This window comes from Myotis nattereri, assembly GCF_964212035.1.
Source record: "Myotis nattereri genome assembly, chromosome: 2".
Classification (NCBI taxonomy): domain Eukaryota; kingdom Metazoa; phylum Chordata; class Mammalia; order Chiroptera; family Vespertilionidae; genus Myotis; species Myotis nattereri.
The window spans coordinates 117,294,443-117,582,800 of NC_138076.1; the positions used below are offsets into that span (position 1 = coordinate 117,294,443).

At 43.2% G+C, this 288,358-nt stretch overlaps 2 protein-coding genes across 2 annotated transcripts; one reads left to right on the forward strand and one right to left on the reverse strand.

Annotated features, from left to right (window-relative positions):
- The first annotated feature begins 16,882 nt into the window (after positions 1-16,882).
- GPR12 (G protein-coupled receptor 12) lies at positions 16,883-23,541 on the forward strand. Its single transcript, XM_081082743.1, has one exon. The coding sequence runs from the start codon at positions 17,656-17,658 to the stop codon at positions 18,661-18,663; it is 1,008 nt and encodes a 335-aa protein (XP_080938869.1). The 5' UTR covers positions 16,883-17,655; the 3' UTR covers positions 18,664-23,541.
- Positions 23,542-75,716: 52,175 nt separating this feature from the next.
- Positions 75,717-228,226, reverse strand: WASF3 (WASP family member 3). Its single transcript, XM_081083627.1, has 11 exons — positions 228,140-228,226; positions 161,688-161,782; positions 112,875-112,934; positions 112,292-112,434; positions 97,595-97,729; positions 92,902-93,055; positions 89,452-89,569; positions 84,618-84,793; positions 80,217-80,483; positions 78,527-78,894; positions 75,717-76,602 (listed from the first exon to the last, which is right to left on the reverse strand). The coding sequence occupies exons 4-11, from the start codon at positions 112,422-112,424 to the stop codon at positions 76,445-76,447; spliced, it is 1,509 nt and encodes a 502-aa protein (XP_080939753.1). The 5' UTR covers positions 112,425-112,434; positions 112,875-112,934; positions 161,688-161,782; positions 228,140-228,226; the 3' UTR covers positions 75,717-76,444.
- Between the last annotated feature and the right edge of the window lie 60,132 nt (positions 228,227-288,358).

Consider the following 288,358-nt stretch of genomic DNA (forward strand, 5'->3'; position numbering starts at 1 on the left):
TTAAATCCCCGTGCCCAGCCCATACAGCCAGTCCAACGAAATCAGAATCTGTGGGCTGGGACCCGCAGTGACAACCCCTGTTTTAAAGTAACTCTGTAATTCTTTATATGATGTTTGCGAGAGTAATCAAAACTACATATGTTTTCTCCTTAAAAATAGATCCTCTATTTTCTGTCCTGTCTTGTGCTTCTTCCCTTAGAAAAACTGCCACCGATCTTGTGGGAATTTCATGTCCCCACTCCCATCCTCCCTCACTTCCCAAAGTAAGTGGTTGGATTATAACTTGATAACTGGCTTCTGGTGAACAAGTACTTATTAAGCACCTGCTGTTATAGACACTGGGGAGGAGTGTTGAACAGGACGACTTGCCAGCCCTTCTGGGGGCTCACCTTCTAGGGGAGGCAAACAGACCCCCTTTGGCACCAAACACTCATCCTTCCAGCTGGAGGGCCTGACCCAGGACACACAGCTGAGCTGCCTCTGGGAGAGCTGCCTTGCCCAGGGGCAGCCACAGCCAGTGACTGGTCCAGGAGGAGTGTAGAGCAAAGGCCTGGACTTCTTGCCTTGATTTGGGGTGACCCAAAGCCATCCAGAGCACCCCAGGGGATTGGCAGAGGCCTCTGTTATTGCAAAACCTTCGTTCTTCTGCCTTTGCCCAGCCCTACTTTCCTTGTGGCCACCTGAGAAAGTGTGAATCCCAATGAACTTCCTGCACACAACCCCCAATTTAGTTTCCCAGGGAACTTGCCCCAAGTCTGAGCTTGATACGAGGGTGGAAGTGATCTGGATATAGCGAGGTGGAGAGGTGGAAGATGTATGTTGGAGATAGAGTTGCTGATGGATTAAATGTGAGATGAGAGGCAAAGCAAGGAATTGGGGATGTCTCCCAGAGTTAGGGCCTGAGAAACTTGGTGTGTGATACTGATGCTATCATCTGAGATTCTGTGGGGAGAAACACTGGCCACAGAAATCTTAGTGCGGTCCAAAAATAAGGGTTTCCAACTATGGTTGGTAAATTATCAAGTACCCTCCTAATAATAGCTATTTGTGTGTGTGTGTGTGTGTGTGTGTGTGTATGCATGCACTCTAAGTAGTTCATCTACATTAGATACCTTAATTTCTTTAATTTTCACAGCAGCTCTGCAGGGAAGGTATTATTTTCCTGTTACTGAAATTCCTTAGACTTAGAATGTTGCCCCATTCTTTTCCTCCAACTACACTGCCCTCTCCCTTCTTTGCATGCACAACACCCTGTGACCTCAGGCCCTTTGTACATGCTGTCCTCAGCCTGGAATGCTCTCCCCTCCCCCCCCCACCTTCTCCACTCTTCTGGCTGACCCTTCTTCAGATATCACCTCGAAAGTCACCTCCTCAAAGTGGCTTCTGTTGTTCTCCCAGTGATGACAGCACCCTAAAGTATTCCTTTATTGACCAACTCTGTAGTATTCTTTTATTGAGTAACCGAATGTTACTTAATATTTCTTTTTTGACTAACCTTATAATACTTCTTTAATGACTCACTACAGTTATAACTAAATGGCCATTTGTGTGATGAACCTCTTCCCTGGTAGAGTTTAAGCTCCATGAGAGCAGGCACTGTCTTGCTCAGCTCCTGCTCCTCACACAGTGCCTGGCACATAGTAGGCTCTCAAGGAATATTTGTCAAATGGTGATGGAAACACTGAGGCTTAATGAGATTACAGAACTCATTAGTTCGTTTGCTGCAGAGCTAGATGTGAACTCCAAAGGTCAAAACATATCAGAGTTTGCTGGACCAAGTTGGGTGGGTTGCTTCATCTGACTGGTCATGTCCAGACTAAGCCAATGTGCACCAGAGGTCAAGAACGCTTCCCCAAACTGGATCAAAATGCAGGTCCTGCAATACTCAGTTCCTCGCTGGGACTCCTCCCAGCACAGCAGGGAAATACTAATTTTCCCTCCACACAGGCAGCTCTAAGCCAGATTCAAGTGACATGTGTGCTCAACATGATGCTAAAAAGCAGGGTGGGAGTCAGGAGGGAGGGACATTCAGCTATGAAAATGTTAATCAACTAGAATCCTCAGAGACTGAGATGGGTCTATTCTAATTGATGGCGTCTTTTCTAAATGATGATGTATCCACTAGAAAACCCCTTATATTTTAACCCTCACAGTAAATCTTTCTAAAATGGGTTCATTCATTTCCTTGCAATGATACATACTGTTTGCTAAACGAAAGTAATTTTTGACCGGAAGTGGCAGTACAGCGCTGTAATGGAGATGGAGACAGCCAGGCCTGCAGAGCACACTTTGGGTCCGTGAGCTGAGGGCACGTGCTGCCTCTTTCTAACACTCAGCTGGTGAACGGGAGCAGAGCGATTAATCCATGGGGCTGTGTGTCTTCATCTGAAAAGAATAGACGGACCACGGCAGTGTTTGTTGATTCTGACCACACCCCACAGCTAAGCTGGTTGCTACTCGGAGAGTGTATACATTTATGTATGTTTATATAGAATTGAAAAAAAAGATTTATGAAAAATACTCTTGGGATGCATTCTTTGATTATTTATTTTATTTTCTAAGAAATGTTGCTCACTGATTTCATGATCTGCTAATGATTACAAGGGCAGTTTGAGAATCAGCACGCCCACCCCAGGGTTGTGATTCTCAACAAAGAACTGACTAATGATAAACTTTCAAGATGAACTTGGATTTAGTAGTTGTTTTGAAAATTCACTGTCTTATTATCTCTGTCATTGGTATCATTTTCCTAAAAATTCAGTGTGGAAAAAGCCCACCACATTCTGGAATGATGGTAAATCTGGTTGATTGAAGTTCATTTAAAACTCCTCCTCCCCCGAGGTCTCACAGGATTCACCTCAAGGGAAATGGGAGCTTGGTCCTCAGTGATACATGATCAGGGCCCAAGGCCTGGGCAGAAGGGAGCACAGAGAGGAGTGAGGATCTGAGTCCTTTCCTGGCCTTGTCACCTCTTCTGTGGCTTAAAGGGGTGGAAGTGGTGGTCTCATTGGTTCCTTCCCATTGTAATGTCTATGTCTATGACCCAGCAGTTTGCAGACCCTGAAACTGGTGCTAAAGAGTCTGGAACTTCGTGGGCATCGACAGAGGCAGATGAGGATATACTGCTCATCCAGTGGGACACTGGAACCCTTTAATCCCATCCCGGTCAGCGAGCCCTCCTTTCAGCATGAGGTGGAGGCTCAGGCACTGGGCTGAACCACAGGAAGGCAGCATGGACCTTGGCTTTGAACCCTTGAAGCAAGTGCTTGATATAACAACCTGCTTCCTTGTTTTCCTTGTATCCTAAATGAGCTTCAGTGTGCTGGGATTGGAAAACCCAGGCCCACAGCCGGTTCACACCACAGGAGGCCCCACAACCACGGTGATTCACCTGTCAGCCACACAATGCTCTTCCAACCTGGAAAGGTGTGGCTGCCTTTAGACGCAAAGAAAAAGAGGAGACCTAGCTTACCCTCAAGTTAGGGACAAAGCTGGGACCTGAATTCGGGTCTCTGGGTTCCCAGTTGAATCTTCTAGTGCTTATCACTTGTGCCGGAATGGAAGGAGACTCTCAGCACCGATAACAGCATCTTACTGCTAAGTACTTCATGAGCGCCTACTGTATGTCATACCTGGCTCCAGTGCTTCACATGCAACAGTAATTTAATCTCAAAACACAAACCCTATGAAACTGGTATTATTTTAACCCCTGTTTCCCAGCTAAGTAAACTAAGGGTGACAAATAGGGTGTTTTCACTTCTTCCATATCCAGGGGTGCTTTCAAAGTCCAAATTAGGGAGAGTGGAGCTGAATGTGTCTTATTGAACAAAGCCAAGATAGCCTTTGCCCAGACTCCTCTGAGTCGTGGATAAATACATTAGAGAAGGAAATGAATTCAATTGAGCTAATTCAAATTTCATGCCACTTAATTTTAATAGGAAAAATATTAGCCCATAAATAACACTTTTAAATAGTTGGATATGAGTATGTGCAATTCGATGTGGAGCTGAAGATATTATTTCAACATCATTTAATCTGATTCGTCTCAGGAGAAATGAAGGAGGCATTTTAGGGGCCATAAAAACAGTTGACTGAAATTTTAATAAATCTGGGAGCAAATGAATGAAGCATTGTCACAACCGATGACCAGTGCTTAAGCATCTCTGAAGCATCTGGGGACTTAGCCCACGGCAGGTAGGTGCCCCCTCCTCTTTTCTCTCATTAATGTCCCGGAGAGCCAGGCACAGAGCAGGCGTGACGCGGTCACAGGTTACTGCACGGTCATTGCTGCCCCTTCCTCCTCTTTCTCCCTCACCATCCTGTGAGCCCAGGAGCCCAGGAGGCATGTCCTTTTGGGCTGTGTATTGGTGGCCTCTAGCCCAATGCCTGGGGTGGATAGTGATGGCCAGTATTGCCAAGATCAGACAGACCCCCACCTCTGCCCTCACATCCGCCCCTCCACCTAAGACTTCAGCAGCCTGCAGGTTCACAGGGACCAAACCCTGCTCACCCACCCACATAAAATAAACCAACCACATGTGCTTCCGACTTTCACCAACCCTACAGCAGCATTTCCAAATAAATTCTGGGAAGTGTTCAAGGACATTCCAAAGGGGCTAAGAAAGGATTCCCTGGCTAAGAAAGTTTGTGGGAAACTCTCTGGTAAACTCCGTGAAATGATTCTTTATGAAAGAGTTCTTGGAGCCTTTAAGACGCTGCTAAGAGCTACAGTTCTCCCAGAGGACATACAGCAGTCAGCCCTAATGTCCTGGTTTGGGCTCCCCCAGACCCTTTGACCTCGAGTGGGCAGCAAACCAGAGCAAGCTACACGTCATCCGGGCTGTGGGGCCTTCCCCAAGCTGAAAAGATTATGCCAATATGTTAGTCCACCTAACTGTGACCCAGAGAGGAGACAGGGAGCTGGACATTCATACACCAACACCCATGAGTCGTTGGCAGACAGCAGCTCCTAGGGTATTAATTTTCTGAAACAAAGATTTAGCATAAGTAATTTATTTTGGATGTGATCCCAGGAAACACTGGTATGAGTGGAGAAGTGAGTCAGGAAAGAGAAAGCAGGCAACAAGCTATGTATTTTTTTTTTTAAGCAAGTTTCCTGTTCTGGACTGAATGCGTGTATCCCTTGAGATTTCAGGCTTTGAAATTTTAATAAATCTGGGAGCAAATGTGGCTGTAGCTGCAGCTAGCACCTTCACAGAAATACTAACCCCAGTGTGGCTGTAGCTGCAGATAGCGCCTTCACAGAAATACTTAAGGCTAAATGAGGCCATAAGGGTAGGACCCTGGTCTGATAGGATCAGTGTCCTTAAGAAAAGAGAGACCAGAGACTTGTGAGAACTTAGTGAGAAGGAGCCACGAGCAAACCAAAAGGAGAATCCTCACCAGAAACCGAGCTTTGCCAGAACCGTGGTCTCAGATTTTGAGCTTGAAGAATTGTGAGGAAATAAATCTCTATGGTTTCAGCCACCTGGTCTGTGGCATTTTGTCACGGAAGCTTGAGCTGACTAGTACATCCCCACTGTGAGTAACGAGGTCGAGTCTGCTAAGAGTCAGGGTAACACGTACACCAGGGACTTGGTTAACCATGAGGAAACAAACGAGAGCTTGAGTTGGAATTCTCCAAGCAATAACTAGATATGAAGCAAGCTTTAGCGTGCCGGAGCCCTTGGCAACCTGGCCCCGGGTGGGCAGCACAGCCAGAGCAATACATGCATCATCTGGGCTGTGGGCCTTCCTCAATCTGAAAAGATGATGCCAACTTATTAGTCCACCTAACTGCGACCCAGAGGAGAAAGGGAGCTGAGGAATTAATACACCAGTTCCCACCAGTCATCGGCAGACGGCTGCTCCAAGAGCATAGGTTTTCTGGCACGTCCAACCAGCACTGCAGGTGGCAAAGCAAGTCTAGACTCGAGAAAGTCTTCGGGCAAGAGGTCCAGGCGCTGGGTTTTAGAAGCTGCCCGGTGTGCCCTGAGAGGCCAGAGGCATGTTGCAAACATCCACAGCACGCAGGGCACCTTTCAAGCATGTACTAGCATCTTGTGCAATAATGATGTCCTTGAAACACAGTTTGGAAATCTCTGCTTTAGACCAATTCCAGAAAAGCTTGATTTCTTGTGAGACTTGTGTCCATCTGCTCATACTTGGCTTATGCTGCCAGGACTGCTATACCAAAGTACCTCGGATGGGGTGGCTGAAACAACAGGAATGTATGGTCCCTCAGTTCTGGAGGCTAGGGGTCCATGGTGAAGGTGTCAGCAGGACTGGTTCTCTCCTACCTGGTAGTTGGCCATCTTCTCCCCATCTTCATTTGGTCCTCCTGTCTGGGTGTGTCTGTGTCCTAACTTCCTTTCTTATAAGGACAGCAGTCAGATGGGATTAAGACCCCACCCTAAAGACTTCATTTTAACTCAGTCACCTCCTGGAAGGTCCTATCTTCAAATACAGGCACAATCTGAGGTGCTGGGGGTTAGGACTTCAGTACGTGAATTTTGGAGGGACAAAACGATTCAGACGCTAACACCGCCTATAATTCTGCTGACATTAAGGCAGTCTCTTGAAAAGAACAAAAGGGTTCTGAAGGGAACAGGATTTGTCTCAACTCTGACCCCATAGATTAGCATTGGTGGGGGCCCTGACCAGAGTACATCGGATATTAAAGGCTCATTTGCCACATGCATGCGCCAGAGCAATGACCCAGCAGTGTCACCATACGTACTGCGCAGGCGCACCCTTATATAACCGACTTAAGTTAACGTAGCACAGATGTCACTAGTTGGCACGAGGCCTCTTTTGTTTGAGTATAAAAGGTGCCTCTGACCAGCCGGTTGTTGGCTGCTTTATTTGCAATAAAGCATGACCCATCTCCCTACGGCCACTCCTGCCTTTTTCCAATTCCCAGCGTCCAAGAAGTCAAGTTCCTGGCAGAGGAACTTGGACCCATCTATGAAAGAACATGTTGCTCTGAAGGGATTTCATCAGTCGGCATGGAAAACCCTGGCTGAGTCCCACCCAACACTGCCCAGGGATTCTGTTGGCATCAGATACTGAGTCCCAGGCTCACTGGGAAGACCAGTCCTGCATGCTGTAAGCGATCTCATGCTGCCAACCTTGCAACTTAATTCTCCTCACTTCCCATCCAAATCCCATTACCCATTCATCCGCAACAAGGCCCTCCTATGCACCAGGCAGTGTTCCAGACAACGAAGGTACAGCAATGGAGAAACAGCTAGTATTGGGGGGAGGAGACAAAATCCCTAGCATGTCAGTGGTGCTAAGTGCTAAGGAGAGACCTAAAGCAGGAAACGCACTAGTGAATGTTGGGCAAACAGTGTAGACAGGGTGGCTGAGGCCTCACTGAGAATGTGACAATTGAGGAAAAACCCAAGGGAGGCAGGGGCAGTCAGGGGGCACCTGGGCGGGGGTTGGGGGGGAGCTGGGTGCTGCAGTGGCTTGGTGAGGAGGAACGAGATCTCACTGAGGTGCACTCGGAACCGCTGAAGGGACGTGAGAGCAGATGTAGGAAGCTCCTGAGATCATCCAGGTGAGGGGTGACAGTCATTAGGATCAAGGTGGTGGCAGTGGAGGGGGTGAGCAGTAGTATTCTTTTTCCTTTTTAAGATGATTTGATTACTTAAGAATTGATTCCTTGAATTTATCTCCTACAATGTTCCTTTATTTTTGAAAAAATAGACTTTGTTTTTTAGAGCAGTTTTAGGTTCACAATCAAACTGAGCAGTAAGTACAGAGAGTTCCCATATACTCCCTGCCCCCACACATGCAGGGCCGCCCCGTTTATCAACACCCCCATCAGAGTGCTACGTTTGTTACAATCTATGAAACTACGCTGACATATCATTACTACCCAAAGCCCATAGTTTACACCAAGATCACTCTTGGAGTTGTACATTCTGTGGGTTTGGGTGAATGTATAACGACATGTATCCACCATTACAGTGTCATACAGAATACATCGTTTCATTGCCTTAAAAAATCCTCTGTGCTTTGCTTCCTTAGCCCTCCCACCTCCAAACCCCTAGCAACCACTGATCTTTTTATTGTCTCCAAGCTTGTGCCTTTCCCTGGATGCCATATGGTTGGAAGGAGACTTTTTATGTTTTCTTCTTTTACTTAGTAAAATGCATTGATGTTTCCTCTGTAACTCTGCATGACTTGCAAGCTTATTTCTTTTTAGCGCTGAATGATATTCCACAGTCTGGATGTACCAAAGTTTATCCCTTCAGCGGCTGAAGAGCATCTTGCTTGCTTCCCAGGTGTGGCCATTAGAGAGATTCTAGATGTGTTTTGACGGTAAACAGAATTTCCTGCCAGGTTGAGTGTTTTGTGATCAGTGACTCCAGTGAGGAGCCCAAGATATTTGGTCAATGCAACTGAAATAACAGGATTCCCATGGAAGGCGGGGAGATGATACACTAATAATAATTGAAACTATTATTTCCAAACGCTTAGCTTTTTTTGCACTAGGCTGGGATATGTGTGCTGTGTGCTTCATCCTGTGTCACACACATACCAGCCCTAGGAGGTAGATGCTGTTAACATTTTCATTTTACAAATAGAGGGCACAGGTGAGATGTTGACTTGCTCACGGTCACACAGGTCTGCTCATACCTGGCTCTCGGACAGGAAATATTTAGATGAGAGTTGGCATTTTGACAAGAATGTATCAGCCTGGTTAATATAAATCTCCCTAACCCAGAGTAAATTTGCAGAGAAATTAATGTGAGGCTTTGTGGGAGGCAGCCAGCTGGCCATTTCCCCTGACGGACAGCACCCACCAAGCTGCCGGCAGTGGAGCGCTTCCTAACTCCCACCAGGTGAAGAGCTGTGGCCCAGGGCCTGGCACACCAGGGCGCTCCACACACTCAGCTATGAGATGGGAGAGGTGAGCAATGCTCCCGCCGGCCTAAGAGGGAACTGAGCTTGGTCTGAAACTTTACCTACACGTTTTCCCGATTGGTTTGACAAAAAGTGTTAAATCTCTGCTCTGACTGCTTTAAGTGGATGCAAAATCATCAAGTCTACCAATAGTTCTCAAGAGCCTCCCTGGCCATGCTGGGCTGTGGCCCTGCTGGGCTGTGGCCATGCTGGGCTGTGGCCCTGCTGGGCTGTGGCCCTGCTGGGCTGTGGCCACGCTGGGCTGTGGCCATGCTGGGCTGCGGCAGTCTCACCATCTGGAAAGTGGGTGTTCTCAGAAAAGCCAGAGCTGGGCAGTGGGTTTTCATAAATCCAGATGCATTGCATTTAGAGCGCGCTCCTTGTGTTTGAGATATGTCTTTGTGTGTGTGTGTGTGTGTGTGTGTGTGTGTGTGTGTGCTGATAATGTCCTTTTTACTATGAAGTAACAGTGAAAGTCATTGGAAGTTTGCTTACTTAAGTGAACTTAGCAAAGGAAAAATTTAGAAACCCCATGTCAGTGCCTCCCATCTGTTATTGCTGCTGGTGGTGGTGAGCGTTACCAATCCAAGAAACCCAAATGTCCAGGTACCACCAACCTTATGCAATTGATGTAAACTCAGTGACTGTCAACCAATCAGAAATGTGAGCCTGAAGTGAAGAATGATCAAGAGTCAGGACAGGTCAACTTTATTACCCTGCAAAGCACGTGTTCATTACCTGCCCACATGTTACCCTGGGCTAGGTGGGCACCATCCCAGACAGAGTACAGAGCTGATAATTCTCCACTGTCAACCAGGCCACTGCCTGAGCCCTCTGGCCACACGTCACCCTGGCACACACCGTGCAGAAATCCGGGAAGAAGTTCTGCATCCCCAGCCTCTTTGTGCTGCTGATGGATTTGAATAGCGGGGAAGCACCAGCCAAGGGCAGGGAGTGGAGCCAGCAGCCTGAACCTGGTTATTCCTTCCTTTCCTCCTCTTCCTTCTCCCATTTCACTCACCAGTATTTCAAGTCAGGATTTCAAGAGCCAAAGGGTGGGGAACAAGCCAAATAATCATATTTTGGTTCAAATGAACTGATTGCAGCGGGCTGCCTACGCCTCCTAATATAGTGCAAGAAAATTGGCAATGTAGTGCACGAGCAAAATTCTCTGTTTTCCTATTTCTGACCGCTCTCTATCTTTCTACTTCCTCTTTTAAAGAGGGCTCAACCAGGGGAGGGTACCAGAATTTTAAAACCTCCTCCAAAGAAAAGGCCATGTCTTTGCTCACAGTGAACATTTCTTCCAAACCACAGGGAAGTCCACCGGATTCAATGAAATGTAGGTCACAGGAAAAGAGAGGGGTCTCTCACACACACACCCACCCGTGGGCGCGCGCTTCCTGGGACATCAGGTGATAGATCCCCTGGGAATGCTGCTCTGCAGAAAGAAGGGCATTGGGCCGAAACCGGTTTGGCTCAGTGGATAGAGCGTCGGCTTGCGGACTGAGGGGTCCCAGGTTCGATTCCGGTCAAGGGCATGTACCTGGCTTGCAGGCACATCCCCAGTAGGAGATGTGCAGGAGGCAGCTGATCGATGTTTCTCTCTCATCGATGTTTCTGACTCTCTATCTCTCTCCCTTCCTCTCTGTAAAAAATCAATAAAATATATTTTTTTAAAAAAAGAAGGGCATTGGCAAGCTGGCCCACAGGACGGTTAACCCTTCATCTCCGAAGCAAAGCGTTTAGGTTGTGTGAACAATGCTTGCTCCTTAGTGAGTCACAGCATCGACACCAAGCCTGGTCACTCTGCCTCTATTCTGGGCTCCTGGGCAAACATAAGAAGAGTGTCAAGGCCCACGAGGGTGATTTCCAGGATTTCTGGCCAGTGGCTCATGGTAGCCTCGCGCTGGCAGCACACGACCGCTCACAGCAACGACGCCCGCACTGGGGGGGGGGGGGGGGGTAGTCCTTGTTCAAAGCCTGGACAAGAGCACTCTCTCTTGTCTGCCGCCCAGTGGAAGTCCACGTGAACACGTCCTTTTTACACCCTAACCGTAGTGGGCCACGTCTCCACCGGTTTCACTGCTAAAAATTAGGTGCCCTTAAAGAGACTGCTAATGATTTGTGAGACCCAAGAGGTGTCTCAAGCTCAGCCTCCGCCATTATCACACGTCCATTTCTCCCTCCCCTGCTCCCAGCGAGCCCAGGTGGAAATCCTGGCCCGGCAGGCGGGGCCCTGGCAGGGACACAGGGCCCATCTCCTGCTGCTCCCAGGCCTCCGATGCTCCATGTTCAGGTGCGAGAAGATCTCTGGATTCCACCAAGAGGTTCCTCCACACCCTGCAGCAAGTGGCTGTGCCCGTGTTACTAAGTGAAAGAAGCCAGTCTGAAAAGACTCCATACTATAGGATTCCAACTACACGACATTCTGGAAAAGGCAAACTATAGGGACCATAAAAAAGATCAGTGGTTGACAGAGTTTAGTGTGGAGGGAGGGAGGGCCAGGTGGGGTGCAGGGCATTTTTAGGCAGTGAAAATACTCTGTAGGATATTGTAATGGTGGAGACATGACGTTATAAATCCGCCAAAACCCATAGCATGTGTAATATTGAGTTGGTAACTATAAATTTTAATTAATAATAGTGTATCAATATTTTTAAATCCACAAATTTATTCTGGAAAAAGTCAAAAGTGAGCTATGTTCTTCCTAGAGGCTCCAGAGAGAATCCGTTTCCTTGCCCTTTCCAACCTCCGGAGGCACCTGCATCCTTTGGTTCCCAGTCCCCTTCCTCTGTCTGCAAAGCCAGCAGAGCAGCATCTTCAAATCTCCTTTTCTTTCTCCCTCTGCTTCTGTCCTCACATCTCCTATTGACTTGAATTACTTTGCCTCCCTCCTAGAAGGACCTCTGTAGCCCTATACTAGTATTTAGGGCTGACCTGGATAATCTAGGATAACCTCCCCATCTGGAAATTCTTAGCGTAAATACTTCTGCAAAGTTCCTTTTGTCATGTAAGGAACAGTCACAAGTTCCAGAGATTAGGACGTGGACATCTTTCGGGCCATTATTTAGCCAACCTCAAGGACTGAGAGGCAGTGGGAAGAGATGGAGGAAAGGCCAGTGCAGGGGTTTGAGGGAGAGGAAGAAGAGGCTGGGACCATCACGGTGACTGGGACTATCCCTGGGACCATCATAGGGCACAGAGACAAGACTAGCCAGCAGCTCAGATCCAAAGAAAAAGGAAAACTGCAGCTCTGTGCAACAATGAGAATAAAATATTTCTGGAAGTAATTTGTCAACTTAGTCTGCCAAAAGAAAAAAATCCCTAACAAATGCATTAAAAGTGTATATTAACAGAAGTTCCCAGTGGCTATCTCTGGAAGTGAGAATACAGGTAGCTTTACTTTTTAATTTTAGTTGCAGGCTCCAGAATTTCTGTCATGAATATGTATTACTTCATAGTCAGAAAAAGACATTTAAAATTTAATACAATTTTAAAAACTCAAAAGCATATTAGAAATGAGGCAGTGTTGGCACTGACAAAGGAGCTCTCCTTTCTCATAGACTCTCAGACTAAGCATTTTCAGTGATGTTTCCTTTCTTTATGTCTTTGATTTTCTCATGAAATATCTTCCTCCTCTATTCAAAGTTTAGAGGGACTTGTAAAGGGGGAAAGGTCATATGTGTTATGATTTTTTTTTTTTGTAGGCACCTCAATGTCCTTAAATAGCAGTCAGGTTTGTTTTAATAGAGGATTAAACATGAAAATATACTTTGAGCCGAAACCAGTTTGGCTCAGTGGATAGAGCGTCGGCCTGTGGACTGAAAGGTCCCAGGTTTGATTCTGGTCAAGGGCATGTACCTGGGTTGCAGGCACATCCCCAGTAGGAGATGTGCAGGAGGCAGCTGATCGATGTTTCTCTCTCATCGATGTTTCTAACTCTCTATCTCTCTCCCTTCCTCTCTGTAAAAAATCAATAAAATATATTTCTAAAAAAAAAAAAAGAAAAGAAAATATACTTTGATGGAGAAATTCTTCATCCTACGGGACATGCCCAATTGAAATATACACATATGAACATCACATGACATGTACAAGGATGTTTATGATTTTATTCCCAATAGTCAAAACCAGAGAACAACCCCAGGGTGATGAATAGAGGATGGATTTTAAAACTGTGGCATGTTCTACAATAGAATAGTACACAGCAATTAAAAAGGTGAAACCTTACAGAAATCATGGTGAGTGAAAGAAGCCAGCACAGTAGTATATGTGGTGTATGATTCCATTTATGTAAAGTTCAAACCCAGGTAAGCCTAATCTATGGTGTTCGAATGTGGAATAGTGGTTCCCTTCTCCCCACGTGGATAATAACTAGGAGCGGCAAGAAAAAGGCCAGTAAGGGTCTATTTCTCTCAGTGGTTAGATTGATCTGGTATCGCTTCATCATACTATACACTCCTGAAATAGGCACCTTCTGCAATAAAATTTACTGTAAGATAAAGAATTATTAAAATTTTAAACTTAGAGTCATGATTTATTCTCAGGCATGACACTGACCCTTGGCTGGGCAGAAGAATGTATGGTCAATCTGATCCAGGTCAGAACACCAAATAAAACACAGAGCAAAACTGACTAGTAATCATCACCACAAGCAGGAAAGAAGCGGGCGAGTAGCATTTCGACACCATGGACACCAAGCAGTACTGGCTCGGGTTCGGACTTGCTCCGGCCCGTAACCTGGGACCCCATGACGTACACATTCAATTACTAAGAAGGGCTAGGAGATGCAGGTACAGGGTGAAGTTGGCGAAGACACTGTGTAGATTACGGTGGGCAAGAGCTTTTATTCTCACAAACAGAAACTGTTAGTATAGGCTGTGAAAATGCCAGATCATGCTCGAATGGTTTAGGGCAGTGATGGCGAACCTTTTGAGCTCGGTGTGTCAGCATTTTGAAAAACCCTAACTTAACTCTGGTGCCGTGTCACATATAGAAATTTTTTGATATTTGCAGCCATAGTAAAACAAAGACTTATATTTTTGATATTTATTTTATATATTTAAATGCCATTTAACAAAGAAAAATCAACCAAAAAAATGAGTTCACGTGTCACCTCTGACATGCGTGTCATAGGTTTGCCATCACTGGTTTAGGTTTACAATTTCTTGCCAAAGTTGTAAAAAAAAAAAGTGACAGAAAAGATAAGTGATGAAAAGACAGTAAATGTCACATCCTGAGGGCATCTGCTACAGTGTCCTGCAATGGTGGCAAATAAACTGAGAAGCAGCTTTGCAGACAGCTGCTTCTTGACTGCATTACAGAAGGCCGTGGAAACCTGTCTTCCCACCACATTCGAAGCTGCAGAGGACACCCAGTCTCTCTCCACCCTGTGTCCCACCTCACCGTTCCCTCTAGGGAAATGCCCGTTCGGTGACGTTCAGATGGAAATGCATTGCGGGACTCTGCACAATCCGGGCCTGGCCACCGACTTGTCCCATCCCATTAGCCACATGGCTGGTTCAGGGCTGGGCCTCCACAGGCTGGCTGGTTCTTTGGGAATTCCTCTCACCAGCTAGGGAGATGTCTCAACGTGCAAGCCAGGGGCTGCCTGGGCCGACCGGACGGCTGCATGGGAGATGCTTGTCTGGGAGAAGACAGTTGGAGGCTGGCAAGGACAAGAAATAAGTCAGGGACAGGGAGTCTCAGCACACAGTCCACGGCTTCTCCTTGTCTTTGGATCACTGTATGGGCCCTTCCCAGCCATGCCGGACAACACCCATGTTTTCGTAAGCTAGTGTGAATGGGATTTCTGCCCCTTGGCAACCAAAGTCCGAACAAATGCACAATGAACACAGGCATAGGAGTGCAGTAAAGTTGTCCCTCTGTTAGTTACAAGTAATCATTCAAGGGGAAGGGGAACAGCAGGGCTGTGAATGCACAGCTACTAGTAACTGCCTGTTTCTTCCTTAAACTCTTTCCAGGTTTCACTGCAGAAACACACATACCGCTGCCACCCACCTCATTACCGCTCCACGTCCCCAACCCTCAGTTCTTTGTTCCTTTCTTATTTCCAAAGACATTAAACAGGGAATAAACTTCACTACTGGAAGCTCTGTAGGTCCGGGCCCGTGCCAGTGTTATCAACTAGACGAGTGTCTGGCTGGTGCCTTCCCCAAACTGCCTGCCGATGTGAGGCTCCGAAAGTGTTGGCCGGTAGTCTGGACTGCAGCAGGCTGCAACTGCCGGGTGTAAACAACTATTGTTCATCACTATTTCCTACAGGTGCTGTGATTCATCACATAGCACTGGAGAGGAAGATGCACATCCCTGTATTACAGCATTTGCTGCCGGGTGTCATTGTGGTTTTATGTGTCTGTCACCACCAGACCATACGTATGTCTATGAGTAGACAGACCCCATCTTACTGAATTGGCACGCTCAGCGTTAGCATGGTTCCCCACACGTACAGGTGTCTGATGCCTCCCCATCAGGTACAAGCGATTCTTAAAACTCCACAGAACCTTGCTCTCCAAGTGTGGTCCATGCACCAGCATCATTATGATCACTGGGCGAGAGGGTTGCAAACACAGAATCTGGGCCCTACCCCCAAACTACTGATTTGTAGTTGAGAACTGCATGCAGGGAGAGGAGACCTGAAGAGACCTTGCAGAGGCTAGAGTTGATTGATGGGTGAGGAGAAGGGAGAAGGGGATGTTAAGGTGGATGAGCCTGCAAGGCTGGGGTAAGAAATGACAGTGAGCACCAGGGGGAGGCAGGGCAGCCAGAGGAAAACAGGAGGAGTTCTGGGGTCCTGTGTCCTGCAGACCATCTCTACTGTACAGGAGCCCTCAGTGAGTGCGAAGAAAGGAGGTTGGAAAAACCCTCGCTGCTGACAGGGGAAGACCAGAATATCATGCCTTTTCCTTCTCCCATCTTTAAACTGGGAACTCGTCTTTAAATTCAAGATCTATTAGGTGCCTGGTTTTTTGTACCCAGAGAAGAAATAGGCTCACAAGAGCAGCCCACTATCAGGTTCTTAATTTTAGAACCTATTGATGTGTTAAAATGGAAAAATAAATTAACACTGTTACTCGAAATGAATTGGTTTGGGGCCAGCATCCGCAGGAAGCTTCTGCAGGAACGCAGTAAATGATTTCCACCCGAAAACACAGCTCAAGGAGCACTTAATAAGTGCAATTTGATACTAACGATGAGTTCCATGGCCGCACCCTATATCCAGTTCGGCCAGTGTTCCGGGGAACAGTAATTAATGAACCAGGTCCAGGGCACACTTAGGAAGGAGACCCCTTGGGAATGGGGTTGCAATGTGGTCGAGGGCAATTCTAGAATAGGCGACCGCGCATTTTGCTGCTTTAAGCTCTGCCCCCCTATCCTGGGCACCCCAAACGCTGCTGTGAATCCTGAGTGCCACCCTAAGCAATTCTTTTGACTAGGGAAAGGCGGGGAGAAGTGGTCTCTGGAGACTGGGACTCTCCAGGGAGACCTCAGGAATGAAATAGGTCACGCGGCTCCCAGGCTGCGCTCCCTCGCCCCCGCCCACCCGGTGCGTGCAAGCCTGGGACGCCAGCGGGAGTGGGATGCGGGCAGCGGGCGGGGAGGGTGAGGGTGCATTTCTCGACCTTCAGCTCCTCTCCCTCCCTGAGGCGGTGCGGGGCTCTCACCGCATGGGGTACGAGCCTCCTGCCCGTGGGGTCGCGCGCCGGCATCCCGGGCTCCAGGGTGCGGGAGCGCGCAGTGCGGGCGCGGGGCCGGGCGCACGCGCGTGCGGGGCGCATTTGAGCCCGGCGGGCGGGTGGGTGGGAGGCCGGGCGCGCGAGCCCAGCTGCCCGCTCACCTGGCGCCCGCTGCTCACCTGGCGCCGAGCGCGCCCCCGGCCTCCCGCCCCTCCCACGGCCGCCGCCCCTCGCCGCCGCCGGCCACCTGCGACCCGATCCGCCGCGCGCCGCGGACGCACCGGAGGAGCCCCCTCGGCCTGCGCGCGCCAAGGTGACCCCCCAGACGACCCTCGTCCCCGCGGGCCGCGGGCCCAGCGCCCTTTCTGTCCCCGTCGCGTCCGCCGCCTGTCCCTGCCGCTAAGGGAGTGGCTGCGGAGTCTGAGCATCAGTCGGCGGGTCTGTCTGTCTGTCTGCCTGTCTCCACACCTCCGGTGCGCTCACCGGCCTTTTGTGCACGTGGGGGAAGCCCGGACCCCTCTTTGTTCTGGCTGGGGGTGTGGATGAGTGTGTGCACGCGCGACGGGGATATATTTTAGAGGGTGGGAGCTCCATGGAATCGGACGATTTATATATTCCATCGGGATGACCCAGGCTCTGGACTGTGGCTGCGGCCGACGTGCGGTGCTCCAGCGGCCAGATGGCAAGTAGCTGCGCGTTCTGGGCTGCGGGAGAGGATGGAGCGCGTCCCCCGCACTTCAGCACACAGACCGCGCCGCCCCTGGGGGCCTGCCTCACTGGCAGCCGTGTTTTGAGGTCCTTTCCTGTGCTTTCCCCAAAGCCACGCGGCATTTTTCATAGTGAGTTTTAAATCACGGAGACTTTGGCTTTTGTTTTATTTCATAACAGTTTGTCATTCACGAAGCTTGTGGCATTTGCTAGCAGTGTTTGAAGACGGGCTGGCTGTCTTTTTGTGTAGTTCTGCATGATCTCGGACTGTCCCCCTGCTGTGCCTGTCCATTAAAAGACTGTCTTTTTGTTGAAGAGGACGGGGGTTAAAATGACCGGAGACCCGAAGGCCAATCTCAGCGGCTTGTTCCGGGGCTACTTAGATGCGGGTGCTCCTGTGGAGAACGTCTCCGCCGCCGTCTCCTCCCAGGTTCCCGGTGTGGAGCCAGAGCCGGAGCTCGTGGTGAACCCCTGGGACATTGTCTTGTGTACCTCAGGAACTCTCATCTCCTGTGAAAATGCCATCGTGGTCCTTATCATCTTCCACAACCCCAGCCTCCGAGCGCCCATGTTCCTGCTGATCGGCAGCCTGGCTCTGGCAGACCTGCTGGCCGGCGTTGGACTCATCATCAATTTTGTGTTTGCCTACCTGCTTCAGTCGGAAGCCACCAGGCTGGTCACCATTGGCCTCATTGTCGCCTCTTTCTCTGCCTCTGTCTGCAGCTTGCTGGCCATCACCGTGGACCGCTATCTCTCCCTGTATTATGCTCTGACATACCATTCGGAGAGGACAGTCACGTTTACCTATGTCATGCTTATCATGCTCTGGGGGACCTCCATCTGCCTGGGACTGCTGCCCATCCTGGGCTGGAACTGCCTCAGGGACGAGTCCACCTGCAGTGTGGTCAGACCTCTCACCAAGAACAACACAGCCATCCTCTCCATCTCCTTCCTCTTCATGTTCGCGCTCATGCTCCAGCTCTACATCCAGATCTGTAAGATCGTCATGAGGCACGCCCACCAGATAGCCCTGCAGCACCACTTCCTGGCCACCTCGCACTACGTGACCACCCGGAAAGGGGTGTCCACCCTGGCCATCATCCTGGGGACCTTTGCTGCTTGCTGGATGCCTTTCACACTCTATTCCTTGATAGCTGATTACACCTATCCCTCCATCTACACCTACGCCACCCTCCTGCCCGCCACCTACAATTCCATCATCAACCCTGTCATATACGCGTTCAGAAACCAAGAGATCCAGAAAGCCCTCTGCCTCATCTGCTGCGGCTGCATCCCATCCAGCCTCTCCCAGAGAACGCGGTCCCCCAGCGACGTGTAGCAGCCTTCCAGTGACAGGATGCTGCTCACCCAATGCTACATCTACCAAGCACTTCCACTGCCTGGCGAACGGTCCAGATGCTTTCCTTAGATTCTTTATGCTGGATTCTCTTTGGAGCCACAGAAACACTTAGCATTCGTGAAACTTTCATTCACATCAGTTAAGTGATTGGAGTGAAAATAATGTTACCTGTATTTTCACACTTTTAAAAAAATTGTTGAGGTCTTTGCTCAACATTTTGTTGTTGTTTAGGAGTGGGGGGGTTGTTTTATATTTTATTTGGAGGCAGGGTTTTTGCTTTATATTTTGTTTGGAAGGTTAATGGTGGGTCAAAAAGGAAGGGATTTGACAAGGCCATGATGTTCTCGAAAGTAAACTGGTCCCAGAATTTTTACCTGGATTTTAAAATAAAATGGAGTTATTGAGGAAAATGAAGTTACTCTTTCCAGACTTTTTTTTTTAATATGTCAAGGTAGATTTTCAATACTACATGTATCTAACAGAATACAGTCTCTTTCATGCCAGTGAAAATGTTTTACATGCTTTTGCTTGGAAGAAACCTGATTTTGTAAACATGAACTCAATAATAAGTTACCAGCACTGAAACTGTGAACCCATTCTTATTCATCCTTTCTTTACTTTCAGCAGTTACTGTTGACAAGAATTACTCTGGTATTTCTATGAATGTTGTAACTCTTTCTGCATGGTTGCCTGTATTAGCTAGACCACTAGTTTCAAATGTTGTCACGTAAATCCAGAATCAAATGCGTCATTTTTCAACATAGGTTTTTAATATGTCCTTTAAAAGTGAATTATGAAATTTGTTTTTATTTACATAGGAAGTTGGATTCACCCTTGTAGTTTCTCAAGCTACAGTCTCATTGTTTTTAGGAAACAAAAAGAAAAAATTAATATCTCTTGAAAGTAGATTAAATATATTTCAGTATATTCTGAAATATAAATCAATGTAAAGCTATCACATAATATGAAAAACATCCCTTTTTCCTATCTTCATCTAAGAATGAATTAATAGTTATTCTTGATTGAGGCAAATAGAATTAAATATTGTAGACCACATATTTCTGGTTTATATTATCAATGATGTAAAATGCATTTGAAACAGGTGGTCTCCTTTTTTAATTATTATTTTGTTTGTGTGTACATAGCACCCATATCTGATGGTGACATATCATATAAGTTCACCAGTGGCTGTTCATAAAAAGTTAAGTTTCAACTTCTTTTTCTGCTTTTCACCAAAAAAACCAACTTAAATGCAATAAAAACTGTATTGCCTGTTTTCAGAGAGCAAGGATTTCACCAGGAAATTACACAGAAGAACTGATTTTAAACATATTATAAAATCATTGTGTCTGAGCATCATTTCTGTTAGCACAGACAGATGTTTTGGGACACCTTCCTTCCACGGGCAGTGGACTTACAGCTGTGTCTACACAACCAGATGGCGATAAGACCAGTGTAAGAGCCCCTGGTGAATCATTAGCCTCATTGGTTTGTCCCCATGTTCTGCCCATGGTCTCAGGACCCTCTGGCTAACTGCATACTGATGCCATCTCTCCAGAGCCCCTTCTCATGTAGCACAAATAGGAATAAATCTTCTACTCAGACCTGTGTCTCCTCCCTTAGGCTACTTGTGGAAGCAGGAAGAAGGTTGAAATATTTCAGAAATGGAGAAGGATTTTTCAATGCATATTACCTTACAATCTAATCAAGTTGATGCCTTTAAAATTTTTTCTTCAATATGTGATTGAGTTGGTAGATTGAACATGATGAGTCTGTTTTTAATCACTTCGAGTCAGTAGCATCTCCATGCCAGAAATAATTAAGGTAAGTTGGTTTGGCCATGGGCTGGGAAATATCCAGAAGGAGGGTTGAAAGCAGTAAGTGATGTTTTTGTAGTAATGGCGGGTCTCTCTCGCCTTGGCTGGTTAGCTCAGTTGTTCAGAGCATTTTCCTGATACTTAAGGTTGCGGGTTCGATCCCTGGTCAGGGCACATACAAGAATCAGTAATCAATGAATACATAAATAAGTGGAACAACAAATCTATGTTGCGCTTCTCTCTCTCTCTCTCTCTCTCTCTCTCTCTCTCTCTCTCTCTCTCTCTCTCCCCCCCCCCCGCCCCTTTCTATCTCTAAAATCATTTTTCTTAAAGGTGGGTTTCTCATAGTTAGAATTATCATGATAATAACATGTGCTTTGTTTTACCACATTTTGTGTCAGTCCCCATGCTGGGTGATTTACCTGCTGTTCCTGTATTCGCAAAAACACACTATTAGAGGCAGGACCACTGAGTCTCAGCGAGGCTAAGAAATGTGCCTGAGGCCTCAGGGGTAGAGCCAGGATGTGATGCAGGTTTTCCAGCATCTATACCTGCCTCCTTTTGCGCACTGCTGCCTTGCTCCCTCACTGTGAGGGCAGAGGGAAATGATTTATAACATGTTACTGTTACTACCTTTTAGTTCTACAATTAACGCATACAGCTTCTTGTTTAAAATTCCATGTGATGGGGTCCTACGTGGAATAGATCTGTTCTTAGCACCCTCTTCTAAGCATTCCCCCCTCTGTAGACAAGAGGGCAATATTTTATGTGAAGTGGCGAAGGCACTCTTACTATACAGTGATTTTCCTTCATCTATTATTGTAAAGTTTATATCATACATGTACATCAGTATGTAATGGTCGGATACACACTAGTTACGTGGTTGCTTTTTACCCCTATTTTTTTAAATCCTTACAGGGGATATGTTTTTATTGCTTTTTTTTTAGAGAGGAAAGGAGAGAGGAGGAGGGAGAGAGAGAAACATTGATGTGAGAACACCAATTGACTGCCTCCCGTATGCTCCCCACCAGGGAATCAAACCCAAAACCTTTTTGGTGTACAGGACGATGCTCTAACCAACTGAGCCACCTGGCCATAGCACCTCTGTTCTTAAAACATCTTATTTCAGCAAAGATTTTTCAATTCAACTATAACATGTTTTTACTGTTTACATTGAATTGTGAAGGTTTTTGGAAGTCTATATGGTTTCCTATATAAAATTTCTTAGTTTCTGTGGGGTTAATTGTTCAATGTGCACAGGTATTGATATATATGTAGTTGTTTAGATATGTGTGTATATATCTATATAGATATACTAGAGGCCCAGTGCACGAAAATTCATGCACTGAGGGGAAGGGTTCCTCAGCCTGGTCTGCGCCCTCTCACCGTCTGGGAGCCTAAGCTGCAGTCTGGCCTCCCTCTGTGGGAGGTGACCGGGCAGCCGATGAGGGGGCAGCACTGGCTGCCCCCCCACCCCCATCACCGTCCCCTCCCTCTTCCCGCTGGCATGAGCCTAGGCTGGCCTGGCGCCTCCTGCTCACAGGCCCCTCCCCCCACCAGCACCCCCCCCCAACTAGTAGTTCAGCTGTTCAGTCAATTTGCATATTACACTTTTATTATATAGGATAGCTTCAACAACATTAACTTTGCAACAAGACTAAATATATCATGTAAAACAGTCATATGTCCAGAAGTCCTGAGGTAGCAGGTACGTTTTTACTCCATGTGTTTAAATATTTTAACTATCAAGGTATTTCTGTTATTTCCAGTAGAAATAGTTATCCTTGGACAACTAATTCAGTTACCATACCTGAATCCTTAGTCGAAGCTACTTATCCAGGTTGTGACTGTCCACGGTTTGGTTTCCTTTTATCCCTTTAAGTCGATTTCTTGGTATCAGTCAAGTATGTTTCTTCCTGGTAAAGGGAGCTGTCTCCCTGGGACCTGGAGGCAGAGAGGGCGGAGGGGAGGCAGAGCGTCTCCTTCCCGGAAGCCCAAAGCGGAGAGCAGTTCAGGAGGGAGAATTCCTCGATTGACGTGGGGAGCATGAATGGTCTCAGAGTCCCCGGAATTTAAAGCAGGATTAAACAGGTTCAAATGAGATAAGAAATAAAGATGTTTAGTGCCAATAAAATGTTTGGAGCCTTCTTAAACTGTTTTTTCTTAAAGAAATGCTCATCCATTATTAAAATGATGATTGACTTATTTCATGGTAATATATATTATATAAAATTAAGATAACTTTCCATTTCAAATTTAAAAGACACTAAATACATGCCATATCAAATTTAAATTACATATTAAATAAACGGTGCTATTTTAAGCAATGGTTATGTCCTCACTTTGCTTATATGCCTGGTGTAATAAAGAAACAGAATGCCTTCTTGTCCCCTTTACATTTTTTAATGAATATTGGGTGGTTTTGATATCTAATTGGAAACTTCAAATCTGGTTAGAACTTTTAGAATCAAGAGTAGTCTATATACTTCAAAGAAGTAAAAACAGGAAAAAATATTGGTGATTTTGACTAGGGATCCTCGAATTTTTAGTATTTAAAGGGCATACAAATCTAAGAATCTTACTAAAATGCAGGTTCTGTTTCTATAACAGTCTGGAGCATCGCTGCATTTCTAACAAGCTCCCAGGATGCTGGTGTTGGAAATGCACTTAGTCTTAGGCAGCACTCTGATAAGTTATTGCAAGGATAACTGTCACACCTTCAGCATTCTAAGTCTACATCTGCATCTATCTATCTATAAACACTTTGAAATGTCTGTTTTAAAAGTGTTTATTCTTGTCAGAGGTTAATAGATAAATAAGTAGTCTGCATTCAATGGATATGAACTTTGAACTTTTCCTAGAATTTCTAGTATCTAGTAGAGATCTATAAATATATTTATTCTACACTTATGTCCTCACTTTTAAAATCCTAATTACCATTATCTTAAGGCAGTTCTCTCAGAAATGTGTGTGTGTGTGTGTGTGTGTGTGTTTCCATATGCGTGTGTGAGTACATTGAGAAATAAATGTTCACCTCCATTTTTTCAAAAAAGAAACATTTTCTCTGTGATGTATTTCTGTTATTTCCAGTAGAAACTCAGCTAAAACCTAAAGGAAAGTTGGTTTGTATTTGGGGGGCTGCAAGTGCTTACATGAATTTATCTTGAGATAATTGAGATGAAAAATTTTGTTCTCTGTGTTCTAAAATTCAACTGAACTCATCCTAAAGCAACCTTTTCCTAGCCAGGTGCATCAGAGAAATTTTAAAATATCTCACCTTGGTTTTGACATTTATCTGTAACCTTTTGTGATTTTTCAGCATCAAAAATAGGATTAATAATAGTAGTTACAATAGTCATTACATCCACTGTGCTTCTTTGCTTCCCAAGGAGGTGAGAGCATTTTTAGTCCAATAGATTAAACTTCAAATCTTCCAATAGATTTAACTTCACCTATATTAAAGTACATAGGTGAAGTGACTTTAATATGTATCTTAAATATCTCCATAGTATAAAACATACCGAAGAAATTAAAGAAATCTAGGACATTTTTAATCATAAAAATTCAAATAGTTACATCAAGCACCTGTGAGCAAACGTTCAGCTGAAAATAAGTTTGGAGCAGAAATGAAAACATTTCCTAGGGCCCGGATCTCCCTGGTAGCTGACCATCTGAATATTTCTAAAGGTAAAAGGATATCTTACTGACATTTTCTCCAAGGCTGGGGTTTGTGTTTCTCACCAGACAGCATGTTTGTTTTGGTGAAAACACAAACCCTTCACACCAGGAAGGAGGATGGCCTGTCTTTCATAGACATTGTGGCTACTTGCTAAAACTGAAGGGAAAGTTGGTTCTGATCCAACTATGAACTTACTTCTTCCAGAACCCTTTGGAACTATGAGCAGATGTATTCTTGGAAATTACAAAACCTAACAATTGGATGAAAACTTCAAGAATGGAATTTCTTATATTGAATCTAAATCAGAATACCTTTGAAACTATAGTACTATACTTCCCCTCAATGCTTAGCAGTGTGTTAATATCCCTAATCTCAATCTTTCTTATTACACTCTAATTCTGTTTATCTTGGCCCAGACCGTGGAGATACAGAGAACACTCTAGTCACAGTCAACATTTATATATTGGACATTTTGATTAAATAATATGGTTTTCTTTTTTTCAAATAAAATGATCCCAATTACGTGTCATTTTTCTGATTTATTTTAGTTCATATCCTTTTGATCATGATCCTTTTCCCATATCATCTACCATTTCTCTGCAACAAATTGGGATACACTAGCCCGCTAAATGTAGCGCTACCGCGAGCAGAATGATTGATGCGCTCTGCCTCTGCTTGCCAGGTACAGTGAGCCTTGAGTGTGGGCCCCACCAGCAGAAGCAGCTCCTGGGAACGAGTTAAAATGCAGTCTCAGGTCTCGCCCAGAAGGTGACTCAGAAGGTGTGAGGCCCCACAACCCGTGCCATGTAGCCCTGCCTGAACCCTGACGTGGCACTAACATAATTAGCGGCACTGATACCTCCGAGTAACTGGGACCTGTCGGACTTTCGCGCTGCCGCTGCCAGGCAGGCCTCACGCTGTCCTCTGCTGGGTGGCCCGTTTGTGGTGCTGCCCTGCACTGAGAGCTGTTGCTGTTTTTGAGGTTATTTCCTCACTCATCAAGCGCGATTGAACTTCTGCTTCCATTGGGACCAGACCACAACCAACGTAGTGGGTGACAGTGAGATGACACCTGACGTGGTGGATGACAGTTTAATTGATTAAAGACAACTCGGTGAAAGGGGAAGCGTTAATCAGGCCTCTCAACATGGGGAGGTGATGCTCCTCTTCCTCTTTGTGACCTATCTGTGAACCTTCGAGAATGTGCCACAGTTGGTTCAGCCATCCAGCCATGTCTATCCACACTCACCATCTCCTGTGATTTGTACACACACATGCACACGTGTGTGTGCATAATACAGTCACACTCATCTACATATTGTCCCTTCATTCTCAATACCCAGATCTGAAGCCTTCAGTGAGGAAGTCCAGAGAACTAGGCCCTCACTGGCGGGGGGTCGAGTGTCTGACCTTCAGGCTCGATCCGTGGAGTCCCACAGCAAGGCGAGCGAGTCGGCAGGACAAAAACATGCGATTCCCTACTGAGCGCGTTTCCTAGGACACAGGTTGGTTGACATCTCGCCCACCCTTACAATAAGCTCATGATCCTGTGGTTTACAGTAAAGATCAGGACATACGGACAAGAGTCAGATTTTCAGCAGAACTTTTGTGAATTCTAGGGACGGCTTCAGATAAGAACCTAAGCAGAGAGGGATGTCATTTTCATGGGTGCTCTTTATCCTTTCATCTCACTAAACTGATTGGTTACCTTTCTTTAGGAATGTTTAAAGCTATGAGAATGTAGCCTATCTTAGATATGCAAAAATGCTTTTTATTAAAGACACAGGATCCAGTGTAAGAAGCAGCAAATCACACAATAAAGGACACAGAGGGTCCCTCTGAATAGGCTTTGGGCCAGAGGCAGCTGCTCTCCCAGCCCAGTAACCAAATGTTTCTCAGTGTGGATGCATTTTGACTTGAGAATCTGGGATGTCTCCAAGTGAAAATCTGAATATTTCTGAAACACCTGAATCCAGAGGTTGTAACTACAGTAGCTGAAAAGACTGGTCTTACTGCCCTGACCCCAACCCAGGAGCCACGGCCGAAAGCAGCCCGTGGCCAGTCTCGCCCACTGCACCTCGCGTCCTCTGAGTGTTCTCATCCCACATGAAGTTTGTCACAGGGACAAGGGCTCTCTGCCCCTTTGACGCCTCCCCCCAAACATAAATAAAGCACACGTAGAGTGGACGGCTGAGCTGGCCCGGGCTTGGGGCTGTTTCCATACATTCTCAGGTAATTATTCAGCAATGCTATGAGGCATGTATTGATATTCTCCATTACAAGGAAGGAAACTAGTGTACAGAGAGGCCAAGTGACACAGCCTTTGTGTAGGTCACTTTGTTAGGCACGGTGAAATATTGGAAATAAGCAGTGTCTACTAAGAAACGCCCAGCCAGGTTAGCAAAGGGTGGCCTGTGCGTGAGTTCATATGACTCTGAAGGTAGCCTGGGCTCAGTGTTGGAGGACTGGCATAGACACACAGCTGGCACTCCGAGGCCTGAACAGTGTGCCCTGGAGTCTAGACAGGCTTCATGGAGACAGTGGATGCCGATTCTTAAAAAAATCTTATGAAAACTGCACTTAAATGAACTATCATAATCACTAAAAGCACACACTTAGGTGCTTTGTAAATGTAAGACTTTAAAAAATGTATTGATGTTGATTGATGAAATCCACCAAAGTATATGTTCAAAAAGGGGTTAGTAATCAAAAGCTTGCATTTGTATAAACATGTATGTGCATGGATAAAACTTCTTTAGAAAGATTTATTTTTAAAAATAGCTAATTTATGTGTAGGCTTTTCAAAAATAAGACATAGCATGGATTTTTAATTTTTATTTTAAATGGGTTCTTTAGCTGTTTTGGTAGTCAGAGCCCCTGTTCTCAAGCTGAAAGGGACCTTGCACATACCTCACTTCACTGGCCAGGAAGCTCCGGCCCAGGCCGCCTTCCAAGGTCATTGGCTTGGAGGCGGCAGACCCAGGGTGACAAGCTTATGGAAATAATAATGGTACAATTGGTTTTGAAAGTGACAGAAAATAGCAAAAGTTATTGGATGATTATTGTTCTCCAGGCACTGTACTAGGCACTTTACATAAATTTTCAATCTTCCCAATAACCCAATGACACTTTTATTATCTCCATTTCTACAGGGAAGGAAACTAAGGATCGAGAGAGTAAGTGACATGCCCAGGATCTTGCGCTTGTTAAGTGGCAGGTGTGTCCACCACAGCAGCGACCTTCTTTGCCACTGGCACTCTTCCATTCCACCTGCCTTGAGGTTTAAACTGGGTGTCCGTGCTTGACAGGCCTGTCTGCATGATACAGAAGGCAGTTGTTAGAAAACAAGGAATCTCAAAATTTCTTTGTTGTAACACCCCTAAATACAAGATTATCTTCTAACACATGTTTGAGGGAGATTCCTTGCCCCTGAACACAAGTTCAGTGAACTGCATTCAATGCTGGGGATGCATGTCTCCACCCCCACTTCTACGCTACTGCTCTGTTGCAGCCCCAGTCCTTTAACTACGATATTATTTCATGATTCTCGATATTTTTGAAAAGGAAATATACCTACAAAATTACCTCAAACGTTATAGGTAACCTGAAGAAACTCTCAAAATAAGATAGCAAAAGTGGGATTTTTTAAAAAGCAGGACAGTTAGTTGCTTTCTTCTTGCTACTGAAGGAGAAATGCATAGATTGGCTGTTTTCTAGTCGGCCAGGTTTGCAAGCTTTTTAGGAAAATGGTCTATGCTTTATATTTGATAAAATATTTCAATAAAAATGAAGTTTGGCAGTCATTTTAGTACAGCAATCAGCTGACTCATAGAACTTAAAACCCAAGAATAATAATTGTTACTGCAAGTAGCCTCTAGTAAAGGTGTACTTCAGTGGTGTGTGTGCATGTGTGGGTGTGCATGCATTTGTACAGACATTTAGTCTATGTATTCTTGTTTAGGTTTTGGCAATGAAAACTGATAAGGCTGTATAAAATCAAGCTTGTTTTTTCTGCAAGAGATATGAAATAAAATAGTGGGAATGGAGTAAAACGGAGGAGTTCAAGAATCCACACTCAGTTTTTCCAAACATGAGTGAGTTTTTAGAAGCATACAACTCAGTAGTTAGTTACTTTTAATGTCAGTGTGTCATGTTGATGTTACATACTTGAGATTATATCATTTTAGTTTGAATGTATTTACTATAGTTTACTAAGATATTTACTTATCAAAACCGAATGGTTACTTATGTTTAAAAACTGTATCAACAATTACTTGTTTTAAAAGCTTTCCTAGCTGTATTTTCCATTTTTAAAATTATATTTTTATTGATTTCAGAGAGGAAGGGAGAGGGAGAGAGAGATAGAAACATCAATGATGAGAGAGAATCATTGATTGGCTGCCTCCTGCACACCCCGCACTGGGGATTGAGACCGCAACCCAGGCATGTGCCCTTGACCAGAATCGAACCTGGGACCCTCCAGTCTGCAGACCAACGCTCTATCCACTGAGCAAAACCAGCTAGAGCTGTATTTTCCATTTTGACCACCTAGAAAAACTCTGGAGAAGGGCTGTCTGGTGGAACTTTACTGTTACTGTGTGTGCCATCCAGCACAGTAACTGCGGGGCTCATGTGGCTATTGAGCATTTGAAATGGAACTGGATCTTTTTATTTTGTTTTATTTTAATCCACTTACATTTAAATAGTCACATGTGGCTAGCAGCTACTGTGCTGGGCAGCACATACCCAGATATAATTTCTCATGGAGACAACTAAAGCAAAAATCACTTTAAAAATAACTGCAAATGTGATTTGTAGAAATAAAGTTTCTGCCTCTTAGTTCTTTTTACTGTCCCACCAGCTTTAAATTATACACTATGCCCTGTTTTAAGAAAATCTAACGTGGAATTTTTAGTTGATGACACTAAAACATTAGGAGTGGTTATCACTTTGGACAAGAATTTCACTTCATAAGACTCACAATGGCTTTTTAAAAATTAAATAATACACCATTTTCTCCTGTCTTTAAAATTTTATTTTATTAGTCAAAGGGTAAAAGTTTCAGTTTTACAAAAGAAGTAAGTACTAGAGACCTACTATACAGCAAAGAGCCTATAATTAATGGTACGGTATTGTGTACCCAAACATTTGCTAAGAGGGTAGATCTTATGGTAAGTGTTATAACAATAACGATGAATAGGAGGGTCGGAGGAAACTTTTGAAGGTAGTGGGTATATTTATGGCACAGTTTGTGGTGATGGTTCCACAGATGTATACTTTTATCCCCAAACTCATCACGTTGTATACATTAATTTTGTACAGCTTTTTGCATGTCAATCATAGCTCCATAAAGTCGCTTTTTAGAAAAAAATAAACAAAACGTATTGTACTGATTCTAATAAAGTTTAAAGAACATAACAAATATACATAATTCATTTATATGCAGATTATCCTCCCACCTGCCCTGCCCCATGAGGCACCCAGGCAGGAGGGATGGGAAAGAGTAGAGATGGGTCTCAGAGCAGTTACTGTAATTGTGGCTTCAAAAGCACCAAACTGGTCATTTTTCATGTGGTTAGGTTAGAGTGAGAAACAGTGCCTTTGGTTATGAAGTGTCTGTGTTCCAGGACTGGGGGTGAGCCTGGCTAGCTGGGAGGATCCAAGTAAAAGCGGGCATCAGGTTTTTCTCTGCCTGGGGGCCATGGACACTCAGCAGGTAAAAGAATGACTGTCCTCACAAACACAGTCATCTTCAGGTTTGCTTGCAACAAGGAATTCATTTTCTTGATTCTCATACAATACTTTTATCTTTGAAATTGTGTGTTTCCTACATTTCCCTCCTTTCCCCCCCAATTGATTTTTGAAGGATGGAAAAAAGAAAATGCAAGATCATTTACAATAGTTTTCTTTCATATAATATTTCAGATATCGCTTTTCCTAGAGAATTTAATTTGCTTTTATCCGAGTAGGTGATTTCAGCTTCACATGAAAGCAGACAGTCATGGCCTTGCTGTGCGGGCCACTTTGTCACAGAAATGCTGACTGATGGCTGATTATGTGAAGATGCTACATTAACTTCCATACTGCCTCTTAAAACTTGTTGTGACACTTTGAAAGCTAATATTTAAAATGTCAAATACTAAAAATGAATAGAATTCTTTCTTCAATTCCCCCAAGGATTCAGCTGTGGGTTAAAATCAGCTTCATGTGCCTCGCCTGTGTAGCTCAGTGGCTAAGAGTCGACCCCATGAAACAGATCATGTTTCAATTCCCTGTCAGGGTACATGCCCGGGTTGCAGGCTTGATCCTTAGTAGGAGGCAGCCAATCGATGATTCTCTCTCATCATTGATGTTTCTATCTCTGTCTCCCTCTCCCTTCCTCATTAAAAAATATATTTTAAAAAAAAGAATGTAAGGAAATACAGTTCAGTGGGAGCAATTGTAAAAAAAATCAGCTTCATGTGGCTCACAGATTATGCACTTGATTTTAATTTTTAAAGTGGTACAAATAATTCTTTGTCAAATATCACAATGACAGTAGGCTGTAACTCTTGCTAAATTGAACACGTACAGTTTTCTAGCTCATGTTATAAAATAGCTTAGTTAAAAACAAGACACTTACCTATGAGGTTCATGTCATTTTATATGTGGTACACATGACAAATTTTGTTTTGTAAAAAGTTGTGCATCTCTTACTGTTGAGTAGGTACATTTGTTGATTGTTTTCAATTAACCTACGTGTGCTCTTTAGAAACAAGAGGTCGCCTATGTCTAGCGTGGGGATGTTGACTCTAGAAGTTGAGCTTTCAAATCTTGAGAAGGCAACAAAATTGTGTTTAATGACATTTCTATAGAATCCTAATTAGATTTTTGCATAAACTAAACACTTTTAGAATGTACAAAATCTGAAGCAAAGATTATATAGATTGAGCCAGAGATTAAGCAGCAAATAAATTAAATTTATATGTGTTCCAAAAACATAAATTCTGATCTTGCCTTTGCAGCTTTAGCTTGCTTAGGAATATTTCTATGGCAGCTGTGTGCTGCACTTTCCTTCTGGGCTAAGGGGAGCCCGTAGCCTGCCTGCAGGCCCCAGCGGGAGGGGTACTAGCTTTCTTCATCTCCTATCCGCCTGAATTCCAGCAGGACCTCAGCTCTCACTTTCTTTCTGTGTCACCTCTGGGAAGTCACTTCATGTCTCTACGCCTAAATGTCCTCCTCTATAAGATGCTTCTGCTGAGATCACGGGCACAAGGCCACATCTGATAGGGCTCAAGGAATGGAGCTATTTTTATTTTTGCAAATGAAAATTCTCCTGAGTGTCAGCATAAGCAAGTATCCCCTAACCCAGTGGTTCTCAACCTTCCTAATGCCGCGACCCTTTAATACAGTTGCTCATGTTGTGGTGACCCCCAACCATAAAATTATTTTCGTTGCTACTTCATAACTGTAATTTTGCTACTGTTATGACTCATAATGTAAATATCTGATATGCAGGATGTATTTTCATTGTTACAAATTGAACATAATTAAAGCATAGTGATTAATCACAAAAACAATATGCAATTATATATGTGTTTCCCAATGGTCTTAGGCGGCCCCTATGAAAGGGTCATTCGACCCCCAAAGGAGTCATGACCCACAGGTTGAGATTGAGAACCGCTGCCCTAACCTAAAAAAGTCAGATATTATTCCCCAAACCAGTAAACAAAACCTAGAGAGATGAAAGAAAAGATGTGAAATCACAGCTGGAGGAAATGCAGTGGGGTCGGGGCATCTCCGGCCACGCAGCACAGGGCTCTGTGGAAGACGGTTCTGGAGGGTTAGAGCTGGGGTAATGGGCAGATTCCAGCAAAACTCTGTAACACCGAAGTGAAAGTACTAATCATTGCTGACACTCGGAAAATTCAGAAGGGCACAAAGGAGGACACATGTCTGTAATTCTCCTTCCCATTGATAAACACTTGAAGTTGTGATGTATTTTCTCCCATTACTCATGAATGCTTCTCTAAAACCTCAGCTCATGCTGTTAAAAGTGATGACAGTTAACGCCCACAGGCCAGGCAAGGTGCGAAGTGCGCTTTCTGCAGTCTGTCTCGCAGTGCTTTCCATGTGCACGCTGGTACTTCATGTCCAGCGAACACACCTCCATAGGTGAACAGCGTAGTCTTCAATCGCGCACATTTAGCGGCTCTGTAGAGTTTTACCAAATGGAAGTTCTGTTGGTTATTTAACCAATTCTCTTGTTATTGGCTACCCAGACCATCCCCAATCTCATTATTGCAAACATGCTTCAGGGGATATCCCCATACATGCGCTTGCCCACACCCATGATTTTCTGTCAGAAATCTTAGAAGAGACCTTCTGAGGCAAAGTTCCCAACTGCCTTCCAGGTAACAATGTGCAATCTACCAGCAACACAGGCAAACGCTCTCCGTGGACTTTTGATTCTATTCCGGATACATTGGCACAGACAAGGGCAGGCAGAATGACTTCGAGGATTCTGTTGAGCGAACGGCTCCCTTGCAGGTCCTACCCCGAAGGGAGCTATGGGTGGCTCGGCCTCAAACTAGAGCATAAGGAGAGGAGAGGCTGGTGAGGTAAGGCTCCAAGCAGACTCAGACGGAGGGCTGAGACCTGTCTTTCCTCTCCTCTCTGCACCAGCCATGTTTCTGGAGCCCATTGTGTTCATGGGGGACACTGTATTTGAAAATGGTTAGAGACAAGTTGGAATAAAGTCCATGTTAAAGGTGATTGAAGGTCAGGAAATAGCCGGCGAGGAAAGATGAAAGGAATTGGGTTATTTGTCCTGAAGAAAAGGAGGCCAGTCAGTGACCTAATTACTATCTTAAAGTTTCAAAGAACTTGAGAGTTTTTTCTCTCAGTATTAATGGAATACGGAATAAGGATAGATCATATTAAAACAGGATTTTTCCAGGTGGAGACTAGAGATGTTTTATATGCATTTTCTCTTTTAACCCTAAAGACAACCTTTGATGTAGGTATCATCTTCAGTTTATACCAGTGCACTGAAAGAAATTACTTACCTTGCTAAAGGCCACACAGCTATCTGCTAATCTGATCGCTGCCATACACCCCAAACTAGCACTGTGCCTGGAAAAGTTTGCAGCTATAAAGACCTGTTTATTAACTGCTGATTAAAGGTTGTAGAACTACAACTTGAACCCCGATCGGCTGGACTCCAAAGCCTGTGCTCTTAACCACCAGATACACCATCGAAATGCAGCGTCAACACGATGCATTTTGAACCCAGATATCAGCTCTTCCCTTGCAAACGTCACATAAATCTTGGTCTTGCCATCGGCTTCCTTCCAAGCACGCTGTGATACATTTTTATTCACCCAACATTGTGAGGTCAAGGGAAGAGGCCATGGTTCAGTGTGTCCTCTCACTCCAGTTCCCCTCGGGGGCACCTCTTTTCCAAGCCTGCCTTCTCCCCTCCCCTCCCCTGTCCCAGCGAAGGAGACTTCCCGTGCTCTGCTTCCTCAGGGGGCCCGGAACCCAGGGGGCCCTCCCTCATGCCCCTTTCAGAAGCGAACTTCTTTCTTGGCTCATCCCAACTTTGCCAGCTTGTCTCTGCCATGCACAGCAGCTGGCCTCTAACCCAATTCTTGAGGAGTTGATGGAAATGGCTGGTGGGGTGCATTTGAGGAGGCAGGGAAGGATTGGTGGACAAGCCGGAGGTCATACCAAAACTCAGAGAGGATAAGCCGTTTTATTTTCTAAAGCCTCCTCCTTGGCTGACATTCAGTTGCAAATGTGGGCTTTATGCACATAGTGTGGTTTTGCACATAGCGTGGCCCTCCTGAAATGTCAAAGCTGAGCTGCGCAATGCATGTGCGGCACCGGCTGTGCTCCACCTGTGAGAGCGTCTCAGGTAGCCTTCCTGCCCACGTCAGGTAAGACACAGGGCCCGCGGGGGCTCTCCGTCCACACTTGTTTCCATGTGTTCTTTCTCGGTCAGTGAGGAGTATTTTCTGCACAGAGAACGCTGCATGAGACTGTGTCTTGAAGTCCGAAGGAACCAGAGCGTGTCCCCAGCGCCGTGGGGGCTGATGCTCCCCGTGAAGCGCCCTCCTGAGCCGCCACTCACGCGGAGGCTGTAACTCCTCCCAGTTCCAGTTCACTCAAGGAAACATCCTGAGATGTAAGTGGGGGTGACAGTCACCCTGGAGATAACCTCGAGTCTGTTTTAAATGGCTTTGAAAGAGAAAATGATTCAGGCTCCAGCTCTTCCTAGTCAGTAACAATCTGCTCGGGGCACACTGTTCTTAAGAATTTCTGGGGAGGGGGTGGGAGTGGGGTGGAAGCGGTCAATGGGGGGGGGAAGGGGGTACCTGTAATACTTTCAACAATAAAGATAAATTTTTTTTTAAAAAAAAGCACTGAAATGCAAGGTAGGATTCTCAACTCTCTGGAGGGACAGAACTCGCACTTAGTGAAAACAAGGCTATTTCCCCAGGACAAAACCTGGGCAAACACCAACATGCTGAGGGCAGAAGGGCCTGTTGTTGCTGATGGAGGGGTGGGTACCCCCAAACCGGAAAAGCTGAACAGAATTTGGGGAAGGTGTACCTCATCTTGGTGGTGATGTGCTCATGTGCTATTTCACGCCCCACACCCAGGGACTGAAATGAATGCTTTGGACTAACACTGCGTGAAACCCTTGATGTGCAGGAGACGAGGTTTCTCAGGACGCCGTCCTCCCCATGCCCGCCCCTGCTAAAGACACTTGAACTCTGCTGACTCAATTCGAGGTCCCCCCACTCCCAGCCCAGGAGGACTGAAGAACTGTAGAGGCAGGAGGTATGGAGAGAAAGCGACAGAAAAGCCCTGTGGGCTGCGGGTGAGGAGTCAGAGTTGGGGCAGTAGGGGACGTGTGACAGTCTTTTCCTGGAGTCTTGCTGTGGGTTCATAAATTGGATCTGCTTTAACGTTCTCCAAACGATGCAAGTAACTATTGGAATTGTTCCCCTCCTTCTGTTGGTATTATACCCAAATTTTAGCTGGGCATATGACTACCTAGACTAAAAACTACACTTCCTTGCCTTCCTTGTACCTGAGGTGGCCAATGGGCTGTAAGCCCATTGATTAGTGAATATAAGTACCTAGAAATGTCCTTAAAAGGAAGAAACACACCCTTTCCCCCTGCTTCCTCCTAGCTGGCTGGAATGCTTCTGTGACGGCTGGAACTGCAGCAGTTATCTTAGCCATGAATGAAGTTCATGTGTTGGGAATTAGGGTAGAGCAATGTGGCACACCCCACCAGTCTGTGCTGATTATACTGACTAAACGGATTCCTCTGATTATTGGCAAATTTCTCTCAGCTACCAATTTACAGTTCTATAGCCATGGATGCACTGCCCTCAAATGACTTTTGATTCTGACTAGTTTTTAAATAAATAATGGAAGGGGATTTCCCCCTCTATTTGTTTAAACCATTGTTATTTGGGATTACATATCCCTCACCTTCACCTTAATTGTAGTTAATATTAGCTCATCCAGTGTGTGAGAGAGAATGTAACATATTGCTGAGTGAAAGAAGTCAACGCAGGAAGGTTACGTACTGTATGATTCCAATTATATGACTTTCTCAAAAAGGCAAAACTATATAGACAGTAAAAAGATCAGTGGTTGTCAGGGGTTAAGGTAGAGGGAGGATTTTTAGGACATGAAAATCATTCCATATGATACTAATGGTGCACATATGCCTTTATAGAATTATCAAAACTCATAGAATTATCAAAACTCCTGAAATGCACCCCACCATTAACCATGAACTTAGGTTAATAAGAATATATCAATATTGGCTCATCGATTATAACAAGTGTGCCACACTAATGCAAGATATTAACACTAGATGAGCCCTAACCAGTTTGGCTCAGTGGATAGAGCCTCAGCCTGTGGCCTGCGGACTAAAGAGTCCCAGGTTCGATTCCGGCCAAGGGCATGTACCTTGGTTGCGGGCTCATACCCAGTAGGGAGTGTGCAGGAGGCAGCTAATCGGTGTTTCTCTCTCATCAATGTTTCTAACTCTCTATCCCTCTCCCTTCCTCTCTGTAAAAAATCAATAAAATATATTTTTTTAAAAAACAAAAACACTAGATAAACAGTGGGTGGGTGGGAAAAGGGTATATGGGAATTCTCTATATTTCCTGTGCAATTTTTCTGTAAACCTAAAAATGCTCTAAAGAACATGTCTTTTTAACGTTTTAATTTTTTTTTTTTTTAGAAAACAAACATTGGTGGAAAGATATGGAATCTGGCCACGTTGTCATTTCCCAACATGGCAGGGAAAGGAGGCTTGAATAAGGAAACCAAAAGCATCTTGTGCTTTGAACTCAACCAGGTATGAGCCTCACTAGAGGAGCGACATCCCTCCATTGCAGACCAGGGCTATTGATCTCAGACACGTCACTAACTTGCCCAGGCCCCACAGTTAGTAGGTAGCAGTCATGATTGAATCCAGCTCTTCTTACTTCAAAGACCTATCATGCACCACTCTTTGACCCACCTGCCTAATGGGGCTGAGGGGAGGATAGGAGAGGCACTCATGGCAGTGAGCTATACAAAACCAGGTACTCTGATATGACTTACGCATAGTAGGTGCTCAGTATATTATTGTTTTACATTAATTGGGGGGAAATGAAGGTTCCATAGAATAAACATTTGGGAAAAACTCATATCCCTGACTCTTGTAAAAAATAAAATGAAAGTAAAGGGCTGTGAAGCACAGCAACTACAGCCAAGGTAGTCTAAATACTATTCAAGGAAAAGTAAACCATAGTCTAAAATAATCCCAACATCAGCAAGTGCTGGCTGTGCAGGCCACCCACCCCTCCTCACTGCCAGCTCACACAGCCCCAAGTATGAGGCCCCGTTGTTCAACATGAATCTCTACTATTAGAGCCTTTCCTTGGAAGATACAGCTGAAAGGCTCAGTCGGCCATTAGCACAAGGCCTGCTGTGTTTCTGAGTACATCCGGTATGGGGAGACCACCTGGGGCTAAAGGGGGGAGCTCAGGCCACCCTGCAGTGTGCCACCGCCCACCTCCACAGTCACCCCTCGTCCGCCTCAGCAAGAAGTGGGTGAGACCAGCCAGACACAAATGTGATGGTCACATTGAGCCCTCAGGGACCACGTTGGGTGTGTGTTTTTGCAGCAGAACAGTGAGAGGTCACTTCTCCAGTATGTGTCCCCCTGGAGAAACATGCTGGGGCTGCTTGCAACTACCCACTCTTAGCAAACTGGCTTTCTGCGGGGAAGGCGGGGCCGCTGTCGTTAATAGCCAGTTCCTGGAAATGTCTGAAGCCACACAGAGGGGCACTGTCCAGGAGCTCAGTGTTGTCCTACCACAATCTAGAGGCAAACAGGGGAGGTGGCCTTCAGTAGCATGACAGGGCCTAAAGCCCTTGATCCTGGGAATAAGTGCCTCCTGGAAGGGCCTCCCAGACTGGAGCTGGCTCACTCTAAGCAGCTTGCCTGGGTATTGCACTGATTTTGCTATGGACCTGAGACGGGTGTAAGGAGGGCTGGTGCTTTCCATCTGGGCAGTGGTGGGTGCTGCCTGCCCCTCAGGCTCCTGAGGAAGGTTGCACATGGGTCTGGCATGACCAAGACAAGTTCCAGAGTGCAGCAGGAAATGAGCAATTCTCTTGGGTAACATGTTGTGACCTCAGTGTTAATAAAATTGCAGAATCCATGCTGTGATTCCAGGACTTTGTCCATTTCACCTACATTTTCAAATGTATTAGCAGAATTATTTTTAATGATGGTGGGATCTTTAGCAAAAAAAAACCCTTTATAATTCCTGACATTAATTTTTTTATTCCTTTTCCCATTAACAGACTTGCCAGGGGGTTGAGTTTAATATTCTTCTTAAAAAAACAATCCGTAGCTTTCTTGATCCTTTTTGCTATGTTTATTTTTCTGAGTTATTATTTTTTGGGTTTTATCCTTATATTTTTACTTCTACTTTTTGGTGGTCTATTTTCCTGTTCTTTTTCAAGCATCTTGAGATAGACTTTTAGCTCATTCATTTTTAGCACGTATGCTTATCTAATAGAAGCATTTAAGGCTACAAATTTTCCTTCAAGCATGGCTTTAGCTGCATTCTAAAAGTTTTGATACATAGTATTTAATCATAATTTAACATAAAATATTTTCTAATTTCCATTATGATTTCTTCTCTGTCCCATAGGTTCTTTTGAAAAAGTACTGCTTACCAGCCGAACAAATAACAATTACCTTTTTGTTATTGATTTTTTAAGCCTAATTGCATTAAAGTGAAAAAAAAATATCCTCTGTATGATTTCAGTCCTTTGAAATTTTGAGACTTACTTAACAGTTCAGCATAGGGTTGGTGTGTCAATGTGTCCTTAAAAAGATTGTGTATTCTGCAGCTGTAGGGTGCAGTGTTCTGTATATATTCATTAGCTCAGTTTTGCTAATTATATTGTTGTTCATACTGTCTATATTCTTACATTTTTATTTGTTTTATTAATGTCTGAGAAAAGGATATTAAAATCTGCAGTGATTGTGAGCTTCTTTTTCACAATTTTGCTTTATATATTTTAAAGCTGTATTATTTTATACACATAAATTAAGAATGATTGTATCCTTCTGGACTGTTAAACCTTTTATCATTAAGAAGTATCCCTCTTCATCTATGATAACACCATGTAGCTTTTCATCCTAAAGCATAACATGTCGAACATTAATAGACCAACACCATCTCTTCTGCTTAGTGTTTATAAGCTCTGTCTTTTCTAATCTTTTTCTTTCAAAATTGATGTACCTTCCTTATATTCCAGATGTGTCTCTTATAAACAGCATATAGTTGGATTGTGTTTTTATCCAGTCTGACAAGCTTTGTATTAATTGGAGTATTTATCACATTTATAATTAATGGTATTGTATATAATAGATTTTGTAGATTATTTTTTATCACATTTTATTATCTAATCTTCATCTTATTATGTACTCTTTCATATACTTCTAGTGGTTACCATAGAGATTGCAACAACATTCCAGATGTGCCCAAGTTCAGTATTAATGGGTTGGTCTGCTTATTTCTGCTGTGGTCTGCTCCCTGTTCCTTTGTGTCCTCAGCCTGGATTGTTGAATGTGTTTGACCAGGTGTCCTGGCTGGCCCAGAGCTCAGGCGCAAATTGACCTGCAAGTAGAGTCCATGCTGCCTCGAGAGTCTATTTGTTTCCATGACTCTCAGTTGGAGGAGACACTCAACCTTTGTCTACGGCCAGCACTCAGCAGTCTGCAGGCCCACATGGCATCCATGATGGGGTGGCAGACGGAAGCAGATTTCCACGAGAGATAGCAAGGCTCCTGGGGAAAAAATGCACCATGGGAGGAGATCAGGCAGCATACAGACTCCTCTCCAGGTCAAGGTTCAAGAGGGTGCCGGGTACCTAGACCCTCCCTCTCTAAGACTTCCTGGCCACACAAGTGAACCCTGAGGAGCAATATTAGCAGATTCTGGGCTGTGCTGGGCCACCTCCCGAGGGTACCATCAAAGGTGGGTGGGTTCTCTTTTTTCTGTAGGTGTCACTGACTGGGAGGGAATGGCAGGGACCTGAGATGAGGCCAGAGACAGATCTGCCCACCGTGTGAAACACTGGTTACCTTGCCAGTTGCCTGCAAAGGACAAGTGAGGCACGTGGGGACCCAGAAACACCCAGGGCTGCTCCACAAACTCCGATGTGAGCGTCTGTGTGATGGGTTCTAAACTCGCCAGCAAGGAAGCCAGGCACTTGGGAGGTTTGTAGGAGAGAGGAGACCACAGTCTCAACAGGAAAACCCACACGGGGTATCTTGTCTGACAGGCTGCAGGAAGGGAGCTTACAATCACCAGGCAACAGGCTTTTTGACTGGATGCAACAGACCTAAGGCCGTGTTCTAGTCAGATCTTCCAGGGAGATAATCAAAACCACATGACTGCTTCCTCAGTCATATTTTTCTGAGAATCTCTGCCTCTTAAATTGTCTTTCTCAGCTGAGACATTGCTCATTGTCCCCGCGTCATAGCTACTCTGGTAGAGCTCATTTCCAGAGAGTCATCCCTCGCCCAGACTCACCACAGCTGTTCCTGGGATCCAATTAAGGAAAGCTGGGATCACTGCCCACCAGCCACCGCCAGCTCCCTTTGCGGGCAGCCATGGTGGCAAAGAGAAGACCTAATTCTCAGCTCGGGTGTTAGGAGGACAGCCAGAGCCTTTCCCTCGGAAGACAGGGGCTAACAGAGGCCTGCATGAGTCGGACTCCAGTTTCTGATGGCCGAATGCTGACAGCTTTTAAGTCTGTCTTCCCCCCGCCCCCATGCTGTCTGTCCCCCAGCTGGTCAGGAAGCCCCAGTGGTCTTGCCTGAGATTCAGAGCCTGCGTGCCAGACCCTCGCCCTAGCCACACTCTCTAACCCCACACCCCCCAGCCAGTCTCCTTCCTCTGCTCTCGGTGCTTTTGGACCTGCTCAGGAAGCCGGCCCTGCTCCCGGAGGAAGCCTCATCGTGTGAGTATTGAGCCTGTGCGGGGTCATCAGTTTAAACGACGAGCTCAGCTTCAGAGGAGAGTCCACGACTCCTGTAGGTTCCCACAGCCAGGCCAGAGGGGGGCTGCGCCAGCACAGGGTCTGGCTACGCCGGCTCCTCAGCCAGTGAACCAGCAGGAAGTCTACCACAGGAGCGGGTGCCTGTTCATCTCACGGCTGCACGTCGGGGACCACGGAGAGTGGGGCCTCGGCACTCAGGTCAAACAGCTTCCAGCCCCAGGTCCACGAGTGTTTCCAGTGAGCGTGGGTGATGGGACACTGCATGGTTACTCAGAAGACGCAGGACAAAGCCAGTGTCCCCTACAGAACTACCTGTGCTAAATGCTGTAATGATGAACATGAAATGTGACCCCTCCCAACTGGAAACTCCACCAGGCAGTTTCTTATCTTCTGACGATGCTCCAGTCCAAGCATGTCAAACTCAAAGGCTAACACAGGCCAAATAAACAAGGTTTAAGTTTAGGTGGGCCACAAAAAACAAAAGCTTCAATTTTCATAGAAACGTAGGTTTATTTCGATAGCGACATACTAAATACAAAGGGCTGAAATAAATGAGTAATCATCAACATAAAATAATAGAACATTTTAATAAAAATTAATATTTTTTTCTTGAACGTTAACTTACCAGACGCTGAATAACTGCACAAATTAATAAGTGTAATGCAAATAAACCTATTTTTCATGTTCTCCAAAAGCAAAATATTTCCTGTTGCGCACACCAAACAAGTCAGTCCAAGACTAATGACATGACAATCAGCTGCTAAAATAGTCTCTGCTGGTATTAGTGGAGAGAAATGGTGTGCCTGTGCGTAAGGCACGTAAGGGAAATGAATGCAACACGATTATAGTAATCAGTCATTAGCAAATGTTGTAGTTCATTATTAATAATCCTATCTAATAATAGAGAAACATGGTAATTAACCATAACTTCACTACCCTTCCCATTGGCTAACCAGCGAGATATGCAAATTAACTGCCAACCAAGATGGCGGCCGGCAGCCAGGCAGCTGAAGCGAACAGGAGGCTTGCTTGCTCCAGTGAAAGAGGAAGCCAAGGTTCCCCGCCTGCCGTTGCCGGCCTCTGAGCTGCAGTCTAAGAAACAATGTTTCAATTATAGAACCTAAACAAACCCTAGAAACCTGCTTTCAGCCGTCAGAGCTGGAGCGAGCAGGACTGCAACAGTGTTACAATTATAGAACCCAAACAAACCCAGATACCTGCTTTCAGCAGCTGAGGTCTCAGAGCTGGAGCTGAAACAGTGTTTCAATTATAGAACCCAAACAAACCCAGATCAGCAGCCGAGGTCTCAGAGCAGGAGCCAAGCCTCAGAGCTAAAGCTGGCTCTCAGCTCCAGTGACAGCCATAGAAGGTAAATAAATCCCAGAATTAAAAAAAATAAAAAAAGGAGAGGCTGGGGGCTTCAGTCACCCGCCAGCCTGAAAATGGCCCTCAGCCCCTCACCCAGACTGGCCAGGCACCCAAGCGGGACCTCCACCCTGATCCAGAACACCCTTCAGGGCAAACCAGCTGGCCCCACCCATGCACCAGGCCTCTATCCTATAGAGTAACAGGATAATATGCCTCCCAGCACCGGGATCAGCAGAGCAGCAAGGCCTCACTGCCCCGGTGTCAAGTGGAGCCGCAAGGCCTCCCAGCACTGGGATCAGCGGAGCCGCAAGGCCTCCTGGCCCCTGGAGCAGCGTGACAGGGGGCAGCACCCAAACCCCCTGATTGCCCTGCGGCTCTGTGTGTGACAGGGGGCGGGGCCATAACCTCCCTATCTGCCCTGCTCTGTGGGTGACAGGGGGCAGCGCCCCAACCCCCTGATCGACTGGCCCTGTATGTGACAAGGGTGGCGCCACGACCCCCTGATCCGCCCTGCTCTGTGCATGACAGGGGGTGGCGCCGCAACCTCCCCATCAACTCTGCCTTGAGTGTGACGGGGGCGATGCCCCAACCCCCCAGTCGGCCCTACCCTGAGCATGACTGGGGGTGGCATCGCAACCTCCTGATCCACCCTGCTCTGTGCATGACAGGGGGCAGCGCCCCAACTCCCCAGTCAGGCCTGCTCTGAGCCAGACCAGGGGCTGCGGGGCAGGCACCTAGGGATTGGGCCTGCCCTCTGCCACCCGGGAGCAGGCCTAAGCCAGCAGGTCCTTATCTCCCGAGGGGTCCCAGACTGTGAGAGGGCACAAGTGGGGCTGAGGGACCCCCTCCTCCCCCCGAGTGCACAAATTTTTGTGCACTGGACCTCTAGTTATGTATAACAGGATATTGTAAAAATTAAGTTATGACATTTTTATTAAACGTTTCTTACATACCGTTTATTGGTTGGGTAGCAAAAATATTCATTGTGGGCCAAATGCCGGCCACAGGCCACGAGTTTGACATGCTTGCTCTAGTCCCTTCACCATGTTTTCCACTACACACACACATACACATACACACACACACACACACACACACACACCAGGCCCTGCCAGCTGCCCCAAGGGTGGAGGGAGGAAGAGCTCAGGCCCACCAGAGCCTCCGGACACCACTCAGAGCAGTACTCCGGGAAAGCAGGAGGCTGGGGACCCAGGAACCACCGTGGAACCAGCCTGGCACTCACCAGACATGCCACTCAGCCAAGTCCTGCCCCTGCCAGTCTCAGTTTCCTCCTGTCTCCGTGGAGACTCACAGAGACAACATGTGCCGGCACCTGAAATTTAACACACCATCAATTTTATTTTTTCCTTCCAGACGCTATTTTCAAAAGAATGACTCAGCTGATCTGATCGTACAGCAGACATTCACTCTGACAGCCCCACCACCTCCAGATGGCACAGGACCCTCCCCTGACTCCCTGGCAAGGACACACTGACACTCATGCCTGGGCCCTAAGACCTCTTTGTCCTCTTTGTGTCTCAGGCAGGCGTGGCCATTGACTAATCAGGAAGAAGCTTTACATGGCACAAGTAGAGTTTTCAAAACTGAAAAAAAATGGTAAGACTTTAAAAATGTTGTGAAAAGAATTTGAATGGTCTCCTTAAGAACTGTGGTGGAGTCACTTGTGCCAAGCCTCATGACAGCTAAACAAGACTTAATACTTACCTCACTGCAGTGTCCGCTTCCCAGGAATGTACCCTTTCACCTGCCAACATGGAGTTACCTGGTCAGCACCTTCCATTCCCCACAGGAGGGCGACCTTGCTAAAACAATGCATCCTTTGCTAATAATTTTCCTTTTCCATATCCTTTCTGTCTTTAAAACCTTCCATTTTGTACAACCCTTTGGAGCTCTTTTGTCTTTGCTAGATGGGATGCTGCCCAATTCATGAATCAGTCAATAAAGCAATTTAGACCTTCAATTTACTCAGGTGAATTATTTAACACTAGCATTGAAAAAGGATTCTGAACCTCCCTACACTGTTTTCAAGGAAAAAAAACACCCAAATATCTTTTGGGGGGAAAAAATCTTTGGGAAAATCTATCTAGATCAGGAGGTTGATGTGGAAAATGGAACTCTTGAATTTGGAAGCCAACCTAGCTCTGGACTACTTGCCTTGGCTTGAAAGTAAAGTAAATCTCACTTGATGTTTTGGGTTTCCCCCCAGCTCACAACTGAACCTAATCTTATTGGTACAGATCCACAAAACCCTGCCCTTGCATGCTGCAATAATCCAATTTGCAAGATGAAATGACCCTGTAGGTGCGGGTCCCCTGAGGCAGGCCTCAGGTTATGAATCTATCTAATCTAATAAAAGAGAAACATGCAAATTGACCGTACCTCTGCTACACCCCAAGCAATGCCCACCAGCCAATCAGCGACTATATACAAATTAACCCAACCAAGATGGTGGCCAGCAGCCATGGAGTAGAGTAAGCAGAAGGCTTGGTTGCCCCAGGGATGGAGGAAGCCAAGCTTCCCACCTGCCCTGGCCGGCTGTGGCCTCTGCTCAAGTCAACAAAGTTTCAATTATAGAAGATAAATAAATCCCAGATACCTGCTTCCAGCCACCCTCCACTGGGAGCTTGGGTGGCTGGAGGCTGTGGCAAGCCTACAAATAACCACCAGCCCCTCACCCAGGCTACACCCTCATGGGGTGAGGGTCCCTGCTGGGGGTCTTGGCCAACCTGCAAACAGCCATCAGCCCCTCACCCAGACTGGCCAGGCACTCCAGCAGGACCCCCAACCCTGAAGGGGGTGTGGCCAGCCTGAAAACAGCCCTCAGCCCCTCACCCAGGCTAGCCAGGCACCCCAGTGGGGACCCCCACCCTGAAGGGGCTGTGGCTAGCCTGCAAACAGCCATCAGCCCCTCACCCAGGCTGGCCAGGTACCCCAGTGGGGACTCCCACCCTGAAGGGAGTGTTGTCAGCCTGCAAACAGCCATCAGCCACTCACCCCAGCAGGACCCCCCTCCCTGAAGGGGGTGTGGCCAGCCTGAAAATGGCCCTCAGTCCCTCACCCAAGCTGGCTAGGCACTCCAGCGGGGACCCCCACCCTGAAGGGGGTGTGGCCAGTCTGAAAATGGCCCTCACCCAGGCTGGCCAGGCACCCAGCAGGACCCCCCCCCCCCCGATCCAGGACACCCTTCAAGGCAAACCAGCAGCCCCCATCCATGTACCAGGCCTCTATCCTATATAATAAAAGGGTAATATGCAAATTGAACCTAACAGCAGAACGACTGGGAATGACTGGTCACTATGACACACACTGACCACCAGGGGGCAGACGCTCAATGCAGGAGCTGCCCTCTGGTGGTCTGTGCACTCCCACAGGGGGGAGCTCTGCTCAGCCACAAGCCAGGCTGACGGCTGCCAGTACGGCGGTGATGGTGGGAGCCTCTCCCGCCTCCTCAGCAGCACTAAGGATGTCTGACTACAGCTTAAGCCTGCTCCCCGCTGGCAAGTGGACATCCCCCATGGGCTCCTGGGTTGCCAGAGGGATGTCTGACTGCCAGCTTAGGCCCAATCCCCTGGGGAACAGGCCTAAGCCAGCAGGTGGTCATCCCCCGAGGGGTCCCAGACTGTGAGAGGGCACAGCCCGGGCTGAGGGACGCCCCCCCCCCCAAGTGCACAAATTCTTGTGCACCGGGCCTCTAGTTAATTAAATAAAAGACAAGTGCAGATGGAAATGCAGGTGGGAACCCTTCTCACCCCTACACTTGTTTGACCAGCTAGATTTCAATGAGGTGAACCAGTGTGCCTTGTAAGACATTTGCATAATGCCTCATAATTAAATTTGCTGGTTAATAGGCTGCCTCAGCATGGGCGAGGAATGCTGCTGCCAGGTCTTCAAGGCAGTCCTTCGGGCTCTAATTGAAGTCTTGTGACAATCTATTGGTTTGTTAGGGCCACCAGTACAAGGTGCACAAACTGGGAGGGTAAAATGACAGACACCATTCTCTCAGTGCTGGAAGCTAATAGTCCAAAACCAAGCTATGGGCAGGGCCATGCCCTCCCTGAAGGCTCCAGAAGAGGGTCATTCCTCGCCTTTTCCAGCTTCTGGTGGTTCCTGGTGGTTCTTGGCTGGGGCAGCATCACACCAACCTTCTCCTCTGTCTTCACGCTGTCTCTCCTGTGTCTCTGTGTCCCTCTCCTCTAGGCAGTGGTCCATCTCACAGGCCCAGAGCCTGGGGGGCGGGGGGGGGGGGTCCCAGGGTGATAGGTTTTCATTGGCCCCAAGCACACAGAGCTGAAAAGGAAACTCCAGGCTCTTCCTGGTTCCCTGCCTCTGCTCCCTCCCCACCTGACCGCCAGTCTTTGCAGCTATGAGCTGAGACCCAGCGCAGGCCACCCTGGCTGCCGCCCGCGCCTGGCAACCGGACTCTTGCATTGCTGCGTGGAGCCTGAGTCCTTGTCTGAGTCACTTCTTCCCCGGGGTTCATCATATTTGCAAAAATAGAGGCCCAACTCTGACCAATTTCTGCAGAAAGGAGATTTTCTTAAAAAGGGTATTAGGAAGCTCCCAGAGGGCCAGAGAACCAGGACTGGATGCTACATGCCAGGGGTAATATCTACAGATTTTCAAAATCTCCTCAGGTGACTCTTATGTGCAGCCAACATTGGTGACCATGGCCCCGGGGCACCTCAGACACCCCGTTCCTATTAACTATGGCTGCATGGGCAGGGGAGGGCGGATCCACATACAGCTTTAAATGATGATAACATCAAGTTTGCATTATGCTAAGGAAATTCAGCTGTCTTGTTATTTTGCTTATCCTAATCATCATGAAGTTGTTCCAAACGGCATCATTTGGAATCTTAATGAGAACTGCTTTCTTGGTTTTAATTGGATTCCAAGTCCTTTATACAAATCTCTCAATATATTATGCTTACTATGCCAAAAATATTTTGTTAGCACTGCATTTTTAATGAGAGAGAGAGAGCAAGAGAGAGAGAGGGAGAGAGCAGATAGCTCATTTTAAAATACACTAAAAGGTAACAGCATACAACAGCAGTGCAGACAGGGTTGTCATCTAAAACACAAAAAGCAGCGGTGCTCAGAATGAGATGTGACCCTGCTTGTCTGTCACCGCAAGCCCCTGCTGAGGCCACTTAACCACGTGAGGTCTTTGTTTCTTTGGGGTGAGAAAGAGAACTCATGTGACAGGCCTGGGCCAGGTGCCTATGTTTGCTGCCCCCCAGTCCTCCCAGCAACACTGTGAGAGAGATATTACAAGACTTGATTTAGTTCTGGGGAAACTGAGCCCCAGGCATTTCAATAGTTTGAAATCATACAACCAGGAAGGGCAGAGGAAGGACTCTAAACCAGGCTCCTCTGAGGCTACAGCAGTGCTCTTTCTGTCGACCTAACTCCAGTAGAACAATTCTAAGGTCAAAGCCAGTTCAGACTTGAAGACATTGTGCCAAGTGGAATGAGCCAGACACAAAAGGACAGATACCGTGTGAGTCCACTGATCAGAGGAGTCACATTCAGAGTCAGAGAGTGAAATGATGGTTGCAGAGGCTGGGGTGGGAGGCGGGGCGGGCAGGTGGGGAGTTGCTGTTGAATGGGGACAGAGTTCAGTTTGGGAAGATGGAAAGTTCTGGAGATGGATGATAGTGATGGCTGCACAGTAGTGGGAATACTTGATGCCACTGAGCTACACTTAAAAATCATTAAGATGGTAAATCCAAAATTAGTGTTGAAGATGTTAACAGGCCTCTAAAAATAACTGATATAATCATTTTTACCTATCACTGCATAACATACTAGTGACTAGAAAAGAGATCTTCTTAATGCAGTTCTTCCATTATGTACTTTCTTCATGAAGGAAAAAAAATTATATAACTCAGGTGTGGGAAGGCCTTTCTAAGTGTACACAGACCAAAGAAAAACCTTTAGCATATTTTATAATACAAATTATTTGCACTTCAGAAAATTCCCTTAAGAAGATGGAAAAAGTAAGGTACCATTGGGGAAAAATAATTTAAAAATTTTAGTTCAGCCCAGCCAGTGTGGCTCAGTCATTGACTGTCAACATATGAACCAGGAGGTCATGGTTTGATTCCTGGTCAGGGCACATGCCTGGGTTGCGGGCTTAATCCCCAGTGGGGGCATGCAGGAAGCAGTCGATTAATGATTCTCTCTCATCATTGATGTTTCTCTCCCTCTCTCCCTCTCCTTTCCTCTCTGAAAATATTAAAAATATATATTTAAAAAACATTTAGTTCATCATTAGCTAATGTCCATAATATTTAGTTACTGCAAATCAGTAAAATGAAATAAAAAATAACCTACCAACAGGACATAGACAATTCAAGAAAGAAGGAATACAGTCAATTCCTGAAACAGTTAACTGCATGAGGACTCAAGGAATGCAAATTAAAATATTCAATATCATTTTCACTTGTCATATTGGCATATATTAAGCAGAATCATAATGTACCATGTAGTTAATAGTTTTGAGAATGACACGCATACATTGCCAGTGGGAAAGTTAGTTGACATGATCTGTATGAATATTTTTGGGCAGTATGCACTTCCTAGAATCACCCTAAGGGAATCATATGCATATAGTCTAAACCAGCGGTTCTCAACCTGTGGGTCATGAACAATGAAAATACATCCTGCATATCAGATATTTACATTACGATTCATAACAGTAGCAAAATTACAGTTATGAAGTAGCAACAAAAATAATTTTATGGTTGGGGGTCACCACAACATGAGGAACTGTATTAAAGGGTCACGACATTAGGAAGGTTGAGAACCACTGAAGCAGATGTACAAGAACATATGTCAAGGTATATTATTTGTAACAGTGAAAAATTAGAAACAGCATAAATGTCCTACCATGTATCCACATGCTACTATGTAGCAATTTAAAATAATTTTAGAGCAATATGATCATGAGAAAAAATGCACAAAACATTTAGGGTGATAAAAGAAAGGTACAAAAACAGTATGTAATGTATAATTTAAATTATTTTAAAATGCATAATCAGGCACAGAAAATATTATGAGAATAATATATGTAAAAATATTAAGTAATACAGATGGTTTTTCTTTTATTTTTAACTAAGGCCTGGTGCACAAATTCATGTGTATCAGGCCGAAACCGGCTCTCCGACATCCCCCAAGGGGTCCTGGATTGTGAGAGGGCACAGGCCAGGCCGAGGGACCCCACTACTGCACGATCAGGGCCCAGGAGAGACATGGGAGATTGGCCAGCGGGTGAGGGACCGTAGGAGGGCTCCAGAGTGTGTCCGGCCCCTCTGGCTCAGTCCCCATCAGCCAAACCGCAGCAGCAAGTTAACCTACCTGTTGGAGCGTCTGCCTCCTGGTGGTCAGTGCACGTCATAGCGAGTGGTTGAGGGGCCTTAGCATTCATTAGCATATTACGCTTTGATTAGTTGAACAGATGACCAGACGACCAGACACTTAGCATATTAGGCTTTTACTATATAGGATTACTGTATTTTACAAGTCTCCTAAAATAAATAAATATTATTTTTGTGCCCACAAACAAAATATTACTTAACTCTCTCATCCACTTAACTCTCTTATCCACTCTCTGCTCTCACTCTGACTCCGCCTCCGATGCTGTGTCAGAGTGCAGTATCCATTGTAGTGGTGCACTGCAAAAAACCGGAACCAGGTCTGGCTAATTTCAGCAGAAGGAGTTCATGAGAGTTATCATTGCTCTCATCTAAAGTCACTCAAAGGGCTGGAGACGCTGGCTGAGGCTGTGCTTTCGGACCCTCCCAGAAGAGCGTTCTGAGCTGCCCACTGATAGGCTGTTGCTTCTGCCCCTGAGAGGAAGCTGATGGATGGGTAAGATGCCACCACAACTGCTGGCTCCACTCAGCCTCTGCTGTGACCCGTGACTCCACAATGCATGGAGCTGGGACAGATGCCAGGACCCCTGCTACCGTATCTGCGCAAACTCTGAATGCCCCGCCACCTTGCTGGGCCACGGGGAGAGCCTGGAGTGGTCTCGGTCTCAAAACGTCCACTTTCTCCTACGAAGTCTTGCAATTCTAGATGACAGAAGCGAAATCCTCATGCAAAACCTGACCTGTGAGGGGGTTTGGGGGAGGCAGTCTTTGGCAGTCCAGCTTCTGGCCACAATGAGACACTCCTGGGAGAGGAAATGGAGGTGACTGAGCCAACCTGCTCTGCCTTCCACAAATGCATTTGGCTGCATTAAAGAGATTACACAAATTAAGGTGGCTTAAATAGTAAGAACATTTGTTGTCATGCTTATTTAATAAGTAGTCCAGAGGGAGGCAGTTGCAGGATTAATGAATTCAGTGGCTCAGTGAATACAAAGCTGTTGTCAAGAACTGGGAAGGTCTGATATTTTATGCTGCTTGCATACTCATGCATTAGCCTGCCCGCGTTTCATGGACACTGGTTGCCACAGCTCCTGCCTTCACCAACATTAACTAAAGATGAGAAGAAAGACAACCAAGGTCTTTTACAGGGCTGGAGAACTGATGCAGTCTTAAGTGCAAAAAAATATATAGGTGAATTACTAATAACTTTAATATCTTCTCCTCCAGTAACTCAATCCTTTTATTAGGAAGTCAAGCTATTCCCATGAATTCAAAGCTGACTTCCCCCAGACTCCAACCCTAACCATTCCTCCAGTGCTAAACCATTGCTCCCAGGCCCTGTTAGCTCTGCTTCCCTGGAGAGTCCTGACTGATGCAGGAGATGTGAAGAGAACAGCAGTGATTCTGCACCTGGGCAGGCGCCCACTGTGGTACACGCCTGCTTCTCCGGGTGGTGGGAAGATGGTCGCTCATGTCTCATAGCAGCCATCGAAGTCTGAGTAGACATAGGGACCTTAGGCCCCAGGGAGCTCTATGGCGCCCTTCTTTCAGAGAGTCACTGCTCTCACATGCAGACGGTCGCTTAGCTGGCTGGCAGAGAGATCATGACCCCCTGCTTCAGCTCTGTCCTTTCGGACAGTGCTGTGGGACAGGAGGAGGAACAGACCTGGCCACAGCAAAGCCCCTGGGAGGCCTGGAGCTCCCAGAATCCCCCATTCCCAATCCTGCATTCCCTGGACTGAGAGTCTGACCCAGAACAGGCCCTAGCTGCTTTGCTCTGCTTTTATCTGGTTGAGCTTTCTTACTGAGCACGGGCCAAAAGCATAATCCTTCTCACAACACCAGACGGCCACAGGAGCTGGGCCCTGAGGAGTGTGTTTCGGTTGGTAGACTTTACTGTTCAGAATGAACGAGCTGAAGCTCCCAGGATGCAGAGAGCTGACATGGGCAATCAGGAGTGTGCTCAGCCAGGGAGAAGGCGGCCTGTGGAAGGTGTGTGGTGAGTAGGTGAGATCATGTTCAAGAGCAAAACTGAAATGTCAGCTTCCTAGAACCGAGCTGTGAGGAACCCTCAGTGCAGGGCAACTTCCTGTTAATGTTTGTTGACATTGACTTCCATAGGCAGGTTAGCTTCAAAAGAGACTAGAACGTGGAACTGAGTAAGCTAATCTCAGTTGACCTTGCCCCTTGATAGAGCTGTGTTGTTCTGAAGTTGTTCAGTTGAGATTTCCACACTGTGATACACTGAAAATCAAAACCATTGATTCAGAAAAAAATCCTCCAAAACCTTAAATAGAATTACCCCACCTGCTGCATTCATTTACATAAATATATCTTTCCTCCAACATCAGATTGCCTGTGAGTGTACACGTGCGTAATTCTCTTTCTGGGGGAACAGGAGAGTAGCCCAAATCTTCAACAAGTTGAAGCACAAAGCTAGAGAACCCTAATGAAACAGCTAACAGGAAGAGTATATTGGATACAGAGTTTTTTTAGATGCAAATTTTAAAAAGGTGAAAGCCAGTTTGTTCTTCTACTTGAACTGCCTCTGGCCAGAGTCCCGAGGGAAGGAATGCACAGGTGCCAGGCTGAGAACCGCCTCTTCTGAGCAACCACGTAACCGGCTTCTCTCTCCTCCAGTCAGCCCGGGGCATGGGTGGGTGCAGGGGGAGAGGGAGGGGAAGGGACAGGGATGCATGCTGCTGAAGCCACAGCTGGAATCCTCCATGGCCATCCGTGGAGGCTGGGGGTGGGGGTTGCGGGGGAGTGGAGCCACCCCTGCTTCCTCCTCCTCCCTCTCCTAGCCCCCCAAGAGCGTCTTGGAGGACCCAAGGCACAGATGCAGATAAGTCTGTGACTTCTCACCTTCGCTGGCCCCATCCCCACCCAGCAGGGGCTGCGGGGCCTCGCTGGCTGCTCTGGCTTACTCTTGCCTCAGTTCCTGTCTTTTGCAACAGGCTGGCAGCTCCAAGCACTCATCTTACTGACGACGCTTCTTGGGACTTCTTTTTCTGAGTCAGCAGCTCTTGCCCAGCTTCATGGAACAGAGAGGTCGCTGTGGAAAGAAGCTGCCAGCGTAGGAGAGGCCACTCCCCAAAGCTGCTGTTTAGTCTGAAGAGACAGGCACCACACATTCAGGTGCAGCTCCCTCCATACAGGCCCGCGCTCCGCAGGTTCCCGCTGCACTGTCACCCGCGCCTATCAGCCAGCATTCGGAGAGCACTGCGAGGCGCAGGGACACGCCATGGAGACGCAGCTCCGCCGCTGACTCTAAGGATGCCTCCCTCACCCTCCGGGGCTCCAGGCGCAAATCTGAGTATTGGAGGTGTGTTAACTCCTGTAACCCTCACATCAGCCCTATTCAACACCAGCAAGTTCGAGCCCGTTCTGCAGACAGTAAGGCAGTGGTTCTCAACCTTCCTAATGCCGCGACCCTATAATACAGTTCCTCATGTTGTGGTGACCCCCAACCATAAAATTATTTTCGTTGCTACTTCATATCTGTAACTTTGCTACTGTTATGAATTGTAATGTAAATATCTGATATGCAGGATGTATTTTCATTGTTACAAATTGAACATAATTAAAGCATAGTGATTAATCACAAAAACAATATGTAATTATATATGTGTTTTCCGATGGTCTTAGGCGACCCCTGTGAAAGGGTCATTCAACCCCTAAAGGGGTCGCGACCCACAGGTTGAGAACCGCTGCAGTTAAGGCAAAGGGGTGAGGTACTTGCCCACGTTTTCCTAAGCACTGAGAGGCAGAGCTGGGATCCAAACCCGTGGTCCTGGCTCCAAGCCCTGCCAGACAAGGCTCTGCTTGACCCGGAGCAGTGATCTGACAAACAAGTACCCTAAGGCAACGGAGGCACCTGCCATGAGAGAAGGCAACCAGAGCGCTTACAGTTCTAACTCCAGAGAAGCTCTGTCCAGTGGCGGGGTGAAGGGGAGGGGAGGGGGCCCGGGGAGTGGGGGGGCGTCGAGGCGCAAATGGTAGACGTAGTCGTGGCCATATTAGTAGTAACAGTTAACATCTCTCAGGACTCGGTACATGCCAGGCCCGTGCCAGGCCCGTCACAGGGATGAACTCCTTCAGGCCTCGCGCTCGCACTGAGGAGCAGGTTATTTCCAGTTCACTGATGAGGTTGGGTGATGCCTGTTGATGGCATGAAATCACCAGGGTGGGACTCAACAGACTTTGGCAAAAACTACAAATCAGGACTTTTTAAATTCTCCGTTTTTATTGAAGACCCAGCCATTATTCATTTGCCAGCACACCCCGGAGGCCAGCTTGCCCAGTCACCCCATAAGCCAGCAGCGTCTGCTCCAGAATGGCTCCCTGTGGACAATAAGGGCGTCTGAGCCAGTAAAATGTAATCCAGAACTAACGGCTTTCAGGGAACAATTGGTAAACACCTGCTCCTCTCAGGTAGGAATACAAGTCCCATCAAATAGACATTCCATTGGGTGGGAAGAGCAAATATTCAAGCAGAGATAAACTTGGGAAGCAGAAGTTTTAGGTTGAATTACCCTAATCACATGCCCGGCTCAGCTGATGGGCCCATTAATATAGTAAGGCAAGAAAAAGATAGAAAAGAAGAAATAAAGCTGACGTTATTCAAAATTGATATGAATATATACATCAATATAAATATGTACATGTGCATGTAAAATACTGAACACAAAAGATAAAGTTTTTATAAAAAGTTTTTGAATATATCCCAGACAAATACAAGCCAAAAGAAGGCAAGTGTAGTAATTGTATCAAACTGTTTTAAAACCAAAATTTTAAAAATCAGGAAAAGACAAGAATATTGACTAAAAAACACAGTAAAAAATTGAGCTAGAGATTTTTAAATATTCTTTTTGAAACTGATAAAACAAGCAGACAAATCAGAATGAAATATGTGGAAGATTTGATTAAGGTGCCTGATAAGCTCGGTCAATTAGATATGAGAGAAAGAATGTTTATTTCCTACAGCTGCACACAGAACCTTCACACACGCAGACACACACAAGGCCACAGAGGTAGCTGCAACGCGTGGCAGAGTCAGCACCATTCAGATCATCTTCTCTGAACTGATGGAAAATACAACAAACCAATATTAAAGGATCGATTTATAAAATCCCATATGAATGAAAACTGAAAACAAAACACGATGTCACTAAATACTCTTTGGAATAAAGCAGAAATAAATGAGATTATTAAATATTTGCAATGGAATGACCACATGTCAAAATGTATAGCATAAAGGAAGCTTAAGTTTTATTTAGATGTAAAATTAATTTATTAGACAAGTGAGTTAAGTTCTAATTCAATAAGTTCCAAAAAGAATAAAAATAAAGCCAAGTAAGCAAGTAAACAAAGAACAGAAAAGAGAGAAAGGTAGAAATAAATGAAATAGGGAATTAAACAAAAATAGAGAAGATCAATAAAACCAAATAACTTGTTCTTTGAAAAGACTCCTAATATAGACAAGCCAGTAGTAAAACTAATCAAGAAAAGGAAGATTCAAATAACCAAGAACATAAAGTAAAAATAGAAAATGAAACAGACACATTTCTATAAAAATTTAATATGCTTAAATTAAACAGAAAATCTGAATTGACCAATAAAGGGCCAATTGTCAAAAACTCAACAACCCCTTGAGATTAGGCCTATCACTCCCCACTGGACAGAGGAGGAAATTGGAGAACTGGTTCTTGAAGTCACTTGCCCAAGGCCACAGAGCAGGCCCAGGCTCTGACCCCTGCAGCCTGATTCCAGAGGCCTCACTCTACCCGCGTGCTCTGCTGTTTTGCGGGATAGTAGAGCCAGAAGATACATCTTACAATGGTGAGCAGGAGCTATGTCCCTCACCTCTGTGTCACCACGCCAGCACATCAAAAAGGCCACATACATTTAAAAATGATGCCAATTTGTAAGATAGGTGAACATTCACTTATGAAATTTGCAGGGACTGCAGAGCATGCAGTAGAGACTGCCCCCCACCTCCTCCTCATCCCGGGAGATACCCAGGGGCCCTCCCCCAAGGTAATGCTATTCTTTTCTTGTGGAACCTTTCAGAAATATTTTATGCATATATAAAGATATATTATTTTTCCTCTTTTATCTAATGAACAGCACATATGCACATTTTTCTGCTCCTTTTTTTCACTTTAACAATGTATCTTGAAGATCATATTGATTCATTTTATTTTTTTAATTTATCTTTATTGTTGAAAGTATTACAGATGTTCCCATTTTACCCCCATTGATTCCCTTCACCCAGCTCCCACCCCTCCCCAAGCCTTTACCACACTATTGTCTGTGTCCATGGGTTATGTATACATGCATAAAGTTCTTTGGTTAATCTCTCCCCACCCCTTCCCTCTGAAATACGTTGGTCTGTTGATGCTTCAATGTCTCTTGTTCTATTTTCTTCATCAGTTTATTTTGTTCATTAGATTCCACATACCAGGTGTACCGGCTAATAATGTGAATTTTTTTCAATAGATGGAGTTACACATATGTTGATATATATGCAATTTGATATGTATGCTATTCTGTTGTATTGACAACAAGCTTCAAAACTTCATATGTCAAATTTTCTGAAGGTGTTAACATTATAGATATTTTTACACTTAAAAATGTCGGATTTTGTGCCCAAAAAAGAGCATTTGTGGGAAGTTTTAATTCATTATATTGAAGAAAAGTGCTGTTGAATACTTCGGGAAGCTTATGGTGATGCTCCATCTCAAGATACTTGTGAACAATGGTTTAAATGCTTTAAAAGTGACGACTTCGATGTAGAAGACAAAGAATGCCCAGGTCAACCGAAAAAGTTTGAAGACCAATAATGACAAGCATTATTGGATGAAGATGCATGTCAAACTCAGAAACAACTTGCGGAAAGATTAAACGTTGCTCAGCAAACAATTTCTGATCGTTTACAAGCAATGGGAAAGATTTTAAAGGAAGGAAAATGGGTGCCACATCAACTGAACGAAAGACAAATGGAAAACCGAAAAGTCATCAGTAAAATGTTTCGTGCAACAGCACGAAAAAAAAAGTCTTTTTGCATCGAATTGTGACTGGTGATGAAAAGTGGATTTATTTTGAGAATCCCAAATGCACAAAATCATGGGTTGATCCAGGTCAACCATCAACATCGACTGCAAGGCCAAATCGCTTCGGAAAGAAGACAATGCTCTGCATTTGGTGGGATCAGGAAGGTGTGGTGTATTATGAGCTTCTAAAACCAGGTGAAACCATTAATACTGATCGCTACTGATAACAAATAATCAATTTGAACCATGCTTTGATCATGAAACGACCAGAATGTGCCAGAAGACACGGCAAAGTCATTTTGCTTCATGATGACACACCATCACACACTTCAAAACCAGTTAAAGACACGTCAAAAGATCTTGCCTGGGAAGTATTAACCCACCCGCTGTATTCACCAGACCTTGCTCCTTCAGATTACCACTGTTCCGATCGATGGCACACACAGTTTCTGAGCAGCACTTCAAAACATACGAAGAAGTGGAAAAGTGTGTCTCTGAATGGTTTGCCTCAAAACAAGAAAAGTTCTATTGGGACAGTATCCACAAATTACCTGAAAGATGGGGGTAATGTGTAGCTAGCGATGGACAGTACTTTGAATGTTTCTCTTGAAATTATTGTGTTTTCTTTGATTACAAAATCCGCATTACTAACCGGTACACCTAGTATAAGTGAGATCATGTGATGCTTGTCTTTCTCTGACTGGGTTATTTTCCTTAGCATAATACTCTCCAGGTCCCTCCATGCTGTCTCAAAGGCATATTGACTCATTTTAAAAATCCTCATTCTTGGTAAGTTTGCAGAGTATTCCATTGTGTCTTTACTACAACTTACCAATATTATATTGATAGAACAATAGGATGTTTCCCATCTTTTGTTATTTCAAATAATGCTGGTGACTAGGTCACATACATTTTTTGCAAATGTGCAAATAAACCTGAAATTCGTCTCAATCCCAGTTACTAAAATCTCCCTCTCAATTACTGAAGCTGTATAACAAATTATTTCAAATCTGAGACACCTGAAATGATGACAACATTTATGTTTGTTCACAAATCTGGTGGTTTGGCAGGCAGGCCTCCGTGGGGATGCTCTGCTCCGGCTGCGGCACCTCCCGGTGGGGCTGGAGTCCCGGGAAGTCCAGCCCACTCACGGGGTTGGCAAATGATGCCGGTTGCTGCTAAGACTTTAACTAGATCCACATTCTTGCATGTGGCCTCTCCAGATAGCCTAGGCTTCCTCATAACATAATGGGTGAGTCCCGGGAGCAGCATTCTAAGAGAGATCTAGGCCTCCTGCCTTTTAAGACCTAGACCGGAAGTCAGACACGCAGCCAAGCAACCCCCACATCTCACCCAGCCTTTGGGAGAGGGTGGGAGACAGATTCCACCTCTTTACCTGGAGTGGCAGAGTTCTGGAAGAGAACATGGGCCCAGTATTACTGTCATCACACTTTGGAAAATCAGTCTGCCGTGAACATGTTTCTAAATATGGACTTGTTCCATCATGGGTATGTACAGTTTAAATCCCCAACCCCTCCTACCCCTGGCCACCCGGGGACCCTGTCCCCAACCGGACTGGCCCATCCCTTCAGGCACTGCTACCTCCAAGACCCTACAGTTTAAATTTTGATAGATGTTTGCTTAATTGCCCTTCAGGGGCTGGGTACCAATTCACTCTCAATAGAGGTGCATGAGAAACACATATTTGTTTAAGGAAGTAATGAAAAGAATGGAGAAATGCAAATTAAAACCACAATGAGATATTACCTCACACCTGTCAGAATGGCAATTCTATCTAATAAAGAGGGAATATGCTAATTGACCCTCACACCATCGCCACGATGGCGGCATCCACAGCCAATAAGGAAGGAATATGCTAATTGACTGCCCCGCTCTCAAAGATGGCAACGACCACAGCCAATAAGGAGGGAATAGGCTAATTGCTGCCATGCCCTCAAAGATAGTGGTGCCCACATCCACAAAATGGCCAGCAGGGGAGGGCAGGTGGGGGTGATCAGGCCAACAAGGGAGGGCAGTTAGGGGTGACCAGGCCATCAGGGGAGGGCAGTTGGGGGTGATCGTGCTGGCAGGGGAGCAGTCAGGCGTCGATCAGGCTGGCAGGACAGTGGTTAGGGGGTGATCAGGCTGGCAGACAAGCATGGTTGGGAGCCAGCAGTCCTGGATTGTGAGAGGATGTCTGACTGCTGTTTGTGGGATTGGGCGTAAACTGGCAGAAGGACATCCCCTGGGGGGTTCCAGATTGGAGAGGGTGCAGGCTGAGCTGAGGGGACCCCCCACCCCACCCCAGTGCACAAATTTTGTGCACCGGGCCTCTAGTCATCAATAAATCAACAAAGAACAGTGTTGGTGAGGATGTGGAGAAAAGGGAACTCTTGTGCACTGCTGGTGGGAATGAAGGTTGGTGCACCCACTGTGGAAAGCAGTATGGAGTTTCCTCAAAAAACTGGAACTGCCTTATGACCCAGTGATTCCACTTCTGGGAATTTATCCAAAGAAACCAGAAACACTAAATTGATAGAATAGATGCACCTGTGTGTTCATTACAGCATTATGTACAATAGCCAAGATTGGATAGCAGTAGATGAGGGGATGAAATAGCTATGGTACATTTACACCATAGAATACTTTTACACAATGGAATACTATTCTTCCATAAAAAGGAAGACAATCTTACCCTTTGAGACAGCATGGATGGACCTGGTGAACATTTTGCTAAGTGAAATAGCCAGTCAGAGAAAGACAGGTACCATATGATTTCATTCAGATGTGGAATTTAATGAATAGACTGAACTACCAAGCAAAATAGAGACAGACTCAAAGATAGAGAGCAGGCAGGCAGCTCTGGTGGTGGGGGATGGGGGTGAGTGTGTGTGTGGAGGGATTGGGGGGAAAAGAAAAAACAAAGTGAACTCATGGACATGGACAACAGTGTGGTGATTGGAGGAAGGATAAAATAGGTGGAGGGCACAGAATAGATAAATGGTGATGGGAAAAAAAATAACATTAATAAATTTTAACCAGAAAAAAAATAAAGAACAATCGAGTGAACCAGTGAGTTGAGTGAATGCACTATGAAGCTGGTCTTCAGAGAAACAGTCATCTGGCCACTGGAGGGCGGTGTGTTCCCACAGAAGCTCAGGGCAGGGCCTTCTGAAAGGAGCTTCTGAGGAGGAGGAGGCCAGGAGTCTCCCTACACGGGCTGTGGGTGTTCCCGCTTTGTACCTCGCTGGGGGCCCTGGGCGAGGGAAGACAGGATCACAGCTTTGCATTTCCTTGGCTCTTTATGGTAGAGGAGGCCTCTGATCCTTGTGTAAGTCAGTCCAGAACCACAGGCCCAGAACTCAGAACAGACCTGGCTTCTTTGGGGGGACTCAGGGGAGTTGAAGCAATTCCTTCAAAAAGCAGATTTCCAAAATGGTGGGGGTTTTTTAAGGCTACAAATGCCAGGGCTGGCACAGCCTGGGAGCACTGCTGCCCATCCTGTGGCACTTCCGCAGGGGGATCCCCCTTCACGTAAGACTCTCAGCAGTTCCAGGGACGCCTCTCAGTCACCAAGCCCCGCGCCTTGCCTGCCCGTCTCCCCTGCCCAGGGAGGGCTGGTGGCCCTGGGCGTGGTATCCAGGGGCGTCAGGCAAGATTTTGCCATCCCCATGGCAGAGCCACCTGCTTCTCTGTCTGTCCATATGGTGTGTCTGCTGAACTTCACATCCTGAGTCCCCCAGGCCCACTCAGTCGTCCAGTCTCCTGTGTCCTGACACATCCACCTTCCTGTGTCCCTCTCCATCCCTGTGCCCCGGCAGAGAGCCATGACACCCAAACACAAGGGTGCCTGTGCGCAGCATGCACTTCCCACAGGGCGATGACCCCCACAGAAGGGGCCAGGCTGCGCAGCCGCCCCTTCCCCAGCAGGTCCGAGGGGCCACACCCAGCTTCCTGCCTCCCTAACTCCACTTCTCACACGGCAGGAAACAAAGCAGGACATTTTGACAAGGCAGCCTGGATGTCACAATGATTCCACTGGGTGTGAGTTTCTTAAAAAACCAAGTGAGATGGCAGATGTCCTCCTACCCGTCTGGAATGTTACCTCAACCACTGACGTCCAGAACGAAGCTCAGAGCGTGTGGGGAGTCAGGGACAGTGCCCGAGCAGCAATAAACGGTTTCTGGACATAACCAATTTGCTTTTAGTCTAAATTCGGGGGCCAGCAGGCCTCCCTGGCTCTCCCTGCAGCCTGCAACTAAGAGGCCATGTTGTCACTTGCACTAAGCTCATCTATTTGTGGGAGCCCATTAGGGCTCCAACCCGCCACTTTGCACTCACAGCCCTGCCTCACTCAGCTTGGAGGCCGGCCAGCCAGCTGACCACGAGCCCCTGCGAAGTGCCCCGAGGCCTGGCTGGGCCGAAGCGGACGGAGCGCAGCCCCATCAGGAGGCCTGGCTTTGGCCTCAGTTCTGTGGCCCTGGGCCGATGGCGGGGTCTCAGGTTCCTCTCCTAGGAACCGGATGGCAGTTCTCGCTTCACAGAATCGCTTTGTGAATTAGATCAGAGGGCAAATGAAGCCAACTCAGCATGATGCCAGGCACAGAGGGGCAACCACAGGGTAGGCTGTGCCACCCCACTCCACTCCTCCCTCCACACCCACACCCCACACCCGCCCTGCCCTTCTCTGACCTTGAAGCCCAAACACGGGCTTCCAAACAGGAAATGCAGGCATGTTGGCCTCACTCACAGCAGAGGGGTCAGGCTGAGACTCAGCACCACTGAGCCAACGGCTGCCCATTTACACTTGTCTCCAAGCCTGGGGGATGCAGTGACGGCTTGTTCTGCAACCTGTCCCTTAGGGGAGTGTGGTGCCAGGCACCGAGTGCCCTTGCCAGTTAGGGCCAGTCACGGGGTCATTCTCTGTCCGATTGCGCGGGATGCTGGCTTCACCCTGCCCCCGCTCCCGAGTTGGTGGCCGCAGGCCACAGAGGGCTGGCACTGTCTCCCTCTCCTCCCCCTGACCTCTCACTGTTCCCTAGCTAATGCCACTAAGGAATTTGAACACAGGGAGCCCCACCTCCAGTCCCCATAGTCCTGAGGAAGACGCTGGTGCCAACCTACTTTCAAAATGTCTTTCTTTCAAGGGCCTCAGAATAGACCGTGCTGCTCCCTGGCTCAGTGTGTGGCTGGGAATGAGTCCAGCGGGTCAGGCGGGGGAGGGTGGGCAGGCTCGGCTCCAGGCCGCTCCACCACATGGTCCTGGGTGTGGCCCTGGCCACCAGGCTGAACCCGACACCGGTCTTTTTCGTGGGAGGTCGAGGGCCCACCAGGGTACACATCAGTCTCTTTGGCCATTTATGTTAGCAGAGGGCAGGTAACCAGGATTACCAGGGTTGGGCCGCCCCAAGAATGTTTATTCTGTTTCCCATTTAAAGTCAGTGAACTAACTGGGAAAGGGCACCCACAGGGAACCGCGAAGGGAACCAGTTAGCTCCACAGACTGACTACCCATGAGGGAGAGGAACCTTCCTTCCCCGCTGCCCAGCGTCACAGGATGCTGCCCGCCCCCCACAAAAGCATCTTTGTGAAGTGCTTTGCTGGCTTTCATGCCTCCTTTGGTGCAGCCTGTCCCAACGGGGGCCAGGGGTCAGAGTTCCTGCCACTGTGATTTATTGCCTCCTGAACCTCAACTGCTGGGGAGGAGGACCCGCGCAGCCGGGAGCGGCTGGATTGGCAGGAAAACCCTTTAGCAAACAGGCCAGGGAGAAGTCAGGGGGAGGAAATAAGGGCCGTGGAGAAAGATGAGGGAATTGCTAAGTGTGTGCTGATGGCGTCCATGAGAGAAGCCCTGAGGTCCTGAGCTGCGTGTGCCACACCAGCCCGTCCCTGCCCAAGGGCTCCACCCTGGCAGAATCAGAGTTCCTCCCCAGCCAGGGCGAGACGAAGGCCTGGCATCGATGGAGACAGCTCACTTTGGGACAGCAAGATCCGCCCAACAGTTCTCGGTACTGAGGACAGGAGCTGAATGGAGTCTGTGAACCATCTGCTCCAGGACCATAAAGTCTCCCCGTGCTTTGTGCCGCTGAGACCCACCATGAGCAGGGAGGAGCTGTGGGCGGTGGGTCAGCACCTGGGCGTGGGGCAGAGGAAGGAGCCACAGGTGGAAGCTCCAGGGGATGGATGGCGATGGGGTGGAGGATGACAGGCTCTGTGAGGATAACCGTGATGCAGGTGGCGCACGACTTACAACAGTGACATGAGAGCCACCAGAGGCAGGGACAGAGGCCCAGGGCTGCGGGAGCTGGGCCAGGGCCCAGCCCAGGTGGGCCTGCGACAGAGCTGCTGCCAGGACAGGCCTGCGGCCACATGGGGGCGCTCACGTCATGGGGGGGGGACGGGGAAGGGGTGGGGAGTGAGCAATCAGCGGTTCTCTGGGGAATGAACCCTCCTTGACTCACTCACTGTGCTATTCTTGGCCCCAGTCCTGCAGGCGGATGTCCTTGTAACTCTCTAACTTGGTAATCAAGTGAATGCCTAGGTCCTTGAAATATTAAAAGACATTTCAAAGGAGCTGAAAATTGACACCCTGACTTAATTAACAAGACTGTAGGGTTGATTTCATAAAGGCAGAGGTACATTTTGAGCCACCATCAAGTACACACACGAAAGGCAGCGTCTCACCCACGTAAATGCTAAGCTACACTCACACTTTCAAGATGTGTAGGCCACATACTCTCAAATTGCTTGACTTCTATTTAAATCTGTTTTAGGCCAGAACAGCTGAAGCACATCCTAGAATATTAAATGCTTTTAAATGTCACTTCATGGCAAGTACCACTTGGTAGGTTTTATTTTATTTTTTGTACTTAAATATGTTTTATCTTTTGTTTATTTATATTTTTTCAAGAAAAAAATCTTAAATATGATAATATTACATGCAATAAACACCAATAATTAAAGAAAAATGATCTTACATATACTATTACATGCAATAAACATTAATATTTCAAGAATAAGAGGATTTTAAGTATAATATTACCAAAACTGTACTAACATAGTATGATATCACAAAAGTTGTAGGAAATATTAAAAATCTGCAAATAACAGGATTACTTCTATTATATTCTAAAATGTTTTTTCCTTCTGGTTCTATTTTTGTCCATCAGTTTATGTTGTTCATTATATTCCATTCCACAAATGAATGAGATCATGTGATAATTTATCTTTCTGACTGGCTTATTTCGCTTAGCATGATGCTTTTAAAGTCTATTTTGTTGGATGTGAGTATTGTTACTCCAGCTTTTTTCTTTTCTATTTGCATGGAAAATTTTTTCATCCCTTCACTTTCATCCTGTGTGTGTCTTTTATTTTGAGGTGGGTCTGTTGTAGACAGCATATAGTTGGGTCATGTTTCCATATCCATTCAGCTACTCCACCTTTTGATTGGAGCATTTAATCCATTTACATTTAGGGTTATTATTGAGAGGTACTTATTTGTAGCCATTTTAATTCTGTATGGCTAGGTTTCTCTGTTTCTTCTTCTCAGCAGTCCCTTACAGCAATCCCTTTAGCATTTCTTATAATGCTGGCTTGGTGGTGATGAACTCCTTTAGCCTTTTTTTTTTTTTGTCTGGGAAGCTCTTTATTTGACTGTCTATTTTGAATGATAGCCTTGCTGGATATAGAAATCTTGGTCTCAGATCCTTGCTTTCCATTACCTTGAGTACTTCATGCCATTCCCTTCTAGCCTGTAGAGTTTCTGATGAGAATCAGGTGTCAGCCATATGAGAACTCCTTTGTAGGTAACAGTTTTCTTTTATTTTGCTGTGTTTAAGATTCTCTTTGTCTTTAATTTTTGGCATTTTAACTATGATGTATCTGGGTGTGGGTCTGTTTGGGTTCTTCTTGTTTAGGATGCTCTGTGCCTCCTGAACTTGTATGACTTTTTCCTTTACCAAGTTAGGGAAGTTTTCTACCATTATTTTTTCAAACACCTTCTCTATTTCTTTCTCCCTTTCTGCCTCTCTGGTACACCTGCTATTCTAATATTGTTACATTTCACATTGTTCCACAGCTCCCTTAAGCTGGTCTCCTGTTTTTTAATTGTTTTTTCTTTTTGATTCTCTAATTGAGTGATATTTTCAACTCTGTCTTCTAGTTCACTGATTCAATCCTCAGCTTCCCCCAATCTGCTGTGTATTCCTTCCAATGTGTTATTTGTGTCATTTCATTCTTTATTTCAGACTGTTCTTTTTTCATAGTTACTGTATCTTTTTTCATACTGTTGAGCATTTTTAACATCATTACTCTGAACTCTGTTTCAGATAAATTTCTTATCTCTGCTTCATTTATCTCATCTGGAGAATTCGCTAGTTCTTTCATTTGGCGGTTGTTTCTTTGTTTCCTCATTTTGATTGTTTGGGTTTGTGACTGTGTATTAGGTAGATCTTCTACACCTCAGTAGGTTTTTAATGACTGTCAAAGGGCATCCTATATAATAAAAGCCTAATATGCAAATTGTTCCCTCAGGCAGTCGTTCAACCAGGAGACCAAGAGTTTGACTGCTCGCTATGATGAGCACTGGCCACTAGAGGGCAGCACAGAACATGGTGTGCATCAGTGATGCGGCGCTGGCAGCAGGAAGCAGTGGAGGCACTGCCGGCCCTGACGAGAGAGGGACTGTGGTGGGATGGTGGAGCAGGTGAGTGGGTGGCACTAGGTCAAGGTGGGTGCAACGGGGGCCCGATTGCCCCACAGACAGTGACCAGTGGTGGCAGTGGGGGGACGGGGCCACCGCCCAGCTCCCACGTGCCGAGGGAGCTGGGCATGGGGACCTGGCCCCAAGCGATTGCCCTGCAGGTGGGATGGTGGAGCAGGTGAGGAGGTGGCATCAGGCCAAGGTTGGGTGCCACGCAGGGCTGCAGGGCTGCGAGGCTGGGGGCGTGAGCTGGGGCCTTATCTCTTCAGGCCACCCGAAGGACCCCATCTGTGCATGAATTTGTGCACCGGGCCTCTAGTCTATATATATATATGGCTAAGCAACCATCCAACTGTCTGGTAGCTATGACACACACTGACCACCAGGGGGCAGACACTCAACACAGGAGCTGCTGAGCTGCAGTGACTTGGCAGTGGCGATTCTCAGGTGATGCACCCGGAACCAGAGAGGAGGGAGCCCAATTCTGGGGTGCGTCACCTGAGAACCGCTCTCTCACAATCTGGGACCCCTTGGGGGATGTTGGAGAGCTGGTTTCAGCCCGATCCCCACAGGCCAGGCCAAGGGACCCCACCTGCTGGAGAGACCCCAGATCACTCTGCAGATGACCTTTGAGCTACAGCGCCACCCCAGGTGCGGCCGGGGAGGGGCCACAGGTGGTTGGCTCCAGGGCATGTCTGACCTGTCTCGCCCAGTCACCTTCTAATTAATTTCCTTTCAATGTGCATGAATCCATGCACTGGGGCACTAGTATTTTCATAATTTTTCTTCATGGTAAACCATCTACCAATTCACCACTTTAATCATGGTGCTGTATTTGAAGCTAATTACTCAGATCACAAGTGCAGGGGTGGGGAGAGTTGGTGTTAGAAAGTTAACATGCAAATATTCACAACAGAGAGCTATTGTGTTTTGGCAAATAGATGTCCAGTTGTCAGCTCTGTGAAGAAACATACTTTGAAAGTAAATCTCTTTCTCATTAAGTCCCTGTCAAGATGCTTCTACAAGTTACTCGCACCTCCACATTAAACATGTATGTCTCCTCACGCTGCTGACACACCTCTGTACTGTGCTCTCTTCCAGGATACAAAGTTAGAGTGCAGTACACTGTGCTGGCATAGGGGGAGCACTTCTTGGTCTAAAGATAAGAAATCAGGGAGTGATGATGTCAAGCAGTGGTTTTCAAATTTTTAGACTTTTATCAAACGAGTCCCAATAAAAAATACAAATATTATTGTATTTATACAGACTTATTCCTAAATTTAAAATGCTCCATGATATTTGGCGGACATAAAAATTTGAGACTGGAAGTAAGGCCAGCAATTTGTTGAAGTAGTTTCAATCTCCACATTATTTATATATTGTGTTATGCTTACAGAGTTTCAAGGCTATTCTGATTCATAGACACAAGGAGATGCAAAATGTACCATGCAATCCTTGGAGCCACTTAAATAAGTTTGCGGAATCCTTGCAAAACAAGTCTGCCTGGCATAAAAGCTGACATGTTGGTACCTATTATAATTTGGTATTTAACAACAGTCTGCATTTTTAAAGTCACATTTAAAAATGTTTTTAAAATAAACATTGTATCAAATATTTATTTATAGAACAAGGCTCCTGGGAATGGAATACTAGCCCATTCCAGACCAACTCTTTATAGATCCTTATAAACTGAACAAAATATATAGCACAACTACTTAACGCATTGAAGAGAAAGAAAAAACCCAGGAAGACACCAGAGGAGAGTTGATGCTTGGAAGAAAAAATCTTTGGGTGCATTTCCTGTTTTTAATGGCTTTTTGCTTGAGGACAGGCTCTATCCCTCCAAGCAGAGCAGCTAAACTTAAAACAGTAAACCCACCGCCGTGCTGGCTTACCGCACAGTCTTAATAGCTTAAAAAACAAAAAGACCTTAAAAAACAAAAAGACCAAGTGTAGAGTGACTAAAGTAGATAGAAACTGAGGGGAGGGTCCTAGAAAGTAGAACCAGAGAGGGGGACCCAAAAATTCTATGTAAAACTGCCTAAACCTCTGGTTGATCCTGTAACCAGACATGAGCAAGGCAAATTCAAAGCAGCCTACCTAAGAACTTGAGATTTCTACTGCTATCTATTGCAGGGGGTTAGGGTTGGGGAACTTAAGACTACCCATGTTAACAGTCTCCCTTAAAAAAAATTTGGTACTTTTTTGAGGAATGTAATAGAATCCAGAATCTCTAAAATGCGCGATTCACAAAGTTATGATACAATCCAAAACTACTAGGCATGCATTCAAGAGAAAAGGTAATCAATAGAGATCAATCCTGAAGAGATCTAGATGTTTAAATTAGCAGCAAGGATTTTAAAGAGTATACTTATTCTCAAAGAGTAAAGGAAAATAAGCTTGTAATAAGTGAACAAGTGAGAAATCTAAGTAGAGAAACAAAGCTATAGAAAAGAACCAATAGGAAATTCCAAAATGGAAAAAAAAATGTCTGAAAAAAGGATTTACTAAATGAACTTTAGAGCAAATTATAGATGTCAGAATAAAGAGTCTGTGAACCTGAAAATAAATAAAATTACCCAACCTGCAGAACAGAGAGAAAAAGAAATTTTAAATTGAAAGACCCTCAAGCAATTGTGGGCCAACTTTAAAAGTTCTAATGTATGTCACAGGAGTATAAGAAGGAGAGGACAGAAAGGGGCAAAAATACATTGGAAAAATAGTGCCAAATATTTCCCAAATATCATAACAGACATAATTTTACAGTCAAGCTCAGTGAACCCCAAGCAGTATAACAACAAAGAAAACAACATATAAGAATGTGAAGCAATATTGCTGGCGAATGTGAACAGTATAGCTACTTTGCAAAACTTTGGCAGTTTCCTATAAAACTAAAAATACACCTAGCCATGACATAGCAATTTTGCTCCTGAGGATTTATCCCAAATAGGATGAACACAAATGTCCAGAAATTACTTGTGTAGGTCTCATCCAAGAGAACATAAACCCACTATGGTATATACTACAATGGAACACTAGTCAGTAATAAGAAGGAATAAACAATTAATGCATGCAATGATATGAATTAAAAAAAAAAACCATGTCAGAAGAAGCCAGATGCAAAAGGATACATAGTTTTATTCCATATCCTATATAATAAAGAGGTAATATGCAAATTGACCCTCACACCCTCACAAGATGGCTGCCTATGTATGACCAGGCCGGCAGGGGGTTAGTGAGGGACGGCCAAATGACTGAACAGCAGGCTGCATGGGGCGACCAGGCTGGAGGAGGGGGGTGCAGTTGGGGGTGACCAGGCCGGCAAGGGGGGCAGTGATGGGTGACTAGGCCGGTGAGGGGACAGTTAGGGGTAACCAGGCTGGCGGGGGGGGGGGGGAGGAGGGGCAGTTAGGGGCGACCAGGCCGGCAGGGGGGCAATTAGGGGTGACCAGGCTGGCAGGGTGGGGGGCAGTTAGGGACGACCAGGCAGGCAGGCAAGTGATTAGGAGCCAGTGGTCCAGGATTGTGAGAGGGATGTCTTGTCGGTTTATGCCCAATCCCCAGGATTGGGCCTAAACTGGCAGTTGGACATCCTCCAAGGGGTCCTGGATTGGAGAGGGTGTAGGCTGGGTTGAGGAGATCTCTCCTCCATGAACGAATTTCATGCACCCGGCCTCTAGTATCCTATATAATAAACCCTAATATGCAAATTGACTGAACAGCAGAAAGACCTGCATAATGAACGGTCGCTATGATAGGCACTGACCACCAGGGGGCAGATGCACAATGCAGGAGATGTCCCTGATTAGGGGCAGCTCCTGCATTGAGCATCTGCCCCCCAAGAGGGAGGTGACCAGCGGTGGCGATCGGGGGGTGGGGCTGGCCAGCAGGCAGCTCCAGGCTGCCAGCCTAGGCGGGTGCCAGCAGGGGCCCCCTGATCGCCCAACCCACCAGTCACCCCACAGATGGCCCTGATAGCCAGCTAGGCCTAGGGACCCTACACTATATGTTGGGAACAGTCTCTTAAATTTAAAAATTAAAACCTGGCAAGGCTACTCTAACACTGAAAAAAACAGGATGATGCTGCGATGACATGCATGGACTCTGGCTTGCACATTTTGTGGTTAGCTCTGATTCTGACACTTATAACTGTGTGACAAAGTCAATTACATTTTTTATAATCAGGGCAAAAAAAATGTGGCTGCCCATACAACACCAAGATGCCTTTCACTTGTATGAAAAGTATTGGTCACTGGTGCATGCAGCATCCCTGGTTGCAAGAGGGATGTCCGACTGCCAGTTTATGCCTGTAAACTGGCAGTCGGACATCCCCCAAGGGCGCAGGCTGGGCTGAGGTCTGCCCCACCCCCTGCACGATTTTGTACACTGGGCCTCTAGTGTGTGTGTGTATATATATATATTCCAAAAATAGACTAATCTATGGGGGAGGAGGGGCGGGGATCTGAATAAGCTGCTCCAGAGACTAGACTAGGAGAGACAGGGCATGAGGGAGCATTCTGAGGTCACAGTAACGCTGTCTATCTTGATGGGATTTGTGTTACATGAGTGTTACACTGTTAAAACTTGTTGAATGGTATTAAGATATGTGTGTTTCATTCTAAGTTATCTTTTACCTTAAAAATATTAAGTGCAGAGAGAGAACTGACTTAAGAAAACCATCAAAAATGATATATCCAGGAGAGAAACCAAGATGGCGGCATAGGTAAACACTGGAAATTGCTGCCTCCCACAACAACTTCAAAAATACAACTAAAAGACAAAACGGACATCATCCAGAACCACAGGAAGGCTGGCTGAGTGGAAATTCTACAACTCGAAGGAAAGAGAAAAGCACAGAGACTCAGAGGAGGTGCGGAAGTAAAGTGCAGAAGTACGGAGGCGCACGTGGAAAGGGCTGGCAACTGTCTTTTTCAATCAAGAGGGAGTCTCAAGCTCCCGACTGCTCTGAACTCCAGTTCTGGGTGAGTCTCTGGGGACCCAGACTCATAGGGGACGAAACTGGACTGTCTTGCATCGGTCGGAACTCGAGGGTGGCTTTCTCTCAGAGGTGCTTGCAGCGATTACCATGGGACACTGAGATGCAGGGCCTCTTAGGGTAGGACTGAGGAGTAGCCATAGCTGCTTGCTCCACCCTATTGATCTCCTGAGACCCTGCCCCACCCAAGCTGTGCGCAGAGGCTTTTGCATATGAAAGGCGTGGCCCTTTGCAATCTGAAAATTACCTAACAAACTGCAGCTGGGTCAGAGAGACCCAGAACTTCCAAAAGAAGGCCCAAGGCCCCACAGCAGCTTGCATTGCTTCACAGCTGGGCCTCATCTGGGCATCTCCAAACCCCAAACAAAGAAGAGGAATCTGCAGATCTTTCCATAGCTCCTGCTGGGTAGTCTCAGGCAGAGGCTAAATTAGCACCTCCTTAGAGATCCAGGACCCAGTGTGCCCAGTGGTCAGAGTGGGACCATCCAGATTACAACTCCTCAGATCCATGGGGGACACTCTCGGGGGGCAGACTCAGTGAGCACCAAAGCCCCACTGAAGCAAGTCTTGCCCCATAAGGGTGTCTCCAGCACAGAAGTTCTCCCACTGTAGACACAGCTGATTCTCACAGCCAATTGGCCTGGAGGTCAATTCCTCCCAGTGATACCTAAAACAATCAAGGCTTAACTACAACTAGACTGTGCACAAAGCCCACAAAGGGGTGCACCAAGAGTGTCTACCTCAGGTAATTGGGGAGACTGAGCCACTGGGCCCTATAGGACACCTACCTCACAAAGCCACTCTATCAACACAGGGAAGCAGCCAAAATGTGGAGACAAAGAAAGAGGTCACAAAAGACAGAAATGGAGGAAAGCAAACTACAGGATATAGAGTTCAAAACCACACTTCTAAGGTTTTTCAAGAATTTTCTAGAAACAGCTGATAAATTTAGTGAGACCCTCATGAAATCTAGTGAGACCCTCGAGGTTATGAAAAAGGACCAACTAGAAATTAAGCATACACTGACTGAAATAAAGAATATTATACAGAGTTCCAACAGCAGACCAGAGGAGCGCAAGAATCAAGTCAAAGATTTGAAATACGAAGAAGCAAAAAACACCCAACCAGAAAAACAAAAAAAAAAAGAATCCAAAAATATCAAGATAGTGTAAGGAGCCTCTGGGACAGCTTCAAGCGTACCACATCCGAATTATGGGGGTGCCAGAAGAAGACAGCAAGATATTGAAAACCTACTTGAAGAAATAATGACAGAAAACTTCCCCTACCTGGTGAAAGAAATAGACTTACAAGTCCAGGAAGCTCAGAGAACCCCAAACAAAGGGAATCCAAAGAGGACCACACCAAGACACATCATAATTTAAATGCCAAGAGCAAAAGACAAAGAGAGAATCTTAAAAGCAGCAAGAGAAAGAAACACAGTTACCTACAAGGGAGTACCCATACACTGTCAGCTGGTTTCTCAACAGAAACTATGCAGGCCAGAAGGGAGTGGCAAGAAATATTCAAAGTGATGAATGCCAAGAACCTACAACCAAGATTACTTTATCCAGCAAAGCTATCATTCAGAATTGAAGGTCAGATAAAGAGCTTCACAGATAAGAAAAAGCTAAAGGAGTTCATCACCACCAAACCAGTATTATATGAACTGCTGAAAGGTATCCTTTAAGAAGAGGAAGAAGAAGAAGGTAAAGATACAAATTATAAACAACAAATACACATCTATCAACAAGTGAATCCTAAAATCAAGTGAATAAATAATCTGATGAACAGAATAAACTGGTGAATATAATAGAATCAGGGAGTGGACTATTCTCAGGAGGGAAAGGGGTGTGGGGGATGCGGATGAGACTGGACAAAAATCGTGCACCTATGGATGAGGACAGTTGGGGGAGGGGGGTAAGGTCAGAGGGTGGGGTGGGAACTGGGTAGAGGGGAGCTATGGGGGGGATAAAAGAGGAATAATTGTAATAATCTGAACAATAAAGATTTAATTTAAAAAAATGATATATCCAGCCTGGCCGGCATGGCTCAGTGGTTGAGTATTGACCTGTGAACCAGGAGGTCACGGTGAGATTTCCGGTCAGGGCACATGGCCAGGTTGAGGATTCAATCCCCAGTGTGGGACGTGCAGGAGGGAGCCAAGCAATGATTCTCTCTCATCACTGATGTCTCTCTCTCTCTCTCCCATCATCTCTGAAATCAATAAAAATATACTTAAAAAATATTAAGTGCAAATATTAAACTCTAATTTATGATATGGACACTGAAGTGTTCAGGGGTGAAGTACACTGGAACTTACTTTGAAATGCATAAAATATGGTGACTTGATAGATGGACAGATATGGGTATATGGGCACTTACTGAACAATTTTCTTGTAGTTTTAAGTTTTTTCATAATAAAATACTGAGGAAGAGGGATATTTGCCTAATTCTTAAAGGTCTACTGTGTAACAGGAGGATCACAGAAAATTCAGGAATTAAGAGACCAAGCTTTGAGAGATAAGCAGTGCAAGTAATGGTGTTTCCCTATCTTCAGCACTAGGGCTGAACTAGCTGAACACTAGGGTGCCTTCTAAACAGAATGGTATGTCTGAGGCGGGAGGCTGTAAGATCTCTGAAGAATCAATAGGCTGCACATATGGAGAGCTTTGCTGTACATCTGTAGCTGCTGCTGTGGTGGTAGCCCCCATCCCGAGTGCAGAGGACGTGAGATTTCCACCACCTCTGTCTCCGGTCTCACGGCACTTCCTCTTCCTTTCGCGCCTTCCATTTCACTGACCTTTGGTTCCATTACCATCCATACTGTCCTTCCCACCTTAGGGAATGCAAATGCTGCCCTTCCTTGCTGTTGAGGAACTCCTTTTCCTACCACTGGCCCCTCGCTAATTTCTGTTCATTCTTAGACCTCAGCTTCGTTAGCCCACAGACCACACTGGGCACTCCCACTCCACCCCCAACTAAAGCACATGTGAAATGATCCCAGTTACTTACTTTGACAATATTTAATGTCTCTCTCCTTAAACTAAAAGATCCATGACAGCAGAAATTGGCCAGCAGGTGACTTGTACAGGACAGTAACAGCTTACCTTCATAACACTGTTATAAATAAGCCCAACCTTTTAGGGTTAAAAGTGTAATTTTATTTAGATGTTACTTGTACATAATCTATAGTAAGATATACAAACAGATAAAAATTGTTTAACAGGAATTTTTTTAAGACCACTTTAAATTTAATTTACAATAGCATTGGTGTAACAGTGCAGGGTGACACATACTCTGAATAGAACACAAAAAGTCCTGTTACTCTGGCTGATACAGTCCCACTAGCCTTTAATGGATTAAAATGTATCATGTATTTCAGTTGCAAATTATTACAAAACTTTCACAACCTAGCCACTGGGTGCTAAGAAAAGATTTTGATATTCTAAACATTTACTAAAATGAAAATGTCAATTCTTTAACAGTATACTTTTCCTAAAGAAAAATTAAAGGGTACCAAATCTTATGGTGTGGTTTTGGGCTAACAACAGAAAATCAACGATATCGTGTTTGTGTCGCTAATGTGTGACACTGACTGATCTTCTCATCCCCTCTGCCTAACCTATTAATATGAAAGAAAGCTTGTAAAATATTAAACTAAAATATACATGGGGGGAAGACTAGGGATAATTTAAAATAACCTTACAATAATATATAACTACTTTACAATGCAAAATTCATAGGTATGAAGTAAGCTTTTAAATGTTCTTCTCCATTTGTCTTAGTAAATACTTCTTGAAAATGAAAACTGAAAATTCAAAATATTCACTTTTTCCTTTTCATGTAATACCATATTAGAAAAAGTCTAAATTTAAATTTTAGAACCAAATTTATTGAGAAAAATACTGCAAAAATAATCTAAATTGAATTTTAGTCCTTTTCCATTCTTTTGAAGGCTACATTACACATCAGGGCAAAAGCTTTTTCACTACAGAAAATCAAGTAGAAAATAACTTACTGATTAAACTACAGGCAACTAATAACTAATAGGCTTATGAATACTTATGAATAAAGTACCACTGATTTCATGGTAATGAGCTCTAAACAGAAGAAATCCTTACTTACTAGTAGATAGTAGCTTTATGTATCTTCTCCATCCTGAGAACAGAAAGGACAGGAGAAACAAAGAAGCATCACCAAATGTGAGTGCTAGAATTACACAGGTTACTCCTAATCCAAAGCACACAAAAAACAAAATACTGTAATAAAGACAAAATAAGACTAAAAAAATGAAAAGTCCAAGAATAATGCTAAGAGAGTAGGCCTCTACATTGAAAAAAAAAGGAGAAATTAAAGAAAGAAATTAAAGGTTAATAAATTATTTCTTCTATTTAATAAAATTATGCTGAGAGCCAAATGGTGACTAGCTCCAAGAAACAGAACCTCAAGAAGCATGTGCCGATGAAAAGACTCGACGACCTGGCATAAGCATGGTCTTCGAAAGGGGGCGCAGACATGAGGCTTTCAGAGTTTCAAAATGTATGTGACTGAAACCCAACGTACAGGCCTTCTATGAGGACCGCGTACAAGCCACGCAATGTCCACTCAGGGACACAGACATGCTTTGGGGGCCGGCGATTTCCTCAGATGAACTTGTTAGCACAACTCTACCAGCTACAGTCCTGTTTACATTCCTACCATCAACCCAAACAACTCTTCAGCTAAAGATTCCTTCGCCATGTCTGAGCGTCACTAGTACCTGCCACTGTTTGAAATGTGGGGCCTTGGCACAAATCCCTTAGTAAGTAAAGTGTCTTAGTGTTTTGTGCTGTCTTATTTATAGTCAAAGCCTGGGTGTTTGTTTATGCTGGACGAGCAGTTATCCTGCATCCAAAATTACGGAGCATAAGCTCTCATTCATGAGTCTCCCCACGGTTTGCCTTCACCAGGAATATGAACCCCATGGGACGGTGTGGGGAGAAAAGTAGGGAGGGAAAGGGTAGAGGAACGTGACCTGCTACAGCTACAGGTCTAATCTAACCTGAGGTGTTTTTTAAAATGTCATGTGCTGACAATGTGAGGAGAGAACCTCGTGCTTCCAGGACAGAGCGAAAGCCCGCGCCTGTGATGGGTCCCTAACCTGGCCACAGCACAGGAAAAGCAAAGAGCTCTCAACACCTGCATTTGCCTGCACCTAGGCTTTTGAAGTTCAGGCCAAGGGGAGCGGGGTGCCATCTGGAGCGCACAGAGGAGCTCACTTAGGCTCGGGCTCCCGGGAAGCAAAAGGCGAAGGTCTCCTTTGCACTCAGAGCCCACACTCAGCAGCTCTACCCAGCGAGGCCGTGGCTCCCAGACCGCTCAACCTGGCTGGTGCCCACACGGAAGGGCTGCCGAATGTTTCGAGTGTCATCACCAATAGCCCCGGAAAGAAAAAGAACCCTGTTCTTCATGTTTATTACGACTGAGCTGCTTACCTCTTACAAAAAGCATCCACAAGCACTGACTAAATGCCCACCGGACGCCTGCTGAAAAGGCCCTTCCAATTTCACCTTTTATGAGCGTGCAAAGGCAATGAAATTATTCAACAAAACATTCAAGTTCACAGAATGTACCACTCCAAGAAAATGAAAGCAGAAGCATTTGATTCTCCTTATTTGTTAAATCTTTCTCTCTAACCAAATGTTTCTCTCTTCTGAAACACACACAAAAATTTAAAACAGTATCACTTACTGATTGGAAGACGTCAACGCGTAGTCATTAATCTTGCTGAGGCCTAACACTAAGCAGCTTCACAAACACACAGCAAGTCTGCAGAACTGTAAGGTACGAGTAAACCCAAACTGCACTGAACACTTTCATGGCCAGGAAAAAGGAAGCAAAATGCTGTTTTCAGGACAATGCAATAGTTACAGCGTTATTTCCTCAGGTGCAGCACGATTTTCTATGTGTAGTGGCACTTAAGTATTACACAGTAAATACTGAAAGAACCCAGAAGTTTTGGATGTGCAAAAGCAATTATCACATTATTAATACAAAAGTTGCTAAGCTACAGGATTATAATACCACTATTTGGGTGTTGAGACCACTTAAAATTTTCAATACACTTCCGACACACAGTTTCCTGGCTGGCCACCAGCCTCGTCGCCAGGCTGCCCCCGCCACCTCAGTCAGACCAGTCATTTTCATCCAGCTCCGAGTCGTCGTCCGAGTCGCTGTACTCCACGGCAATGCGTCTGGACAGGATCGTGGCCACGTCATTCCCAACCGGCTCCCGCTTGGCTTCTTGCTCACGCTGCTCTTGTACTTTTTTCAGCTGAATTCCTAGAAGACGCAATGCACGGTTTAGAATTAAATCCTTTGCGTGCTCCAAATTAAGGAAAAACAAACTAGTAAGTCTACTTGACTTTTTTTCTCTCCTATTGACATTAAGGATAAAAACCGTTTTGGAAATTTGAAGGGAGAAAAGCTTGGGAAATAGAAGTTTCATGACTAATAAAAGAATGTACATAACAATTTTTACAGCAAAGTAATGGTGTGAACACCTTTAAAGAACACCCGAGAGCTATGCTGTCCAACACAGGGTCCACGAGCCACGACAGCTGCTTTGAGCAAACTGACAGTGGCTGTGGCCACCTCGCCGGTCCGTGTGAACACGAGATATTTCTATTGTTACAGAACACTTTCCCGAAAAGGCATCATGGACAGCTCTTTTCTAACCCGCGGAGGTAACTGAGAAAACTTTGCTTCAACAATTATTGTTGAAAATGGATATAAAATAAAAACATTTCTCTTACCTAGTAACAAAATGGATTATATGATGATTTAATGTGCAAATTCTTTTGAATTCATTTCAGATTTATAGAGTAACTGTAACACTAGTATCAAAACGTTCCCATATGACCTACATCCAGATTCCCCAATGGGTAACATTTGAGCACACTTGTTTTAGCAATCTTTCTCCATCATTGTTATTAATACACACAGATACTTTTTTTCTGGACAATCTGAAAATAAGTAGCATATAATTTGCTATTTTGCCCTTTACCCCTAAAGTACTTTATGTGTAATTCCTAAAAAACAATGATCAAATTCAGATCAGCGTAGATATAATGCTACCATCCAGTCTATAAATTTTATTTAAATTTTGCCAAAAGACCTAATATAGCAAATGAAAAAAAGTTTCCACCAGGTTTGGGATTCAGTACCGATCACCTGTTACATTAGTTGTGGTGTTTCAATAATGATCCTTAATCTAGGCAGTTCTTCAGCCTCGGTGTTTTATGACTGACTGCAGTTTTGTAGAATGCCCTCAATATGGGCTCCGCAGAGGTTTTCTCACGGAAAGATAGTTACAATTATCACTCTTCCTGGGCAGGGCTCACAGTGTCAAAAATCAAAACACTGTCCTCTTGTGACCCCAAATTCGTTATCTCCGAGGCATTAAATAGCTGTGGGACATTCAAGACAGACGAGAACCCGGGGATCTGTAGGAGGCCTGACCCAGGTGCTGCAGCCAGGCGCAGAGGTGTCTGTGAAGGGCATCACAGACGCTCCAGCTGCTCCCTCAGTCACTTCCAGACGGGAGCAACTAACTGCGGCCAAGCGCCTAGGCAGCTCCTCAGCGTATGAGAGGCGTTTAGAGTACACGTACTTCCACACCCTGGCGGTGACCCTCAACCAAGCCGGGCTGAGACCTGAGGTAAAGAATACCTGGTGTGCAGCAGGGTTTAGTGTGGGGTCTGCAGGGAGGCATAATGGGGGAGGCTCCCCACTCTGATTGGACAGAGATGTTCTGCCTTCTTGGTTCATGTGCTGGTTTGGTGTAGGACCTTCGTCTGACAGAGTTCTGCTGCTATGTAAATGCTGCAAACTACTGGCTTAGCACATCAAGCTAAAAATATGGAAAGTCTAGGGCATATTAGATATTTATAAAAACAAAATCACTAACGTGAGCTCATTTTCTTTCATTTATACTTTTACCATTAGAGTAGAATGCAGACAAAATAGTCAATATTTATTTCTAGTCAAGTAAACCTTTCCTGAAGTCTCAGTTCTTTATCATATGTTTACTTTGCACAGACAAAACCACATTACTATTTTTTAAAATAGCAAATAAAGCTCCTTTAACCATATTCTAAAAAACAGTCTCGTGTAGCAGGGAGTCCCCTGAAGACCAGGCTGTAGCTGGTTGGAGACAGCAATCTCTTTCTGAATGGAAGATGGCACGTGCAGGGGACTCACTTACCCATTCGAATAGCAGCAAGAAGATCACTGCGAGCATCGCTTATGGGTGGCTGTGCAGTTTCTTGTCGTTTTGCCTCAGCTACTGGAGGGCCATGCATGGGGGAGGATGAGAGAGAAGAGCTTGTGCCAGGAGGGCCTGGCGGGGGAGGTGGGGGGCCCGGAGGAGGCGGGGCTGTGACCACCAGCCCAGTGGAGGGCGGGTGAGGAGGCGCTGGGTAGGAGGACCCAGCTGCTGCTGGGAAGGAGGGCTGCATGGGAATCTGGAGAGGACTGACGAAAGCAGTTTGTGCTGAAGGGATCATGGGGGGTGGAGGGGGCGGAGGTGGTCCCGAGGGGTTGTAATATTCAATGATCTGGGCTGGGAGCATCCTGATGAGAGAGGAAACACAGAGTCATTAAAGCAGCAACAGAGGGTCACACCTGCGGTTCTGACATGGCTAGCAGAAAGGCCTCCCCCAAACACAATACATAGTCATTTGGATTTAAGACACTGCAGGACGCAATATCCACTGTTGGGTCAGTTACTTCCACAGGTTTACATTATTCACTACGACAGGGGTCACGTCATTCACTGAAATGCACCCAAAAGATAACCACTCAAAGAGGAATTTCCTGTGAAATGCTAGGTAAGAAGATGTCCTTTATACTGGGCATCGCAAAAGCAGGTGGCTCACAAACTTGTCTTATAAGGATTCTGTGGCCAATCAGATTTGGAAAATTCTGTATTTTGTATCTCATCTCCATGGAAATGACCCAAGCCCACAATGTCCATCAGAATATCAAAAGCTTTGAACAGTCCTACAGCCAAGAAATCCGAATTCTATTTAGTCTAAGGTTTCCCAAACCAGCTGGACCCCACACTCTCTTCTTACCTGACAATTAGAGCCTCAGAACACTTTGGGAGTCCTGACTTAACAAGAACCAACGATGGGAAACAGCCAGAGCTGTGTGGTCAGGGAGGATGCCCCCGAAAGCTGAGGGATGTACGTTTAGAAACTGATACATGCTGTTCTGGATACATGGTTAATGGAAACACACATTCGACTTTCCTGGGCACTGCCTCTGAGGGGTAACTCTTCAATATTAAAAAGAGAGTGCTACGGCAGCCCATGAAAATACAGGTGAGTGCTTAAATTACTAACCACCTGAAGGTGAGGGTCTTTCCTAGGGCGGTTTGAATTTCACTGATCAACAGGGAACAAGGTGGGAGAATGATGAGTGGGCACGAAGAGGTCAAGAAAGGAGATTATACGGGCAAGTGTAAGAAGGGAGGCAGGGGGAGCTGCACTGCATGGTGCTCTCATCTGTGGTATGAATTCTCCCTGGTTCACCCAGGATATACTGGTATAGAGAAATTTGAGGATTTGGGACAGGTTCACAGAATCGGAGTTCCATCCTTTATCAATGCCTCTGCTTAACGATCCACTCACACATACACAAATACGTGTATTAATGAGTATACACATAAATACAGACACAAGCCAGAGATTTATCTATAATAAGAAAAGGGAACAGCACGACACTGTATTTTTTCACAGAACTTGTCATAACCAATGGTTTCCACATTCAGTCATTCTGGGCTGGACTCTGGCCTCTAAAATGTGACTATTTAATTAAAATTCTTAAACACACATAGCAAGATTCCATTGCAATAGTGAGTAGCAATTAGAGTAGAAGGAATACGAAATTACCCATAGTCTGCTGGAGCCATGGGTGCCGAGGCCTGGGACCCCTCTGCGGCCTGTGGTGGGGGTGGCGGAGGTGGCTGCTGAGGTCTGTTCAGGGCCATGTGCCTCACCGAGGCAGAGGGGGGTCTGTACTCATGCTCGGGGGCCTGGCTGGCTGGCCCAAGTGGCAGCGCGTCACCTGCTGCGTATGAAGGGGTGACGGGCTGCGGGTGCAGAGAATGGTTGGGAGTCGCTGGATACGAGTAATCTGTGACATCCGATGCATGAGACCTGGCATTCAAGAAAAGGGTGGGAGAAATTTAGGTTCAAAAGATTTCCACTAACCAGCACATAAGCATATATTTGAATAATAACATTGCCAATACACAGAAATCACACATTTATTTCCTTTACTGTAAACTAGGCCCAGCCTCATGAGAGCTTCCAAGCAACAACGTAATGACTAAGTTAGCAGCGAGCCCGGTGTTACATGGAGTCAGATTCACGGCTTTAAAGTGAGCAAGTCAGACAGATGGGCAAGCAGAGCCCCACTTCACACCACATCAGCATACGGTCTTAAGAGAGAAGGCCACGAGACAAGTCCCACTTAATTCAAAAACAGAGGACTTTGGGGGCCATGAAGACAGGGGACTTCAGGGGCCAGTAAGCTGATAGCGTAGCATCAGAAATTACAAAATGGCGGATAAACTGGGTAAATATCAACAGCAGGGACAGAAAAAGAAAGCAAGAATGCAGTGCAGTGAAAAATTGTTTTCTTAAACAGAAGAAATGTGTTTAGCCAAAAAAGAAAGACCATGGTGCACTATGGAAGGGCCTTCCTGCTTTCTCTAAATGCACAGTCGTGGGCGAAACTCTGAAAGGGATGGGGACTGTGTATTAGTTGACGGAGCTCAGACAGAGGCCTTTGTGAAGGGGCACAGGGACTTGTAAAGGTCACAGCTGCACAAAATGGTGTTAGTAAGGGAGGTGCTCCTGGCCCGGTTACAGGACACGTGGTCAGTATGGGGGCTGCACATCCTCTCATGATGGCCAAAGCAGGGTGGGCAGCCTGAGGACGGCAATGCAGAGAGCAAAACGACAAACCCTCTGGGCGCTCTGTCCTCTTTCGTGCTCCCTGCCTGTTCCAGTGTCCTGGCATCACTCATAAACTCAATGCCCATTTTCCTCCTCTCCCACTCTTCTTTTCTTGTTCTGACTTTTCTCACGTGTATCTGCTGGCTTCGGGTAGGACTCAGCTTGTGTTTCTCTCTCTGAAGGAAACAGGCAGACACACAAGGGGATGTGGAGGAGCAGGGGAAACATCAACTGAACTTGGAGCTTGGAATCAGACAGTAGCTTCCCGTAACTGGAGCATCTCAGACACAGAAAAAGCTCTCCACATGACGAGAGACTGCCCCCCGCCCCAATTGCAGTGTAATAGTAACAATTCACGTTTTCCTTCCCTAACGGCAGTACAGATTCTGTATTACGGAGTGCATATGATTATATCTTTTGAACTATGCAAACTGCTGGCAAGTAAGTTAAAAACATTTTTAATGGGGAAACAACCTAGCATATTTTCACAATGCAAAGACCTAAAACCCTGGAGTCCTTGGTGATGTATGTTTGACTCTGTATGTGACTATGTCATACACTATGTGTACAATTTCTAAAGGAAACAAAGTGATCTGGAAAAATATAGAGCACTTCTCATGAGATGAGGAGCCAGAAATTATAAATATTCTGGAACAATGTAGATGCTGTCCTTATAAACAGCTTTGTGACACAGCCAAAAGGAGTCAATACGAAGGAGGATAACCGGACCGGTGAGTGAATAGAGGAACAGGCAGTGAATGTCTGAATTCGAGAATTACAGCAGGAGGGCTGTGGACGGCAGGACTTGGAGGGAGGGTGGGCAGGACAGAGGACTGGTTTAAGAGTGAAGGCTCATTTAAAGGGGAGCCCAGTGGCTGGAGGAGAGGTGAGGAGTGGGGTGACTGCTGGAGACAGAGACCCCCATGTGGGAAGGTAGAAATCAGCTACAGAGACACACACCAATGTGGAGATGAGAGGACTGGTCCTGTGACCCCTGTTACAGGAGAGAGAACTGGTAGGAGTGAGATGATGTGGAAACAGGAAGAAGTGTAAGCAGTGGAGACGTGGTGGGAGAAGCCAGGGACTCCCCAGGGTTTTGTGGGTGGACAGGTGGGCAGAGTCAGAGCTGTAATACAGGGCCTGGGGAGGATGAAATAGCTCAAGGACAGCGGGGCATGGAGGTCTCTCTCCCCCAGACCATAATGAGAGAGAGCCGGGGGAAGCATTGAATCAATTTCATCCCGAATTTACACTTAAAATCAAACCACTGCTGATACTCTACAGAGAGAGCAAAAATGTATCATTAGTGTATATGAACCATTTTTAAGTATGAAATATATTACTTATATGAACAGTTTTATTATATACAAGCCATAAACCTTAATATTCAAAATTTCCTCAGTTATTTGAAAACCGTGATTCTAAATAATACTTAAAATATGAATACAAAACATTAAAAAGTCAAAAGGCAGAAAGTATAGAGCATGATTGCAATTTTGTAAAAAACATATACATCTTTACAGGAAAAAGACAAAAAGGAAAAAGTACACTAAAATGCAGATAGTGGTTTCTCTGGATAATAGGATTATGGATAATATTTTAATGTTTTCTGTAATTTCCAAATATAAAAAAATTATTTTATAATAAGAAAAAGTGATACACTTTAGTGAAATAAAAAATTTCTAAGTTAATTTAAGGGATGTAATCCAAGTACAATATTAATTATAATCTACTTATATGGTACATGCATATAGTGAGAGGCCATGAAAAACAGTATGAGACAAAAGGAAATTCTAAAGAAACAAAACTGACTAATCTATTTGCTTTTTGAAAAATAAAAGAAGTAAAGATATATCTAAAAATATAAAAATTTAGATACTAAATCATCTGCATAATTTTATACCCAGCATGAAGCAATCTAATCTCAGATGTTAGAATGAGCATCAACCATTCAACTGAAGGATTAAAAATCATTTTTTTGTCTGTACATATTGAAATAGGAGTGCACACAGAGTATTATATAAAGTATATAAAGTATATAAAGTATAAAGTATACTTTATATAAAGTATATGTTTTGCACGAGTAAACAATACAACTAAAATAGCTGGGAAAAAAACAACAAAAAGCAAACGGACATATTGGGAGCACTCAGATTTAAGTGCTTCTCCCAGCCAAAGAACTATGTGTAGAATTGTCGACAGAAACAAACTGACATAAAGATCCAACCTTGAGACTAGAGCTCAGTTAAAGCTCTAATAATTCTCTAATATTTAGCGGATAACAACTTCTACAGAAAAATTACCTAGAACTTGCCTCATATCCAACCAATGACTTATAGCCCTTCTGGGGCAGGAACATTCACAGGCCCTGTAACTACCAAATGTTAAGCAGCTTCTGTATGCAGTCTGTGCTAAGCACTGAAATTATAAAGACAAAATTTATTTTAAAAGGACACAGATCGAAGGCCAGGTCCAGGTTGTTGCTGTTTTTGAAACATCCTTCAATCACATAGGAATTCTCTGTTCGGATTTTTAAATGCTGATGGAAGATTTAGAGAGATTATGCAAATGCAAGACAACAACTTTACAAGAGCAGAAATAGAAAATTAAACCGTAAGTTAAAATTGACTAGTTAGTCCCTGGTGTTCAATGAATCCCTTCTGTGAAAAATGTGACTTACTGATCGCATCATTCACACCTGCAAGAAATATTTTTACTTAATTGCTAACATAATTTTAAAGTAAACACCAACAGAATTCTCCTGAAATCAGAGCACATAAGATTAGTGAACTGAAAAAATAAATACCTTTTGCTTGTCACTTTTTACAAAGGTCACCAAAAAGCGCAAAGAAATTATTCCTTGACCACATCAATTACTACCTACCAATCGTTTTGATATCAAATAGCAAAAGAAATTCAGCTCTAAGCTAAAGAGTAAGACAAAGAATTAAATGATTAAAATAAAAATGTAAGTCACTGGCAGTCATTAAGCCCAAATTCAGAGTCCATGTTAACACACTACATATCTAGATTAACTGAACAAGAAAGTAAGTCAGAGATATGAAAAATCATACAATGTGAACCAATGCAAAATAAAACTACTTTAAAATATTATTTCAAAATTCATGTATATATATATATATATATATATATATATATATATATATATATATAAAATTTATTTTTAAGAAAAGATGTGAAACATTCTGTGGCCTTATAAACACCAAAGCTACTATTACCAGTCATGTCCAAGGAATAAATAAAATGCAGCACTACTCAGAGGCATTACTACACACACACACACACACACACACACACACACACACACACCTAGTGTCTGGGGACAGAGATCCCTCGGAAGACGCTCCGTGGTACACACTCTGAGACAACCTGTTGTCGGGTCTGAGCTCTTTGTCATATGCCATCATATTCCACTCCTGGCGCCTGTTTCTGGCTTTTCTAACCTTTTTCACCTCACGGGTTGTGCCATCTATACGCTTTTGCTCCTGAAGTCCAAGAAAAGAAAGCAGGCATGCCAAGACAGGAGAGAAAGGACAACAGGTTAAATGCAGTTATAATGCTCAGGACATAAGCATGATGTGCAGATAATGTTAGAAAATTCTAACACAGTGCCTACTCTTACCCAACACAGACCCCCCCCAAAGGTAACAAATACTTAACTAACCCAAATAAATGAAAATTACTCTGCTGCAACTACCAGAATTACTATCATTTTTAGTAACGAATTTTCATCTTACTAGGCATTTAGCTTATTTTAAATATACTATACCTTTTAGATCTATATTATACAGATGAAATGTCAGATGGCACCATTCAGAGAAATCATTTCCCACCCCTATACAGTTTTGACTGGCTTGTTAACATGCAATCTTTCAAAAAAAATTTCAAAATGTTCTATTTCCAGTTTCTAAAAGAAATATTTAAGCTAATCCTGCAATGAGCCAAATCCAAAACAAAAATAAGGTACAAACTTACCTTCCCATACAAAGACTCATTCTTGCCCCAGCCCTATTTTGCCAGCAAAAATGTATCCAATAAATACTTGTCCTACATGGGTACTTCTTTAAAGGCAAGAACAATTATTTCTGTTGTTTATGTATTTTTCCCGTTTCCCTCATAAAATTTTATGATCTCTAAGGACAAGAACTATGTGCCTCTAAGTTCTACATTCCTCTTACAGTCCCTCCACAGGTCATTTACCTAGGGTGCACACTCAATCAATGCTGACTAAATGATCAAATCCAGTGAGCTTACAGGGCATGCTATGTCTCAAACATGCCAGGCATCGATGATACAAAAGGAAAACAACAACAAGACGGGTGTCTGCCCTCGTGGAGCTTGCAGTCCAGGGGGGGAAGCCTACCACATCACAGAAATGAATGTGTAATTATAAAATGTAGTAAAACATAAATGCATTATGTGTAGAATGCTGTCTAGGTTGGAAGTCAGGGACAGCGTCCATGAGTGAGTGGGAGGAGGACCTGTGAGTGACTGGCATGGATTGCAGGGAGCCCGTCAGAGCAGGTAAGAGGGGACAGAGTGGGCATGGGCTCCCAGGAGGAGGAAGAGCACCACTTAGGAGAAATAAAAAGTGAGAGGCAAATGAAGGTTAATGGCCCCAAAGAGCTGAAAGGTAAGCAAGACCTCAAAGGCTACATTAAAAATGTTGTTCTTTATCCCAAGAATAGTGGGAAAGCACTGATGAATAAGAAGGGAAGGGCTGACATATTGAAGAAGAGGCATTTGAAAAGATCCCTCTAGGCTGGGGAGCACAGACTGAAGGAGAAAGGTAGAAAGCTATTCAGGTGGTCTAGTGAGGAGGGTGGGCGGCTCATGGTGGTAGTGAAGACACAATGACTAGACTGTTTTTGGGTAAAAAGGAGGTACAGACAATGTGTTGGCAAAGAAGGTAAACATGAAATTCACAGAACATATATAAAGGGTTAATAAAGATGAAAAGATGTGTAATGCAAATTAGATTTTTTGGAGGGAAGGAGGGCTCATAAAAAATAATAATATCCAGGACTGGAGGAGGCCTGTTAAGAGCATCGACTGGCTCAGTGTTTTAAGTAAGGGTCAGGAGCAATTAGATGGTATCTTTCAAAATTTAAACCTCAAATAAGACTTCTATGAATTTGCTCTGAAGAATATCTGCATGTGAGTACAGGGATATCTACTACAGTATTGTAAATAGTAACAATTTAGAAACAACCTAAATATTCATTACTCTAGTAATGGGCAAATAGTTTATGGTAACTATTAAAATGCTACATAACTTCATAAAAAGAATGAAGTACATCTTCAATTATGGCAACATATGTGTATGTCTGTGTGTATAAGTTGTATGTAGTACAATTCTATGCATATAAAATACTTTGTGAAATGTATATGCATATATTTATGAATAACTGAAAAAAATCTAAATCTAAAAATATGCATGCCAAGCTGCTAAATGTTAACGTAGTTATGCCCATGGAAGAAAAACATATCCCCAATTTACTTTGGTGTAATTTGAGCATTTCACAACCTGCATGTATTGTCTGTATACTTAAAACACACACAAACATACAACAAAAAAACCCACCACCACCACCACCAACAAAAAGGAGGGAGATTTCAATGGATCCCAATACACATCCTAATTAAGAACCACTGTATTAAATTAATTAGACTATCCCCCTTACTTTTAAGAGATGAATGCTGACATATTTAGGAACTGTTATAATAACTCTCTTTGCAATAGTTTAGCCTCCAAATTTACCCATCAACATGCACACACCACACACACAGAGGCCACATATGACAAAATGTTAACAGTGAAGCATCTATGCTCTAACTACACTGACCTACATTCAAATCTCTAGAAAATGCCCAACTATTCCCTAGACCAGAATGATCTTAGCTACTTCGGAAGCATCCCGTCTCCTCTGCCCTCCACTCCTCCAGCACCCTCTTAACTACATGTGCTCACACATGTGCCCACGAGCACACCTGCACCCACACAATGACTTGAGCTAACTTCCATCCATCCTTGGATCTGTGAAAGGTACCCCGAGGCTGTCCTTGAGACTCCACTTCCTCCTCACTGTCATCCCCACCTTGTCATCTCCCGCCCAGCACACCATACTTCTTCACAACACTTACCAGCATTGTAACTGCATACTTCCAACTACATATTTATTTGCGTAATTTAAAAAATGTTTTTAATGGATTTCACACCCAAATTTTCTAAACAAATTTTTCCTTCATATAGACTTGTCAATTCCAAATTGAAAGTGACTTGCTTCCTAGAAACCGTAGGGGATTTCCAAAATGAAGGATATCTTGCCTCATTTTCTGCTCCTATATAAAGGAGATTTGTATTACAATTTCTAATTTCTTTCCCTCTTTATGAGTTCCAGAGGGCTGCATGATTATTTAATGCCTGTTTCCCCCACTCCATTGTAATCTCCATGAGGTGGCAATCCTGTCATTTTCACCACTGTTTATCCAGCATTAAAAGACTTCTTTTTTTTTTTTTTTTTAAAGAGAATCTTAGAAGCATTGAACAGACTGTTGAATCTCAGAAGGAGAGAGGGGTGAGGGTGGGGAGGGAAGAGATCAACCAAAGAACTTGTATGCATATATGCATAACCCAGGGACACAGACAATATAGGGTGGTGAAGGCCTGGGGTGGGGGCAGGGGAGGGCTAGAAAGGATCAGTGAGGGAAAAAGGGGACATATGTAATACTTTCAACAATAAAGATAAAAAATATAATCATAATATAAATGAATGAATAAAAAATCCTTATCAGAATTTTATGTGTTTGAGCAATGTGGAATGAGACAAAACTGCCAAGGAAATGATACTAAATTTGATGACACAATAATCATACATAGATTAAGACTTTTCCCCTGAAGAACACTGGTGAAAAATTAAATATTTTTGCCAAAAGTATCACTGGGAAGGGAAACCTAGAAGGCAATTTAAAAGGACTTTTGCCTGGATACTACCAAGAGATGTGGGGATTAAGGCCAACATGACTCAGTATCTTTTTTTTTCTGTCCCAGACAGTGGGGTCTTCCTTTTCTCCACTTGAATACTGTGTAGTTTCTTAGCTTGAATAATCCTCCACTTGAGTACTCAGCAACTCTCCCAAGATTCCCCAGTTAATCCCAAACCATGAGCACAAGAAAAGAGGAAACCAAGCCTTTGGAATTCTCTCCTAGAATTAATTCAGTGGTAACATCTTACGCTTACAGTCTGCAAATTGTTATCATGTACTCTGTTGTAAATCCTAGTTTCAAATTCTCTTCCATCTCAAATTGTCGCTCCTATTGAGCTAAGACACCTAAATGCCTCAACATCTTAAGACCTCGAACCCAGAAAAAGGTAAGCATTTCTCTTAACTAAAGCACTCTAATATTTGTCAAGCAAACCTGATGGTCATTTTTAAAAAACATAGCTTACAAATAAAAAGTCTTAGCAAATATTATCCTTTGGAGAATTAACTCTTCTCAGTGGCTTAAACCTAATTTCTGGGCCCCAAAGGAACAATTTTCAAAATATAAGTCCCCACACCTGCAGAGAATGAGCTTGTCCCTCCAAGAGTGCTCACAACCTTCAGACGGTGCTTCTCAACCTTCAGACTTGCAGTGACCTTGCCTACCTCTACCCACCAAAGGAGTCTCACGTCCAGTAAATACCATCTTCTGAATTTGCCGATGACACGCTTTTCAATCCAATATGAACAGCTCACTAAAGCATTAATTACAGCTAGGTGGCAATCCAGTTATGAAGAAAGCTTTAAAATGACGGAAGCAAATAATTATTTCTGATATGGAATATTGACTGCTTTATGAAATTTGAAAGAACAGAAGAAAAGTTCTAAAACATGGTTAAAAACAAAACTGGAATTTTAGCCACTACTTTTGTGAAGCAAAGCAACTGTTAGAGAACAAATCAAGAGTATTTACAGAAAAATAGTATTACTGTGTTAGACGGACTTATCTGTATCTTCCTGTATAAACTACAATCTCTAAAAAACCTTCATCACTAAATCCAACATCTCAACCATTCAAGTAAAGAATTTACTTATTTCTTTCCAAACAAGAATCCATTTACACATTTATATGCACAGTTCCCCTAATGGAATTATTTACCTTTTGACGCCTTTTCTCTTTCCTTTTGTCTTCTGTGTCCTGTAGCATTTTTTCTTTCCAGAGGTCAAAGAAATAGGAAGGATCAGTATAGAACTTCAGCCCATCCTTTTTATCATCTCTATAAATCAAGATATTACAAGTCAGAGGGGGAAAAAGACTGTTAGATATCTTCATATGAGAATAACATAATTCATTTTTTTTTAGAGAGAGAGAGAGAGAAACATCAATGTGAGAGAGACACATTGACTGGTTTCCTCCTGTACATGCTCCGACCAGGGCTGGGAATAGAGCCTGCAACCTAGGTATGTGCCCTTAACCGGAATTGAACCTGGGACCCTTCAGTCTGCGGGCCAACACTCTTTTCAACGAGCCAAACCTAATTCACTTTTAACTCATGAGATTATAGCATCTACATGGGGCATTTTAACTGTCCTATACATTATTAAGTTCCTCAGATTTCCTTACTTAAAAAAGTGTAAATATTTAAGAACATCAACTTTTTCTAGAATAATCAGGTAAAAAGTACTCTTGCAAATTTAGATTTAAATATAGAAAAGTGCTCCTAAAAATCACAATATGGCTCAGAAACAGTAATATTCAATACCTCAATTACTTTAGGAAATGTTCTGTTTATTCCAACAGGGGGCTATATACGCAGAAATAGATGGATTCTTTACACACACATTTACTTTTACTCTGGAGTGTCAATGTTATGAGGATAAAGATTAGTAAGTTCTTTGTCCCCTTTGCTCAATAAGTTTTGCCCAATATCTAAAAATTCACTTAGGAAAAAGAAAAACATTCATAGTGTGTAAATGTGACTTAGAAAAACAGTAATGAAGTATTTTTAAAGTGGAAGTAACCAACAAAGAAAAATCACTTGTAGTCATTTCATTTTCAAGCACTGCTATGATTACTATGGTCTAGAGAGAATACTTCAAGTCTTTGTATAAGTTATTCATTAAAATAATGCAGCCAACATGATTTAAAAGTATAATATAAATCAATAAGAAATCTAAAACTAATCATGGTATGAAGTAAATAGTCTATCAATGCTTTAAAAGTATCTGGCCTATAGATTACCTTCAAGAGGAAGAAAAACACATTTCATATCAGTATTTCACTAAGTCATTTAAGGCACGGAGAGGAAGCAAAAATTAGTAAAATAAGTATAGGAAAGGGTTTATGCCCAAATAGTCAAAGAAATCTAAGTGAATTATTCAAGGGGCAAAGCCATCTGTCCTTGCATCCCCTTCTCTGCCACATCCTGTAATCTCATCAAATGAAAAAGGCCTTGTTCCTCTGAGGGCTATTCTGGCCCCTCTCTGAAAACCACTAACAAACCAGTGCACTGTACTCTATACTTTAACCTCAGACGACTTACAATCCTTTCTTTTCCAAATTTCTAACTGATAAGCAATGTGCAGTAAGAGATTTTATTAAAAACATTGTTGTGAAAACCATGTTTCCCTAAATACTAGACCTTCAATATAGATAACAATATAGAAAATTTGAGCATGAACTTGCTGCAAAATTTAAGATGTACAATAAATTCACATTTTCAAAAGAATGAAGCTAATACTTAAATGAGGTCAGAAAGTCACATAAGTAAACAAATATTAACCTTGACATAAAAATATAAGCAGAAATGTCCTATGTTCATAGAACTAAACATTTGATTTTTCAGTCACATTGTACTTCTCATATATTAACTGTGTTAGGACCGTGTCATACTTAAGCTCAAATGCAAAAGTTTGTGCTTTACATACCTCAAATATTACTGTACTGAGCAAAAAAGAATACAGAGAATTCATGGACATGGACTAAGCAGTGGTTCTCAACCTTCCTAATGCCACGACCCTTTAATACAGTTCCTCATGTTGTGGTGACCCCCAACCATAAAATTATTTTCGTTGCTACTTCATAACTGTAATTTTGCTACTGTTATGAATCATTATGTAAATATCTGATATGCAGATATGTATTTTCATTGTTCGCGACTCACAGGTTGAGAACCGCTGGTGATTATAGGGAAGGGAAGGAGGAGGAGAAGTGGACATGAAAAAATTAAATTTAAAAATTTTCATAAAGTACATTTGAATTGGTGCTGCTATTCTTAAACACACTATTAAAAAGTCATGGAGATTTTTATTTTCCATAAAACTGAATACACACATACAGTATATATATGTCAATTTGTTTTTTATGCAATTAAAATTTTTAGATCATCACAAATATTTCATCTTGATCCTAATTATTCACATATAAGTGTAAGTGGTTAGTTGAGCACAAGCAAAATTACAAGTTAAAACTTCAGCTCACAATACCACTATTTACATATATCATTGATTTTAAATAAGTGTGCTAAAGCCTCCAGAAAAGTATCCTTGTTCCTTAGAAAAATGTGGCATCTTGCTCCTCTCCCATCAGTGTTTCCATGGGCTCTCATATTTTTTTTTTTGAGAGAACCTTTCTCCCCTTCCTGAAAGAAAGGGATGTTGTGGAAACTGCTGCTTTACCAGCAGAGCTATAGGTTCAAACTGGGACTCTTGGACCATGAGAAGGTGCAGGAATTCAGACTAAGAAAAACTCTGGGCATCCTTGAGGACCAATGGCCTAGAAAGGCAGTAAAAAGAAGCTAAAAACTCACTGAAATCTGAAAGGCCTGCGTAGGACTATCACCCACAGGGCTAATCCTGGGGCAGTGAGGGCCACCCCCCCCCCCCCCACCACCACCACCACCATCTGCTCATCAGAGGCGGAAGGAATGAGCTCCACAGAGGGTAAAAAGATGGGAGAGGAACTTGATGTGCAATGAGAAAGGGTATGAAAAAGGGAGACAGACAAAGTGACAGGAAATGTGGAAAGAAAGCACTGATGTGATGGGAGGTAGGACAGGTGTTGTAAAAAGCATAGTTTCTTAATGTTAACTTTTTGCACTATTTATTTTTTATTCTTTTTCTTGGAAGTCTGGTCCTGATAATGTGTCCTACCATTTTACAATAACAGAAAGTTAATTTGTTGACTATATTTTCAATCCTGAAAACCCCAAATGCTGCAGAATACATTTTTCTAAATTAAATAACAAATGTCTCTGCAGGGCTGACATGCTGAGACGGCTATTTTGCTGCATTCTAACTGATTATGCAGTCCCTTTAAGAGTGACTTTGAATCTGAGGAACAACATAAATACACACAATACTGTTATGTAATGTGCTCACTTCCACTTAGGATGTCTACATTTAAAAGCTAAAATTAGAACTCACACTTTTCTTGATAAGTTTATCTATATTTTGAAATATTAACACTTTAACAATACTGTACCAATGACTAATTTCATTGTAATACTGCAGTTCTTATCTTCAAAGTTTGAAAGATACTTTCATAGCACTGTCACCCTCTTTTGACTTATCGATACTGACAAGGCCCCGGGAACACCTGAAGCCATACCTGTACGGTGTCAGAATGTTCAGAGGAGGTGGTTTATCACTCTGGTTGTAGATGTCAGCTACAGGGTTAGGAATGCTGTTCTTCGAAACTACCTGCTGGTCTTGGACTGTGGAACTTTTGAAAGCTTTTTTCATGTTGATATCCTGCAGTGACACTATTTAGAGAAAAGTCCCCAAGTTGAGTAATATCAAGATAGTTTAACTGTTTACAAATAAATACAATTTGTGTCACAATCATAAACACAAATTAAATAATGTGGTTATTGTTTTCATTTAAAGGCATGCTAAAGTAGCATGTGAGTTCCTTCCCTCTCATAACTCACAGTGACCTCTGTGAAGGCATGTCTTTCTTCTTTTGAAGCGATCTAATTACTCCACTGAACCTAATATTATAGCATTGTTATTCATTTAAATAGGACTTATTGGAAATCACACAGAAATATAGTTATAAGTATTAACAGTCATGTAAATACATAGATCTGGGCATCCTGGGGGTTGGCATTCAAACAGTTAATACCATCCTATCTAATAAAAGACAAAAAGGGCAATTAACCGTACCTCCGCTACGCTTCCCATTGGCTAATCAGCGAGATATGCAAATTAACTGCCAACAAAGATGGCGGCCGGCAGCCATGCAGCTGAAGCAAGCAGGAGGTTTGCTTGCTCCAGTGATGGAGGAAGCCAAGGTTCCCCGCCTGCCGAGGCTTGCTCTAAGCTCCGAAAGCAACAATGTTTCAATTATAGAAGCTAAACAAACCCCAGATACCTGTTTTTAGCCAGCCACGGCCTCAGAGCTGGGAGCGTCAGTGACGGCAACAGAGTTTCAATTATAGAAGGTAAATAAATCCCAGAATTAAAAGAAAGAAAAAAAGGAGAGGCTGGGAGCTTCAGTCACAGGCCAGCCTGAAAACGGCCCTCAGCCCCTCACCCAGACTGGCGAGACACCCCAGTGGACCCCCACCCTGCAGGGGGTGTGACCAGCTACAAACAGCCATTAGCCCCTCACCCAGGCTGGCCAGGCACCCAAGCGGGACCCCCACCCTGATCCGGGACACCCTTCAGGGCAAACCAGCCGGCCTCCACCTGTGCACCAGGCCTCTATCCTATATAGTAAAAGGGTAATATGCAAACTTACCCTAACAGCAGAAACACTGGGAATGACTGGTCACTATGACACACATTGACCACCACGGGGGCAGATGCTCAATGCAGGAGCTGCCCCTGGTGGTGAGTGCGCTCCCACATGGGGGAGCTCTGTTCAGCCACAAGCCAGGCTGATGGCTGCCAGTACAGCGGTGGTGGTGGGAGCCTCTCCTGCCTCCTCAGCAGCGCTAAGGATGTCCCACTGCAGCTTAGGTCTGCTTCCCGCTGGCAAGTGGACATCCCCCAAGGGCTGCCAGGCTGCCAGAGGGATGTCTGATTGCCAGCTTAGGCCCAATCCCCCGGGGAGCAGGCCTAAGCCAGCAGGTGGTCATCCCCTGAGGGGTCCCAGACTGTGAGAGGGCACAGGCCGGGCTGAGGGACCCTCCCCCCGAGTGCACAAATTTTTGTGCCCCAGGCCTCTAGTCTATATATATAAAGAGCCAGGGGCTGTCACATCCAAAACAACCGAATGGACAACTGAACAGGCTGAGTGAGGCGACAAGGCCGGCGGGGGGATTAGTGAGGGACGACCAAACGACTGAGCAGCAGGCTGCACGGGGTGACAGGGCCGCCAGGGGGGTTAGTGAGGGACGACCAAACGATTGAACAAGCAGGCTGTGTGGGGCGACTAGGACGGCAAGGAGGTTAGTAAGGGATGACCAAACGAATGAACAACAAGCTGTGTGCGGCGAACAGGCTGGCAGGGGGGCCAGTGAGGGATGACCAAACAAATGAACAGCAGGCTGCATGGGGTGATCAGGCCAGCAGGGGAGGCAGTGAGGGGTGACCAGGCTAGCAGAGGGGGGCAGTGAGGGGCAAACAGGCCAGTAGGGGCACAGTTGGGGGCAACCAGGCCAGTGGGGGGGACAGTTGGGGGCGACCAGGCCAGCGGGGGGCTGGGGGGTAGTGAGGGGCGACCAGTCTGGCCGGAGGGGGGGCAGTTAGGGGCAACTAGGCCGGCGGGGTGGGCAGTTGGGGGTGACCAGTCAGGCATGGGGGGCAGTTAGGGTGATCAGGTCGGCAGGTAGAGGCAGTTAGGGGTGATCAGGCTGGCTGGGGGCCAGTTAGTGGCGAGCAGGCAGGCAGGCAGGTGAGCAGTTAGGAGCCAGCGGTCCTGGATTGTGAGAGGGATGTCCCCAATCCCTAGGGCCTAAACCAGCAGTTGGACATCCCCTGAGGGGTCCCGGATTGGAGAGGGTGCAGGCTGGTCTGAGGAGAACCACCCCCCCCCACCCCGCATGCATGAATTTTGTGCACCGGGCCTCTAGTTTACTTATAATACATGTAGGAAAGAGTTCTGCAGAAAATTTAGAAACTGTAAAAAAAGGCATTACTTTTATTCTGATACTATCGTTAAAGAGAGACAGCAAAGCTTTTCAACAGTAAGATTTAAATTTAAGACATTAAAATTTAAATGTTCTAGAAATTAACTACATGATACAAAACTATACTAAGGAGTAAGAAAACCAGGGCTGATTATGCTTGCTTACTTCTTATGTTTTTACAACTTTATATCTCATGTACTAACTCATCTGACTTTGACACAAGTTTCTGAGGTGGGCAAACTGGTCCATTAACCCACTTGACCAATGGAGCTGAAACTCAGATATACTGTAAAATCTCATAAAATTTAATCCACAAATTAACCTTTTCCAGTGTAAGGTTTATCACAAGACTTTCCATTGTAAGCAAAAAACAAAAACAAACAAACAACAACAAAAGCCCCCAGAAACCTGAAGAAAGATAAATATTTAAAAATCACTTTGGTAGCAATCTGAAAAATGAATGATTGATTTAAAATGTTAAAAATTCCTTCTCTGAATAAACCAATAGGTATTAAAATTTTAGTTTTTTACATAAAAGATTAATTTTAAAAATCAAATTAAAAAGCTCCACTATTTTTGTTGGAAAAGTCAGTAAGATTTAAATTTAAGACATTAAAATTTAAATGTTCTACATTTTTGTTAAATTTCTAATTCACTAATTTAATTCTGACCTTTGAAAAAGACATTTTTAAATGAGGGATGATTTCCACAAATAACCACATTAAAAAAAACACCTTCATTTTTTACTAATACTACTATTATACATCTAGTAGAAAAATCAGATGCTAGGGTCATTTTAATGCAATAAGAGAAACTATAACTACCATTATATGAAGGTAAAATAATTTTTAAGCTGAACATTTCTCTCAAAGTAAACATGAAATGGCATTTCTTATACCTTTTTACAGATCTCCCCCCCCCCCCAGTCTAATCTCAATCCTTCACTCAAAAGATATTGAAAGCGAAATTTTAAAAAAGGAATTGAGTTTTCTGTTGAAACTACCACAATTTCAGGGTGCATCATCAAGCTGATTACAGTGAACTACACAGTGCTTGCCAATATGAACATTATTTTAAGACCCAACAGTCTGAAAGTTTTCAGTAAATGCTATTTCTAAGAAGTTAAACCACGAAGGTCATTTAAAGGCATCAACCCTAACAAGAATATGGGGTAGAAGCCTTCACTTGCACACTCAATATGTATAACCTGCCCTCTTAGTTGGACCATTTCTTTGGATTGATTCTGTAATTTTTAGGTAAGAAAGTATCTTTTTTAAAAAAATATATATATATTATTGAATTATTTTACAGAGAGGAAAGGAGAGAGATAGTTAGAAACATCGATGAGAGAGAAACACGATCAGCTGCCTCCTGCATACCTCCTACTGGGGATGTGCCCGCAACCAAGGTACATGCCCTTGACCAGAATCAAACCTGGGACCTTTCAGTCCGCAGGCCGACGCTCTATCCACTGAGCCAAATCGGTTAGGGAGGTAAGAAAGTATCTTTAAAATAACTACTAATAGCCTAAATTAAGACTTCTAATACTGAATGCATTCAAAAAATTCTTTAAAACAAATACTAAATGGGTAATTTTTTTTTTAAAAAAGAGAGTATAGATATGAGATAGACATGATATAAATCTCTTTAAAATAATTTTTTAAAATATATTTTATTGATTTTATACAGAGAGGAAGGGAGAGGGATAAAGAGTTAGAAACATCGATGGGAGAGAATCATCGATCAGCTGCCTCCTGCACACCTCCTACTGGGGATGTGCCCACAACCAAGGTAAATGCCCTTGACTAGAATCGAACCTGGGACCCTCCAATCCGCAGGCCAATGCTCTATCCACCGAGTCAAACCAGTTAGGGCTAAAATAAATTTTTATTGATTTCAGAGAGGAAAGGAGAAGGGAGACAGAAACATCAATAATGAGAATCATTGATCAGCTGCCTCCAACATGCCCCACATTGGGGAACGAGCCCGCAACCCGGTTCATAGGTCGAAGCTCAGCCACTGAGCCACACCACCAGGCTGATGTGAATCTTTTAGTTGCTAATTAACACAAAGTCGTGGGTTGTCCCCCCTCACTATTCTTCTAGAAAGAGACAAGATGAAATATCAGCATAGTACCCCAAGGAAAAAGCAGTAATTGCCCTGCAATTAATTACTACTGTGTTGTCAAGATCACTGCTAGCTCATTGCTTTTGTGCAATTACATACCCTCTTCCACTGTCGAATCCAGCTGGGTAACTTTGACAGCAAGGCGATCAATTCTGTCTTGAAGAGAATTTGCTCTGATGTAAAAGTTGTTAGCTTCATTAAACAACTCACCAAATATGTCTTCAGCATGTTTGCCTGTAGGAGAAAATGAATGGAGAGCCATCTGTTAAGAACTGCTGAGGCAGCCTTCACACATTCTCACACTGCCGATTACTGTTAACACAGGGGATTTTGTGCAAATGATTATAAAAATAGAGTGTCACAGTCAAGGGTCTTTAGAAGTTTTGAAAATTTATTAGGGCTGTTCACACATACCTGAAATTGACCCAAAGTTGTAAGAATTGTAAAATACTGCAGATAGTATAGAATTTTTATTTAATTGCTACATGAGCTATCACGGAAGTTGTTTCCCATTAAACTTTTTTTGAAAAAATTACTCTGATTTTGCATGCTTTATGTATAAATAGAATCTCAGTACCTAAACTTTCCTTTTACTTCCAAGGATAATTCAGTAAGTCATGTTGGTTTCTAAATTTAGGATGCTATCTTATTCACAATTAGAAAAGTTAGGTATCTTACATTGCGCCTACCACTTTCAAATGGCATTAAATTGTTCTAACTCATATTTTAAAATCTAAGTATATAGTGCTGACTCTGGAACTCTCAAAAAATCAGTACTTTGTATTCTGAGTTAAATTTTTCTGTACGGATCACATCTACATTCTTGTAAGTGCTAGACACAACTACTTTCCTCAAAGTGTAATTAATACATTTCTGAAAATCTGACAGGAAAGAAAAAAATCTGCCCATGTTAAATTTCCAGATCCTAACACCATTCCTGTAGTCATTCAACAAACATCTAGTCTGAGTGTGCCAGGCACATCTGCATCCCATCTCCTCTGACAGAGATGCCACTTTTTAAAGATAAACTTTCTTTTTAAGAACAGTTTTAGATTCACAGCAAACATGCACAGCTTCCCCCAACATCCAGCACCAGAGTAGAACATTTGTTATAATTGATGACCCACACTGACACATCATCATCACCTGGATCATTTTAGTTCCAGAGAATCACATGGTTTGCTCCCTCACCTCATCTAGGTCTACCCAAACCTAGGTCACCGTCTAAGTGAGACTCTCTAGCAACCGTAGCTAAATGGCAACCACCTCACCTACACACACACACACACACACACACACACACACGCACACGCACACACACACACACACACACACCTATCCCTTCCCTGCTCTAATTTTCTCCTTTGCACTTACCATCACTTATACTTATTCATCTTGTTTCCTGCCTATCTCTCCTTGTAGAATCCAAGGGAATAAGAGCTTTCCTCTGTTCTGTGCATTGCTGTACCAATCCCCACGGTGTGGTGTATGCCCGGTTTAGAGAAGGTGCCCCCAACATTTTGGAATGAATAAAAATGCACTAAAGTCAATTCTTCAGGATGAAGATTAGGGTGAGCAAGATCAGATGCCCCTCTCTGTGTTCTCACAATACCCTAAGCATACCTCAATCACAGGACTCACCACAGAACTCTAATCCTGTCTACTTACAGAAGTTCTTTGAAAATATGAGCAATATCTCTTATCTCTGCATTGTGCTGAGCCAGTGCCCCGTATTTCTTGAATAAAACACACAGCGTCTATACCAGTTGTTAATAAGTACACAACCAACAAATACTCCCCTGCACAAGTTTGGGAAATGCTGGGCTACAAAGATTTAACATGTTTCTATGCCTTGGGGCATCTCAAAAGCCTTAATATGTTGCTAATGTGTGTTAAGAATCTGCAAGAGAAGCAGCAAGCATATAACGTTTTCAAACTGACTGGGCCTGGAAACACCTAGTAACACCTTTCAGAACCACTGTCTTATGAAGCCCATTGGGGAAATGCCTGCCCATTGAGCTGGATGACCTGGAGCAAACACCATCTTCCAAATGCTTTATATCCAAGTCTGTCCATAGTTTGTTTTGAATGTCAGACATAGTTAAAATGTAACCAACAAATTTTTGTTTTTCTAGTTGATCATTCATAGCTTTAAAAGTTATTACAGTCCTAGCTGATTTGTCTCAGTGGATAGAGTGTCAGTCTGTGGACTGAAGGGTCCCGGGTTTGATTCCGGTCAAGGGCACGTGCCCGGGTTGCGGGTTCGATCCCTAGTAGGGGGCATGCAAGAGGCAGCCAGTCAATGATTCTCTCTCATCATTGATGTCTCTCTCTCTCTCTCTCTCTCTCTCTCTCTCTCTCTCTCTCTCTCTCCCCCCTCGCTCCCTCCCTCCCTCTCTAAAATCAATAAAAATATATTTAAAAAGTTATTTGGCACAATTCCAAAAAAATCCCATTCCTTTCTAGCTATGCAGAAATCTAATTAATAGGGACAGTATATGTCACCAGGAATGTGGGAGTATACAACAGTCTCTTGCAAAAGTTACACTAGTATCTTCAAAGCACAGCAAGTATGGTTAAGAACCACACCCTGGGAGACACTATAAGTTGAAAAGGGTACATAACAAGTCCCTCCTACCTTCAGTGCTTAACCCTATTTGAAAAAAAATTACATGCATATGTATATATATGCAATTGATACTATAGTCCCACTGGAAGTTCTTGATTTATAAAAGAAAAAAACAACAGCACACAGAAATTAAATACTTTAATATTTAATATTTTGCCAGCTGCTGAAAGCTGACAAGTGACTAAAGAGAAGAATATTTAAGGAACTATAATTACTGCTGAACAAGAATAAAGTCTTGCAGTTACAGTGTTCAGTTTTACAAACAACTTACTTGAAATGCTTGATTTTAATCACTCTTTCGATAGCACGTTCATTAATAGCTAAACTAAAATAATTGAAGACCACACTGAGGTAAGTGCAATTCATTCATTTTTTGCTGGCCAAGAATCTTCTTATAGATTTGTCAGGCCCATTATGAACTTGTGTCCAAGTATGTCAGGTTGAGAAGTATAAAAATTCTGCATGGATTTTCAATTGCATTTAAAAGTGAAGGTTCATTGAAAACAACCAGTATGTTTGTTATGAGTCCTTTCTGTGGAACAAGAAACCACTCATGACAAAGTCCTTCAGAAATTTAATACACATATCTAGCACCTAGATATTGGTTTGTCAAGATTTTGCCTTCTCATTTTCCACTAAAAAGAAGTAGGATTCTTGGAAAAATGACTGGATATGAGGCTGAGGGTGGAAAAGTACAAGATAAACTTAGAATATCTTGCTGTACTTTTCTTTAAAAAGTAAAGAAGTACTCAGAGATTGGTGGGGACGTGGCAGAAGGATGCAGAAGCCAGCCTAAAGGGCTCCGACTGGCCAACTGTGGGAAAATGTGAGCGTCAAAATAAATAATAAAGACAATGGATTATAACCCAGACGATAAATAAGAATCTATGAGTCCAAATTGATACAAATAAATGAATTGAATGAATAGGGAAAGAAGTGCAAACACTTAGAGCAGAATTCCAACTAATAAATGTAGGAGAAAGTATGGAATGATCAAAATCACCATTCTCAACTACTACAGTAAGAGTCTGAGCAAAACTCATCAATAGATGCTGAGACGAGGGAGGAGAGTGGGAGGTCGGATAGGAGCTGCTGTAGAGCAGTGGAAGACCGTGCTGGCTTGGACTAGAGCAGCAGCAGTGGAGGTGCCAACAAGGTGTACAGATTTGGTCCATATTTTGAAGATGTCTGGTATGAGAGGAAGAAGAGGCAAATCAAAGCACTGCAAGAGTGGAGTTCCCATTTACTAACAGATGGGGGGAGATATAGAAGAAAGGGATCATTAATTCTGTATTAGACATGCTGAGTTGAGATGCCCATTAGAAGTTCAAATGAAGAGACCCACCAATACAAGTTTGAAATCTAGGGGAAAGGTCTGAACTGAGGACACAAATTTGGATGTGTCCATGTAAAGACAGTATTTCAAGCCACGGACCAGATGAGACTGCTTAGGCTGTGGTGGGCAAACCGCGGCTCGCGAGCCACATGCGGCTCTTTGGCCCCTTGAGTGTGGCTCTTCCATAAAATACCACATGCGGGTGCGCACGTACGGTGCGACTGAAACTTCGTGGCCCATGCGCAGAAGTCAGTATTTTGTGGAAGAGCCACACTCGAGGGGCCAAAGAGCCGCGGTTTGCCGAGCCGCAGTTTGCTGACCACTGGTGAATGGGAATAGGCAATGAGACGGTCAAGGATCCAGCCCAGAGCACTCCAGCATACAGAGGTTGGGAAGATCATCAGAGACTAATAAAAAAGCACCTGAAGTGGGAGACACATCAAGTGTACTGGCACAGAAACCAGGTGAGAAAGTTTCTCCAGAAGAAAGTTATCAATGGAGTCACATGCTGCCAATGGATTAAGTCACAAGACAGAGAATGAGCACTGGACTTGGCAACACGGACAGAAACGTCACTGATAACATTAACAAGCAGTTTCAAGAGTGGATGGGACAAAGCTTTAATGAGGGAAGTGAGGGCAGTGGAGATATGAATGGTTCTTAAGGAATCTTGCTGTGAAGGGGAGCAAGAAATGGGTCCATAGGTAAAGACTGATCTCAGGTTCATTTAGTTGGAAGATTCCTCAATATATTCATATTTAGTAGGAATGATGTAGACAGGGGGAACAGATGGTGCAGAGGAGAGAAGGTAAATGGATGAACATGAGGGTGAGGAGTTCCATGCTTTACACAGAAACATGTACATACACCACTTTAAGGGAGAATGCGGAGGACACACAGTACAGGCGCATATCAGATTTGGCAGAAGGGTTATGTTTTGTTCTCTGACTACTTTTATTTTCCAGTGAAATGAGATTAGCAAGTTCATCAGTGGTAGGAAGTTTGAGGTGGAAAGGGAGGATAAGATACAGGCAGGAAAACCAATTAATACAGAAATTACAGCAGGACTTCTGAGCAACACTGAGGGCTCAACTGAGGAATATGCTTGTAATTGTAAAACTTTCTTCTTTTCTAATGTAAGCATTTAAAGCTACAAATTTCCCTCTAAGCACTTCTGAAACCAAATTCCACAAACATATTGGTATTTTGTGTATTCATTACCACAGTCACACGTAGTTTCTCATTTCCTTTATTGCTTCTTTGATTCAAAGATTATTTTTGCTTCATTTTCCAATATGTGAGAATTATCTAAAATGGTTATAATTATTATCTCATTCTCATTACACTCTTTATGATATTGATCTTTTCAAATGGATCACTATACGGCCAAGCATATGTTCCTTTTAGACATTAAGAAAATGTGTGGGAGTTTTGTGTTCTACAAAGGGCAATTAAGTCACACTGGGTTGGTAATGTGGTTCAAACCTTCTATATCCTTACAGATTTTCTGTCTATTTTGTTCCATCAATTACTGAAAGGATTTCGTTAAAATCTCATACTATGATTCTGTGGTTTTTTTTAAATTTTTCCCTTTTATTTCTATTTTTATTCTATGTACTTTGGAGCTCACTTATTAGGTACATATACATTTAAGATGGTGTGTTTTTGATAAATCTCTTTTATCACTATGGATTGTTCTTATTTATCTCTTTTATACTCTATTTGACATTAATATATCTACATAAGCTTTCTTATGTTCTATGTTTACATGGTATATATTTTTAGTATTTTCTTTATTGTTTAAAGTATTACAAATAGTAGTACATATGTCTCCTTTTTCCTCCACTGACCTCCTCCCCTACCCCCAGGCACATGCCCTCAGCCCCCTCCCCCAGTGTCTGTGTCCATTGGTTATCCTTATATGCATGCATACAAGTATTTTCTAAAATCATTGTCTTCATCCTTAAAAATGCATGTATGTTAACCTTGCTGTTTTACTTATATTAATAAGTTCTGCCTTTTAAGTAGAATGTTTAAAATGTTTATTGCAATTATTGATACAGTGAGTTTAATTCTATCATTTGGGTATTAGTTTTCTATTTTTCTTTTCTGTTCCTTGTTCTTCTGTTCTTTTCCTGCCTTTTATCTGGGATAATCAAATAATTATCTTAGGATTCGATTTTATCTCCTCTATGTATTATCCTAGAGCAGTGATGGCGAACCTTTTGAGCTCGGCATGTCAGCATTTTGAAAACCCCTAACTTAACTCTGGTGCCGTGTCACATATAGAAATTTTTTGATATTTGCAACCATAGTAAAACAAAGACTTATATTTATTTTATATATTTAAATGCCATTTAACAAAGAAAAATCAACCAAAAAAATTAGTTCGCGTGTCACCTCTGACACGCATGTCATAGGTTCGCCATCACTGTCCTAGAGGTTACTGGAAATTAAAATACACATTCTTAATTCATCAAATTGTACTTTCAAATAATATAGTATTTTATAAACAATGTAAAACTCAACAGTAAAATTTCCATTTATCTCCTTCTTTCCTTAGATCTCTTACTGAATATATTTTAATTTCATACAGTAAACAGTCAATATTTAAATAGAGATATAAACATACAATTTTTAAATATCTTTCTGGTGATCTTTATTCCTTCTCACACATCCAAGCTACCATCTGGTTTCATTCCCTTCAGCCTAAATAATTTGTTTTTAGCTTTTTTTTTGTAGTGCAGGTCTGCTAAAAACTAATTCCCTCAGATTTTCTCTGAATAAAAATGTCTTTATTTCATTTTCATTTTTGAAGGGCATTTTCACTGGTTATAGAATGACAACTTTTTTCTTTTGTCACTTTATTCACTGCCTCCTGGTTTCCATTGTTTCTGATGATTAAGTCAGCTGTCATTTTTAACAATGTTTTCCCCTATTTATTTTCTCTTGCTTCTTTTAAGCTTTTTAAAATCGTTGTTCACTTAGCAATATTATGATGATGTGACTGTATGTGCCTTACTTTAATTTCCACATTTTGAAATTTGTTGAACTTCTTGGATCATTTGGTTGATATCTATCATCAATATTCAAAAATTCTCATCCATATTTTTTCTGCACTATTCTCCTTTCCTCTTCTTCTGGAACTTCAATTAAATATGTGTTAGACCATTTGATATTGTCCCATATTTTGAATACTTTTTCTGTCTTACTAATTTTCTCTTGTGAATCAGTCTGGATAATTCCTATTGACCTGTCTCCAAGCTTACTAATGCCTTCTGCTTAGGTCCAGTTTGCTTTTATGCCATCAAGTGAATTATTCCTGAGAATATATTTTTTAGTTCTAGTCTTTTTTTTTTCTTTTTCTTTTTTCTTTTAAAATATATTTTATTGATTTTTTACAGAGAGGAAGGGAGAGAGATACAGAGTTAGAAACATCGATGAGAGAGAAACATCAATCAGCTGCTCCCTGCACATCTCCCACTGGGGATGTGCCCGCAACCCAGGTACATGCCCTTGACCGGAATCGAACCTGGGACCTTTCAGTCCGCAGGCCGACGCTCTATCCACTGAGCCAAACCGGTTTCGGCGAGTCTTTTTTTTTTCTTAATAGTTTCCATTTTGCTGTTGAAATTCCCTATTTCTTCATATATGTTGTTGACCTTGTTCATTCTTTCCTTCAATGTATTTTTTATTCTTTCTTAGAATTTCCATATCTCTGCTCATATCATCCATATGTTCTTAAATGCTGTCTACTTTTTCATTAGAGCTTAGCATATTAATCATATCTAGTTTAAATTCATGGGCTAATAATTCCAACATCCCTGACACATCTCAATCTGGTTCTGATGCTTATTCTGTCTCTTTATACTGTGGTGTTTTGTGTGGGGTTTTTTGCCCTTTACATTTTGTTATTGAAAGCCAATCATGACATGGGTAAAAGGACCAAGGTACGGTGGCCTTTAATACTGAGTTGGGAAGGTGTGGGGGAGAGACAGTGTTCTATAGTCCTATAACTTTCCCCCTAGCTTTACTGAGGTATAACCGACAAAACTGTATGTATTTAAGTATACTATGTGATGATTTTACATGCATAAATTGTGAAATGATTACCACAATCAAGTTAATTAATACATCTACCTATAAATACTCACTCAAATGCCTGAGCAATCATTAAGCTCAGGCTTCATTAATTATCCAGATGGAAAATCCTCATCACCCATCCAAGTATATCTCTTTTCTCATTAACTGAATGTGTAGAATTGTAAAGAGAAGTTAGCCTCTTAAAATGAGTCATGATTTTTATCTTACAAAGAAATAACCACATCACCTCACATAGTTTTTTTTGTAAGAACACTTACAATCTATTCCCTTAACAACTTTCCATTATACAACGTATTATTTTAAATTATAGTCAGCTTGCTATACATTAGATTCCAAGATCTTACTCATTTTATAATTGAAGGCTTCTACCCTTGACCAGCATCTCCCACCCTCCCACCCAGCACTATAACTCCTCCCCTGGTAATAACCATTCTACTATTTGTTTCTATGAGTTTGACTTTATTTTTAGATTCTACATATAAATAAAATCACACAGTGTTTGTCTTTTTCTGTCTGGCTTATTTCACTTAGCATAATATCCTCTACATTCATCCATGTCACAAATGGCAGCATTTTCTTCTTTCTTGCTGCTTAATAATATTCTATTGTGTGTGTGTGTGTGTGTGTGTGTGTGTGTGTGTGTGTGTATGGAGGAGGAGGAGGAGGAGGAGGAGGAGGAGTGGTAGTACTCCCTCCTTACCTGTGGTTTCACTTTCCACTGTTTCAGACTGAAGCAGACAATGTTCACGCCTATATAAGAGCCTGCTTTGTGGAAGAATACTAGTTTACGCTACTGATAATCACACCACATACCTGATATGATATTTTTAGAAAAATATTAAAATCTTTAAAATCTTTCTTCAAAGTTTTTAGATGATCTGCTTTAAAAGTGTAAATCAAAACTAACAGAAAATAAATCACTTAAAACATTTTACCATAAGCCTATAAACTCATGAAATGGGAAAAATAGAAATGATAAACCTGAGATGCTTAACGAAGGCAAGACTGAACATTCAGACTTGGCTGACTCTCCAACTTGTACTCTTAAGGATTATTCTATGTTTAAAACCTGCTATGTTGAAATCTATTTAGGGAAAGAAGAAATGAAAAACAACTGCACTCATAATTACGTCTAAAATTCCATAAGGAGGTATTTCTGATATTCTAGGTCAAATATCATCTGGGAAAGTGCTTGAATTTCCAGCAATTCTGCCTTTGGTCAGGGGGTGGGGGGTTTCTTATGACGCTTGTCTCTAATTCTTGTGCTGACAGAACTTTTATGATATAGCTTCCTAAGTGTGGGTGTATATATCTATCTATCTCACGTCTTACCTACTCAATAGAAAAAACACACAAAAAATAAAGACTGACCCAAAATATAGATGTCATTTATTATGTGCGAGTGTTGTAGCAGCACGTATTTCCTATTTTATGGCTATATTGATGTCAAATATATGTTTTTTTTAACTTCTAAGTAGGCAACAAATTGATTTTATTTGCTGTATGTTGCACCTACAGGGGTACTGGTGAATAAGCACTAATAAATAAATAAATGTTAATCAATAATTTGCTATTCTACTAACAATTAAAAACTTAGTACCGTAGTTTTCCAAAATCATCTTGGCATACATATTACCATACTCCTCTTTGTGTAAGGCTCTCTGGGTTGTGAGTACAGATGCACTTGAGGAACTTGAAGAATGGGCATCTGTTCTGAGGACACCTAAGCACTCCTCCTTTAATGTCCAGCTCCTGCAGGTCCAGGGACCTGCTGCTGTCTCCTCCTCGCTGGGCCCTGTGGTCTCTTTCATGTTCAGCTCCAGTTTCCCTCTGCAAATTATTTTGCCTTTCTTCACCAATTTGCTCTATCTTCTCTTAGCTCTGCCTCACTCCACAACTTTGGCTTGCAGGCAGCCATCATGATTTCTTTAGTGCTGGATGAGATTTCGGGAGGAGATTCCATAATAAACTAGAAAATTCTGTGTGGTTTCTTAGTTCACGCCTCCTGGGAGAAAATGACTGATCCAGCTCATCTCTTCAATCCAGATGCACAGAATCTAATTTGTAGTTCCTATCTCTGGGACACACTCCAATCACAATCTCTGTAGTGATTCCTAGTCTTTGGTTCTAAAGTTCCCCAAGTGATTCTGGTTGAGATCCACTGAGGCAGCCTAAATAAGGTTGACTATCCTTGAGGCTGGTATCTCATGTAAGGCTACAGCGGATTATGTGTACAAAACATAACCAAGGCTAGAGTGGTGCATTAGTCTCCTTTAGCTGCTGTATCAAGTCACCAATTTAGTGGCTTAAAGCAACACAAATATATTCTTATAGTTCCCAGAGGTCAGAAGTCTGAACCAAGGTATAGGCATAACTGCGTTCCTTGTAGAGGCTTTAGGGGATAATCCAGTTTCCAAAGGCTGCCTACATTCCTTGGCTCATGTCCTTTTCTTATATCTCAAAGCCAGCAATGGCCAATTGAGTCTTCATTAAATCACAACTCTCTGGCACTCTCTTACCTCCTCCTTCCACATTTAAAGGACCCCTGTGCTGCCACTGGTCCCACCTGGAGACTCCAGGATAATCTTCTCTTAAGGTTAGCTAATTGGCAATCTTAATTCCCCCTTGCCACGTCATATAGGATAGCTGCAATCTGAAGGTTCCAGGGTTAAGAAATGGACATCTTTCGAGGGACTATTATTATTCTGCCTAAAAGTGGACTACGTGAAACAAAACATACTGTATTATCAGTTTCACTTATAAGAGACGGTACCCAAGTGGGCACCATAAACACTACTAACACAACATTACACTGAATATTATAGAATGAGATACAGCTCCACTATTAAAACTTTAACAGTTGTGTGCGTTTTCATCACTTATATGCTACTAGAGGTCCAGTGCACAAATTCGTGTACCAGTGGGGTCCCTTGGCCTGGCCTGTGGGATCGGGCTGAAACTGGCTCTCTGACATCCCCCAAGGGGTCCCGGATTGCGAGAGGGTACAGGTCAGGCCAAGGGACCCCACTGGTACATGATCGGGGCCAGGGAGGAACATGAGAGGTTGGACAGCCAGGGAGGGACCACAGAAGGGCTCCAGGGCATGTCCAGCCCATCTCTCTCGGTCCCAATTGGCCGGACCCCAGCAGCAAGCTAACCTACCAGAGTGTCTGCCTCCTGGTGGTCAATGTATGTCATAGCAACTGGTCTACCAGTCGACTGTCTGCCCCCTGGTGGTCAGTGCATGTCATAGCGAGCGGTTGAGCAGCCTTAGCATATCATTAGCATACTAGAGGCCCAGTGTATGAATTTGTGCACTGGTGGGGTCCAGTAGGCCTGCCCCGATGGGGGCCGATTAGGGGCAGGGCTGGCCAGGGTGAGGGGCCGCAGTTGTTCTGGTCATTCCAGTCATTCTGCCATTCAGTTGCTGGGCTTTTATTAGCTCAGACAGCCATAACAAAATATCTTAAATTTGAGTGGCTTAAACAACAGAAATGTATTTTTCTCACAGTTCTGGAGGCTGGCATTTGGGGTCAGGGTACCAGCATAGCATCGTCCCAGAAAGTGCTGGGTCGACTGCCAGTCAGGGCACATGCCCAGGTTGCAGATTCAATACCCAGTCCAGTGAGTTCAGGAAACAATGGAACAATGTTTCTATCTCTCTCCCTTCTTCTCTCTGAGATCAATTAAAATGAATGATAAATAATATTCTCTAAGTATGGTTTTAACAGGAAAGACATTAGTGATCTACGAAGTGAAAAACTCGTTATAACATATATATACTGCATGGCCCATTTTTTAAAAAAAATGTTTATTCATTTCAGAGGAAGGTAGAGGGAGAGATAGATAGCATCAATGATGAGAATCATTGATCAGCTGCCTACTGCAGGCCCGTACTTAGGATCAAGCCGAAATTTGACCAGGAATCATATCATGACCTCCTGGTTCATAGATCTATGCTCAACCACTGAGCCCCACCAGCCGGGCCCCATTTTTATCAATACCAGGCATATGAGGTACATTAGCAAGATCTCACTCCTAGATGAAAGTCTGAAATTGCCCAAACTCCTTTGCAGCTAGATTTCTGTATATGAACTCGTTTCTGCCTATTGGATGCACTTGCACAATATTTTGAAGGCAGAAGTGGGGCAGAGAGTTTTCCTGCAGTTTGGGCCGTTTGTTGCTGGTGATCATGTTTGCAGAGATGTGGAGGTTTCTGCAGTGGAATCCAGGCTGTGCACAGGCAGTTGTGGCAGAGGCAGTGCCCAGTGACCTGGTTTGTGGGAACTGGAGGGCACTTGTGGGGGCAACAGTTTCTCGATCCCCGGGTCACAGCTGTGCCAGAGTGTCCTAGAATTCAGTTGTGGCTGAGGGGGCAGCTCCTCCCGCTGGGCAGGGAGTCTTTCCTGGGGACCCAGCCTAATACCCCCTCCTAGAGCTTTCCAATGATTTCCCAAACACCAATCCCCTGTGCTAAATTCTCTCCTGCCTAAAATAGCAAAGGTCTAAAAACATTTGGATCCTCTACTTTCAATGAAAACAGTGCTGCACAGGGTCAGGTCTGAGAAGTGGGAGAGGTGTTGTGGAAGGCTCCCTTCTTTGAGTCTCAGCTTCCTCTTCTGTAGAACGAAAACCAAAGATTATCTGTTCATAGTTACTGAAGCCCATGGCAGCTGTGTTTCACGAAGGTGGCCACAACATTTCCTATCCTTCCTGTGGCCTTGCCACTTTCCTCCACGTCCTCTCTCTTGAAGCAGGGCTGACCTCTGACACTCTGGTAACCAGTACACTGGTTGTCCGCAGAATTCCAAGGCCAAGGCTGAAAAGGCATGGGTCCTTCAGCCCCCGACTTCGCCAGGGTTTCCAGCTCCAGCCATGTCCACGCTGCTCCGGGCTCTGGCTGACGCAGGGCCCGTCCTGGTCAGGGTGTTGGGGAGATCCGGCCCGGATCAGGCTGGCTGGCTGCCGCAGTGCATGTCATAGCCACCGGTCGTTCTGGTCGTCCTGGTCATTCTGCGGTAACGATCGCTGGGTTTTTATATATATAGACTACACTTTGGTTGGTTGAACGGCCAACCGAATGACTGGACACTTAGCATATTAGGCTTTTATTATATAGGATGCCAATAGATATTTTAGCCATAAAAACAGGAGACTAAAGCATTCTTACAAAAATATATGAGTGCAGGAATCTAACAAACAAAATAAACTGATGAACAAAATAGATCTGGAGACATAGAACCATGGAACAGACTGATGAATTTCAGAGGGAAGGTGGGGGTGGGGAGGTGAGAGGGGAGAGAGTAACTGGGGAATTTACCTATATGCGTATATGTATAGGCCATGGACACAGACAGTAGTGTGGGGAAGGCTTGGGAGGGGTGGGTGCAGGTAGAGGAGGTCGATGGGGAAAAAAACCCACACACAACAAAAAAACAAAGAGGACATCTGTAATACTTTCAACAATAAAGATAAATTTAAATATATATATGTGAATGCAAACAGAAACATTTTACCCTTCAATAATTTGCAAGGTATCTTCCTATAATTATACAATTTTATATATTTTATCAACAACCACTACCAAAAATCAATTATAATTAGTTTATATTTCAGAAGAAATCTACTGTGAAATACATTTAACTAATTTCTAAGTTACTTTTGACTTAGTCAATGATTACAGATGTATTAAAAATTAATGAGTAATAATACAGTACAATTCTTTCTGAAAATACCTATCCATAATGTTTTTTCTTAAAAAAAAAAAAAAAAGTGCTTGAAGTTCTTTAGGAACCATACCCTGTGCTTGAGGCTATCAAGTATGTGAAATTTTATGGATAATTTTCTAGTTATTAACAGTTTCTGAAAAACTTAACTGTGAAAACCTGTCATCCAAAATGCAGTGTAACCATCTAAACCTAAAAGGAGTGGGATGAAGTGAGAAAACAAGATTATGTAAAAAGTTAGGGGGGAAAACACTGCAACCTCAAAGAGTTTTGAAGGAAAAGCATTTTCAAACACATATTTGAGGCTTAAGACATGGCATATTCCTTGGGTGGTAGTTCATATGAACGTTCAAAATTAGAGTAACAGAAAGTCTTCTTTTCCTTATGCTTGAATTTGCTGGTATTTATATGCCCTATGTATGTAACATGTACCTGGTTTTGTATATCTGTAACAATCGTACTTGACTTCAATTTGGAATTGGCAAATCTCATAATTTTTTGGCTTTAATCTTTGATTAATTTGGAGTATTATTCAATCGACAAATATTTATTGAGTGCCTACTCTGAGCCAGATGTATTACAGTTGTTAACTAGTTTCAATTTGCTACCTTTTATACAAGTTAGTCCTGTCCAAGTTAAACAAAATACTTAAATAAAGTTTATAAAAGCTAATTATATTATGCTCATTTTATTAAGTTTTAAAAATTGTGTAAAACTACTTTATATATACTCATTTGGCCTCATCCAATAATTTGTGAACTGGTCAACTCTAACTTTACGTCTTGCTACATAAAGCTGGTGCTACAAGGCCAGAGAGGGTGCTGCTAATTCCACACTGGGACATGCAGGAGGGAGGAAGGGCGGTTCCTTCCCTCAAAGCTACAGTCTCATCTTTGGACAAGCACATAGCTATTGAATTGAAATCTATTTGCTAATATTAAAATTAATAAAATGCAACTGATAATCCAAAAAAAAGTTATTCTAAAAAGGAGATGACTTACTTAGACTGCTTAGCTGGCGTATGATAGCAGCAAGGGTACTATTGGTTACACATTCGAGTTCACTGGTAATCCCTTCGGGCAGGGCGCCCCGGCATAGGTGCCGGGGTTCGATGTTCCGCTTCACTAAAGGCATGGCTCACAATCTGAAAATTAAACAGACATTTTTTAAAAGGCTCATTGCACTTTTTAACAAATCTAGAGTCTTCATTTTCTGGAAAATTGATTCTTTTTCCCAACAATTTTCGTTATCCTGTCATTTCTACATAAGAGAATCAGTTAAATATGTAACAGATGTTGAATAACTTAAATGAATACTATAGAGATCAAAGATAAATTACAGTACAATTCTACTTTATAGAAAAATAATATATGCAAGATTTCCAGGTAAGCATGAGTGAATGAATACATCATCTTACCTTCCCTCCCTTTCCACTGAAATGACAGGAGAGAGAAAAGGCGTGAACCCACAAGAACTAAGAGCAGGTCACAACAGCCTTAAAACTGTGGACAGAGCTTAATAAAATTAAGACAGAGAAAAGACATATCTAGGCTGCAAGTGGAGGGAGGCAGGAAGTAAGCTCACCTGAACACATAACCTTGCAAATATCCTCCACAAAGCTCAGGAACGGGAGATCCCAGGTAGCTATGAAATGGGACATCAAGGGGTATGAAAACAGCATTGGTTTTTAAAACCCATTTATGAATTTCTTCTCCCTTCTTGGGCTGGCCTTCTTCCACCCACCCAGCACATTTTACTCTCTGGAAGAGGTGAATTCAAGGATCCGAACTTGAGACACTAGGCATAGCTCAAGGTTGGGGGAGGCAAGGCACTGAAACCTGTGGTATGAAATCAAAGTCTACGCCGAATGCGAAGACAGATATGCTCCCCACACCCCAGGTCCCTTCCCACTTGGCGTCCAGAACACTGGGGCTGGTTTGTACTCCCCACCGAAGGAGACCAGAGCATTCTTCCCTGACAAGTGTTTGAAGAGAAAAGTCTATTAACATTAACACTGGGCCTCCTATTGAAATACCAACCAGTTCACCCTACAGTAACACCTGTCAATAATCTCTCCCAACACAGTTTCCAGTCGGCTTTAAAAGCTTAGACTTAAACAAAAGCAGAGGATCACTGGACACTTCAGGAAAGCTTCCTGTTACCCTGGGAATTCCATTCATGTTTCTCTTTATAAAGTACATTATAAAAAAAGTAAAACTTTTTGTTTAAGGAGGCATTTAGAGTATCAAATCTACTCATGCAACAAATCTACTGCTCACAGCACAGCAGAAAAATCCAGTGACTGTCACTTTGACAAGACTATCATATTGCCCAATTTGCAGGAGCAGAAACACAGAAAAGCCTAGAGCAGGGGTCCTCAAACTTTTTAAACAGGGGACCAGTTCACTGTCCCTGAGACCGTTGGAGGGCTGAACTATAGTTTAAAAAAAAACTAGTCGGCTGCTGCTAAGCAACAGGCAGCGGCAGCAAAAACACCCGGCGGGCTGGATAAATGTTTTCGGCGGGCCGGATGTGGCCCGCGGGCCATAGTTTGAGGACCCCTGGCCTAAAACCTTGGTGACATCTGTTAACAGTCAAACCAGCCCGAAACACCCATGTGGAACTCTTGTTGTGTGAGACAGAGAATATCATATTTGTTTAAGCCACTGTAGTTGGGTTGTCTGTAACTTGAAATAAAACTTATTTTCATCTGGTACAATAACAGAATGGTATACTGTATCTAAAGAGCCAGAATGTGGTCAGCATACAACCAATCTTTGCTTTCTTCCCCCTTTCTTCATAACCTTTGTTCATGGATCCAATAAATACTTTCTGAGCACTTGCCACATACCCAGCAGTGTGTGACATGACAAGGACCCAATGGTGAGAAAAAACAGACAAAGCCCTCAATGGAACTTTATACTAGTGAGGAAGTGAAACATTTCTCCAACCACACATGTTAATGGACAGGGGGTTCTGAAAACGTGGGGGGGAGGGGGGCAGGCGTGTGGCCAACATCTCTGAGGACTCATGGGAAACCCTGCTGGGGACAGGATGGACTAAAATCTGAAGGGTAAGGGCTAACTCACAAAGGGTCCTGTGGCAGAGGCAGTATCTATATATATTGGAGACCCGGCGCACGATATTCATGCGCTGGCCGGGAGGGGGGGTGGAGGGAGAAAGGGGGGAGTCTCTCAGCCCAGCCTGCGCCCTCTAGCAGTCGGGGACCCCTCAGGGGATATCTGCCTGCCGCTGGGATCGGGCCTAAGCTGGCAGACAGACATCCCTCTCACACTCCGGGGCTCTCGCAGTCCAGAATCCCTCACTCCTTACCACCTGATTGCAGCAGAGGCAGGAGAGGCAAGCTGCTGCGCTTGCCAGCCATGAGACTGGCTTCTGGCTGAACAGCGCTCCCTATGGGAGTGCACTGACTACCAGGGGGCAGCTCCTGCGTGAGCGTCTGACCTCTGGTGGTCAATGCACATCATAGCGACCAGTTGTTCCACCGTTCGGTTGATTTGCATATTAGGGTGTTACTAGAGGACCAGTGTGCATGAAATCATGCGCAAGTAGCTCGCTTCCGCTTGCCTTAGCTGGCCATCCCACCCATCGCCACTCGTAGCTTGCGCCCCGCACTCCACCACTCATAGCTCTCCACAACTAGTAGCTCACGCCCTGCCCTCTGCTGGTCGTAGCTCTCCGCCACTAGTAGCTCGCGTCCCTCCCCACCCGCCGCGAGAGCCGTTGCTCGTTTGGTCATGATGGCGTTACAGCGTGACAGCCATGGGCCTTTTATATAAGAGATTATCCTATATAATAAAAGGGTAATATGCAAATTGACGCTAACGGTGGAATGACCAGTTGCTATGACATGCACTGACCACCAGGGGGCAGACGCTCAACGCAGGAGCTGCCCCCTGGTGGTCAGTGCGCTTCCACAGGGGAAGCGCCGGTCGCCAAAGACAGAAGTCAGCTCATGGCTGGCCAGCGCAGTGGCGGTGGCAGGAGTGGGCCTAAGCTGTTAGTTAGAGATTCCCCAAGAGCTCCTGGGCTCCCAGGGAGCGGGCCTAAGCCAGCAGATGGACATCCCCTGAGGGGATCCCAGACTGCGAGAGGGTGCAAGCGGATTTTCGTGCACCGGGCCTCTAGTCTACACTAATAAAAGAGAAAAATGGTAATTGGCGTACGGCGATACACTTTTCATTGGCTAATCAGGGCTATATGCAAATTAACTGCCAACTAAGATTGGCAGTTAACTGCCAACAAGATGGCGGCTAATTTGCATATGTAGGCACAATGCAGGGAGGCGAAAGGGAAAGCAGGAAGAAGCCCCCTGCCACTGACAGTGATCTGAAACCCAGGGGGGAGCTTAGAGCTGGGGGGCAGGGCAAAGGCGGCCCTGAGGCCGCCTTTGCCCTGCCCCCCAGCCATGATCAGAGAATCAGGCGTCTTTTCCGCCCTGGCCAGTGATAGCAGGAAGTAGGGGTGGAGCCAGTGATGGGAGCTGGGCACGGTCGAAGCTGGCAGTCCCGGGAGCTAGGGGTCCCTTGCCTGGGCCTAAAGCGAAGCCCACGATCGCGGCGCCCCCCGCTGCCACTGCAGGTCCCCGCTGCCCGGGCCAGACGCCTAGGCCAGAGGCGTTAGGCCTGGGCAGGGGCGGAGCCTGCAACCGCGGGGAGCTGGGGGTCCCCTGCCCAGGCCTGACACCTCTGCCGGAGGCCTCAGGCCTGGTCAAGGGGCCGATCCGGTGATTGGTGATCGGAGGGTGATGAGGGTCAACTCCTCTGGCTGAGGCATCAGGCCTGGGCGGGGGGCGGAGCCGGGGATTGGGGGGATATGATGGTACCCTTGCCCAGGCCTGAAGCCTGGGTCAGAGGCGTCAGGCTTGGGCGGGGGGTGGAGCAAGCGATCAGAGGGAGATGGGAGTCCCCTGCCCAGGCATGATTCCTGGGCCAGAGGCCTCAGGCCTGGGCGGGGGCCAGAGCCAGTGATCGGGGGGAGATGGGGGTCCCCTGTCCAAGCCTGACACCTCTGGCGGAGGCGTCAGGCCTGGGCAAGGGGCCGATCAGGCGATTGGAGGGTGATGGGGGTCAACGCCTGAGGGCTCCCAGTATGTGAGAGGGGGCAGGCTGGGCTGAGGGACACTCTCCCCCCACACACACACCCAGTGCACGAATTTTGTGCACCAGGCCCCTAGTATAAGATAAAAGCCTAAGCAACCGGCAGACTGGCCGGTAGCTATGACGTGCACTGACCACCAGGGGGAAGACACTCAACACAGGAGAGGAAACCACGGACATGGAAACACGGAACACACTGATGAATCTCAGAGGGAAGGGGGGAAGGTGGCAAGAGATTAACCAAAGATCTTACTTGCATACTAGAGGCCTGGTGCATAGATTTGTGCACCAGTGGGGTCACTCAGCCTGGCCTGCAGGGATTGGGCCGAAATCAGCTCTCTGACATCCCCTGAGGGGCCCTGGGTTGAAAGAAGGCGGTTCTCAGGTGATGCACCGCAGAATCGGGCTCTCTCCTCTTTTCTCCCAATATTATGTCACTTTCTCTCTGTATCTGTCTCACTTCTTTCATCTCACTTTACCCTAAGTTTGGCAGTAACTGACGACTTGTGGGCATTTAACTGCAAAATGCAATCATTTAGCAAACAGCACTTACTTAGCCTGGAACCTAGGCAGCCTAGGGCAGGACCCTGCTCGATGTCAGGCTCCCACCCAGGCCCTTCCATCCAGGCAGAGTCCTGTGGCGATGAGAACCTCCTTCTTCCCACCTGAGCTGCTCCTTTGCCTCCTTCCCTCCCCAGAGGTTGCCCACTGGTGCTACTGTCTGCCCGGAAGGAGGGAAACTGTGGCCAGTTTCCCAGCTGAGAGTGGTAGTGGAAAAATTCGCTGCCTCCCCTGGAAATCGATATTAAGTGGATGAGGAGGCACAGGCGCCAGATGTTGGGGCTGTAGCCAGTAGTTCCTGCATGTCTCATCATTTAGCTAATCAAGTTGAAAAGTTTTCATAAGGGCCAGACACATGACCTCTGCAATGAGCTAGAGGCCCATTGGGAAACCAGACCTGAAGTGGGGAGCCAATTGGCTAGAGACCCAGTGCACATTCACTGGTGGGGGGGGCGGGGGGGGGGCGCCTTTGGCCTGGCCTGTGGGGATTGGGCCAAAACCAGCTCTCCAACATCCTCCAAGGGGTCCTGGATTGCGAGAGGGCAGTTCTCAGGTGATGCACCCCAGAATCGGGGTCCCTCCTCTCTGGTTCTGGGTGCGTCACCCGAGAACCTCAGCTACCAAGTCACCACAGCTTGGCAGCTCCTGCATTGAGCATCTGCCCCCTGGTGGTCAGTGCGCATCATAGCTACCGGTGGTCAGTCAGCTGGTTGCTTAGGCTTTTATATATAGAGAGACTAGAGGCCCGGTGCACAAAAATGTGTGCACTCGGGGGGTCCCTCAGCCCGGCCTATGCTCTCTTGCAGTGTGGGACACCTCGGAGGATGTCCACCCCAGTGGGGACCCTCATCCCATGGAGGTTTGGCCAGCCTGGGTGAGGGGCTGATGGCTGTTTTCAGGCTGGTCACACCCCCTTTAGGGTGGGGGGGTCCCCACTGGGGTGCCTGACCAGTCTGGGTGAGGGGCTGAGGGCTGTTTTCTGTCTGGCCAAGCACCCTGGTGACGTAAGCTCCCAGCCTCTCCTTTTTTTCTTTTTTTTTTATTCTGGTATTTACCTTCTATAATTGAAACTTTGTTGCCTTAAGCGGAGGCCTGTGGAAAGCTTGGCTTCCTCCATCGCCAGGGGCAACCCACTCCTGCTCGCTCCAGCTCCGTTGCCACAGCCGGCTGAAAGCAGGTATCTGGGGTTTGTTTACCTTCTATAATTGAAACTTTGTTGCTTTCAGTGGAGCTCAGAGCCAGGCCACAGCAGGTGGGGAACCTTGGCTTCCTCCATCACTGGAGCAAGCAAGCCTCCTGCTCGCTCCAGCTCCGTGGCTGCCTGCCGCCATCTTGGTTGGGTTGATTTGCATATAGTCGCTCTGATCGGCTGGTGGGCGTGGCTTAAGGCATAGCAAAAGTGCGGTCAATTTGCATGTTTGTCTTTTATTAGTACAGGACTAGATGCACATGCATCGGTGGGGCCCCTCGGCCTGGCCTGTGGGGGTTAGGCCGAAACCAGCTCTCTAACATCCCCCGAGGGGCCCCGGATTGCAAGAGGGCACAGGCCAGGCCCAGGGACTCCACTGGTGCATGGATCCGTGCATTAGGTCTCTAGTGGAAAATAAAACAGGAGAGGGAAAAAGTGGTTAATGGTTATGAAAAAAAAGTTCTGTTCAATTATCTAATGTTTTCATTAACTATTTCTGCCTTATATCCATTAAGGTGGTAGCTGAACATACCATATTTTCAGATTCAAATACTATTTCATCTATTACCTTAGGTGTACTGCCTAGGGCACATCGCCTTGCTGTGCCTCAATTTCCTCCCTGTAAAATGGGGATAACAGTACCCACCTCATGGAGTGAGGAGTTACTGATTTATTATAACTATAATCATTTAGAGCAGTGTCTGGCATATAGTAACACTTATTCTGATTATAGGAATAAAAAAGGAATAATTCACTAGTTGAGGATAAAGCTGAACCACGGAATACAGCTAAGTCTATTTACATTAAAATTATGTAAAAGAAGAGGTGTGCACAAAGGAAGGGATGCTCTCACGTGAAAGTTTCAAATACACAAATCTCTGAGCTGAGTGTAAGATTTATTATGAGTTGTCACTTCTTTTTTGGAGAATCAATTAGAATAGTAACTACTTACAAAACAAGAAACCATGATTCCTCATAAGGAAAAAAATAATTAATAAACCTAATAAAGGCATAAACTGTGAGAAAGAAAAATACTGGATAATGATCAGCAGGGACTCATTCCATGAAACTAGAAAGAAATCAAGCAACAAAGTCCTTGATGTCCATAAAGCAGCACAGAACAGTCGGGGTGGGGCGGGAGGAGCACCAAGGACAGCACTGGGAAGCTAATGAAGGCAGAGCTCAGGGCTCTGAGCTCATCAGCAGGCTGTTTGTAATGCTGGTTTGTGAGGCGGGCCCAAGCATGAATTCGCTTTTAAATAATTTCTCAAAAGAGGGTTTTACAAGTCTTTGGGGTAAACATGAGATTTAGGAGCTGAATGCTGACTGTGTATAGAATATGCCCCGTTTCCACATACATTTTGTGTTTATTCAGGATGAAATGTCACACCCTTTCCCCATATTTTTAACCTCTGACATGCCAGCACACCATCTCCCAGCCCACCACCACACGTCTCTGTAGTCACAATCGTTCAAATAGAACCGTAATTATACACATTCTACTCAGAGGTCCCACCAGCCTGTCCAAAACACACCCAAAGCTAGTAAATACCTTCTCCCGGTCCCTGCTACCAGACATACTGTCATTAAAGTACACCCGGGAACTAGCGTGGGCTGTCTTTCACATGGGAGTCTGAAAACGCTTACAGGATTTTCCTGACGTCCTCAGTCAGATGTGCCTGCACCCTACTCTGATGCCTACCCCAACCCCTGCCAAAGACCCTCACTCATCTATATAAGGCATTTCTTTACCGAGTCACAGATGATGATATGCCAAGCACTGGGAGGCCCCATGTACCCATGGCAGCCTTGCTGGGAGCACTAACCTGGAGACTTGTTCAAGATGTCATAACAGTAAAAAGGAAACACTCAGCTCTATGCGGGTGTATGAACCCCATTTTCTGCTTTCTGAATTCTGATGCTTTCACAGCTTGGGCCCTGCGGGGACTGCCCCTCTCAGGACTAGCCAATTCCAGAGCTAGAAAACAACTCAGGGCAGTTTGCCTTTCATATGCAAACCTACCAGTCCAGAGCCCACACCCACCACCTTCTCTGTAGAGCTCTTACACTATCCCCGTACCTAGTAATGCAGACAACTAGGGACAACACCATGCCTGCCGAAATTATTCACACCTAAGCAGGTGATCCTAAACCTGCTTACCCTGCCTCACCTGTTCCTTCATGCCCCAGTCGTGGTCCCCACACCCCATCCCACCTCCTGACAGACCCTGGTGGTTCCCCATGTGTGCTACGTACATATTTCTATTCAGCGCAGCCCTCACTTGGGACTCTGCCTGCTGTTGGGGCATTTCAGCTATGACCAATCCTAGCCTTCATTTCCCACTATCACAATACCTTTACTTGGAGCTCCCACACTTATCAAAATACAAACAAAGAGAGGACAGGCTACTGTCTTTACAGTTTTAGAAAAAGGATTTCATAGCTCCTTTTAAAAGTTCTATCACTTAGCAATGACTATTATGGCTTTCTGATTCAGTGTAAAGGACTCTAATTGGTGTACTTTTCCCCAGACAGCCTTTATTTTTATCTGATACTGATCTATTTAAATAAATTGAACAGCAAGGAAGAGTTAAAGGAAAAAAAGTTGGGTCAGTTGTTACTCTTGAAAATGGTTTACAGTAACAAAATCAAACATGTAACAGACTACCCCTGTTACTAATGACAAGCATGTCTCTCGACTCCTTCACTGAAGAACTGTGATGCAACCAAATCATTTTTCCCAGTCATTCTATGTGCTAAGGAAAGAATCAAAGATTGCTAATCAAACATTTAAGGGTTATTAGAGGTTACGTAAGGCATTACTATTAAACCTGTAGTTTGTCCAACTTTTCTGGGAAATGTTTCAATTTAGAGAGCCAACCTGGTTCACATAGCTGTGAACTAGATTCCAGACAAAGCTAAAACCAGGCCAGTCCTTCCCTAGGAATTTGAAAGTGGGACCATGATACCCACCTAGTTGCTGCTCTCTTGAACAGCAGAGATGGTAATTCTTCTACCACATGAAATGGAAGTTCACAAAGTTAACCAGCAGCAAGAAACTAGAATGAAATTAACTGAGAGAAACTGGCAGAGTCAAGAGAAACAGAAGGACCCCAATGGCTGTACCCAATCTCCCTCAGACTGCACAGCCAACTAGGAGAGAACCTTCGCCCCAATCCCTCCTGCACCAAGGGTCAGGCTCGCATCAGGTTTGATGGCCCCACCAGCCTTCTCTAGCTCTCTATGTCCTTTCACACAGGCATTTCCCTACTCGCATCCTTGCAGGTGTGATCCAGCTTGGTGTCTGTTTCTCAAAGGACCCAGACTAATACCAGCCGCACCAAGTGGTCTAAGAGAGTGGTCGGCAAACTCATTAGTCAACAGAGCCAAATATCAACAGTACAATGACTGAAATTTCTTTTGAGAGCCAAATTTTTTAAACTTAAACTATATAGGTAGGTACATTGTTATTAACTTAATTAGGGTACTCCTAAGGCTTAGGAAGAGCCACACTGAAGGGGCCAAAGAGCCGCATGTAGCCCGCGAGCCACAGTTTGCCGACCACTGGTCTAAGAAAATAGGTGGTTGATTAAATGGGATTAGGACTTGCTCAATACCATGCTGCAGGTTTTCAAGGATGCCATCCTAACAAGTAGGCAGTAAACAAATATCCTAACAGAAGGTCAGGTTCAACTGCCAAAGATTTCTCTGGAAGTGACCTGGATGGTGTCCTGGTGGAGGGAAATGCCGTGACACACATGAGAATGACACACATAACAATGCAGACACTTGTAAGATACTGAAGGAAGAACACCTATAGAAACAGCAGAGCTGGCTCGTTACTGCGAGGTTGTACTGATGCCCAGCACAAGGATAATGAAATACTGAGAGCTGTTAACAAGCAGTTAATAGCTAAATGTGAGAATCTTAGAGACTTCCTGGCGGTACAAAGTGGTCCTCATCATGACCTGCAATGGGACTGCAGGCTGAGGACCCAATTATGAGATTTACAGCATTCAGAACATCTGCACGCTCAGTCGCGGCAGGATTCTTATGCAGGTCCAGGCTGTGGCAAAGAAAACCTGGAATCCTGAAAACTGGGACAGGGACTCCCGGTGGGAGCCCATGATAGCATTGACCCAAGCACCTCCCCACTGCCCCACCAGGACCCTCTGGGTGTGTAGCGCACCAGTGAGCTGGAAGATGCTACAGAGGCATCTCCCCCACGAGTCCGCACTAGCTGCAAGCATCTCTTCCTGAATGCCTCGTTGACAACTAGTGCTAGGCCTGATGAGGGAGGCAAGAGATTAACATCATGCTGACTGCAGGCAGAAGCAAATGGTGGGCAGCCAACACACTGGAGAGCTGGGAGATAAACTCTGTGACGATGCAGAGTCTGGCAACGACAGTAAAGTTTCTAGGGGCCCAGTGGTCAGAGCGATGCTGGGATAGCCACCCGCCCCACAAAGTAAAAGACACACCTTGCATCCCTCACCACAAAGAAGGAAGCACAGTGCCTATTAGTGGGGTCCTAGGAGCTGCATACCTAGGTAACTGCTGTGGCCCACAGACTGGGTGACACGCAGCTTCTAACTTTGAGAGTGGTGTGGAGCAAGAAAGGGCTCTGCAGTGGGGCCAGGTGGTGGTGGAAGCAGCCTGGCTGCTCAGCTGTATGATCCACTGGACCTTGGATGGTGCAAAGGTGTCAGTGGTGGGAAAGACACAGGGTGGGGGCCATGGCAAGCTCCAGGGGAGAAAGAGCTTGCCTGGTTATGTGGGCAAGGGACTGGAAGAAAGAGAACTAGAATATGTGACAAGGAGGTATGAGAAAAGGCATGTGGGTGGACACTTGTGAGTGGGTACAGTGTGAAGACTTTTAGATCATGTTAACCCCCACTGCAAGGCACCCCACCACAGAAGAGGCAGTGGGCAGAGTAAATAAGATTTGCCGTCCTGCAGCATTGGTCCCCCCAGAATTGGCCAAATGGAATCCCCTATGTCATCACATCTGGCCAGGGGCCAGTGTGGGGGTTCAGGAGTGGGCCTGGCATGGTGGGTGAGATCACTTAGAGGCAACGGCCTTTTCAAGGCACACAGCGCAAGAGAAACTCTGAAAGGATGGGTGCCACCCTTCACCATGAGGTCTGCTTATGAAATCAGAGACCTCTCTAAGGCGCTGTCCCAAAGGACAGCAGGGATTAGGAGGCAAGGGGTAGACGCAGGAGGGACCCCACTTATCACTGTCAAAAGCCCTCAAGGGGCCTGTGCTTCCATCCCTGCCCACTGGACTCTACAGGAATGGATGTCCCAGTCAGAAAAGGGACTCCCTCTTGCTAACAGCAGAGCAAGGTCCCAATGATATGCAAGTTCCAGTTCTGGGTGGTTCTCTGGACTCATTCTGCCAGCAATTAGAGAGTGCAAAGAGGAGTCCCCATACTTTCAGAGGAAGCTGACTGTGACCAGCAGGAGGACTGTGGGCTACATTTACAAGGGGACAGGGAGAAGCATGAGTGGAGGCAGGTGGTCCATTTGAGATCCTTGCATGTGTGAGCATGTCTTGTCACCTGCTACAGGGAGGATCCAATTACTTCCTGACCTCCAGTACTTGGTGTGCTAATTCTGTGTTCATGTGTGTACATGTGTATGCGTGTGTGTGCTGTATCTGCATACACTTCCTGGACACTTGTTATTATAAACTTAGCATTTCTCACAGCGGGGATTGGTTTTCTGCACCCTGCTTCATGAGATTCCTTACAGAGCAATTCTGTGTTTGCTTCTACTGGCACAGGACAAAAAACCAATTTCTCAATGAAGAGTTCTTACTCCTGGAGCCCCAGGCAGAGGACAAGCTATTTCGTGGGGGTGGTGAGCAGTTTTTCTATTCAACTTTTAAGGGATCTGACAACCTCTGAAAATGCCAGCATTTACTCTGAGGACTTTCTAGCTCATGCCTCAGGCTGGCCCAAGGCACATTCCGGTCTCACAGCGGCAGAGAGGCTGAGCCTCTAGCACCCGTTTCAGTGTCCAGCCCGGCTCAGCTCCCTTAGCCTCTCACACACATGGAGGAGTGGCCACATCGTTCCTCTTAGCACGGTTATGTTTTTAAAAAGATATAAATGCAAACATACTTGTTACACTTTCTCCAGTACTACAGGAGCTAATTCCACTTCATAACGTCACGTGTGAGGAATCTCGTCAGAACCCCTAGCTCTGCTGACTCTCCCTTCCTTCCTGTAATGACCACATTTCACTGTCCCCATAACCCTCCCCAATGTACTCTCAGATGTATTTTGAATGATAAACAGTGACAGTATCAACTGCTGACTAGGTAGAGTAAAAAAACAAAAGGAAAATAAGGCGACCAACAGAAAATGACATGAAGTGTTATAGAAAATATAGCAAAAATGTATACTCAACTCTTATTTATTACCTAATCAAATTAACCCTATGAGGCCCCAGGTATATTAACAACGCCTTCCTTGCCTTCCTTACAGGGTGTTGGGAGGCTCGCATAAAAATATGTGCTGGGGAGGGGATTTACAAAATCCTCTCAGGAAGAAGCCGCAGGGGGTGCCTGCCACTGGATGCCCAGCCTCAACAATGATGCCCTCCATACCAGGCTAGGGCATCGAGTAGCAGCCATTCCCTGTGGCTTTTCCCTGCTGCCAGAAGTAGGGGTCCAGGAACTGTGGTATTTACCAGGGAGAGAGGGCTGTCACCTCCCCAAACCCAGGTGTGGGTGGAACTGCGAGCTGGTCAGAGACAGAGAAGCTGCGGCTAGGCCAGGGAGCTGGGAGTGCCAGGGGAGGAGAGAGGTGGCCAGGGCAGCGCTGTGGCAAGAGGGCAGCAGCGGGAGCCCAAGGCTGAGACTCACCAGAGGGAGCAGTGCCAGTGCACTGCCAGCATCCTGCCTGGGAAGTTTGTCCCAATCTGTGTCTAGGGGAGGGGCCGTGTGGAACTCAGGGATGGCAGAGGGGGTCTGATGGCCACACCCTGTAGTGAATCTGAGGGACCTTTATTTTCTGAAGGAACTTTGAACGGAGAGCAGGATGGGAGCTGGAAAATGAGACCAGGGAAACAGGATCGATCCTGCCTACCTCAAGTGGATGGGAGGTGCCCCCTTCCCCAACATGCAGAACAGCTGGTTCTGCAGTGGCTGGAGGCAGTGGCTCAAGGCAAGGGGGACCAGCTCTGGGCTGGAAATCTGTGCTCCCAGGGCTAGGTCTGGCTGCCCAGGGGACTAGGATATTTGGCCAGCTCAGAGCCTGGGTGAAGGCCATGACCAACAAGGGCCTGCTGTGGTGAAAGACTAGAGTGCCAAGCAGGGCTGATTTTTTTATTTATTTTGTCCTGAGGTGGCAGCAAGGGATTGCCAGCAAGCCAGGCAGAACTGAGGCACTGGAAGGAGAGAAGTGTCCAACCCAGGGGTGGGCAAACTTTTTGACTCGAGGGCCACAACGGGTTCTTAAACTGGACCGGAGGGCCGGAACAAAAGCATGGATGGAGTGTTTGTGTGAACTAATATAAATTCAAAGTAAACATCATTACATAAAAGGGTACGGTCTTTTTTTTTTTTTTTAGTTTTATTCATTTCAAACGGGCCGGATCCGGCCCGCGGGCCGTAGTTTGCCCACGGCTGGTCCAACCCCTTCCTATAAACTACAGGCATCAACCCCAAAGCCAGGTTCAAACCATCCTGGCGAAGACCCAGGTACACCCACAGAGCCCAGTTCTAGGGGAGAAAGGTGAGCAGACCAAAACAGGGGCGTTCAAGGGGAGAGACCTGAGGCAGACCCAGCCTCTAGGATACATTCAAAGAAGAACTGCCCTGGATGTGAGGGCGATCTGGCTGCAACATCTGTCACCCCATTGATTGCCAGGGTTGATTTGGCTGATCTGGCTGGCTAGGCGGGTGTCCCCCTCCTCCCTCACTGGTCCATGTGCATCCCTCCCGAAGCCGCGCGCTCAGTGGAAGAGGACGACCTTGCCCCCAGAGGAGAGGACTGGTCTTCGGTCAAGGGTATATGAGTAGCTGCACTCCCCTGCTAGAACCTCCAAACAAGCTCTCAAAGAAGAACTGCCCCAACCGGTTTGGCTCAGTGGCTAGAGCATCAGCCTGCAGACTGAAGGGTCCCAGGTTCGATTCTGGTCAAGGGCATGTACCTTGGTTGTGGGCACATCCCCAGTAGGGAATGTGCAGGAGGCAGCTGATCGATGTTTCTCTTTCATCGATGTTTCTAACTCTCTATCCCTCTCCCCCCATCTCTGTAAAAAATCAATAAAACATAAAAAAAAGAAGAACACCTGTCCTCCTCAAACTATTTCAAAAAAATCAAGAGGAAGGAGCACTTCCAAGCTCTTTTTATGAGGCCAGCATTATCCTAATTCTAAAACCAGATAAAGACACTACAAAGAAAAAAAATTATAGGCCAATATCCCTGATGAACTTAGATGCTAAAATCCTCACCAAAATATTAGCAAATCAGATCCAGCAATACTTTAAAAAGAACATACACTGTGACCAAGTGGGATTTATTTCAGGGATGCAAGGCAAGTACATTTGTAAATCAATAAATGTGATGCCTCACATAAACACAATGTAGGATAAAAAGCACATTATTATATTAATAGATGCCAAAAAACATTCAACAAAATCCAGCACCCATTTATGATAAAAACTCTCAGCAAAGTGGGACTAGAGGGATCATACCTCAACATAATAAAAACCATAAATGCAAAGCAACAGCCAACATTATACTCAATGGACAAAACCTAAGTGTTTCCCTTAAGACCAGGAACAAGACAGGGATGTCCACTTTCACCACTCTTATTCAACACTAGAGGCCCAGTGCACGAAATTTGTGCACTCGGGGGGGCCCTCAGCCCAACCCTCTTGCAGTCCAGGAGCCCTTGGGGGATGTCCAACTGCCACGGAGGTGACGGGAGAGGCTCCCGCCACTGCCACTGCACTCGCCAGCCTTAAGCCCAGTTTCTGGCTGAGTGGCGCTTCCCCTGTGGGAGAGCACTGACCACCAGGGGGCAGCTCCTGCATTGAGCTTCTGCCACCTGGTGGTCAGTGTGCATCATAGTGACCAGTCGTTCCACTGTTCAGTCAATTTGCATATTAGCCTTTTATTATATAGGACAGTACTGGAAGTCCTAGCCACAGCAATCAGACAAGTTGAAAAAATAAAAAGCATCCAAATTGGAAAGGAGGACGAAAATAATATCATGTCATTATTCGCATATTTTCTATGATAATGTACATAGAAAACCCTAAAGACTTTACCAAAAACTACTAGTTTAATAAATTAATTCAGCAAAGTACCCATATACAAAATTAACATCCAGAAATTGATGGCATTTTTATACACTAATAATAAACTTTCAGAAGGAGAAACTTAAAAAACAATCCCATTTAACATTGCAATAACATAATATGAGATACCTAGGAATAAACTTAACCAAGAAGGTAAAAGAACTGTACGTGGAAAACTATAGGACATTGAAAAAAGAAATAGAGGAAGACATAAGTGGAAGCATATACTGTATTGATTGATTGGCAAAACTAACATCATTAAAGTGACCATACTACCCAAAACAATGCATATATTCAACACAATCTCTATTAAAATACCAATGGCATATTTCACAGATCTAGAAAAATTATTCCAAAAATTTATATGGAACCAAAAAGTACCCTGAATAGCGAAAGTAGTGTTGAGAAAGAAGAACAAAGTTGGAGGGATCACAATATTGAATAGCAAACTAAAAAGCCATTATAATCAAAACCGCCTGGAACTGGCACAACAGCAGATGTATACACCAGAAATAGACCCATGCCATTATAATCAATTAATATTTGACAAAAGAGACAAGAGCATACAATAAAGATAGTCTCTTCAATAAATGGTGTTATGAAAATTGGACAGGTACATGCAAAAAAATGAAACTATACCACCTACTTACACCATCCACAAGAATAAACTCAAAATGGATAAAAGACTTAAATTAAGTTATAAAATCATAAAAGTCCTAGAAGAAAACATAGGCAGTAAAATCTCAGACATCTCACATGGCATAATTTTTGCTTATACATTTCCTAAGGTGAGGGAAACAAAGAAAAAAGTAAACAAATGGGACTACATCAAACTAAAAAGCTTCTGCATAGCAACAGAAACCAGCATCAAAATGATAAGGGAACTCACTGTATGGGAGAACATATTTGCCAATGATACATCTGATAAGGGCTATTTTTCAAAATATATAAAGAAGTTATACCACTCAAGAAAAGACAAACAATTCAATTAAAAAATGGGCACAGAACCTGAATAGACACTTCTCCAAAGAGAACATGTAGATGAGCAAGAGACATATTTAAAAATGCTCAAAGTCACTGATCATCAGAGAGAGGCAAAGTAATACTACAATGAGATATGACCTGCCAGAATGGCTACCATCAATAAATCAACAAGCAGTGCTGGCAAGGATGTGGAGAAAAAGGAACCCTAGTGCACTGCTGGTGGAAATGTAGACTATTCCAGCCATTATGGAAAACAGTGTGGAGTTTCCTCAAAAAATTAAAAATGGAACTGCCATTTGACCCAGTGATCCCACTCCTAGGAATGTATCCTAAGAATCCTGAAACACCTATCAGAAAGAATATATGCTCCCCTATATTCACAGCAGCATTATTTACAGTAGCTAAGATCTGGAAATAGCCTAAGTGCCCATCAGTAAATGAATGGATAAAAAAGCTGTAGTACATTTATACCATGGAATACTATGCAGCAGTAAAAAAGAAGAATCTCTTACCCTTTGCAACAGCATGTATGGACCTGGAGATTATTATACTAAGCAAATATCACATGATGGCACTTATATGTGGAGTCTAATGAACAAAATAGGTCCACAGGCATGGATGCATGGAATAGACTGACAGAACTCAGAAGGGTGGGGAGTGAAGATGACAGGAAGAGATTAACCAAAGAACTTATGTGTATGCTAGAGCCTTTTATTATATAGGATATGCTTAGCCCATGGACACAGACAATAGTGTGGTCAAGGCCTGGGATGGGACATTGGCTGGGTGGAGGAGGGCAAGGGGAGGGAAAATGGAGGCATCTGTAATGTCAACAATAAAAAAAAAATGTGCTGGGCAAAAAAACACACAAAAAAACAAAATCTAAGATTCTAATGATATTATTTTAATATTAATATCTTACTCATTACTAAAATGAGATACTCAATAATTTCTAAGTTTATTTATTATACAATTAATCTAATATTTTTATTGAAATTTTACTTATTATGCATCTGGCATTTGACTTCTCCAAGTACTACTCTCTGAATTAAAGTCAAATTATTTAAATGAATTAAAGTTGAAATTTCAAAAGTCTATCAAGTACTTCCTACTTCAAGGCAACTATTCTACCCTCCAATACTTTATTTAATCTCTTTCTTAAAATTCTACATACTAAAACTCCTAAGTTTTTCTATAACATGATTAAGTGAAATTTTTTTCCCTAAAATAAGTTACAGAAGCTATTCAACAAATGTTTAAAACAGTATGAAGTTCTCTGAATGTCCCTTTCCTGTCCACACCTGTCTACATTGGACCGTCTGGAAGGTCTCTCTGAGATGAGCAATCATCTTAGCAATCCAAATAACTGGTTACTAACTTTTAGTTTAATTTCATTGTGTTCAAAGGACAAGCTCTATATGATTTTAATTCTTTGAAATTTGTTCCAATTTGTTTTATGGCCCAGAAAATGGATTAAGTTGGTGCATGTCCCACGTGCACTTCAGAAGAATGTGTGTTCTTCTGCAATACTTGACAATGTTGCTGTGATCTTATCCTTAATTGATTTTTAGTATATTTGTTCTATGAATTATTGCGAAAAGTGTTGAGGCTGCCAAAGGTAACTGTGAATCTGTCAAGTTCTCCCTTGAGTTCTACTAGTTTTTGTTTTATGTATACTGAAAGTCTGTTGTTGAATGTATATACACATTTAAAATTATTATATATCCTTGGTGAAATGACCCCACTGTCATTATGTGATGGTCCATTTGCTGCTGGTAATAATCACTGTCCCAGTGAGCTCTGATACTCATATTCATTCCTTCTTCTTTTGATCAGTGTTTATAGAGTATAACCTTTTCCTTCTAATATTAATCTTCTTGTGTCTTTATATTTAGAGTAATTACATAAATTTTAGATAGTATACAGTTGGGTCTTGCTTTTTTTATCCAATCTGACAATCCCTGACTTTTAGTTGATGATTCAGATAATTTACATTCAACATAACTGTTGAAATTGCAGAATTTAAACCTTCCATCTTGCTAATGATTGACCATGCCTACATGATGAAATGGCTATAGAAATCCCTGAAGTATGGGGCGTAGAGAGCTTCCAGGTTGGTGAACACATCCACATACTAGGAGGGTGCACCCCAACTGGGACATAAGTTCCTACACTGGGGCCATTCCAGACCTTGTCTTATGTATTTCTTCATTTAGCTATTCATTTGTATTCTTTATGTTCTTTGTTATATAGTAAACTGATAAATGTGAGTAAGTATTTCTTTAAGTTCTGGGAGCTGTCTAGCATATGATCAAATCCAAGAAGGGGATTATGGGAACCTGATTTATAGCAGTCTGAAGTTCGGGTGACAATCTGGAACTTAGGATTGGCATCTGAGTGCGGGCAGTCTTGTGGGACTGAGCCCTTAACCTGTGGGATCTGAACCAACTCCAGCATTTGGTGTCAGAACTGAATTGAGTTATAGGACACCCAATTGTTGTTGCAGAGACTTGCTCGATGTGGTGTCAGGAATTATGTGTTGTCTCTAGTAGACAATTGAGAGTAGAGAGAAACGTAGGAGGGATGTAATTTTCCTATATACTCTCCTTTTTTCCCCCTGCCTCTTCTTTTTGTTTTTGTTTTCATGTTCTGTTGACTTAAGCTTCAATTAGCTGATTCTTTCTTCAGCTTTGTCCAGTTTGCTAACAAACCCAACTTGTGTTGTTTTTTGTTTCAAGTGGTTTCCATTTAACTTTTTAAAATTGTTTTAAGTTTCCATCTCTCTGTTGATGTTCACCATGGGTCAGTGGATATTGTCTACCTTTCCCACCACATCGTTCATACATTTAATCACAGCTATTTTAAAGTCCCTGTCTGACAGTTCCCACATCTGGGTTATCTCTGAGCATGTTCCTGTTGATTGCCTTATCTCCTGACAATGGGTTTTTCTTTCTTCCCTTTTTTGTAGCATGATTTTATTTTTTTGACTAAATGCTAGATATCACATGTAGAACAGTAGCAAAAGATGAAAACAATTTTTCCACCTGAAATGGCTAGCATGGTCTTTTGGTGTGACATTAGTATTGGGGATTGAGTTAACCTACTCAGTGGTTTAACAGATGTGTTGTTGTTATACCATACAACACAGCATTAAAATCCCTAGTGATGGGCTGCTACCTTGCGCCTGGTGCAGGGTCTGGGATGCCAAAGTTTTCTTAATGTTCCTGCTCCACCCTGTAGTCCCTTCACACTTGTGTCACACTTTTCCTTCCAGAAGGGGATTGCTGTTGCATTGTTTCTATGGGCAAGGTTCATGGTAGATGCAGGGGAATTTCTCACTTTTCCTGGTCCAGCCTAAATCTTACAAAGGACCTGTGGACCTGGACCCCAGAATGAGACCTCCTCAGTGTCTGTGCCTTTCTTCCCAATGACAGCTAAACTCTGCCTTGTACCTGTCCCCATCACAGGTATGAGTTTCCTGCCCTCATCTGCAGAAGCAGAACTCTGCTTTGTATCATTGAGAGATCATGGGCCTGAGAGACTGTCCTGCTTCTACTACCATACTTTGCCCCAGAAGCAGAGGTCTTTGATGGTTACCAAGGACAGGAAGAAGGGTTTCCTAGCCCTTCACTAGAAGCAATAAATATTGGCTTGTATCCTGGGAATTAGAGGGTTTGTTGCCCTCCCAGCAACTTTAGTGCCCTAGGAGAGAAGAATCTGGGGAAGCAGATGCTATTATATGACTGTCCCCTAGTACAATTACTCCTGTGTGGCTATACCACCAAAGGGGTTCTGTCTGGTCTCCAGGTTGCCTCTAGTCTTCCTTATGAGTACCTGGCAGAGGCCTGAGGAAAAGAGCTGAGTGTGACCTCCCCTTGTCTCTGGGCTCCTGGTTATTCTTAAAGGTTGCATGTTAACTCACATGCAACCTTTAAGAACTCATTTACCTACTCCTGTGGTGGTCACCTGTTCCTCCCATGCTCTGCTAAACATAAAACAGCTCAAGTGTCCTATCTCTCCTCAGGAGGGCTTGTCACTCTTTAGAAGTCAAGAAAAGTTTTCCTTTTGGATCATCTGGCTAAGTCTCTTTCTTATTGATGGAAGCTATGTTCTCTTGTACCTTTTTACATCCCAGTTGGAACATAAACTCTACCCTCACAGTAAGAACAAGAAGAACGTATCAGCTTCTTGTTAAGACTTTAAACTGCTAACTATATTCACAAAGGAGAAAACAAAGTGACATTGCTAGTGAGCAAACATTCAGGCAAACTATTTTCAAAAGATAAGACTACTACTACTATATTAGTACAGATAATAACTAGCTTTCACACGGAGAATATACTGCAATGGATAGTATAAATTAAACTGTGATTATTCCTTATTTTGTGATTATAGAAAGGGTTGATGGGATGCAGAATAACTTATACTAACTTCATTACATCCTTATTACATAGTTTAAAACGATATTATTGGTAGAGCTAGTTGACTGTACAAAGCTGGCTGAATAGATTTTGTGATGGATTTCTTTCTGTACCATGCAGCCACTCAGATTATTCTGTGAGTTTTGAGAGTATGCAGTTTGCAGAACCTGACAGGGTTAATGATTCTGTCTTTTCTATTCTTGATGTGTTGGTAACCTTTGCTCTGATTGCTGCATGCTCAACAATTAAGAGTGCAGTGCATGGCAGAGCTAAAGCACATGGTACAGACTATATTAAAGACACCAAACTAAATGTGTGCAGACTGCAGATGTCTAGCTTTTTAATCATGCTGACTTGTATGTACTCAGAATACAAGTGATCCAAGCAGAAGTGGTCTGGTTCTATCCCCATGTCCAAACAAGTGACACAATGCTGCCTAAGCCCCTTCCTTTGACTTCCCGCTGTGCCTTTTTAATTTGGAAAGACATGGGCCATGTCTGCTCAAGCCAGTTTTATGGCACCCCACTTGCTTACTGACATTCCCCAGAAATTAGTCACCAGTAATAATACATTCCCATGGCCAAAGAGGAGTTGGGAGTTGGGCTTCCTCAACTCCCAACCTGTCACATTACCTTACAGAGCTACTCTGCCTCACCTTCGGGTTAAAGCTATGATGCAGCTGAGGGAAATCTGCATAAGATTTACTCAATAGCGTGTCACTGAGATAAATGCTTACATTTCGCTATTTAGATCATGGTCTGTATGTCTCTGCACGAGAGACAGAAAGGCAGAGTGAAACCAGGCTGGATCAGGAGTGGGGATCTGGTTGCTAGTCCCAGTTCTCCACTAACACTGTGTGAGACCTGCGCAAGTTTTGTCATCAAGGTGGACCTGTTTCCTGTTTTGAAAAACAGATTTTCTCCCTCGTTTTCCCTCTGATATGCTTTGTTTCCTTTCAGTTCAATACTCAGCTGGCTTTCAGACACTACTATATTGGATTCACCTGCTCTCCAAACATTTTGTGCCTTTTTATTATGCTTTAGCCAGTGGAAGAACAAAGAATAAACAGACAAAAAAAAAACAACCAAACAACCAAAAAATCAAAATCCCTTTCCATCAAGGAATTAGTGGCTTAATAAGATTTTATATATATATATATATATATATATATATATATATATATATATATATATATATATATATAGTTATAGTTATAATCCAGTGTGACAAGCTCTGCACTAAAGGTATTCTTCATACCTGGGAAATTAAAACACAGCTAGAAAGACTCCATTGGGGGGGGGGGGGGGCGTATCACAGATGCTGGGGCAGGATGCCCAGCACATGGAAGCTGCACAATAAACATGTGAATGGATTTCCTAGTGAAGGCTTCAAGTACTATTTAATTATTTTTTAAAATCACCAAGTTTTTGCTAAATAGCCTCAACAACTCAATAACTATCCTGGGGTGGGGGTGGCAATGCAGATTTATGTCTATGGAATAACAGAATATATCTGAAAGCTCTGCTAACTTTTGGAGAACATTCAAAGATAAGAAGTAATAGTTTGTCTTTTGTGGGCTACAAAATGGCATCTCAAGGCATTGCAGGTGATAGCTAATAACTGGTTCCAATTGAAAAGTCAGAGATTAGATGTCTATGTTGAAACTTCTTTCCACTAAGGTTTTCACCATTGGTTCCTGTCTTGTGTTTCTCTGCTGTGGAAAGAAACCACAAAGCCAGTAAAGCTGAAGAAAAACAACCTATCATGAGTGGGAATACAGAGAATCAAAGTGGGAGTGTGCTAAAGAACAAAATCCTTGGGTCTCTTTTTTTTTCCTGGTTAATCCTTACCTGCAGATATTTTTTTCCCCATTAATTTTTAGAAAGTGGGAGTGGGGGAGAGAGAGAAAAACATCGATGTGAGAGAGCCATGTCAATCATCAATTGGTTGCCTCCTGCAGACACCCGACCCAGACCAGGATCAGGCCTGCAGCTCAGGTACATGCCCTTGGCCAGGAATCAAACCGGACCCTTTGGTCCGCAGGCTGACACTCTAACCACAGACCTAAACCGGCCAGAGCCATTACTTCTCTTTTACCATCCCTTCCTGCTGGTATAATGAAGGATGGAGAGAGGGGGCTAAAAAAAAAAAAAAAAAAAAAAAAAGCTGTTCTAGAACCTTCCATGCTATTTATTTCTATTTATCTATACTAAATTTATTTTTATGATCTGTTCTGTCCTTCTTTAGTTTGGATTTTTAAATAATTTAAATAAATTACTGAGCTCCTATTAAATGTAAAAACATTTTTAACATGTATTCTTATTTTATTTTCAAGTCTCTTTATGGCTCTGGTGTCTATATAACCAGATACTCAGCACATTTGAGACTACATAATATATTTTATATTTGAGTCTAAATCTGTTTTATATTCTTTTGTTGAGAATAAAATTTTATTCTAGTGCATTTACTAATCCAGGAACCTCTGAGGTGCTTTTTCCAGGAACAACTGTCCTCTGTTTTAACCAGACAAAACCAGCTATCTAATAAAATAATAATTTTTTTAGATAAATGGAATCTTGGGAGATCTAGACTAACTTCTTCATTTTACAGACATCAAGACAAAGAAATACAAAACCTCCCAAATTGCACAAAGCCTCCCAGATTGTGGAGACCTGCCAAGGGTGAGTAAACACTAGAATCTCAATCTCTGTCTTCCACTAGTGCTCTGCCTATCCCATTCTGATATGTACGTTTCTCACAAGCCCCATTTGTAAATATACCAACACACCAAGGCTACTTCATTTCTTTGTCCTACCAGGACAGAAAGGCAGCAAAAATTGTGTGCCTCTATGTCCAAGTAATCCTTTGATTTATGACACAATGTTTCTATTCTATTCTCCCTCCTTTCTCCTATCCTCCCAGTATTGAACTGTCTAAGCACTTGACCATCTGCCATGAGTGGTCAACTCTTGACTATAAAAGGAATAAGCTGGTCTACATTTCCAAGGTTCTGCTTATAAAAGATAATTTATTATTTTATTAAAAAGACAGTTTTTGTCTGGTTCCTCAACTCCTGATCCTACCTTGTTGCTGTGTGCCTAAGCGTCAGACCCCTAACCTTATTCTGTTCCGCACTTCGATATACATGACTTGTCTATCGTGACTGGCCTTGGGTTAACTACTGTAGAATCCCAGACATCTGCGTGCTTCCCAGGCCAGGCCAGGGAAGCATACTACTGACTGTGGTTCAGCATGACACCTGGTAGCTAATATCCCATTTGATATCTGCCGCGAAGCTATTCATGAGCCTTCGCGTACATACTCAGTCTCTAAGGAAACAGAGAAATGCTGCTGTGAGGGGGTAAGGTAAGTAAAACTACAGTTAGCATGATCTTTGGACAAGGGAAAGGGACCATCTCTTTTCCCTTGACTTGGAATTATAGGTAATTTATGTTCTGTTTAGGCCCTAGCAATGCTAAGCATATTTCTCAATTAAAATGAGACATTTATAAGAATTAGGGTATGAATGTATGCGTGGTGTTAACTTATTTAAAGAAAATAATTTCAAAAGCTGTAACATTGGGTGGTGGGCACACAATGCAATATACAGATCATGTAACATAGAAATGTACACTTGAAACCTATATGATCTTATTAACCAATGTCTCCCCAATAAATTTAATTTTTTTAAAAGAAGCTATGTAATTTGAACTGGAGAACTGAAGAAAAAGAAACAAGTCTAGTTAAGGAGAATAATAGAAGCTTCTCCTTAGGTTTCAAATTCCCCCAAATGATGAAAAAGATCTATATTTAAAATATCTACAACAATATTAGGACTATAAATGATAGATAATATCCAAAGCTAAAAGGCAATAGGATCAGATTAAAGGAAATAACAAACCAAACATATGACAGAGAGGATGTGGCCATAAATCATCAATGCATGGCTGGAAAATCATAATGGGAAGACTCGGGGAATTCACATAGAAGAAATACAAATAGCAACCAAACAAGAGATAAGAAAACAGCCCATCTCCCTAGCAACAGGATAGTGGAACAAAAATAAAATACTATGTCTCCCAAACTAGCAAAAACTTAAGTGTGATTCTAGCAAGTGTGATTGGAAAGATAAGAAAATAGTAATTATTTGATGGACATGTAAATACCATCAAACTGACCTTCCAAAAGGTAAGATCTAATAAAACTAAGAATATCATAACCTTGACCTAATATTTCCACTTCTTAATCTAAGAGAAACATTCTCATTAACACACAAGGACTCATGTACAAGAATGTTCACGCAGTACTTTCTGTCAGGGTGAACAACTGAACATAACAACCAATAGGGGGAAAGCAGCTGTTAAAAGCACATGATAAATATATATGGAATGATTTCCAAAACACAGTGGTGAATGAAAAAGCAAAATTCAGAATAACAATATACCATTTGTGCAAAAACTACTATATTTTCCTGTAATTACTACAAACATTCACACACACACACACACACACACACACACACACACAACTACCAAAGGATGGGAAGAAACATCCCAAACTCGTAACAATGGTACCTCTGTGAAAGATAGGTAAATGTGAGAGTCAGAGGACACTTTAATCTCAAATGTGTTTCAAGTATTTTAAAAAAGAATACATACAGGTATTTCTGTAATCACTGTTTTAATTTAGTGTAGACAACTAGAAAATACTGGATGTATCAATAAAAAAAAAAAATTACAGGAGGGAAAAAATAACCAAGTCAGCAATGGGCAAAAAATTGATTCTTTAAAAATAAATGAAGGCATTAATAGTGGCCATCCAAAATAATTACAATAAATGTTCATGGGTGAACTTCCCTATTAATATTAATAGCTATTTATATAATAACTAGAGGCCTGGTGCACGAAATTCGTGCACGGGCCGGGGGGGAAGTCCCTCAGCCCGGCCTGCACCCTCTCGCAATCCGGACATCCCTCTCACAATCCTGGACTGCTGGCCCCTAACCACTCTGCCTGCCTGCCTGCCTGCCTGATTGCCCCTAACCACTCGCCTGCCTGCCTGATCACCCCTAACTGCTCGCCTGCCTGCCTGATCGCCCCTAACCACTCTGCCTGCCTGCCTGATTGCCCCTAACTGCTCGCCTGCCTTCCTGATCGCCCCTAACCGCCTCTGCCTTGGCCCCTGCCACCGCAGCTTTGTCCGGAAGGTCGTTCGGCTATCCTGTCTAATTAGCATATTATGCTTTTATTATTATAGATAATTATAAATAGTGCAAGCACTGTTAGGTGTTTTACACATATTAACTCATTTAATTCTTACAAAATGAGATAGAAACCATTAATATTTCCATTTTACAGGGAAGAAACTAAGGCGCCAAGAGTTAAGTAAACTTGACCAACATCAGAAGTCAAATCCAGGCACACTGGAGCGATAGTCATTGTTCTTACCCACTATACCAGTCTAGGAAAAGAAAGCAATGAACAAACTCAGCTGTTTTCTTTCAAAGCTAAATATTCAAAAGCACATCTACAACAACAACAACAAAAGGCTGATAATAAATAAAAATTTTAAATATACCAGGCAAATGTTAACAACAAAAAGGGTAGATGCAGCAATATTAACATGACACAATAGAAACTCAAGTGAAAAGCAATAAAATAGGCAAAGGCAAAGACACATTTGATACTGAGAACTTTTATCCTTTTTTGTAGAAGACCCAACATTCTTACCTCAGAGACAAACAAAACAAAAAAATAAAAGATTTACAATATACAATTAGCAAGTTTTAACTGGCAGTATTTTTTAAAATGTGTACAATGGAAAAATGTATTCGTTTCAAATATACATAAAAAAATTGTTTTAAAATAACCATGTATTAGGTAATATAAAGTCAACAAATTCCAAAAAGCTGAAATTACATAGTAAGTGCAATACATTAAATTAAAAATGGACCAATTAATTAATAAGGAGATGTTAAGTCTGTCTGCAGATTTTCACCAATGATTCTGAACCCCTGCTCTGTTTTCTGGTAAGGACCTTGGTTTGGGGTACTTCAGGCCAGGCCTAGACTGATTTGATGGTGCGCCAGGTAAGCCAAGTCAATACTGATCAAAACTGGGATGGCAGATCACCACAAAGAAGGAGAAAAGATAGGAAAAGGGTTAAGAGGATGTCAAAAAGTACTTCTTTTGGGAGGAAGTTGGGGGAAAGTGTCAAAAATAAAACAGAAAATAATTATACAACATTCCCAAATATATCATTCTAGTGGAAAAGGGAGAAACTGCTAAAAAAATAAAATTGCAAATCATATATTTAATAAAGTGTCAATCATGTATCTAGTATCTTTTGTATGTAGAATATAAAAGAACTCTCAAAACTCAGTAAAAATATCCAAGACAACAGAAAGCTAAAGGAGTTCATAACGACTAAACCTATATTACAAAAACAAAGTTAAAGGGACTACTTTAAGAAGAAAAAAATTAGAACAAAAATATGAGTAATAAAATGGCAAGAGCTACATACCTATCAATATTGCTATTTATAGTAAATGAACTAAATGGTCCAATCAAAAGGCATAAGGTGGCTAAATGGGTAAGGAAATAAGGCCTGTACATATACTGCCTACAAGGGACCCATTTCAGATTGAAAGACACAACTAAAAGTAAGGGATGGAAAGAGATATTCCAGGCAAATGTAAACATACAAAAAAGCTGGTACAGCAATACTCATATTGGACAAAACAGACATTAAAACAAAAACTGTAATAAGGACATTCATAATGATAAAGGGATCAATCAACAAGAGGATATAACCCTTGTAAACATTTATATACCCAACTTAGGAGCACCTAATTATATCAAGCAAATATTAATGGACATAAAGGGAGAGAATGACAGTAATACAGCACATTAGGGGGCTTTAATACCCCATTGACACCAGTCCTGGGTTAACAGCGCTTCTTCCTCTTTTACCTTCTTTTGGTGAATGGGGTTGGTTGTTCCATAACTGCACTAGGAGTTTGTGGTTTCCTGGTCATCTTCACCATGTCAAAATTTCCCAGAGCCCTATCCCAGGCCTCCTGAACATATGCTTTTCTCTAGGACAATGAGGGGCCACACCCCCTAGGCTTTAATTAATCAGGAAGCCTCTCCTGCAGCTAATGGTAGCTCTGGGAGAGAAACTTAGACATCATAAAGCACCATCCTCACACCTCCATGGGGAGGGGTGAGGAGGCTGAGATGCTTTGGTAACAGAAAGGGGGCATTTCTTTAGCACTCCAAAGCCTTCTCAAACTTATTGACCCCCTGTTCAATTCTGATGGGACACATGGTAGGGAGATGATGCTTCCCCCAAACGTTTCCCTAGGCCACCCATTTCAGTGGCTCACTGTTCTTTCTCATCCTTCACCATTAGCTAGTTTTCATAAGACTTACCTAAAATCTTTTCAAGGTAATGTGACTGTCTCTGTGGAGATGTGAATCATCCTGCTTCCCTAGTCCAGGTTGCTCTTATGCACCTTGAAAACCATTCACTACTTGGCAACTACCGAGAAATTTTCCATCTCACCCCCCTTTTTCCACTGTCCAATGTGGCTCTCTCCCCAGCTTTCTATTTTCAAGGTTGAAATCATTGCCTTCAGTCTGTCTTTAATGAATAGAGTTGCTCAACTAGTTAGCTTTGTTTAAAATCTTGGGGGTGCCCTAACTGGTTTGGCTCAGTGGCTAGAGCGTCGGCCTGCAGACTAAGGGGTCCCGGGTTCGATTCCAGTCAAGGGCATGTACCTTGGTTGCTGACACATCCCCAGTGGGAGGCGTGCAGGAGGCGGCTGATTGATGTTTCTCTCTCATCGATGTTTCTAACTCTCTTTCCCTCTCCCTTCCTCTCTGTAAAAAATCAGTAAAATATATTTAAAATAAAATAAAATCATGGGGGTGATCATAGTAGGTATAGCATCCAAATTTGGGATTTAACAGTATAAGGAGAATGAGTCAGGAATTTAAATTCCCAAAGTTGGGCTTCCTGTTTGTATGTTGAAAACTGCAGAGGCCTGAGGAAAAGAGCAGAGGCGAGGTCATTAGGCCTGCACCCGGCCCAGGCCAGAGGCTAACGACCTCGCAGTGCCCGCACTTCCCCCACCTCCGCGTTTGGTCGTCCCTCCCGTCATGATGGCCCTAGGCTGTTATTAGTATGGATGCTATGAATTATTATATGCCTATAATTGGACAACCTAGAAGAAATGGATAAATTCCAAGAAACATACCAACTTCCCAAACTGAATCAAAAGGACCTCTTACCCTTTGAGGCAGCATGAGGAACCTGGAGAGGTTATTATGCTAAGTGAAATAAGCCAATCAGAAAAAGACAAGTATCACATGATCTCACTCATATGTGGAATCTAATGAACAAAATAAACGGATGAACAAAACAGATCCAGAGACATAGAAGCATGGAACAAACTGTCAAATCTTAGAGGGAAGGCGGGGGTTGGTAGGTGGGTGGGAAGAGATCAACCAAAGAACTTGTATGCATATATGCATAGCCCATGGACACAGACAATAGGGTAGTGAAGGCATGGGACAGGGGTGGGAGAGGAGAGGCAGGCTAGGAGGAGTCAATAGGGGAAAAGGGGACATAATATAATACTTTCAACAATAAAGATTTTTAAAAATATATACCAATGGCATTTTCCACAGAACTAGAATAATCCTAAAATTTATATGGAACCACAAAAGATCCTGTAGCCAAAGCAATCTTGAGAAAGAAAAACAAAATTGGAAGTATCATGCCATCAGACAGCAAACTATATAACAAGGCTATAATTATCAATACAGCATGACACTGGCATAAAAACAGACGCACAGATCAATGGAACAGAAAAGAGAGCCCAGAAATAAACTCACATCTATATGGTCAATTAATCTATGACAAAGGAAGAAAAGATATACAAGGGGTTAAAGACAGTCTCTTCAATTAATGATGCTGGGAAAACTGGACAGATACATGCAAGAAAGTGAAACTAGACTGCTTTTGTACACCATACACAAGAATAAACTCAAAATGGATTAAAGACTTAAATGTAAGACCCAAAACTATAAAAGCCCTAGAACTGCTCTTGGGAATTTTGCATCTTTGTTCACCAGGAATATGACATTGCTCTTCGTAATAGATTTTTTGGTTATGTTTCCTTGGACAAGGGAAACAAAAGAAAAAAAATAAACAAATGGGCCTATATAAAAAAATTTCTGCATAGCAAAGGAAGCCATCAGTAAAATGAAAAGACAACCTACTGAATGGAAGAAGATATTCACTAATGATACATCTGATAAGAGATTAATATCCAAAATACATAAAGAACTCATACAACTCAACACCATAAAAGCAAAGAACCCAATTAAAAAAATGAGCAGAGGACCTGAATAGACATTTCTCCAAAGGGGACATACGGATGGTCAACGGACATGTGAAAAGACTAGTAGCCCGGTGCACAAAATTTGTGCACATTGAAAGGGAATTAATTAGAGGAACTTAATTTGGACTCACTATCTAATATCAATAATATGTGAGCGTGAGGCAGTCCGCGTTTCTGAAATTCAATGACATGAATTTTAGCTATTACCTTGCCAAATAAATGGAATTTACAGATATCATTTAAAAGAACAGTCAGCTTAATATTAAAAACTCTGGCTACCAAGTCAGGTCTGTTTTCAACTTTTTGCCAGCTTTGTAAATTGTTTGCAATATCTGCCCCTTTGGGGTTGCATGTCATGGTTATAAATAAATTGGGCTTGACATACCTCGTTACAATTGCCATAGCATCCTGATATTGCTGCTGCATATTTCTGCAACTACCCTCAGAAGATGATGGAAGTATTATCATTTTACCAATCAGCACATTGTCCTTTTCAGATCTAGATTTGAGATAATCCATCAAACCACTATATTTTTCAATTCTCAACTTAGATTGGTTTGCTTTGATGAAATTTATCCGATTGGCCTCGATTTTTGAATACAAATCCACGATAAACTGTCGAGTTAATTTTTCTGCATTTAAAATAGGGCTGAATGTGTCCCGCACAGAGAGATGAAATCCATAATACTGCATTTGTGTGACTCATGTCCTTACATTTTGTCTAGTATTATTGTCGACTACACTGTTGTTTCTGAGTCTTAATGCAATATCTGTTCCCCAGCCTTTTTCACCATGTGGAAAAAGAATAGGATATGTCATTGCATCTAATGTAGGAAACAGGATATTGATTTGTTTCATTTTAGTGGCATTTGGATTATTGGGATCTGGTTTACAATGAATGAGCAAGTCCCTTTCAAAAGGAGATTCTCCCTCTTTGTTTCTGAATATGACAGCAACCTCGGTTACACGGGGAGAATTATATCTACCTGGGTCACTGTTACGATCGTATTTAATCGCCATTGTTACCTCTGTGGGAGCAATACCTTTTGCTGCTGCTTCAGATTGGGCTTCCTTTTCTACCTCATGTAGCATCTTGTACGATTTTGTTAATTCATTTATTTCATGCATGAGGTTGTTGATGTTGATCATGAGTCTTTCTGAGCAGCCCTGGTTTACTGGCATTGCTAATCTTTTACTTGTAGCTTCGGCTGTATCCAAAATATAGTGTTGAGCAAACTTCCGAGAAACACCATCCGAAGGATGTAAAGTTCCAGTACGGTGATAAACTTGTCCGTGTATTCTAAAACAGTATGGCCCATATTCTGATGGCGATGCAATATTTGCACCCATGGAAGCAAAAGAACTATTACGGAACGAATATTTTCCATGACTTTTTTTTTTAAATATATTTTATTGATTTTTTACAGGGAGGAAGGGAGAGAGATAGAGTTAGAAACATCGATGAGAGAGAAACATCGATCAGCTGCCTCCTGTACATCCCCCACTGGGGTAGTGCCCGCAACCCAGGCACATGCCCTTGACCGGAATCGAACCCGGGACCTCTCAGTCCGCAGGCCGACGCTCTATCCACTGAGCCAAACCGGTTTCGGCTTTCCATGACATTTTTACTGTCAGAATCTTCGTTTGTCATTCATCTTTTTAAATATGCCGGGTAATCTGGAAAATGTATATCATTTGGACAGACTTTCCCTTTGCTACAATATCAAGTAAATGTCCCATAGGATGGTTTTTCAACAGAGAAATTTAGTGATAGGCAAAATTCACATCGAACAGTCATTCCACCATAACTATGTTCGAGGATTGCATCCTCATGTACTCCATTTTCGCTGAGAAGGCAGATCCTACCAGTATTGGTAGTACTTATTGATGACTGTTCTCTTGACATATTCTGTCGTCGCCACCGCCTTCTTTCAACTTCAAAGGCACGTTGGTCTTTAGACATTTTCTTTCGATAACGCCAGTGTTTTTCGCCATCAGAGCGATGTTTTTCCAGTAGCTGATGTTCAGATACATCCTGTGGCAGGCACCGCCTTCTTTCAAGATCAGATGCACGCTGCTCTATAGACATTTTCTGTTGATAATGCCGGCATCTTTCGGCTGCAGAGCTACGTTGTATCAACAGTTGTTCTTTAGACATAGACCCACTTCCTTGCTGTCACGGTCTGAGATGCAGGTGAATGAGAGTCCTGGCTATCAGGCCGCTGAGAGCTGTCTGGCCAATGGCTGATTCTGGGTGATTCTGTGGGGGTGGGACTTCCTCCTCCTTGCTGTCAGTTTCCACAGCTGTGATGAGAAAGCTGGGGTGACAGAGGGAACCATGCCCTGCAAGCCGCCCTCTCTCTCGCTCTGCTCTGTGTCCAGTGGCCTCCCGCTCTGCCAAGTCCTCCAAACCTCCTGCTCTCCACCGGCAAGGTCCCAGGAGCCTGCAGGCGTGGCTAGGCGCGGACGGCCTTGGCTCCCCGACTGACGAAAGTCTCAGGATCCCATGGGCGTGGGTACAGCCTCGCCTCCTGGGGCCGGTGAAAGTTCCAGGAGCCCGCAGCCACAGCCTCCATCACCTCCTGGGGTGCTTGACACCTGCATATTCAAATTAACCGCCGTCTTTTTCAGATAACTTGCATAGTCCCTTGGATTGGCTGGTGGGCGTGTTTGGTGGACGTGGCTTGAGTGTAGCGAAGGGACGGTTAATTTGCATGTTTCTCTTTTATTACATAGAACTAGAGGCCCGGTGCACAAAAATTTGTGCACTCAGCGGGGAGGGGGGGGTCCCTCAGCCCGGCCTGTGCCCTCTCACATACTGGGAGCCCTCAGGCGTTGACCCCATCACCTCCAATCGCAGGATCGGCCCCTTGCCCAGGCCTGACGCCTCTGTCAGAAATGGGGGGACCCTCATTTCCCCCCATCACTGGTTCTTCCCCCAACCCAGGCCTGAGGCCTCTGGCCCAGGAATCATGCCTGGGCAGGGGACCCCCATCTCCCTCTGATCGCTTGCTCCACCCCCCGCCCAAGCCTGACGCCTCTGACCCAGGCTTCAGGCCTGGGCAAGGGGACCATCATATTCCCCCCAATCCCCGGCTCCGCCCCCCAGCCAGGCCTGATGCCTCGGCTAGAGGAGTTGACCCTCATCACCCTCTGATCACCAATCAATGGATCGGCCCCTTGACCAGGCCTGAGGCCTCCAGCAGAGGTGTCAGGCCTGGGCGGGGGACCCCCAGCTCCCCGCGGTTGCAGGCTCCGCCCCTGCCCAGGCCTAACGCCTCTGGCCTAGGCGTCCGGCCCGGGCAGCGGGGACCCGCAGCTGCAGCGGCCACGCGATCGTGGGCTTCGCTTTAGGCCCAGGCAAGGGACCCCTACCTCCCGGGACTGCCAGCTTCGACCGTGCCCAGCTCCCATCGCTGGCTCCACCACTTCCTGCTATCACTGGCCAGGGCGGCAAAGGCGCCTGATTCTCCGATCATGGCTAGGGGGCAGGGCAAAGGCGGCCCCAGGGCCGCCTTTGCCCTGTCCCCCAGCTCTTAGCTCCCCCCTGGGTTTCAGATCACTGTCAGTGGCAGGGGGCTTCTTCCTGCTTTCCCTTTCGCCTCCCTGCATTGTGCCTACATATGCAAATTAGCCGCCATCTTGTTGGCAGTTAACTGCCAATCTTAGTTGGCAGTTAACTGCCAATCATAGTTGGCAGTTAATTTGCATATAGCCCTGATTAGCCAATGAAAAGGGTATCGTCGTACGCCAATTACCATTTTTCTCTTTTATTAGTGTAGACTAGAGGCCCGGTGCACAAAAATCTGTGCACTCTGTGGGGGTGCGGGGGGGTGTCCTTCAACCCGGCCTGTGCCGTCTCACAGTCTGGGACCCCTCGGGGGATGACCATCTGCTAGCTGAGGCCTGCTCCCCAGAGGATTGGGCCTAAGCTGGCAATCAGACATCCCTCTGGGGGCCCGGCAGCCCTCGGGGGATATCCACTTGCCAGCGGGGAGCAGACCTAAGTTGCAGTCGGACATCCTTAGCGCTGCTGAGTAGGCAGGAGAGGTTCCCACCACCACCGCTGTGCTGGCAGCCGTCAGCCTGGCTTGTGGCTGAGCAGAGCTCCTCCATGTGGGAGCACACTGACCACCAGAGGGCAACTCCTGCATTGAGCATCTACCCCATGGTGGTCAGTGTGTGTCATAGTGACCAGTCATTCCCAGTATTTCTGCTGTTAGGGTCAGTTTGCATATTACCCTTTTACTATATAGGATAGAGGCCTGGTGCACGGGTGGGGGCCGGCTGTTTTGCCCTGAATGGTGTCCAGGATCAGGGTGGGGGTCCCGCTTGGGTGCCTGGCCAGCCTGGGTGAGGGGCTGATGGCTGTTTTCAGGCTGCCTGCACCCCCTTCAGGGTGGGGGTCCCCACTGGGGTGCTGGCCAGTCTGGATGAGGGGCTGATGGCTGTTTTCAGGCTGCCCACACCCCCTTCAGGGTGGGGGTCCCCACTGGGGTGCCTGGCCAGCCTGGATGAGGGGCTGATGGCTGTTTTCAGGCTGCCCACACCCCCTTCAGGGTGAGGGTCCCCACTGGGGTGCCTGGCCAGCCTGGATGAGGGGCTGATGGCTGTTTTCAGGCTGCCTGCACTCCCTTCAGGGTGGGGTTCCCCACTGGGTTGCCTGGCCAGCCTGGATGAGGGGCTGAGGGCTGTTTTCAGGAGGGCCAAGCCTGCAACTGAAGTTCCCAGTCTCTCCTTTTTTTCTTTTTTTTTATTCTGGGATTTACCTTCTGTAACTGAAACTTTGTTGTGGCTCCAGCTCCAAGGCCGGCTGGCTGAAAGCAGGAATCTGGGGTTTGTGTAGCTTCTATAATTGCAACATTGTTTCTTAGAGTGCAGCTCAGAGCCCAGCCGTGGCAGGCGGGGAACCTTGGCTTCCTCCATCACTAGAGCAAGCAAACCTCATGTTCGCTTCAGCTGCCTGGCTGCCGGCCCCCATCTTGGTTGGCAGTTAATTTGCATATCACCCTGATTAGCCAATGGGAAGCGTAGCGGAGGTATGGTTAATTACCATGTTTGTCTATTATTAGATAGGATGCTCAATGTTACTGATCATCAGAATAGTTATCATCAATACACTGACAAGAACAAGTGTTGGAGAGGATGTGGAGAAAATGAAACCTCGTGCACTGTTGATGAGATTGCAAATTGCTGAAACCACTATGGAAAAGGGTATGGAGGTTCCCTTAAAAGTTAAAAGAACGTATGTATCCTTATGTTCATTGCAGCATTATTTACAACTAGAGGTCCGGTGCATGAATTCATGCATGGGTGGGGTCCCTCGGGATAGCCTGCGGGAATTGGGCCCCAGCTCGCGCCCCCAGGCTTGCAGCCCCAGCTCGTGCCCCCACCCTCACAGCCCTTCAGCCGTGCCTGGCACCCTGCCGTGGCTTGGTGCCACCCCTCACCTGCTCCATCATCCCGCCTGCAGGGCAATCGATCATGGCCAGAAACCCCCGCTCGGCTCCTTCAGCGCCTGGGAGCTGGGTGGCGGCCCCACTCCCCACCACCCACTGCCGCCACTGGTTGCTGTCTGCAGGGCGATCGGCAGGGCAATCAGGCCCCCATTCACACCCGCCTTGGCCTGGCATCACCCATTCATCTGCTCCACCATCCCGCCACAGTCCCGTTCTCATTGGGGCCCATCGGGGCTAGCAGTGCCTCCACTGCGGCCTGCTGCCAGCACTGTGTTGCCAACGCCCACCATGTTCTGTGCCACCCCCTGGTGGTCAGTGCACGTCACAGTGAGCGGTCGTACTCCCGGTCAAACTTCCAGTCGAACAATTTGCATATTAGGCTTTTATTATACAGGATAACCAAGATATGGAAGCAACCTAGGTGTCCATCGATTGACAAATATATAAAGAAATTGTGGTACATATATACAATGGAATATTACTTGGCCATAAAAAAGAATTAAATCTTAGGATTTGCAACAACATGGATGGACCTAGAGGGTATCATGCTAAGTGAAATACATCAGACAGACAAAGACTAATACCATATGATTTCACTTATACATTGAATCTAAAAAATAACAACACAAAACAGAAGCAAACTCATAGATTCAGAGAACAAACTGGTGGTTGCCAGATGGGAGTGGGTTTGGGAGCTGGATGAAAGGAACCCTGGCCGGGTGGCTCAGTTGGTTGCAACATCATCCTGTACACCAAAAAGGTTTTGGGTTCAATTCCCAGTCAGGGTGCATACAGGAGGCAACAGATCAATGTCTGTCTCTCTCTCTCTCTCTCTCTCTCTCTCTCTCTCTCTCTCTCTCATCAATAAAACATATCCTGGGGTGGGGATTAAAAAAAGGGTGCAGGTATTAAGAAGTACAATTTTGCAGTTACAAAATAGTCACATGGATGTAAAGTGCAGCATAGGGAGTGTAGTCCATAATATTGTAAGCTGTCAGGTGGTTACTAGATCTATTGGGGGAACACTTCGTGAGTTATATAAATATCTAACCACTATGCTGAACACCTGAAATATCATATTGAATGTCAACATAACTGAAATTTTAAAAATTTGAAAATAAAACTCAATACAAAAACAAACCATCGAATTAAAAATAGGAACAAAAGACTTGAATAGATACTTCAATAAAGAATACAGATGGCAAATAAGCACCTCATAGATGTTCAACACGATTAGTCATTAAGGAGATGCAAACCAAAACCATGAGATACCACTACACACCTAAAAGAATAGCTAAGCTTGAAAAGACTGACCATACCAAGTGTTAGTTAAGTATCTGGAGAACCCAGAACTTCCATACCCAGCTGAAGAGAATATACGGTAAACTATCCCAATCACTTTGGAAAACAATTTGGCAGTTTCTTAAAAAATTAAACATACACTTACCCAGTCGATCCAGCCATTCTACTCCCAGGTAATTATGCAAAATAACTAAAAGCATTTGCCCAAATAAAAGCATTTGTACATGAATGTTCACACAGCTTTATTTGTAAAAGCCAAAATAACACCAAAATCCATCAACAGGTGAATGGATAAATCAACTGTATATTCATGGAATGATTTATACCTGCAACAACATGGATGAATTTCAAGATTAATTATGCTGAATGGAAGCCAGGTTTGTTGTTTTTTTTAATATATTTTATTGATTTTTTACAGAGAGGAAGGGAGAGAGATAGGGAGTTAGAAACATCGATGAGAGAGAAACATCCATCAGCTGCCTCCTGCACATCCCCCACAGGGGAAGTGCCTGCAACCCAGGTACATGCCCTTGACCGGAATCGAACCTGGGACCCTTCAGTCCGCAGGCCGACGCTCTATCCGCTAAGCCAAACCGGCTTTGGTGGAAGCCAGGCTTTAAAAAAAATGTATAAGCTGTATGATTCCATTTATATTACTACAATATTGTAATTTATAATAAGAAATATACACTTGGTCTTCATCCCCGTTTTTGACAAAGAGCTCCTAAAACCCTTGGAATTTCTTATTCTAAACCTGGAATCGTGATTAAGAGTCATAATTTTTAGGAGCCCTGCGCGCACTTCACCCAGGGTGGGCCCGACCGGAGCATGTGGGGGAGGCAGGCAGCCCGCTCGCTGCGGAGCTCCGAAAAAAAAGAAAAAGAAAAACAAAGAGTCATAATTTTTATATTTGTAACAATCCCCTTTCTACCTCACCTAAGTATATTAATGAGGTGACTTTTGGAAGGAACCTAAGTATGGGGGCTGTGCCAGGGGAACCAGCCATTTGATTAGAGGGCTGGGCCATTCAGTCCCACCCACCCCCAACTGAGGGGCGGGGAGAAGAACTGGAAATTGAGTTTAAGACCAATGGTCAATGATTTACTCAATCAGGCCTATGTAATTAAGCCTCAATAAAAACCAAAAAGGATGATTCTGAGAGCTTCCAGGTGGGTGAACCAGAACACATCCTTGTACCAGAAGAGTGATGCACCCGAAACTCCAGGAGGCCAGCAGCTCCGTGTTAGAGACCCTGCCATCCTTCGTCCTATGTGCTCTTCATCTGGCGGTTCATTTGTATCCTTTACCATCCTTTGTAATAAAGCAGTAATCTAGTAAGTAAACTGGTTTCCTGAGTTCTGTGAGCCGTACAAGCTAACCAACCAAACCATTCATTGTAGGGTGTCATGGGCACCTCTCAATTAAAACTGAGTGGAGCAGAGGGCAGTCTTGTGGGACAGAACCGCACCTGTGGAATCCGATGCTATCTATCTCCAGGTAGAAAGATATCAGAACTGAGTGCAACTGTAGGACACCCAGCTGTGTTGCCAAATTGCTTGTTGTATAGAAATCCCACCCAGGAGTGAGGCAGTATTGCAGTATTGAGAGTACAGGAGACACACAAAGGAGTGTTTCTCTTTCACAGTAACATTCTGGGAGATGCAAAGTAATCTGCAGTGACAGAAGGAGATCAATGGCTGCCTGCAGGAGGGGGAGAGACAAGGGGGTGGGGAGGAGGGGAATGACAAAGGGCCATGAGGAAACTTGTGGGTAATGGTATGTCACTATTTTCTTTGTGGCTATGGTCTCACGGGTATATGCATATACCCATCAGAACTTACACTGTATATTTTTAAATAGTGAGAATTTATTGTATATCAATTATGCCTCAGTAATGCTGTCTAAAAGTAGATCAATGGAGGTGGGTAAAAGAGCAAAAGATAAATCAGGAGATCACTGAACATTCATTTAATGTTTAGATTATAGCATGATGGTCAAGTAAGAAATAATTGTTAACCACTAAATATCACAACAGAAGAAATAGATATAAAAAACAAACTTAGGAACTACACAAGCACAGCTCCAAAAGAATATTTACAGAAGGCACAGTTAATGGCATTATAAAAACAGCAAGCAGAAATGCTAACTCAATTCCTTAAAAAGGTTCTCCTCCTACAGAATTCCCTTACCTGAAGGGAATTTGTCCCTACCAACCTATCAGAGAAGGTACCACTTCAAACAGTCTGAACACAGACAGCTCTTCTTTAAGGGGCCTGGCACTCTGGCACAGCAGCCAAACAAGCCCCCAGGGAAGTGGATGGAGCAACAAGCAGAAGCCCCAAGTTCTTCAAGAGCTGGCCCTGGGGAGGTCATTTAATCCCACTCAACCCAAGTCCTTATTTAAAATACGTACACAATAATATCTGTCTGCTTACAGATATACTGTGATGATACACTTGAAAGCCATAAAGTGGAACACAAACACTAGACACCATTCCTATGAAAAAATATTTACTTGATAAAAAAATTTCACTACCTCCCTTTTCACTTTAATTAGATAAGATCAAGAAGCCAGTTATCAAAACTACAGTCAGCCAGTAATCACACTGTGATCAATATGAAAAGCTCATAAGCTGTTTACTATATTATTACTTATAATTTATAATCTACACTAAAAATTTATTAAATCTTTGCCGTTTTAAATAAAACAAAAAAGGTTACCTCCTTAGTCACGGTACAATAAACATGACTTACATTTTACAAACACAATCTTAAAATTAAGCCAACTGCATATTTTTTAATATAAAATACATCAATAAACACTCAGAAGCTAAAACCTCAATAGTATTTTAACACTTACTAAGGAGCTATGACTTTCTAAACAACACTGATCTCAAAGAATTTTAGAAATTCAAAAAGAATTTTTAGGTACTCAGAATATACCTGTTATGACCTATGATATCAAGGTTTCATTCTCAAAATGCTCCAGTTTTTGTTTCTAATTACCTAGTTATCCATAAATTACAATCTTTAAAAAAAAACTAGCTAGCATCTTTTCTTTTTGTTAAGAAAGGTATAGGACATATTTTTTTTATCTTATTCTTTTGCATCTACTTTTTTAAACATATTTTTATTGATTTCAGAAAGGTAGGGAGAGAGAGAAATAGAAACATCAATGATGAGAGAAAATCACTGACCAGCCATCTCCTGCACACCTCCCACCAGGGATCAAGCAAGCCCACAACCTGGGCATGTGCCCTGACCAGGAATCAACCGCAACTTCTGGTTCACAGGTCAACTTCAGGTTCACAGGTCGATACTCAACCACTGAGCCACACCCTGCCAGGCTGTATCAATTATTTGAGAATGGCATTCACCAAACAAATTAACAAGGAAAATCCAAAATGCATAAAAAATAAATTTGTTCCTAAATTAAACAAAGTATAAGATACAAAATTAAATGACTGGTTCAGTGTATAAAGAAACCACCGTTACCATATCCTGAAACAGCAAGTCAAACCATGGGAAATTACCACTTTTATTAGTCAAAAATAGGCAAATTTTGTCAATTTCATATGAATGAACAAAACAAAATAAGATCAAGTCAAAACAGCAGTAAAGCTGTGGGATCTGCCAACTGTTCTCTAACATACACGCTACTAAACTTGAGTTTCTGTGTTTTTATAAACAAAAAAGCATCCTAATGGCAATACTTCTGACAACTAGAAAATGTGTTCCTGGAAGTTAAGATAAATTAAATGGCTATTTTAGTTAACAATTCCCAATTGTTTGAGCCATGAAAGCAGGAAGCGTAATACCAGATAGTGAAATATCTCAAATTTGTAACTTATGTACCTGACCTCGAATCAAGTCTGGCATCCTGTGAGTTCCATTCTTCTGAACATATTCCCACAATAAAACATGATCACCATCAACGAGGATCAGTCAGGGTACTAGGTAACTTCATAGAAAATTACCAAAGAAACAAAATCATAAAGCTAATATTGGTATACCAGTTAAAGATGACAAATGAGAACATTTTATACACATAAGCATTTTCTATATATTATGTCATTTACATCCACCTACAACTTTACATGTTGGCATTGCCACCACTTAACAGATAAAGAAATTAGGGCTCAAAAAGTAACTCATCTAAAATGACATGATTAGTAAGTGTAAACACTTAAATTCAAAACCAGTTCTTTCAGATGTCAAAGTCTTTGGGGTTTGTTTGTTTTTTAGGTATAACTGACATATTAGTATCAGGTATACAGCATAATTCAATATCGGTATATAGAGTTGATCCTTGAACAATACAGGAGTAGGGGCACCAACTACACACCCCGTAGTCAAAAACCCACAGTTAACTTCAGTTGGCCCTCTGCATACCCAGATTCCCAACTGTGGATGGAAAATACATTTGCCCCTTGAACGTGTGTGTGTTTCTACATGTAAGTGGACCTGCACAGTTCAAACCCATATTGTTTAAGGGTTAACTGTATTGTAAAATGATAATCACAATAAGTCTAGACAACATCCATCACCATATATGGTTATAAAAAAAAATTTTTCTTGTGATGAGGATTTTAAGATCTACTCTCTTAACAACTTTCAAAAGCGCAATACAGCCGAAACCGGTTTGGCTCAGTGGATAGAGCGTCGGCCTGCGGACTGAAAGGTCCCAGGTTCGATTCTGGTCAAGGGCATGTACCTGGGTTGCGGGCACATCCCCAATAGGAGGTGTGCAGGAGGCAGCTGATCGATGTTTCTCTCTCATCGATGTTTCTAACTCTCTATCTCTCTCCCTTCCTCTCTGTAAAAAATCAATAAAATATATTTAAAAAACAAAACAAACAAACAAAAAAAAACGCAATACAGTAACTATAGTCACCATGCTGTAAATTACATCCCCAGGACTTAATTATGTTATAACTGAAATTTGTACATTCTGACTGCCTTCACCTATTTCTCCCACCTCTGGCAACCACTAATCTATTCTTTGTATCTATGAACTTGGTTTTTGTCATTGTTGCTATTATTGTTTTTAAACTGCACTTTTAAATAAAATCCTTACTTGTCTTTTTCTGACTTACTTACATTATCACTTACCCTAATGCCCTCAAGTCCACCCATGTTGCCCCAAAGGGCAAGATTTCCTTCTTTTTTATGGCTAAATAATATTCCATTGTATATATACCACATCTTCTTTATTCACTCCATCGATGATGAGCAGTTAGGTTGTTTTCATATCTTGGGTATTGAAAATAACGTTGCAATGAACATGAGAGTGCAAATATCTTTTCGAATTTGTGTTTTCATTTTCTTCAGAAAAATATCCAGAAGTGGAATTACTGGATCATACAGTAGTGCTATTTTTAATTTTTTGAGGAACCTCCATATTGTTTGCCATAGTGGCTGCATTGTTTTACACTCCCATCAAGAGTGCACAAGGTCCCCTTTTCTCCACATCCTCACCAACACTTGTTAATTTATATCTTTTTGACAGCAGCCATTTAAATAGGTATGAGCTGATACCTCATTATGGTTTTGACTTGCATTGCCCTGATGATTAGTGATATTGAGCATCCTCATGTACCTGTTGACCATCTGTCTGTATGTCTTCTTTGGAAACAATGTCTACTCAGATCCTCTACCCATTTTTTAGAAAGATTGTTTGGGTTTTTTTGCTATTGATTTGTATGAGTTCTTTATATTTTTTTACATTAACCCCTTATCGGATATATGATTTGAAAATATTTTCTCCCATTGAGTAGGTAGCCTTTTCATTTTGTTGATGGTTTCCTTTGCTGTGCAAAAACTTTCAATCTGATGTAGTCTCACTTGTTTATTTTTGCTTTTATTGCCTTTGCTTTGGAGTCAGGCCCAAAATTTTATCTCCAAGACTGATGTCAAGAAGCTTACCAGCTATGTTTCCTTCTAGGAGTTTTATGGTTCAGGTCTTTAATCCTTTTGTATTAATTTTTGTGTATGGTGTAAGATAGTAGTCTAGTTTCACTGTTTTGCATGAGGCTGCCCAGTTTTCCCAACACCATTTATTGCAGATACTATCCTTTCCCCCACTGTGTGTTCTTGGCTCTTTTGTTGTAAATTAATTGACCATAAAGTATGGGTTTATTTCTCGGCTCTCTATTCTGTTCCACTGATCTGTGTCTATTTTTATGCCAATGCCATACTGTTTTGATTACTATAGTTTTGTAATATAGTTCTTTGGTATGTGTTTTTTCAAGAGTGCTTCGGTTATTTGGAGACTTCTGGGCTTCCCTACAAATTTTAGGACTTTTTGTGTTACTTCTGTTTAAAATGCATTTGGAATAATTCTTCCCATCCAGTTCAAAACCAGTTTTCTCAAATGCCATTTTTTATTATTATTTTTTAAAGGAGAGAGAGACAGAAACCTCAATGATGAGAGATAATCACTGATTGGCTGCCTCCTGCACACCCCCTACTGGGGATCGAGCCCGAAACTCAGGCATATGCCCTTGACCGGAATGGAACCTGGGACTCTTCAGTCTTCAGGCTGATGCTCTATCCACTGAGCCAAACCAGCTAGGGCTCAGATGCCATTTATTTTTCCTTTTTAATCCTCACCTGAGGATATGCTTATTGGTTTTAAAGAGAGGAAGGGGGGAAGAGAGAGAAGGAGAAGGGGGGAGAGAGGGAGAGAGGGAGAAAGGGAGAGAGGGAGAAGAAGGGAGGGAGAGAGAGAGAGAGAGAAACATCAATTGGCTGCCTCCAATACATGTCCCAACCTAGGTATGTGCCCTGATTGGGAATTGAACCTGCAACCTTTTGGTGTATGGGACAATGTTCCAACTAACAGAGCAATCCGGCCAGAGCAGATGCCAGTCTTTTAATGTTTCTCCAATGAAGATCCTGTATCAGCAGCATCATTTGAGTATCCTTTGTCTGTTTGATACTCTGAATATTACTTTTTAAAATCTTCAGCAGTTCATCAAGATTTGATCCTCCAAAAGGTACAAACTTCCATTTATAAAATAAGTAAGTATGGGATGTAATGTACAACATGACTATAGCTAACACTGCTGTATGATATATAGCAAAGTTTTAAGAGAGTAAATCCTATGAGCTCACATCACAAGGAGGAATTTTTTTCCTTTTTTCTTTCCTTTTTATTTTTATTATATCTATATGAGAAGATCAATATTAGCTGAATCTATTATGATAATCATTTCACAATATATGTACATTACACCATCATGCTGTACACCTTAAACTTATATAGTGATGTATATCAATTATTTCTCAATGAAACTGTAAATAAAGATTATTATCCTTTTACAAATGATATGAATGAGAATCAAGGATTTAAGTGGGTTTTGCTCAAAAACTTAGGACTATATTTTTTAGTATTTGAACATAAAATTTTCTATTAATGGCTAAACTTACATTTCCTCTACTATGCTACTCTGCCTTACCAAACATACAGCACTAATTGATAAAACCACTAATATGTAATTAAAGTAGGAATGCACACAAGTATTAAATTATATATTTGTATAAATTTGTAAGCATTCTACTTATGCTGAAAAACTGTTCTACGTCAAGAGACCTAGAAATTATTCTAGTAAAACCATCTAAAGACACTGTCTTGTCAAATAACTATCCCAGGCAATTGGAACCAGTACTTGAGATTTCCTCAATTCTATACTGCTAACCATCATAAAAATAAAAAAGTACTTGAAAATTATTTAGCAGAAACCAGTAAGTATAATATATGACTTATCTATCTATCTATCTATCTATCTATCTATCATCCATATATATAAAAAAAGGCTAATATGCAAAGTGTCCCCACGGCAGTTTGACCAAGAGACTGGGAGTTTGATCGCTTGCCATGACATGTGCTGACCACCAGGGGGCAGCGCGGAACAAAGGAAGGTCCTGATCAGTCCTGATCGCCAGCCAGCCCTAGGGACCCTACCCATGCATGAATTTTGTGCACTGGGCTTCTAGTATCTATAATAAAAGTATAATATGCTAATTAGACCAGACATCCTTCTGGATGACCTTCCGGACAAAGCTGCGGGACCCAAGGCAGAGGTGGCTGCTGCGGCAGTGGGGGCAAAGGCAGCTGTCGCGGCAGTGGGGGCCAAGCCCCTTACACAAATATCATGCATCAGGCCTCTAGTATACACTAATAAAAGAGAAACATGGTAATTGGCGTACAACTGCTACCCTTTTCATTGGCTAATCAGCGAGATATGCAAATTAACTGTCATCCAAGATGGCGGCCGGCAGCCAGGCAGCTTGAAACTAACATGAGGCTTGCTTGCCTCAGTGACGGAGGATCGTTGGAGGAAACCAACGTTCCCCGCCTGCGGCTGCAGGCCTCTGAACGGGCAGTTTAAGAAACATTGTAACAAATACCACCGGACTTCAGCCAGCAGATTTGCAACATTGTAAGCAAAGGCCAGAAACCTACTTTCAGCCACGGAGGCCTAAGAGCTGGAGCCAAACCTCAAGGTAAAGCTGGCCCAGAATAAAAAAAAAAGAAAAAGAAAAAAAGGAGCGGTTGGGAACTTCAGTCACTCCCAGCCTGAAAACAGCCCTCAGCCCCTCACCCAGACTGGCCAGGCACCCCAGTGGGGACCCCCACCCTGATCCAGGACACCCTTCAGGGCAAAGCAGCTGGCCCTACCCATGCACCAGGCCTCTACCCTATACAGTAAAAGGGTAATATGCCTCCCGGCACCGGGATCAGCGTGACAGGGGGCGGGGCCCCAACCGCCTGAGCAGCCCTGCTCTGTGCCTGATGGGGGGAGCTCCCTAACCCGCCCCCCCCACAGGCCCTGCTCTGTGTGTGATGGGGTAGAGCCATAACCTCCCCATCGGCCCTGCCCTGAGTGTGAGAATGGCAGCGCCCCAACCCCCTGATGGGCCCTGCTCTGTGTGTGACAGGGGCAGCGCCCCAAACCCCTGATTGGCCCTGCTCTGTGCGTGACAGGGGGTGGCGCCGCAACCTCCCCATCGACCCTGCCTTGAGTGTGACAGGGGACGGTTCCCCAACCCCCTAACTGGCCCTACCCTGAGCGTGACTGAGGGTGGCATCACAACCTCCCAATCTGCCCTGCTCTGTGCATGACGGGGAGGTGCCCCAACTCCCCAATCGGCCCTGCTCTGAGCCCGACCAGGGGCTGCACCTAGGGATTGGGCCTGCCCTCTGCCACCCAGGAGCAGGCCTAAGCCAGCAGGTCGTTATCTCCCAAGGGGTCCCAGACTGCGAGAGGGCACAGGCCGGGCTGAGGGAACCCCCCTACCCCCCGAGTGCACAAATTTTTGTGCACCGGGCCTCTAGTTATTATATAAAGCCTAATATGCTAAGTGTCTGACCGATCAGTCAACTGTTCAGTTGACCTCTCGACCAGTCACTATGGCATGCACTGACCACCAGAGCGCAGACGCTCCAACCGTTAGGTTAGCTTGCCGCTGGGGTCTGGCCGATTGGGCAAGACCGGCCAGACATGCTCTGGAGCACTCCAGTGGTCCCTCTCCAGACAGCCAGCCCCGACTGGCTCTGATGGGTGCTGGGCAAGATGGCCCCAATTGGGACTGGGAAAGACGGGCTGGACACACCCTGAAGCCCTCCAGCGGTCCCTCCCCCAGCCTCTAAAATATTTCTTCTAATTAATTGCCTTTCATAGTGTACGAATCCGTGCACCAGGTCTCTAGTATTATTATATTAGAGGCCCGATGCACGAAATTCAGGGAAGGGGCTTGGTCCCTGCTGCCACTGCAGGGGCCAGGGCCTCTGCCACCTCTGCCTCGGCCTCCTCATCTAAGTAGCATATTACACTTTTATTATTATAGATAAAACATGCCAATGCATTCTAAGATACAGACAGCAAGGAAACAAAACAATCTAAACTCAACCTAATCCAAATAATAGTTATAATGAATTTAACAAACAATTTTGTTTGCCCTCCTAGGACTAAGAGGATATCTTGATGTTGTTTCAAATAGTCTTTTTCTTTATATTAAAAATATAATATCCTTTGTCTGTTGAGTATCCCTTTGTCTGTTTGAATGCCTTCCAATTTTTTTTAAATATGTTATTGATTTTTAGAAAGAGAGGAAGGGAGAGAGAGAAACATCAATGTGAGAAACATCGGTTAGCTGCCTCCCACATGCCCCCTACTCAGGGTCAAACCCAAAACACAGGCATGTGTCCTGACTTGGAATCAAACTGGCAACCTCTCAGTGCATGCAACATGGGATGATGCTTTACCAACTGAGCCACATGGGCCATGGTGTCTTCTACTTTCTTTTTTTTTAATTTATCTTTATTGTTGAGAGTATTACAGAAGTCCCCTTTTTTCCCCATTGACCCTCTCCAACCCCCCTTCCTATCCTACCCCCAGGCCTTTACCAACCTATTGTCTGTGTCCATGGGTTATGCATATATGCACATAAATTCTTTGGTTAATCTCCCCCCACCCCACCTCTCCAGCCCCCCTCCCCACCCCCACTCCCACCCACTCCTGCTTTCCCTCTGAGATTCATCATTTTGTTCCATGCTTCTGTGTCTCTGGATCAATTTTGTTCATTAGTTTATTTTGTTCATTAGATTCCACATATGAGTGTGATCATGTGATACTTGTCTTTCTCTGACAGGCTTATTTTGCTTAGTGTCTTCTACTTTCTTCAGGTGAAAGTTTAAATTATTCTTTTAAAACTGCTTCTGCCCAGCTGGCATGGCTCAGTGGTTGAGTGCTGACCTATGAACCAGGAGGTCATGGTTAGATTCCCAGTCAGGCCTGGGTTGCAGGCTCAATCCCAGTGTGGGGCTTGCCTGGAGGCAGCCAATCAATGATTCTCTCTCATCATTGATGTTTCCATCTTTCTCTTCCTGTCCCTTCCTCTCTGAAATCAATAAAAATATATATTTTTTAAAAACTTAGTGTCTAATATAAGCCTTTAACACCGTAAATTTCCCCCTTGAAGTACTGTTCTAGGTATATCCCATGAATTTTGGAATGTTGTTTTTCATTTTCATTCAATTCAAAATATTTTCTAATTTCCCTTGAGACTTCCGCTTTGACCCATGGGATTTTTAGAATGTTATATTTAATTTCAAAATATCTGAAGATTTCCCAGTTATCTAATACTGATTTCTTAGTTAATTCCATTGTAGTCAAAGAATACAGACATATTCCTAAAAAAATTATCTGCAAAGTAAAATTATGGGAATTAAATTCACTTTTCCAACAGTAAATTAATGTAATGATATTCCCAAGGTTTAGGTGAGATAGGATTAGAGATTAAGTGTTTCAGCATCCTTTCCTCTAAAGGATACATTGGCAGACTGGATAAAAAAAAAAAAATGTTCTCTCTCAATACTAATCTCAAAACCAAAAAAACCTTTTTGTTATTCTCCTTCTACCCTTTAAAATAAAGGGAAAAAAGAACAATTCCACATACATCATCTCATTTGGTTTTTACAACTCTATAAAACATGCAAGACAAATAATGGCATTTTATACATGAGGAAAGTGAACCTCAGAGAAAGAACTTGTTTTATTTGTCTATGTCTCATTACTCTTAAATTACCCTTCAAAGATAGAGCAATATAGACCATTTAAATCTTTAAGTAATTCAAAACCTTATTATCCACTGTTGGAATCACCATCATTTTAGTTCAGAGTAAGCGACAGAAAAAACTGACTAGGCTTAAGTTTTATCATCTTGACTTCTCATACCCATTCATTATTAACAAAGTTCAGATAATAAAGAACTGGTTAAACCTCAGGACACAAAAAGTAAACAGGCAAACTATATAGCCATATTTGTTGTTCACATAAAAATTAATATGATGACTATATAAAACTGGAGGCCCAGTGCACAAAATTCATGCGGGGGAGGGGGGGGGCCCTCAGCCCAGCCTGCACCCTCTCCAATCCAGGACCCCTTAGGAAATGTATGACTGCCAGTTTAGGCCTAAACCGCCAGTCGGACATCTCTCTCACAATCTTGGACTGCTGATTCCTAATCGCTCACCTGCCACCCCACCGCCAGCCTGATCGCCTCTCATTGCCTCTGCATGCCGGCCTGATTGCCCCTAACTGCACCCCCTGCTGGCCTGGTCACCCCTAACTGTGCCCTGCTGCTGGCCAGATTGCCCCCAACTGCCCCCTCCCTGCCTGCCTGGTGACTCCTAACTGCACCCCCTGTTGGCCTGGTCACCCATTACTACTCCCCCTCCCGGCCTGGTCACCCCAACTTCCCCCCTCTGCCAGCCTGGTCGCCCCTCACGGCCCCCCCACTGGCCTGGTCACTCCACACAGCCTGCTGTTCAGTCATTTGGTCATCCCTCACTAACCCCCTGCCAGCCTGGTCATAGGCAGCCATCTTGTGAGGATATGTGGGTTAATTTTCATATTACCTCTTTATTATATAGGATTTTCTTTCAAATTCTTACTGTTGATTAGGATATAAAGATCTATTATTCTTAAAATTTATATATTAAAATACATTAATATCAGTATTTTGATGTATTAAAATATTTATCCTGTTATGTTTCAAATTAAAATTCTAAACTATAACATTACATAAATTAAATGGCTTTTAAGGGTAAAAGTCATACACTCTTACCGTGTAAGTGTTGACTTAGGGGTTGCAGAAATTTCCCTCAGGCAGCATCACCACTTTGGCCCAGGTTTCAGTAGTAACAGCAATCAAAATTAAAACTAAAAAGAAAACAAAATTAAAAACTGGCAAGCAAAATGTATTCAAATCTTCAAAAAAAGGCTTAAATTCAAATTTCACATTTCAACAATTTCATCAAGGGAGCTCTAATCCCGGAAGTATTTCTTTTAAATTGAAACAAGCAGCTAATAAGGTATGTGAATTCCTGTATAATTCCAACTCCTTGCCCTAGAGTAAGCTCTAAAATTAACTTCAAAGAATTAGAGTAAATAATAGCCAAAGGGCAGAAAAATAAAAAGCCAAGCATATTGTAAGTTTATTCAACTGAAATGTTCATTTCACTTACCCAACAACAACCCATATTTTAGGTTTTGTTATTGCTCAAAAAGAATATAATACTGATCCTTCACACAAGAATTCCATCAGATATGAACATTTGTATTAATTTCACACACACAAAAATTTAAATTCAATAAAAATCTTGACAATCACTATATACATATTTTAATAGTATATAATATGGAGATAAAATAGTAACAAAGATTGAATACCTGCTGAATTGACCCTATAAAGTGTTTCCAGGATAACTGACATTAACAGGGAACTTATAGAGCAATCTGATATTGTTTACCATGTGCTGGGGCTGTGAGGTACCAAAAAAATACAATATGATTTCTTCCCTAAAGAGAGCTATGGTTAAAAGAGTACATACAAGAAAAATTTAATGACTAAGCATTTATTCATTCAGCAAAACTTTACCAAGCACCTTGCGTAAGTCAGCTCCCCTTTAAACACTGCAAACAAAAAAACAAATAAGGAAATGCATGTTCATGAAACAATTCAGTCTCATGAATGTAACTAATTATAATATAACTAGAGGCCCAAAGCACAAAAATTCGTGCAAGAGTAGGCCTTCCTTCCCCCGGCTGCTGGCACGGGCTTCCAGCTGGCACCAGGATCTGTGCTTCTCTCCTCCGCCTGCCGGCAGGCACCCAGGACCCCGGCTGCTTCCCTCCTCCGGCTGCCAGTGAGCAGACACCCGGGACCCGGGCTGGCTTCCCTTGGGCCACCCAAAGGCACCAGGGACCGGGCTGGCTTCCCTCCAGCCCTGGCAGAGGAAGGGAAAGGTGTGCAATTTCCACAGGAAAGAAAAGCAGCTTTCAGTCTACTAAAGAGAACTATCTAGACATGCATGAATTGTATGTAGGCCTTTACATAATGAGAACCTACACAGTCAAGACTGTCAACATCTTTTTGAAACTATGGAAAAAATAGAAAGATCATTCAATGACACTAATTTATGCACACCCTACTAGTTTGTTTATTTAAAATTAAAAGCAGTACCTAATTTTCTTCCCTTTCCTTAGGAACAGCTATAGGAACTTTTCCTAAGTAATACGCATAAGTGATCACTTTATTTCCAAATACAGAGAACTGTTCCTGGATTTTAGATTATCCAGGCCAAATTTTACTTCTCCTGGATCATCTTATTTGATGATTATGAAAGTAACCAACAGTATACACTTCACTTTAGAGGTGATTATATCTAGATGACTGTGTTTTCTGGTTAACCATTTATGTTAAGCAACATGTATTAACTCTTTCTTTAGGTAACACAACTATGAGTTTCCCAATTTTGTAAAAGGCTATGTAACTATTATTTTGTTATTATCACTTGGTGAATGCTTTACTCAGGACTAAGCACAGTGCCAATGTGATATATATTTTATATTTAACTTAATCTTCATAGGGCACGTAATATCTCCATTTAAAAGCAAGGAAATTGAAGACCGGAAGGTGACTTACCCAGGATAACACACAGCTTGGAAGGGGTTGGCTTAAGACAGGTCTGTCAGTCACTCATTTTAGTTACTGTGTTAGATGGGCTCCTTTTGGGCATGCATACATGAATTTTTCTTTCCTACTCTACTGCTAACATGTCTAACGTAATTCATAAGCCTATATTTATGTAGTTTATAGTTATAAGCTATAACCATAAAGGTCTTTAAAGAATTAACCAGATTTTCTGAATATGTTGCCTAATTTTACGGAGCAAACTTTCCTTTAGCTTCTCTGAAATTACAGATTAAGTTTAGTAAGTGTGAAACCCAGCACCTCTACAAAGAGGTGTCATGTAGCAAGCACAGGGGAACACATTTACTTGCAATGCCAGAATACAAATTCTGTTTATATCCCCACGGTTAAGCTCTGAGTGGTGCTGAAAATGCTCCTCTGCGGCTATAGTCTAGGAGCAGAGCTGTCATGTAATTTCCTACCAATGGGCTTGCATCCATGATGCTCCCCCATAAGAATGCCCTCTTTTATTCTAGTTCCCACACATCCAAATTGTCTCTTGACTTCAGAATAGAACCTAGTTCAGCCTCCTTCATCCACCCATTTTCACTGCTCTCTCTGCTTGACAAACACTTATTTTATTGTGGAAATGTGTCAGGCATTATTGTGTGTGGCCCTACCCTGCAAAATCAAAGTCCAGTCCTGCACCCCAAAGAACCTCTTGGTCCTCCAGAAGAAAAGTCATACAAAAAAGGGATTAGTATTCAATGTGGTAAAGGTATATACATGGTATCCAGAGCAAGAGGAAGGCGCAGCTGCCACTGGAGACAGGTGTGGCAAGGAAGGATTCGGAGTTCTGGTAACACTGGAGCCTTAATTCAGATGAGAGAAGATGAAGACCTAAAATAAGACAGGCCCTAGATCAGGGGTGGGCAAACTTTTTGACTCGAGGGCCACAATGGGTTCTTAAACTGGACCGGAGGGCCGGAACAAAAGCATGGATGGAGTGTTTGTGTGAACTAATATAAATACAAAGTAAACATCATTACATAAAAGGGTACGGTCTTTTTTTTCAATAGTTTTATTCATTTCAAACAGGCCGGATCCGGCGGGCCGTAGTTTGCCCACGGCTGCCCTAGACCGTTTGGCTCAGTGGATAGAGCGTCAGCCTACAGACTGAAGGGCCCCAGGTTCGATTCCGGTCAAGGGCACATGCCAGGGTTGCAGGCTCGATGCCCAGTAGGGGGCATGCAGGAGGCAGCCAATCAATGATTCTCATCACTGATGTTTCCATTTCTCTCTCCCTCTCCCTTCCTCTCTGAAATCAATAAAACTATATTTTAAAAAAATAATAAGACGGGATAATTTTTTAAAGGGAAGAACTTGAGATATGTGTTGGATGATGAAGTGGATGGGATGCTGAGATGTGTCAGGGTGGAGTCAAGGGACACTAAGGCAGCACAGTCTGGCTGACCTCCCCTCTACAGATGGACAGTGTCCAACATGACAGCCTCCAGCCACACAGGGCACTTGAAATGCGGTTGGGGTGACTAAGGAACTGAATTTTTTATTTCATTTTAATTAATGTTAATTTAAGTAGCAATCTGTGGCTAGCAGCTATTATATTGGACAGTGCAGCTCTTAAGGTGTCAGGCTTGAGATAATGAGCTGAAGGGGTTATTACCAATATCTGAGAAAAGAATACCAAGATGAAGAGCATAGAGACACTCAAATATTTGTTGAAAAAAAATGAACAGGTAATGAAGAAAGGAACAAACTGGTTGATCTTTAAGGACTCCTCCCTTTAAAATCCCATCATACAGGTACCTATCCTTGCTCATTTAAGTTTCAAATAAGGTCTTCAATACGGTGGCACCAAAATGTACTCATGCTGTCTCCAGATCTCAGTCTAATTCATATATATATATATATATATATATATACATATATATATATATATATATATATTATTGATTTTTTTTTTACAGAGAGGAAGGGAGAGGGATAGAGAACCAAAAACATCGATGAGACAGAAACATCAATCAGCTGCCTCCTGCACACTCCCTACTTGGTTTGTGCCCACAACCAAGGTACATGCCCTTGACCAGAATCGAACCCAGGACCCTTGAGTCCGCAGGCCGATGCTCTATCCACTAAGCCAAACCAGTTAGGGCTCAGTTGCCGGGAGCCGGTCCATGCTTGCTGTTTCAAGGGACCTGGCATATATGGCATACTGTTCTTGATATGTTTGCTCACCTTCTTGGCACTATGTGTTTTAACCAAGGTCACCTCTCTGAGAAAGGTTGTTTCCCCAGGTAGGGATTTTCCCCTGAAGTTAGGGAGGGAATAAAACCTCTTAACTAAGTGCCAGGCGGGTAATTAATCACTTTAACTACGAACAATCATGCTTAAGCTACATAATCTTTACTCCCTGGAATGGAGATAAGAAACACCCTAACCTTTGGAATAGAGATTGATAGGATTGGAATCAACTGGTATAAATACAGAGGTAACAAGACAGCAAGGGACAGAACTTAGAACACAGAACCTACACACAGAACTCAGAAGACAGAACCTACACGGAACCTAGAGACAGAAGAACTTCGCTGGAGAGAACATGGCAAAAGATCCTGGACTGAACCTGACTACAGAAATTGGCAAGAGAACCTGACTAGAACCTGGTGACTGAACCTGGCTGGAGAACCTAGTGAGGGAACATGGCTACAGAACCCGGCTGGAGAACCTAGCAAGAGAACTAGGACACAGAACCTGGCTGGAGATCCTAAGCAGAACCTCTCTGGAGAGAGACCAGAACTTGGCTGGAGATCCTGGCTAGGCTGCTGATCAACTGAACGCTGTCTCCGTGTCATTCCTTCTTCGCCGACTCCGTCCACACCTTTGGGGACCCCTGGACCTGCTGGGGTTGGACCCCGGCACTCAGTCTAATTCTTAAAACAGTACTACTAAATTAAAATTCCTCATGTTAGTATATAAGAAAAGAAAAACTCTATCTGGAAACCATGGCAAGTTATAACTTAAGGAATAATCACAAACCAACAATAATCAAGCCAGGATAAATAACTGTCTAGTAAAATATGTCTACTTCAGGGAGAAAGGGAGGGAGCGAGGGAGGGGAGGACTAGAGAGCTTTATAATGAGTTCAGGTAATTTCAAATGAACTACAGACCATTCACCTCCTAAGTAGTTCAGTTTATATTCTGTTTACATGCCTGTGTCCTCTGTTGAGAGAAATGACTGAATATACCTCATGATATATCTTCTTTTACTCTATAGAGCATTTTAAAAGGTCAATGATAATAAAGTTTTCCCTAGTAATATGCCCTTTAATCTTAGTTATCCACAACAAAGTCAATATTAAATAAAAAAATTCTGTGCTATGAAAATGTTTAATCTGAGAACAGGTTGTGCCTAAATGACTCATTGTTAATCTGGCAATATCCTCCTAATCTGATTATATTAAGATTTGTTTACTATTTTGGTCCTTGCCTGTCTCTCTTAAGCTTCTGAATTCCAGTTTTTATAAATAAGAGGCTAGCATATTACAACATAGCTCACATATGTTTCAGATATCTGTTTAACCCCTGATTTTCCAGTGCTACCTCCTTAACCAGACTCAAATTCTAAGTTCCTCTCTAACCATGAGATCATGCATTCATGTTCTTACTTATTCACATATGAAGCTCTGTTTACAAGATTACTAAACACTTTAGAACATGAAGCTCTATTAGCTTCAGAGAAACATATCCCATCAGAACATATAATATGAACGTTTTTAGCAAGAAGTATAAGTCTAACCCCATGATAAAACAGCAATCTTTGTGCTTCCCTCCTTGGCCTCTCAGGCTGGTGGTTATCTGAGCTTCAATTCCTATTGCTAGAACAGTACCACATCTTTTATATCAGAGCCTGAAGAACACTCTTACTGGCCCCACTATTCAACTTAACCTATAAGTGAGCTCTTACGTAGAAGGTGAGGCAAAAACAATGTTAAGTAATAAGACAAGGTCTTGGTCCCAGAAAGCTTTAGCTGGTGGGAAAGAGTAAACAAACACAAGAGATCTAAAACAAGTAGCAGAAAAGACATTGCTATAAGTCAAACAAAAATAATGCTAGCCAGCTGACACCCACGGAACACCCAAGTGCATCGATCTCAGCTGATACCCATTCAGTTAAGAACTGAGAAAACACATTAACCATACTATGAGAGTGTAGGCCAGGGGTCCTCAAACTTTTTAAACAGGGGGCCAGTTCACTGTCCCTCAGACCGTTGGAGGGCCGGCCTATAGTTTAAAAAAAAACTATGAACAAATTCCTATGCACACTGCACATATCCTATTTTGAAGTAAAAAAACAAAACGGGAACAAAGACAATATTTGTACTTGCATGTGGCCCGCGGGCCATAGTTTGAGGACCCCTGGCGTAGGTGAAGAAAACATCTCCCAGTTTTGAGTAATCTGTTCATCCTATATAATAAAGAGCTAATATGCTAATTAGACCCAACAACAGAACGACCATCTGGATGACCTTCCGGACAAAGCTGGGGCTGCAAGGGCTGCGGGGGCTGAGCCCCTTGCATGAATTTCATGCATTGGGCCTCTAATTTAAAATAACTTATCACATGCCCGGCTGGTGTGGCTCAGTGATTGAGTGTCAACCTATGAGCCAGGAGATCACAGCTCGATTCCATCAGGGCACATGCCCAGGTTGCAAGCTCAATCCCTGGTGTGGGGCGTATAGGAGGCAGTCAATCAATGATTCTCTCTCATCATTGATGTTTCTGTATCTCTCTCCCTCTCGTTTCCTCTCTGAAATCAATAAAAATATATTTAAAAAATAATTTATCACAGACATAAATATAAGGGTCATAAAACACTATTTTCTTTCCTTTTTTAATCCTCACACGAGGATATGGTTGTTGTTTTTATTGATTTTTAGAGAAAGAGGAAGGGCGAGAGAGAGAAACACTGACCTGAGAGACATTGATCCACTGCCTCCAGTACACACCCAGAATGTGGATCAAACCCGCAATCTGTGCCCTAACTGGGAATCGAACCCACAACCTTTTAGTGTATAGGACAATGCTCCAATCAACAGAGCCACCCATCCAGGGTTAAAACACTATTTTCTTTCCCTTTGCTTAATGAACAATAACTGCTCAGAAAATATGAAGAACAATCACTTCCTGATATAACACCACTTTGCAGAGATGCATGGATGGCCAGTACCTCTGGGTAAAACAGTCCCTGGCCAGAGGACCTATTGGCCCAGATACAACCACTCATCAATCCAACCAGACATTTACTGTCCTCCTGTGCATGAGCAATTCAATCATGGACCAGACAAAAGTGAAGCTATTTACAGAAAGTCACCAGGCTCCAAGTTGGAAAATGCTCTCCAGCAAGAAAGACACCGGCAAAGAGCCATAAGAGAAGACTAGTTCCAGCTGCAATACACAAGACTTGAAATCTGCATGTGGAACAAAGTGACAACACGAGACTGATTACTGTCCTTTGAGATGCACAAAGTATGCAAAGTTAATATAAAGATAAATGCTATTACCACTTCTAAATACTAGGACATCGTGAGGCAATCCAAAAGTTCCCAGATTCAGAGTCTGCTCATGAACTAGAATATATATGTGTCTGCAGACCTGTCTCCAGGGAACTCACAGGCCCATAGGCTGGAAGAACAGCAAAGACAAGAGCCGGATGGGGCTATAAGACCTACCCCCATTTAGTGCAGGGCCTCCTGTACCACATCCCTGTAGACCTCTGTTTGAACACCATTCAGGGTGAGGGAATTCATGGGTGTGTAACGCCATGCATTTAGAAACACTATTTGAAATAGAGCTGTCTTTATATTCAGGTAAAGCCCACATCTCCAAAACTTCAAACCAATGCTTTCTCTCTGCCTTCAAGTCTCCAGCTTTCAAGTAGGTAAAGGTGCCCCAGGTTGTCCTTCAGGAGGCACAGATCAGATGTGGCCTGGGGGAAGGAGCACAGCCCCCATAAACACTGCGTCTGCCTGTGCCACTGGTTTCATCTTCCAATCCCTGCCATGCTGGGTGCACTCCTGCTTAGAAAGGAGCCGCTCTGCCCCCCTGAGGAGCAAGCAGCCAAGGCCAATTCATGGGAACAGGATCCCAGGCTTTCCCTCTGGGTGCCAGCTGCCTTCGCAGGGTGGCCTCTGCCACTTCTCAGGCTACAATCACACCCCTGACTGCCCCCCGACATTTGCATTTCCCTATACCTGCCACCTGCTGGCTAAGCCTCCAGGCCCCTTTCTGACTAGTAAGTGGCTGCAGAGCACTGCTTAGTTAGTTAGCTGGTACTATCCTATCCCCCATATGTAAGCCCACCAAACCAGAAGCCAAAACAAAACATCAGAGTGCTCTGGGCTCTCCAGCCAGGCTCACGGTCAAACTGGCTTCCCTAATGACACACACACTAAGACTCCAGGCAGTTTTTTCAGTATAAATGTCCCCAAACTAGGAAAATGAGACTGCGAAAATTAAATGCGCTAATCCACGATTAAGCAATAAAGCACAGATCCCTGCTACTACCCACAACTAACCCACCATTACTACAACCTGCTCCACACCACACCGTGACACCCACTGGGGTGGAACAGAAAGGGCTCACAGCAACCTCTCCATCAACTGGGTTCAGAACAAAACAAAGAGTGAACAAAAGTAGCACACAAAAACCTAAAACCAAGGTAACTGAAGAAATTCAGATTTAGTTCTAGTCTTAAATTTGCCCACTTAACTCATCCAAAACAAAGTTCTGAACTGCTGAGAAACCCAACAATTTAGAGGTTGAAAATGTTCAGAAACTCATAGCAAACAGAATCTATTTTCAAAGGAAAAATGAATTATCTAGTTGAATGATGCTTCTGCTACATGTGACTGCTAAACTTTTTTTTTTAATGTTTTTAATGTTCATGGTAGAGAGGTCTGGCCCTGGGTAGCCACTGGTGAGTCCTAATACCTGTGACCCCTAATTCCTCTTTTTCTTCACTATGAAATATATTTTTCATTTTCTCTTATTTTAATTCCTAATACTTGGCACAATTGGGCACACAGGCAATGCTCAAAAAAAAAAAAAAAAATTTGTCAAATAAGTGAGTTTTCTTAAATGGCTAAGTTAAAAAAATCACAATGCATTTTCCTGGCCTACTTCAACCGTAAAAGTTGGACCTGCCTTGTGTCCAGTGACCTCGTGTTGGCCCTGTGGTCACCACTTAAGTGGTGGACTCCACCCAGGCAAAGAACAGGAGAATTTGCATCAACAAAACACATGTTTCAATTTAACTAAACAGTTAATGAGCTTTTGTGCAATGGCCATCCTATATAATAAGAGCCTAATATGCAAATCGACTGAATGGTGGAACAACTGGTCGCTATGATGTGCACTGACCACCAGGGGGCAGATGCTCAGCACAGGAGCTGCCCCCAGCCCACAGGCCCCAGGCTGCCAGTAGCCCCACAGAGGGAGGCGACCAGCGGCAGTGGCGGGGGGTGGGGCTAGCAAGCAGGCAGCACCAGGCTGGCCAAGGCAGGTGCCCCTTCCCCCACTGATCACCCTGCCGGTCATCCCTGATTTCTGGCCAGGCCTAGGAACCCTACCCGTGCATGAATTTCATGCACTGGGCCTCTAGTAAAAAGATATAATAATTGCTTAAGACAAAATAAGGCTTCCAGATTGAGACTATTTCAGAGTAGAAACAGGTGTTTATAAAGTGGGTTAGCAACATTATGGAACAATCTACAACATTAAATACAATTGGAATCATTGGGAAGTTTCTTTCACAATACTCATAGAGCAGAGGCAGCCTGAGAATGGAGAAAAGAAATGAGCAGGCAGGGCAGATGCAGGGACAGAGTGACAGAGGTCCTGACAGGGGTGAACTGATGCACAGGAAGGTCTCAAGGACAGAAAAATAAGGTGAGGACCAGGAATACTTGAAAGAATGTTCCAGAATTCTGCAGATAATATAGATGCCTAAGCTTACCCAGTAAGAAATACTGGAATCCAAGAATTTTCTAAACTTCCCTTCTTAAAAAGCAGGACACGTAAAAAGGGTGTCCTTGGCCAATGGCACTTTTCCTAATGCTTGTGACCTCATAAAGATGACAACCAATGATTCCCAGGAGGCCCCATCCTATATAATAAAAGGCTAATATGCAAATAGATTGAACGGCGGAATAACCAAACAACCAAACAAGCATTCGCTATGACTTGCACTGACCACCAGGGGGCGCACACGGAACATGGCAAGCATTGGCAGTAGGCAGCAGAGCACAGAACATGGCAGGTGTCAGCCATGGTGGAATGGCGGAGCTGGTGAGCCAGACCAAGGTGGAGTGCCGATCGTTGTTATCAGGGTGAGGCTCTGGTGGTTACTGAAAATTCTTTGATCCCGTGCACCACAGTCCTGCCCAGCACTCACACCTACTGCCGGCGCTGGCCCCACTCACACCCGCTGCTGGCGCTGGAGCTGCCGCTCGCACTTGCTGCTGGCACCTGGCACCGGCTCCAATTGCTCAACGCCATCAGCAGGTGCGAGCGGCGGCTGCTGGCCCTCATTGCCTCTCAGGACTTCTCCACTTCCCCCTGCTCCTGAGGGGCAATCAGGGCCAGCAGCTGCCTCTAGCAACCGCTGGCGGCACCTGAGCTGCTGCTCGCACCCACTGCCGGTGCTGACCCCACTCGCACCCACTGACAGTGCGGAATGATTGGGGCCAGCACCAGCAGCGAGTGTGAGTGGGGCTGGCGCCATCAGTGTGTGGGAGTGGTGGCGGTGGGAGTGGGACTGCTGGCAGACAGGGGACCAGGAGCTGCAGTGAGAGGTGCCGGGTGGGGGCAGAGAGGATGAGCCGAGACCCACCCGTGTCCACCACAGCCTCATGGCCCACAGTTCCTTTCAAGGTGCACAAATTCGTGCACTGGGCCCCTAGTCGGAAGATAATAGTTAAAACCTTGAAACAGATCCAACACAAGTAAAAGATTGTCCTGCCTATGTGATGTTAAATGTATTTTTATCGGCTTTAATTAGTGAATTCTGTAACTAGGATTTAATACTGATTCAAAGAGATGCAAAAATAATCTCTTAGAATGTGAAACATCATGTAATTTTGTTATTAAATAGACTCCTATTTTTCACAGCTTAGCAACTTATTCTTTTTAAAAATATATTTTTTTTATTGATTTCAGAGAGGAAGGGAAAGGGGAAAAGAGACAGAAACATCAATGATGAGAGAGTATCAGTGATTGGCTTCCTCATGCACACCCCATACTGGGGATGGAGCCCGCAATCCCGGCATGTGCCCTGATTGGGAATCAAACCCTGGCTTCCTATACTCAATCACTGAGCCACGCCGGCCAGGCTATTTCCTCTTTTTAACCAAAAATGTAAAACACTTCAGATACACATTAAAAAATTATTTTTAATACTAATTACATACTTATAAGTTTATAAGTGAAATCTCAGACATATACTAACCTTACTTAAAAACAGGCTCTTGACACTTTCCCTCTACATCTAATCATACTCTTCATTAAACACCTTTGCTTGCAAGAGTATAATCTCATTTACATATGATGAATGAATGAAAACAAAGCTGTTAGCCAACAGGCTTTCCACTGCAAATGGAAAATTATTAGTAACAACTTACATTTGAGTCCATGGTGCCATTTACAAAGGGCTTTCACATAAATCTTCTCAGACTCCACAACAACCCTGACACAGATAAGAAAGGTAGCAACTTAACTATCTTACAAATTAGGAAACAGGCTCAAAGAGTGAAACATTAACTAAAGGTAGGAGAAGCATTTACCTACACCTCCCCACCTTAAGTCCCACCTTGTTTTCCAAACCCAGCTCGCTCCTTCTATGAATGACACTCTAGCTTCCTCAGCACACTTTGGGACCACACCAGCCTAGCTAGTGCACCCTTCCCTTCGAACTCCAACAGAACTCAGGGTGACTATCACCCCTGTGAGAGCCAACGCTCTCCTTTCCATGTGGTCTATCTTTGCATGGATATGATCTGTTTTCTCAACCCAATTAGGAGCCCCTTGAGGGTAAAAACATAGTCTCATATTTATTTTTTTTGTTTTATTGCTTAAAGTATTACAAAGAGTATTACATATGTCTCCTCCCCCCCCCCCGCCTTGACAATCCCCCAGCCTCCCTTACCCCTCAGTGTCTTATGTCCATTGGTTATGCTTATATGCATGCATACAAGTCCTTCGGTTGATCTCTTACCCGCCCCCAACCCCCCAACCCTCCCCAGCCTTCTGGCTGTAGTTTGACAGTCTGTTCAAGGCTGCTCTGCCTCTGTATCTATTTTTGTTCATCAATTTATAATGGTCCTTATTATCAATAAATGAGTGAGATCTTGTGGCATTTTTCTTACATTGACTGGCTTATTTCACTTAGCATAATGCTCTCCAGTTCCATTCATGCCATTGCAAATGGTAAGAATTCCTTCTTTTTTACAGCAGCATAGTATTCCATCGTGTAGATGTACCACCGTTTTCTAATCCATTCATCTACTGATGGGCACTTAGGCTGTTTCCAAATCTTAGCTATGGTGAATTGTGCTGCTATGAACATAGGAGTGCATATATCCTTTCTGATTGGTGTTTCTGGTTTCTTGGGATATATTCCTAGAAGTGGGATCACTGGGTCAAATGGGAGTTCCATTTTTAACTTTTTGAGGAAACTCCATACTGTCTTCCATAGTGGCTGCACCAGTCTGCATTCCCACCAGCAGTGCACGAGTGTTCCCTATTCTCCGCATCCTCTCCAGCACTTGTCGTTTGTTGATTTGTTGATGATAGCCATTCTGACAGGTGTGAGATGATACCTCATTGTTGCTTTGATTTGCATCTCTCGGATGATTAGTGACTTTGAGCATGTTTTCATATGTCTCTTGGCTTTCTGAATGTCCTAGTCTCATATTTCTTAATGTCTACAATAATACCATGTACATAACAGGCATACACTAAATTACTGTTTATGATGCCACCTATCAGAGGATCATTAAGTAGACAAATGTCTCCCTTTTCCTAACTTCAGCATCCCAACTATGGCATTATTCTTAGCTATGGGCCCACCTTGCCAGCTGCAACTACGTTTGATAACCCTGGAAGTTATTCTCTGTCCATCCTATATAATAAAAGGCTAATATGCAAATTGACCCTAACAGCGGAATGACCAGAACGACCACTGGACCAGTCACTATGAGGCTCACTTACTCCCTCTGGGTTCCTTTCCCCAGCAGGCAGGCTCCAATCGCCTTATGGCGAACAGGGAACCGTGGGTGGGTGGTGGAGGATGCTGGTGGGGGTGGGGGGACAGGCCAAGGCCTCCACCCTGCCAGTTGCCCCCCACACACAGGACGACCCGCAGAGGGGGCAGGGCAAGCGAGCCGGCGGGAACAGCCGACCTCTTGGTCGGCCGTCAGGCACCAATCACTCGATGGCAAAGGGAGAATTAAGGAAGGGTGGCAGCGAGGGGTCGGGGCCGGCTGCAGGCAGCCAGGGAAGATAGCCCCGATCACAGGCCAGGCCTAGGGACCCTGCCCATGCACAAATTTCATGCGCCAGGTCTCTAGTCATAAATAAATAAAACAGAGGCTGTCTAAACAATGGTTAAAGTTGCTTTACACCTTTTTTTTTTTTTAAATATATTTTATTGATTTTTTACAGAGAGGGAGAGGGACAGAGAGTTAGAAACATCGATGAGAGAGATCGATCAGCTGCCTTCTGCACACCCCCCAGTGGGGATGTGCCTGCAACCATGGTACATGCCCTTGACCGGAATCGAACCTGGGACCCTACAGTCCACAGGCCGACGCTCTATCCACCGAGCCAAACCGGTTCGGCTGCTTTACACCTTTAACTGTTTTGAGTCTCTGCTGTTCTCATATTAAATACTATCCCTGGTTTCTGATTGCATGGTGGTTCCTGAGCACCTGAGAATCTGTGTTTTTATTTCCTTGATATGATCTGTTTTGATTCTTTTTATATATATATATATCTTTTATTGATTTTTTACAGAGAGGAAGGGAGAAACATAGAGAGTTAGAAACATCGATGAGAGAGAAACATCGATCAGCTGCCTCCTGCACATCTCCTACTGGGGATGTGCCCGCAACCCAGGTACATGCCCTGGACCGGAATCGAACCTGGGACCTTTCAGTCCGCAGGCCGACGCTCTATCCACTGAGCCAAACCGGTTTCGGCTGTTTTGATTCTTATGTTCGTCTAGTTTCCGTTCATGCCAGGACACATGCCTTTACCTCTCAGCCCCACCTCAGTTCTCTTGACCTTGGTTTTCTAACCTTAATTCAAACAACCACAATCCAATCCCTACACAGGGACCCTGCTGAGTCTTCTATGAGTGGCGAAAAGAGGGATGTTGCCTCCCTCCCTACCTTCAGCTTCTACCTGGAGTTCTGCATTTCCACAGCTATTTCAAAAGAAAGATAAATTAACATAGGTGCCAGCAGCAGTCACTACATTCCTCATGACCCTATATACTTCCTCTTCAAACATACTAAACAAATATAACAACTAGGCTAAAATACCATACAGTTAGCAATCAAATGGGATGCCAAATGGAGCATAACCAAATCAGGATTACCAATTAGTTTCAGTACATATGCTGAATCTCAAATTTGGACAAAGAAAATTATTACCTAATGCACAAAAATACTTAGGCAATCTGCACATTGTCATATGGAAAGATCAGATATAAATGCTGCACTGCAGAGGGTTCTTTTAAATTTCAATGACAACTTTTACATATTCCAGAATCAAAATATATGTCAAAGCTAGCTATGTCATATAAACCTGAAATAAAGACTTTCATGTGCAATGCAACCAGTAACTCTGGTTATCCCCGCTGCCCCCCCCCCTCCCCCCCCAGGATAAAGTATAACAGCAGCCACAATAACAAATGGGTCCATAAACTTTCACCCACAGGGGAGGCAGTGTGCTCAAACAAGATGAACAAACAGAGCAGTCACATTTTATGACATGTCTACATGTGATTCTCCCGAGCCTCTAGTCAAAGCCTAATGTACACTATATCTAAAGTAATGGCTCACCTCCGTACTATAAGAATACAGCACTGCCACTTACGCATGAGACAAGACAAAAACAAGGGAAAACATTATCACCACCCAGAAATGAACATAAAATTCCAGCCACCTGGAAAGTAACTCATTACCATTGAAATATTTTTAACATTAAATTCCATCTCCTGGTGGAGGGGAAGAAGCAGGGGCAGGCTCAGAGCTGCTAAATGATACTGGGAAAATTGGACAGGTACATGGAAAAAAATGAAATTAGACCACCAACTTATACCATACACAATAATAAACTCAAAATGGATTAAAGGCTTAAATGTAAGTCATGAACCATAAAAATCCTGGAAGAAAATAGGCATAAAATCTTAGAGATCTCTCACAGCAATATTTTTGCCAATATGTCTTTGAGGGCAAGGGAAACTCAGGAAAAGATAAACAAATGGGACTATATCAATCTAAAATGCTTCTTCACAGCAAAAGGACTCATCAACAAAATGAAAAGAGCCCACTGTATGGGAAAACATATTTGCCAATGATATATCCGATAATGGGTTAATTTCCAAAATATATAAAGAACTTTTACAACTCAACATCAGGAAGACCAACAATCCAATTATAAAATGGTCAAACGACCTAAATAGACACTTCTCCAAAGAGGATATACATACAAATGGACCAAAAGACATATAAAAAATGCTCAAAGTCACTAATAGTCAGAGAGAAACAAATTAAAACGACAATGAATTATCAACTCAACACCTGTAAAATGGCTGCTATCAGTAAATCAACAAACAAGTGCTTATTGATTTGTGGGAACACAGACTGGGGTAGCCACTGTGGAAAACAATAAGGAGTTTCCTCAAAAAATTAAAAATGAAACTGCCTTTTGACCCAGCAATCCCACTTCTGGGAATATATCCTAAGAATCCAGAAACACCAATCAGAAATAATATATGCACCCCTATGTTCATAGCATCTTTATTTACAATAGCTAAGATCTGTAAACAGCCCAAGTGCCCATCAGCAAATAAGTGGATAAAAATGGTACATTTACAAAATGAAATACTTCATGGCTGTAAAAAAGAAGGAAGTCTCACTGTTTGCGACAGCATGGATGAACCTGGAGATTATTGTGCTAAGCGAAATAAGCCAGTCAGAGAAAGATAAATACCATATATCTCACTAATATGTGGAATTTAATGAACAAAATAAACGGACAAAATGGAAACAGAAGCATGAATACATGGAACAAACTGACCGGTGCCCAAGGGGAGGGGGGTGGGGGTGACTGGATAAAGAAGGTGAAGGAAATAGCTAAAGAACATATATTAATAACCCATGGACACAGAAAATAATTTGGTAAAGACCAAGGGAAGGAGAGGCCAGGGAAGACGGAGGTGGGCAAAAGTGAGGGAAAGGAGGACTCCAGCAATAATGTCAACATTAAAAACTTTGTTAATAAAAATAAATTATGTCTCCTATTAAATAGTAATCATTTAATTAGTGGCATCCATTATTATCTTGTAGGAGACATTTTCTAGGGACCAGAGGCTGCACGGTAAAGGAAAAAGAACAGGTGTGGGCATCAGAGACCTGAGTTCCACACGTGGATCTACCACCAAAAGCTTTGGACTCTGAGAAGGTTATTACCGTGTAGGCTTCCATCTGCCCACCTGTAAAACGGGCTAATTAAGACCTCCCCTTATAGTATAAAGATGAGGGGAGGATGAGCTACTCTAGGCAAACAGCATAGCAAGGTGGCCGAGGCTAACCCTCTACCAACACAAGATGAACAGCATCAAACGAGGAGGAGGAAGCATAACGGCCACAATCAGGCTGTGCAGAGAACATGCCACCTTCTCATTTTCCTCGAGTTACGGTGGTAGCACCGGCTGTCTGGGAATGACAAAGCGGATGCTTGTGGCAAGTGGCCAATGTACTGGATGAGCCAGACCAGCTCTTCTTTGATTTCTACAGGTAAAAATAATGACGGCAATTTACCACTGAATGGGCAGAAGTGTGGGTATTACAAACAGTAGGTATTTTGATGTTTGAAATCCTCATGTTTACTTAACTAATGAAAGCTCCTTTTACTTTTGTAGTTTTGTTAATAGGTTGAATTCTGCACTAAATGCCAGCTGACCTGTCAACCCTGAAGGCATCAAAATACCAAGGTTCAGTTTCTGCCTCTGTTCTCCCCATCACCTGCCACAATCCCTAGTGGTCAAGAGCATTCTTCTCTTAAAGTCAAGAAGCGCCCACTCTCTCAAAGGACAACCTCAACTCTCTAAAACTTTTCAGCACAGAGGTCACAAATAAATGACTAAATGACTCCACATATAAAGTAAACTGAGGAAATTAAAGTGGCAACAGCCCATACACAGAGATAGTCAATAGACTTGAAATCAAAATGTACTCTAACAAGTCTTAAATCCAACTTTACTTTCTCCCCTCACAAGTACTGGGGACATTTTATAAAATAAATACCATATCATTCAAATGTCAAAGATGTATAATTGCATTGATTTTAATGTATTACAAACACCCAGACATTAAATACCATTTTTATCTATTTCAACGCTTAAATGTAACGACCCCTTAAATCTTTTTAACATAAATTGGTCAGCAATTTTAAAATCCATTTGAAAACAAGTGAATGAGTTATTGCACCTAAAAATACTGACAGGGCATTATAATTAAACCACCAAAATCACATGATTTCAATAAATTATGGCCCTTCTCACTATATAACATAGAAACTTAAGCAACCTAAAAGAACCATATAATGGTGAACTTCACCCTAACACCAAGAAAGCAATCAGCACACTATATATACATTCCTGCAAGAGTGAGTTAAGGACAGACAGAAAGGAGAAGGTGGAGAGAGAATCTGGAGAAGAGAAAAGACTTTAAGATTCACCCGATGGGGGGTGGGAGCTGCTGGGGAGAGGTCAATGGGGGGAAAAGGAGACTTATGTAATACTTGAAACAATAAAGAAAGGTTCACGGGAGCTGTGGATTGGAGGTAAGAAGTGATGAAGGGTGGGTGCTCCTGTTCTTTTATGCTGATGTCTCTCGAACACAAGGAGATTAAAGTCATGAAAAGGAGCCAAAAATATCTGGTCTCCAAACTAAAGACCCAACAAAAGAAAGCATCCCAACTCCTATGAACACTTAAGATTTCTTATTTAAAACACTTTTTTAGTTGGGATTTCTATCATGAATTCTCTGCTGGGCTGAAATGTTACCCAGGATTATATCTACACATAAGGGCATTTCAAAAAGAAAAATATGACGGTTCATATCCGGGTGCCCCCTCCAAAACAAAAACAAAAAAAAAGAAAACTATGAGCAGCACAGTAGCTAACAATCCCATGCTGAGCCTGGTGCTCTGCGCAAGTGCCTGCTTCGTGTGCCTGTGTCTCTCAATCTTGACCACAGCTCTGTGAGCTAGGTGCTCCATTTTATATAAGAGGAAACTAGAGAATAGAGAAGTTATGTGATTTGTCCAAGATCCTCCAGTACATAATGCAGTTGAGATTCAAACCTAGAAAATCTGCTTCCAGAGACTAAACTTTTAACCACTATCCCACCTTCCATCATTTGAATTTAAATAATCTCACTGTTAAAGCCAATTCAGGAAATGGAAAGCTACGAGATATCCACTGCATTCACCTTTCTGAGCACTCCACCACTAAAGATAAATTTCAAAATCTCTCTACAGTAATACTAGGTAAGCCAGTCAAGCCCTGGGAAGTCTACTATGTACTTCTGCATGTTGTACATCATTTAATCACCAGAGCCCAAAGAGGAGGGTAGACAGAGGTGGGTATTATAATTTCAAATTAGCAAACAAGGATTTTTCAGAGAGTAGATAATTACATATTACTACAAACTTCTACATGGCGAAGGCAAGGTTAGAACTCCTCAGTCCATGTAGAGTAGATTGATGTATTTGGAAATATTTTGTTCACTTTGTCTAAATCAGTGGTTCTCAACCTTCTGGCCCTTTAAATAAAGTTCCTCATGTTGTGACCCAACCATAAAATTATTTTCGTTGCTACTTCATAACTGTAATGTTGCTACTGTTATGAATTGTAATGTAAATATCTGATATGCAGGATGGTCTTAGGCGACCCCTGTGAAAGGGTCGTTCGATCGCCAAAGGGGTCTCAACCCACAGGTTGAGAACCAGTGGTCTAAATGAATCAAATCCCGTAAGATGACTGAAACTTCCACTCTATAACATTACATAGATAGTCTGCCCTAGAACTTATCAAGGAAGCATCATCCTTCCTGAAGGATCCTGCTGAGCTCTAGACAGGGCCTTCGGGGCCCAGGGAAACAACTACTCTATCAGGGTCAATAAGAAAGTTGCCTGCACAAAGGCAATGATATCTCTGAGAATGTGAAAGGAGGAGTTGCTCCCAAAATATACAACTGGCTCTAGTTCTCTAAGGCAATGGATCAAGACCACTGCTTATGAAAACAGATTACCTAAGTATGAGAAATTAATACAGATACCATCAATGCTTCAGCAACTAAATGCTAAAGATATATATAGCTAAGAAAAAATAATAAAAAAATTCCCCAACAATGAATATAAGCTGGATAAAACTATAAAACCACAAGCTTTTTAAAAAATAAATAAAAGCTGTAAGAAAGTTTAAAACACAGAGAAACCTTAATAAAATAAATATCAGATACTGACAAGTCCTTCCTAGGAGAGAAGTGATCCACAGCTGTTTTCATCCCTGGCAGAGTGACAGGACGAAAAATCTGCTATAGATAAGGATAAGAAAATATCAGCTGAACTGTTCACAAACTTTTTTAATGTCAAGGAGCCCCAAACACAGAGCAAGTCTGCACCCCACCTGTCAACTCTCTTCCTTGGGTCTTTACCAAATACACACGGGTAGTGTACAATGAGATAGAACAGAAGAAATTAGTGATTCCCTATCTCAGGCACCTGTGAAATTCCCTGGGTGCAGAGCAGCAGACTTTCCAGAAGGAAAACAAAAGAGAAATGAGAGAAATCCCTCTAAAGAACAATAGGAGAAAGTGCGATCTCCTGAAGAACAGAAAGCCACAGACTGGAGACTGCAAAGATAACTAACTCATCAGTGTCCAACAAAAAACCTAGCAGCCAAACTATAAAACTAATAGAGATCTCCCACTACTCAGGAAGTTAGTAGATTATTTCTAAAATATAAATCTCCAAGGTCTGCCTGAGGCTCATTCTGAAGCTCTGCTAAAAGCAAAGTCCTGACCCCACTCTCAAAATATCTGAAGCTAAGAATGAACTAAATCTCACTATTGCTACAACAAAGTCCAGACCTAGCTCAGTCCCTTACATTAGTAGTGTGACCAAAAAAAAAAAAAAAAAAAAAGGACAAGCTCTACTCTGCTCTGGGGGCAAATATACATGAAGAGAAGAACATGATTCATAAAAAAAGAAAAAACACTGAACAGAAATAGACCCATATAAACCCTGGCATTGCAATCAGCAAACATAACTATAATGAACGCACTAAAGGATCCCATGGGAAAGATGGGCAGATGAACATGCACAGTAAAGAACTCCAGCAGAATAAAATTGGAACTAAGAAGCTAAATGTATTTACTTGAATATAAATAAAGTAGCTATATAGCATCTCATAGCCATTATATTAGCAAAAACTAAAAGTGAAAATACCTGCTGCTGAAGAGATGTGGAAAGAAGGGTAGTCTCATAAATATTTTAAAATAAATAAAAGCTAGAAATAAAAATTACATATTCAGAAATAAAGAATTCTTTCAATGATTTTATCAGCTAATCAGACACAACAGAAAAAGGTTCTGTGAATTTTAAGAGTAAAAAACAATTTTAAAATAATGACACTTCCCAAGATATGTGGAACAATATCAAATGGCTACATGTGTAATTGGAGTTCCAGAGGTGAGGCGAAAGAAGGGACAGAAAAAAAATCTGAAAGAAAAAAAAAGTCTAATCCAAATGTAATGAAGGACATCAACCCATAGATCCAGGAAGCTCACTTAACTCCAAGGAGGATAAATACAAAGTAAACTACAGCACAGTACACTGGTATATCAGAGCCAAACTGCTGAAAACCAAAGGTGAAGAAAAATTATTTCAATGCAACCAGAGGAATAAGACAACATATTGGTTATAGGGAAAAGTAATAAGAAAGGACAACACATAGGAAGGTTACATTTTATCAAAAATCATGAAAGTCAGCCAGGCCAGAGTGGCTCAGTTGGTTGAGCATCATCCTGTACACCAAAAGATTGCTGGTTTGATTCCTGGTCAGGACACATGCCTGGGTTGAAGGTTCAATCCCTGGTGGGGCATGAACAAAAGGTACCCGATTGATGTTTCTCTCACATCTCTCTCTCGCTCTCTCTCTCTCTCTCTCTCTCTCTCTCTCTCTCTCTCTCTCAACCTCCCTTCCTCCTTCCTCCTTCTTTCCCCCACCCCTTCTTTAAGCATGTCTTCGGATGAGGATTTTAAAAAAATCACGAAAGTCAGAATACAACAGACTGACATGTTTAGAATGCTAAAGGGGGGGGTGGGCAGGGAGGACCTGTCACCAGCAAAAACGCTTTCAAAAACAAAAAGCATCAAAATTTTCTCTTGAACTGTGAAAGACACTGTTAAAAGGATGAAAAGCAAGCTACAGACTGGGAGAAAATATTTGGAAAGCAAATATGCAACAAAGGTCTCATATCTAGAATACATGGATGGCCATAATTATTAACAGCAAACATTCATTAGTAAACATCATTAGCCATTAGGGAAAAGTAAATTAAAACCGCAATGAGATATCACTACACACCTATTAAAAAGTTAAAATAAAAAATAGGGATAATACCTAATTCTGCTAGGGATACAGAGAGACTGGATCACACATATATTACTGGTGGGAATATAAAATAGTACAGCTACTCTGGAAAATAGTTTAGCACATTCTCACAGGACAAAATGTGTACTTGCCATTTGACTCCATAATCATACTCATGGATATATGTAATCCCAAGAAAATGAAAACTTACAGTCAGACAAAAACCTATATACAAACAGCAGCTTAATTCATAATATAAAAATTCTGGAGAACCAAGATGGCGACCTGTACTTGCTGCCTTCCACAACCACATCAAAATTACAACTAAAATACCTAACAACTATCATCCAGAACCGTGGGAAAGTTGGCTGAGTGGAAGTACTACAACTAGACAGGTAAAGAAGACAGCACATTGAGACTGGTAGGAGGTGTGAAGGCAAGGTGCCACTTTTTTAATCGGGAGGGAGATACAAGCTCCCACTTGCTCTGAGCTCCAGTACCATGCAAGACTCCGGGGGACCCAGACACATATGGGGAGAAACTGGATTGTCTGGCATCGGGGCAGGAATGTGGGGGTGGCTTTCTTCCCGATGGAGATGCTCGCAATGGTCATTGTTCCAGTGCTGGGACCTCCCGGTGCAGGGCTGAGGGGCAACCATTACTATTTGCTCCACCCTGGAGACTCCCTGAGACCCCGCCCTACCCAATTTACAACCCCACACAAGCTGTGCACAGCGGCTTTTGCATATGAATGGCCTGTCCTTTCTCAGCCTAAAACCTGTCACACAAGCTGCAGCTGGGTCGGGGAGCCCCAAAGCTATCAAAAGAAGGCCAAACACCAGCACCAGCAGCAGCCTGCATTGCTTCACAGCTGGGCCTTGTCTGGGCACTTCCAAACTAGATACAAAGAGGAGGAATCTGCAGATCTCTCTGTAGCTCCTGCTGAGTGGTCCCAGGCCATGGCTGACTTTGCACCTCCCTGGAGATCCAAGAGCCAGTGTACCCAGTGGTCAGTGTGAGACCATACCAGATTACAACTCTTCACATCCGTAAGAGACACACTCAAGGGGCAGACTCAGTGAGCACCAAAGCCCCACTGAAGCAAGTCCTGCTCCATAAGGGTATATCCAGCACAGTAGCTCCCCCACTGTAGACACAGCTGGTTCTCACAGCCAATTGGCCTGGAGATCAATTCCCAGTGATACCAACAGCAATCAAGGCTCAACTACAACAAGACTGTGCACACAGCCCACAGAGGGGTGCACCAAGAGTGTCCACCTCAGGTGATTGGGGAGGCTGAGCCACTGGGCCCTATAGGACACCTACCACACAAGGCCACTCTATCAACTCAAGAAGACTTAGCAGCTACCCAATACATAGAAACAAACACAGGGAAGCAGCCGAAATGCAGAGACAAAGAAACAAGTCACAAATGAAAGACATGGAAGAAAGCAAAATACTGGATATAGAGTTCAAAACCACAGTTATAAGGTTACTCAAGAATCTTCTAGAAACCTCCAAGGAACTTAATGAGACCTTCAAGGATCTTAGTGAGAATGCCAAAAAAAATTGGAAAAGGGCCAGTCAGAATTTAAGCATACACTGACTGAAATAAAGAATAATATACAGAGATTCAACAGTAGACTAGAATCAAGTCAAAGATTTGAAATACTAGGCAGCAAAAAACACCCAACCAGAAGAGCAAAAAGAAAAAAGAATCCAAAAATATGAAGATAGTGTAAGGAGCCTCTGGGACAACTTCAAGTGTATCAACATCCAAATTATGGGGGTGCCAGAAGAAGAGAGAGCAAGATATTAAAAACCTATTTGAAGAAATAATGACAGAAAACTTCCCCTACCTGGTGAAAGAAATAGACTTACAAGTCCAGGAAGCGAAGAGAACTCCAAATAAGAGGAATCCAAAGAGGACCACACCAAGACACATCATCATTAAAATGCAAAGGGCTAAAGACAAAGAGAGAATCTTAAAACCAGCAAGAGAAAAACAATTAGTTACCTACAAGGGAGTGCCCATACGACTGTTAGCTGATTTCTCAACAGAAACTATGCAGGCCAGAGGGAGTAGCAAGAAATATTCAATGTGATGAATAGCAAAAACCTACAACCAAGATTACTTTACCCAGCAAAGCTATCATTTAGAATTGAAGGTCAGATGAAGAGCTTCACAGGCAAAAAAAAAAAAAGCTAAAGGAGTTCATCACCACCAAACCAGTATTACATGAAATGCTGAAGGGTATTCTTTAAGAAGAGGAAGAAGAAGAAAAAGGTAAAAATAAAAAATTATGAACAACAAAGTGACAACAAATACATATCTATCAACAAATCAATCTAAAAATCAAATGAATAAAAAATCTGATGAACAGAATTAACTGGTGAATGTAATAGAATCAGGGGCATGGAAATGGAGCAGACTGACAATTCTCAGGGGGGAAGGGGGTGTGGGGGGTTTGGGAAGAGATTGGACAAAGATCTTATATGTATGTAGGCAGTACCTATGGACGCAGACAGTGGGGTGGCGAGGGCCTGGGGTGGGGTGGTAACTGGGTGAAGGGGAGTTATGGGGGGAAAAAGAGGGACATCTGTAATAATCTGAACAATAAAGATTTAGAAAAAAAGAAAAAAAGACTGGAAACAGCTTAACTGTTGTTTGGGACAATGGTTGGACAAACTCTAGTACATCCACACAATGGTATACCACTCAGCAATAAAAAGGAATAACTATTGATACACACAACAACCTGAATGGACATTGAGGGCATTTAGCTTAATGAAAAAGTAAATCTCAAAAGGTTACATACAGTATGATTCCATGTATATAACATTCTCAAAACCACACAACTACAGAGATAGAGAGCAGGGCACAGGAACCAGGGCACAGAGTAGATGAGATTACAAAGAAACAGCACAAGAAGTATTGTACAATAACTGAACAGTACTAGTGGACATACAGAAGGCCAAGAGCCACATGAAAACATGCTTATATTATTTTTCCTAAACTCCCTTCTCTAATCTTTCTATTCACTAATGGTCATTTATATAAGTTGGTCTGATTTTCATATTTACTCTTGCTCAAGAAGATTATTTACACTTCTTGAATAGACTGAGTCTGATATAACTAGACTTAGCAACTCCCAAACCTCACCCTCTACTTCAGAATATTATTCTTGATGGGATTATAGGATTTCTGGTATTTTTAGAATTTTTTAAGTGCTGTAGCAATTTTAAATCAATGAATTATGAAAGTAATTTTCCAAAAGGGGCAAAAAAAAATTGTCTCGTCATTTTAAAAACTCACCTTAATTAATGGTGATTATCATTGACCGACATATGACAGCCAATTTTCTCTTATTATTTGTTCCATTATTTTCCAATCTGTTACAGAATTATACAAACTATAGAACTGATTTACCCTTCAAAATGTAAAGTTTGACTTTTGAGAATTATCAGAGCCTTGATAGTCTTCTCCCATGAACCAATCATTCTGTTCAGTATTCTCACTCAACCTAACAATAAACTCACAGAAAGGAAAGAAGATATATATACTTCAATCTTAATAGTCAACTATGACAACACAAAGAATTCAAGCTTTCAAAGTACTTAATTCAGCTTAAGATGCAATCATGTTTCATGCTTTGAAAATAATGCACACCACCCCCATCCTGTTTTTAGAGAACTTTGAAAATCTAGACAATATGCTTCCTTTCAAAACACCAACTGCTTACAGAGGAAAGAAAGAAACAGACAAATGATCTTGCCAAGAGCCATTTCTGTAGTTTCTCTAAGAAGAGTAGCCCTTTCAGTGGCTACAAAGAAAGATTTAAATTCAATCCCTGATTGCATTGATGATAGACTTTTATTTATTTAGAACTGAGTTTGAGAACAAAAATGAGCCCAGAGAACTCTAATTCAGTTGTTTCCAACTTTTCAAAGTATCAAGACCCCAATGCAATGCTAAAAAATTTTTCAGGATTCTTACAAGAGTTGTTATCTAGTGACTGAAAAAATAAAAAACAAGCAAACAAAAATGCAAGTACACAGTAATAATTTTAAAGCACCTGCACACTTGGTTAAAACAGTAAGACATAAATCTAATATTTTACTACAGACCTAGTTAATGTCAGAATTTGGTCAGAAACCAAGTCTCCAGTCTTAGGATAAGACAGGGCTCTAAGAATCCAAGAGCATGATTCATCATAGAGGAAGGTTTAAGTATTCTCAACAATTCTCTTAGAAACTAGACAAGCTGATTTCAAAGTCCTTATGAAAAAATAAGCATAGATAGACAAGATAATTCTATAAAAGAAGACTACAGAGCACCCCTATCAGATACTTGTGGACCCTGAGAATAAAGATACCAAGAAGGGCTCCTGGTGGCTAACTGGGCTCAAATTTAAAAATGGTGCCCTGCTTGGTGTGGTTAGAGCATATCTCTCTCTCTCTCTCTCTGTCTCTCTCTCTCCCAGCGGTTCTCAACCTGTGGGTCGCGACCCCTTTGGGAGTCGAATGACTCTTTCACAGGGGTCGCCTAACACCATTGGAAAACACATATTGAATATATAATTACATATTGTTTTTGTGATTAATCACTATGCTTTAATTATGTTCAATTTTTAACAATGAAAATACATCCTGCATATCAGATATTTACATTACAATTCATAACAGTAGCAAAATTACAGTTATGAAGTAGCAACGAAAATAATTTTATGGTTGGGGGTCACCACAACATGAGGAACTGTATTAAAGGGTCGCGGCATTAGGAAGGTTGAGAACCACTGCTCTAGAGCATCTCTCCCTCTCTCTCTCTCTCTCTCTCTCTCTCTCTCTCTCTCTCTCCCCTCCCTTCCCCTCCCCTCCTTCCTTCCTTCCCTTCCTCCCTCCCTCCATTCGACTCTCTAAAAATCAATGGAAAAAATGTCCTCAGGTTAGGATTAACTAACAAAAATAAGTTAGCAAACAAACAGTAAATAAGAGCCTAGGGGCGGTTTCTAAATAGGGCCTCTCACTCAAGCTGCACTTTAGAAAGAAGCAAGAAGCCCATCTTTCGCTTTGAACTGCCTGCCTGCGCTGTGTTCCTGCTGAGTCAACCCTTACAAAGGAGTTCTTGGAATCATACTTCAACCAACAGGATGGAGACCTTTCCTGTCTAATCAGAGCTATGCAGCTATATCCCCATCAGCATCTTCACCAACGAATCAGAGCAGCTCCATTCTATCAATAAGAACAGTGCTTTTTGGACCAAACTGTATTTGGAGTTCTCATTTACATGAGAATGAACCAATCAGCAGGGACTTCTCTCTACATAAGTCAACTCCTCTCCAGCTCAAAAACCATACTTTCTTCCCTTTCTACCAAAAACTGTGTTTTCTCAAAGACTTCTCACTGGAATAGAATGAAGCAGACTGGAGCAGGGCAGAGTGGCACAGACCAGACCGGACTGGAGCAGAGCAGAGCTGTCTGGCCAGAGAGGGGTGTCACCCCAGGGCCGCCTCACCCCTGGCCACCCAGCAGCCCTGCCGTTTCCCAGCCATGCTGTTTTGTAACACTGCTGACCTGTCCCAGAGCCTGTACTCACAGCCATGCTGTACCACAACTGAGCTGTATGCACTAATGTTTCCTTCTTCACCACACCCCGAATTGGCGATTCCTGCTGGCATTAAACTGGGGCCAACAACCACTGGTTGACATTCCAAAACACTGCACAGCTACAGTAATTAAAATAATGTGGTGCTGGAACTGATTAGAAAATGCAGAAATTGACTATTACATATTAGAAACTCAATATAAAATAAATGTGGTATTGAAATCACTGGGGTAAGGATTATTCATTCAATGCTATTGTAACAAATTAGTACCCACTTGGGGCGGGGGAAGGGGGATCAAATTGAGTCCTTAATCTTATACCAAAGGAACTTCCAACTATCGCAAAAATGTACACAATGAAACCACTAAGGAACCTGAAGAAACACAGAATTTTTAAAAATAATCTTGTAGTGGAAAAGGTCTTTCAAAGCATGATTGAAAAACAATAGAAGCCAAACATTAAATTACTTGAAAAAATCAAATATTATTTCATTACAGAAAATTCTATAAACAAAATCAAAATTATACATTAAATGAAGTCCCTTCAGGGCATTATATTCTAACCCAGGTTCTACACCATCCAAAGCATAGCACTCTTTCTGTATTCCATACAATTCCAAATCACTCAGAAGAAAGTTTTAAAATAAAAAATCAAATCTAACAAAATCCATTTCAAACCTTTCTTGCCCATGCCTGTGAAGTGAGATTTCTATAGCACCATCCTCCAGTCATATTAGAAACAATCAGCCATAAAATAAGGCCATGTCTTTCATTATGCATTTAGGGCCACAGTTTCATTTTTGCAAAATATACACATAGTAAAGCAAAAAAGGTCAATAGTTTTTTTAAAATAAGCTTGCTCTGGGATTTATGGTCTGACTGTCAACACAGGTTCAGCAGTGAATGCTTACCAAATTTCCAAAATCAACTGAGCACCTACTGTCTCTAAGGCAGCGGTTCTCAACCTGTGGGTCGCAACCCCTTTGGCGCTCGAACGACCCTTTCACAGGGGTCGCCTAAGACCATCCTGCATATCAGATATTTACATTATGATTCATAACAGTAGCAACATTTCAGTGATGAAGTAGCAACGAAAATAATTTTATGGTTGGGTCACAACATGAGGAACTGTATTTAAAAGGTCAGAAGGTTGAGAACCACTGCTAAGGTACTATGCCAAAATCTAAGATGAAGAACCAATCTCCTGCTTTCAATCTAATTTCTTATTAGTCAAGCAATACATTAGGATATCTGCTTATCAACAACAGGAAAATATGTTATCAACAAGAACATACTGAAACATGTTTCAATCTTCAAATGTCCCCATATAACTAACCAAATAAAGCAAAATTACAATTATCTAACTTATCATCATGTGATGTATTTAAAAACTAGTTTATAGGGCTACCCAAAACCTAAAGGCACAACTGTACAGTTTATAAGCTGCACAAATGAGGTACTCCATCCTAGGGTAATGTCAACGACGGCTCTTTACATTCAGATCATTAATCCAGTATCATTTTGAGCCTGAAATGATATAATTTTTATTCCTATGGACTTTGTCCCCTTTAGCCATATCTGATTTTTCTATTTCTTATCAATTCATTCTTTCTTTTGGACATAGAAATGTATTTACTATAATAGCGTGTTGGCTTACTTTAGTCAATTTTTTTAAAAGTTTTTTTTTTCTGTTTTTGCTTTCTACGCTATTTTTTAACTTGTATTCCATCTATTAGTTCAGTTTCCAGTGAATTCATTCAATTTTTTATTGCGCACTTAAGGTGTTGTTGTTTTTTAATATATTTATATTGATTTCAGAGAGAGAGAAAGGGAGAGGGGGAGAGAGAGAGAGAGAGAGAGAGAGAGAGAGAGAGATCAATGATGAGAGAGAATCATTGTTTGGCTGCCTCCTGCATGCCCCCTACTGGGGATCAAGCCCAAAACCCAGGCATGTGCCCTGACCAGGAATCCCTGGTTCATAGGTCGACACTCAACCACAGAGCCATGCTGGCTGGGCCATATTTCAGCTTTGAGAAGGGACTGATTAGTAGTTAAATATTTGTATCATACTACCAATATTTGACATGTATGGTTTTTCATTAAAGGTATTGGAATGGCATTGGTTAATAAAATTATATAGGTTTCAAGTGTAACATTTCTATGATACATTATCTGTGTATTAGAGCAGCTGTCGCCAAACGGTGGTCCGCAGAACACTGGTGGTCCGTGAGGTCTGAAAGGTTGGCGACTGCTATACTACAGGCCCAGTGCACAAATTCATGCACAGGTGGGGTCCGTCAGCCTGGCCAGTGATCAGGGCCAATCAGGATGGCAGGAGGTTGGCCAGGGGGAGGGGCCAGAGGAGGTTGGCCACCCCATCAGGGCCATCGGGCTGGCCAGCTGAGGGAGAGGGGCGGTGGGAGGTTGGCTACCCCAATTGGGGCCATTGAGCTGGCCAACTGGGGGTTGAGGGTGGAAGGGGCCACAGGAAGTTGGCCAGGGGGAGGGGCCACGGGAGGTTAGCCGGCCGGGGGGAGGGACCAGGGTATGTTCCAATCGGGACCATTGGGGCCGGCTGGCTGTTGAAGGGGCCACAGGAGGTTGGCCAGCCACCCTGATCAGGGCCAATGGGGCCGGCCAGCCAGGAAGAGGGACCGCGGGAGGTTGGCCACCCCAATCGGGGCCATCGGGCCAGCCAGCCGGGGGCTGGAGGGGCCCTGGGAGGTTGGCTGTGGGAGCACATTGACCACCAGGGGGCAGCTCCTGTGTTGAGCGTCTGCCCCTGGTGGTCAGTATACATCACAGCGACTGGCTGACTGGTCATTAGGTCACTTAGGCTTTTATATATATAGACTGCATTCTACAATACTGCTTGGAACAATTCCATTATATATTTTATGATAGAAGTTCTGATTCAGAGGAGGAAATTTGCCATCCCACTACTCTCTTTTCCCAGAGGATGAAATGCCAATATTCCCACACTCCCTTGGTCATCTAGCATGACTTATCAGAACTATTGAAAGAGTAAAAACCATTTTCTTTTCTTTTTTTATTTACAAAGACTTTGAAACAGTTATGACTTTCTGTAAGGTCAGTCTACAGTTCCATGTTGACTTTGCAAGGGATTCCAAAACCTCTTGTCCTATAGGTACCTTCAACACACAAATACTAGTAACTAAATTTCCTGAATAGCTATCTCACACATTTCTTTGCTGCCTGTGAATATTCCTTTGATAACTGAACATAAAACTAAAGAATACTTCACTAGTTCCTTATTTTAAAGAAATGAATGAACAAAAGACAAATCACCTTTTTACCTGGTAATTACAAATAAATGAGTGAAATTATAAGTAAGCTTCAATAAACTGTCCTTAATAAATTTCTGTAATGATTCCACTAGTTAACAACCAGAACTCTAAATATACTGCAGTGAACGTATCAAATACAGATTAGATTAACTGAGACCAATAGTCTTTTTTTTTTATTAGTTAAGGTATTACAAATGTGTCCTCATCCCCCCCCCATTAACCCCCAAACTCCCCCCCCCTCCGCCCCGCACACTCATGCTCCCATCCCCCTGTTGTCCATGTCCATTGGTTTGGCTTATATACATGTATACAAGTCCTTCGGTTGATCTCTTCCCCTTACCCCCGCCCTCCCCTTCTTTCCTTCTGGGATTGATAGCCTGATCGCTGTTTCTCAGTCTTTGGATCTGTCCCTTTTCATCAGTCTATGTTGTTCTCTATAATCCACAAATGAGTGAGATCATGTGGTATTCATCTTTCTCTGACTGGCTTATTTCACTTAGCATAATGCTCTCCAGTTCCATCCATGCTGTTGCAAAAGGCAAGAGAGACCAATAGTCTTAATTCCAGATTCTATAACTATAGTTTCATAAAAATTATGTTCGCCCTGGCTGGTGTGGCTCAGTTAGTTGGGCGTCATCCTGTGTACCAAAAGGTTGCCAGTTTGATTCCCTGTCAAGGGCACATGCCCAGGCTGTGGGCTCCATCCCCAGTAGGGAGCCAATCGTGGTTCTACTTTCACATCAATGTTTCTCTCTCTCCCCCCCCCCTCCCTTCCTCTCTCTCTAAAAATCAACAAAATATATTTTTAAATTATGTTCACTGCTTAGTACTAAAATGAAAGTCATGCTTTTACTCTAAAAATAAACACTATAGAAAAGTACCCTTGGCAAGCATTTCCCAGAATTGGTAAGAAGACACACTTCTTTGCCATAGTCGGGGACTTATATAGTTAAGATCTTGAAAAACCTGAGGTGTTTCATTTGTGTTCCAGCAGAAACCAGTTAGCTCTCAAGAACAAGCAGTAGGATAAGGCTCCACCATTCTGTTATTTTACTGATCCTTTACAACTAAGTGACTAATCTCTGACAGAGAGAAAAAAGAGGCACCTACAGAAATGTCTTTGTTACAAAGCATAATCCAGCAAAACCAAGTGTGTCTTTTTATTTGGGGGTCATTAAGAGAGTACCAAGGGTACCACTTAAAGGGGGTTTAAGTAAACATTAGCCAAAAGTGCAGTATCTTTGAAAAACACCAAGGGGAAACAAGATGGCGGCATAGGTTAAGGCCGGAGTTTGCTTCCTCAAACAACCACTTTTTTTTTTTTTAATATATTTTATTGATTTTTCACAGAGAGGAAGGGAGAGAGATAGAGAGTTAGAAACATCGATGAGAGAGAAACATCGATCAGCCGCCTCTTGCACATCTCCCACTGGGGATGTGCCCACAACCCAGGTACATGCCCTTGACCGGAATCGAACCTAGGACCTTTCAGTCCGCAGGCCGACGCTCTATCCACTGAGCCAAACCGGTTTCGGCGAACAACCACTTTAAAAATACAACTAAAAGGCAGAACGGACATCATCCAGAACCACAGGAAGGCTGGTTGAGTGGAAGTTCTACAACTAGGAGGAAAGAGAATAGCATACCGAGACTCAGAGGAGGCACAGTGCTGAAGTCAAATACTAAGGTGCGGAGGTGCACGGAGCGGGCTGGCGGCTGAGGGTGCGGTTGTCTGTTTCAATCAGGAGGGAGTCTCAGGCTCTGAGCTCCAGTTCCGGGCGAGTCTCTAGGGACCCAGACTCAAACTGGAGAAGCGGGACTCTCTGGCGTCAGTCGGAACTCGAAGGCAGCTTTCTCTCCGAGGTTTGCAGCGGTTGCTGGGACTCTGAGAGGCAGAGCCCCTGGGGACGGGACTGAGAGCAGCCATAACTGCTCTCTCCGCCCGCCCTGTCGATCCCCTGTGACCCGCCCCGCCCAATCCCTGCACAGAGGCATTTGCCAGATAGCCTCAGGCAAAGGCTAGATTAGCACCTCCCCAGAGGACAGAAGTTCTCTCACTGCAGACACAGCTGATTCTCACAGCCAGTTGGCCTGGAGGTCAAATCACCCCCGGTATTACTCACAACAATCAAGGCTTAACTACAACAAGACTGCGCACAAAGACCACTAGGGGGTGCACCAAGAAAGCATAAAAATGCCGAGACAAAGAAACAGGACAGAAATGACAGAAATGGAGGATATAGAGCTCAAAACCACAATTTTAAGGTCTCTCAAGAACTGTCTAGAAGCCGCTGATAAACTTAATGAGATCCTCAAGAAATCTAATGAGACCCTCGATGTTGTGATAAAGAACCAACTAGAAATTAAGCATACACTGACTGAAATAAAGAATATTATACAGACACCCAACAGCAGACTAGAGGAGCACAAGAATCAAGTCCAAGATTTAAAATGCGAAGAAGCAAAAAACACCCAACCGGAAAAGCAAAATGAAAAAAGAATCAGAAAATACGAAGATAGTGTAAGGAGCCTCTGGGACAGTTTCAAGCGTACCAACATCAGAATTATAGGGGTGCCAGAAGATGAGAGAGAGCAAGATATTGAAAACCTATTTGAAGAAATAATGACAAAAAACTTCCCGTACCTGGTGAAAGAAATAGACTTACAAGTCCAGGAAGCACAGAGAACCCCAAACAAAAGGAATCCAAAGAGGACCACACCAAGACGCATCATAATTAAAATGCCAAGAGCAAAAGACAAAGAGAGAATCTTAAAAGCAGCAAGAGAAAGAAACTCAGTTACCTACAAGGGAATACCCATACGACTGTCAGCTGATTTCTCAACAGAAACTTTGCAGGCCAGAAGGGAGTGGCAAGAAATATTCAAAGTGATGAATGCCAAGAACCTACAACCAAGACTACTTTATCCAGCAAAGCTATCATTCAGAATTAAAGGTCAGATAAAGAGCTTCACAGATAAGGAAAAGCTCAAGGAGTTCATCACCACCAAACCAGGATTATATGAAATGCTGAAAGGTATCCTTTAAGAAGAGGAAGAGGAAGAAAAAGGTAAAGATACAAATTATAAACAACAAATACACATCTATCAACAAGTGAATCTAAAAATCAAGTGAATAAATAATCTGATGAACAGAATGAACTGGTGATTATAATAGAATCAGGGACATAGAAAGGGAATTGACTGACTATTCTTGGGGGGGAAAGGGGTGTGGGAGATGTGGGAAGAGACTGGACAAAAATCGTGCACCTATGGATGAGGACAGTGGGTGGGGAGTGAGGGCGGAGGGTGGGGCGGGAACTGGGAGGAGGGGAGTTATGGGGGAAAAAAGAGGAACAAATGTAATAATCTGAACAATAAAGATTTAATTTAAAAAATAAAGTGCAGTATCTTACTCCCAGTCAGGGTGGCTCAGTGGTTCAGCATCGATCTATTAACCAAGAGGTCATGGTTCAATTCCTGGTCAGGGCACATGCCCGGATTGCAGGCTCCATTCCCAGTGGAGGGCATGCAGGAGGCAGCCGATCAATGATTCTCTCTCATCACTGATGTTTCTATCTCTCTCTCCCTCTTCCTTCCTCTCAGAAATCAATAAATACATTTTTTTTTAAGAAGACCAACAATAAAAGCTTTTTTTAAAATGCAGTATCTTACAAGGAGGTCACAGATTCAATGAGTTGAAGCTAAATATTTTCCCCTGAATTGAGTTTTAAGGACCTTTGGGGGAAGTTCACACCTATGCTGAGCCTTCTGACTTCTGCACTTCCAAGCTTTCTGGCCTACTAAAGTGGCAACCATAAGCCTGACTCCTATTACTATCTGCTATGGCTATCTGAGGAGACTGAAGCGGTCTTTATAGCAGTGCCATCACAAGAGCACAGAATAACAAAGCTAGAGTGGCTTTAAAGACCACCCAGGCTGTAAGAAAGGGGAAAAAGCTGCTCTACAAATGTAATACAGAAGGGTAATTTCAAGAAAATCCAAAGTCCACAGAAGTGTGTTCAGGTAACCTTTTCTAAAAATTGTTGAAAGAAACAACAAAAACAAGAACTATAATCAAATTCATAATTTAAAAAATAAATGATTTTCAATATATTAAGGAATGTTCAATGAAAATACCACCTAGCAAGAAAAGAACTGCTGCTTGGGTTTAAGGACCCTGGGGTCTGGCTTCACTAACTTCTGCCTACTCTAACTGTGAAGGGTTCTGCAGCTTTACTCCAGTTTGGAGAGCAGACAGAATAACAAAGCCTATTCTGGAAAAAGAGTCCTATACTACCATAAGGAATTCTAGAACCAGCTTCATGCAATGGTTATGTGTGTCCATGTGAACTTGCCTGTGTCTCACCCACTAAGGAAAATAATTCTGCTATTTCTGATCCTTGCTTGCTCCCCATTGCCTTTGGAACCTGCCCCTAGGCAAACCAGGATCATTTTAATAAGCTACCATAACAGGATTTGCTGTAAGCATCAAATGTGATGATGTAATTAAGACACTTAATACCAAAATCATTATACAAACATGCACTCTTATGAAAACGGACACATTATCTGCACTTTACCTTAGCTGTTATTCTCTTTCACTAAGACTCCAGGCTTCAAACTTCTAACTTAACATTAACTTCTTTCAGCCCCATTTTCAACATCCATAGAGGTGCCTATCATCCTCTTTCTTATTGATTATGTCCTCAAGGTATCTACCCTATTAGAAGGTATGTTGATAGTTTAAAAAGACATCTAGGTTGTTTTTCCCCTCTCTTTTGAAGGTGGTCTCAAAACACACACACAGATCTAAAGCTTTCTTAGGAATTGTCTTGCTACTGTTGCTCTTTATTCTGCCAATTACTGGGCAATTTTCTATTCTCAGTACAATGCCCAACCCTTTATTTCTTAAGTGACCTCCTTTACTCCTTACAGTAACTCTGGGGGAGCAGACATGGTTTTCTTACATGAGGAAATCAAGGCTCACAAAAGTTAAGAAATGCCCTCCAAACCATGCAGTTCATAAATGGCAAAGCCATGATTTTAAAAGAAATCAATCTGGGCCCAAAGCTCCTACTCTTGACAGGATTACCATTATGTCTCATCTAATCCTGAGGAAATCAATCATCACAGAAGTAGGTTCAGTCAGGACCATCCACATATGACTGCATTTATGTATATCCCATTGTGTTCCACAAAGACAGTATTTTGTTGGAAGTGGGTAAAAAAAGAATAGAAACATTAAATGAGCTAGAAATGAGACAAGTGCAAGAGGCATCCCTTAAAGCACTTAAATAATCTTCTTCAGGTGAGCTGCGAATTTGGCCCAAGAACCTGTTAAGGGGAATCTAAGGTTTTACAGAATTCAGAGTATGCAAACACAAATCTACCAACTACTCAAAGAAAGTGCCTTTATTCCTGATTCTAGGACCCAAGAGCAAGGTCAGCCATCCACACCTGCTAACATTATTTCAAAGCAAAAGCTCAACAATCACCACAGCATATTCCTCTTTCTTCAATTCCACAGTCCCCCGTTATTGACGGTTCCACTCTCCATGATTTCAGTTATCTGGGGTCAACCACCATCTGAAAATATTAAATGGAAAATTCCAGAAACAATTCATATATTTGAAATTGCCCACGATTCTGAGTAGCATGATACAATTTCAGGCCATCCTACTCCCTTTGTTCTGTGTCTTCAAACTATATATGCTCCCCGCCCACCTCCGTTATCACATCAACTGTCATGGTATCACAGAACTTGATATTTAAGTAACCCTTATTTTACTTAATAATGGCCTCAAAGCATATGAGTAGTAATGCTGACAATTCGATCATGCTAAAGAAAAGGCATAGAGTGCTTCCTTTAAGTGAAAAGGTGGGTACAATATAATATTCTGAAAGAGAGAGACCACATTTTCATTTTTATTACAGTGCATTTTTATAACTGCTCTATTTTATTAGTTATTGTTATTAATCTTACTGTGCCTAATGTATAAACTTTATCGTAGGCATGTATGTGTAGGAAAGAACATAGTATATATAGGATTTCAGACATCCTCTGGGGGGTCTCAGAATGTATCCCCCTCGGATAAGGAGGGACTACTTGTATGGCAAATGGCCTCTTCTGTTCTTTTAATAGCAAGTCTAGTTTGTAGCAAATAATTATCAAGGAAAAAATCTCTAGGAGACAATCATTAAAAGCAAAAGCCAAGTGGTTCTAATTGTCTTCCACTGAGGTAACCTGAGACCCCTTACCCACAAAGCAGTGGTTTTGTAATATTTTCTTTAAATAAAATTTTCATTGGAACTCCAAGCAGCTAGAAGGAAGTGGCTCTGGTTTGGAACAAGAGTAGAGAAGGTTTCCACTGAATTCTCTATCCTGACTTGTCTGAAACTTGACAAATCACTTACGGTTACTCTCTGTCCTTTTCTGACATGTACAGCTAACCCATTTCCTATTGCTTCCTCTACCACAATAGGAATTTGTGAAGTTTATCCCTATTTTCCTCCCAAAAGTAGCAATCATCAAAAGAGCAGCAAACCTATTAAATACATACCTACATATACATAACGGGAAATTTAATCAAAAAGGGAAAATAGAAAATTAAAAAAATTGAAGCAATTTATATACAACCGCAAGAATATATGAATGACTTTTAAAAAGTTATAAAACTATTCTAGACTTAACTCCAATACTCTATAACCAGAGAGACAGCCTTAAAATACAACTTTAGGCCCTGGCCAGTGTGGCTCAGTTGGTTGGGCATCATCCTGTGCACCAAAAGGTTGCCAGTTCAGTTCCCGCTTGGGGCATACTCCCGGGTTGCAGGCTCATTCCCCAGTGGGGTGGACATGCAAGAAGCAGCCAACTGATGCTCCTCTCCTGCATCCATGTTTTTCTCTTTCTCCCTCTCTTTTCCTCTCTCTCTAAAACTCAATTTAAAAATCTGAACAAAAAATAAAATATAACCTTAGGAGATACAGCATTTATCGTTTCTGCTTTTAGGGGGTAGGGAACGGAACAGATAGATTGCTATGGTCAACTCAAACCGCCCTGGGTTCCTAGGCAGTCAGTGGCCTAACTAGTTAATTGTTCATATCCCTATCACTTCAGAAATTCTGGGAACTTAAATTTAAATAAAATTTGCTAAATATTATTATTTATTTTAATACTTTAATGAGAATACTAGGATAAATCAAATTCTACTCAATTTAGGAACAGAAATTACATTCCATCTATCCAGATAAGGATTAAGGGTTCCTCATTTCATCAACAATCAATGCCTGCAAAACAAACATAATCTTTGAAAAAGAAAGAAAGAAGAAAAGGAATTCAAAATTTACCAGAAATAATTTAAGACTGACACAAGATTTGGGAAGTATGGGGGACTAACAAGCACCAAAATAAAATATATGAAATCCAACACTTCAGAAATTAGAAATTTGAATGCTAATTGGACCTACAAAATAATATGAACCGAATGCTTGGCTGGTTTTATACAAAGCCCATTGTAAGTGTCGAACTATTCATTAAGATTCTTTCAGACGTTCCTGATGGAAATGGAAAACTACACATATTTTTAAACTACATTATGCTGCAGCACTTCTGAGGGGGGGGAACCATGAAAGCCAATTTTTGGACACATTCATATTCATGAGTCTGTCCTAATGCTCTTGTAAAAGGAAAAGTTTAAGAGGTTATTTTTAAATGAAATCTTATGCATTAGAAAGGCAAAAACAGTGAAAAATTACTGGAAAAGCAGGCATCTCTAATTTTCAACATCTAACGATTCAGAAATACAGCCATTCTAGAAAGCATGTTTTTCAGCATGACTCAGTTTCATTTTTTCTGGACTCATTCCTTATCTTTGGCAATTCACTTGTTTCCTTTGGCAATTCACTTGTTTCTGATGCCCATACATAATCAGTTTTCACAGTAATCATTAGGAATTTCGTCTCCAAGTAGAAAAGGGTCATCACAAAGATATATGCATATATGTATGCATGTATATAGATATAGATATATGTACATAGGTATATATACATATATACAATATCACATCCATAGGGGTCGGGAGTTGGGAGGGGGGTGCAAAGAAAATCTTGTTTTTCTTTCCTTTTTTTTCTTTCAGGAATTCACAGAGACAAAAAATAATAATGGTAAAATTGTCAAGGTGACAATGTATGTGAGATTCTGTTATAGCTGCAGAACAATCCAAAATATAAATGTCTCCTCAGTAAAAGAGAACAATTATTTTCTTTTTTAAAATATATTTTTATTGATTTCAGAGAGGAAGGGAGAGGGAGAGAGAGAGGGAGAGAGAGAGAGATGGAAACATCAATGATGAGAGACAATCAGGATCAGCTGCCTCCTGCACGCCCCCTATTGGGGATTGAGTCTGCAACCCAGGCATGTGCTCTTGACTGGAATCGAACTTGGGACCGTTCAGTCGGCAGGCCAACGCTGTATCCACTGACCCAAACTAGCTAGGGCAGTGGTCAGCAAACCGTGGCTCGCGAGCCACATGCGGCTCTTTGGCTTCTTGAGTGTGGCTCTTCCACAAAATACCACGTGCGGGTGCGCATGTACAGGGAACGTTGTGGAGTGAAAGAAGATGTAGTGTCGAGGATTGAGAAAGGTATGTTGAGATGGTTTGGACATATAGAGAGGATGAACGAAAGGAGACAGACGAAACAAGTATACAAGACGAGTGTGGATGGGAGAGTTGGAAGGGGTCGACCTCAGCGAACGTGCCTCAATCAGACTGAGGATGTTTTTAGCAAAGGCCAGCTTAGGAGTACCCTAATTAAGTTAATAACAATGCACCTACCTATATAGTTTAAGTTTAAAAAATTTGGCTCTCAAAAGAAATTTCAATCGTAGAACTGTTGATATTTGGCTCTGTTGACTAATCAGTTTGCCGACCCACTGAGCTAGGGCAAGAACAATTATTTTCAACCTTATTTCCTACCCTTGGCACTTCAATTTAACATCTGTCTGGAACCAGACTATTCACCTGTATACTCAATGGAATATAAAAGTAATTGAATTTTTGTCTACCATGAAAAATCACTCAATAAAAAGAGATTTTAAAAATATTATAATTAAATAATTTGCTTATAACGAATCACCATTATCCTTCCCCTTCTCTAGCTTGGATATTTTATTTACTTTTGTATTTTAATCTCTCTTTTGGTTTTCAGAGACTAAGTATTAGTTTAACATTCAAAAAATAGCGCCAGCCCTGGTCGTGTGGCTAGGGGTTTTGGAGCATCATCCCATACACCAAAAGGTTGAGGTTCAATTCCTGGTCAGGGCAGGTACGAGGGGAGTCCAACGGAGGTTTCTCTCTCACATCGATGGACGGAGACTTAACTTGAGGTGGTAAACACACAATACAGTGTACAGATAATGTGCTGTAGAATTGTACACCTGAAACCTACTAATTTTGTTAACCAGTGTCACCCCAATACATTGAATAAAAAGGGGGAAAAGCCATTGTTTTTCTACATAACAGAAATCATCAAAAATGAAATGTAGGTTCCCCAGGTGATTCTTTTGTGAAAATTTGGGAACTACTGAGTTACAATCATCTAGAGATTGTTTTAAATTTTCAAAACCTATGCAACACCTCCAGACCAATTTTAATCACAATTTCTGGGACTTGGACCCAGGCACCAGCTTTATAAAAACTCCCCAGGTGAACCACTGCTTTATGAAGCAACAATTCTCAAATTTTTGTTCAGGACCTCTTACAATTTGAAACCCCAAAGAGCTATATTGTTCTTGAGTTATATTTATCAATATTTACCCTACTATAAATTGAGACTGAAATGTTTTAAATATTTATTAAATAATTGAAAAAGACAAAATCAACTCATGTGTTAAATATATTTTAAAGGAAAATAACTGTATTTCTGAAAATAAAAAAAAATTATTGGCACTATCATATTTTTGCAAGTTTCTTTACTGTCCGGCTTAAGACAGCTGGATTTTCATATCTGCTTTCTGAATTCAATCTGCCATGATTACGTTGTTTTGGTTGCAGTATATGAAGACAATTCAGCTGCACACAGACATCTACTCAGAAAAAGGAGTGTTTAACAGTCCTTTCAGGAAACTGTGGTTCTGTCATGTGGCCTCTGAAAAATGGCACTGTATGCTGAGAGAAATCAGAATAAAAAGGGAAGGTAATGTCTCAGTATAATCATGAAAACAAGTGTGACCTTCCTGAAAGCTGAAAAGGCCCTGAAGACCTCCAGGAGTCCCCACCCAACACTCCGCGCCTGCTGGGGTGGAGTACAGAAGAAAGGAAGGCTAGTGAGGTCTGAAGCTGTCAAAGGCTTTACAGCGTCTGCAGGCCTTCCACTGAAGGCTGGACAATTTAGAACTGATGGGGAGAGAGGGTTTGAAAAACTTGCTCAAAATCCAAGTTGATTTTCACTAAAAAATTAACATTTAAAAATGAATTTTTTTGAAAAATTAGATACTAGCTAAAAAGGGGAGCTAATCCAAAGATTAGTATGAATGTAATATATAAAATATATTCAGCTATTAAATTCCAGACTGCCAAAGTGAAAAAAGGAATTTTTAAAGTATTACACACAAAAGCATTTATAACAGATTCAAATGCCTCCTTCCTTTCTTATTCTACTTAAATTTTTTAAACTTTTTTTGAAAGTATTACACAATGCAAAAAAGTTCACAGCCCAAAAATGTATGGCTTGAAGAATTATCACAAAACGACCAGCCCAGGAAATAGGGTACTGTCACACCCTCAGAAGTGCCCCTCAGTTATAAATCCCTTCTTCTCCCCAAAGATAATCACTTTCCTCACTCCTAACACCCACTTTTTAATTTTACTGAAATGAAACCTTACAGTATGGATTCTATAATATCTAGCATCTTTTGCTCCACATTAAATTAGTGATATTATTAGTGTTACTGAAGTTTTTTCAATTCTATCACTGAACAGTGTACACCACAATTTATTTAATCATTCTATTGATGAACATCTGGGTTTCCAAACGGGGCTATTACAAATAACGTTGCTGTGAACAACACAGTAAGTGTATTGGTACAATCAGTCATGCATTTCTCTTGAGTGTATACCTAGAAGAGATTCTGATTCACAAGGTATGTGTATCTTCAACAATGCCCAATAATTCTTCAACATGCATCTCCCAATTTATACTCCCACCAGCCAGGCATATGAATTTCTGGTTTTCCACCTTCTCCAAATTACAGAATGCCAGTCTTCAATTTTAGCCAATCTGATGATTATGTGGTTTTATCTCATTACTATTTCAAATTGCACTTTCCTCATTATGAATAGTTTAAGCTTCTTTTCATTTGTCCATGGACCATTTGTATATCTACATATGTATATGAAAGCCTAAGCGACCGTTACAACCAAACAACCGGAACGACTGGAACAACCAGTCACTATGACGCACACTGACCACCAGGAGGCAGACGCTCAATGCAGGAGCTGCCCCCCGGTGGTCAGTGCGCTCCCACAGCCAACCTCCCCCAACCAGCCAACCTCCCGCAGTCCGTCCCCCAGCCGGCAGGCCCTGGGCTGGGACGGGAAATCAGGGGTGGGAGGCGGCAGATGTGGCCCCTTTCCCAAAAGGGCCGAGGGCCAACTCCCTCCTCGGGGCCGGCAGCCAACCTCCCACACTCTGTCCCTCCCCCTAGCCAGCAGGCCCCGATCGGCCTGGCCCTGATCTGCCCTGATGGCCAGCCGGGCCTAGGGACCCCATCCATGCACAAATTTCATGCACCGGGCCTCTAGTCTTTTATAAAGTGCTTGTGTAAGTCTCTTACCATTTTTTTTTAAATATATATTTTATTGATTTTTTTACAGAGAGGAAGGGAGAGGGATAGAGAGTCAGAAACATCGATGAGAGAGAAACATCGATCAGCTGCCTCCTGCACACCTCCCACTGGGGATGTGCCTGCAACCCAGGTACATGCCCCTGACCGAAATCGAACCTGGGACCTTTCAGTCCGCAGGCCAACGCTCTATCCACTGAGCCAAACCGGTTAGGCTTACCATTTTTTAATTGTATTATCTGGCTTTCTTATTTTCAGCTCAGTCCTTAAACTTTCTAGGTAGGAGACATGTCAGTTTACATGTGATTCAAACATTCTCTTTCAGTCTATGGGTTACTTTTCTACTCTTAATGACATGTTTTAATAAACAGAAGTTCTTAGTATTAATTTAGTTCAACTTAACATCTATTCATTTATGGTCAGGGCTTTCTATGTCCTGTTTAAGAATCTTTCCCATACTCTTATGCCATAAAGCTATCCTTTTCTTTCCCCTTTCATCTTTAGATCTTTAGTGTATCTGGAATTGATTTTTGTGTATAAGTTAGAGATCAAATGTCATTTATAAATACCATTTCAGGGATTGCACACCAATTATCAAAAAGACTATCCTAGATCAGGCATGTTCAGGGTGGTATGGCCTTACATGCTGGTGGTAGCTTTATAAAGTATATGATTGTCTAACCACTATAATGTACACCTGAAACTAATATAACATTAATTGTAAGTGTAATTGAAAAATAAAATTAAAAAGAACATCCTTTCCAAACTATTTTGCACTTAAACATACCAAATGTCTACATATGTGTGGGTCTGTTTCAAGGTTTTCTATTCAGTTTCATTAACTTATTTGCCTACACTTATGCCAATACCACACTGTCTTGAATACTGACTTTATAGTAACTTTTAATATCTGGTAAGTCCTGCCACCTTATTGTTCTTCAAGAGGTTCTTGATATTCTTGACCCTCTACATTTCCATATAAATTTTAGAAACAAATTCCATCCCCCAAAACTTTTCAGGTTATGGACTGGATTGGACAGAACCTATGGATCAATTTAGGGAGAAATAACATCTCTATAATATTTAGCCTTTCATTCCATGAACATGGTCTGTTCCTTCTTTATTTACCGTTTCCTTAAATTCTCTAATAAATTATGGTTTCCTATGTAAAGATATTGCAAATTTCTTACTATTTCATTCCTATATGTTTGGATTTTCAATATTATTATAAATAGAAACTTATTCATTTCATTTTCTAATTGTTCATTGATATAGAAAATTCAGCAACTATACTAAATTCATTGCTTAAGTTTAACTTTACATATATTAGATTCTTTTAGATGTTCCTACATACACAAGAGCACTGCCTGCATATGTCGAATTTTTTCTTGTCTGCCAATTCTTATAACTTTTTTCTTTTTTTAAAAAAAATCTTACTGCACTGGCTAGAACTTACAGCATATTGCGGTAATAACAAGAATCCTTATCTCAGTCCCAATTTCAGAAGAGAATATTTCATCATTTTCATCTTCCTAAGACTACTGTTTCCTAGTTTGCTTGAGTTTTTCATCATGAATAGCTGTTAAATTTTAATGTTTTCTTCATCTAATGATAACTGTATGCTTTTTCTTCTTCATTAATATGGCAAAATATTTTATTTTAAATGTTAAACCAACCTTGCATTCTAGAATAAATGCAAACTTTTCATGATATATTATCCTTTTATATTTATAGATTTAAATGTTTTTTTAGGATTTTTGCAAGTATGTTTATGAAGGAGACTGTCTTATAATTTTTATCTTATAACAAACACTTTATAATATTTGACATTAAGATTATGTGAGCCTATCAGGACCTCCAGGCTTAGAAGATTTTAACCACCACATTTCAAATTTGACCATACATCCTTCTTCTAAAACATTTATGTATCTCTATGAAGAGGAAAAAAAAACTTGTAACTCATGCCTTCAAGCATTAGTAGGAGGCAGAATGCAACAGCCTTCAAATTACTTATAAGTAGAGAAATAAATTAAATTCCAACAGAGCTTCCAGCATACACCACTGCAAGCCTACGGGTAGAGAACAGGGGAGGAGAGATGACAGGTTCTGTAAAACAGAGTAGAGAAATGTTGAAGACAAATGACTACAACCTCCCTCAAAATAAAGAAACATTTAAATCACTGATCACAGATCAAGACTTGGTAGTTCACAGAAGTGGCTAAAGAAAAGGGGCTTGAAAGCAAGTAGAACCAGAAGTTGTAGACTTAGAGAAGCAATGCTTGTGAGACAGTCAGATATTTAGAGAATGAGTGGCGCCCCTTGGAGACATGGCAGAAAAGGGAAAGAAGCAAATAAGAGAAAAAATAAGGACCCACATAAATGAAAGCAAAATAAGACATGCCATCTACTCCCCAAAACCAACATCATCCATTGAAGAAATTGCACAGAAAAAGACAGGATTGGAAAGAGAGCTCTCCAACTAGATAACCTACTACACAAAAAACAGGGGTTCAAAAAACTATGTAAATAAATAAAACCCACATCCACATGAGACTACTATTTAAAAAAAAAAACACACAAAAAAAAACAGAAAACATAGCATTTCAGCTAATAAAACTTCTCCCACCAAAGCCACCATAAAGCTAAAGAAAACTGTAACATAACACTCGAAACTAAACTAAATATCCTCAAACAAGCATGTAGGAAACGTATACAGAAACTAAGAACAGACGTGGAGGAAAAAAGGAAGAAATAGTACAAAGTAGATTTAACTTAGGTAACAGGAAAAAAAATCATATCAGAAATGAAGATTAAGTAAAAAGGTGCCCAAAGGAGAATAAATTTAATAAGTGAAAATTTAATAAAAGGTATTGAGGAAAAGCAAGAAAACAACCAAAGGAAAAAGATAAAGAAGTAAGCAGAAGAAAGGGAAGTGACTTTTAGAAGACAGTCAAAGAAGGTCAAACATTCATATATGTGGATAAACTTACTCCAAGGAGCATATATACAAGACTCTGGAAGAACATATTCAAAACAGTGGGATATTATTTAAAACAGTAATCCAAGAAAACTTTCTGGAAACAAAAGAAAACTTAAACTACACATTTAAAGAGCCAACTGGGGAAAACTTACCAGGAACAGAGAGTATAAGGATACAAACTTATAAAGGCTATAAGACTTTAATGATACAGAAAAGATCCTCAGGCCTCCAGGCTAAAAGATGAAATAACTTCCAAGAACAGAGAATGATACTGGCATAAACTTATTAAAACAACATACAGTCCTGACCAGTGCGGCTCAGTTAGTTGGAGCATTATCCCATATACCAAAAAGCCACAGGTTCGATTCCCAGTGGGGGCACGTGCCTGGGTTGCAGGTTTGGTCCCAGTTGGGGAACGTGTAAAAGGCAGCTAATGAATGTTTTCCTCAGTCTCTCTCCCTCTCTCTCTCTCTCTCCCTTTCTGTCTCTCTAAAAATAAAAATTAAATAAAAAGAAAAATCAGTCAACATATCCTCCAGTGAGAATTAAAATAAATAGCAAGACAAAAGTAAAAAATCATTTTTAAAAAACTTAGAAAAGTGAAACCAAGGATTTTATATCTTCAAGCTATCAAAGCCATAAAAAAAATACTTGAATAAGCAGGCACTCTAAAAACACTTACACATGCACCCTTCCTAAGGATTCTAATCCTCTTTCTCTAACTCAGTTCAGCATATGAATTACAGACACAGACAATTATCTGAATAACTATTTCCTCAGTTTTCCCAAGGATACACAAGTGATATAATTCTAGATGCATAGGAAAGATGTTAATCTGTTACATTCAATAGATGCACGAGGGCATTAATTCCATTTAATCAATGGATGACTGAAGAAATTTAAGCAAAAGGACTAATGAATAAGTGAGCGGTTTATATATTTAATTGCAGAATTAAAGACAAGACTGGGCTTATGGAAAAAGAACAGTGTGTAAACATGTTTGACAAAGCAGAAAAATACAACTAAAATTACAGGAAGAGAGAAAAGAGAAGACAAAATCACTGAGTATTATATGAGTAATAGGTGAAAACGAAAGAATGACACTTGCTGATATTAAAAGGATAGGTTTAAAAGTGGGAAGAGGATTAAAGGTGCTAACAAAGGTATATAAGGGAAATGTAATCACTGAAAAATTTAGTCCTTCCTACATTTCAAAAGAAGTATTTTTTTAACTCAAGTAAAACACACCTAATAATAAACATAGTAAGTATAATACAGATAGCAATTATAAAATGACAGAAGAAAAAACAAACATCAGATATAACAATGTGAATGGACTTAATTTGCCTATTTAAAGATTTTCAAACTTGCTTAGAGAGCAAAATCCAACTCTGTGCAGTATATATAGGACATACTTAAAATGCACCGATTCAAAAAGGCAAAAATAAAGGGACGAATAAATACTTATTACGCAAATGGAACAATTAGGTTGCAATCATACTAGACAAAATAAAAGTTAAGCAAAAAGTATTCAACAGACAAATGCTAAACGCTCTATTTCACAATGAAAAAATAAGTTAATATCTATAAACCAAATAATAGAAACTACTGCTAATCCAAGAATAAATAAATAGAAATTCATTATAAATAAGACACACACACCACTCAGCATGAGAATTCAAGGGGGTAGGGGGGGGAATTAAGTGAGGACATAAATGATCTAACAATATAACCAGTAAGGTTTTTTGGACATATATTGAACATTATACTCAAATAATGAACAAACCTACAAAAAATATTCTATATTGAGGCACAAAGAAATCATTAATATAGTCATAAAACAGAAATGTTGCAACCAATAGCCACTAATTACAAGGGGGGGGAAACTAGAAATAAAAAACATTGGAAACAATATAAATACCCACCAAAGGAGAGATTATACAGAAGAACTGTATAATCACCCAATGAAATATTATACAGCAAAAAGAATGCATGAGTACTTGCAACAACATGGATGAATTTAACAAAATTGTTGAACTAAGGATCTAAACACAAAACCATATGTAATAAATGATCTAAATTCAAAATTGGGCAAAACTCATCAATGTTAAAAGTCACCGTAAGTTGCCCTTTGAGAGTGGGATGATCATGACTCAAAGGGGGCATTGTAACGTCTGGGTGCTAGTTTCACAGGTAAATGCATTTTCACCAAGCTCTACATTTCTTTTTTTTTTTTTAATTAAATCTTTATTGTTCAGATTATTACATTTGTTCCTCTTCCCCCCCCCCCATAACTCCCCTCCTCCCAGTTCCCGCCCCACCCTCCGCCCTCACTCCCCACCCACTGTCCTCATCCATAGGTGCACGATTTTTGTCCAGTCTCTTCCCGCATCTCCCACACCCCTTTCCCCCCCAAGAATAGTCAGTCCATTCCCTTTCTATGTCCCTGATTCTATTATAATCACCAGTTCATTCTGTTCATCAGATTATTTATTCACTTGATTCTTAGATTCACTTGTTGATAGATGCATATTTGTTGTTCATAATTTGTATCTTTACCTTTTTCTTCCTCTTCCTCTTCTTAAAGGATACCTTTCAGCATTTCATATAATCCTGGTTTGGTGGTGATGAACTCCTTTAGCTTTTCCTTATCTGTGAAGCTCTTTATCTGACCTTCAACTCTGAATGATAGCTTTGCTGGATAAAGTAATCTTGGTTGTAGGTTCTTGGTATTCATCACTTTGAATATTTCTTGCCACTCCCTTCTGGCCTGCAAAGTTTCTGTTGAGAAATCAGCTGACAGTCGTATGGGTACTCCCTTGTAGGTAACTGAGTTTCTTTCTCTTGCTGCTTTTAAGATTCTCTCTTTGTCTTTTGCTCTTGGCATTTAAATTATGATGTGTCTTGGTGTGGTCCTCTTTGGATTCCTTTTGTTTGGGGTTCTCCGCGCTTCTTGGACCTGTAAGTCCATTTCTTTCACCAGATGGGGGAAGTTTTCTGTCATTATTTCTTCAAATAGGTTTTCAATATCTTGCTCTCTCTCATCTTCTGGCACCTCTATAATTCTGATGTTGGTACGCTTGAAGCTGTCCCAGAGGCTCCTTACACTATCCTCGCATTTTTGGATTCTTTTTTCATTTTGCTTTTCCGGTTGGGTGTTTTTTGCTTCCTCGCATTTCAAATCATTGACTTGATTCTTGCGCTCCTCTGGTCTGCTGTCGGGCGTCTGTATAATATTTGTTATTTCAGTCCGTGTATGCTTAATTTCTAGTTGGTTCCCCAATATAACATCGAGGGTCTCATTAGTTTTCTTGTAGATCTCATTAAGTTTATCGGCGGCTTCTAAACAGTTCTTGAGAGACCTTAAAATTGTGGTTCTGAACTCTATATCTTCCATTGACAATTTTGTCCTGTTTCTTTGTCTCCGCATTTTGTTATGCTTCCTTGGTGCACCCCCTAGTGGTCTTTGTGCGCAGTCTTATAGTTAAACCTTGATTGTTGTAGCTAATACCAGGGAGGGTTTGACCTCCAGGCCAAGTGGCTATGAGAATCAGCTGTGTCTGCAGTGAGAGAACTTCTGTCCTCTAGGGAGGTCAAGCTCTACATTTCTGATTGGTAGACTTTTCTGTATCAGTATCAATAATATTTACAAAATTTAAAAAAAAACTAGAAATTAAATACAAAAGTCTTTCCAGCTAAAAATTGAAACTTTTTAATGAAAGGGAATATGTGCACAAATCACAAAATTTCTGAAAAGTGAAATAATGAAAATGTTACATATCGGAGTCCCTAGAATAATTTTAAGTAATAATCAGAAAAAAAAATCAGAGCTCTAAACACCTATATCATTTTTTTTAAGTAAATACATGAATTATATTCCTAACTCAAAAAGCTAGAAAGAGAACACAGAAAAACAAAAGAAAGCACAAAGATAACAATTATAGATAGAAGCAGAAATTAATGTTTATAGAGAACAGATCAAATTAATAAAAATCCTAGTTCTTAAAAAAAACTGAATCCATTTTTTGAGGTAACCAGAGTAGTCAAATTCAGAACAGAAAGTACAATAGAGGTGTCAGTCACTGGGGGAGCGGGGCTGGAGAGTTATTATTCAGTGATACAGAATTTCAGTACCGGAAGATGAAATTTCAGTTCTGGAGAAGAATGTGGTGGTGGTTGTACAACAATGTAAATGTAGTTGATAACCACTGAACAGTACACTTAAAATGGTTAATATGGTCCACTTTATATTACTTATTTTTTACCACAATAAAAAATACTGAAATAAACAAAGCACACACAAATTCTATCAAAGAAAAAAGGAGCAAATACACAAATATAAAAAATATATATATAAAACGTAAGACTACTCTGCATACTTCAAAGCAAATACATTTTAAAACCTAGATAAAATGGATAATTTCTTAGGAAAGTACAGTTTACCAAAATGGACCCCAGCAGAAATAGAACACTTAAACTAACTAATTTCCCCAGAAGAAATAGAAAAAGCTTTCAAAGAACTCACCCCATAAAAAGAAAGAAAAAAGAACCATACCTTTAATATTGGTAGGGTCTCATGTGATGTTCCCTTTTTCATTCCGAATTTTGGTTACTTGTACATCTGAATTTTTGAAACTTATTTATCTCACCAAATTTATTTAAGTCACTGGTCTTTTCAAAAGGACAGCTAGCATTGTAGATGTTTTCTAGTGTATTTTTTTTCTATTTTATTAACTTCTCCTTTTATAATATCCATCTACTCCGTCTGGATTTAGTTTGCTGGGGTGTTTTGTTGTTTGTTTGTTTGTTTGTTTTCCTGTCTTCTTGAGATGGATGCTCAGATCACTTCATTTTTTCAGTTTTTCTTTTTTTCCTAACATGCATTTAAAGCTATAAACTTTCCTCTCAGTATGATTTTAACTATACCTCATAAATTTGATATATAGTATTTTTATATTAACTCTGATCAAACTTTCTCAATTTTTTGAATTCCCACTGTAATATATCTTCTATGACCCATGGGTTATTCAGAAAAGATTTGCTAGTTTCATTTTGCTATTGATTTTAGTTTAACTTAGAGAACACTATTCTGTTTGCTTTCAATCCTCTGAACTATACTGAGACTTGCTTTTGCCCAGAAGGCTGGGTGAAGTCAACCAACACTGGTAAAGAATGTATATTCTGTGGTTGTTAAGGGCAATGTCTAGATAGGCAAAGCAAGTTTATTGATTGTGTTGTTCAAATCTTATATATCCTTACTAAATTTCGTTCCATCAGTTACAGAGAGTGTAAAAAAAAAACACAACCAAACTCCCTCTATGATTATGAATGTATCTATTTATTTTAAAGCCTGTATTATAATCACTAAAATTATTTTTGGGTGACCTAGACACTCTATTATAGAAAACAGAAAGGTGAATAACCAATAAAATACTCTCTCCACTAATAAAAATGGCACTAATTATTATCCAAAATGGCTTAATATCACCTCTCAAAAATAAAAATCACTTTACAGGTTTCCTCCATACTCTAACTGGATCATATCCAATAATTCCAGAGAGCAGATCAATTTGCGTAATTCCTCAGAGATATATTTTACAACTAATTCATGCTGCTTGGTTCCTGGGAAAAGTCAGTAATGCTCTGCAATATATTCTATGGACAAATTACTGGGACTTTTCTACAGCCAAATGGTACTTATTTGTCCATACCAGTTACCTTGATCCTCCTCTCTGCCAAGAAGGCATCACCCCCACCCCTTCAGTGCCCCCTACCCTGTATCCCATTGGGCTTCAATGCCATCTTAGAACCATTCTCCCACAATGCTCCAGAGAGCACTCATTATAATCTGAAACCCACTGTACCTCTGCTCTGTGGTAGAATCTTTGATGACCAGGCAGAGTGTGGTTTATGTGGTCCTACTAAGATCCCAAAGCTCAGGTATAGAATGGCCAGCTATACTAGTAGATTAGGGTCCTCCATTTTCTCAGGTCAGGCTCATCTGCCAGTTTAGATGGAGCATCTTCCTGTGCAATCCCAAGGCACCTTTTTTAAAAAATATATATTTTTAATGATTTCAGATAGGGAGAGTGAGATAGAAACATCAATTATGAGAGGGGATCACTGATTGGCTGCCTCCTGCACGGCCCCTACTGGGGATCAAGCCCCCAACCCGAGCATGTGCCCTTGACCAAAATCGAACCTGGGATCCTTCAGTCCACAGGCTGACACTCTATCCACTGAGCCAAACCAGCTAGGGCCCAAGGCACCTTTTGCTTTTCCACTGGTCACAGTATACCACAGTGATCTTTTCGCTTGTATTCTCAGCTAGTACACTGTCAGTCCCTCGAATACAGGAACCATTTGATTCATCTTGATATCCTCAACATCTAGTACTGCCAAGCATGTGGACACGTGTTCCTTCTCTTGTCGTCTCCAATCTATTCTCTACACAGCATTCCTGATGATCCTTTTAAAATCTAAATCAAAGGATAAATCACTTCTCTGCTCAAAACCTTACAATGGCTTTCCATCTCAAAATAAAATGCAATGTGCCACTACAGTCTATGGGGGCCCACATGGTCTGGCCCTCTCGTACCTCTATGATCTCACACACACACACAATTACTCATACTGTCCTCCTTATATCCCAAGGGCCTTTGCACTTGCTGTTCCTTCCCCCATAAAGGCTCTTTCCCAAAATATTTGCCTGACTGGCTCTCCTTCACCTTTACTCACACCTCCAGTCAAATGTCACCTCAGAAATGCCTTCCTTGACCACACTGTCAAAAATAGTCCCTGGCACTCTCCTCCCTTGCTTGCTCTATTTTCTTTATAGCCATTACTATGACATATATTAATGTTGTTTATTTATCATCTTTCTCCCCCACTAGAATGTGATCTCCATAAGAAAAGGCTGAAATTCATCCTCTAGAACACAGGTCAAGAATTTTTGCTGTGAAGGGTCAAATAACTATTTTATACTTTGCAGGTTAGACAGTCCATGACCCAACCATTCAACTCTACTCAATGATGCCTTGTAGCAGGAAGGCAGCCACAGACAATATATGAATGAATGGGCATTCTGTGTTCCAACACAATTTTCTTTATAAAATCATGCAAAAGTCAAGATGTGGCCACAGGCCTTGTTCTAGAAGTTCACCAGCCTTTGTTCTAGAACAAGCTTGGCATACAGTACATTGACTGAATTAATCAATCATGTCTCTGTTCCTGGTCTCAAAGCTACTTTTAACTGGCAGCATAAAATACCAGCACTCCAAGTTCATCAGAAAAAAATAATTCAAACTAGCTAGCTTTTATACATCTTTTACCAAAAATCCGTTTGATATTAATTATATTCCTGAATGGCTGAAGGATATGCAATTCTTGTCACAAGAAAGTATATAAACAACGCTAGTTTGACCCTCTGCAGATAATTTTTAAGATGTATTTAACTTCATATAAGGACATTACAATAATCAGTCTCATTAGAACCACTGTTCTAGGTGTTGCAATAATGTCACTGAGCACGTCATCCACTAGTTTTCAATGTAACCCATAAGAAGCTCCAAATGAGAAGTCATAGAACATATTAAGGAAGAGAAACTAGTGTGTTTGTTATGGATGATGAAAACTACAATGCAGAGTTCCTTTCAGTTTGGCCATCAGGACACTCGGCCAAGGTCCTATCAGCCTGTGGCAGACTGATTATGTACCTGTTATCCATATGCTCTCTTCTCCGGGGTTCACAGCTGGATTACATTTTTTAGCCTAAAGTAAGTTGAGACCATGTCTGAGTACAGCCTGGGGCCCATAGAACCTCCCACAGGCCCTGGCCGGTTTGGCTCAGTGGATAGAGCATCGGCCCACAGACTGAAGGATCCCAGGTTCGATTCTGGTCAAGGGCACGTGCCTGGGTTGCAGGCTTGATCCCAGTCCCGATCAGGGTGTGTGTGGGAGACAACAATCAATGTGTTTCTTTCACATTGATGTTTCTCTCTGTTTGTCTCTCCCCCTCCTTTCCACTCTCCCTAAAAATCAATAGAAAAATATCCTGGGGTGAAAATTAGCAACAAAAAACAAGACTGCTCTCTTTCCCTACCACCAGGTGACCTGGGCAGGTTCCCCTTTCCTATAGGAGGCTGATTCACAAGGTTAAAAAAATAGCCTGACTACCTGAAGGGCCCTGTGGAAGATCACCCCACCAGAACCCCAACACTGAACTTCAATGTGGGTGCAAAATAGATGTTTATTGTGCTAAGTCACTGGAATCTTTAACTTTAACTTGAAAGTATAGGTTTTATTCTTTTAATTCCTGATCCCCATATGATTTTTATTCTCATTGTTTATATTCAGCTTTATTATTATGAGCATTTTCATAAACTAATTCCATCTTTATTTAATGAAGGACAAGAGAGATAAGCCTTCACTGTTTGTGTTCAATAAAATCATAAGCAACTAGAACAATAAAAATTCGGATAAAGAGCATATTCTATCTAAACAAAACTATTTGTAACTGTCACTGATACACAGTTGATCTAAGTTATAGTGGTGTCCAAAAGAGAAAGAACCAACCTGAATAAATGTTAAAATGCAGGGCAATATATTTCATCTCAATGAAATATAATAATCAGAAACCAAATAGCCTAAGAAATGAAACCAAAAATTTCTAAATTCCTGTCTAGCAAGAATAAGTAACCATAAATGTAGCTTAAAAGAAAATTTCTGTTCTAAACCCTCTAATGCCTAATCCCTATACAATTTTTTCAAATGATGTCCTGAGGTTTTGTTGTTTCCATAATTTTTTTAAAAGATTTAAGTATAGAGGAAACTGGCTGTGTCAGAAATGGAAGAAGTGTTTAATTAGCCTATGTAACACAATGGACAAACAGCACAGAAGCTATGAAAAATTTAATTATGGCTCAGGCTCAGGTACAAACTTCATTATCACTGATAAGCCTTGTAACCATTCAAAATTATAATGCCAACTTTTAAAAAGGAATAACATCTTAATAATCTTCCTCCCTGGGAAACCTCAAAGAATGATTCACATTTTAGTGACGCCTTTGGGAACAATGGTGTTTGCAAGTGTACAATTAAAATCTGAAGAGGTGACTGGGAAATTTGAGCATTTCTGTGTATTTCTGATTTTTAAATAAAAATCAGGATAATTAATTCTAAAAGATGTAAAAAAAGAAAAAAAAAGAAAAAAAGGGAAACAAATACTATGGAAAACCAAGAACCAAGATATGCTTTAAATTCTACAGGGTTGATTACAGAACGAAATGTGTTTTTCTATTTGTGTTGAAAATGGACATGTATCCTATACTAGAAAATTACAATTCCCCCAAATAAATTAAGATCTTACTTTTGAAGAATAGAAAGTAAGTATGTTCCTCCTCACTCTCAGCTATGTACAGCCTCTCTCGAATGGACAACATAAGTATAAGTTGCTCTTTCTCTGGTTAATGTCATCCATCAAATTGGACTAGATACTTTTCTCCTTGTGTTTAGACACTGTTTCTTCCATGTACACAAGGGGCAATTTAAATCCATAAGCCTCTCCATAAGCATTAATTCTAAACTGAGGAAAGAATATGGCCCAGCAAAGAGTTACAAAGCCAATTCAGAACTGAAACCTGCCTAGGTAATACCCTAACACAGGATTACATAATAAAACAGTCAAAAAATGTGTCACATACATATTTGGAGAGCTGAAAAAAAAGTAACTGATATTAGTAGGGCAAAATGACTCAGACCACTTTCTAAATTATATAGTAGTGGTAGTGTTAGACTTATTATATGTTCATGAATCAACACATATAACATATTCAGTCAATGAAAAAATACTTGTTGAGGATCAACTATGTGCAAAGAACATACCATTTCATCCATTTAACTGATAAAATATGGCCACATGGATTCTAGTTCACATTAATCACACTCATATTTTATATTACAATGTAATTTCACTGAACTGTTCGTGTGCACAAAGTGGGTAACAGCACTCAATGAGAGGATGCTGTGAGCAAAACTAAAATGGCACTGCTGCAGCATGGCAATAAAATCTCCAACGTGCACTGAGCACAACGCTTAAAAATCCAACATGGTTTTCAATTGTAGAAAAAGGAAGTATTCAAGACCGACTAAAAAGAAACATAAAGTAAAAACTAAAAGAAAAAAAGTTAAAATACACAAAACACTGAAAAAGTTCAAGAATACATTAACAACAAAATATATCTTTAGATCAATTTCAAGACCATTGTTCCAAGAAATCGGAGGGCACCCTAGGAACAGGCCCAAGGAAAAGTTTCACAAGGAAAAAGTTGAGAAATGATCCCAGATGCTGAGCTGAGAGTCAAGGCCTAGTAACATGAGAAAATGCCCTGGATATTTGGGATGTTTAAAATTTAAAGAAAAAAAAGTGAACAAAAGAAAAGAGCTCACCTCAAAGAGAGGAGGCACAGGTCCAGGGAAGAAGAAACAGAACAGGGCTGGCTCTGGAGATGCAGAGTAAAATCTGGGTGTGAAAAAATATTCTAATCTAAAGACACCTATTAAGATAGGAGGACAGGCTCTGATACAAAAACAAACAAACAAACAAACAAAACTGGCTTAAGGTGAGAACAGAACAAAGAACAGGACAGCCAATGAGGACAGTCACAGACAGATACCACCTCCAGAGGACACCGGGACCTAGAAAAAGGCAAGGCCATGCCCAGAGGACCCTACTCTCAGAAGGACCAGCCAGTCCTAAGAAAAGCATGCCTGCCCTGAAAAGGAAATAAGCATCTTTAAAAATAATGTTCCATAAGAAAATAAAGTCACTATAAAAAAAATTAACAAGTTTTAGAAAGAACTACCTCCCTGGCGCTACACACACACACACACACACACACACACTCCCTGCAGCCATTCACTTTTTTAAAAATGTATCTTTATTGTTGAAAGTATTATAGATGAGCACCATTCACTCTTTAATTCGCTGCCATAAGGCTCCCCTGAGACTCTTCTTGCCAAAATCAGTAATTATATTCTAGGACTAAATCCAATGGAAACTTTGAAACCACTATTCCATTGGATATCCCCCTAACATCCTCTCCCCTTGGATTCTTTAATATGCTCAAATCCCTCCATTTAAAAAATAAAAAGCTCCCCTTTGCCCAACTTCCTACAGCACCACATTTCTTGAGTTGTTCACAGGCACTAGCTCCACTTCACTATTAAACCCTCTTACAAACAGGACATCTCGCTCTAGTCCCCATCACTGTGTTGCCATTGCCATCATCTATATTACTAATGACCTCCTGGACCATGGCTTCCAAGACACCATTTATATGGCTCCATCCTTCTCAGCCTCAATTTGGGAGCCTATTGTCCTACCTATCTTTCACACACAAGAGTTCCTCAGATCACATTCTACATCACTCCTTTTCTCACTCTCCATGATTCTTGAATAATCTCCTCTCCCCAACAGCCTCCATTAACAAACAAACAAAGGCACGAGGGTCTAGACACCAGGACACCATTAGTGTCTCAGGGCAAAAGAAATGGCTACTGAGTAATGGAATCATTACATAAGTTCAAGTAACTTAAGCATTTATATCCTAACAAGTCAACACCCATTTGGAAAAAAGGACACTTTAATTGAGAGGGAAAAAAACAAGTGTTTTTATTTCATTTTTAATAAAGTATTCACTAATGGTATATATACACGTGCTGAGCAACTCAAAATTTCTCAGACTGGATATCACTGCTTTCATTTCCTGTTCCACACTGATTCCCACACACGGAACAGGAACCACTGAAAATCCAGCTTATAAAGACAACATCATCGAAAGGAACAGAGTACAACCTATTGGAGAAACTGCTAACTACTCTGAACTAGTGGTTCCCACAGGGTTGGATGGATGTTACACGGTGCTGGGTTTCCTTCAACAATTTAACATCCTGCATTTTCCCTGTGAGCTCACCGTAGCACCTCGACAAATAATTTAGGAACTACGGTGCTAAGAACTCTCAAATGTCTGCCCAGTCCAGATGCCAACTAAACACTATGTCCCACAGGCACCTTAAAGCAATCATCTTTCCCCAAAAATGGCTGCTGCTCCCCCTAGTTACTTCTATCTCATTCCTGCCACTTCCCTGTCCTTGCCACCAAACTAAACCTTGTTTTCAGTTGCTCCAATGTACCATGAACAAGCCTTTGTCTACTCTCCTCTACCCAGATTCTAACCAATTCCTTTTCTCAGACCTCTCCGGGAAGCTTTTCAAATCTCTCTGAATAGTGTCTATGCTGGGTCTGGAGTCATCCTCCAAGCTCGTGTGGCTGACCCCTTTCAGAGCACTTAGCATACACTGCTTTGTAGTCAATGGTTAAATCTTATCCAAGAACAGAGCTGAACAGAAAGTTCATCTGGGTGGACAGAGGTATCTGCCTTGTTTATCTCTGCATCCCCAGAACATATGATAAACTCTGGAATCTCCTTAATAAACAAAGCAAGGGAATGAATGGATTAGGTCACTCAGGTGATGCTTGTTATGCCCAGAATTCAAGATCCCCAAGAAACCACGCCAGGGAGCCAGTCCGATGCAAAAGCATAAGGTCCTTTATTGAGTTAGCTAACCCGACCCGGGCCTCCAGTCGACGCAGCGACCGGAAACCGAGTGCTACTCACGAGAAAATCAGGGCTTTTAATAGTGAGGGGAGGGGAGCTGACTGTGGGCCCTCCAATTTGCCAGGCGCCAAGTTGGGTCTTGTTCCCAGGCGTGGCCAGCAGGGGCCTGGACCTCCGGGAAGAAGGCACTCCTCTGCCTCTGCCCCAACATGGAGGATCCAGGGCAAGATAGAGGGCATAGCCCTCGCCCTTTCATTCCCCCCTTGTCTTGGAACTTCTGGCTCAATCATGAGACAGACTGCACTTTTATTTCACCGTCGCTAGGGGCCCATAGTGAGCACACAGAACTATCAACTGAACTATTCTTATAAGCTTAACAAATGGTCCGGTGGAAGGGAAAGAAATCATTTTAGCTTTAACAACTTCTATTGAAATAGGATTTTTCTTCTTAAAATTCCTCCATGGCTATTAAAAAGCCAAATCAAGATTAATTTATTTACTGTCCTGATGTTTGCATAAACACAACAAGAATGGTAACTGACTACCTTTGCTGGAATTTCATGGTTGAACCTTAATGTGCCCCGTAGGGCCAGGAAGCCAAGCCATCCAGCTGCCATCAGGCCTGCCTGCAGTATCTGCTGAGTTAGGTGAATCCCTCACCTGTAGCAACTCCACCTGAGCCCACGCTCCATGCTTTAAGGCCCATCTCAGTAGCCCTCCTACTCGTTGCGGCCCAGAGTGTGTGGGGGTTCTGCAGGGATGCAGAGGCATCTTTACTGCTCCCCTTCTACTCTTACCAACCGCCAGTGATGGTAGGGCATGGGCCTGACGCTCCAGCGCCAGCCATTTTCAGGGCTCCCAGGCAGGATACCAGGCTTTCTTCGTGGCATTCTTAGTGGCTTCAAGTCTTTAGAGCTCAGACAGGGCTCTTTAAAACATGATACTCCAGTCAAAGTTTTCCGTTAATAAAACCACTATTAGGAACCAGTCTTACTGAATCTATGCAAAGACACGTACTTACTTAGCATTGCCAGATTTCGGAGGAATTACATAAGGAGAAAAACATACTGATTTACTCTAAGATTTTCTGACTTTCCTTGCTAATTTCTTTTCATGGATTTAAAACAAAACAGTAACCATGCCTCAGACTTTCTAGTCTAAACAGGCTTTTTCCAGCTTTACTACCCCTGACATGGGCATGGTGACTCAGGCCTGCAAGACAGTATTACAGGCTGTCAACTGTTAGCTGTCTCTCAACAGAGACCAAAACCTGATGGGCACCCTTCCCTGCCCAGTTGGGCACTTGTCCTCTTGGCAGCTAGACACCCTTTACTTTTGGGGGTCACCCCACACAGCTCCCTTCCAGGACAGCCAACATACATTCAAACCTGCAAAAGAATCAAAGGTTAATATAACATATCAATACAATGAAACATAATATTGGCATCATGGCCGCTTCAGGTAGCCAAATCTACCTCTAAACATGTGATCCTATAAATGGTCCTTGTCTCTTTGGAGCCATGTCCATGAAGATGCAGGCATTATCTAAGTGTATTACACAGTATTGTGGGGGCTCCTGGTGACAGGAGCGATCGCGAGTCATGTTACCGGCATCAGGCAGGTCAAGCACTCCGCAGCTTGAGCTTGAGCGGGTTGCGTTGATCTTGATCAATCGATGCTCCATTTGGTGATGAAGTCTCTCTGGATGGACCCAGGTCGTGACGCCGTCTACCTTGAGAGCGGTGGGGGTCTTCAGCACCACGGTGTAGGGACCCTTCTAACGTGGCTCTAGGGTCGCCCAGCAGTGCCTTCAGACGTAGACCCAATCCCCTGGTCTGTGCTGATGAGGAATTGGGTTTGGGCTGGTCTCATAGATGGCGCGGAGGCGCGGCCAAATGTCCTCGTGTGCCCTCTGGAGCCCTCTCAAGGAAAGAGATAGTTAAAGCGCCAGTCTCTGAGTCAGATTAGAACTTCAAAGTCCTGATGGCTTCTAGGTAATCCTGTTTATCAGTTACAACACTCTGCTTTTTGTCTTTTTACCAGTTCCCTTTGTGGCAGAGCAGCAACCAGGCCTCTTTCAAGGGAGTGCACTAGAAGTGGGTACCATTGACCAGCTTCATTCCCACCCACCTTTACAGATTCTAAGGTCCATTGTTTTATTATTTAATTCAGCATAGGCAGGGGGAAGGGCCCATGGAATCTCTGCCCTGAGGAACTGTGAGCCCCACCCTTAAATGTCCCAATCAGACTAGAAAAGTCACAAATATCTTTTAAATCTACCCCAGAATTCTAAAATCCCAACGTAGCACAGAATATATTTTCACACTTACATAAACAAATACAGTCTTGGGATCTTGAGCAGGTAACAGGAACACCGCCCAAGTCCCCTGATGGGGGCCTGACAGGAACAGATGTGGGGGCCTCCCTTTCCCACGTCCCAGGATGGGATTTTTGACCTATGTCTCATCCAGATAGAAACGGTACTCATATTGAACAAGGAAATCAAGACTAAATAGACACGATAACTAGATACATTTCCCATTAAGAACTTTGAGGTGCATGCCACATTTATACCACAAAATACCAACAAATCAGTTTCAGTTGTGTCAAGATACAGAACAAGTCCCTGAACAGAGGCGGTAGAAAACTGCCTAGGAATGCTTTTTTTTTTCTTTTTATCTTTCTAAAAGATAGGCTAGATTCGAACCCTTAGCTAGTCAGAGTTTCGACTTCCCTCCGGAAGTCCCAGAGATGGTGAATACCATCTAGAAGCCATTCCTCCAGATACAGGACAAGTCCCTTAGAGATTCTTGATAATCTACATCAGTAATCCATTTATACAATCCCCTAAAAGTTAAAGAGGAAGGAAAGAACCATTCAATGTCCTTCAAGAGGATTAAACACATTGGATCCTCTGACGTTTCACTTAACATTTCTTTCTTTTTTTTCTATCACACCAAGGCCATGCTTTCCAGGTAGCTAGAACTCTTAGCCTTAATTCTTAAGTGATTAGCAATACATTTTAAGGGACACAGAAAAAAGAAAAATCTTTCTTGGGTAACCTAGGTAAAACTTAGGAAAACATTTTCAACACTTAAAAACAGTTCTCAACATAATAGGATTCAGTCTTGACCATGGAATCAATTACTCTTAATTTGTGTATGATATATGTATAACTGTGGTTCTACTGAGAATTTAAGATATCTTTTAAAAAATGTCTCTATCTATAAGCCTTTTAAGAAATACGAGCTCTATTGTCGGCTCTTATAAAGCCAACTGCTCAAAACATTGGTCTATCATACCACTGAAATTATATTAAGACCGTGATTGCTAATTTATTAAGCATTAAATAAATCCGCGAGGCTAGCACACTTTTTGCCCCATCCGCATTTCCGCGGTAAAACTCAGCCTTAAAACTCCACCCCTGAAATTCCATCCTGCCCCAGTGAGCAGACACCCCCCTTGTGATTGGCCAAGTCAGAGGGCGGGGCTGTTCCAAGATGGCGGCCCCCAGGGGCGCGGCAGGCCATGCGGCCAACATGGCGGCTGCCAAGTCAGGCAGCTCAAAGTGGCGGCTGTCTAAACTGTTCTCTAACAGAAAAGATGATTTCCTTATTCTCACAATAAACAAGGGAAGAGCAAACCAAAATTCCTAAAAGATAGATGGCCAACATTATATTGTAGACAAACAGAAATCTCATTAGCTGTTTATACCCTTTATAATTATCTTAAAGAATATTAAGTTTAAACTGGTTTTTGTATTAAAAATCTTCAGTTGAGGTCACAAAATCAATCCTCTCTTCTCAATCAGATTAATAAGCAAAGGCATTTTCAATTAACAGATTAACTTTTATCATTTAGACCTCATATTAGGCATATTTAGATCAACATTTCAGTATTATAAATTTCAATGCTTTTAGATGATTTGCACTTAAAAGTTTTAAGTTTCCAGCCAATAAGCCTGGCATAGCTGCTAAAATGGTCACAATTTTCCTGTTGGGGAAGTCAAGAAACAAAACCATATTCACATGCAAATTTGACCATCAACTTCCTGGTGGTACTTGCCTCAGGGCGGGAAATTTCAAAAGCTACTTTAAATGGCCTTGAGAAACCTGCCTGTATTTCTTTCTTAGGTTCAACTTCGCCATTTTTAAGACCAAAACATCCCCGGTTTTTATTCTGTATGCAGCAAAAAGTCAAGTCCAGCTCAAAACTATGCGCACTCGTTTTCAAACTGGCCTTTTCCCTTTACATGTGCACAGAAATCCCGGATGCATTTATAAATTTGTAAACGCTTTTCAATTACAAGAAGGATTTTAATTTTAGAATACTTGGGGAGGGGGTGACCTGTTTCCACAGACCCTCACTCAGGCAGCCGCCCGACCGCCACACAAAGGAGGGGTGAGAGCAGTCCCCCTCCCTCCACATTCATACACTTTCACCAGACATTCATTCAGAGTTTAAACAATCCATTCAATTCCTAACAACTTCCCCATTCCTGAGGGAGCTCTAAAGCCTTCCCCAATCTCCCCGAAATTATTAATCCAGCAAGTCCACAAAACAAAACGGAAACACAAACAACCAAAGGGCCCAAAAAAGTACAGCCTTCCAACTCCATGGAAGCAAAAAAAACAAACAAACAAAACAAAACGAAATCCAGACGTTGGCTGCGCGCCAACCAGCAGGAGCGACCTGCCTTTTCTCAGATTGAGGGGTTCCTTACAGACCTTCCGACTCCGCGGAAGCAAAATTTCCCCTCTTCAGATGGAGGATTGGAGCGCCCGACTCCTCCTTGCCTGTCTCAGATTAAGGGGGTTCGTACAGACCTTCCGACTCCGCGGAAGCAAAGCTATACCCCTTCAGATGGAGGAGCGAGGCGTCCCTCGGCTCCTCCCACCTGTTGATCCCGTGCATCCACTCAGATCATTATTACAGGCATTTACAGGCATTTACAGATTTCAGAAGTGAGCTCACACTGGATAGATACACAGAACACACGACATCAACAAAACAAGAGACCTACCGCGGTCAGTCAGGCCCTCCGGACTGGGAGTCCATCGCTGGTTTTGGGGATCCCGGCGAGCCCCCAAAATGTTATGCCCAGAATTCAAGATCCCCAAGAAACCACGCCAGGGAGCCAGTCCGATGCAAAAGCATAAGGTCCTTTATTGAGTTAGCTAACCCGACCCGGGCCTCCAGTCGACGCAGCGACCGGAAACCGAGTGCTACTCACGAGAAAATCAGGGCTTTTAATAGTGAGGGGAGGGGAGCTGACTGTGGGCCCTCCAATTTGCCAGGCGCCAAGTTGGGTCTTGTTCCCAGGCGTGGCCAGCAGGGGCCTGGACCTCCGGGAAGAAGGCACTCCTCTGCCTCTGCCCCAACATGGAGGATCCAGGGCAAGATAGAGGGCATAGCCCTCGCCCTTTCAATGCTCCCCTGTCCCTCACCACTTACAGACTCTTACCGCAGCACTCACTGCACTGCACAGACTACGAACATCTTAAAAGCTCTCACCTCTTACTTCTGCAACCCCAGTAGTAAACTAGTGCCTGGTATTTGGCAGAAAATCACTAAATAGCTTCTGAATAAAAAAAGTTACCAAAAAAATTCTAGAAGGCTATACCCACTGTATTAACTGTGGCTACCTCTGGAGAAAGAAACAAGACTAGGGCAACAATAAGAAGAGAAAAAGGGGCCGAAACCGGTTTGGCTCAGTGGATAGAGCGTCGGCTTGTGGACTGAAGGGTTCCGGGTTCGATTCCGGTCAAGGGCATGTACCTTGGTTGCCGGCACATCCCCAGTGGGGGGGAGTGTGCAGGAGGCAGCTGATCGATGTTTCTCTCTCATCAATGTTTCTAACTCTCTATCTCTCTCCTTTCCTCTCTGTAAAAACTCATTAAAAAAAAAAAAAAAAAAAAAGAAGAGAAAAAGGGAACTGAGGCTTTTTAGTCCATGTATCGCAAGTGATACTAAACTTATTTTACAATATGCATTACTTATTTATGTATACAATATTCCTATATCATAAGCATAAGCATAAGTAATGGGTTAAAAAATAAATAAATAAAGCAGCCATGAAGAATGCATTTGGTTCTAAATTCCCAAGAGCATGTCCCAAGAAAACCTGACTTTAAAGAGGAATACAGGGTACCTAGGGGGAAAAAAGACTGAAAGAGAAGCTGAGCATTTAAGTAAAGGTCTGCATGGCATATGGATGGAGTCACTCCCAAGAAAATATAAGGAATGATAACTCCATATGAGGGGGGAAAAATCTGTTTATCTTCTTCAAAGACAGTTCTTGGAACTCTAAAAGAAGACCACTAGTACTGGCCCACTAGTATAGAAAATTCTCTCAATACTTACAATGGCAATTGTTTTAATAAAAACATTCCAATAACCAAAAGGATATTTGCCACGTGCAGGTTCCCATGGTAAGTATAACGTATGTCTACAAAGACACAGTAAGAATACAGAGAGGAGGCTATAGTGCTGGCATGACCACTTAGCAAAGTGTGTTCCAACTTTACTTTCAGGATTAAAAAAAAAATAGTGTAGCACATCATTGGCTATTAGGTCATAAATTTTAAGCAAACAGATAAAACAATGCTATAAAGCAACTCATGTCAGCAACTGGAAGTGAAAGAACAATTTTTTTATGTATATAGTTCTAGAACAAGCTTCTTTTCACTGTTGAACAGTGAATACAGGTCAGACAGTAAATATATAGTCAATCAAACTTTCCATTCTAATGAGCTTTCAACATCTGAAAAGACACAACTTTCATGAATAGAAATTAAGGTCTTTAAAAATGAAGAAAAAATGAGCACTACACAGACACTATTGGAAAGGAGACCAGACACAATAAAAACTGCCTATGGGAAAGGTCAAACCCAGCTTTCTTTTGTTTAACCTATCACCTAAATAAAAGAACTAGCTTTAAAGAATCACTACATTGTTTCACAACTAGAAAAGTTGAGTAAAGTATATACAAAAGAAGCAACCAACTTTCAATAGAATTTGCCCTAGAGGCAATAGAAAAATAAGTCAATTATAACACTTTGAACTTAGCTTTGATTTAAAAAAAAAAAAAAAAGCATTTTGTTTTAGACAAACCGAAGTGTAAAGATGCAAAATACGTATTTCAAATGGCTAGCTCCTTCCCCTTAAAAATGTGGACCCCAATCTTACATTAAAATTTCATAGCCCATTATGCATTTGATTGGGATAGCTTCAAAGCAAAAACTGGCCTTTTTAAATTTTGTTTCTAAAAACTCAAAAATTACTGCCGGCAGTAACTGCGGTTTTTTTAATTAAACTCCAGGTGAGAAAGAATCCCTATGCCGCCCAATGGCATGTAAGAAAATAAGATGCTCCTATTCATCCCCACGCCCATAGCTTAGTTTCTTAATAATTAAGAACTCTGCTCTCCACTCTGCTCCAGCACAGGCCAGCCCAAGAAATCGCCATTTCCCGGTGCCCCAGGCGGAACGCGAAAGGTTTTCCACCAGCTGATCTGCGTCGCGGAGGAGGCTGAAAGCCCGGCGCCGCGGCCCCCGCCGCCGCCGCGCAGCGAAGTCTCCCGAGGAGGATCCCCGCAGGCGAAGCTCTAGGAAGCGCAGCCCTCTCTCCAGCCCCGCCGCGCGCCCTCGCCGGTGCCCGACCCCATCCCTGCGCTCGGAGAGCCAAGCCTGGCTGCTGAGGCCGGGAGCTTCCCGCGCCCGCAGCCCCGGAGAATGGAACACCCGGCGCGGGGAGGGCGACGGCGAGGATTGAGAGCACCGGACCCAGGGCCGGGGGACGGGGGGCACCCGGGGTTGTGCCAGATGCCGGCGAGGGTGCTCGGAACTGGGAGGGATGTGAAGGTCCCAGGCGCGGGCAGCCGGGCGTCGTGCGTGGGGCGTAAGCGGAGGCCCCGGCGCCACCTGCAGCCGGGTAGCGGGTAGCGGGCACCGGGCAACGCCAGGGCCGGAGGGCCAGGGGGGGTGGGGGACGCGCGTGAAAACGGCCGCCGGGCCGAGGCGCGACGGCGGGAAGCCGCGGTCGGCGCAGGAGCCGGCGAGAAGGATGCAGCCGGGCTGCCCGGCAAGGCGCGGGCTGCGCCGCGGCCCGCAGTGGGCCCGCCGCCCGCCCGCCCGAGCGCGCCCGGCGCGTTGCAGCAACTTCACTTGGCCGCGGAGCTGCGGCGTCCGGCCCGCGCCCGCCATCCTCCGGGGCAGCCGCGCGGCTCGGAGCCGAGCGCGAAAGGGGCCAGGACCCGGCAGCCCGGGCGGCCGCAGCTCGCACTCACCAGTCCGCGGTGCCGCCGCCGGCGCCGGGGCTGCACTCCGAGCTCCATGGTCCCGCTGCGCCGGGATGTCCGGCGCCCCCGTGCCGCACTACCCCGCACGCAGCGGCGCCAGCGACGCCTCCGGCCCGGCCACGGCCGCGGCCACGCCCCCTCCCGGCGGGGGGCCCGGCCGGATCTGGAGGGGGGCTCAGCCCCGGCTCCGCCAACCAAGGCCCGCTGACCAGACCGCTTCGCCAGGATTGGCGAGCGCCTCGGCCAATGGGGAGACGGCAGGGGCGCGGAGCCTCGGCGCCGAGGGGCGGAGGGTTGCGGTGAAGGTGGCTCTGCCTTGGTCCTCGGCCCTGGCGCGGGATGGGGTTTTGGCGATGTCCCTTCCAGAGTGGAAGGTTGGTCTACTTCAGGCCGAGTTTATAGTAGGGGCTATTCTAGCACCTCTGTTTACGACGTACCACCCCCTGGCAGTGCCTTTGAGTTTCCACCCTTCCCCTCACCTCACCTGGGCTTTGAGGGTCTCCTGGAAGCAGCTCTCTCAACCTGCATGTTGTCAGGCAACCCGGAGAGCATTATAGCCCTGTCATGGGTTCTCAAGCCTATTAACATTCTATCCACAAAATCCTCTCATCTCCCTCTACAGATTCTTTCCTTTTTATTCATACTGCCTCCAGTCTCCCTTCACCCGGGATGTGAGAAAACTCAAAATGTATCTATAAAACATAGGATGTCCCTGAAACTACCAACCTAAACTCCGTGGCAATGGAACATAGCCAGGTGATATTTGATGACTCAGACGGAAACTTAAGAAAAGAAGGAAGAGGAAAGGAAAGGAAAAGGAAGGAAAGAAAACAGAAAAGCCATGTCTGGTCTCCTACGTCCTGAAGAAAACGGGTTTAAAGACATCAAATAGAAATGTTATCTTTGTTTTCGTTGCATGCCTTTATTCTTTTGATTTACGAATAAGAGCACTACATTGAAAAACTTACAGGGATAAAAGACGTTCCAGTCCCAATAAAAAGGCCAAGAAAAACTAATTAAGGGTGTTTTCCTCTTGTCTTTACAGACCTGTGATAACTGTCTTTATCTCTTCCGGTTAGTAGCAGGCAGCAACTACCAGCTAGGAAAAAGAACAGCAGCCTGGCTGGTGTGGCTCAGTGGTTGAGCATAGACCTATGAACCAGGAGGTCACCGTTTGATTCTGGTCAGGGCACATGCCCAGGTTGCAGGCTCAATCCCCAGTTCTAAATCCCCAGTGCCCAGTAGGAGGTGCGCAGGAGGCAGCCATTGATGATTCTTATCATTAATGTTTCTCTCTCTCTCCCTCTCCCTTCCTCTCTGAAATCAATAAAAATACATTTTTTTTTAAAAAAAGAATAGCAGTTCATAACAATTTTAGCAAAGTTGGCAGCATCAGAACACAGAGAAAACCCAGGCACCCCTCTTTTATCTTTTTTTTTTTTTTTTTTTTTAGAGAGAGAGAGTGAAACATCAATGTGATGAGACAGAAACATAAATTGACGGTGTTCGGCACACCCCCTACCACGGATCCAACCCACAATCCCTGGCTTGTAGCCTGACCAGGAATTGAACCAGTAACTTTTCAGCACAAGGGACGATGCTCAACCAATTGAGCCACACAAGCCAGGACCGTGCACCCCTCTTTATGTGTAATTTATTTACTCATGTTCTGTTTTAAGATGATATATACTTCGTTTCCATATCATGTCAATATGAAATATATTAGTAATTAATAAGGTAAACAGGATCTTAGTGAATTATTACAGTGCTCTGTATTTGAAATATTGATACTAAAATGATATATTTCTGCTGAATTGGCATGAACATTGAAATTACTTCCCTTCATTTTGTCTTCACTTAGCCAAGGGATTAGCTTCCATGTCTATATTTAGGTCATTGATTTAGAGCTCAAAAATATAAAGGTATAATGATACCAGAGTGTGTTTTCAGGGTTGATAATCACATTTCCCTTCCTCCTCCCTGCTTCAGTGACCCTGTCATATATGAACTGCTGCAACATTTAGTTCACCCACTATTGGCCCTTAATGGTACTGTCCTAAATTGTTCCATATAGATCAGTCTTATCTCTAATTAGATGGTAAGTTTCATGAAGGTAAGGTTCTTATGTTATACTAGTGGCCTGGTGCACAAAATTCGTGTACATTAAAAGGGAATTAATTAGAGGAAATATTTTAATATTGCTATTTGCCCTTTCTCTATAATAGAAGTGTCAGAGATGAAAGAGATGAAAATATGAACCATATTTTGTAAAAACTCATTCAAATCTGAATAAGAAAACAAACAGCCCTGTTTAAAATGAGCAAAAAATCTGGACAGACACGTTGCTAAAGTAGAGATGGCAATATGCAGATGGAAAATAAGCATATGCTCAACATATGTCAGAGAGTTGAAAATTAAAACAACAATGAAATATCACAACATACCTTTTACAATGGCTAAAATGCAAAAAATAAAATACCAAATGCTGGCAGGGATGTGAAGCAAATGCTCATTCAGTGCTAGTGGGAATGCAAAATGGTACAGCCACTTTGGAAAATCAAGGGGAAGTTTTCCAGAAAGCTAAGCATAGTTTTACCATATGATCTAGCCATCACACTCCTTGGTATTTACCAAAATGAGGTGAAAACTTATGTCCACACAAAAACCTGCACCCAAATGTTTATTTATAATCATCAAACACTGGAAGCAACAAAAATGTTCTTTTGTAGGTCAGTGGATAAACAAACTGTGGTATATCCAGATAATGAGATTTTATTCAAAGATTTAAAAAAAAAGAGAGCTATCAAGCCATGAAAAGACATGGAGACACTTGAAATCAACATAATGCTAAGTGAGAAAAGCCAGTCAGAAAAGGCTTCATACTGTATGATTCCAACTAAAAGGCATTCTGGAAAAGTCAGTGTTGAGAATTTAAAAACATCAAGGGTGAGCGGAGGGAGGTGTGACTAGGGAGAGCACAGAGGATTTTTAGGACAGTGAAAATATGTTGTATGGTATTCTAATTAATGGTGGACATTGTCATATATTTGTTAAAATCCATAAAGTGTAAAACACATAAATGAACCCTAATGTAAACTCTGTACTTTAGTTAATGAAAATGTATCAATATTAGCTTATTAATGTTAACTACAATAAGGTAAGATGTTAATAATAAGAGAAACTGGGAGGGTTGGAAGGTAGGACTAGGGGGAGTATATGGTACTCTATGTATTATCTGCTCAATTTTTCTGTAAATCTAAAACTGTACTATAAAATAAAATCTGTTAATCATTAAAAACAATAGGAACTAAGTTAACATAAAGTTAACATAATGATATTAACAAAGAGAAAAAAATTTTTTGGAGGAATCAACTTTGCTTTACTTATGGACCTTTAGTGATTCATAGACAAATTCTATTAGTCCTTCAACTATTACGAAATCTTAAAAAGTTCTTCATCGCCCTGGCCAGTGAGGCTCAATTGCTTGGAGCATCATCCCATACACCAAAGAATTGAGGTTCGATTCCCGATCAGGGCACATAACCAGGTTTCAGGTTTGATCCCCGATCTCCCAGGCCAGGCCAAGTGACCCACTGGGACTTTAGTGCACTCAAATTCGTGCACCGGGCCTTTTGTCTCGAATAAATTCCCAAAGTTGAAATGTAGGTAGTTATCTTTACTTTAAATCAGATAAATCTGATAGTGATGAACAGTGACTTTTTCAAAACACTTTATAAAATAGGTGCTTTCTTAGTGATTTCCTTAGTTCTGTCATTACTAAGTCATTAGTGGAAAAACTATTGTCATTCTCTTTACTTAACAGCATGTCATCTTACATAAAAATTACACACGTTTTGCACGATGAAGTGAGTTCCATCTCACTATGGGGAAGCTGAAGAGCAAGGGTGTTTGCTAATTAAAAGAATATAATTAGAATATGTAAGAAATCAAATTATAAAAGCATAATAATTGTCATCATTTTTGACATGTTCCTTTGTACTTGTTCTTAGAATGAAGTGAAATAATGACTACAAATACCATTCTCAAGTATTAATTTAGTTTCATACATAAATCTTTATAAACAAGCTTCACTAACTATAGCTTCTTTAGGATAGTATCTATTCCATGTTGACACTAGAGTGAAATAAATACACACACATCTCACAAGAATAAAAACTTGCCCAGAAAAATAAAAAACTGTATCTTAAATTAGAATCTGAACCCAATTATCTCATGAGATCAAGGCAGCATATTGGTATTAAACTTATTTTCAAGTGAGGAAAATGATGGGAAGGTGAAAACAATATATATTGAGAAGTCACTATTTGCAGTATGCTTTACTTGCTATATTTAACATTCATAGCACATATTGGATACATGGTATTATGCCCATTTTACAGAGGAGGCATAGAGAGATTATGATACCCACCCACGTGACTCAGACTGAGTGATGTTTAAAAGGGAAAGCTGTGTCTCCAGTGAACCAGGATACTAGCCAGTCTCTGCAGCACGCTGTTCTGACACGACAGCCAGCAATTCTCTCAAGCCTGCCCCCTTTCTCATTGCCTCCACCCACGCTGAGGTCACTGTCATCACCTTCTGTGCTGTGACAGTATTTTTAACACGTATCCCTTGGCTTCATTCCCCTTAAGCCTGTTTTCACACTATTTTATGGGTGACCGTTAAAACAGATCTGCTTGCACCTCTCTGCTGCTCAAAAACCTTCAGAGGCCCTAGCCGGTTTGGCTCAGTGGATAGAGCGTCAGCCTGCAGACTAAAGGGTCCTGGGTTCGATTCCGGTCAAGGGCACATGCCAGGGTTGCGGGTTCGGTCCCCAGGAGGGGGCGTGCAAGAAGCAGCTGATCAATGATTCTCTCTCATCATTGATGTTTCTATCTTTCTCTTCCTCTCCCTTCCTCTCTGAAATCAATAATATATCCTATCTAATAAAAGAGAAACATGGTAATTGGCGTACGACCGCTACCCTTCCCATTGGCTAATCAGCGAGATATGCAAATTAACTGCCAGCCAAGATGGCGGCTGGCAGCCAGGCAGCTTGAAACTAACATGAGGCTTACTTGCTTCAGTGATGGAGGACTGCAACGTTCCCCGCCTGCCTTGCCAGCCTCTGAGCCTGCAGTTTCAAACATTGTAACAAATATAGACGCTAAACAAAACGCCAGAAACCAGCTTTCAGCTGGCTGGGATCTCAGAGCTGGAGTTGATACAGAGTTTCGATTATAGAACCGAAACAAACCAGATACCTGCTTTCAGGAGCAGAGGCCTAAGAGCTGGAGCCTCAGAGCTAAAGCTGGCCCAGAATAAAAAAGAAAAAAAGAAGCAGTTGGGAGCTTCAGTCCCAGCCTGAAAACAGCCCTCAGCCCCTCACCCAGACTGGCCAGGCACCCCAGTGGGGACCCCCACCCTGAAGGGTGTGTGACCAGCTGCAAACAGCCATCATCCCCTCATCCAGGCTGGCCAGGCACCCCAGTGGGGACCCCCACCCTGATCCAGGACACCCTTCAGGGCAAACCAGCCAGCCCCCACCCATGCACCAGGCCTCTATTCTATATAGTTAAAGGGTAATATGCCTCCCAGCACTGGGATCAGCAGAGCTGAGAGGCCTCCCGGCACCAGGATCAGTGTGACAGGGGGCAGCGCCCAAACCCCCTGATCGCCCTGCAGGTCTGTGTATGACAGGGTGCGGCGCCCCAACCCCCTCACCCCATGGGCCCTGCTCTGTGTGTGACCGGGTAGAGCCATAACCTCCCCATCGTCACTGCCCTGAGTGTGAGAGTGGCGGCGCCCCAACCCCCTGATCGGCTCTGCTCTGTGGGTGATAGAGGGTGGCGCCCCAACACCCCCCCCCCCCACGGGCCCTGCTCTGTGTGTGACGGGGTAGAGCCATAACCTCCCCATCGGCACTGCCCTGAGTGTGACAGTGGCGGCGCCCCAACCCCCTGATTGGCCCTGCTCTGTGGGTGATAGAGGGCAGCGCCCCAACCCCCTAATGGGCCCTGCTCTGTGTGTGACAGGGGGCGGTGCCCCAACTCCCCAATCGGCCCTGCTCTGAGCCCGACCAGGGGCTGCACCTAGGGATTGGGCCTGCCTTCTGCCAGCCGGGAGCAGGCCTAAGCCAGCAGGTCGTTATCTCCTAAGGGGTCCCAGACTGCGAGAGGGCACAGGCTGGGCTGAGGAACCCCTCCCTCCCCCCCCCCCCAGTGCACAAATTTTTGTGCACCAGGCCTCTAGTATATATATAAACCTTGAGAGGCTCTCACTGTCCACAAGGTAAGTCAACTAAAGCCCTTAATTATTACCTGGCTCCGACCAGTTTTCCTAAAGCATCTGGCCCCACTCATACTCTCCTCATGTCCCTGGGCATTTTCTGTCTGCATACCCAGCCCTCCTTCACCTGGGAGGTCCCCCTTTCTCATGCAGCTCACTGTCACCCCTCTGGAGCCTTCCAGCAGTTCTCGCCCCCCCCCCCCCCCCCCCCGCCCGCCCTGTGCTCTCCTTGCACTCCTTCAGCAGTCTTTCCTACCACAGTTGTTTCACTGTACCCTCCAGACGGGAATTCCTTGAGGGAAGGGACTGTTTTATATTCATCTGGAACCCCTGGCTCCTAACACATGATAGGTGTACAGTTAATATTTGTTGAATGGAGTATCAAGATATAGAAATAACTACTATCCTAGCAACCTAAATAGCACTTAAAGACAGAGAGCTCCAAGGCATCAGGCTTAGAAATTTCTGTGGGGAGCATGTGGAAAGCAGGCTTTCCCCCACCCCCACCCCCCACCCCACCCCCACCCCCACCACAAAGGCCGTGAAGCTGAGGGCAATAGCATCAGAAGGTTGAAGGAGTCTGGGTGGCTGTGTACACTGTCTACTGCCTCACTGCTTCCGCCCAAGACTCTCAGCTGCTTCTCATCGCATCTGCAGACACAGCCCTGACCTTGCTAGTGGGCAGGCGCCTGGATCTGAAGTTACTTGGCTGCTGAATGTGTTACAAGGTAAGCACAGGCCATAATTAGACACCATTCATGGTCCGCTCACACTGAGTCCCAGAACCTTGGGAAGTGGGCAGGAAGGGGTGCAGAGAACACTGGCGCTTGAATTAAGCCCTCAGGCTTTATACTCTACATCTGCTGTTTACTTGGGAAAGTGCCTTAGCATCTCTGAGCCCCCATTTTTTTCATATAAAATGAGCATAAGAGTGGTGTACAGGAAATATTCTTCATCCTCCTCCCCTCTCTCCACACTGCTCTTGTGGATTTATTAGATCCGTTCCCTTCACCACCTGAAGGAAAATGGTTTTACGTCAGTATTTTACAAACAATGCGGAAGTGGTATCTGGAAATGACTGAACCAAAGCTTATAAAGTGAACTCAGGTTCACATACATATGGAAACAAATGGTAAATGGGTACCAGAGGGCCCTGTGAACAATGAGGAATTTTTAAAAAATCAAATCCTGTAGTCCAGTGTTATTGAGGGCAACTACTCCATGCTGGTCCCACACAGACCCTCCAACTTGTCCATCCCTGCCTGGGACCTACGCTGCGTTTAGCCCCACCTATACCCTGTTTTCACATTATTACAGAAATTGAGCAATTGCTCCAAATCCCATTGTTAAACTACAGCATCGTTATTTTATTGCTTGGGTTATTACTGTTCCTAATTGGCTCCTGAGACAAATGTACACCATGCTCTTGCAATGTGTCTGCAAAGTGACCTGCTGCCGGCGCCCAGATGGCTCTTATCTCTGTGCTGTGCTAAGGCAGAGTCACATAAGCCACCGGGATTTGACAGGAAGCAAATGACTCCCAGACTGATGCTACCTGAAGACTTGCCTTCATGATCAGACCTTCTCCCTGGATGATCGGGCCTGGGGCTTTTGCTAGTTAACCATTCCAAACTCATTTCTATGTGGGTTATTTATCCAATGGCATTTCCTATAACATTTAAAGATCTTGATGGATTTGGGTGTTTTAAAATTTTTATTTTCCTTAGAAAAGCCTTTCAAGATGGAATGTTTGACAAATAAGTCGTCTAACACAAGGAAGTTAAATGACTTGTCTGGAGTCACAGAGGATTTTTATTTAACAACTAGAGGCCTGATACATGAAGATTCGTGCAAGAATGGGCCTTCCTTCTCCCGGCTGCCCCCACCACCTTCGCTCCAGCCAGAGCCGCCTTTCTGCCTTCCTGCCTTCCCTACTGCCCAGAGTCGCGGAGTGGCTGGGCCGTGCAGAACACCTGCGTCATCGCCATGGTGTCCTACGTATGTAAATTAACTCACCATCTTTGTTGGGTTAATTTGCATGCCCACTCCTGATTGGCTGGTAAGTATGGCAAAGGTACAGTCAATTTGCATCTTTCTCTTTTATTAGTGTAGATCAGGGGGTCCTCAAACTTTTTAAACAGGGGACCAGTTCACTGTCCCTCAGACCGTTGGAGGGCCGGACTATAGTTTAAAAAAAAAAACTATGAACAAATTCCTATGCACACTGCACATATCTTATTTTGAAGTAAAAAAACAAAATGGGAACAAATACAACATTTGTATTTGCATGTGGCCCGCAGGCCATAGTTTGAGGACCCCTGGTGTAGATCCTACAAGATTTCCTGATTGTCTTAGTTTTCAGAGTCATTCTTGGTAGAGAGGGCTGTGTTTTATTCATCTTTGTGAGTCCCATCTCACAGCCACTAGCCCTCACTACCAATAAGAGAAAATCAAGTTTTCTCAGTTACTACAAAGCTCTAATTATATTCAATAAACATTTCTAAAGGGAGATGAGGTTGCAAGGTGCTCTGGCGGATGTGGAACCAAGTATAATGCACCTTCCTGCCACCAAGGAGAACCCCTACAGCATGGAAAGCAATACTCAGGCATGTTTTCAAATGTAAAAATTGTAAGTCAAAATCGATCGATGTAGCAGGCTTTAGGAGAGGAGTAAACTATAAATTTAAATCCACCAGAGTGTCATGGAAAGGGAAAATATGCCCATCCAACTGGAAGCATGGAAAGGGTAACTTTTATGTTGAACCTTGAAGAGTAGATGTCATTTGAGAAGCAGAGATAGCTGACGTGGGTTACTCCAGTGCGTGAAATGGCACAGTTGGGGAGAAGCTGTGAGAATGTAACTATGTAGGGTCATTAACGTCTTGCTAAGAAATCCAGGCATTATTGCATGTGCTGTGCGGAGCCACTGAAGGCAGTCTATCCCTCCAACAGTGTGTTAGCCCTCGGGCTGGCCTGGCGCTGTGGAGAAGAGTTAGTGCTATGTGCTTGGTGAAGGCTCCTGCCATCCAGGTGGAGAGGGCTGGAGAAGAGAGAGGAGAGACAGGAGAAGGAGCAATGTGGGCCGTGCTACAGGGGTACCATCCTTGGGCTGGAAGTGAGAAAACAAGGAGATTAAGATGTCAGATTATCTGAAGGTTTCAAGCTTCAGAGATGAGCAGGAGGACGTCATCACAGACAGGCAGACTGAAGAAGAGCAAGCTTGAAGGAACGTCCGGAGTTTTATGGTGAAGGCTAAGGAAATTTATTGGGTGCTGTATAAATGAAAAGATACAAATGACACAGTCAAATATCTATTTGTGCAGAGTTTTACTTATTAGAATCTGATACCCGTACTATCCCTCTGCAAAGCTGATTATAGGGCTGGTCCATACCAACCAATGGATCTATTAGGGCAGATATTAGTCAAGTGAAGCCTTGCTCTCCAGGGGAAGCCAAGCGGTTTAGGGAATGCCATTGAACGGATGCATGATTAAATGACTAGATCAAGCATTTACATAGAAAATATAGTAACTCACCCAAACAAAGGTTTATGCCCCTAAAAGTGATCTCCCTGGTTTTTATTTTATGTTATGTCACTTGTTTCAATGCAGGCAAGTGTCTGGAAAGCATTTACTTGCACTTAACGGAAATGTTCAAAAAAATTAAAATTCTCAGCCACCAAGGAATTTACAGAAAATCGAGAGAAGCAAAGACTACTACGATTAGGATACATACTATTCGAGAGGGTTCTGTGAGAGCAGGCAGGAGCATCTTAAGTGGAAAGGCAGGAAAGAGGGAAACTGATTGAAGACGGCTTCTCAAGGAGATTCAAATTCCTAAAGTCAAAAAAAAAAATTCCTAAAGTCAAGCAAAGAGCCAACTCTAGGCAGAAGGTATACCAAAGGCAAAGGCATGCAGGGTGCCTGGTGAACTCAGGTGTCACTGTTAATTCTGGGTAGCCCCGGAAACTGATGTATATGGTGTGTGTGTGTGTGTGTGTGTGTGTGTGTGTGTGTGTGTAGGGAGGTGAAGAGAGGTGTGGAAAGTTACACAGAAATGAGACCGAGGAGGTAAACTGAGGCAGGTCATACACATTTAGTCAATTTATTTATACATTATATTATTACAAAGAATATTTAAGATGCCTCATAATATACTTTCAACAAAACAGAATTAAAAATTCTTGAGGAAATCAAAGAACAAATATGTGGGTTGGACATGTGTGAAATAATGCTGACATTTTGAAGAGAGGTTAAAAGGGGATCACCTGTTTGGTTCTCGGCTTCCTCGCTGCCAACCCAAAGAAGAAAATATGACTCACAGTATCTCTGAAATAAAAAGAACTCAGCTGCTCAGAAGAAGCAATGCATTTGGAATGTAGAACGTGCTTCTTAAGATTCACTGGGAAGAAATTTTGCGGATAGGAGCATTGAGATCCGACAAGTAAAGATTTGGGGAGCACTATCCTTGCAAGGCTGAAGCGTGAGTGAGAGGGTGAGAGGCTGGCTGCAGGAAGGAGCAAGGCCTCCAGCGTCCCTCTTTGCAGTGTGAGCTGTTCCTTGCCATTGTGAAAACAAATGAAGACCACACCCAGGGCCTGGAGGCTGTATCCAGCCAGCAGATGTGTGTTGGGCTGGCCCAGTGTTTGTTTATTGTTGTCTTTTACTTTTCTCCCATTAATACAAAAGCAGTACGTTGTGAAAATATAAATGACCAAAAAGAAAAAATAAATGAGAATCCTGCTCCGAAATTAGCACTATTAACACCTGCTTTTTATCCTAGATGTTTGCTTCATGGTTTTTTCATTTGGCCCTTCTAGGCAGGACATGCTGCCTCGAGGTGCCTGTGCCACCTGCTCCGCTATTGCCTTGTATCTGGCCCAAGTGTTTCCTATCGGTCCTCATGAGTCCCAAAATAAAATCCTAAACTATGATTCCTAAAGTGAATCACAAAATAAAAAAACTATCAGAGAAAAGAATAAAAGGGAAGGTAGTTGTTCAATAAGAGAATAAATGTAATAAGCTAAGATGAATTCATGGTATTTTAAAACATCAAGTAAACATTTTAAGTAAAAGAATTTATTCAACCACATCAAGATTAGAAGTCAAAAATGTTTAAATAATAAAATAGAGACAGGATAAATATAATTTACTCTAAAAGAGCTAAAAAATCCAGAAAAGTAAAAATCTAAGACACAAAAGTAAAAATGATGGAAGATTAAGAACAAAAATAGAAAAGATAAAATTATTACAGCCAAAACAAAAAATGTAAAGTTAGATGACATTATAGAGACTTAAAAAAATTAAAAAGTAAAAGCAACATTGAAAAGTAATAGAATTGGAAGAAAATAATTTTAAAGGAAATAACTCTAAGCATTCTGAAAATTAGAGAAAGAAGGAATATTAATTATTTTATTTTGTTAATCCTCACCTGAGGATATTTTTTCCATTGTTTTCAGAGAGAGAGGAAGGGAGGGAGGAGAGGAGGGAGAGAGAGAGAGAAAAAGAGAGAAACATCTATGTGAGAGAGGCACATTGAGTGGTTGCCTCCCGAAGGTGCTCCAGCTGGGAGCAGGGAGCAAACTTGCAACCCACATATGTGTCCTTGACCAGGAATAGAATCTGGAACCTTCGGTGCACAGGCCGACATTCTAACCACTGACCAACCCCAGTCAGGGACCAGCCAGGGCAGAATATTAAAAACTTTTAAGAGGACAATGAAAGTCACCTAAGTCAGAGCAATAATGTACCTAAAGTAATCTCAAGATACAAAGGTGAAGCACTGAAGAAACACACTTCTCTGTCAAAATGGAAGAGAATGAGAGAAAATTAGTAGAAAGCACACAGCAGTGGAGATCTTTAACAAATTTCTGAGTCTCACCTGGCTTCCCATGTCACTGATCCTATTTTTCACAAGGTGTAGAGTGTAGAGGGCAAAGGGTTATATGATGCTCTGACAAAGCCATTGCTACGTCCAGCACGGTACCTCACACCCGCTGATAATCACTACTCTTTTCAGCTGAAATCAGGGTGGTTTACCTCTTTAATTCAAACATCTAGAGGGTGCGCAATTCAATCTCAGGGAAGAGCCTTCAATTATTGACACTTGTCAGTGGAAGACATACTACTTAGTTTCTATTGGGGGGAATTTGTGCAGAGCCAGGGTTGCCCTTGAGAAACGGAAACAGGAAGAAAAACAGGCAGAGCAAGCGTTGCTTCATTAGATGTCCATGGTGTGGTGGGACCTCTCTGATCAAGTCTGGTGTTCACCTTGCTGGGTCTAGGAGGCCTCATTCATCAGCCCCCTCAACCAAGAGTCCTGCAGTCCCCATGGTAGCAAGCTCTATCACGTAAATGGACACAGCCGACCTATTTACTCCGAGCAATACAACCCAGGCTAGCAATGGCAGATTCTCAGGGAAAAACAATTTGTGTTTTGACATTATCTTAAACATGTTAAAACTAGATCTAAGCTTAATTTCTATTACTAGTAGTCTCGTTTTGGTGTTTTAATCAGAGTTGACGTTCACTTAATTCTTTCGGTTGTACCAGGAGGCATCCTTGTGGCTCCCATTCTCTTGGACCACACACTGCCCACTTCGTGTGGGATAGCCGGAGGGAAGCCTTGTACTGAGTAAGAAGCACTCTTCTGGCCCACCAACACTTTTAAAAGTTTTCCTAATTCCTGGTATAAAATTGATTGAAGTTTATGTCATAATATACATCTTATGTACTTATGTTCTCGATGAGAAACTAAGAAGGATAAAGAATAGGCAAGATTGTGATTCATTTATGGTTACCATTTAGAGAAGAAAATCAAGAGCTAAAATTCACCTTATATTTTTTTTATTTATTTCAAGAGGAGGGGAGAGGAAGAGATAGAAACATCAATGATGAGAGGGAATCATTGATCGGCTGCCTCCTGCACGCCCCCCACTGGGAATAGAGCCTACAACCCGTGCATGTGCCCTGACAGGGAATGGAACTGTGACCTCCTGGTTCAACCCCTGAGCCATGCAGGCCAGGCCTCGCATCCATTCTTACCAACTAAATTCCTGGCAAAATAGTTCTGAGATGTCCGTGTAAGGATTTCTTTCCCAAGCCTGGCTGAGGATCCTTAAGAATTCCTTCTGCATCTCACAAATCATAATGTTGTAACTGAAACAGAGCAGTTATATACAGGCATGCACAAACCAAAGCCTCCAGCGTCCATTCATTCACCCATCCATCCACCCATCTATCTACCCACCCAGGCACCCATCACCTATCCATCTATTCATCTAACCAGGCACCCATCCATTCATCTATCCCTCACTCCACTGAAGTGGGGTTTTGAACCTTAGGCAGAAAGGTCTCTTTTTTATAATTGATCCTTTATGCCTTTCTTCTTCTTACTGTGGCCTTCTCCTCCCCTTTAACCTCCTTCTCTCCTTTTTTAAAAATATTTTTATTCGGTCCAGAGATGAAGGGGGGAGGAGAGAGAGAGAGAGAGAGAGAGAGAGAGAGAGAGAGAGAGAGAGAGAGAGAAACATCACTAATGAGGGAGAATCATTGATCAGCTGCCTCCTGCACACCCAACACATGGGGCTCAAGCCCACGACCCATGCACGTGCCCCAACCAGGAATGGAACCATGACTCCTTGTTCATAGGTTGATGCTCAACCACTAAGCCATGCAGGCCGGGCCTCCTTCCCTTCTTTAATGGACTTTTATCTCTATTTTGGCCATTCTATGAAACTTCTTTCTTACACTTTCTTTCCTCTTCCTGTCCTGTTTTTCACCAGCAGACTGCGCTGCTGATGAAGCCACACCAAGACAGTCTGGCATGGGTCTAACAACGGCTTAGGGAAGAGCATGGAGAAGATGGGGCAGGGGAGTTGGGAGTGGGCAAGAGTAAATGAGATTAAGAGGACCTGCTCGAGAAACCAAGATGGCCGCATAGGTAAACACTGGAAATTGCTGCCTCGCACAACCACTTCAAAAATACAACTAAAAGGCAAAACTGACATCATCCAGAACCACAGGAAGGCTGGCTGAGTGGAAATTCTACAACTAGAAGGAAAGAGAAAAGCACACTGAGACTCAGAGGAGGTGTGGAAGTAAAGTGCAGAGGTACAGAGGCGCACATGGAAAGGGCTGGCAGCTGAGGACACGGTTGTCTTTTTCAGTCAGGAGGGAGTCTCAAGCTCCCACCTGCTCTGAACTCCAGTTCCGGGCGAGTCTCTGGGGACCCAGACTCATACAGGAGAAACTGGACTGTCTGGCATCTGTCGGAACTTGAGGGCGGCTTTCTCTCAGAGGTACTTGCAGCGATTACTGGGACACTGAGAAGCAGAGCCTCTTAGAGTAGGACTGAGGGGCAGCCATAGCTGCCTGCTCCACCCTGTTGATCCCCAGAGACCCCGCCCCACCCAAGCTGTGCACAGAGGCTTTTGCATATGAAAGGCCTGGCCCTTTGCAATCTGAAAATTACCTAACAAACTGCAGCTGGGTCAGAGAAACCCAGAACTTCCAAAAGAAGGTCCAAGGTCCCACAGCAGCTTGCATTTCTTCACAGCTGGGCTCCTGCTGGGTAGCCTCAGGAAGAGGCTAAATTAGCACCTCCTTAGAGCTCCAGGAGCCAGTGTACCCAGTAGTCAGAGTGGGACCATCCAGATTACAACTCCTCAGATCCATAAGGGACACATGCAGGGGGCAGACTCAGTGAGCACCAAAGCCCCACTGAAGCAAGTCTTGCCCCAGAAGGGTGTCTCCAGCACAGAAGTTCCCCCACTGTAGACACAGCTGATTCTCACAGCCAACTGGCCTGGAGGTCAATTCCTCCCAGTGATACCTACGACAATCAAGGCTTAACTACAACAAGACTGTGCACAAAGCCCACAAAGGGGTGCACCAAGAGTGTCCACCTCAGGTAATTGGGGAGGCTGAGCTACTGGGCCCTATAGGACACGTAGTACACAAAGCCACTCTATCAACACAGGGAAGCATACAAAATGAGGAGACAAAGAAACCGGTCACAAATGACAGAAATGGAAGAAAGCAAACTACTGTATATAGATTTCAAAACCACACTTGTAAGGTTTTTCAAGAATTCTCTAGAAACCACCAATGAACTTAGTGAGACCTTCAAGAAATCTAGTGAGACCCTCAAGGATATGAAAAAGGGCCAACTAGAAATTAAGCATGCACTGATTGAAATAAAGAATATTATACAGAGTTCCAACAGCAGACTAGAAGATTGCAAGAATCAAGTCAAAGATTTGAAATATGAAGAAGCAAAAAACACCCAACTGGAAAAACAAAAGAAAAAAGAATCCCAACATATGAAGATAGTGTAAGGAGCCTCTGGGACAACTTCAAACGTACCAACATCCGAATTATGGGGGTGCCAGAAGAAGGGAGAGAGAAAGATATTGAAAACCTATTTGAAGAAATAATGACAGAAAACTTCCCCTACCTGGTGAAAGAAATAGACTTACAAGTCCAGGAAGCACAGAGAACCCCAAACAAAAGGAATCCAAAGAGGACCACACCAAGACACATCATAATTAAAATGCCAAGAGCAAAAGACAAAGAGAGAATCTTAAAAGCAGCAAGAGAAAAACAGTCAGTTACCTACAAGGGAATACCCATACGACTGTCAGCTGATTTCTCAACAGAAACTATGCAGGACAGAAGGGAGTGGCAAGAAATATTCAAAGTGATGAATACCAAGAACCTACAACCAAGATTACTTTACCCAGCAAAGCTATCATTCAGAATTGAAAGTCAGATAAAGAGCTTCACAGATAAGAAAAAGCTAAAGGAGTTCATCACCACCAAACCAGTATTATATGAAATGCTGAAAGGTATCCTTTAAGAAGAGGAAGAAGAAGAAAAAGGTAAAGATACAAATTATGAATAACAAATACACATCTATCAACAAGTGAATCTAAAAATCAAGTGAATAAATAATCTGATGAACAGAATAAACTGGTGAATATAATAGAATCAGGGGTATAGAGAGGGAGTGGACTGACTATTCTTGGGGGGGAAAGGAGTGTGGGGGGTGTGGGAAGAGACTGGACAAAAATCGTACACCTATGGATGAGGACAGTGTGAGGGAGAGGTAACAGCAGAGGGTGGGGTGGGAACCGGGTGGAGGGGAGCTATGGGGGGGAAAAAGAGGAACAACTGTAATAATCTGAACAATAAAGATTTAATTAAAAAAAAATAAAGCCAAAAAATATATAAAAATAATTATATATATTTAAAGAAAAAGAAAAAAAGAGGACCTGCTCTATGCCAGAGGCTTTCACAGCAATCCCATGAGGGAGATATTTATTATTCCTACTTTTTAAAAATGAAAAAACTGCAACTAAAAAAAAAAAATGCCATGATCACAGTGAAGAAACACTGACATCAGGGAGGGCGAGGGAGATTTAAAGTGAGAAGAGCGAGGAGTGGAAGGCAAAGAAACCCAGGGTGAGGAGGTGTCCTGAGTGCTGTCAGTTCTCTGCAGAGGATCTACTGGGAGATAAACAATCACACTCCCAAGCTCACCTGTGCTGCCCATTCTCCCCTCCCCCCTCATCCGTTCCCTGCCCTTCTTTGCCCTGAATCGTCTCTCAGTTCAGGCAGTGGGAGGCACTGGCAGAGGTCGAGAGGGCAGGAGCAGAGGGGCAGCTTGTTTGTCCCCCACCAAGCCCTGTCATTCTGGGGCCACTGTTTCTGTCTCTCTTCCACAGAGACACTATCCGGAGGCTCCAGCAGCACTGTTCCCTCCCCTTGTCCCGCAGGCCCAGGTCTGCTAATGGGCTCCCACCGCCGCTGGCCCCTGGGCTTACACCATGCCTCCTCAGTTCCCTCAGCCTGCCCACGCCCCTGTGACACATTCCTCACCACACTCTTCAGTGACCCCCTTGGAGTGTGTACCATCTGTCCCCCAGCACCATGTCTGAAACACTTCCTGATCTGCTCTCCCAAATAACTACCATGAAGTTATGTCTGTTTGACATCTACTTATAAACATGCCCAGGAGTGATGCAGCCTCTGTGTTAGTTTGCTTGGGCTGCTACACAAAGACCCACGGCTGGGGAACTTAACAGTAGACTTTTTTTCTCACCATTCAGGAGACTGGGAGTCCAAGATCAAGGTGTCAGCAGAGGTGGTTTCTCCGAGGCCTCTCTCCGTGGTTCTTAGGTGGCCACCCTCTCACTGTGTCCAGCATGGTCTTTCCTCTGTGCATGGAGCCCCTGGTGTCTTCTCCTCTTGTCATAGGGACACCAGCCATACTGAATTAGGACCCACCCTGGCAATCCCTTTTTGACTTAACCACATCTTTAAAGGTCTTATCTCTGATTACAGATACATTTTGAGGCACTGGGATTTGGGACTTCAGCATATGAATTTGGGGGTACACAATTCAGCACATACCAGCATCCTTAATAATGTCTATCTGGAAACCATTGGCCTCAACTTATACTGTATTTCTACAATGGTTTCTAATCTTGTATCTGCCCCCAAATATATGAGCTATATCACAGGCCTGGCTGAAAGACTCTCCAATCAATCGCAAGGGCTCTTAAGAAGAATGGGGGGGGGGGGTGCATCCATCCCAGGCCCAGGGAAAAGTCAGCATTGGAGGGTGTGGGAAGTGCAAATTCCCATGCCCAGATCTAGAATCATTGTTTTTTAAGGACTTTGTGAGGACCTGGCCTCTTTGTCAATAACTGTTGTCGGAATCTTAGAGATTGATCCTTGTAGGTTTAAATATAGCTACAGTTAATGACTTATAGATTATTGCAGTGAGGCCCTGCTAAAAGCAGTTTCCCACTCAACTGCTGGTGGAAACCCAGACAAGAGGTCAAGCTCAGCCAGACTGCGGAAACTAAGTTCCCACAATCTTTCTGTAATTCTGTTCTTTTTGAAAAATAGAGAACCATCGGGCTGGTGCCATAGAACTTAGGGTGCCAGACATCCGGAAGTGAGAGTGGGTCTGTCTTCCATGCACTGGGGAGCAGCGAGGGCGCTGGGCCCCGGAGTTAGGCTTGTTTGACTCTGTCCCATCCTCCCTCCATGTGTCTACACTTCCTCCTCTCTTCCTTTCCCTAGAATTGGGTCTTTGGAGCTGAAATTTAAGAGAACATTAATCTATTACCCTCCCTGCCTTATCCCCACATGCAATACAAATAGTAATACTTCTCTTTAGATGACTGAAAATGAAGTCATTTCCTCTTGGAAAATTGTCCCTATTATATATTTTTTAATTGTAAAGGAAAGTGAAAGCCTTTCTGAATTAATAGATAATATAATCTTGTTCCCAATAACTTTGCCCATTTTGACCAACATTATTTTAAAATTTTGTTTTCCATCTTGGTAGACATCCATCCATCCATCCATCCATCCATCCATCCATCCATGTTGAACTTCCTCCCACTTCCTTCCTTGGCAGAGGAAATCCCAAGAACCAAGGAGAAAAGCAGGAATACTTCTGAATAAACAGAGCCCAGTGTCAAAGCCAGGGCAGACATGGCCTACCACCTCCACATCACCCCAACATTCTTCTGCTCAGAAATGCCTTAGAGAATAGGGCTCGACCTTTCCACACAGAACACGGACAGGAAACGATATTCCAGGGCCTGCACCACCCCCCAGCGCATTTTCATTTTCTTCACCTACTTGACATTTCCCCATCTCTCTAGCCCAAGTCATAAATGCTTTGTCCCATTAAAACTGTAGGCTCCTTATGTGCCCACACTATTTCTCTTTGCCTCACTTATTGCCTTTCAAAAATTGACATTAACTATATGCCTCAAGACAACCCAATCCATAAGCATTTATTGAGCATCTATGCTATGCCCAGAGCAACAACAGCACATGCTGACCAATTTTCAGTGGACCTGGGGCAGGAGGTGGTGAGGAATGCTGTTCAACCCAGATAAAAGTTGCTAGGTGTGTGACATTGAACTCTCATTGTCAGATTTGTCACTTCAGTGTGTGTGGCTAATGTACAGCTTTGTGCAAATAGATGCCCAGCACTAAGGCTTCCCAGGGACAGATTTTGATAAGTACTACAATTAAGATTCTGTGGCTCTCTGGCAAATGTAACACAGTAACATTTGAAAAGGAAGTATGGTCTACATGGAGAATAACAAACGATTTCTAGTTTATCTGCCAAGAGATGTAGGAGGCAAATATAAAACAAAACTCTAGCAAGTTTAGCATTTTCTGTCTCCAAATATAATGCTGCTGACTACAGGCCAACAGCACAGCCTTGCACAGTTTCTCGCACTAAAATTGGCCAGGAATGCAATGCCATCACTTTCAGCATTTAGATGCCACCACAGACATTGCAAATTTGTGGCCAGATACTGCTTTACTCAAACAACCTGCAGTTTTATTTATAATGTACTTTGGAAATCACAAAGATGATAATAGTGGTATTCTTTAACATGTTTAGCTTTTATTTATTTAAAATATATATATATAAATATATATATATATATATATTAGAGGCCCAGTGCATGAAATTCATGCGGGGGGGGGGGGTGGTCCCTCACCCTGGCCTGCACCCTCTCGCAATCCACGACCCCTCGAGGGTATGTCCAACTGCCAGCTTAGGCCCAATCCCAACTGGCAGTTGGACATCCCTCTCACAATCTGGGACTGCTGGCTCCTAACCACTCGCCTGCCTGCCTGATCCCCCCTAACCACCTCTGCCTGCCTGCCTGATCACCCCTAACTGCTCGCCTGCTTACCTGATCGCCCCTAACCACCCTGCCTGCCTGCCTGATCACTCCTAACTGCTTGTCTGACTGCCTGATCACCTCTAATTGCCTCTGCCTCAGCCCCCGCCACTGTGGCTTCATCCGGAAGGACGTCTGGAATGACGACCAGAAGGTCGTTTGGCTGTCCAGTCTAATTAGCATATTACACTTTTATTGTTATAGACTAGAGGCCCGGTGCACAAAAATTTGTGCACTCGGGGGTGAGGGGGGTTCCCTCAGCCCGGCCTGTGCCCTCTCGCAGTCTGGGACCCCTCGGGAGATAACGCCCTGCTGGCTTAGGCCTGCTCCCGGGTGGCAGAGGGCAGGCCTAATCCCTACGTGCAGCCCCTGGTCGGGCTCAGAGCAGGGCCGATTGGGGGGTTGGGGCACCGCTCCCTGTCACACTCAAGGCAGGGTCGATGGGGAGGTTGGGGCGCCACCCCCTGTGACACACAGAGCAGGGCCAATCAGGGAGTTGTGGCGCTGCCCCCTGTCACTCACAGAGCAGGGCCCATCAGGGGGGTTGGGGAGCTCCCCCCTGTCACACACAGAGCAGGGCAGATCAGGGGGTTGGGGTGCTACACCCTGTCACACTCAGGGCAGGGCCGATAGGGAGGTTATGGCTCTAACCCGTCACACACAGAGCAGGGCCCATGGGGGGGGGGGGAGGGTTGGGGCGCCACCCTCTATCACCCACAGAGCAGGGCCGATCAAGGGGTTGGGGCGCCGCCATTGTAACACTCAGGGCAGGGCCAATGGGGAGGTTATGGCTCTACTCGGTCACACACAGAGCAGGGCCTGTGGTGGGGGGGTTGGGGCGCCGCACCCTGTGACACACAGAGCAGGGCCGATCAGGGGGTTGGGGCGCCGCAACCTGTCACACACAGAGCCACAGGGCGATCAGGGGGTTGGGGAGCTCCCCCATCAGGCACAGAGCAGGGCTCATCAGGAGGTTGGGGCGCCTTCCCCTGTCACAAACAGAGCAGGGCAGATAGGGAGGTTGTGGCCCTGCCCCCTGTCACACACAGAGCTGCAGGGCGATCAGGGGGTTTGGGCGCTGCCCCCTGTCACGCTGCTCCCGGTGCCAGGATGCATATTACCCTTTTACTATATAGGATAGAGGCCTGGTGCACGGGTGGGGGCTGGCTGGTTTGCCCTGAAGGGTGTCCTGGATCAGGGTGGGGGTCCCCACTGGGGTGCCTGGACAGCCTGGGTGAGGGGCTGATGGCTGTTTGCAGCTGGTCACACCCCCTTCAGGGTGGGGGTCCCCACTGGGGTGCCTGGCCAGTCTGGGTGAGGGGCTGAGGGCTGTTTTCAGGCTGGTGGGTACCTGAAGCTCCCAACTGCTCCTTTTTTCCTTTTTTTTTATTTTTTTATTCTGGGCCAGCTTTAGCTCTGAGGCCTGGCTCCAGCTCTGAGGCCTTGGCTGCTGAAAGCAGGTATCTGGTTTGTTTGGGTTTTATAATCGAAACACTGTTTCAACTCCAGCTCCGAGATCCCGGCTGGCTGAAAGCAGGTTTCTGGGGTTTTGTTTAGCTTTTATATTTTTAACAATGTTTCAAACTGCTAGCTCAGAGGCCGGCAGCGGCAGGCGGGGAACCTGGCTTCCTCTGTCACTGAAGCAAGCAAGCCTCATGTTCGCTTCAAGTTGCCTGGCTGCTGGCCACCATCTTGGCTGGCAGTTAATTTGCATATCGCCCTGATTAGCCATGGGAAGGGTAGCGGAGGTATGGCTAATTACCATGTTTCTCTTTTATTAGATAGGACTAGAGGCCCAGTGCATGGATTCGTGCACCAGTGGGGTCCCTCAGCCTGGCCTGCGCCCTCTTGCAATCTGGGACCCCTTGGGATGTCAGATAGCTGGTTTCGACCAGATCCCCGCAGGCTTGATCCAAACAGGAGGGAGCCTGATCTGTGCATTGAGCGTCTGACCCCTGGTGGTCAGTGCGTATCATAGCGACCAGTCGACTGGTTGTTTGGTCATTTAGTCACTTAGGCTTTTGTATTATAGATATATGCATATATGTAGTATTGATTTCAGAAAAAAAGGAAGAGGGGAGGAAGAGATAGAAACATCAACGATGAGAGAGAATCATTGATCAACTCCCTCCCGCACACCCCCCACTGGGGATTGAGCCTGCAACCAGAACATGTGCCTGGACTGGGAATCAAACTGTTACCTCCTAGATCAGGAGTCCTCAAACTTTTTAAACAGGGGGCCAGTTCACTGTCCCTCAGACCGTTGGAGGGCCGGACTATAGTTTAAAAAAAACTATGAACAAATTCCTATGCACACTGCACATATCTTATTTTGAAGTAAAAAAACAAAATGGGAACAAATACAATATTTGTATTTGCATGTGGCCCGCTGTCTGTAGTTTGAGGACCCCTGTCCTAGATCATAGATTGATCCTCAACCATTGAGCCATGCCAGCCGGGGAACTCGTGTAGCTTTTACATGTGACCAAAGAGCATAATGTGAGGTGTGCCATTAATCTTTCTTATGCACGTGAAGCAACAGGTTATGTACACTTCCAGTGAAGCAGTCAGTCTCAGCACGTCACAGTGCCCAGATGGGAGATTTCAGTTAGCGTTTTTGGAGGGTAAAGGGATCATCTTCAGACCACACAATTCAACTCAAATAGTTAATGTGTACCACAGCATGGAAGGCACGACACAGCATCCCAGTGTATGATTCCAAAGAGGGACTAAACCAAGTGCACGAATAACTGGCAGAGAAGTCAGGGTTCCTCCAGGACCGGGGGCCTGATGTGAAGTGGCAGATGGATGCTGGGGAAAGGGGGTTTGCTCCTGGTTGGAGACTCAAAAAAGAAAGGCTTGAATGAAGGATGTGGCATTGGAGGTGGAGTATAAAGAATGGTGGGGCCGAAACCGGTTTGGCTCAGTGGATAGAGCGTTGGCCTGCGGACTGAAAGGTCCCAGGTTCGATTCCGGTCAAGGGCATGTACCTGGGTTGCGGGCACATCCCCAGTAGGAGATGTGCAGGAGGCGGCTTATCAATGTTTCTCTCCCATCGATGTTTCTAACTCTCTATCTCTCTCCCTTCCTCTCTGTATAAAATCAATAAAATATATTTAAAAAAAAAAAAAAGAATGGTGGGAATGCTGGGAGATAAAAAGGAGAAATGCAAAGGCTGTGAAAGGGCCAGGTGGTTCTTGACCCAGCCCTGCCTGCCTTGTCTTCCATAATAGCTAACATTGATTGCATACTTACTGCGTCCCAGGCACCATTTAAAGTAAATGTTACCTAATAAGATTAATTTAATCCTCAAAATATCCCTGTGAGACTATCCATACAATAATCTTATCCTATTTTTCATATCAGAAAAACAATACACAGACAATACACAACTTTCCCAGGGTTGCACAGCTATCAAGTGGTGAGCTGGAATTCAAACCCAGGCAAGCTGCTAATAGTTAACAGCCTTAAACAACTCTTAACCTGCCCTCAGGGGCTTGGGCCCAAGACTTTGGGCTTTGATGCAACCTCTAGTTTTTAATTTCACTTTGCGTTAGAGTCAGCACTCTCAGTTGGACCTTTGCCTGCTTCTGAGAACCAGGACCCCTGGAGTTACCTTATGTGGTTTCTTTATAAAAAATGACATGTTTTTATTGTTTTCTTTATTTAAAAAGCAATGCATATTCACTGCAGAATAATTAGATGATAGAGATAAACAAAAAGAAGAAAATTTAAGAACTTCCATAATTTCACAACACCCCCCTCCCCATGTCAGCACCCCTTCATGTATTGCTGAGGGTCCTTGCAGACCTTCCTGTGCATGCGTTAAATAGCTGGGGCAAACACATACAAACACAAACTACCTTGCAGTCTGCTGTTTTCGCCTAGCACCCACCCAAACATCTTTCCATGTCATTAGTATTTACCCATAGTCTGATTTTAAATGGTTCTAAGTATTGACTTGGGTTGTTTTATTGATCAGGGTGATTTCTTTCCTGGGTTCTTGTCCAGATCGACTCGAAGAATGAAGCCACGGACAAAAGGTGATAGGTGAAAAGTACAGAAACTTTACTGCAAGCAGACACTACCTCTGAAACCTTAATTCTAAATTCTAAGCCTAAAACTCTGTCCCTCGTGGCGGACAGAGGGGCCCCTAAGAAGGGTGGCCGCTGCTTTCTTTGTCCTGAGGCATTCAATAGGCTGGAGACCTTCCCTTTCTACCGCGGGGCCTTAGCCCTGTGGTCAGCTCCCAGGACCCCCACCTCCTGTGGTCATCTTATCTGTTTCGGTGGGAGTCACTTTTGATTTTTCCCATGGTCTTCTCCCAGCTGTGCTGGCAGAGAAAGCCTCATCTTATAGCCCTCCCAGCGGCTCGGGTCAGGGCTGCTTTTGGTCTAACTTATGGTCACTTTAATTGCTCAGGCCAGTGTTACCCCTGTCTGTCCTTGGTTTCTGGCTGTTTTAATTCCTGAGGCCAGAAATACCCCTGCCTGTCCTTGATTTATGGCTGTTTTAATCGCTTAGGCCAGAAATATTTCTATCTGCCTGTGGCATTTCTCTATCCTCTGTACAAGTAAGATAAACACCCTGGTGTCTTCAAGTCTCCATCTATGCATTCCTCCCCATGGACCATCCTCATTCCTAAAACACCCTAAATCTGCCTACTTTACCCCTAAAACTTCTTTCAGTATTGTCTCCTAAGAGGAAGTTACATGAGGCCAGAGGCAAAGCATGCAGATGGGGGAGGGGGTTTCTTTTGGGCTCTGAATCAAGGAGGAAGGCCCTCGAATTGACTGAATATTGGAGGAAGTAGTGAGGAGGAAACTGGTCTTGCAAGGCCTGTCAGGCCATAAAAACTGAACAATGCACTGCCCCGGGGTGGGGGCAGGGAAGGTCTTATTGCTGGCCCCAGGACAGGTCATCAGATATGACCTGGGACCCCCAACACCTGGGGGCCTTCCTGTAAGCCCACCAGGGGGTGGAATCATATCTGCAAGACGAAGGCCCCAGCGGGATATACACAGACAGGCTCTCTGCATGTTTCTTCACTCTGACTTGGAAATTATTCCTGGGTCCGCTGGTGTAATTAAAACAGTGTTCCTCCACTTCTTTAAAGCGTCGCTTGGTTTTTTGGGGGTCTTCTGCAACAGTAGGAGCAGAGGCGGTGCCTTGGGAAGGGGCTCACAGTTACAAATCTAGTCCAGATGGGACAATGGGGCGTGGCAGGTCACTGATGCCAAGCTGGTGCAGGTGCCCAGAGGGGCTGTGTCAGGGCCCGGCACTGATGGCCTCAGGAGAGCAGGCCAATGCAGACAGAACCAGGTCAGCAAGGGAGTCCCAAACGTGAGGAAGGGAGGCACAGCAGAGCAGCGGGCAGGCCAGGCACGAAATGCGGCAGGAAAGCCTGTGCAACAGGCGGCCTAGCCCACCCACTGGCCTCCAGGGTCAGTCAGCCAAGGACTGTGTCAGCTCTGCTGAGAGCACGGGCCCGGGCTGTGGCAATACTCCCTGGGCAGAGACTGTGCCGTAGGAGAGGGGATGCACTGGCAGATTTCTAGATCCTTGCTATTGAAAACTGGGATGGAGCCAGACTGGGGCCAGGATTGACATTCCACCTGCCCAAGTAGGCTCGATCATCAGTCCTTTTAGGGCTCTGGGACCACAGATCCGTGGCTGGGAGCTTGCTCTGGTCTGTGATCTTTCTGTCTGCTTGAACCTCTGACTGTAACTACCTGTGCCGCCTGGGACCCCTCCAACCTCCCCCCTCCCTCGCCCCGCCCGCTTTGGGCTTCAGTCAAGTTTGGCCTCCTGTCCCTCAGATGTCATGCTCTGCCTGCCTGATGGGACTCCTTCCCATGCTTGCACCTGGGCCGGTCCCCCTCGGGGCCTCTGTACTGCAGGAGTGAATCAGGCTACACCCTGCAATGCCCAAAGACATCACAGTAAAAGCAGTGAGGGAGACAGGAAGAAGGAAGAGGCAAGCCGCAGGCCACTGAGGTTGAGATGGGCTGGGCCCTGGCTCAGGGATGGAGGTCAAGTTCAGAAAAGCCCCTGAAGGGCTCTAAAGCAAGAGACTGGAAGATTTCTCTGGAGGAAGCATGGAGAGATGTCCCTTGATAGTGGCTGAAGGGGTGGTCAGTTCTGGTGTCTTGAACAGCATCTGGAAAACTGCTGTTTTCATTTAGTGCCTGGGTCCCACCTTCAGAAACTTGTATTTAACTGGTCTGGGGGAGAATTTTTTTTCTTTTTTTAAAATATATTTCTTTATTGATTTCATAGAGGAAGGGAGAAGGAGAGAGATAGAAGCATCAATGATGAGAGAGAATCATTGACCGGCTGCCCCTTGCACACCCCACACTGGGGATGGAGCCCGCAACCCAGGCATGTGCCCCTGGCCAGAATCGAACCTGGGACCCTTCAGTCCTCAGGCCGATGCTCTATCCACCGAGCCAAGCCAGCCAGGGCAGGGGAAGATATTTTTAAAATATCGTGAGAGTCTTACCTGAGGATGGAAAGTCTTACAGAAAGGAAATATCTTCAAAACATAGCTGAGCAATAGACCCATTCTTTTAAGAGCAGTCAGCAGGAAGCTACTTACAGGATTAAATCTGCGTATCCATTTCCTCCTTGGGCCTCTGGTTCCTGCTCTTTCATTTTTGCATCATTACCTGAATTTGGGTCCACTCTTCCAGCACCCACCCCTTTCCTCTGCCACCCTCCACCCCTACTTAACAGTCCCACACTGTCACTCACTCACTCTTGGTCAGCCATCCCAACACTCAATAATTAACCTTGACTGTGGCTTCAAATTCTGTTATTTGCCTTCCCGACTTGATGATTCGATTCGATGTCCCGTTATTTTCCAGGCAAGCCTACACCCCCAGTCTGTAGAGCAGATGAGTCGGGGGATCTGAGAGGCAAGCAAAAAGGAAGCACATGGGCTGAATGTGACAGGTTGTGATTGTGCCATTACAGCTGAAGACAGAAGATTTCATTGAGCAACCAAGAATTTGTGCAGCTGATTAGCCTTCTCTGAGCCCACAGGGCAGGAAGTCTGTAGGAAGACACATACTTCTTAGGTTGCACATCTTTGGCTGTAGGAGGATTTGTGTTTCAGGCAACAATGTAATCATGGTGGTTAACTAGGAGAGGAGAATGAATTGACAGGTGTGGCAAAGCAGAGCAGGAGCCTGTCATAAGGAAAAGATAATAGAGATGAGGGAAGGATTAGAACACATAGAGGAAGAGGGAAGGATTAGAACTGGGTGAGATGCCAGAGTGAGGGAAAGGCTCAATGTGAAGGAATGTCCTGGGGTTTGACTTGAGCCACATTTGAGCAAATGAGCTCCCCTCCCAGTATAAAAATTAAATCATCACAGATGAGTGTTTGCTTGATGTTTATATTTCCTCTGTGAGTTGAATGGTTAAAATGGCCTCTGTTGTAAACTGGCACATAAGGAAGGTCTGGTCTAATGGAAACAGAGTCCTGCTTTCACTGGTGGAGAAGCCCCAGGCAGCTCGGAGGTGTCCCATTAGGCACCCACCCAGGGACCTCAGCCTGAAACTCCACAATTTTATATGCATTTTCTTCTGTTCTTTTCCCCTTGGTCCTCTTTTTAAAATTCAGGCTCTCGTTTAGTGCTAACACATTAGGCACATTTGCACCAAGGTGTTAATGACTCCTCAGATCTTCTTTCCTGATGACAGACCTTGAGCAAGGGTGAAAACACCAGCAACTTGGATCATAAAACAGAGAGAGAGAATTATTTGCACACCACGTTCATGGCAGCATTATTCACTACAGCCAAAAGGCGGAAGCAAGCCAAGTGTCCATTGATTCACGAATGAATAAGCAAAATATGGAATACACTTACAATTGAAGATTATTCAGCCTTAAAAAGGAAGGAAATTCTGACACCTACTACAACATGGATGAATCTTGAAGGCATTTTGTGACTTGAAATTAAATAAGCCCGTCACAAAAAGACAAATATGATATGATCCCACTTGTATGAGGCACAGAGCATAGTCAAAGTCATAGAAACAGAAAGTAGAATGGTGGTTGCCCAGGGTGGGGGGAAGGGGGTCAGAAGCTAGTATTTAATGGATACACAGTTGCAGCTGTGCAAGATGAAAAAGCTCTGGGCATTAATTACACAACAATGTGAATATACTTAACACTCCTACTAAACTATACACTTAAAAATGGTTAAGAAGGTAAATTTTAACTATATGTATTTTATCACAATTTTAAAAGAAAAGTTAAGGGTAGTGAAAGCCAAAAATAAATTTACCCATTTTGAAATTTTGCACAGAGAAGACCCCGAATGAAAAATTTTTAAAAAAATTTTTGTTTGTGTGTATGTGTGTATGCTTTAAGAGACAGCGGAAGAGATGTGTTGTGGTTGTTGCTTTTCTATTCTGGAGTTTCCGTCTCTGAGTCCTCGTTGGTAGGCATTAGGGTCTCTCTCACCATCATCGTCCTTGACTGCCTCGCCTAGTGTCAGGCACTCGGGCATTTTCTCTTGTGAGTCCTCACAACAGCCCTAATGAGGTAGGTACTGCGTTTCCTATTTTACAGACGGAGAAACAGAGGCCTGTGAACTCCTCTCAGATCAAAGAGCTGGTAAGTGGTGAACTCTTGTTTTGGAAAGTTCTACCCCCGCCCCAAGATCAGTGTTTGTGTCCCCACATCTTCTTTATTCACCTCTGAAGATTGCAGAAAACTTGGAAGTAGGTACTAAGTGTCCTCCTAGATCTTCTTAATAGCAAGTGGGAGAATCAGAGTGAGAAGAGTCCAATTAAACGGCAGCCCACTGTGTGTGCAGCTCCAGGCCAGCTTCCTGCGCACTTAATCTTTGTGCATTTAATCTAAACTTAGCACAGGAAAATGCCCCTTATTGTTCAGATGTCTATATGCAAAGTTAACAAAAGTATGTCAGACCTTGGGACACTACCAAGGGCTGGAAAACAAGGATTTTTGCACTTATTTGCTCTCTTCCAATCATGTAAGGAGCCTACAGCAAATAACTGTGTTTCCATTGTGTTTCCATCTCTACATGCATGGGTAGAGATGGCTCTCTCCTCTTGTCCCCTTCTCTATTCTACTATCCAACCTAACAGGCTGTTAGCCCACCCCTCACTTCTATCCCAGTTAAACCTTTCCCTGGCTCTCTCTGGACTTAGGCCAGAGCCCACACTCTGATCTACAAGCTTCTTACAAGATGACCCTGCCCCTCCAGCCTCCTCTCTCTTGGCTGACACACATGTGGCCAGCTCCAGCTTTATTAAGTTACTTGTTCCCTGAACACACAATTTTTAAAATTTCTTTCACATAATAGAAATTGCCTCTGCTTATTGAATGGATCAGGCACTGTGTTAAAGTGTTAATGTAGGGAATCTTCTTTCATTTGTAGAGCAATCCTGCAAGGTAGGTATTATTAATTCCATTTTGCAAATGAGGAAACTGAGGCTCAGAAATACTCAGGGGTTTTCCCATGGTCACACAGCTAGTAAGTGGCAGTCAGGGTTTAAAACAGGCCTGCCTGATTCCAAAGCCGGTGCTCTCAAACACAGGCAGTCACATTCTATCTCTATAAATCCTTCTCTAAACCCTCCTTGACCCCTCCACCTCTGCCCTGCACATGCATGCATACTCTTTACCCTTCCTGCCTCCATCACCTGGCCATACTTACTACTTATATTAATGCATCAATATTGAGCACCTGCTACGGACCAAGCCCTTGTGGTATGCATGTGACAGCAGGTGAACACATAGGATATCCCCATCTGCTTAGGGACAGAGCTTTGGCTCCCTTAAAGGCAGGGCCTGGGTTGCACTTTTGCTGAGACCCTCATCCTGCCTGGCTCCCTGGTTGTTGACTAGATAGACCTGAATCTCAGTCTGGAGGCTGATGGTTGGGAGTGGGTTTGAGGGACCCCAGCTTTGTAGGTTTCCCCAAATGAGGATTCCTCTTCTCCCTAAATCCTCCATGATGCCCACACACACCAGGGCAATACAGACTAGAGGCTCAGGGTAGTGGGCCAGAGACCCATTCCCCTCAGGTATGTGGTCATCATAACCTCCAACCCTCAATCATTTCTTTGAACACATCCTTCCAAAAATAACCAAGCCGCCAAACAACTTCTAAGGAACACTCCGCTCAGACTTTTCAGACACAAAGGCAGCCTGAGCACTGGAGCCGAGGAGAAAGCCCCGGTGATCTCTCTCTAGAGCTCATGGCAAGTTTTCTCACAGGAAGGAAAGCTTAGTGCAGAGGTGACTGTCCAAGTGTCCTAGCATGTTGGCTGCAAAAGCAGGGGCCTCCATGAGCTTGGGACCTACCAGCCACAGATATCCAGCTCATTCACCTTTGACTGACCTTCCGCATATGTGAAGGAACTCCCCTCTCATCGGGCGGGCACTTCAGGGAACTGTCAAGTCATCCATTCTGAGTTGTGTGTCCATCTGGTAACAAGAACAAAAAGCCCTGGTGCCAAGGACTCTGCCCTTGAACGGTAAGCCGCCTGGAAGCTGCACCAACTCTTTTAGGCCATGACAGTCCCACTTGCCAGACGGCTACTTCCGAACAGTAGGAGCACCTGGCCCCTTAAATGAAATGAGAATCACATGGCTCCATTCAGACACGTGCAGAAGGACTTAGCAAGCACATGGAGGCCTTGACTAGTGAGTCTGTGCCTTAAGAATCTGTCTGTTTTGTGAAACATTTCAAACCAGGGAATTTTATTATATTATAGAAATCTTTAAATATCAGTCCCCTGATAAACTGTTAATAGGCCACCCTGTTGGCTGACCTGCCTTTCACCTTGTAACTCTCATACATCATCAACACAAAAGACTAAAACAGCTTCGGGGAGAGGTGATTAGCCATCATCAGCAGAGGCTGGCCTTACAGAGCTACAACCTCAGGGACGTGACTTTTCTTTCTTTCTCCCATTTAGGCCCAAACCTCTCCATTTTCTCTTCACTGAGAAACGTTGTACTTACAGGGATGGGCTGGCGCAGATAAATGTTCCCAACATCCCAGCTGAAGCTCTCTTTTCTTTGCCTGTTTTGCATTGCCTATATTCTTGGTGTTCCAGGTGTTTGTTTGTTTAAGGCAATATTAAAACTTGTATTTTCACTCTAGCCGGTTTGTGGTTTAGAGCATCGGCTCGTGTACTGAAGGGTTGCGGGTTCAAGTGTGGTCAAGGGCATGTACCTGGGTTGCAGGCTCGAACCTGGGCCTTATCAGGGCATGTGCGGGAGGCAACCAATCGATGTGTGTCTCTCATACTGATATTTCTCTCTCTCTTCCACTCTCTCTAAAAATCAATGGAAAAAAAATATCCTTGGGTAAAGATTAACCACACAAAAACCAACAACAACTTGTATTTACATTGACTTCCAGTCAATATTTTTTCTTCTGGAATAGCCCTCGTCAGTCTGGCTCAGTGGCTAGAACATCGGCCTGTGGACTGAAGAGTACTGGGTTTAATTCCAGTCAGGGCACATGCTTGGGTTGTGAGCTAGATTCTCAGTGTGGGGCGTGCAAGAGGCAGCCAATCAATGATTCTTTCTCTCTCATCATTGAGTTTCTCTCTTTCTCCCTCTCCCTTCCTCTCTGAAATTAATAAAAATATATTTTAAAAATATATAGCAGGGCCCTAATCGGTTTGGCTCAGTGGATAGAGTGACGGCCTGTAGACTGAAGGGTCCCAGGTTCGATTCCAGTCAAGGGCATGTACCTTGGTTGCTTGCACATCCCCAGTGGGAGGCGTGCAGGAGGCAGCTGATTGATGTTTCTCTCTCATCAATGTTTCTAACTCTCTATCCCTCTCCCTTCCTCTCTGTAAAAAATCAACTATATATATATATATATATATATATATATATATATATATATATCAGGAATAAATTGTGATTATTCTGGAAAAAGGGAGAGGGAATCAGGTTTGGGGGTGATGCAAATGGGATTTTAGTCTTTTTCTAATTGTTGACTGTTTTCTAAAGAAGCATATATTCATGCATTACTAATAGAATTGAAAATTAATTTTTAAATAAATATAAACGATAATGAGACAAAAATACAACTGATTTGGATTATTTTCCCCAAACACAGCTAAATTTATTCATTCCCTAGGTCCTTGCTGCCTTCTGAGGAATTGATTCCATTTCCACAAGCTTCTCATGGCTGCTTGGCCAGGCCTGTGGACATCCACCCTGTATGCTGGGCTCCCTCCGTTTCCTGCCAGTCATTTCTGCCACTGCTTCCTGGGAGGATGCTGTGCCTGCCTAGGGGGCTGCTTCTAACATTCCCAAAGTTGCCAACTCTTTAGGAGCCCAAATAACCTTCTGTTTCCTTCAGACTGCCCAGTTCTAGAGCCTGTCGGTCTGCTCATGAGTGGGGGAAATGTTCCTCTCTCCCACAGGTCAATCTTCGTCTTTGGAGCTGGGCTCCCTTAGTCCAGATACTAGGCTCCCTGCACCTTTTCTTTGCCTTGAGATAGGAATTCACCTCATTCATTGCTTGCTCCTAGGACGTTCAAAATGTTCCCTTCGAAGATCCTCTTTCCCCTTGCCAGTCACTCAGGAAGAGAATTTGGAGGAGAAAAATGAGTCTTCTCTGGCCCACATCCATACAATAGCTTACTAGTAGATTCAGTCATATGTATTTACTTACACATGCATATATGAAAATATGTGTATGTATATTTGAAAGTGTAAAGCCATTTTTATGTATGCAGATATATGAGTGACCACACAATTCAAAGAGGGACTCAAGCTAATACTAAGAGCAGTGATCATTTCATAATTTTACCACTTGTTCCTTTTGGAATTTTACTTTCACTTCGGTCCAATACATCCTATTAACATTGTTTTAGCTTATAATTAACTAGAGGCCTGGTGCACGAATTTGTGCACCAGTGGGGTCCCTCAGCCTGGCCTGTGGGATTGGGCCAAAACCGGCTTTCCAACATCCCCCGAGGGGTCCCGGATTGCGAGAGGGCACAGGCCAGGCCGAGGGACCCCACTGGTGCACAATCGGGGCCAGAGAGGGCCGCGGGAAGTTGGCCAGCCAGGGAGGGACTGCAGGAGGGCTCCAGGGCATGTCCAGCCTGTCTTGCTCAGTCCTGACCAGCTGGACCCCAGCAGAAAGTAACCTACCAGTCAGAGCATCTTTCCCCTGGTGGTCAGTGCACGTCATAGTGAGTGGTTGAGCGGCCTTAGCATATCATTAGCATATTACACTTTGATTGGTTGAATGGATGACCAGCCTACCGGATGACTGGACACTTAGCATATTAGGCTTTTATTAAATAGGATTATCAATAGGATATACTATTTCCATATGTTTGGAATCATCTCCTCATGCTTTTAAGCATTTTTTTTTTAACTTGAAAATATCATCATGCAGTAAATGATTTCAAAATACCAGAGGTTTTTTAAATGTCTTTCCCCCCCCCAGAGGTTTATTATTAATGTCATTTTATAAGTTAAATTAATGATAAAAATGATGGCTCACAATTCAGTAACTAGCCATGATCAATATAGAAAAGTATGGTAGTTGCTTATCTTAATATGTTTTTTGCATCCCTGTATCCACTACATCTTTTTTTGAAGTGAAATTGATATCACTGCTTACACAGTAAATATGTCCCTTGACACACACACACACACACACACACACATGCGATATATATCCCTATGAGCAAATGGCAGAGACAGTGAAAATGTGCTAAAACAAAGGAACTTATTTGGTTTTCTTAGAGAACTCTTCACATTAATAAGCTGGTTCTTGGTTCTTAAGGTGGCTAAGCTTGGAAAATCAGGCTCACAAACATCTGTAGCACAGAAAAAGAATAGATATTTCAAGGCAAAAGAATAAAAAAAAATAGAGTAAAAATGTTCTACTGCTCATTTGGCTAGAACACATGGGCTATTTCAGGTGAGGGGGAAAAGAGAGGGTGTGCAAGTTTACCTGCACCTTTAATTTGCAGTGGCTTGTTCCAGACATAATCCATACACTCAGCAGTAAAAGATAGCTTGCTTAATTACTTAAGAGACCCAGAGAATAACAGCAAGGTTTTTATAAATGGAAGAATTTCTGGCCTCTTGTGCTTCTTTCTTTGATAAGCTGATTATTGCTTTATTGGCGCCAGTCTTGTCAGGACCTTGGACAGCTCCACCGCAGCAGGGAGTGTGTTCCCTGCCTCTGTTCTCCTTGTAGAATGTTAGAGAAAAATAGACTTGAAAGATTGACTATTTTCACACTTCTACTTTATAGATGAGGAAACAGGTGCTTGTAATAGTTAAATGACATGTTCAACTCACAGGCTGAAATTTTTATTTTTTTTAATTTTTTTTATTGATTAAGTTATTACATATGTGTCCTTATCCCCACATTACCCCCATCCCCCCACTCATACCCTCACCCCCCTGTTGTCTGTGTCCATTGGTTATGCTTATATGCATGCATATAAGTCCTTTGGTTGATCTCTCCCCCTTACCCCCACCCTCCCCTACCTTCCCTCTGAGGTTTGATGGTCTGATTGATGCTTCTCTGTCTCTGAATCTGTTTTTGTTCATCAATTTATGTCGTTCATTATATTCCACAAATGAGTGAGATCATGTGGTATTTACCTTTCTCTGACTGGCTTATTTCACTTAGCATAATGCTCTCCAGTCTCATCCATGCTGTTACAAATGGTAAGAACTCCTTCTTTTTTACCACAGTGTAGTATTCCATTGTGTAGATGTACCACAGTTTTCTAGTCCATTCATCTATTTATGGGCACTTAGGCTGTTTCCAAATCTTAGCTATGGTGAATTGAGCTGCTATGAACATAGGGGTGCATATATCCTTTCTAATTGGTGTTTCTAGTTTCTTGGGATATATTCCTAGAAGTGGGATCACTGGGTCAAATGGGAGTTCCATTTTTAGTTTTTTGAGGAAACTCCATACTGTTCTACACAGTGGCTGCACCAGTCTTCATTCCCACCAGCAGTGCATGAGGGTTCCCTTTTCTCCACATCCTCTCCAGCACTTGTTGTTTGTTGATTTGTTGATGATAGCCATTCTGACAAGTGTAAGATGGTACTGCATTGTTGTTTTGATTTACAGGCTGAAATTTTTAAAAAGCAGCATGTCCTCCAATATAGCATAGTATGCAAAGATCACTTAAAGTGAGTGGGTTTAAATCCACAGTCTGCCTCTTAATAGCTGGAATTTGGACTTCAATTCTCTCATTCTGTAAAAGGGGTGTAAAAATGTTTTCCATAAACAGTAGTGAGGATCAGACATAAAGCAAGTAAAATTCCAAAAAAAAACTCAACGTGACAGAGTAAGGGCTCCATAAAGGATAGCCAGTGGTAATATCAACATTCATCCCACACACCATACTGAGAAATAAGTAAGTGCAAAATACACCCCTCCCCCACAGTGCCATTTGCTCCCAAAACGAGTGAGACTGAATTCCAGAGAGCTCCTAGTTCTAGCTGACTTCCCATAAGCCAGTGGTTCTCAACCTTCCTAATGTCACGACCCTTTAATACAGTTCCTCATGTTGTGGTGACCCCCAACCATAAATTTATTTTCATTGCTACTTCATAACTGTAATCTTGCTACTGTTATGAATCATAATGTAAATATCTGATATGCAGGATGTATTTAGGCCACCGCTGTGAAAGGGCCGTTTGACCCCCAAAGGGGTTGCAACCCACAGGTTGAGAACCGCTGCCATAAGCCATGCTTACTCTTTAGGGCAAGGAATTTCAAAAATAACTGGTATCCTCTTCCTCCCTCCCCCCGCCTCAGGTCATAAGTTTTAAGTATTAGCAAAACCATGTGTACATAACTGGGTAGTTTGAACCCAGATTTATCTACCTTAGAACAAAACTTTGTTCTATAGCCTTCTAGATTTTGTGCTCCCCATCATTTTCTGGGGTCCAACCCCAGCAGGTCCAGGGGTCCCCAAAGGTATGGACGGAGTCGGCGAAGAAGGAATGACATGGAGACAGCGTTCAGTTGATCAGCAGCCTAGCCAGGATCTCTAGCCAGGATCTCCAGCCAAGTTCTGTTCAGGATCTCCAGTGAAGTTCTGGTTAGAATCTCTAGCCAGGTTCTGGTTAGGATCTCCAGCCAAGTTCTGGTTTGGTTCTCCAGCCAGGTTCAGTCACCAGGTTCTAGTCAGGTTCTCTTGCCATGTTCTATCCAGGTTCTGTAGGTTCTCCAGCCAGGTTCTGTAGCCAGGTTCTGTCCAAGATCTTTTGCCATGTTCTCTCACTAGGTTCTGTCTCTAGGTTGTGTTGCCAGTTTCTGTCCAGGATCTTTTGCCATGTTCTGTCTCTAGGTTCTGTCTCTAGGTTCTGTGTCTAGGTTCTGTGTCCTGTTGTCTTGTTACATCTGTATTTATACCAGTTGATTCCAATCCTATCAATCTCTATTCCAAAGGTTAGGGCGTTTCTTATCTCCATTCCAGGGAGTAAAGATTATGTAGCTTAAGCATGATTGTTCGTAGTTAAAGTGATTAATTACCCGCCTGGCACTTAGTTAAGGGGTTTTATTCCCTCCCTAACTTCAGGGGAAAATCCCTACCTGGGGAAACAACCTTTCTCAGAGAGGTGACCTTGGTTAAAACACATAGTGCCAAGAAGGTGAGCAAACATATTAAGAACAGTATGCCATATATGCCAGGTCCCTTGAAACAGCAAGGATGGACTGGCTCCCGGCAATCATTCTCTTCCTCCCTACATTCCTCTCTCTCTCTCTCTCTCTCTCTCTCTCTCTCTCTCTCTCTCTCACACACACACACACACACACACACACACACACACAGTATTAATATCACAACATTCATTCTCCTTTTCTCCACATCTACCCCTCTACCTTATGTAGGATGGTCACTGAGTACCTGCTGTGTGCCAAGTGCTGTATGAGAAGACAGACATAGTTTCTGGCTTCATGGAGCTATAATCTGATGGAGAAAGACACTAAATAAGCAATTACCATAAAGTAGCACTGTTATCCTATATAATAAAAGGGTAATATGCAAATTGACCGAACAGTGGAATGATCAGTTGCTATGATGAACACTGAACACCAGGGGGAAGACAATCAATGCAGGAGCTGCCCCCTGGTGGTCAGTGCGCTCCGAGCGGGGAGCACCGCTCAGCCAGAAGCATGGCTGAAGGCTGGCCAGCGTGGTGGCAGTGGCAGGAGCCACCGCTGCAGCGTTAAGGATGTCTAACTGATGGCTTAGGCCCGCTCCACCGCTGTCAGTCGGACATCTCCCAAGGGCTCCCCGACTGTGAAAGGGCACAGGCTGGGCTGAGGGATCCCCTCCCCGCCAGTGCACAATGTCATGCACCAGGCCTCTAGTCACCTATAAAGACTTCCCTGTTTTAGACAAGTGAAAGTAGCTCTTTCTTATAAAGAGCTTGAGTACTCTCATCCAAACTGAAGAAAAGTAACAGAAGAAATTATTATCATTATAATAGCCTAGTTGTTACCTCAACAATGGGTGCATAATGGCAAAACCTAGCATTTCAAAGCTCATAAAATGAAATATATGAAATTTCTTAGTGCTGTCAACTTTTTCCTTCACTGGAAAAAGAAATTACATCAGAATGGGGTCTTTTAAATATAACTAACATACACAAAAAAGGAAATCTTCCAAAAGTGAATAGTGCATTAAATAGGCATCACAAAACTTTACAGTGTGCCCACAGTCACACTGGAATGCACAAAAAGGATTAAAACTCAGATTATTGATAGTTCAGTCTGGAATGAGCAGTTGGGAATTGTTGATTATATGATTCATGTAGATGCTGAACATGTACATCATGCATGCTTTTCTACTTGTTTGTTTTTTATAATCCTCGCCCAAGGATATTTTTTCATTGATTTTTAGAAAGAGTGGAAGAGAGAGCAGGAAAGACAGAGAGAAATTTCGATGTGAGAGAAACATACTGATTGGTTGCCCCCTGAGCCAAACCAGCTAGGGCATGCTTTACTACTTTTGGGCCATGTTACTTGATTCATGGCATAAATTCCACACCTAGGGCTTATGATACAGAGCATATCTAATACTAATAAAGATTATGTGCAAATGTTCATCCTTAAAGAACACTGTGAGCATTAGTGAATACGTGCACCCCCTACTGAAGGAGATGTGCTCTGTGTCCCTCTTGTGCAGGGACTCGGGACTATGGATGCTTCATCTCAGGCCACTGAGGGAATCTGTGATGACATTTGGCTATGTAAGCATGTAAAATCCTCATCAATTTTTTCGGGGGGGGGGTGTGAATTTCTCTAAATATGTTCTCCCCCACTTCTATCTCTTTTCTTTCTTCTATTCTTTCTTACCAACCTTAGGGATCAGTAGTTTGAAAATAAGTTATGTTAGGAAGCAATCAGCAGAAGAAAAAGATGAAATTGAAAAGTAAACAATATTTAGTTTGTAAATAATCCATACTAATTTAAATGATACCTAACTTTCCTTCCCACGACTTATTACTGTTTTATTGAAATAATACCAGCTATCCTGTGTTGAGTGACTTATGTGGCACACATTGTGTCAAGACACCAAGGATAAAGATTTTTAAAATTTTATTTACTTTTAATTATTATTATATTTTTTACATTTAATATTGATTTGTCTTAGTTTCAATTGTACAGCATAGTGGTTAGATAATCATATACTTTGCAAAGTGTTCCCCCCAATATTTCCAGTACTCACCCGGCACCAATAGTTATTACAATATTATTGACTACATTCCCTATGCCGTACTTTACATCCCCATGACTATTGTGTGACTACCAATTTGAACTGCTTAACTCTTCACCTTTTCATCCAGCCTCCCACTTCCCTCTGACAACTGTCAGTCTGTTTTCTATACCAATAAATGTTTCTATTTTGCTTGCTAATTTTGTTCATTTGTGAAATCATATGGTATTTGTTTTTCTCTGACTGACTTACATCACTGAGCATGATACCCTAGGTCCATCTATGCTGTCGCAAATGGTAAATTTTCATTATTTTTATGGCTGAATAACATCCCATTGTACATATGTGCCACTACTTTTTTAGCCACTCATCTATTGATGGGCACTTGGGTTGCTTCCATGTCTTGGATAGTGTGAATAATGCTGCAATGAACATAGGCATGAATTTATTATTTTGAATTAATGTTTTGTGTTTCTTTGGATATATATCCAGAAGTGGAATTGCTGGGTCATCGGTGGTTCCATTTTTAAATTTTTGAGAACTCTCCATACTATTTCCATAATGGCTGCACCAGTCTGCATTCCCACCAGCAGTGCACAAGGGTTCCCTTTTCTCCACATCTTTGTCAACATGTGTTTGTGGATTTATTTATGATAACCATTCTGGCAAGTGTGAGGTGATATCTCACGGTGGTTTTAATTTGCATCTCTCTGATGATTAGTGACACTGAGCATCTTTTCATGTCTAGTATATTGGCCACCTGTGTGTCCTCTGCTCATTTTTTAATTGGATTGTTTGTTTCTTGGTGCTGAGTTTTATAAATTCTCTATAAATTTTGGATATCAACCCCTTATCAGATGTATCAATGGAGAATATCATCTCCCATCCAGTAGGTTGTCAGATAAAGACCTTTTTTTTTTTAATAGAAGGGACAAGGTCCTTGTCTTCAAGAAATGTATGGTCTACTGGGAGACAACCTTGAAATCAGGTAATTTTGATGTAGTTTGTAAATGATATGATAGTTATACTCACTGAGTGTAAAGATAACCTATAGAAGTATTTGATCTAGTCTGAATCAGTCATTGGAGAATTCCTAGAGATGAAACCTGAGCAAAGTTCTATGAGTGTGTGACTATGAGGTAAGTAAGTGGTATCAGGGTGAAGTGGGGAAAGGCATTCCAGGCCAGGTGGGTAGCATGAGCACCAGTGAGGAGGTATGACACAGCAGGGTGTGGTGAGCAGGGGAGTGAAAGAGAGAGGCAGGTGGAGGGAATAGCAAAATTTTTATCTTTGTTACAGCCAAATGATCAAGGTAAAGAGTGATAGGAGTTAAATTTAGAACACAGACAGACGCCAATCCCATAACTAATGGGGAAGCCATAATTTTTCTCTGGTGGCACCGTATTATCTACATTGTACACATTTGATGGAATTAGATTGCATTCCTGAATATATTTTTCATAAAATTTGTTTCTCTCATTCAGGCCTCCAATGTCAGCAGCAGCTACAAGTTCTTGGGATGCCAAATGAGATCATTTTTCTGCCTAGTCCTTCCTTCTACAAATACTGATGTTGAGCACTGCACTAGGTGACAGCTGCGAATGTCCACGAGATCACACTACTCTCAAGGTGCCCATTATTCAGTGTGGGGAGGAAGCAAGAACCCTGATAGTTTTCCAACTCTGGGGTACAAATTAATAGAAGTATGCTCAAGGGAAATTGAGGCACAAGAAAAGGGGTATCAGTCAGCTCTGGCTGCCATAACAAAGTACCACAAACTGGGTAACTTAAACAGCATAAATCTATTTTCTCACAGTTTTGGAGTTTTGAAGTCCCAGATCATGGTGTCAGCAGGGTTGGTTTCTCATGAGGCCTCTCTTCTTGGTTTGTAGACAACCATCTTTTCCCTGTGCCCGTACATGGCCTCTTCTCTGCGCACAAGCTTGTCTGGTGTCTCTTCCTCTCCTTATAGGGACACCAGTCATGACCTGATGGGCTCACCCTAATGACCTGATGTAACTTTAATCACTTCTTGAAAATACAGTCACATTCTGAGGTACTGAGGGTTAGAGCTTCAGCATATGAATTGGGGGATACACCATTCAACCCATAACAAGGAGTATTTAACAATTTGGGGTTGGGGAGGGAAAGGATCAGGAAAGGCTTCCAAGAAGAGATGGTAGCTTCTTCCTAAGGTGAATTTGGGAAGATAAGTAGGTATTGGGCAGTCAGAGAAGGACTTGAGGGTGTGGAGATCTGAGGATGCCTGCTAAGTGGACTTGGATTGATTCTAGGCTACGTAGGGTGTCGTTATGCTCAGAATAATTAGAGCAAGAGGCTCACACAGTAACTCTGTTAAATTATTTTGATGCTTAATTAGTTGTGTTGGTGCACAATATAGCACAAAGAAGGAAATCAAGTTTTGGTAGTGCTATGAACTGAATTGTACCCCTCCAAATCCATATGTTGAAATCCTAACCCCCACTCCCTCAGAATGTGACTATTTGGAGAGAGGGTCTTTAAAGAAGTGATCAGAGTTAAATGAGATCACTAGGGTGAAACTCAATTCACTATGACTGGTGTCCCTATAAGAAGAAGAGACACCAGACATGTTTGTGCACAGAGAAAAGACCAAGGAGAGGGTGGCCGTCTACAAGGAGAGAGGCCTCGGGGGAAACCAGCCCTGCCAGCACCTAATCTCTAACTTTCAGCCTCCAGAACTGTGAGACAACAGACTATGCTGTTTGAGCCCCAGTCTGTGGAATGCTGCTATGGCAGCCCCAGAAGGCTAATATGGTGAGTAACACGTTTTCCAGAGACCTGAAATCAACTTCTTAAAATGTAGAAACTTTCAAAATGTCTAATCATTTTTGAGGGATATGTTTCTAAGCTGTATCTTAAACAAATGGCAACATAATTAGCACATTTTAACCCCTTGTTTGGTGTCATCATGCCCATCTCCTTTTTACTTCAGGTCACAATAGAGCCCCACCATGCCCGACACACATAAGAACACACGACCATCTGCCTCCTCCCCAGCCATCCCAGATCACTATGCGTGTTGAGGGTTTGGTTTATTAAAATATATTTTTATTGATTTCAGAGAGGAAGGGAGAGGGAGGGAGAAATATAAACATCAATGGTGAGAGCAAATCATTGATCGGCTGCCTCCTGCGCACCCCGCACTGGGGATTGAGCCCGAAACCCAGGCATGTGCCCTTGACTGGAATTGAACCTGGGACCCTTCAGTCCACAGGTGGATACTCTATCCACTGAGCAAAACCAGCCAGGGCAGGGTTTGTTTTTGTTTTGTCTTGGTCTCTTCCCACTCTGTCAGGCTGTGATTTCCTCCTGCTTTTCAAGTTCTTGTCTCTAAAAGCCTTTTACATTCTTGCAAAAGGTGGTCTAACAGGCTGTGACTTGGACAGCAGACAACCAGGTTTGTTGAAATTCTATTTAAAAATTCCTGGATTTTTGTGTACAGATTTTGTGACGTCTCTTTTAACTCCTCAGAGGCACTGTAACTTGCTGCCTGGATTTTGGCAGCATCACAGATAGTTGTGTTGACCTAAATGACTGCGGGTAAGTGAGATATTGATTTTTTGGCCAAAGTGATGGAGAGTCCTCCATAGGTGTGACCAGTTAGTTTCCCAGGGGTCCGGAATGTGCAGGTCCTTCATTCTTCCGCCTGCGTCCTGTCGGCCTCCTCAGAGCCTGTGGTCCTCCCACGTGTGCCGGCTGCTCCGTGGTGCTGCTGCCGGGGACACGTCCCTTCTTGCTCTCCAAGTCTGACATTCTGCTGAATTGGTAACTTTCATGGAAGACAGATGCAATTTATCTTTCTCCATCTCTATAAAGATCCAGAAAGACACACTAATTTGTTAGAATTTATTCAGAACCATCACACAAATAGGGCTCATAGACTGGCAAGGCAATTTTTAAAATGTCAAAACAAAAATCTTGAAGGCCAAAATTGAAGTTGAGCAAATCGGCCTGTGAAAGAGAAGCGTCGGTTCTGATTTGGCTCTGGCTCCCACGGGGCTGCGGACATGCTGGTACATAAGGGAAAATGCTCAATCCCTCCCTGAGCTTTACTTTGAATGAAGTCATTAATCTCTCCTGTTCACCTCTGAGCAGAGCTACTTTAGGGACCCTGAGTGCTGCTAACCTCTGACCTGTTCACTGACCAAGCCCGTGTGATGGATTCCTAAGCACAGCCACGGGGGATGAGGGAAGGATAAAGTGGACGGGCCATCCTTTCCACTCTAGTGCCATCTCCATGGCCACTTCAGAACCACAAATCCTTCTGTCCTCCATGTCTGATCTCACATCAGACATCCTTACTCTGTCAGCAGATATAGAAAAAAGAAATGCTTCAATTTTATTTTATGGATCTATTTTAAACCAATTAACCATTGAAGGCAGATTTTTTTACTCAAAAATGCAGGCACCAAATGACAGAGAAAGCCAACAATTCCTTCCCTCCCATGTCCCCACCATCCCCTGACAGTCCTCCAAAAGCCCCAGTCACTCCTGCCTACCAGGGCACTGATTCCCAAGATGAGGCTTTGTGAGCGTGGACTACCAAAGGGCTTTCTTAGATCTTCAGTGTCTTCAGAAATATGAGGAGGTTGGACTATTGAGGAGTCTGTTTTTAATAAATATTTATCCCATAAATGTTAACTACAGTAATTTAAGACATAGAGTGCGTACTCAAGATGCCAAGCGTCATGGCCCTAATTCTGGTTAGCAGTATGGCCACGGGGGGTGGAGGGGGGGCGGGTGAGGGCATTCAGGTGGTCTTCGGACTCTGCCTGTCCCAACATATGGCAAAGCGAAGCCCGGCTCCCACCCTTCAGATGGAGGAGCACTGGCCTCATTTTGTTTTGTACCCTCATATGTTGGTAGAACATTTCATGCTGCCCGTTTAAGAGAAAAGCTATGCATTCTCTAACCCCCACCCTCATCCTCCTGGCCCATAGTGGTTCTCCATCTAGTGTTTATGAGATAGAGCTGTGACGTTTGGGAGCCACCATTTGCCCTGTGCTGTATCTTGATTCGTGGTTTAGCAGGGGATGGTTTTATTGAATATTTTAATTTTATGACTTCCATAGCTCACATTTTATATAATCTTCACAGGAAGAGGGCTTATGGGAGCCCCTTGGTCGTGATCTGGGTTATCCTCTACAACAGTGGTTCTCAACCTTCCTGACGCCGCAACCCTTTAATACAGTTTCTCATGTTGTGGTGACCTCCAACCATAAAATTACTTTCGTTGCTACTTCATAACTGTAATTTTGCTACTGTTATGAATCGTAATGTAAATATCTGATATGCAGGATGTATTTTCATTGTTGCAAATTGAACATAATTAAAGCATAGTGATTAATCACAAAAACAATATGTAATTATATATTCAATATGTGTTTTCCGATGGTCTTAGGCGACCACTGTGAAAGGGTCGTTCGACCCCCAAAGGAGTCGCGACCCACAGGTTGAGAACCGCTGCTCTACAAGCTTCTTAATCTGAGATTTTCCAGCCTGTTGTCAAATAGCAGGGAGCAATCAGAGGCGACCTTAATTAGCACCTAGATCTCCTAACATCTCCCTGCTGGTGAGAACTACTTTCAGAAAAAGACTGCTCCAAGCCAGGCTGCAGGCTACTATGTGTGCTTGAAGGAGAATGAGAAAAGATGACATTCATGTGATTGATAGAGGCGTACAGCTAGGATTCCTTTTACTTTCAAGTGTTCCCCGTGTTTAAGCACCTTTGGTCCAGGCAGGAGAGAATCAGACAGCTCAGTAACCTCACCTCCTGTTATTTCCATTCCCTGCCCGTTCCTCCCACCTCCTACCCTCATAGCTTTGATCCAGGGAAGAAAAGGGAGGCCGAGAAATAGAGAAGAAAAGGCAAATTGGAGATAGGATGAATGTAGAGAAAACAAAGCCGATTAGCTCTCCCTCCCCCATTCCGCCCTGCAGCTGAAAAACAGCTACTGTTCCTTTAACTTAACTCTGATCTCCCTGGCACGGGTGGGAAAGTGGTCCGCACAGCAAAGCTGCTTTTAGCTCTTGCCCTTTGAAGCAGAGATGGGAAACAGGGGGATTGTGGGGAAAGCACTCTTCTTTCTTTTTCCCTCCAACCTTGAAAAAGAGAACTCATGCATGTAAATGAGAAAATTTTAAAAACACAAAGAAAACCTTCAATGTACTGTACTAATAAATGCATGCTCTAAAAAAATTCTGTAAAATAAAGCTGATCTGAACAAACCAGAAATACTACCCCCAAAATGGACAGAAGAGAATGATGAAAACATTACCTGTCTAAAAACCTATGCTCATGCAACACACATCACCTACACTATACCATCTGGTGAGCTACAGAGTCAGCTGTAAGCAAGTAAATCTATTGTCATTGTAATTATTATATTTTATGGGGTTCTTAAATGTTATCGAAATAAGCATTTGTTTACCCAAATTTCTCTTTGCCACGTGTCCCAGTAATTGGGCCTGGGCCTGTCTCACAAGCGTCATGGGGTCAGGATGAAGAATAGGATGTAATAACATGTTGCTCCAGAATAATGATGTCCTAGCCAGAACCCGTAGCCGAGTCCAGTCCAGCCTTGGGAGCTGGCCTTGAGGACTTACAGTGTTATTTAAGTTGCTCTCCACTCTTTCTCTCAAATCATGTGTGACAGATTTGCATTGACCTGCAAATGGACATACCATAAAGTCGCTCCTCGTGCCTGCGCTGAAAGGGCTGCCTCTGAGGCGGAGGTGGCTCTGCTGTGCAGAGCTGGGCCGGAGACGTCTGTTCCCCAGGAGCGGCCGGACGGGAACTGCAGGGGTGCTCCTGACTGCCTGGCCAGACACAAACCCCAAGGCTCCGTCTGTCCTTCTCTGTCATTTTTTAAAATCTTCACCAGAGGATATGTTTATTGATTTTTTTTTTCCTAGAGAGAGGAAGAGAGAGAGAGAGAGAGAGAGAGAGAGAGAGAGAGAGAGGTGAGAGAGAAACATCGATTGGATCGAACCCACAACCTAGGTATGTGTCCTGACCGGGAATCAGCCTATGACCTTTTGTAACCTTTTGATGTCCTGGACGATGCTCCAAATACTGGGCTACCTGACAGCGCCTTCTCTGCCTTTGTGATAGTGCTTCTGCGGGTGGTGGTGATGGTGCTGTGATGACAATGGCGACAAAAGGCACCTTTATTATTCTGTCAGCTATTCGGTCACATGGTGTTCATTGCCTCCTCGTGGGGTAGGCAGGTGGGGTGATTATGCCTGTCAGAGATAAAGTATCAAAGCTCAGGAAGTTTAAATGATTTTTTCCCAGTCTCACAGTCATACCGCTGAATGTGTTTGGCCTGCCAATGGAAGGCTTTTTAAAGCCAGGTCAGATCTCCAGCATTCTGTTGAAACTTTTTTATTTGACAAGTTCAAGGTTGCCTGGAAACAACTACCAGAAGAAATGAAAAGCCAATAGCATATTTTTTTTCAAATCCAAAAATTTAATTGAATTTAGTACTCAGATATTAAATTCCCACTCAGATGGACATTCTGATTTTAAAAGTCTATTTTCATATAGTCTTCAGAAAAGTAGCTTCCTTTCACTTTAATAAAACTTACTTGAAATGATTTTGTAAATTTACAAGTGCCTTAGAGAGCTTATTAATGCCAATAATGCTTTCTATTCATCAGACAGTGCTGGGCACTGTGGGGAAAGGAATAGAAAATGTACTCCTTACCTTCACGGTGTTTATTATCTAGCTGGCACTGGTGCTATAATCACCGAGGAAAGCAGAGTGGATGAATGAAGTCCGGAAAGGAAGGGGCATGAGCAGGGGCGCACTGATCAGCACCTGCAGGCTGGTAGGGAACTCACAAAGGGTGGGTGGTGGGTGGTGGGTGGTGGGCCAGGGGCTTTGCAGGCAGGGAAATGCACAGGCATGCAGGCAAGGCGAGCCTGGGGCTGAGGGGATTGAAGGCAGAGCTTTGGCCTGCAGGGCTCCTGGAGGAAGTAGGACACACTTGGACAGTTGTGTTCAGAGGAACATGGCAGGTCAAACAAAGCAACTGGGATTTTGAGTTAGACACAAAGCAGAGCCTTGGAAGATTCTGGGCAGGAACATTAAGTGACCTAATGGCTTATAGGAGTGACCTGGATGCAGAGGCTGCTGGGCCTGAAGTCAGAGGCTGAGAGCCTGACTGGAGAAACCGCGGTGAGACTAACAAGGGAAGGGGAGGTTGAAATAGGCTCCGTGACTATTGTTACTGAGTCTTACCGCTTCTGCAGGACCCTCGGCAGGGAGTCTCTGGGCTGAACCAGGTTTGGAGACAGTCAGACAGTGGTCAGGCAGGCGAGGAGGTGCGGAGGCAAATACTAACCAGGGCAGAAAGAAACAATGGGCCCTTTTCAGACATGGATTCTGCCGTGTGTGACATTCCCCAGCCTTTTCCTGCCTTTCTATCTTGAACTTCAAGGCTACCTCCATCCATCTAGTTATCCTGTCAATGAATAAATACTAAGTGTCCAAAAATGAGCAGGAACCACCCTAGCCCAGCGATTTTCAACCTTTTTCATCCCATGCCGCACATAAACTCATTACTAAAGTTATGTGGCATGCCAAAAAATATACTTTTTGCTGATGTGACAAAAAAATTAGGTATAATTTTGATACATTCACACTGGATGGTTATTGTTGTGCTGGCTGTTGTCATTTTTTTAAATTTGACAATCTAAGGGGAAAGAGGTCTGTGCCCCTGACTAAATAGTCAGGTATTGCATGTTTTAAACATGCTTCAGCACACCGGTTGGAAATCGCTGTCCTAGCCTGTTTGAGGCCACCTTATGGATTTCTGTTTTCTCTGCAGTTCCTCTTCCTGCCCTGCCTTTCACTTTCACCACGGCTGGCTCCCAAGGCTCATTCCCAGGACTGTCCAACCTTGCTTTGGCCCAGGCTTCCTTGGGGTGGGTGTTTGCATGCTTTTCATTGTGATTCATTTGAAGGGAACTTCCAGGGTTAATTCTCAGAGCCACATGACCTAAGAATAAGCCGGCGCGGGGGCCTGTCCCCCTTCTGTCCACCTGGTCCCCCTTCTCAGGCAGTGATTCCTAGACGATCTTTGTAGATCACCAGAGAGTTCACAATTGCCCCTCACAATAATTTACAGTTTGTTGCTAACGGCTTGTTCAGCAATTTTCCCTCTCATGTATTCTTTTTCTGTACATGAATCCTTCCTGCTTTAACGGGCGGCCAACTGCCAGTCTCACTAATAGCTTCCATTTACAAGGTCCCCGACACTGTCCTAGGCGTTTTACATTATTTCTAGATTTTGGTGCAGCTAAGGAAACGGCAGGGCAAGAACATTAATCCATCCTTCTTATCTCAGAGGCATCTGTTATACCAGTTTCTAGCCTAGAATACTCCTGGAAGTCTTGAACTAAATTTTCGTGACACAGCTCAAATTTTATTTCTTCCCTGAAGACTTTCTATAAGCACCCAATGTCAGCTGCTGCATCAGAAAATAGCCTAGAATCAGAACCTTTTTTGAATTAGAAAGAATCATGAAGATCATCCCTTTCAACCCTCTCTTTTTACAGATGAAGAAACGGAAGCCTCTGAAATGTAGATGCTTTTCCCGCAAACCACCAGCTGTTGGTGACAGCAGTGGCACTAGCGCCCCCAAGCTGCCATTCAGCCCCCAGCACAGAGCAGTCACTCCAGGACACCAACAGCCGTGGGGGCCTGGGGCGGGCGCTGTGAGGTCTCCTTAATTGCTTGGCATTATTTATGTCTGACTTCTAAATCGTGCTGGTTGGTTGTGATAATATATTCTAAATCACATTTTCTGCCCAACTGCAATTTGGCTGACCTTTCTGCAATTTGCCTTTGCCAGGTCCAGGGAAAATGTCCGAAGGCAAATGAACGATTAAGTTGATTTTTTTTTTAAAAGGTTATGACTTTGATTTTAGTTTCCAGATCACTACCATTTTAGCTCAGCTTTGGAATTTTTCCAGATTTTTCTTATTTATGAATACACTACTTTCAAAACTACACAAGCAATCAGGAGGAGGGTGTTAGAATCAATCTGTACAGCAACTAATCAGAAGATTATGCTAGACTCACTACAAGATATCTGCAAAGATGAGTGTAGACTATGCCCTGAACAGTGATTTTCCCCCCATTTTCTCTGTAATTTAAGGTTGCATGGTTAAATAGTAAACAATTCACAGCTGCAAAAAGGAAATTGAAGACAGAGTATAATTTCACACCCTAGAGGTCTGTAATTTGTGGTAACAGTATTGTTACTCTGATTCTTTCCTTATACATTGCCTTCCCTTTAACACAAATCTTTATAAAGGAGGCCATGTGTTGAAGTGTTAACACCTCCAGGGAAGGAACCAAGAAGAACTTGAAGCTCCTCTGCAGGCCTGCAGGCCTGCCGTTTCCGTTTCCGTGGAGGGTCAACAGAGAGCTGCTATCACCAGAAGCTTCCGGGACTGTCTTAAATTAAGCCAAAGGGAAAAGGAGATATCCTGGTGGTCTCTTGTTATCAATAAACCCAGTCATATAATTGCTCCTAGGTCCCAAGTACGCTTCAATGGCATATGCAGAGAGGGGTCTGAAATGGATCAGAGCACAGAATACCTTGGCATTTACAAAACGCCCACATGAAGCAAGTTTCTGGCCTGGATTGTCTAATAGAAAAGACAAAATTAACAAGATTTCAGAATGTTCCCCTTCTATTTAGATTCCAGAGTTAAGCTCCACTCCAGCGGTGGCTGACTTGGATGGAGCAGCCAGCCAGGCAGTGGGGCAGCTAATGATGGTAACACACTTGGGCAGCGCTGCACTGGCGCGAAGCTGCGGCCTTTCCCGGCAGCGCTGAGCGTTGGATGGAGCTTGAAAGATGGAGAATGGCCCCGCTGCTGGGTGGGGGTGGCCTAGGAAGAGGGCAGGTATTCCCTCTGAGTCCACAGGAACACAGCTCCCCGTCCTCCACTTGTGGTTAGTGACAGGTGGCAAAGGCAAGGGGGTGCATTTTCTCTTCCAAACTTCCTCGGGATCCTGCTGTCTCTTGAAAGGGAGAAACCTGAAGGTGATGAGGAAATGGAGGTGGCGCTGGCAGAGCGCATCTTCCTGGAGTCCTGCTCCCAGCTCTAGCAGATCCCAGGAAGGGAGCCAGGCAAATAGCAGGTGAGCGAGCCTGGGCCCCGAGGAAAGGAATGCCTGGGGAGGCACCTTTAACACCACAGACGGAGGGAGCTGCGTTTCAATGGGAGACACTTTCTTTGCTATCTATTTTTAAAATAATATCGAATCACCTCAAGACAGTCCAGAGCCAATTAAGCCGCTTTTCTTCATCATCAAAGCTCTGGAGGAGAAAGATCTCGATATGTAACTAGCTGTCATTTTTTCCTCTTTATCCAAAGAGAAAAAAAAACAAACCCTGATTTAGCCAAATAATAAGGGATTCTCCAGACAGAGTGAGAGAGGGTCAGGGGAGAGGGTTGTCCAGTTCAATCTTTATATTTAAAAGGCCATTTAAACAAAAGCAAAACAAAATTAAAACCTCCATAACTGGCCTTCAAACCAGGAACCAAGGAATTTTTTGTGCGGGTTTTTTTTGTAAGGGTATTTATCATGTAGGATTTTCACCTGTAGGGTTTGCTATTAGATTCCTCAGGTTGCCATAACAAAGTACCACAGACCAGGTGGCTCAGAACAACAGAAGTGCTCACAGTCTGGAGGCTGGAAGTGAAATAAAAATGCCAGCTGGGCCTGCTCCTTCTGCAGCCTCGAGGGGAGAATCTGTCCGAGGCCTCCCTGCCAGCGCCTGGCGGCTCGGGCGCTCTTTGGCTTGTAGGCGGCCGTCTTCTCCCTGTGTCTTCACCTTGTTTCCCTCTGTGTGTCTGTCCGAATGTCCCGCTTTCATAGGCAGCAGTCACGGCCGCATGGTACCTTACTTACCTCTGTAAAGGCTCCATCTTCAAATAAGGTCGCATTCTGAGGTGCTAAGGGTTAGGACTTCAACAGATATACTTTTTAAGGGAACACAGTTCAACCCACAACAGGGTTTTTGGTGGGAATGTAGTTGAGGAGTGTGACACAATGGCTTCACTGCTTGCACTGGACGCTGTGACCACGGGGCTGGCCTGGGTGTTTGCTGACTGAGGGCTCCAGGGGACCCTGCATCCATCCACACCAAAACCTCTCTCACAGGTTTTGAACTCAATCTAAGGAAGTTTATCTTCTTCCTAGGGAATCCATCTTCAATTCTAAAAGAAAAATTAATAGAAAATGGGGTTTATTATCTTCCGTTTAAATGCGGCATATTAATCAGCATTTTTTCTCAAGCCCTGTTAAGATGACAGCAAGGAAATAAAACACTATTTTAAAAATATTAATTATGACTTTAACTATATGAAATTCTGGGGAAAAAAGCAAAACTATGGAGACAATAAAAGGATCGGGTGTCAGGGGTTGGTGAGAGGAAGAGATGAATAGGCAAGAGCAGAGGATGTTTAGGGCAGTGAAAATACTCTGAATGATGGATATTTGTCCAAAACCATAGATCGAACAACACCAAGCATGAACCCTAATATAAACTATGGACTCTGGGTGCTGATGACATGTCAATGTAGGTTAATTGATTATAACAAGGTACCCCTCTGGTGGGATATCGATAAAGGAGGAGGCTGTGCATATGTGGGGGCAGGGGCATATGGAAAATTCCTGTACCTTCTGTTCATCTTGCTGTGAATTTAAAACTGCTGTAAAAATAATTTATCAATTTTAAAAATGTGAATTAACCCCAAAGACAAGGAGCACAAAAATGAGGGACATTGTAAACGCTGTGTTGAAGGCTCAGAGTACATGGAAGGATAGCAAACATGGCAGATATAGGGAGATGCACCTAAATGCTGGCGGGAATGGGGTGGGAGCAACCTGACAAAAAGTCTGCTTCCCTTGTCTAAAGCAGGCATGAGGAGCATGGGCAGGCTGTGAGGAGGGAAGGAGTCAGCAGCTCTCCTGCAGGGCAGCTATTTTACATGAGCTGAGGTTGTCTGTCCATCTCTAGGTCTTCTCTCCTGGACAGAAATCCTCTGATATACCCTGGGGGTTAGGACCCTGGCTTTCAGAGTCCTGAGAGCCCAGGTGGAGAAGGAGGCTGAGGAGAGGTCTCACCATTTAGTCAGATGACACCCACTTGCAATGTCACCTCACTCCACCTTAGGTGGGCACCTGGCCTCCCTGAGACCCCAGGCTCTCCAAAAGGTGAGGGAGGAGGGCAGCTAGGGCCTAAATCTCTTTATCCCACTTTCTCACCGAGCCCTGCTCCTAGCCCCAGTCCCAACCCACCTGCCTTCCAGGGACCTGGAGAGGATCCTCCAATCCCTGACCCATAACAGGAAACCTCTTGCTCTGCCTCCTTCTGCCCCTCCCTCACCCCTCACCTCCCTCCTGTGCTTCTCTATTTTGTGAATGGGTCACCACTGACATATATCACACTGTAAGAAGGTGTCTCCTTTGAGCAGTCTTGCTCCTGCTTCTGTGTCATTCCACTCATCCCTTGTCACACTGCAGATATCAATTTTTATGTGTTGTTGTTTTGGTTTGTTTGTTTGTTTTGTTTTGTTTTTGCTTGTTATTGGTCTGTCTTATTTCCCTCACTGCCTTCGCAGGGAGGGAGCCTTATAGTGAGGCTTCAGATTTTCCCACTCTGCAAAATTAGTTTCAACTTCTTTCCTCCTCCAAATATTTGCCGAAATAGCCTATCATATCCTCTCCCATTTTTTTTTTCTCCTTGTGAGTTTATACTTCAAGAGATTCCAAAATGGTGGCAGAGTAAGTAGATGCTACACTGACACACTCCCAGGACCAAACTTGAGTTACAACTAAAATACAGAAAAATCATTCTGAATAATCAACTGAAAACTAGCTGGAGAGAACCTTGATAACAAAGGATGGAAAGTGGAGACCTCGTAGAGACTGGTAAGAAGGGTGGAGGTGTGAAGGGGCTGGCTGGGCTCCCACAGACAGCATCAAAAGTTTTGAACCCCAGGCTGGGCTCTCCAGCCCAGAGCACCAGGACTGAGAAAGGAGCCCACATAACATCTGGCTGTGAAAAGCAGCAGGATTACTATCTGCGAGGGAGAGATGGCTGGAAATGCAGGCATACTCTTAAAGGGCCAACACACAAAATTTCATGTGCTTCCATCACCTTGGGCTCTAGCAGAGGGAGGGCTGAGTGGACTGGAACTGTGTAAGCAGAAGCCAGGTTTGGGGGCTCTGGGTTTGGAGCTTGGAGGGCAGCCATCCTGGTTTCCTGAGTCATTCCCTCATGCTGTGGAGGACATCTTTTTCTGGAGGACCTTTGCTATCCAGGTAGTTTTTGCCTGGGGGTAAGGCAGTTGCCCCACCCTATTGGAAACCCCCTTGCCCTACCCTATGGAGTTTCCTAGGCCCATTAAGAGACTGAGAATAACAATCAGCCTACAGGCAGAAGCAATTGCCCCACTCTGTTGGAAAACTTTTGATTAGCCAATAATCAGAGGCTAATCAAGGCTGAATACAATCAGACTGCAGACAGAGGTGGGTCTTTGGAGGCTTTGAGTCTTTGCTTGATCTAATTCAGGGCTCAGAGCTAGGAAAAGCATACCTTGATGCACATCTTGGTCCTTTCCAATGGTACCCCCCAGCAGAGGGAGCCACAAGCTGTGGGTTGTTAATAGGTCCAAACAGGGTACTCAGGTCCAGTCGGAAACAATGTCCTGCACTAGAGATTGAGAGGCATAGTGCATCTACCTAATACATAGTCACAAACCCAAACAGGTGGCCAAATGGAAAGACAAAAAACAAGCCCCAAATGAAAGAACAAGAGAATTCTCCAGAAGAATAACTAAATGAAATGGAGATAAGAAATTTATCAGACATGTAGTTCAGAATAATGAAGGTAAAGATGCTCAACAGCATGAGAAAAGATACAGTAACTATGAAGAATGACATAGCACTAAGAAAGAACACAGTGGAAGGAATACACAGCAGATTAGGGGAAGTCAAGGATCAGATCAGTGCATTAGAAGACAGAGTAGAAAAAAAATCACTCAATCAGAGAGCCAAAAAGAAAAACAAATTAAAAAACAAGAGGAAACCTTAAAGGAGCTGTGAGACAACATGAAACATAACAATATTTGCATCATAGGAGTACCAGAAGGGAAAGAAAGTGAGCAAGGGATAGAGAAGGTGTTTGAAGAAATAATGGCAGAAAAATTCCCTAACCTGTTGAGTGAAAAAGTCACACAAGTTCGAGAAGCACAGAGAGTCCCAAGCAAGAAGAACCCAAACAGGCCCACACCCAAACACATCATAATTAAAATGCCAAAAATTAAAAGCAAAGAGAGAATCTTAAAGACAGCAAGAGAAAAGCAATTTGTTACCTACAAAGGAGCTCCCATAAGGCTGTCAGCTGATTTTTCTACAGAAACTCTACAGGCTAGAAGGTAATGGCATGAAATATTCAAGGTAATGAAAAGCAAGGATCTGAAACCAAGATTACTATATCCAGCAAGGCTATCATTCAAAATAGAAGATTACATAAAGAGTGTCCCAGACCAAAAAAAAGGCTAAAGGAGTTTATCACCACCAAATTAGCACTGCAAGAAATGCTAAAAAATACTGTTGTAATGAGAAGAAGAATTAGAGAGAGAAACCTAGGCATACAGAATTAAAATGGCAATAAATAAATACCTATCAATAACAGCATTAAATATAAATGGATTAAATACTCCAATCAAAAGATACAGGATAGCTGAATGGATATGAAAACATGACTCAAATATATTCCATCTACAAGAGATCCACCTCAGAACAAAAGACTCATACAGGATGAGAGTGAAGGGATGGAAAAAGTTTTCCATGCAAATGAAAACTAAAAAGAAAAAGCTGGGGTGGCAATACTCATATCTGACAAAATAGACTTCAAAATGAAGGCTATCACAAGAGACAATAAAGGTCACTGTGTAATACTAAAAGGATTGATCCAACAAGAGGATTTAACCCTGGTATGCACCCAATATAAGTGCCCCTAAATATATAAAAAACACTTCCAGAGAACTTTAAGGGAGAGATTGACAGCAATACAATCATAGTAGGGGATTTTAACACCCCACTGACTTTACTGGATACACCTTCCAGACAAAAAATTAATAAGGAAACAGTGACTCTAAAGGACACACTGGATCAGATGGATTTCATTGATATTTATAGAACATATCACCCCAAAACTGCAGAATATACATTCTTCTCAAGTGTGCATGGGTCATTCCCAAAGATAGATCACATGTTAGAACACAAAACAAGTCTCTGTAAATTCAAGAAGATTGAAATCATATCAAAAATCTTCTCAGATCATAATGGAATAAAATTAGAAATCAACGACAGTAAAAACACCCCAAAACATTCAAACACATGGAAACTAAATAGCATGTTATTAAACAGTGAATGGGTTACCAATGAGATCAAGAAAGAAATAAAAAACTTCCTGGAATCAAATGAAAATTAATGCAAAACCACCCAAAATCTCTGGGACACAGCAAAAGCAGTCCTGAGAGAGAAGTTCATAGCATTAAAGGCCTACCTAAAAAAAAAAAAAAACAAAAAAAAAAAGAAAAATTATTAATAAACTATTTAACCTAATAACTTAAAGGATTAGAGAAGGACAAAAAAATCCCAGAATAAGTAGAAGGGAGGAAATAATAAAGATAAGAGCAGAAATAAATGGCACAGAGATTAAAAATAACAGTACAAAGAAATCAATGAAACCAAGAGCTGGTTCTTCGAAAAGATAAATAAAATTGATGAATTGTTAGCTAGATTCCTCAAGAAACAGAAAGGACCCAAATAATTAAAATCAGAAATGAAAGCAGTGAAGCAACAACTGACATCACAGAAATACAAAGGAGTGTAAGAAAATACTATGAACAACTGTTTGCCAACAAGCTGAACAATGTGGATGAAATGGAAAAATTCTTAGAAAAATACAATCTTCCAATATGGAATCAGGAAGAATCAGAATAGGCCACAAACAATTGAGGAAATTGAAGCAGTAATTAAAAAACTCCCAGCAAACAGAAGCCCTGGTGTGGGCAGCTTCACAGGGGCGTTTTACCAAACATTCAAAGAAGAACTAACACCTATACTCTTCAAATTATTCCATAAAACCCAAGAGGAAGGAATGCTTCCAAGCTCTTTTATGAGGCCAGCATTATCCTAATCCCAAAACCAGATAAAGACACTACAAAGAAAGAGAATTAGAGGCCAGTATCCTTGATGAACATACATGCTAAAACCCTCAACAAAATATTAGTATATCGGATCCAGCAATATATTAAAAAGATCATACACCATGACCAAGTGGGATTTATCCCAGAGATACAAGGCTGGAACAATATTAACAAATCAATGAATGTGATATATCACATAAACAAACTGAAAGACAAAAATTGCATGATCATATCAATAGGTGCAGGAAAAGCATTTGATAAAATCCAACACCAATTTTTGATAAAAACTCTCAGCAAAGCAGGAATAGAGGGATCATACCTCAACATAATAAAGGTCATATATGACAAACCTACATCCAACATCATACTCAATGGACAAAAATTAAAACCATTTCCCCTAAAAACAAGAACAAGACAAGGGTGTCTGCTTTCACCACTCTTATTCAACATAATACTGGAAGTCCTAGCCACAGCAATAAGACAAGAAGAAGAAATAAAAGGCATCCAAATTGGAAAGAAGGAAGTAAATCTCTCATTATTCCCAGATGACATAATATTGTATATAGAAAGCCCTAAAGACTCCACCAAAAAAAACCCTACTAGATTTAATGAAGGAATTCAGCAATGTAGCAGGATACAAAATTAACACCCAGAAATCCATGGCATTTTTATACACCAATAATGAGTTTTCAGAAAGAGAAACTAAACAAACAATCCCACTTACTATAGCCAAAAACATTAAGGTATCTAGGAATAAAGTTAACCAAGGAGGTAAAAGATTTGTATAGAGAAAACTACAGGATGCTGAAAAAAGAGATAGAGGAAGATATAAACAAGTGGGAGAATATACCGTGTTCATGGATTGGTAGAATCAACATGATTAAAATGTCCATAGTACCCAAGGCAACCTACAGATTCAATGCAATCCCTATTAAAATACCAACGGCATATTTCACAGATCTAGAACAAATACTCCAAAAATTTATATGGAACCAAAAATTTATATGGAACCAAATAGCTGCAGCAATCTTGAGAAAGAAGAACAAAGTTGGAGGGCTCATAATACCAGATATCAAATTATACTACAAAGCCACTGTAATCAAAACAGACTGGTACTGGCACAAGAACAGGCATATAGATTAATGGAACACAACAGAGAAATTAACACAAGCCATTATGCTCAATTAATATTTGACAAAAGAGGCAAGAGCAGTCAAGACAGTCTCTTCAATAAATGGTGTTGAGAAAATTGGACAGATACATGCAAAAAAATTGAAACTAGCACACCAACGTACACCATACACAAAAATAAAATCAAAATGGGTAAAAAACTTAAATGTAAGACATGAAACTATAAAAATCCTAGAAAAACCAAGGCAGCAAAATCTCAGACATCTCTTTGTAGCAATATGTTTGCAGCTACATCTCCTAGGGCAAAGGAAACAAAGAAAAAAATAAACAAATGGGACTACATCAAAATAAAAAGCTTCTGCACAGCAAAAGAAACCTTCAACAAAATGAAAAGGGATCCCACTGTATGGGAGAACATATTTGGCAATGATACATCTGAGAACGGGTAATATCCAAAATATATAAGGAACTCACACAATTTAACAAAATGAAGACAAACAATCCAATTTAAAAATGGGCAAAGGACCTAAATAAACACTTTTCCAAAGCGGACATAGAGATGGCCAAGAGACATATGAAAACATGCTCAAAGTCATTGATCATCAGAGAGATGCAAATTAAAGTGACAATAAGGTATCACCTCACACTTGTCAGAATAGCTACCATCAACAAATCAACAAATGAGAAGTGCTGGGGAGGATGTGGAAAAAAGGGAACCCTAATACACTGCTAGTGGGAATGCAGACTGGTATAGTCATTATGGAAAACAGTATGGAGTTTCCTAAAAAAATTAAAATGAAACTGCCATTTGATCCAGTGATCCCACTTCTAGGAATATATCCTGGAACCCTGAAACACCAATCAGAAAGAATGTATGCACCCTATGTTCATACCAGAACAATTTACAATAGCTAAGATCCGGAAACAGCCCAAGTGCCCATCAGTAGATGAGTGGATAAGAAAAAGCTGTGGTACATTTACATCATGGAATACTATGCAGTTGTAATAAAGAAGGATCTCTAACCCTTTAAGACAGCATGGAGGTACCTGGAGAGTATTATGCTAAGCAACATAAGCCAGTCAGAGAAAGACAAGTATCACATGGTCTCACTCATATGTGGAATCTAATGAACAAAATACACTGTTAAACAAAATAGATCCAGAGACACAGAAGCACGGTACAGACTGGAATCTCAGAGGGAAGGCGGGTGGGTGGAAGAGTTCAACCAAAGAACTTGTATGCATATATGCATAACCCATGCACAGAGACAATAGGGTGATAGAGGTGGGGTGGGGGCGGGCTATAACGGGTCAATGGGAGAGAAAAGGGAACATCTGTAATACTTTCAACAATAAGATTTTTTAAAATTTCCTTTATTGTCATTTTAGTGAAGGTACATGAGGGAATGGAGAAAAATTTACCAGGAAATTTCATTCTTGATCCCTCATGCTCTCTCTGTTAACCCTGTGGAAATTGTAAAGTATACCTTAGTGAAAAATGCACAAAGACTATGTGTACAGTTAACACTGAAAGTGTAAACACTCCGTGAACCGTCACCCAGGCCCAAATATAGAACACATTGATCCACACAAGTCCCCACACATCCCTTACTGCCACAGCTCCCTTCACCAAAAGAGGGGACTTTAAGATATATAATTGTCACCATGGGGAAGCTAGAGAAAGGGTACATGGGACTCTGTCCTATTCTTGCAACTTCATGCTAGCTTATAATTATTTCAAAATAAGTGAAATATATAGCATGGCCCATGGTCACAGTCAACGGAGCAGTGAGGGCCTGGGGCAGGGGCAGGGGCGGGCCGGATAGGGTCAATGGGAAAAAAAAGAGGACATATATAAGACTTTCAACAATAAAGAACTATTTTTAAAAAATTAGGCTTTAGCCGATTTGGCTCATTGGCCTTCAGACTGAAGGTCCCAGGTTCAATTCTGGTCAAGGGCACATGCCCAGTTGCAGGTTCGATCCCCAGTAGGGGGTTTGCAGGAAGCAGCCAATCAATGATTCTCTCCCATCATTGATGTTGCTATCTCTCTCTCCCTCTCCCTTCCTCTCTGAAATCAATAAAAATAAGTGTACATATATATGTATATATGTGTATATATGTGTGTGTGTGTGTGTGTGTGTGTGTATATATATATATATATATATATATATATATATATATTTACATGTGCATCAAAATGTGAGTTTTTATGCCTTTTGTAAGAGTTAAAATAAATTCACACATGGTCACCTTTTGCTGTTTGTTTGAAAAATAGGTTCACTATACAATTGTGAGAAAAATAAGCAGGAGAGAATTTGAAAATGTTTTTTTTTTTTTTTAATATTTTTTATTGATTAAGATATTACATATGTGTACCCTCTACCCCCCCCCTCTCCCCGCTCACCCCCTCACCCCCCCGTTGTCCGTGTCCATTGGTTAGGCCTATATGCTTGCATATAAGTCCTTTGGTTGATCTTTCCCCCTTACCCCCACCCTCCCCTACCTTCCCTCCAAGGCCCGACAGTCCAATCAATGCCTCTCCGTCTCTGGATCAGTCCTTGTTCATCAGTTTATGTTGTTCATTATATTCCACAAATAAGTGAGCTCTTGTGGTATTTATCTGCTCTCCAGTTCCATCCATGCTGTGGCAAATGGTAAGAGTTCCTTTTTCTTCTTCCTCTTCTTAAAGAATACCTTTCAGCATTTCATATAATGCTGGTTTGGTGGTGATGAACTCCTTTAGCTTTTTCTTATCCGTGAAGCTCTTTATCTGACCTTCCATTCTGAATGATAGCTTTGCTGGATAAAGTAATCTTGGTTGCAGGTTCTTGCTATTCATCTCTTTGAATATTTCTTGCCACTCTCTTCTGGCCTGCATGGTTTCTGTTGAGAAATCAGCTGACAGTCGGATGGGTACTCCCTTGTAGGTAACTGACTGTCTTTCTCTTGCTGCTTTTAAGATTCTCTCTTTATCTTTTGCTCTTGGCATTTTAATTATGATGTGTCTTGGTGTGGTCCTCTTTGGATTCCTTTTGTT

What these genes read in the sequence shown, in the direction of transcription:
- GPR12 (XM_081082743.1), top strand. Translation starts at nt 17,656, where the DNA reads ATGACCGGAGACCCGAAGGCCAATCTCAGCGGCTTGTTCCGGGGCTAC.
- WASF3 (XM_081083627.1), bottom strand. Translation starts at nt 112,424, where the DNA reads ATGCCTTTAGTGAAGCGGAACATCGAACCCCGGCACCTATGCCGGGGC. An exon ending in ACGCCAGCTAAGCAGTCTAA is followed by an intron (nt 97,730 to 112,291) that starts GTAAGTCATCTC and finishes TTTCTCCTACAG; the next exon opens with GCAAACATGCTGAAGACATA. An exon ending in ATGGCTCCAGCAGACTATGG is followed by an intron (nt 78,895 to 80,216) that starts GTAATTTCGTAT and finishes CTCTCTCATCAG; the next exon opens with GATGCTCCCAGCCCAGATCA.